The sequence below is a fragment of the Cygnus atratus genome, chromosome Z (assembly GCF_013377495.2).
Source record: "Cygnus atratus isolate AKBS03 ecotype Queensland, Australia chromosome Z, CAtr_DNAZoo_HiC_assembly, whole genome shotgun sequence".
NCBI classification, from domain to species: Eukaryota; Metazoa; Chordata; class Aves; order Anseriformes; family Anatidae; genus Cygnus; species Cygnus atratus.
The window spans coordinates 73591422-73855214 of record NC_066396.1 but is presented as its reverse complement, the minus strand read 5'-3'; the positions used below and the strand labels follow the sequence as shown (position 1 = coordinate 73855214).

Genomic DNA, 263793 nt, shown 5'->3' with positions numbered 1-263793 from the left:
TCTGCCCTGGTCAGGCCTCACCTGGAGTACTGTGTCCAGTTCTGGGCTCCCCAGTACAAAAAAGACAGGGATCTCCTGGAGAGAGTCCAGTGGAGGGCCACAAAGATGATACGGGGCCTGGAGCATCTTCCCTATGAAGAAAGGCTGAGAGACCTGGGTCTGTTCAGGCTGGAGAAAAGAAGACTGGGAGGGGATCTCATCAATGTGTATAAATACCTGAGGTGTGGGAGACAGAGGGATTTGGCCAGCCTCTTTTCAGTGGTTTGTGGGGATAGGACAAGGGGTAATGGCCACAAGATAGAGCACAGGAAGTTCCGCACCAACGTGCGGAAGAACTTCTTCACTGTGAGGGTGACGGAGCACTGGATCAGGCTGCCCAGGGAGGTTGTGGAGTCTCCTTCTCTGGAGATATTCAAGGCCTGTCTGGACGCCTGCCTGGGCAGCCTGCTCTAAGGAACCTGCTTTGGCAGTGGGGTTGGACCCGATGATCTTTCGAGGTCTCTTCCAACCCCTTCAATTCTGTGATTCTGTGATAATATAGTATAATATAAATATATTTATATTTATAAGCTAAAGTGTTTTGTTTTGGTTTAAGCTCTAAATCTCTCACTCTTTTGGGCTAGCCCTGTTTCAAAAACAATCCTTTTATTCCAGTGTTTAAAACAGTGTTTCAAAGTCAGCCCTCTAAGGCGTATTAAGCAAACAGCTCCCCTTTATGACATAAATCTGTTTGTATGTATACCCACAGAACTGCATATGCTGAGGAGAATATATGTCAAAATATATTTCTGTTTTTTGGTTTTTTATGACCAAAACCCACATGATTAGAGAAATATTGAAAATGAGCATAGAGAGAAAACGAGAAGGTCATAAGGTCTTAAAACATTTTGTTCTGACATTTTAAAATTTGTCTTTTTTCACGAATAGCTCTTAGAATTAACTTTGATTTTTTTTTTCCACAAATAACTTCGTATTTGTTTTGTTTGACTGTTTGTTTTTTAATTGTTTGTTAGCCATGCAGACACAGACTATCCATGGACTTTCTACTCTGACTAGAATTTATATTTTTATTCGTGGTGCTCAGTTGGTCATTGATATGACTGCATACTGGTCTAATGCCATGTATGGCCAGTTCAGTTTTATAAAGAAAAGGAGAAGAAGCAAACAACATTGCAAAATGATTAGACAGATAATCCTGCATGACTTTTGTAACAAGAAATGTTTATTCAATGGGAGAGTTTCTGTGAGTTTTCATTAACACAAACAATCTTGCAAATAAAAATCTCCCATAAATAAATGTTTGTGGAGTGCCAGTTAAAAAGCATAGTACCAATGAAAACATATATTCAAGTTTATTTTTAAAACATTGGACCCAAGCAGACACTTGTGCATGTAGCAATCCTTTTTGCTGTGAAACTGTTCCATGCTTGTTGATCCGGGCACAGGCAGTCACAAGCAGTTGTGATTTCGAAGTTGTCATTTCAGCGTTGTGATTTTAGGGAGGGCAAGTTGTTGGTGGAGTCAGGAACCAAAGGCAGCCAGCAGGGCCTAAAACTGAGGCTAAGAATTTGGTCTGTGAGAAACAGAACAGAAATTCGGGTCAGCGGGCCACTTGGTCCAGAGTGCCATAAACACAAATGCATTTTAAGCTGAGTGCAAGAATCAAAAAGAGTGAAATAAAGGCAAAACATGATAGAGGGAACAGTGTCAGTCCGCAGAAGAAGTGAGCTAAGTAGTCATGTTTTGTGACTGAATATGACACTACATTTATAATTAATTTTGGTGCTTCCATCAACAAATATTTTATGCTTGAAGAAAATGAGTAGATACAAGTATTATAGCTAGACGAACCTTTAGATGCCAACACAGAAATTCATCCTTAAGAAAGCAACTGGTACACTCTTGGGCCCCAAGATGGGCACCCATGGTGCAGAAATGGCAGTGAGGGTGGGAGGTGGCTCCTGAGTTCAGTGGAAGCAGACCCAAGAGATCTGGAAAGCTCCTGTGTCCTTTGTCACTAACACAGCCACAAGTGCCTGGAAGCAAAACGGCCTTGGCAGATGTTTTGGTCCTTACTTATAAAAGAACCCCAGTATTGGAGGAGTGGAGGAAATCTGTGGTTTAGAAAGACATCTGGCTTAGAAATCAGGTTCACCTCTGCCTCAAAACAGAGTACCTGGCAACATCTGAAGTCTGCAATTAACACATTGATTACAAGAAATCTCTTGGGATTAAATGAAGTCATCAAGACATCATGGAGTTTCCTACTCCTGTTTCAATGGCTACCACAATTATAGCATACTACACAGCTCTGTCAGGGGCCTTCCCAAGGATTTTCTCCTTCCACAGTGTCTGTAAAGATGCAAGCTGTATTTGTATCTTCCCCCACCGCTGCACAGTTGCCAAGCATCCAGGAATTACCCTGTGCTTTCCAGGTAGAGATCTGCTTCCTGATAACCATGAGCATTTGCATGCAATCTTCCAAAATTTGAATGCAGATGCAGACTGAAGATGGAAGAAAAGGTTACATACAAGCAACTAGAACTCCTTGAGACCAGAGTTTTGAAGTTCTGTCTCCAGATAACCAGTGATATCTGAGATTCTGTTTCTAAAAATATTTAACATTCCCATAGCTTTTTTTTTTTCAAATGAAAGATCATATTTAGCCATCCATCATTTTTTTGTTATACCTTGCCTGATGTGAGCTACTCCTTAAAAAAGTAGGGAAAGTTTGTGGGAAATTAGAATTTAATTACTACTTATACTGTATGTATATACATACAGTACTTGTGTGTGTGTGTGTATATATACATATATACATATTCATATAAATATATATATCAAGTTTCAGTTACTACTTAAGCCCATTACAAACCCACCACAATTTAAGGCTCATATAATTTGCTTCACAATGGAATATTCTTAGAATTCAGCACACAGCAGGTGAGTGAGAAGGCTAAACTTTTGTGCATTACAAATAAAGTAACTGAGAAAGCTCTGAGAACCTTTTTTTTTTTTAAATAGGGATTTTAGAAAACTCTGAGTACGTTTTCCTTTCTCTAAGCAGAACAGATTTCTGTTGCTTTATTGTAAATATTAAGTTCTGAGTTGTGCAAATTGGGTGCATGCTTGGGACTAGTAGTTGGAAGAGCTGTGGGATAACCAGAGCTCTCAGCATCATGGCCTTTTCGTGCAGTGACTTGTGCTTTTACTCTGGAGCTTTCTCCCAGTTCAGGTCTTTACAGTGACCTAGAGAGCAACCTCTGTGTAATGGTTTTCTTTATGTGCAGACAGGAATGAATTTGATTCGGTATGGATGAATGGCAGAATGGTGTCTGAAACCGTATCCATTAAACAGAATACAGACTCACCTGCTTCTGAAATCATCTGTCCTTAACAAACCTCAGTGCCTGTTATCAGGCATGTTTACAGTTGTAAGAGCCAGGAACAGAAGCAGAAGCAGCTGGTGGCTGTTGTTTCAGCTTTGCTCAGAACAACCTTGACATCAGGGAAGAAACAGTGGGAACTGCTGCAGAATCCAGCAAAATTTTGCCTTCTTCAGGAGCAGGATCCTTTTCACATACTGAAAAAAAAAAAGGGGGGGGAGGTTGGGCGAGGAGTCAATGGCTGTGCAATTTCTCTCACTTTCTTTTCACTTTGAGGCCTCAGCCCATAGCGTGAAAGCAAAAGACGCAGGGATAGCACATGATTTTTGTCCTTCCGCTAGCCTGCCTGTGCCAAAAAGCCCTGTGGCAGACAGAGCTGTGCTCACAGGTGGGTCTTCCCTTGGGTGAGCCGGGAGACGTCATGGAAGCGTTGCGCCGTGTCTGGGAGTCATTGCTGCGGTGCCCTTGCCTAAGGACAAGAAGTTCAGTCCTTCGTCAGTAAGTCATAACAGGGCTGACTACCCAAAATACAAGGGACAGGCTCGATCTGCGTCCTCACCGTCGTGAGTCATCGCTGCGTTGTGTCACGTCCTCCAACCCTCTGATATCAGGTTAGGGCGTGACGGTTTGTTTTGATAAGGAAGCGAGTGTCTACAAATTACTTCATCCTGCAAAAGGGACTACTATGAGATCGTATCTTTTCACCCATTTCTTAATGACTTGCCCTGGTTTTCAGCACAGTTTGGGATTCTTTTCAGGCAAGTAGTTGTACATACGGGTACAGAAATGCTGTGTTCTGTTCCTGGGTATCTCACCCTTAATAGGCATTTTGTCTTTGGTTAGCACCACTGCAGTTAAATAATAAAAATATATATATACTATATATAATATATATAAAATAATACGCATATGCATATATCTATGGTATATAATATATATAATAATAATAATATATATATGTTGAAACTTTGCCTTTGCCCTTCCTTTCCCTTTGCCTCTCTAGCAATGAGAAATATTACTCAGCTAAGAAATATTTGTGTGTGTGTGAGAGAGCAACGATTTGGCTAAGTGGGCAAGGTTGCTCAGTCTCTGTTAGCTTTCTGGCATGTGTGTTTGTGTACCCAGTACAGCGCTGCCTTGCTTTCCAGTGGGGTGTGACGTATTTGTTTCTCAATGCCACAAGAGACCAGGAGGCTCAGCTGAGAGGCTTGTACGATACGAACAGGTGTGGCTTCAAAAGAAACTCCAGAGTGTTTCCAACAGGAACTTGTTCACCAGCAAAGTGTTTTCACAGTTATCTCCTCGTAGGAGCGGGGCTGGCAAACAAACCCTCATTGGTCAGTAAAGGTATGTGCGGCATGAAGCAATCAGTTTTCCCACAAGGCAAAAAACAAACAAACAAACAAAAAAAACCCTCAGACTGGCCCCAAATCACTCTTAAATACTGAGTAACACTGAAAGCAAAAGGACAAGCAGCCTGTGAGCAGCAATTTTACAACCAGGGTCCAAAATGGTGATTCCAGACTAAAGCAATGCACTGTCAGTTGTTGGGAAACGTTGAACCCTGGCTGCAGCAGGGCTATACTCAGCTACACCGGCCTAAACCTGGCCCAATATGACAGAAAACCAGTATTTAAAAAAGCCTATGCTGCATGAAATCAGTGAGATTTTCATTATTTGTCCAAGAAATTAAAGAAGTTTTAAAGAAAGCTCAGCGTACCTTATTGTGCATAAAATGGAAACAGAATGAAACTGCATTCTGCTTTCATGAATCTCTCTAAAGTACCTGAACTACAGGATGTTGCACATCTGATCATTTTAAATTCATTTCTGTCTGTAACCTTTTGCAACTTTACCTATACGTATGTAATTGAACCTTTGCTGAGCAGGTGGTTGTTTCATTAAAGACAAAGAACATCAATGACCTTCCTTATATATACTGTTCCTTGTTTTCAACTGCATTTCTGAGGGCTAGGAAAACCGTTTCCAAGCCCATCACTTCAAGTTAATGTGATTTATAAATGTGCAATGTGGTCTAATAGTGTTGCACGCAAAATGTTCTAGGTTCTTTATTACAATTTCCTTTCACTTCTACTCAAAGTGTGTTGCACACTTTGCAGAGAGTGCAAAGAGACCAGATGGTTCTTCAAGGAGCTCTGGTCAGATTTTAGCCATGACACTACACAGACAATAAACAAAGAGGGGAAGATAAAGAAGAGAAATCAAGGTTACAACTAACTTACAGTTAGTTTTAAAGCAGACCACATCAGAAATCCATTTAATAGTCTCTTTACAGCAAAGTAACAAGTATCAAATATAAAGGATCGTATCTCAAAACATGTCTGAGCACAGTAGCTCAATCAGTTTTGTTATGATAATTCTAGAATGAGACAAATAAGACTGAAAGCAATAGCAGCATACTGAGAAATACACACCATATAAAGCTACAAAAGTAGTTTTGAACTTGAGGTATTTACAAAATTAGCAAATTAATGCTTCCCCACTGTCCTCACTTCCTCACCATCTCCAGTCTGCTGCTGGCCAGGATTAAAAAAAATAAAAAATAAAAATAAAAAATGAAAGGTTGGTAAAGCATGAAAACAAAAAGAAAAGGTCAGAATTTAAAAACAAAACAATACAAATATTTTTGTTGTTATAGCAGAACCAGCTTACGCAAGCAACAGGAAAAGTGGAGCAAGCCAGGGAGGTGTGGGCCCTCATGAACCTTGACAGTCACCAGAATATGTAGTAAGAATGTCATTCAGAAAAAAAAAATATGTGGCAAGATAGTTTGGAAATTTTCTGTATAGGTTCAGGGCACGTTGTCATTCTTCCAAAGTCCACGTGCATGTGTCTGTATGCGTTGTGCCTGCAATAAGCCTGTGTGTGCAGCTTACCAAACAGAGAGCTCCTGGTCACTGAAATGATTCTCACTGGAATGAAAGGGTGGCCCTGCTGGCACAGCAATCTGCAGGAATGCTTGGCCCACAGATTTACATATTTCTGCTGATATGTAATGAAGTGCAGCACTAGGGGCCATTATTGCCCTAAGAGTCTTATTGAGAATATCCGCAGCATACACTTGGATATCTACAATGGCTGTGATTACAACGCATTCGGTGCCAACCATGCCATCAGCAGTACATGAGATGGAAAGCAAATCTCTCCCTCCTTCCCGAAGGTTCAGGTTGTTTTTCCTACTTTTTCCTCCAACTTACACCCATTTATATATATATATATATATATATATTATTTTCATTCTATCTTTTCAAGTGTACCAACTCTAGCAAAACCTCATTTTTTGCAGTACGGACAGGGCTGCCATGCCATGCTGATTTGCAGCTGGCTCAGAATGGAGCAGGATTTTGTTTCTAATCAGGGCAGAGTGTTGTTCTTCTGCCACCAAGACCATAGACTCTCTCACCCCACAGGATCTTTTCCCTATGACAGACTTTGACCTGAGTCCTGGAATTACATCGTCTGTGTGTCTTTAGAGTCACGCCTTTAAACACTTTCAAGAAAGCTTTCCAACTTTGTGTCCATATCTTGATGTTTTCATTGAAGCTTTCCCAGATGGCAAGTGATATTTTAATCCTAACACTCTGTTGCCTTCCTCTTCTATCTACATGGTAGACTTCTGATGAACCTTCTTACAAGTAAGAATATCATTTTTATGCAACGTATTTTACAATCATAAGTCTTAGAAAAAAAAGCTGGTTCGCAACACTGTCAGAGAACACAAATTCAACCAGTGTGAAATTTGGTAGTGCTTAAGCAAAAGTCAATTGCATTGATCTCATGGGTAGTGAGGCCACGAATTTTGATTCCAAGCAGATTATATTCCTTGACTCTAGATGAGGGGAGAATAAACAGGAGAAATGCTATTCACATGTGGTTTAACTCATTGCATGGGGAAATTGAATGACAGCTGTTTGGCTGGTGAACATGAGCAAAACTTTGACAGGAGATGCCCTGACCTAGATTTTAACTTCTCCCTACTGCTCAACAACTATTTGGCATTATCAGACTTTTATTTTAGGCAGGGGCCCAGCATTCCCAGAGGTGTTCAGCTTGAGTACCAGACATACATTTTAGAAAGTGAAAACTTTTCTGTATGGGTGTGAAAGAGCAATCTCAACTCAAGAAGTACATGTGTACAGATAGGAGATGTATATACAGAGAGCAGCACCTTAAACTGATATCATCCCTACCTGTGCCTGGGCATAGCCCATGCTGTAATAATTTATATAGCAGCACAGGCATAAGAGAATTTGACTCAAGAAGGCAGCTTCTTGTGACAACTCTCTGCACTCCATACTCTTTACATCTTCCCCAGTGTTCTGTGATGCTTTACTGTCTCTGTGGCGTTTTGAGTCCCAGTGAGTTTTACCTGTGACAACGGGATCTTTCTGTCCACTTCTTGCTTATACAAGGGTGTATGAACTTGCTTCATTAATTACAGAGGTGAAGCAACCATGTCACCATGTCCCATTTCCTGTTAGCAAGTGTATTACTATCTACAGAGCTCTACTTATAAGAGTTTATAAATAGTACTACAGCTTGTTAACAGGACTTCATCAACCACAGTATCTCATAACCGCTCTGTATGAAAGTGTTCCCAAATGCTCGGGTGTGTTCAAGAGGGCCTAGGGAAAATACTGTCCAAACCCACATTAAGCAATAGTAAACAAGTTGCCTTCTTTTAACACTGTTCAACAACCCCTGCTCGCCTGTGCCTTTCCCGTTGTGATCCCGCCTGTTCCTGATGAGCCATCAGCAGGCACTTCTGCAGCGCTGGAAATTCTGCCAGGAGTGTCTTAGCATCATTCTCACGTGCCTGGCTTACTTCGCCCTGAAGTCATGACTGCAGAACATACACATGGGGAAGCACGCTTCAACTGTGATCTTTTCCACACTCTGCTCCTTTTTTTTTTTTTTGGGGGGAATGTTAGCACAGAACTTAACTGTTCCCTTCCCATTTTGAATATTTAAAAGGCATCCTTTTTCAACCTGTAAGATTATTAAGAACAATTTATTCTCACAACACTTCAGTGAGGCAAGTAGCAATTAGCACTATTTCACCAAAGGGATAATTGAGATATAAAGTTTAATGGACCGCATATGGCAATATGACAATTAAAGTCTTATTTTTATTTATTCTTTTGAGCTATCTGGAAAGTCACATTAGGAGAAAGGAATCTCAAAAGCATTGATCTGATTTATGGAGCTGATTTATAGAGGTGACTGACCCTAGGCTAAGTTACTTTTCTCACGTTAGCCTGTTAGATCAGCATTTGGTTGAATTTCACAGAACGGTCCAGCTGTGTCCCTCCAGACCCAACACCACCATCTCTCTCTGTAAGAGGGTCACTCAAAGCCAACATTCAGGGCAAGCTTTCTTGACTCCGGTTTGAAAACAAGCTCATGGTATCGTGGCAAAGTCTCCAGGTGAGTAACCTTCACAGAGTGTAAGCCTGTGTATCGTTCAGTGTACCACAGCAAAGGACTTCTCAAGCCCGCTGACACTGAAGAGCAGAAGGACCCGCACAGGGAATCAGCGTGGAGTAATGACAGCAGCTTCACTTTTCTCACAGATGTTGTCCTTCTCCATCTACATGACCCAACCATCCAATGCAGGAAGAAATCCCAGCTTTTGCACTCCCATTCTCACCTGTGCCTCTTATTAGCAGGAGTAGGGCAGAATAGCAAAGCCTTGTCTTGCAGTTTGTTTCTTGGCAAAACTAAACTACCATGCCAAGCTATGTCCAAGAAAGACTTTGTGATTGTCACTTGTCACAAGGAAGACAGGCGCAATTGTCACTCTGTGTGCTAGCAAAAGTATCAAAGTATTTTTGCGAATTACATTCCTTTCTGAAGTTCCCTGAGGTACTGCTATGTGAGAGACATTAAATGGAATACTTTTTAAGTCTATCAAAATCATTATCTAGCAGGAACGCACAACTTAAATAATTCCCCAAAACTTAGCAAATGTGCTAGAAAACTAGTACCTTAGATATCCTTTCAGCATGATTTCCTTTAATACTTGTAGAATTTATGAACATTAAGAGAAAAAACGTTAAGAGAACAAACTCACCAGTACATACAGTGGTTTCCAATTTTCATGTTATAATTCATGTTTCATCATAAAAATTCTGGGATGCAACTGCGACCTTAATAAATGCACTGTGCTAAACTAATAAGCTATCTTTGAGAACAAGTAATATCCCTTTTGTAATTTTAATGGAAGAATTCATTCCATGGAGCTTTTCATTAATTTATAGATTTGTTTTCATGAATGGGATACACTTCAAGTCACATTTGCCCTTGTCTACTGCCAGGTCATGATATATAGTCTTCCACATTTCAGAGGCAATGTTCCTTCATTGGGTAACAGTTTTGGTAGGTTCAGAAGTCCCACCAGAAATCAAAACCCTAGAAAGCACTGCCCCAGCTTGTGTTTCCTTTGTTCAAATATGTACTCCTAGTGTGAAAGCCCAGCATTAGCACTGGTAACAAAGGGGCAGGACCCAGTGCAATATGCACAGGTGTCATCGCTGATACTCAGTAGTCCAAGAAATACAGCATATTACAAAGGAGATCATGAGCTGTAGCCAGCTATATTTTCTCTAAGCCCTGGACAAAGCTAAGGATGGATTTCTGCTTCTTGGTCTCACATCAGTATCTGTATTGCATGCACTTTACCCAGAAAAGTAAATTTTGCCCTTAATATGGCACTTTTAATGACAAAAGGAGCCATAATTGACCTTTCAGTTGAATTTTGCCCTATGCAGACTGATGGGGCCAGTACACTGAAAACTTATAACTTGTTTCTTGTGGCACACATATTTTCTTTTTTTAAAAAAGGGAAGGGAAGGGAAGGGAAGGGAAGGGAAGGGAAGGGAAGGGAAGGGAAGGGAAGGGAAGGGAAGGGAAGGGAAGGGAAGGGAAGGGAAGGGAAGGGAAGGGAAGGGAAGGGAAGGGAAGGGAAGGGAAGGGAAGGGAAGGGAAGGGAAGGGAAGGGAAGGGAAGGGAAGGGAAGGAAAAAAGTCAATTTCTTCCATCCTGTCTCCTAGCAAAGCCCCTTTGTTCTGTCTCCTCTAGGCTACAAGAGCAGCTTGCAGCTGCTCTTTTAAACTGGCTTAGCTGAAGTTTCTGAATCTTTCTTTTCTCAGCAGAGTCAGGTTCCCATGGAAACACTGGGCAAAACAATGCAAAGCCTGCTGGAGAGCCGCTGGAGTCCCAGCTTTATGTGGAGCTTTGTGGCTGCATTGTGAATCTGCAAGGGCTGATGCTTGAAGTGCTCAGGCTAAACTGTTAGAGAACAAGCAAATTATGGCAGACTAACTTTTGGAATAAAAACTATAGACAGGCCTACACACTTCTGTCTAGCATGATGGAATCATTTAAGGCTGGCTGTTAAAATGTATGTTTTTTCCCTGATTATCCCGTGTGTTCTTGTAATTCTAAGAACAAGCAAATTTTCCTCATTTCCATAGCAACATCCATTAGTGAGATGGAGCTGCTCCGCTCAGTCTTTATTGCTGCTGATTTCAGCCACAAAGCTTCTTTTGAAATTAACAGCTAAGAGGAAGTATCCAGTCCCTAGTCCATATTTCTGTGCCTCTCATGTGATAAGCAGTTTGGAGACAATGAGAACTCTTCCTTCCAGCGATTACATTACTCCATCAGAAAATCAAGAAAAATTGAATGTGTCCAGTCCTGATTTTTCATATAAATAATCCTAGCAATGGTAACCTCATTTTTTGCTATTACAAGGACATGGGCTCCATATAATTCGGCTATAAGTCAGGCATGTCTATGTCCACTGAATAAATTCAACATTAGGGTCCTTCAGTTCTGTCCCCTTCCCTGAGTAAAACAATTTATCTATATTGATGGTCTTCACAAGAGCTGGGTCACAGCTATATGGGGGCTGGTTTGATGTCCCTCTTCTCAGTGTGGGTTCATGGATGCTGGGTTTCCATTTCGTACTAAGAACAGGTAAATGTGGGTCATAAAACCTCCGGCAGAGGAGTACCTGGGGACTACAGCTACAGGACTGGTGGTATCTTGGTCGTGTGTTATGGTTTATGTCAGGATTATGCCACGGACTGCCTCAGAGTTCAGGTGTCATCGCTGTGACAGTGGCATCAGCTGACAATGCAGTGCATGGTGTCCTTAATCCTGATCCCTTGAGCAAGCTCTGTATTATTCAGAGAACTATCTACAGGTTAATCCAGGACAAGAATGGTTGCCTTTGTTCATAACATAAACAATGAAACTTTAACCAGTGGACAAAATTCTGAAAAGTATGCGACTGGCTGCTTAAGAAGGGAGGATTCCACAGTTGTTTAAGAACTGCAGACAGAAACACCCCAGAAAATTCACCCGCAGGCACATGGAAAGGAAGCTGAGAGAAGACCTGCTCTCACTGTTTTTCTTAGCTGTTAATTACATTGTGGGTAATGCATAGGAACTCCAGCCATGGATGGGGTTTCCACAGTGATTGATGTTGCGCTGACAAGGGACAGAATGACAGCCCTCAATGTTTGTAGTGCTGTACTCCATGCAGCTAGAAGTGACAGACAATAAATCTGTTTAATTTAGAGATCAACAAAATTTATTGTTCCTCTCTACTGCTTTCCTTATTTTATGCTTACTAAAATACTTCTGCCTAATATTCAGTCTAATATTTCTGGGCGATCCTTCTCCATCCTCTGACAGTAAAAGATCATCTGCAGTTGTTGGAGATAGGCTAGGTAAATGACAGGCTGGCATTTGATTTAGCAGCCAGCCAGCCTTGTGCCATTCCCTTTCTATTCTGAGGAATGCAGCTGTTGCTGGTGTCAGGGGCTTGGGGAATGACACTCAGGTCATGCATGTTAGCTTCTAGTAATGATCCGAAAGTGCAAACAGAAAAGATAAGGGCTTGTTGTTTGCTGCCTGAGGTCCTCTGACTGCATTACACAGGGGTTGCTAATGAGATGGTCCTAATGTCACTGATGGCCTTCGAGTCTTTCAGCTGGTGGTCATCAGCAGCCTGTCACAAACCCCACACTTCTTGAGGCAGTAAGCAGAGCACAGAGAGCCTCCCAGCCCCTCACACACAGGACAAACTAATGGATTCTGATCCAGATGGAGATTTTCCACATTACAGATGCTTTTATGGTTACTAAGTGTGAATATCATGACCTAACCCATATCATGGACTTTTCTAAGATGAGAGGCAGTAATGAAAGCTACATTATCCTGGTATCTGCGAGGACTGCAGATAATCATTTCCAACCACTACTGAGCATGTAGGTGCACTGCACAGAGCCCTGTGGTTCTGCAGGCACAGCTACTTAAAACACCTCGACATCTGACACAGATTGTAAGGCTTGCCCAAGTTCCTGGGGTGGCCACAGAGTATCCCATGATGTTTCCCATGCCAGGGCATGTTGCTGTAAATGCTTCATGCTGAGAAAATACAGGAGCTGCATCGGAAGTTGCACAGGCAGTGAGAGCATTTCAAACTACGTTGTCATACAATCTCCCCACCACAAGATGGGAAAGAATATAGGAGACGGCGAAGAGACACCAAGTGCACCGCGCTAACCGAGCAGCAAAGCACAAAACCAGTAAAGGGTACTCTTACTAGCAGAAGTGTTACTTTTTATCAGCATGCCCCAGCAGAGGAGTTGTTCAGTGTGCTGTTCTGCAGTGCTTTAAGTAAATCCTGGATGGACTGTCTGAGAATCACTGGGTGTGTGACCTCCATCTGGGCTCTTCCATACCTACAAAAAAATCATGCTGTGATGAATCTTGCTCTGTTATTCTGCAGGTAATAAAGAGCAGCTACAATCCTAGGCTGAGGAACAGTGACAGGATGCCTTGCATCTTTTATTGTTCATGAATTCCCACCCTGTTTTTCCTTCCAAATTGTAGCCAGGTTTTATGTCACTGTTGTCTGGGCTAAAAGACACCATATTTGTAAATATCTTCTTTGATTTGTTTTCAGTACTCTTGCTATAGCAAGAGTTTTACACTTATAAGCACGTATTTTCTGCTTCCTTGGAGAATTTCTGCCTTTAAAGAGGATTAAGAAATCCTGCAGCTTTCTGCAGAATTTGTCTGGGATGTCCAAGTCATAGGTACGCACCTCTGCAGGATCTGTCATCCCTCTGCACCCCACCTTCTGCAGTTATAACAGTCCCATAATTATGGCTTAAAGAGAGACCACATACAAGCTGCTGAAGCACTGGCCTTCTTTTTCCTTTGGGTGTTGCTAATTCCTGACCGAACGTTCCTGATCAGACCCATAGCTGTTTCCAAAACAAGAATTTATCCAGGTGTCTCCAACATCTGTGTTGGTAAACTGACCAGACATAAGATCCTACGAAGACAGGCTGAGGGAGTTAGGCTCAGCCTGGAGAAGGGAAGGCTCTGGGGAGAACTTATAATGGCCTTCCAGTGCCTAAAGAGGGCTACAGGGAAGCTGGGGAAGGACTCTTTGTCAGGGAGTGGAGGCATGGGACACATCAGCCAGTGAATACTTAATTGTAAAGGGCACTCTTAATTGCAAGAATAGTGCAAAAAGTTTGCTGAAATGCAATTGTAGCCTACTAGGGCAAAAAGCATGCACAATTTTGACCAGCAAGTTGCTGACTCGGGGAAAAAAAAGAAAAAGGAAAAAAAAAAAAAAAGAACAGAAGAAAACAGAGAGGAAAAATAAGAGAAGTTTGGACCCTGTGTGCTCATTCTGGACTGAAGGAATGTGGTGACTCTTCTCTACCTAGAAATGCAAGCTGCATGACACGACTGTGAAGCTATTGTGCTTGCTTTCACTTAAGATATTATACAAATTATTAAAAATGTCAACGGATTGGACATTTCATGTTTCTCATTTGTCATCTTCAGAAATCACCTAGAATGAGACTGATCAGTTTGAATAGATCTGCGTTCCTCTCAGAGACCAGTCTACCTTTATGATTACATGAGTTGTGCTCCTATTGAAGTCACCGATGTTTGTAGAAGACACCACAAAACTCAGGCAGCAGAAAGCTCATTCTCTGGACAATTCCCAAGCTGAAGTTGTCCTCAGTAAGGATGTTGCATAAAGGCAGTACAAAGCATGGGAAGAAATCCCGGAAGTTCACTCCAATCACTGGTGATTATCATTCATTGCAATGTGTTTGCTACACCAAATCAGTTTGGTGATTTTACAGTTAGGATCCAGTTTTAGCACTCCATGTTATTTGCATGATAGTACTACAAGCCAATTGCACCAGAAAGAACTTCTGCTGATGAAATCTAATTATATGGGCTTCGGCTTCAGTTCAAAGGAGCCCTTTAGTGTAAAGCTTGTTCTGTGGACAACAGTGAAACTGCCTTTATGCTTAGACCTGCCAACGCTGTTTAAATCAAGTCACTGTTTTTCTTGTTCTTCCCCTTTCCACAAGAAAATGGCCAATTAAACAACGAGAGAAGTGCAGAAACCCACCTTTTCCCCTTTATGCTAGAGGGTGTATTCATTTATGACACATCTTCTCAGTCACTCTGTGCAAAGGAAAAAAAGAATAATCAGCTAAAATATAAAACAATTCACAGGCAGAGCTGGTGCCCTTACAGGGGGATTTTTCGGAAGTATCACACTAGATCAAATATGTATCGTATGCTGAAATCAATGAAGGTTTGACAGTGGTGCATGTGAGTACTTTTATAGCCTATTATCCAAATACTTTTTAACATTCTTTCCACACCTGAGCTTTGGTGTTATTTGTTCTTGCCTACCTGAACAGAATACTATATGGAGTAGTACTTGGCACAGCTTTAATTTAGAAGTACCCAGAAGGAACTAAATTTTTTTGAGATATAAAGGAACAGAACACAATTTAACTTACAACAGCTAGTCCAAAGCTTGAAAGAGCAGAAAAGTTTCCTCCCAAAGGTGCTATAAACGCACCATTTGAAGGAAACAGGATAAACAAGTAAAACTGCACAGGCTGCGTAGAAGGAACTGTGCCTTGTGTTTCTCACGTGGGCTGAAAGTAATGGGCACCAACAAAGAAGCAGTGGTACCAGGGTATTTTAGGTGAACTATTTGTCAACAACAACAACAAATCAGACCATTTTGCTCCACAAAATGCTCTGTTAAGTGTTGTTGCTCAGGGACACCAGCTGGGAATCCTCTGCATCAGGCTGTTCTAAGGCAGAGTGAGCTAGTTCATCAAGTTAGCTCTTGGAGCAATCATGACTTCAAAACTAAAATTTTACTTTGTATTAGCCTATGAAGGTAGTCTTCCACTCAATGCAAGAGTATTATTTTGAAGTGGGGAGGCAAATCTGGTTCACAAAGCAGTGTGAAAAGTCAGTTTGCAGAAATTTTTACTCAACTCAAACCAGCAAAGCTTAAACTGAAGATTTCCTATTTTGTGTCTTGAGCTAGCTTTAAGGGAAGCCACTCTGAAAACAGCATGTAATAACAAGTAAGAATAATTTGCTATATTCCATGGAATCTGAACCTTTTATCTATAAATCAACCTTGCTTCAGAATTTGTAGTAGTTATTACTTGTTGTTACCCAATCTTTTGCATGGCAATAGCACACAGGAGTCCCAATCAAACTGTTTTCATATTCAGCCTTTTTTCACTTGATCCTTTTTAGTTTTCCAAGTTACACTGGAGGCTGAAACCAAAACTACATGGGGAAAAAGCACTTGCCACTTTTGATCAGAACAGAACCAAGAAAAAGTAAGTCACAGATCTGATGAAATTTTCCAGTTCATTTCAAGATCAGTCAGATAATTTTCCAAGGGTGATTTTTTCCTCTAAACTACCAATGTGTGTTTATCCCACTGTTAATTTGAAGTGCCTACTGTGCAGAAAAAGGACACAAGCTCTGCCTTTCTGACTGCTGTAGAATGTTCCAAAGCTTGGAGGCCCTTGCAGCAAAGTTACGATAAAAAATCTGTATCTAAGAGGGATCTTGGAAACAAGTAAAGAAACAACAAAACAAACTCTATAATAGTATCTTATTTCTTAGATATTTGCCACAGCATAATTCTTAGCATATTTGCCACAGACAGCAAGAAAAGGTCTCTCCTTAGAAAGTTTTCCTAACAACTGGATCCTATGTAATTACTGTGAGGACCTACACCTAACTACTAATTAACAAGTTCTTGCACTTTCCTCTGAAGTTCCTGGTGCTAGACATTTTCAAAGCATGGCTAACATAGTATCATTATGGCAAATTCTCCGTAAAAATAATGTTTCTTCTCCAGCCCTTCTGGGATGTTCCTGGAAAAGGAGTTGGTGGGCTCCAAGTTTGGATAGAGAAAAAAAATATGAGTATTTACTTCCTACAAGACAAGGAATTCATGTTCCTAAAAGCGAAGCAAAGCAGATAGGCAGAAAAAACTTGGCTAACACATGTAGAAATCCAGAAACCTGTATTCCTCATCTGTCCAGTGCTCTGCTCTTTTGTATTGTCATTGTACAATGACATGACAGGTACAATGATCTGCTACAATGGGAGACAAAATACTATTTTTCTGCTGAAGACAGTTTTGCTAATTCATTTATTGACTTTGTTGAACACAAAGTGTAACAATGGTATAAAATTTTATGTCCCGTCTATAATGTTCAACACGAGGCTGTCTAACACACCTGGGGCAGGTGGACTGCAGGTGGAGGTGGTGTTTTAAAATCTGGGTTCACCTCTCAGCTCTGTCATTAAGTTCCCATTACATGTCCTGCTTGCACTTGGCCACGATGATATACCCTGAGGATATTACCACTAGATATCCAGTGCACCATGAGGGTTTGTGAATGAAAAATTGCTCTAATTTCTTGAATATCTGTGGAGGGAAAAGGTTATAGAAACAGAAAATAAGTGTATGTATTTTGTGGGGCAGGGTGATTACAAACCATTTGGCTGAGAATACTCTGGAGAAGCATGTGAGACTATGAGAGAAGGAGATTAATTGTGCCTTGCCTCTCAGTTTGTTTTAATAAATTCATTTTACACTTGGTGGACTGTGGCATGTTTGTACAAAACTAGTGTGTTTGCCAAGAACTTTTGCATGTAGAGAATAAAAATGATTCCTGGAACATCAGAAATTATCAGTCATAAGAATGCCCACATACAGAAGAGGTTTTTGTAAACAACTGGGCATTTTAATTATTCCTCTTTTCCTGACCTTTGTCAAGATTAAAGAAGAATACAAGAAATGATTATTTGGGAAGAGAGAGAGAGAGAGAGAGAGAGAAACTAAGTACGTGTGTTTGAGATGCACCATGATGCTTAATGCTGCATTCATAGCACAGAGAGGTTTGGAACTGATTGCCCTGACTTGTGACTGCAGCATCACGGTTTGACCTGTCAGCACTCCTTGGCACGAGGAGCATTCTGCACGGCCGCTCAGCACCTCTGCGGTAAGCCTTGAAGTGTCAGCAGTGGGATTTGCCTAAAACCACAAGACAGGCTTGTAAGTCACACAATGGAAAAAATGTTCCCTCTTCTTTTTCTGCTTCTAGGTTTCAAAGCCAGGCTTATTTAGAACACTTCTTAGGCTGAAATCTTGAGAGCTGGAAGTGTCTAAATAGAAATTGTGATTACTCTGTAAACACTTGAAACTAGAATCAGAGGCTGTAGGAAGGAAAAACAACGTCTCTGAGAATGCTGAGATCTAAAATGCTGCTTGTAGCTATTTTCCACTTCCTAGAGATCCAAACTGCCTGGAGATACTGCTTCACAGACCTTTAACTTAGCAGAGAGGTTGTCTTTAAAAGTTCCCTGAATCTCTCGTTCCCCAAACCCTCACTGCAGTTCACTGGTCCTGCATTTGTATTGGTAGCACAGCTTCTTGGGGCCAAGCTATAAATCAGTACACTGAAGTGGTTAAATGTTAAAAATAAGCTTGTTCTCTCTGTAACATCATTTTTCACCCATATATCTCTGGCAAAGGTTTACAAGACAGAGGTCTATGAGGCAGTTTCTGATTTTTTCAGCAGTTGGTTTAGGCTGGATGATCCTTGACTTTTCTACAAGAAAAATAAGGGAGTTTCTTTTCTGAGGCAAGAGAGAGAAGCACTGGGAGGAAGCAATGGAAGCAGCAATGAAGCCAGAGAAAACAGATGACATTTACTTGAAAATTCTCATTATCTAAGACAAAAAGAGAAAATAAAGCTACGCTATTCAGCATCTCCAGATACTAAAATAAAGGTAAAGAAACAGACAGTGATCAACATAGGCTTTCACAGTTATTGTGTACAAGAATCCCATTGCAATAAGTCTTAAAGCAAAACATATTTTTCATCATTTGTAGTATGAGTCTACACACAAGTTCCTAAAATCTATTAATAGAGAATCCCAAGGAAACTGCTTGCTTTTCCTCTTGAGACCAGTGCAAATTTCATTAGTTAGGTGCAGAGTAATTACTCTGAAATTAGCTTCTAATGAACACAATGTATGAAAAACTGCTCCTTACTGACAACTGCCATCTACCAAGACCTCAGTTTGGTCTTCTTTCACAAGTTGCTACCAGGCTCACCATCAGAAGTGATGCAGCTCTCCAGACTAGCTGCAGACCAACTCACATGACAACAACTATCACTTTTTTAGTCATCTAGGGTCCAACTCTAACCACTTTTCTTAAACAGACAAACAAAACAGACTAAACACATTTCCAGCTTGTGGGAAATAATCAATGACTTTTCTTTTTCTCTCTCTCTAGAAAGAGAGTAAGTGGAAGGTACATTCACAGTAACACTTTCCCCTTTTGCTGTCTGAACTCACCTTAGCCTTGATAGCATGGATCACAAAAGGACATACTATGTATGTACTTTAAAACAAGGAGTCCAGAAGAAAACTTATATTTGATCCACAGTAGAAAAATGAATAATCTCCCCATGCTTGCAGTCTGTCGGCAGAACATAGAGGAAGAAGACACTTTTGTGATTCAGATCAAAAATTACAGAAATATGAGTATTTCTTCTTAATTTCACAAATTACATTTCCTGTGCAGCCTTGAGCAAATTACGTAAAATATTGTCTCTGAAGAGGGTTCTTTTCCATTTTTCTAATACAGAAATAATGGCAATTGATTTTCCTCACAAGGTTATTTTAAGGTTAAATTAATTAATTTTCCTAAAGTCATTTGAGAGTAGCTGCTTATCTTGTCATTTAAAAATAATTAAGAGAAGCTAGTTTTCAAAGAGGCCTTAAGCTTGACCTCAGTGATATGACAGTAACACAGTGGCAATAATGATTGTGATGAAGTGCAGACCCACCTGGGAAGCTCAAAGCAGCTCTCTCAGGTGTTCATAACTGCATGGTTTTGGCAGTCCAGATCCCACATGAGCTGCAGTTCCTAAATTTTAAAAGCAATATGGCATTGATTCACTGAACAAATGACAGTAGTGGTCACACTAGCTTTGCTATCCCAAAGAGGTGAAAGAAGTACTCCTCTCTAAAACACTCGTCACAGTACTAATCAGGAGTCATTGCAAATTACTTCCATTTTCTATACATCAGGTACGTAACACTCACCAGACTTCAAGTGGGTTTGTATCACCACTTGCTTCAGCTGAGAAAAAAAATTTGTTTATGTTGCACTTTTGGATTACATGGGATGTTTACCTGATAGAGATGTTCAATCACCTGTAGCAGATTTTCCTCTCACTCAGATAAACACTACATGGGGAAAATAAGTGAGAATATATTAGCTATCTGTTGCTTGCACTGAGCCCTTTCACTTCCATAGCCTGACCTGACGGTCCCGTTTTTAACCAATTTCCCATACTTCTGTTCAACCACGCAACCTCATGGTCATGTTTATGGAGAAGGAGTAAAAATAATTATATTTCCTGTTTTTTCTAGCAAGGCTCATTTTCTGTTTCCAGGAAAGTTACTTTACATTAGCATGGTTCTGCCTCCTGTCTGTGAAAGAGAGCTTCCTACATAAAATATTTCCAAAAGATTTTTGCAGTTGGCAATTTCTCAAATAAAAGGATTTCCAACTCTTCCTCTCTGTGATCACTCACTCCCCAGTCTGAAAGACGTCATTGTGAAGAAATGTGTTTCCTGACAATCCACCTACATACTCAGTTTATCTAGTTACACTTTATTGTACCATGAAAATAAAGTGTTCCCTGGTCCTGCAGCCGTAGGCAAAAGGCCTGATAAGGCCTGCTAACACCAATGAATATTATTAGAACTACAAGACCGGACTTGAATGAAAATATTTCAATAAAGCTGTTAAAAATTAATTTTTCATAGTGTTCCACAGACTAGAAAATCAGGCTTTCTATATATCTGCAAATCAGACTTCATACATAGCACCTAACTAGGGAACTGGGAATCTTTTTTTCTTTACTTCTTGTGTTTGTGTGTTCACATTCTTTTAACCGACTAAGAAATCATTTTCCTGTCCTAGCACTACATGGGTTTCAGTTTAATCTTTCCCATTTCTTTGAAACTCATTACTCATTTACTTGAATCTCAGAACTGGATTGTTTATTTATTTATTTAGGGGTAAAAGGAAGACAATAAGCTATAAACATTGTTTTACAGGAAAATGTACTAGTAGGGTGTGGGTTTTTTTTAAATAATAGCATCATTTTATCAGCCTTTCTAGCCCTGTATTGTTTAGCTTCCAGTACTTTCGGTTTTATGCAGTTTTTGTGAATAATCCTACAATGAAATATGGATCTCTGATGGGATCGATCCTGAACTAAAGTGATAGATAGTCTGAGAACAACCGAGCACACCTGAATGTGTGCATTTTTTGGCCACTTAATTTACCTCTTGCAAACACACTCTTCTTTAGGTAAGATCTTACCTTTTTTAATAGAGACTACTATACTCCATTCAAAGATAAGTGTATTTCTACTCCAATTTAAAGATGAGTGAAGGGCTTAAATTCAGGAAAAAAAAAATCTTGAGGCTAGTTTAAACAATATGACAGTATCTTTTCTTACAGTTTTGTACTGGGGTTCTAATCTCCACCATAGCCCTTCGAGTGTTCCTTAATATATATAATATATATTATATTATATATAATATATAAATAAAACCTGAAATTGAAAGCTGCTAGGAAAGCAGAATTTGTACAGACTTTAGTTATTTTACAAGCACTTAGGCAGCCTAAGCCTTCTCCTACATAGAACAATGACAGACTAACTAAAAACATAGGAATAAACATTAGAAAATCAAATAGGTAAATCAAAGGTAGGTACTAGACTTTACTGATCTTCATTTGTGCCTTCATCGATATTGAACAGTGTGTATGGATGTATCACTGTCTCCAGGCTTACCTGCGTGGTCATTTGACCACTATAGTGGAAATTCAGATTTTCATGACTTGAGCATTATTTTTTGTAATGATACAAAAAAAACAACCTCTAGAGCTCAAACATTGTCTATGGGTACTGAAGAGTTCCAGGGCCTTTTTATACCTGACTGCGAAGTTACTCCCTCTTTCCAACACACCTTACCACCTGAATTGTGCTCAGCTGAGGCGCTTTGAACTTCTGTCATATAATAATTTAGATGGGAAAATACCCCTGTAGATCTTCGATCCAACCCCTTCTCGAAGCAGGAGCAAGTTGCCTGGGGTGTTGTGTTTTGAGTATCTCCAAAACAGTGATCCTACAAGTTCTGTGGGCACCTGTGCCAGTGTTTGACCACCCTCATGGTGCAAAAATTTTCTTCTTACGTTCAACTGAAATTGAAAAACACGTTAATAGAGATACAAGGATGATGTCTTTTTACTGTCCAGAAAACAGACCAGATAGTCCGTCTTGGCTACAGAAGGTATATGATGGAGCACTGTCAGAGGATGGAGTGCACAGAGTATTGCTCCTTGTCAGGAACAGCTATCTAACTAGCTATCTAACTAGCTCTGGAGATCAGCTTCCACCAACCATCTTTATAAACTACTGTGTGCCTTTATCTCAGCAAGAACAGAAGTTAGCAGGATATGACAGCATCCTTTTCCTTTGTATTTGTCTAAATACACTAGTGCTTTCCAAGGTGCATCCTAACTCAGACAGCTCCCAGGTGTTAGTTAAAAAACCAACAACAACAACAAATACCAAGAATGCAGCACTAAAATGAAAACCCCATAATCTGATCTGAAGACTGGAACTGCAGTTGAAATGCCTCAGCTAGACACCCCGAAAAACAAAGACCTCTGTTGACCAGAAATAGACTTCACTCAAAGGCTCAAGCAGGCTTTTTCAGGCAAACCTGTCATCTTACTTCAACAGAGCCTAAAGGCCATTTTCCCCAGGGGAAGAAAGGCCTTGGGCTTTCTAACACTGTTAATGTATTTGCAAAGAACAAGTAGAGCCTTCCGCTTTTACCACAGATGTGCTGCATTGTCCCTTGAGCCTCAAGACACTGCACAAGAAAAGTGGCCTCCAAAAGGCCAAAGAAAAATCAATGGAGAAGGAATTTTCTCCTTCTGCATATATAAGCGAAAACAACAACCAGAAGGTTGTGCTGAACTGTGGTTAACTTCTTTTACATCCTGGAATGGAAGGCAGCCAATGAACATTTGTGTAGAAAATGCCAAGCTACTCACTAAAGTATTGGCTGGGACCTAATCTTAAAACTAGGCATAATAAAAGATCCTATCAAAGACAAACAAATGAAAACAAGTGGACAGAATTTCAAATGCCAATGCCTCTTTGTCCTTGACCCTGCTCATGTGGGTTGTTTTCATCATGTACATGCCACCGTTTTTCTGTCAGCACTCCACCTCCGAGCCTCCCCAGGTAATGCACGTTAATTCTGTTTCCCCCAGGACATCTATGAAAGCCTTCATTTGTTAACCTATTTCTGGAAATACTAAGCACATACACTAACACATCATTATTTGTGCCATATCTGAAGCTGTTTGACAAATTGTAGCTGTTCTGTAATAATTTTCCTTCTCCTTCTATTGAAGGTGCATGGCAATTATTGTAACATTACTCTTGGAGAATGTGCCAGAGACTCTCATCTCATCTAAATCTTTTTTCTTTTTTTAAAAAAAAAAAAGTTTTTGCTTACTGAAATGTTTCAAGTATAATATAGAAATGTTTTACATATGTGCCGCCTTACACATTAAGTGGAAACAATGAATGGATATTATTTCATAATATTAATTCCTCCATCCCTTCATACATGAACATTCATAAAAACTAGCTGTGTCCAATCTTTCTTTTACTAAAAGTTATAACCACTTACCTTTCTGATAGTAGTTTGCTAATACTGTCTTGTAATATAACCCAATCCATCCTGATTAAAAAAAAAAAAAAAAAGAAGGCCAGCATATTTGCAAATTTGCTGGCATAACCAAACAGGAAAAAAAAAAAAAAAAAAAAAAAAAGCAGAGATTCTTGGCATATTTGCAAATAGATAGAAGTGCTCTCCTGTAAAGCAGAATGAGGACTTTTTGGTTGTAGATATGCCAAATAGAACTGAATTTCCTCTAATGTTTCAAGCACATACACATTTCCTCCATCAAGAGCTCTGGATGCAGTGGCTTAAACTATCTCCAGGAAAGCAGGTGCTCAGACACATATACACACATTCACATTCCTCTCTCTCCTTGCATTAGCATTCTCAACCATCCTCACTGATAAGATAGAAACTAATCTTTTTCTTTTCTTTTTTTTTTTTGGGGGGGTGGGAGTGTATATGTTAGGTGACCTTTAGTGCAAGGAACCCAGACTAGGAGAAGGAAGGAGAGAAAACCTTCCCTTTTTGGTGGCAGCTTCAGCCAGAACAAAAAGCTGCATCACTAAGTCACAATGCCATGGCATCGTAAGGAGACCTAGTTGCTGGCTGTCAGTTCTGGCCTTTCTGGGGCTGTAAGTTTCCTCCTTCAGCAAAGGGTCCAACAGATGCCAGAGCTGGCACAAGGGTAGTGCTGGGACACTGGGCAAGGGCTCAACCAGGTCAATGCCAATCATGACATGCACAGGTGGATGCACACCCACTGAAGTAGCTAAGCACACTTTTATTAGTAGTATTATTATTTTAAAAAAGCAATCAAAGTCACTCAGGTACTCTCTTAGGATGGCACTGTACTAGAGTATTCACCAGGATTAACACCTAAGACACTAACTCTGTAGCTTCACAAGAGTGAAGTATACTCTTTAGTAAGTCCTGGAGCTGAGGTCTGAATTAGAATCATGGAATATCCCGAGTTGGAAGAGTCCCAGAAAGATCCTTGAGTCCAAACCCTGGCTCCACACAGGACCACCCAAAAACCAGGCCCTACATCTGACAGTGCTGTGCAAACACTTCTTGATCTCTGGCAGGCTCAGTGCCATGACTGTTGCCCTGGGGAGCCTGTCCCAGTGCCCCACCACCCTCTGGGTGCGGAACCTTTCTCTAACCCCCAGCCTGACCCTCCCCTGTCCCAGCTCCATGGCGTCCCCTTGGGTCCTGTCGCTGTCCCCAGAGAGCAGAGCTCAGCGCCTGCCCCTCCGCTCCCCTCGTGAGGGAGCTGCAGGCCGCCATGAGGCCTCCCCTCGGCCTGCTCCGCTCTGGGCTGAACGAACCCAGGGACCTCAGCCGCTCCTCATACATCTTGCCCTCTAGACCCTTCACCATCTTTGTAGCCCTCCTTTGGACACTCTCGAATAGTTTTATGTTCTTCCTATACTGTATTGCCCAAAATCGCACACAGTGCTTGTGGTGAGGCCACACCAGCGCAGAGCAGAGCAGGACAATCCCTTCCCTCGACCAGCTGGCAGTGCTGGTCCTGATGCACCCCAGGGTACGGCTGGCCCTCCTGGCTGCCAGGGCACACTGCTGGCTCATGTTCAACTTGCTGTCAACCATTAGCTGATATTGTTACCAAAGCAACTTCTCAATTCCTTTCCCAACCAGAAAAAAAAAAAAAAAAAAAGATAAAAAAAACAGCCCTTCCATGTGAAGCCATACGACAGGTCTCCACAATACAAACTTATGGTGATCAAAAATGTCCTGACTTGAATATTCACTTTTTTAGTAGGTATAAAGAAAATATGCAGAGCTTATTTGGCAGTTCACACTGCAAACTTTTACATTTGCAGACATGTCTAAGAACATGCATTTTATTTAAATAGAGAAGTGATTCCAACAGAATATGAGCAGAGCTGATACATACTGAAAGCAGAGAGACAGCTGTGGGAAATAATACTAAGACTGAAACATACTGAAAGGGAAGAGGTAGTCCCTAACTCTGAACCAAGAAATAAAATAGCTGAGATAGGCTCTTTCCCAAATACTCAGGGGAAGAAAAAAATTCTGCAAGAAAGTAAAACTCATAAAATGGAAAAAAAGGAAAACTAGATGGCATACCAACTGACAACACTGCACACTGGGAAAGCATACAGCCATCAAGCCTATTTTTGTGTAGCTGCCATATTTGAAGTATTGCATGGAGTTATGATGCGCTATTATAATTATAGTCATTTAAACAGTGGTAATGCTTGGATAGCTTGTCCTACAATTAAATTGTCTTCTCATCACTAAGAAAGGGGATGACTCAGTGATATGTTTACTCCAATGAGGAAGCTCACCTGAAAGCTCCCGACTCGCCATTCCTCCTGCCCTGCTGCTCATCATTCGTGGCTCTCCCACACCCCTAGGCTGTGCCATGAAGCTGTCTGGGGGTATCAGAAATGAGCTGGATTAAGGATTTTTTTTTTTTTCCTATTTGAGAGGTCTTATTTGAGACACAGATAATTCAGAAGCAAAGTTGACAGTTGTGTCACTCTTCCTGAGAAATGTTGATGGTAGGCAGGAATGGGCTACCAGGTTTGGAGGGGAGCTTCTCCAACCACTTTTTTGCAGCTGGAGAAAAGGTATAGTCAATTTACTCGCTTGTTAAATGATCAGCAGCTAGGGTAATGTTTAGCCTATATACAGATAGCATGATAACTGTCGCTATTTGAGGCCATAGAAACTAATTGATCTGCCTATCTGTTTATGTACTCATGCTCTGCCCTGTCATTGTGGTGTCTGAATGCCGTGTCACTTGACAAGCCTTACATATGTTCCGTCTTGCCAGAACTAAAGGGTGGGACTCAACAGCCATTATATCTATTATAAGCAACTCCAGCAAGGCGTGTGTAGTAATCCCTAGGTGGGGTTTGGCCACCAACGCAGGATGGCCAGTGAGGCACCTAAGCAATACAAACAATAAGCACTAACAAAAATAACATCAGCTCTTACTCATATTTTCCCACAAAAAGAAAATGCACATTCAAGTTGCCACCTTGTCAGCTTAAAGAAAAACAGCTCCCAGGGTCAGGGTATGGTGCAGGTGAACTTTTGTAATTTCCTGCTGAAGAGAGCAGTTAAATTATCCAGATGCAGTGCACCTCTCTCCCTACTACAGTACTTTTTGCTCCTCTTTCACTGCTCTTGCTGCATGTGAGACTAGCTTGATCACAGTTAAGCTAACAGAAAATCAGCCCTACCAAACAAGTTAACAGTTTTATCTATGTTTGGCTTTCTAAACTGACTCACCTCACTCGAATCCTGCAGTGGGTCCCAGCTGCTGTGCAGTGTTTACCATCCATAATCATGGCAGCAGTGGCCTGTATCAGTTACTGTGAAGTATCAGCACCAGCCTAGCTGTGTATAAAACAGCAAGTATTGATTTAGTTTGTCTTGGTTCGAGTAAGAGACGCAGACTTGACAGCGCTTGATCTGAAAGTAACATTTTTAAAAGCAACCAGGTGATACTGAGGAAGTGTTTTGCTGGATGACGTTGCTACAGAACGTCTGAGGAGAGACAGGACAGGAACTGAATTCCTTTAAGTTCAGAGAAACTTGCTCAGCACCTTCTGCTTGAGCACTCCTGCATTTATGTTAAGCAGATCTTCAGTTCTGGAGGAGATGAATAATCTCAGGGTAAGTGAGATTTCCTGTGATTAATCAGCTTCTTTGTTAAAAATTCATACCTGATTTCCAGTGTGAGTTTGATTAGCATTGATTTCCAGCAAGTGGGTCTTCTTGCACTGCTGGTCCCTTGACAGTGGTGACTGTTCCACGTAACTATGGGAACAGAGCACTAAAGAAGTGTTTTTGTAAAACGGTTATTTTGCTATCCATCTCAAGTATCACTGATATGACGTACATTACTGTGAATCTTTGCATCATGTCATTCAACTCCTTCCTATGGGCTCTAGGGAGAGTTTTCAGGGATAAACCACAGTGTATCTATAGCATCTCTTGCTCTGCAAAGTTCGTGCAATCACACTGATGAAAATCTGTAATGATTTTGTTTTCCTGAGAAGAGCATATTAATCTGCATGTATTATGGATTTTTCTTTGTAGCCTTTATCTGATGTGCAAGATAGTGGCCACAGCTGGAGAAGAGACATCAGATGGTTGAGACCAGAGGGCAGGAATGATGCCGAGATGTCTATCCTTGTATGCTCAGATTGTATGCTTTGTCTGCGGAAACTGTCAACCACATCAGCAGACTTACAAGGTGCTGGGATGACTTTTCCCTGAGGTTTGACTGGAAGGACCAGGTGGTATTATGCTTGCTCTTTTTGCAGCTGGAAGGTAAATAATCTGTTGGATCATCTGGCAATATGTGATCTAAGCAATTCACTTATGAGGTCAGTGTGGTTTCATTTCATCGTGAGAAAAGAGAAACCAAGGAGTCCAGTCAGACTGTGGTACTCATACAAGCCACCCTGGTGGTTGTTAAGGCAGCTAGTGACTTCTCCACTGGAATCCCATCTAGGGTGAAGGTAACAGGTTATACTTATGGTGGCCTCCAAGCCTGTAAGAGAAGCTCTCTTCTCATGGCATTAAACTTCCATGGACGAAGACCAGCTTCTCAGGCTTAGAACTGCAAGACGTTTATGACATTCAGTGAGAGAACTCCATACAAATACCAGAAAGAAATGTGGTAGACCACATTTTTTATAGGTTTAGGTATTATCAAGACTTTGCAAATGATTTTCCTTTTAATGTTATGTGTATAAAACAGACACAGATTATAACAAAAAATTGTGTGCTACCAACTTAGTTTTCCTACAAGAATGGAAGAAATGATTCAGTGAAGAAGGAGTTAAGCCCAAATCTACTCATCTCTTTTTCAAAGTGACTTCTGTAATCCTTCATCTTTATAGGCATCCTTTGAGAGCAGGGACCTGATGGGGAAGTACTCTGTAACTTAGCTGACTGCTTTCAGACCAATGCTCTTGCAAGGCTGCTAAAATGTTTGAAAGATCCCTAACAACTGAGGAAAAACAGCATCTACCTTCAAAAATGGTCAGAAAGACAACTACACAATTACAGGGCAGTCAGTCTCTCTGTGGTTGGAGCAAGTCCTTCTGAAGCACTTGTCTGGGCACATGAAGGAGAATGTGATTGTGGACAGCTGGCATGGATTATCTAGGGGTAAATCATGCCTGACCAACTGACTGTCTTCTGTGATAAAAAAAAAAAAAAAAAAAAAAACTAGAACTGCATATGGGGGGAGAGCAGTGGGTGTCATTTACCTTGACCTTAGCAAGGCCTACAGCACTCTTCCCACACTATGCTTTTACCCAAGTTGGGGTACAACAGCCTGGGCTGGTAGGCGGGTGGGCAGCCAGATGGGTAAATACCTGCTTGGATAGCAGGCCTCAGAGGCTGGTGGATAAGAAGTTGTACCCCATTTTGAGCCTGGTAACCAGTGGGGCCCATAGAGGTCTGTCCTGGGACCTGTCCTCTTTAGGATCTGTATCACTGACAAGGTGGGGAAGGTGACAGGGTGCAGTTCCATCAAGTTAGCAGATGACACCAAGTTGCAAGGACCAGTCAATAATGCATGAGGGCAGGGCTGACATCTGGAGGAACGTTGTTGGGGCTGACAGGATCCCCATGCAACTGAACCAGAAGCAATATGCAGCCCTTACCCAGGGAAGGCAGAGCACTGGCATGGATGCCAGCAGGGATGGGGTCAGCTCCATGGAGAAGGCCCTGGGTCCTGGCAGGCAGCAAGCTGAGCAGGGGCCAGCCATGTCCCTGATTAAAAACAAGGGCCAGCAGTGCCCAGGGCAGCGTGAGCAGAGCATGGCCTTGCAGCAGAGATGGCCTTGAGGCACCTAACAGCACCCCGGTAGCTGTGGGGAGGCAATTGAGGAGCAAGCGATGGGCTTTTCACAGTGGTGCCCAGCAGCAGGACGAGAAATAACATGCATAAGCTTGAAACAAAAGAGGTTCAGGCTAGAGGTGAAAAACGTTTTCCCCACAAGGGCAGCCAGGCAGTGGAGCAGGTTTCCCAGACAGATTATGCCACCTCTGCCGTTGGGTGTTCTGAAACCACAGCTCGAACAAACCCTGAGCACCCTGCTTTGATCTCACAAATGCCCCTGCTTTACGCAGGAGGTCGGACTAGCGACCCCTAAAGGTCACTTCAAATCTGAATGGCTCTGAATGTTTTTGTGTTGAACAATCTGAGACCTCTGTATGAAAGAAACATTACCTGTAAGCCCAAAAAGTCTTATAAGATTTTTCATTCTGTGCGGTTGTCTTTGCCAGTGTACTGAGAGTGGATTCACAGCTGGAATTGCTCCTACAGATTTATTGTGATATAAATGTGTTCAGGAAGCTCTTGGCTGTATTTCCTCCTGATTATTGGGTGCCAGAGATTTAACTCTGCTACAGTGTGAGAAAAAGCCACCTCAGCCTCAGAGTCCTTGATATTGATTCCCATGGTGTTGTGTGTAGCATTCTGACTTACCGATCGTTTCTTGTGCTGACAGTTCTTTCAAAGATGTACCATGCATGCTTTAATATCACGGATGGGGATTTCACAGACAGGTATTTCAGATTCTCTGACTACTTTTGTTTCTCCGTTTTGTCCATCACATCATACAGAAACCTTTTCCTTTCCTGATAGATACAACGAACCCTCCTCCACATCAAAACATCTCCTTGTTGGGCATGTTTCCCAAGATTAGCCACAGTCCTGCTAACTCCTGATAAAACGTTTCCAGTGGAACTGCTCATGGACTGCAGTGCCATTCAGCATGGACTACAGAGACAAAATCTGCATCTATACAAACAGTATTCTATTAAAATAATAATAGGCTTAATATATGCATACTAGTAAACAAGAAGCCTATCACTTTTCACTAGTAATTGTCCTCCTACATCCATTTCCTTGTATAATGTTACCTTTTTTTTTATGACATCTAACCTAAACTGCAGACTCTTCAGAATGGGTTCTTTCTTTTACCTGTTCATTTAAGTGACAATAATAAAATAATGCAGAATTAGGCAGAAAACCAGAGGTGGAACTTCTTGTCACCAAGTTTCACTAGGCCTATCACTGAGTGAAACCTGATATTGGAAGGCCAAGGGAAAGAACAAGTTGGCAAGCCTTTGTCCTGCACCACGATATATCTTCCAGCCATGTAAAAATGCCATCTTGAGACACAGGATTTCAAGACTGTTCTGCCTATGTGAAAATCAGGTGAAAGGTGAATGTAGAGCACCAACCACTGCTAGCTGAGACTGCAACCTGAGGAGTTTTGTAATATTAAAAATGTTCTTCTCTTCCAAACAGATTCTACTGTGTAAATGCTTTATATGTAATCTTAATCTGAGTGTGACTGAGAATAACCTGCTTTGCTTATAAGTGCGTTTGGAGACAAGGCTCACTCGCTTTTTAGGTGCTTGTGCCTTCCTAACAACCATAATCAATATCAATCATGGTGATTATGCTCATCTTAGGAAAAACAAAATCAAATTGCTTGATTAACTTAAAACTGGGCAAAACATAATGAAATATCATGTGAAGATCAGGGAATAAAGTAGTGGACTTATTTTTTAAAATTATTTTTATCTTTCCCTTTAGTCTCCCTAATATCAGTCACAGTCGTGGACTTAACTTCCTACAGAAAATGATTATCGTACTGAAGAAACTCTTTGCTGATTTGATATTTTCCCAGCAAAACAGTAATGACATGTTCCCTGATGAAAACTTTATTTTATGCTCTGAAGAAATTTTAGTTCAGAATTAAAAGAAAACAGGAGAGTGTGTAAACAGCATATAGTAAGTTAATACAGATAAGATACTTATATAAGTTAACATATACAAAATAATATAAAGTAGAGAATGTAATTGTGTAGGAGAGTGTCTAAGCCTTGGGGACAACATAGCTCCCTCAAATTTCAAGTAATCTTTGAGCTGTGAGCTGCTTCTCTGCTTCTGGCTGCTTGACAAAAAAATTTCTAAAGGGGAGTATTGTGTTGCCTTAACCTTGCACTCCTAGCTTTGAGGAAAGTGTTGAACTTCCCAAAAGACATCTTGCATGATACTTATTTTAGGGGTGTACTAATCCACCCCCCAAAGAAAACCAGAAAGACTGCCAGCTCACCTTAGTACCGCTTTTATTACAAGACCAGCTTTAAGAAAGTAATGGTCATGACTTTTTGCTTCAAATTAAGCAAAATTAAGCAGTTGATTATTACATTGGAAATGAAGTCGAACCAAAATAATAATAATAATAATAATAATAATAAACACATTTTTAAATTCCATTTGAAACTGTGGGGTTGCCCATTAATTTCAGTTCATTGCAAATACTAACAAGGAACTTCCCTTGGCTGAGTCTGATGTCAATGGACAACCCCAGGATGCTCCTCAGCTTTCACAACTGAGGGTCTCATTCCTAAAAAGAACACACCAGCCTCCAAATACTGCCTGACCGAACAGGACATGGGCATTGGCCAAGGCTTACTGAATGCAGCCTGATGTATTTTCATTTCCCTTTCATTTGAAGTATCAAGGATCTATTCCTTCCCCTTGAATTCAAGTAAGATAAACTCATAAGGGGTGTGAAACTATCAGAAAAATCTCTCAGAAAAATGTTTTACCTTGTTTTCTCCTTTTTTTGCTTAATTTATGAAAATACAGATTAAGCATTGTTTGTTTCTCTGTTTATCAATTAGATTTTTCTGCTGTTGTTATTCAGGAGTTCTCTCCGGTAGTAACTTTACATTCTTGTCACCAGACAGCTCAGCTTGTCAGTTGACTAGGAGGAAGCTTCAGCTGGACTTCTTAGGCCACACAACGCACACCATGAAAACCCTCCCTTCATTTTCCAAAGTCATACAAAAGCTACAGCCAGCGTCACGTTGGCTGCACGGGAATTCTGACACTCTCGAAACTTCTGACGGACCCTATGAGTAAGGCACCAGCTGCCTGGCATGACATATCAACATTGCAGAAGGCAGATGTGGCAAAGAGTCTCGTAGGTATGCACCTGCCCTCCCTGCAGCACTCATGGAACGTGCAATTATGCTGCGGAGGTGTAGTGTAACCTCTGTTATGCAAAGCACCTCTTGCATGATGGTTATCATTCTTAAGCCTGTACGCTATAAATCATGCACTGTAATATGCTTTCTCATTCAAACAACTTACTAATTTTATAATTTACTGTTGCTGCATGGCATTGCAGGGAAACTAAACATGACACATGAAGATGCCAGGAAATGGATGACAGAATGGGATTACCTGGCATGGTGCGAGGGCCCAGCCTCGACAGCTTTGTGATCTCTAGGTTAGGGAAAGAGTGTCTGTTTTTTAACTTTATTCATGTGAGATTTTGGCTTTTTAGACCTTCTTGGGGAAAAAAATGGTCATAGTATGAGTCTTAGTGAACTAAGCAGGTTCAGGATAGGATTATGGGTTATCCATGAGAGGTACAGATGGAGCACGGTAACTGAAGCTGCTGTCTCCTGCTGGCTTTCTGTCATCTAAAAATTGACCCAGCTATTCAGCTGGCAGTACAGGCGTCTCCAAATGCAGAGAGGAAATGGGCTTAGACAGTGCTATTCACACAGCTATCTAGAAATTCATCTCAAATTGAAGGTACTCCTATCAACAAAGCAAGCTAAGATGACACATGGAGAGTCACAGACTGAGTCATGTTGCCAGATCATCCCTATGAAGCAGAAGGATATGCTGCTTGTCAGTGCAAACAGTGCACTGGTACTGGGGACACTCCTGACAAACTGCACAACCTTATCCTGGCTATGGTTACTGATATGACCAGCAATATTATGACTTCACTGCAGAAAAATATCCTGGTGATCCTCAAACTTGTTCACTGTGGGATTCCCAGCCTCTCTTTAATACCTTTCACATGGATGCTGACATGTTTTTGCTAGCGTTACAGTTGTCAAAGCTGTCTTTCTTCCACCTGTTCCATTAGTCACAGAGTGCAGGATGATTACAGAGTATTTGTACAGAGTCTGTGTATAAGCTGTTCCAACCATACTGACAACTCCATGAAGTGGCACCAACCATCTCTTCACTCTTTTCCCTGTCTCCAGTTACTGCAGTGGTGGGTGGTGAGACACCGGGTGGTGAGGCACTGGCACAGGTTGCCGAGAGAAGTTGTGGATGCCCTGGAAGTGTTCAAGGACAGGGTGGATGGGGCTTTGGGCATCTGTCTTTGATCTAGAGGTGTCCCTGCCCATGGTAGGGGGGTTGGAACTAGGTGGTCTTTAAGGTCCCTTCCAACTGAAACCCTTCTGTGATTCTGTGATTCTAAGTGTAATGCTTCAACAGGAAGCCAGGCAACATTACTTTCATTAATTTCTGAAATATAAAAAAATCTGCCTTTATGCACAGCAGCCAAGATAGGAATGGAGAGTTCCAGCACAAAATCATAAACACCCTTGGAAGGTGTCAGTATACCAAATCATTCAATCATGAGCAGAAACCTGACTTAATAACACTTGGCAATGATTATGACACTTTTGATCTACGATCTGGAAAGCAGTTAGTGATGAAGTAACTCATTCAAGGTCAGGCCTGGAGCCAGTGGTAAGGATTGGCATCAGAGGTGTGAAGACAGCACTTTAAAGATGAAACAAAGCACACTGCATGTTTTCAGTTTTACCCCTCACTCCTGAGCAAATAACATCGTCAGAATTGCCAGTCCCTCAGACTACAGTTAGTGTATGTTAATGAAATCTTGTGGGTACCAACAGTAACACATACATCAGAAGAACCCACTGGACCTTTTCCTCAAATCAGTCTGTCCTTCTGTGAGGTACCTATAGAGTTTATTTCCTATATGTTAATAACTTCTTTTTTTTTTTCTTAGACAAATTGAACCCTTTGCCTTTAGATTTTATAGACCAACATAAACTGGAGTCACTGGTGTTTACCAAGATCTGTTAAAGATCACAATTTGGAAAATGTTTTACTTATCATTTACAGTTTCAGTGATACTACACTTCAGTAAACAATAGAGGGCAGTTTTTCAGTAGTTAATCTTTTATGGTACTTTCATGTCAGTCCAAAACAAAGCCACCCTCTGTGCTCAGTCAGGTGTGGAACAAGAAACCAAACAGATGACTAACTAAAGTCAGAAGAAAGTTAGAGTAAAAATGCCCACAGACCCATAGATATTTTGAAACATGAGATTCCTAGATTAAACACTGTTATGTTCAGCCCAGTCTCACACCTGCTCCAGCAGTGACCAGCATTCATTGTTTCTGAGGAGGGAATAAACACCTGGCTGCTGTGGAAACACTTAATGGAAGGTGAAAGGTGAAGGAAAGAGGGATAATCTGTCATTATTGGTGTATGTGAGGCTTGCTGACCACAACATTTCCTTTCACCACCACTGTCTGCTGGAAGGACAGTTAGCCAGGTGCAGCGGAAATGCCACCAGCACAGCCCTGCAGCAGGCCGTTTGACATGGACATCTTCTGAGCGCAGCTAAGCTCTGATCCTGATCCATACATCAGAGCTTCTGTCTTGTTAGAAGAACAGAGCTCTCCTCTGAGTCACCACTGCTACTATAAAGCTTCGAAGTATTTAATTACAGAGCTTTACTCACTACATCTCCATAAAAATTACCTTTTGCAAGGCTTATTCCTTAAAGATCCTTCCCTATATCTAAGGACTTCACAGTTCCAGAGCGCAAACCAAATAGCCCTTAGTGTGCTGTCTGTTGTATTAAGCCACAGGCCTCACAAAAATCTGCATTTGTTTTGGATTATAATGTCCAAGAGAGGTTGTCAACACCTCATCGTTCTGGAAGCATTCAGTGTATATCTAAGCCTATTGAAAAGAATTCACAACAGGCTGCTAGTCCCTCTGAGATCACGACGTCAGTCCCTGCTATGCTGCCCACTGTAGTATCAAATGGGACACTTACTCCATTTACAGGGAATTTCACACAGCAGTTGCTCCCTTCTTCAGCCTGTCCAGTTAAGAAAAGGTGAACCCAGATATTGAGTTCTAGGTTCGCACTGACCACATGAAGATCTCTTGAATACCTTTTCTGGCTAATACTAGATGCATTCATGCAACTGAAGAAGGCCCTCCTTCTAGATAGATGTATACAACATCCATCCAAAGTTCAAAGCCTCCTTCTGCCTGTCTCCTCCTGCCTCTGTTTCTGAAGAACATCAGTGTTTCCAACTTTCTGGCCACTCTGTTCTTTGGGAGTGATTTTTCAGGACATCACATTCTCTTGAGCCAACTGCTTCCCTCATTCCTTACAGCTTTGCTCTATTTGTTCAAGGTCATCCATCCTAATGATCACAGGGGGCTGCTGACTCCTTTTGCAGAGGGAAAGATCACTTCTCCTTTTGTTTGTTTGTTTTCTTATTATTATCCAAAGGACTTGATGGAGAACAGCAGGGGATCTTCGCAGCAGAGATGGGGTTATTCAATATTCAAACTAACTCATTCTGCTCACCAATTTGTAAGTCATTCCAAACCACAGTGGAAATTTCTAAGATGATACCTGAATTACAGTGCTGTTGCAAAGCTGGCAGTAATCTGTTTTTCTTGTCTTCTGAGGTGGATGAAGATAATACCTGTCAAACCCAGCACACTGCAGAATGTCAAACAGTTGGCTTCATTTCAGATCAGATCAGAAGTTGAGTCTGACTGTGGTAAGAAAGCATACTGAGGAACTGTCAAAAGTCTCTGACAACCCCATCTATCAAGGGAAACTGCTCACCCATAATTACAAAAGCCTATTAAGTTCAGACACTGGCTAGATACACTGGTGCTTCTCTTCCTCAAAGAACAGAAATATCTTTCTCTGGTTCCTGCACAGACAAAATTGTTATCTCTTTTCCATGATGGAATGCACACCTCTATCATTCAAGCCACTTAGAGAAGACTACAGCAGGTCAGGAGATACATGAAAACTTCATCGGGTACGGTATGATGCTTCCTACCACTGTTAGCATCTCCTTGTCTCTGTTACAGTTTTTCGTCCTGGTGAATGTAGCTTGCCATGCATAACTGAAGTGGTACTGTGACAAAATACTAAACAATGGCTACATTCAGCTAGAAAAGACCTCAATACATAAGCTTCACAAATAGAAAGGATCATATATAAACCAAGCAAACAGACTTTTACTAAGCCTTTACATTAGAATGCAATAGTTCATAACTTATGTAAGCCTCACAGGTTTGCCTCAGCATCTTATTTGGACCCTTATCTATCAAAGGTAAATACTGAAATGACTTTCAGAGGGACTTCATGTTTTTGCTTCAGCAGAGAGATGTATAATAAATACATCAAAAATTATTTTACATTACAACTGATCTTTTTGGCTGTATTACTCTAAACTTGTTATCTTGCTAGTTGTGGAAAGCCTGGCCACATCAGCAATTAATATTGTGGCCAGTGCTGAAGCACTTAGCTTCTCCACACCCAGCTCCCAAGACAGCTGAGACTGGCAGCCCAGGACGGATGAGCAATTTCATCCAATCGCAGACACATCCAGAAAAGGCAGTATTCATGCTATTCACAAATACCCACTGAAGCCAAGAGACCAAAAACTGCAGCTAAGTAACCTCATGTCAGTATTAAAGCTGGCTTATCAGAGAGCTGTTGCCTAAAAGATCCTGGCAAAAGCTTCTGAGGCTGCTTTGACGACATTGAAGACAGGGATGGCAGCATAACAACAGCAAGCCAATATGATGAGGCAGATATGGGTGTTGAACTGACACTGTTTCTGATGGCAGATGCTCTCTGCAGAATGGTTTTTCTAAGCCAGAAATGCAACCTAGAACTGCTGAGAGTATCAGCTTCATCTAACCTTACAGTTTGCACATGTCTGAGTTAGGAGATAGCTTTGACAGCTACGAGGAAAAGTGATACTCCTCCCCAGGACTATTCAGAACACTGAAATACAGAGCATGCTTCTATCATTGACTAGTGAGCCCAACTCTAAATACATGGAATTAAATTATATATGTGTCACCCTTGTAATTGAGAATGGATGATGACCACTGGCAAGACCATAATTTGGTAACTTTCATACCTTTGCAGCACAACAGGGGCTTGTCATTCCTATTCTGCTGCTTTGACTTCAGATTCAGACTAACATCGCTGACCTTACATGTCCTGGCATTGTCTGGTACGTCAAATATTGCTGTAGTTGTTCAAAAGAAGCAAATGAAAAGGTATCCCAGGTTTCTTCATTTTTCTTCCTGGTCTATATAGCTGTGACAGAGATAGAACTTTTTTTTTCCCTCAGAAAAATGCTAGTATACTAGTACCTTGTTCTTAGTCACCACACTCCTGCCTGAAGTGAATAAAATGTCTTTTCAAATATTTTATACTGAAGCAAGCAATCAATAGAGAACATAGCAACAATGACTAAACTCCCCCACACACCATTTTTTTAAGCTGCTGAAAAATTACAAGCTATTAAGATGCTCCAGACACTTAGTTGAAATCGTACTTAGATTATCTCTTACCATGTTAGAATTATTTTTTGTGTCTGTGACAGAATAATAACTGTGAATAGAGAGAATTGCCATTGAAATTAAATTCTTAATGAGGAAAACCTCATACAGGCTAGGGTGATGACTGACTGAAAAGTGGTTTTCCATCAGACCTCCAAAGTGGACAGAAAGGGAAGATCAACGAATAATTGTCTACTACATTAATCACTGCATGTCCTAACACATGAGAAGTTTGGGATGCTAGTGAGCATTTCCACATAGTTTTATGGCAACTTATACTTTGCCTGCGATATGGCAGCAAGACTTAAGATTTTAAAATCAAATATGTGCACATGAAGGGAAAATACTGTTGTAAAGGTTACTTGTAAACAGCTGGTCTGATTTTTTTCTCCGTATACTGTTTGAACACCGTTTTGAATAGGATGATCCAAAGAGGAGTGCTATAGAGAAAATCTTCTCTCAACATTAAAGCTTAAAGCCCACCCAAAATTTATAACAAAGTTGACACTGCTTGTATTACCTGCCTGAGGTACTGAGGCTTCTGCAGCATCTCCAGTGTAGGAATGCTCCTGTTTTGGGTGCCTGTTGAGTCACAAGAGAGAACAATCGCATAAATTAAGGCTAAGCTCTTTCCTAAGACCATATGATTTCTTAAACTCCATGCCTTCCTCTTCTAAGGTTTACGGTACCGTCACAAGCTGTCACATGAAGATACATACCCATGCCAGCTCCACAGATACGAAGAGTAAACAATGTCCCATGAGCTATCACAAGAAGGCTGCAAAACAATCACAATTTTCATACCAATGTCTTTATGGCAACAACAGATGCTTCAGAATTGCCCTTCAGTTCCAAGATTAAAATTGTTAATTAAAATTGTTAATACACTCACCGTGTACTGCATGTGTATGGCAGCAGAATTAAATTAAACTTTGATGGAAAAAAGACCAGTGAAGGCAGAGGATAAAAGTATGTATCACAGGTAACACACCCCAAAAGCCAAGACATGCATAAAAAGTCCATGAAATAGAGCTTTGCCGGAGAGAGAGAGAACACCAGTTTATAAGGTGGTCTTTGAACTGTGGGAGAAGCATCTCTGAAACTGTTCATGGTGTCTTTTGTGTTTCATAAGTGAGCTCAGTGAACAAACTGAAGTATTTAAGTAATGACCAACCTTATCTGCAAATTTTAAAAGTTTAACCTGTTCCTCCCGTATGATCTCACTGAGAATTTCAAACAAATCCAGCTGTTTTCCCCTGAGGCTTTCTTTGAAACCATATTTGTGTCAGCAGAAAGACTTAGTCTCACTTAGCAAAAATATAAATATTCTCTGAGGTAGTGCTTTACTTTCTCACAAAGTTTCCATAGTTAATATAACTGTGGCATGTTACCATACCTCATCACCATCCCACAGAAAGTCCTAGTTCAATTTGTAAAATGAACCATAATAAAACTCCAATTTTAAAGAAATCAGTGGATTAAAACCTCTTCTTTCATATTGCTAATGATTTTATGTGTCTCCAGGGATGTCTGGATTTAGCAAATCTTCATAGGTTAGTGACTTTCCAGTGGGTCTCCTCCACCATGTAGACGGCTCAGGACTGGCGTCATCCTCTGTTAGTATAAGATGAAGTTTACAGACGTACTTCAGAAAGCATTTTTAGTATTAGAGTGGCGGTATTCAATTATTTGAACTTCTTTCAGGGCTTTGTTGAGACACCCATGACAGAATTATTGTTTGTACCAAAAGAATTATTTAAAAATATTACATGATATTTCCTCCTCAATAATCTGCAAAAACAATGAAAAAATCTTCAGTGTTATATGTGAACAACCACATATCCTACAGACAGTTTTTCACAGATGACACTAGTTTGCAGTACTCATGAAAAGTAACAACAAAAATGTTGAAGTTCACAAAGTTTTTGTCGCAGCAACAATGATCTAGTTGTCGTTGATGTCCACTTCTTTCTGATTTGGAAGCAAATACCTCAAACAGCAAAGAAAATATGTAAGAACCCCATAAAAGCATTGCACTTATATTTCAGGGAATATGGCCAAAGCAGATTCCCCTTTTGAGCTTCCTCCGTTCTGACAGAGGAGCTGTTTTGTTAGGTCAGTGGAAAGATCCCTTGCTTGGGAGGCACCTGGAGGGCTGAGGCTCTTCTGTTTCACTCCCTGTGGTGTTTTTCTGCCTACACTTTGTTCTTGCAAGTGGAAGCTGTGCACCTAGATGTGTGACAATAACAGCCCCTAGTGGAGCACAATTACTTCCACAGCAGCTTTTCACAAAACCTCTTCAGCAAACACTGCAGAATTTGCTTTACTTGGATGTGTATTTTTCTACAAATCCTGCTGCTGAATGAATACAACCACAAAGTTTCTTCATTTTTCATCCACTCTAACTAGATAACAGCTTCAACGTCCCGCTTCATCAAGTTTTTTTGTATTTTCCTCCATTTATCATTTCTAGACTTACCAATTATTTTACCATTACTCTTTTCCTGAAGTTAAAGTGAATATAGAGTTTTATTGCTTTTCTCATTATTCTGATTCATAAATAAAAACATTATTTAGCATTTGTTCTTACTTGTGGTGGCACAGCACTACTACTTACTACCAGATATATTTAATATCTTCTGTTTTCCTGTGCCGTCTTCATGTATCTTGCTTGAAAGCAGGATTTTTGTGTTTCTCTCCCTCCATGAAACTGTTTGCCAATGTCAAGTGATTTCCTGCCAATACGCAGGAACTTCATGTAAAGGCTACTATTATCACTGTTATGATGAAATTTGGCTATTCTGGGTGAGATGTTATGACAAGAGGCAGTCTCTTAGTGACTAAAACAATCTAACGCATGATAAGATCAACTCTGATATCATCTATTTCAAAGTACCTATTACAAAGTAAACACTGAAATAATACTATAGGTGTGAGCCATGTTGCAAAATGAAGGCCAATTTAACAATCCATAACAAATTTTAAAATAGAGAATACGATTACTAGTGAGATAAACATAATCTCATTGAGATGTTTTTCTTCACACAGAGGTCCATTATATAGCCGCTGCAACTAGAGTAGGTGAGACTAAAAATCCAAAGACTCCACAGTTCTTGTTCATCACCTAAACTCTTCCAATTTCCTCAGTGAATCACAACTCTGAGATAATCTAAGTTTCTTTAGGAGCAAGGAGATTCAATGCTTAAAATCACTGTTCTTTTTGTTTGGGCAATGATTTACAGTGGTGGTTTTCCAGAGCCAAATATTTCATCATTAGGGAAATGACACTACAGCCTTGTACAAACCAGACCACCAACTTAATCAGTTCTCCAGTCACAATGGATCATTTTTAAGCTTTTTGATCCTTGCTAACTTTAAAATAAAATATATCTAGTACTAAGTTTGACCAACCCTTTTCATGTCTCTTCTCCCTACTCTTGAAAGGAGAATGCCATAAATACACAGGCTAACATACAGACATACAATAATATATCTTAGAAAAGAAGAGGATAAACTGGTTCATTTTCATAATTGGATGAATTGTGTAGTATGCATTCTGTGAGGAAGGACATATCATTCCTTGTTTTATCTTTATCTTTTAAACTAATTGCAAATAAGCCTCAAGTAAAAAGAAAAGTAAAACGTATGCTGAAATGTAGTTACCATGCCATCATGGTGCCTCCATTAGCATTATAACAACATCTGTATACCTATAAATCAGAAGGGAAACTGCAGAAAAGAACTAAGTATGATCAGTGTAAAATCAGAAGGAAAGGACTATCAGCTGAATAACAAGTTATTGAAAGACAGCATGCCTCTGAGATGACAAGTCCAGGAAATGCAGTAGTCAGTCTTTAGAGGTGCTGAAGGCCTATGAAAAGCCATTCTTGAGCGACCTCCAGAGGGGGCAAGTATGAAGAGATAGAAGTATTCTGGATAGACAAGAGATTTTTGTGCTGCAATGACTACATCTATTGATTTAATTTGAAACCTAGCATGTTTATTGAAAGATGCTTGGATACCAACACCAAGATTCACTCACCCCCTTGTGCTTATAGTTGTATTCCAAACTTCTAATACATCTGTAATATATGACATGGATAATTTATTTTTTTTTAATTTGTTAGACTATACATCAACTACAAAGCCCCCTCAGAGTTGTGCATTATATAGCAGGACCACTGTAACTCAAATGTTAAAAGCTAAGTATTGCAAAAATAAGTCACTGAGACAGGAAAGGTGTCAGATTTATGTGATGTTGTCCTAATCTCTGACTGCCAGCTGACTCGAAGGCTGATGTGTTAAATAGGCATTTTAGCACATTCTGTTGACTGCCAGAATTTTGCATATGTGGTAGTAGCGAAGAAGGACTACCAGCAGTGGACATTGCCTAGGCAACTGCTAAAATAAGCCTAACAAAAGGCAAAAATGGCAAGAGATTTCAGAATAACAAAGAACTATTCTTGTAAAATAAAAGACTGCAGTAGAGGCAGGCATATACATTTTTTAAATGACAGGGGAAAAAAATCCTTTCCACTGAGATTGTTAAGAAAAACCCCATTGCCTTCTAGAATGCCACTTCACCATGCACATTTATATGGATTTTGTTTCTACCTGGAGAATATTTTGATTGATCAAGGTTTTCTTGCTGAGATTAGGACTTCAGGGTTAGCTTCTGCTGCCAGTATCTTCTAGCTGAGAGGCAAAAATACCTCAGTTACATTTTTAAGCAAAAATATCAGGAGTGAGATAGTTTTTCAGAGATGTCAATTACAAAAGCAGATCACTGGCAAGTCTTCAGACCATCAGCTGGGTAAGACTGCTTCAGCATGTTGACCTAGAGTTGTGACAGACAATTTTCCCTGTTTTATGTTTTTTCAATCTAAGAGTGCTAGCCATTACCAGCTAAACATACATGCATCATGCCAGCAACAGAAAACTTGAGCTATGTGATTAAATTGTGGAAGACCACCTGGCTTTGTTTCTTCTAAAAAAATTAATCAATGGTCAGCTGGACAAGTGCTCTAAGAATCATGTTTATCCTCTGGACAGCTTTTTCCACACAATTATCTTTACCTCCAGGTGGTTAGGGCAAACCAACAACTGCAAATATTAACCAAAGAAGTGGTATTCAGAAACCACTGTTATGAAGAGAAAGGGTCTTATTTTCGTGTACTCTTTCCTCACAACCTGTATCTGCAAGCTTGGTTTGTAAAGACTTTAAGCATGAAAATAAATATTTAATGACTGTTGGGTATATGCTAAATATTAACAAAAAGTGCCCTTTTTCTGATAAAAATGACGGCCAGTTAAATAATGTAGTGTAACATAAAGCACAATACAACTGTGGTTAAGTTAATAAATGCACACAATGAGATTCTCATTTGGGAAAGAAAGACTGGAAAGTTTGTATGGCCTTACCAGTTTGACCATTTAAGTGGCTAACAACATATGTAGAAATCAATGTGCTTGTTCTGGTGGAGATTTTATCTAATGTCTTTTCTTCCCCAAAAGATGTATTTAATTAATATGTAACTTATCATGCTGGCAAAGTGCATAAAGATCTGAATTTAATATTAACGTGGTTTAGGTTAAATAAAATTAGGTGCATTAGGCACATTAGGCACCTCACTACTGAGGTGATCAAAAAATACAGCAAGTGAATGAGTGTTACTTGGCAAACGTGCAATGAAATGCAGTGAAATGCAAAGACAGCTCTTGCCGTCAACAGAGTCTGTGGAAGACAGAGGAAGGTTTCTTCTTTCCAGTTTCTTCAGCTACCATAGAACAGTGAGCAGCTCCTAGAAAACTAAGGAGTTAAAGAGCAGAATTACTTTTTCTGTTATGAATAATAAATTGAGACTAGGTATGAATAGTACTAGTTCTGATACTCTGAAGAACTTAGTAACTGTAGATCACTTAGATTCACAATAAGTCCCCTATTTTAACATGTAAACATCAAATGATAAGTTATTTCGCATGAAAAAAAAATGCAAAAATAGCTCTTGTACAATTTATTGAAATTCAGCCTTAACCAAAATAGACACTGAGATAACCAGAAAATCTGAGTCACACATTTTAAAAAGTATTGCTTACTATTTCTAAACAAAATAAACTAGATCCAAGTGAAGTATCTAAACAAGATCGCTCAAATCTATTTACTTAAATAATGTCCCTATAAATGTTTTCTACTAGCTGGGAAAAAGGAATACCAAGCATAGTAAACTAACTGTGTTTAGTTGAAAATGAACTGGAAAAAAATAATAATGGCCAATAAAGATCAACTTTTCATTTTAAAAGATCATGTTTAAAATTGGAAGAAAAAATATTTAATTGTTAGTAGAAGAAGAAACAAGATGCAGGTAACGCTGTCTGCCTTACCCACATTTTGAAGAGAGCTCCAAATACTCCCTCATTTAATGCTTTGCCTTTAGCTCCCTGACCCTGTTAGTCTTGCCCCATTGGGATCTGTTTTTTAAGTACAGTGTTTCTCATTTCTGTCATTTTTTTATGTAGTCATCTTGTCAAAGTGTCCACTGGTGAAGGATGGCCAGCTGCATATGTATTATTGCCCTTTTCGTATCTGTAATGACCTGTAATTTCTCATATTCTCAGCTTTTTCACAGAGCCACAGGAAAGGGATGGCCACCTGCATAGCTCACCATGATTTAGTTTATTTTAAATCTGTTTTCCTGTTAGCTGATTTAACTCTCAATCAAAACTGATTAGCAATCACTTCAATGCTTTACTCTAACCTGCATGTCTACTTTATGATTTGTACCATATGCTGTTTAATTCCATTTTTATAGAATCACACCAGAAGACCTATAAATACCTTGTTTTCTGATGCATTCCCTACAGCATTTGAAAAAAATAGTATCACAGTTTGCTGTTAGGGTATCTGCTCCAAATTCTTCCCATTAATTCTGTGAATTTACAAAGCAGCTAGAGGCCTTGAACCAAATAGCATTTAAAATTCAGTAGGAACACTGATTTCGCTGACTTTTTGAAAGCAGACCTGCAAAAGCAACTGTGACACCGGACTCATATATTGAAGCTGTGAGTGACTTTGCATTCAGACACTCATCTGTGATGAATTCAGGTTCCCTTAAGTGGAACTGAATACACATTGGCAGCATTTTCTCCCTTAGTAGTCCAGTAATGGAGTCATACACAGCTCAGATGTATTTACCACAGACAGAAACCCTTAACTCACATGAATCAACTGATTCAAACTCACTGATCTCACTGATGCAAACAGTTTTGCACAGTCACAAGGCAGTGAGGCTACACACAGGGACTGCTCACGCAGTCATGGGTCAGCTGGTGCAGCACTCTTACTCACCCTGCTGTTGAGGAAGAAAGGCACGTCCACTGAAGCCAGGGGGGTTTGCAAGATGAGTGAAAGAAAAACAGCAGGATGTCAGGGTTGGGGCTCTGAGCAGGTTTCATTCTGAAATAGATGTTTACCCACGATTCTCACCACTTTCAAAATGCTGTGACACGGACCACTTGGTGATGATTCTAAGGTCTCCTCCTTTTCTTCTTCATTCCTCCTCCTGAACAGAGCAGTGTTTTACCTTGCAATTAATTTAATTGCTGCACTCACAAGGAAACATACAGCTCAACAAGGACTCAGTTGTATAATTTACAGAGCCAGTCCTAAGTAGGATGTGGGAGGCAATTAGACCACTACAGAGACATTTGAAGGAGCTGCATCTGTTCATTCATATCAGTTGTTTTTCCTGCCTATTCTTCTTCTGCTAGATGAGCATATACATACATAAACAAGATTTTCCCAGGTGCTGTTCCACCTCTAAAAGCTTACACAACTGATCATATTTATATAACTATATGTACAAGTATGAGACAGAATGATTCTACCAACAACACTCATGATCTTGCAATGGATAGCCTAAGAACAGAGCCAACAATGGTTAGGAATAAGTTGGTTTAAAAGTTTCCTAGGTCAAGAGGAGACAGTAGTCATTTATTAGTCTTCACAACTCTGCATAATTATTTGATTTGATAGCCCTTGGGGGAAAAAACAAAACTAAACAAAACAAACTGACCATTTGCTTGTCCTGTTCTTCTTTTACAACACTGCTCAAAAAGAATTTGACATAAGTGGATGTTGATGCTTCTCTGTTGCGAAAAGAAACAAAACAAACCAACAAACCAAAAGTCTGGATCTGTAGTTTGAAAAGGAGAGCTTCAGTTTGAATGGGTGAATAAAAAGATGGGTAAAAATTCCTTGGATGATCAGACTCGGAAGGTGGTGGTTAATGGGTCATATTCAGCCTGGAGGCAGGTAACAAGTTGGGTACCCCAAGGATCTGTGCTGCAAGCCACGCTGTTTAAGACCTCTATCAGTGACCTGAGCAAGGCAAGGGGGTGCAATCACACCACATGTGAAGACGACACCAAGTTATGGGGACCAGTCAATACCCACAAGGGCTGGATTTCTGTCCAGAGAGGTCTGAGCAAGCGGGTGGAGTGGTCTGACATCAACCCCGGGAAATGCAGCCAGGACAAAAGCCCACGGAGCAGCTCCTGAGACCCAGCAGGTGGTGAGCTGAGCAGGGGCCATCGACATACAGGGTAGAAACAGCAGGCATAGGCTCAAACAACAGAGGTTCAGACTGCAGGGAACGAAAAGTGTTTGCCTGCAAAGACAGCCAGGCAATGGAGCCAGAATACAGAGAGGTTATCCCACCTCCATCTCTGGAGATTTCCAAACCTCCACTGGGTAAATCCCTGAGCAAGCTCACCTGATCTCCCATCTGAGCCTGCTAGAGCAGAGTGTTGGTCTAGAGACCTCCTGGTGTCCCTTCCAGTTAAATTATCCTGTGATCCTATAACGCTTTCCTCATCATTAACAAACTATGTATTGAATGCACAAAAATCAAAGCTGTCACTTCCAACTATCAGACCTGAAACATCTTATTTTATGTATGTCCTCAGCATAATTTAAAACAAGTTGTCTAGATTTCCTTACTCTGACTCTTCTTTTTCTTCCCCACATTCTACAACAGAATGAAAGAATTCTTCCAGACCCTGAGCAGCCACCTGGAAGGCTAAGAAGGCTAACTCATCCATAGCCTCTGCATCCAACCACATTTACACAAAATGCAAGGCAAATGAAACAGCAATATATTCTGTTCAGTTTCTTGTATCTCTGTCTTTTCAGTATCTGAGCATCACAGGTGAAGTACAAGCCAAGGCAGGACCCAAGGACACACTACACAGCTGCACTGCCGGTCCCCATACTTTTCTCTCTGAAACTGTTTTTTCGCATCCTTCACAGAATTTTCCAGCCTTCCACTCAAGGCTGAGGCAGAAAAGCATGTCTCTTTCAACACTCATTTTCCATATGGATATAATTACATGTCACAATGCAGTCACTGATGCAAAGCAGCAACTTGATTAGAAGACATTATACGAAGCTACACTTCTGAATTGATGACTGTGGTACACTTAAGTATTTTATTAAGTATACTGTGTAGCTATCCTTTTTCTCTGTGTCTTGTGTCTCTGGATGCCTGATCTCATTATGCTGTCTTCAAACTGTACTCTACATTTGTTTTGTTCATTTAAGCTGGCTTATAAAAATTCTTGATGAATAAAATGGAAAATATTTGTACCATTTACATCTCTATGGAGGTTTTGAACAACTCACACCGGAGGAATACAAATTCTGAGAGAACAAATCAGACCATGAGGTGTTACCTGATGAGATAAATCCTCTGAAAGAGAGTGAATTGATCCCTCTAGTAAAAATAAAATTAAAAAAATAAATAAAACAAAGCACATATTCATACATATTCAATATTTTATGTTTTCAAAGCAATACGTAGCAAAGTATTTATTTTCTCCAAATCACAAGTATTTCTTTATATGTTTACTTCTTTCTTTCCTTCGTGATATTTTTACATTCAGTTGTGATTTTTATGACTAGCACAGAATGAAATGAGACAAGAAAAGAAGATATAAAGGTACACGGCCAAATTCTCAATTAAAATGAGTTGGTGCAGCTTATATAATATAACAGTGAATGGCACCAGCTATGATCCAGCTCATGATGGACTATTTTCTGAAGAACAATGAACTATATTCAAGATTATGACTTCATTCACAGTAATCTTGTGCCCAACCCTCCAGTATCTATTAAAAAATGTCTTTCTGGAGTTCAGTAAACACTTTTATGGGTGCTGAGGAGAGAGCACAGCAGCAGACTCCACAGCATAGGTGAGAACTAAAACTAAACATCTCATGATCATTTCTTGCAATACAAAAAAACAGCCCTGCTGACAAAGATGAGGACGAGAAATACAAGCACCAGATATATTTCATCTTAATTCTCCCACAATCCTTATCCAGATCAATACTGCTAGCTGGCATCTATCTCTTCCATGGAATTCTCAGCACCCCTCACAAGGGAACAAACTAAGACGCAGGATGTAGTTTTATCAGGAAAAAATGTGTTTGCCCAGTGAGTGCCCAGGCTATCACTTTGATTTCACATATTCCCTGAAGTCCTCCTTCACGGACGAAGGCTTTGTCTGGGTTAGATAGTGAGCTGGAAAGGCTTCTTCCACTATTGATCTCACTCATACCAGTACTAGTATTCCTAGTATGCCACTTACTGGATTTTATCAGCCAAACAGTCTCCAACCACCTGTTTAAAAGTTGTTTGTACAGACACACAGATCTATGGGTGTATAGAGTCAAGGAGATAAGTTTCAATCGCTGGCACTCTTCTTCTGCGGGATGTGTACGCCAGTAACTCTTCAATCTGATCAAGAAAATCTGTAGATAGCACAGTCTTCATGGGACATCCTTACCTCCACGTGCACATGCATCCACTTGCATCTTTACCTCTTCACAGCATGTGCTGCTGCCTTGTTTCTTGGAGTAGATGCAGACCATATATTATGCAGTGGCATAATGTATGTAATTTGGCAAGTGTGTGCTTGGCTGATGTAGTTGCCAAGCCTCTATCCATCGTATTTGAAAAGACCTGTCAGTCAGGTGAAGCTCCGGTGACTAGAAAAAGGGAAATATCACTCCTATTTTTAAAAAGAGTAGGAAGAGAACTACAGACCAGTAAGCCTCACCTCTGTGCCTGGCAAGATCATGGAAAAAATCCTCCTGGAAGCAATATCAAGGCACATGCAGGACAAGGAGGGGATCCAGGACAGCCAGCATGGCTTCACCAAGGGCAAATTGTGCCTGACCAGTCTGGTGGCCTTCTGCGATGCAGTGACTGCACCATTTAACAGAGGAAGACTGACCGATGTCATCTACCTGGACTTCTGCAAGGCCTTCAACACGGTCCCATATGACATTCTGATCTACGAATTGGAGAGAGATGGACTTGATGGCTGGACCATTCAGTGGATAAGGAGTTGGCTTGAAGGTCACACCCAGAGAGTGGTGGTCAATGGCTCTATGTCCAAGTGGAGGCCAGTGACAAGTGGTGTCCCTCAGGGGTCTGTCCTGGGACCGGTACTATTTAATATCTTTACCAACGACATAGACAGTGGGATCGAGTGCACCCTCAGCAAGTTTGCAGATGGCACCTAGCTGAGTGGTGCAGTCACACAACAGAAGGAAGGGATGTGATCCAGAGGGATCTGGACAGGCTGGAGAAGTGGGCCCACGTGAAGGGAATGAGGTTCAACAAGTCCAAGTGCAAGGTGCTGCACCTGGGCCAGGGCAATGCCAGCCAGGTCAAGGGAGGTGATTGTCCCCTTCTGCTCTGCCCTCATGAGGCCCCACCTGGAGTGCTGCGTCCAGGTCTGGGGCCCCCAGCACAGGAAGGATGTGGGGCTGTTAGAGCAAGTCCATAGGAGGGCCATGAAGATGACCAGAGGGCTGGAGCACCTCTCCTATGAAGAAAGGCTGAGAGAGCTGGGGATGTTCAGCCTGGAGAAGAGAGGACTCTGGGGTCACCTCATTGCAGCTTTTCAATATATAAAGGGGGCTTATAAAAAAGATGGAGAGCAACTTTTTGCTTGGTTTTAAACTAAAAGAGGGGAGATTTAGATTAAAAGTTAGGAGGAAATTCTTCAGTCAGAGGGTGGTGAGGCACTGGAAAGGTTGCCCAGAGAAGCCGTGGATGCCCCATCCCTGGAGGTGTTCAAGGTCAGCTTGGACGGGGTCCTGAGAGAACTTATCTAGTGAGTGACATCCCTGCCTATGGCAGTGGGGTTGGAATTAGATGAACTTTAAAGTCCCTTCCAACCTCAGCCATTCTGCGATTCTATGATTAGGCAGTACTTATCTAGCTACTGACTGTCATTACTTTTACATTTTCCAGGTACTTCAAGGGCTTTGCTGCTGAGGGGCATTTCTCTGCAGTAATATGCTGTTCAATTACCCATTTCTCTGCAAGTTAGAATCAAAATATTCCATAAATAATTTTGGCTTAAACTGTAATCTTCAGAAGTCTCCAGAGCTACATGTGATGACAGAGTTCTTGATTTAACAGTGTAAGAATAATATACTGTTCTTTCATTTCCTGGTCTGGGGTAAAAACATGTATTTATCTGTATTCCAGCTGGGAGAGCAGCACTTCTGAAATATATTTTTTTGAAGTTCCTGTATTATGTGTACTATCCCTACAGGGCCCAAGGATTTCTCTGAAAAATGTCTTCTGGCATACTAGAATATAAAAATATTCTAAAAAATATGAATACTCAGATATCAATCAAGTACTACCACTTGCACTTTTCATAGGACCTGCTCTGGATAGAGGCTACAGAGTACTCTCCCCTTCCATCTCCAGCAGGACCATATAACTGCAACAGCTAGAAGACTCCAACTGTATTCACTCTATCCATTACTCCGCAGGCCTCACAGCAGTTTTCCAAAGGTAGTAATTTTCTGATGAAGGAGCCATTACTCCTTAAGGAGCCATGTGCTCTTTGCACTACAGTTTCTGTGAATGGAAGAACCAACTTGGGAAATATCTGCAATGTACCTGCATTTTGAAAAACTCTATGTGAATGCTAGGGTAAACCCATGCTCTCAGGTGAAAAAAACAGTATTTCTTAGTGATAAAGACATCATCTGTCCATATAATTTTTACTTAACTTTTTTGCTTTTTGTGAAGTACAAAAGCTAGTATAGCTCTTAAAACAAAACCAGAGTGATAAGTGTCAGATTTATTTTCCCCAAAAAGATCTATCCCCACAAAGCACTCAACCTTTACGGAGTTTTTGGAGGAACCATATTTCCTGGACTCCCTGAGTAGTGTAATGGCATCTGCTGCAGCATTACTGGAGTTTCTGCACCTCCACTTCTCAGGTAACAGGAGGACGCAAGGACATGCAACGTCACGGCCCTGCTGGTGACAACCATGGTAAGAAGTCACCATTCCAGCAAGCAGATATTTACTGCCGTTAAAGACAACAAAAAATCCTTTTACAAATATATCAATGTGAAACGGAGGACTAAGGAGAATCTCCATCCTTTACTGGATGCGAGGGGAATTACTAAGGATGTTACTAAGGATAGTTACTAAGGATGAGGAAAAGGCTGAGGTGCTTAATGCCGCCTTTGCCTCAGTCTTTAGCGGCAATACCGGTTGTTCTCTGGATACCCAGTGCCCTGAGCTGGCGGAAGGGGATGGGGAGCAGGATGTGGCCTTTGCTATTCATGAGGAAATGGTTGGCGACCTGCTAAGGAGCTTGGATGTGCGCAAGTCGATGGGGCCGGATGGGATGCACCCGAGGGTACTGAAAGAACTGGCGGAGGAGCTGGCCGAGCCGCCTTCCATCATTTATCGGCAGTCCTGGCTATCGGGGGAGGTCCCAGTCGACTGGCGGCTAGCCAATGTGACGCCCATCTACAAGAAGGGCCGGAGGGTAGACCCGGGGAACTATAGGCCTGTCAGTTTGACCTCAGTGCCAGGGAAGCTCACAGAGCAGATTATCTTGAATGTCATCACACGGCACTTGAAGGGCAACCAGGCAATCAGGCCCAGTCAGCATGGGTTTATGAAAGGTAGGTCCTGCTTGACAAACCTGATCTCCTTCTATGACCAAGTGACACGCTTGGTGGATGAGGGAAAGGCTGTGGATGTGGTCTACCTTGACTTCAGTAAGGCTTTTGACACCGTTTCCCACAACATTCTCCTCAAGAAACTGGCTGCTCGGGGCTTGGACTGGCGTACGCTTTGTTGGGTTAAAAACTGGCTGGAAGGCCGGACCCAAAGAGTTGCGGTGAATGGAGCCACATCCAGTTGGAGGCCGGTTACTAGTGGAGTCCCCCAGGGCTCAGTGCCGGGGCCAGTCCTCTTTAATATCTTTATCAATGACCTGGATGAGGGGATCGAGTGCACCCTCAGTAAGTTTGCAGATGACACCAAGTTAGGTGCGTGTGTCGATCTGCTCGAGGGCAGGAAGGCTCTGCAGGAGGATCTGGATAGGCTGGAGCGATGGGCTGAGGTCAACTGTATGAAGTTCAACAAGGCCAAGTGCTGGGTCCTGCATCTGGGGCGCAACAACCCCGAGCAGAGCTACAGGCTGGGAGATGAGTGGCTGGAAAGCTGCCTGGCCGAGAAGGACCTGGGAGTATTGGTTGATAGTCGGCTGAATATGAGCCAGCAGTGTGCTCAGGTGGCCAAGAAGGCCAACAGCATCCTGGCTTGCATAAGAAGCAGTGTGGCCAGCAGGTCTAGGGAAGTGATTGTGCCCCTGTACTCGGCTCTGGTGAGGCCGCACCTCGAGTACTGTGTTCAGTTTTGGGCCCCTCGCTACAAGAAGGACATGGAGGTGCTTGAGAGAGTCCAGAGAAGGGCGACAAGGCTGGTGTGGGGTCTGGAGAACAAGTCTTACGAGGAGCGGCTGAGGGAGCTGGGGTTGTTCAGCCTGGAAAAGAGGAGGCTCAGGGGAGACCTTATCTCCTCTATAGGTACCTTAAAGGAGGCTGTAGAGAGGTAGGGGTTGGTCTGTTCTCCCACGTGCCTGGTGACAGGACGAGGGGGAATGGGCGAAAGTTGCGACAGGGGAGTTTTAGGTTGGATGTTAGGAAGTACTTCTTTACCGAAAGGGTTATTAAGCATTGGAACGGGCTGCCCAGGGAGGTGGTGGAGTCACCATCCCTGGAGGTCTTTAAAAGACGTTTAGATGTAGAGCTTAGCGATACGGTTTAGTGGAGTACTTAGTGTTAGGTCGGAGGTTGGACTCGATGATCTTGAGGTCTCTTCCAACCTAGAAATCTGTGTCTGTGTCTGTGTCAGATAATTGCAGCTGGGACGTGTGAAAAATATGGGAGGTGAGGCAGCAATGGGGTGATTCTTGCAGCAAACCTTCAGCTTTCTGCCAATCCAGGGAACTGTCTGAGCCTGGACCACAAGAGACATTAAATGCTCAACTGGCTGCTGTGAAACTCAATTTGTTCAACAGATGTCAGCCTGAAGGCTGCAGAGCAATTTAGGCAGCCAATTAAAAGCAAAAAGAAAGCCTTTCCCTCAAAGTTGACAGCTATTTGTAGAAACTCATATTTCACATGCTTCCTGAGCATATGAAATGGAAGCATTTCTGGATATTAAATTCTGACTTCCTACTGTTTCTATTCCCAAGGCAACAGACAGTAGATCAGCAGAAGTGTAAATTTACATAATATCACTTTAAACACTAACATCGTTATTTTTGTTTGTTTCCTTAGCTTCTTCTCCTATACAAGCTGCTACCAGCAGACATAAGATGAAACTTACTTAGTTATATTTATCACAGTCAAAGTATTTTCATCTCTGCTTTTTAAGACCACAAGTTTTCCAATCTGCTCCTCCCAAGAACATGAATCAGGAGCTTCTCTTTCACATAGCTTAGGGACAGCCTGCTTCTGACCCCTTGGAGCAACAGATACATGGGTTCTTTGGATTGCCAGTGATAAATTCAGTCTGCAAAGCATGTGCAAACACCAAAAGTGTGAGTAATACAGCCTGACTATAAATGTGTTAAAATGTATAAAGCGACTCTGTTGAGATTTCTAGGTTTCGTGGGGAGGCACTTGGCATAACCACATGTCCGAATCTTACCCAAAGGCGTCCCAATGTGGGGGAAGAGAGGCTCAGCCCATTGACTGATCCCAGAATTCAGAAAGTATCATTCCTTACATGATGGTATCATCCCTAACATCCTCTCTCCCTTAAGCTAATTTATATTATTTTCTATCTTTTAGGTGGAGCTTGAGTGACTCTAGTCATTCATATCTTTGTTACAATTGCTGTGAAATTTTCTCACTTTGCTTTTAGAAGTATTGACTAGAAAAAAATTAAAGTGCAAGCTCAGTGAGGTATGGTTACACTTTGGAGGTGGAGGTGGGTACCCTTTGGGATGGAGGTCTGTTTTGATATTATCATGATATTATAACAGGCAAAGTTCACCAAAAGGACAGCATTTTGTCAAAACCATGACAGGCTGTTAGCTCGGGGGAGTAAATGTGCAGCTTATCAGTTCCAGTGTGCACAAGAACAATCAAGTTCCCATCTTATCACAGAGCCTGTCCACAGTGTCTCCACTCCACCCCACCCTCCGTACAGTTTCTCTCAGAGTCATCACTCCAAGTTCCCCCGGTGTGGCCAACATCTAAGGTTGGAGGCCTAGGGAACTTCTGCAGAGCGCAGCTACAATCCACCCTGGAAGCTTCTTCAATGCTGTACCTTTTCTGTAAAATATGAATATAAGCTTAATTTCCAAGACACCTCAGGCAATTATTCAATAAGAGGGGAGGTGGTGAACTGCTTTGTAGTGCTGTTAAAAGGGTTAAACCACAGCAGTCTTTTTGGTGCCCAGCATAGGGCACAAAGGTTGAGATGACAGTGCTGAGTAGTGTGTGCAGTTTTCCGTGCCACAGTATAAGAAAGATATAAAACTGTTAGAAAGTGTCCAAAGGAGGGCAAAAAACATGGTAAAGGGTCTTGAGGGGAAGACATATTAGGAGTGGCTGAGGTCCCTGGGTTTGTTCAGCCCAGAGCGGAGCAGGCTGAGGGGAGGCCTCATGGCGGCCTGCAGCTCCCTCACGAGGGGAGCAGAGGGGCAGGCGCTGAGCTCTGCTCTCTGGGGACAGCGACAGGACCCAAGGGGACGCCATGGAGCTGGGACAGGGGAGGGTCAGGCTGGGTGTGAGGGAAAGGTTCCGCACCCAGAGGGTGGTCGGGCACTGGGACAGGCTCCCCAGGGCAGTGGGCAGAGCACCAAGCTGCCAGAGATCAAGAAGTGTTTGGACAGTGCTCTCAGACACATGGTCTGTTTTTTTAATTTATTATTTTATTTTTGGTGGTCCTTTGGGTACCAGGAGTTGGACTCGATAATCCCTGTGGGTCCTTTCCAGTTTGCATTTCCTACCATTCAGCCCCCCCCTCAGCGCCCCCCCCCAGCGCCCGCCCCCCTCAGCGCCCCTCAGCCCGCCCCCAGCGCCGGCGCGGGCACGCGCCCCGCCGCACGTAGGCACGGCCCCGAGGGCAGACCGTAGGCGGCCGGCGGGGCGGGGCCTCCCCGCCAGCAGCCAATCAGAGGCGCGAGGCGCGGTTCCCGCGCGGCAGGGGGCGGGGCTCTACCTCAGCCCGCCCGCGCTGCCGCTGTGAGGCGAGCCCTGAGGGGATTCCTGAGGGGAAGGGGGACAATGCAGGGTTGTGTTCTCCTACAGCGCTATTATTTCGCTTTGAAATCTTACGAGGTTTAAAATAAGTTTAGAGCTCCTCGTTCCCTCACAGACTAAGCCCTGCTTTTTCTGGTTAAATTGGTGACTTACAGCATACCAGATTGAGATGGTTATGATGTTGGATGGTTGGCACACCCTTAAGCCAGTCATAACTAAAGTGGCTGTTAAGCGGTCTCCTACTCTGCAGCATTAATTCACAGTCAGTGCAAGTGATAATCGTAATCCTGTGGCTTAGTATTTAGCTGATGCATAGTTATATTGCTACAGAGAAGTCTTAGTAAACAATACATGTTAGTACCCAAAGCTGCACTTCTACTCCCTGTCCTCCTGCTGTTAGTATTAAGGTACAAATCTGTCCCTCCCTTCAAGTTCATTCCCTCTCACTTCACCCTCCCACACCAAGTCTTTTGGACTTGATGGAGGGTCCAGCAGGTTGTCTGGAGGTTTCCTCAGCATCCCCAAGGTTTTGATACACTGGTCTGCTTTCCCACTGTCTCTAGGCATCCATTTTCCTTCCACCAGAAGATTCCCCTCTGCTTCCTCTTACATCTGATTTTATGCCTTATTCCTTGTTTGTGTTGTGTATGTTTTTTTTTTCCTTTTCCTGAAACCAGCCTTTTGCCTTCCCTGCACTTCTTTTCACTGTCCTGACTGCTTTCAAGTAAGCAGCCACCCCTTAATTACTTTTCCTCATTGCTCCCAATTCTGTTACATCCATACCCAAATTTGCTATTTCTGACACTGTTATTGAGGCAATTTTAGCCTAATACCATATCTACTGGCAACCTTGCATCCCAGGTCTCCCTTATGGCCTTACAATTCATGTTTGTTATGTTTCGTTTACATCATTCACTTTTTGGATAGACTTATCTTACTTTAGCCTTAATTCTGCTACCTAATTTTAATTTAGAACACGTACTCTTACCTAACAAACACCTGAGTACTCACAGCATATCTGCATCTTTGTGTAGTTTTCATCTGACTCCTGGCTGCCATCAGAAGCATTGTTTAATCTAGAGCCCTGCTGTTCCATCAGGACCTCTTGCTCACAGCTAGCCCATATGATTAGCACTTGTAAAACTGACGGAGAGAAAAACAGCCCCCTCATATTTACAGGAATCAGCGAAAAGTTAGCAATTTAGATAGGTGAACTACATTCTTTTAATTAAAATCCACAAAAATTTCATAGAATCATTTCAGTTCTCGTAATTATTGGCTAGGGGAGAGAATCTTTATTGCTGACGTTCACTTGAAGGGTTGTAAGGTTTTCTGTGAAATGCACACACAGCAAGAGGTATAGCTTAAAAGAAAAAAAAAAAAAGCCCAGCTTCTTTGGATTAAAATCAAGTGTCTTTGGAAGTGTCAAGGAAGCTATTCTTGTTGAACCTTAATTCCAACATTCTCTTTCAACACTTTGGTATAAGAACTTTTTAACCCATCTTCTATATTTGTTTTAGACAATTGAAGTGCTGAAAGCATCACAAAACAAGAAAGATGTTCACAGCTTTAAAGTATCACTCAACAGACTATTTATATGAGGTACAGTTTTACTATTTCTCTTAATATTTTGAAAGAAAAAGAGCAGTAATCAAAGAAAAGATTTAATAAACATTAAAAATGTAGAGAACTAACTTCTTAGAAATTGTGTTTTAGTGAGGTTGTTTTACTGCATTGTTACTGGAATAACAGTGAAGTGATTACAGTTTTTTAATAGAAAGTTAAAGTACAGTTTTGCCAAAACTGAAAAGAATCAATTTTTTGATTGTCTGTTGCACTTATAGTTGTGTTTCCTAGCCAGTTTCCTGCTCGGATCTTTCTTTGGAGCACACACTGTGCTTTTAATGAATGAAATTAAATTAATTACCTTTTGGGGAGCTAATCCAGTTTTTCAGCTACTTTAATATGCATTAGGGTAATGCTACAAAACACTGTTTCCTTCTGATGGTAGGGAAGAGTATTTCTTTGTAATGTTTTAGATTAAATCTAAATTTCATGGAAAGCAGATGTTTTTGACATATGCAATGAATCTTTTGGCTATAAAAACATTGATCTGTAATGACATACAAGCATTATGAAGTGCTGTTTTCCTTCCTGTCTACATCCATGCGGTGTTACCAAGTGCTTATCAATTGGTGCAATGTCTTACCTAATTGAGTTTTTACTTATTTATGTTTTCAGAGAAAAGATATTTAAAGATTAACATTAAATTAAACATTTTAAACATTATTTAATTTAAATTAAACATAAAATTAAACATTTTAAAGATGTCTCCAGCAGAGTGGTGCTTTGCCTGGAGGGGATATTTCTAGTGTGTGAGAAGAATGAGGTAGCAAGACATGATGTCTTCAGGCGTTCAGGGAGAGTGCAAGTACGTACACAAGTAGTCCTTGCACATAGCTGGAGAAATGCAACCCAGAATTGGTCCGGGATACTATTTGTGGGTAAACTGAGATCCATATTATGAAATACCTTGCCCACATCCCTTTTCACAGAGTGCAGAAACTGTTCCATATAGTACCTCTGCATGTTCTTAGTGTTTTCTTAGGATGTAGCATCTGTCTTTCAATATTTGTCTGAAAACCTTTCCGCAGTAGTTCCATTCAGTTTGATCTGAAGGTGTTTCTGTGTAACTATAAAAAGGAGGTATGTTAGCAAAACGTGTAAAGGACCATTGTGGAAAACAGAAGAATTAGATTCATGCCTTTTCTTGCCTGAATTTTGAGGAGTAAGGCAGTGCAGACAGCAGGACAAGTGAAAAGAGGTAGAAGATAAATGTTTAGTGACCTGCTGAATGGCTGCTAGCGCTTTCATACCACCAGAAAGGGTTAATGGTTGTGGTCATACTTTTTAAGGTATTAAGGATCTGACTGCGCAAGGGCTGTGATGTGTTAAAACTGCAGCTTCTTGTTCCACTCTTGTACTTAGCTTCTACCGCCCTCCTAGAGGGTACCTGATAGTTAAATGGACTTTTCAGACATCTGTTACATGAAGTGCAGTTGCCTAATGGTTCCAAGTTTAGGAAATGCTGGAATTTGATAGGAGTATCAAACTGATTGCTGCACATGTTTAGCTGAGCTGGGTGTGGAGTCCTGCTCTTAATATTCTTGTTGCACATTTTTATGAACCCCAGACGAGCTTTTTCCAACCGCCCTGTTTAAATATTTTTTTGAAGAAACAGGTAGTTTCTGGAAGGGGTCTCAGGCTGGGTGTTAGTAAAAGGTTCTCCACCGAGAGGGTGGTCAGGCACTGGGACAGGCTCCCCAGGGCAGTGGTCACAGCACCGAGCTGCTGGAGCTGAATAAGCCTTTGGACAGTGCTGTCAGATGTAAGGTCTGGTTTTCGGGTGGTCCTGTTTGAGGCCTGGGTTTGGACTCAAGGATCCTTGTGTTTCTCTCCCAACTCGGGATATTCTGTGATTTTCAGTCATTACAGACACAAGGGTTAGATTCCTCATGCTGCTGAGTTTTGTAGGTGTAATTACAAAGTAATTTAGCAGTTCAGCATTCTCTTGTGTCTTAAACTGACAGTATAGGCAAGCTGAATGGAACTATAAAAATGCACATAGTGTCTTTTGGTAAAACAGAAATTTACAGGGAACTTTACATTAAGAAATATGAATAAATACACATTGATTAAATTATATATCCGTTAATGCTGTCTTTTAAAAGCACTTTTGTATATTTAAGACAGGCAAGAAAAGCTAAGTAGTAGCAGAATCCATAAAGGGAACTAATTCAGGTTAACCTTTACACTCAGAACATTCATTTAACATATTCTGTAAAATGCACAGTTTGCATGTGACAAGGCCACCATCTGTGAAGATAGGATATATTTGTTGTACTTAACAAACATCAGTGAGTGAAAACAAACTTAATTATAGGCTGTTAAGTTAAAGTTATCCTCAGTAAAACTACACACTGGTCTTTACAATTTCTTTCTAATCCCCATCATTTTATTGCTTGCATTTACTTGTTTAGCAATTTCTACTTAAACTCCAGCAGCTGATTTTTCTATAATCTCAGAGTTCTTCGGAAGCTGTTGTGTCACAATCCTTATAGCTTGTTTTGATGAAGAGGAAGGTTATCATCAGCTCTGTTCTGTGATCTGTGGCAGGAACTTCACTAGCTGTACTTTATTGGACAACAAAGGCAGTTTTAGCAGTAACTTCAATACAGATTATTCAAGATGGTGTATGGCCACTGGCATGTAGCATGTAGGTCCAATTGTCTGGTTCTGTTTTCTTCATTCAGAATTAGTAGAGGAGGTCCCTATATTAACATCACCTTTTGCCTTAAGCAAAAGGGAATACACTGGATGAATATGGTTTTCATTGAATTTTTACAATAGCCTTCTAAAGAAAAGATAGTATAATGGCAGTGGGTTTTTGCCTTTTTGTTAAAATTAATTGCCATTAACAGTTCTGGGAATTGTAAGTATCCCACAGATGATTAAACTGAAAAGGAAAAAAGATTGGTAATGCTGACCTTTGACAGAAGTGACTTGAGTCTGTTCATGTTGCTTCCCAGGCCTTTTTTGTTTTGTTTTGTTTTGTTTTGTTTTTCCACTTACTCTTTAACTATGCAAAAAGGTTTCAGAAAGCGTGGCTGAGAGCACAGTTCTTCTGACTGTAATCCAAGTCAGTGAACTATCTTTAGTTTATCGTCTGAAACGTCTGACTGTACAAACTGTAACTGGCTTGGCAGCATATGCTGAAGTGGGTGGACATCTCTACGACTGAAGCAACACAGCTAAAGTCAGGCTGTGGACTTAGAAGTAGAGAGAAGCTTCTAGTCTCGCTCATGACACTCTACATGCTTCTATAGCTATTTGTCTTTTCCAGTATGCCCTTATACCCCAGAATTTCAGACAAAACTTATTCGTAAACTATATACTTAATAAATTCAACCCCCTATATAAGAATTATTTTTCTCTGCTTCCTAAACTCACTGATTTTTCTGGAACTCAGTGTTATTTATACAGTACTGCACGTGGGCATTTGTGACAAAAGAACTGTTGGGCGGTTTATTGAAGGTGGTCTAGAATGAAAAGTCACTGAAATTGCCATGTTGACCATTTAATTCTAGAATTCAGCTAATTACTGCCAAGTTCCCCTGTTATTTTTAATGAAGATAAAATGATTTGTCTAAGCCTTTTTTTACTTGATAATGGCACATGAAAACTGAGAGGCTTTAGAATACTTGAGCACTTACAACAGCAATAGTAGGAGTCACTGTAAATTGGTGCTAGTCAGCTTACACACATGTGCCTGTTCAGGAGGCCAATACAAGTGTGATGATAAGCACCCGTCACTGCACCAGATAAGTTTAGGTAAGTGTAGCTAAACTTATGCCAAGTTTTGCATGTGCAGAAGTGTAGATTAAAAGTTAAATATCAGGTCTGGTAAATGTTAGTATCTTCTCTTAGTTTGGACTGTATGTCAGTTTTACCAAAAAAAAATAGAACTTAAATATAAAATATTATGTTTTAGTAGTAAACACTTGGATACAGTGGGACTAAAGAGCAAGTGCACGAAAAGAAGAATAGAAGTATGTTTCATAATCTTACTGCACGCCTTCTTTTTGTGCAGAGCATGGCAAGGCAGAAGTTTTCCATCTGTAGATTATCACTTTGCTTTCCTCCCTGTTTGCAACAACATGAAAAGAGTCATCTGACTGGACTCTTTGCTGATGATAAGTATAGGAAGCCATGGACTAGAGGTATGTTATACAATTTTTAGTTTAAATTCTCTGTGGATTAGAAAAAATCTTGTGTTTGGGCATAATATGCTGAAGTCTGGTAGGAGGAAAATATACTTCCAGACGTATCAGTATACCAGGTCACATAACATTTGAAGGTAGCATTCGTTAGTTGTCTAAGTAGGAACAGATGGGTATTGGATATTTATTTGTGTACGGTACCATAAATGAGGGTGATGTTTGTTTAGTTTGTGGAAATATCTGTAAAGCTGCTGAATTAATCAAATACAGTATAGCATGTCATGGGACAGGCTGCTATGGAAGAAAAATATTGCTTGTAGATAAGTAACTAAAATCTGATTGACTGGGAGAGGCTTGAAAGATGATGTTGAAATTTCAAGATACGGGAAAAGGTGGGGATTTCCAAGCACAGAGGGGGAAAGATTTATGATTATAGACTTAAGTACTTGCATCTTTCTGGCTTATTTTCATTTACTGTTGCTAATGAAAAATATTGTTTCTTCTGTGCATAGGAGCTATAGTTTAGCCATTCCAATCTATATGTATAGATAAAAAAATAATATTTTGTGTGATTTTTTTCTCTGTTTATGTCTCAGTTACATCAACACAGAACACAATTGCTATTTCAGTGTTGGATCAATGGAAGAAAAGTTTATCTGTGGAGGATTTCCTGGAAAAGTCAGTAACCTTAACTTGCAAAGATATATGACTCCTTTGATATCATTCAGGGGCTTTGTGAATCATAAGCTAATGAGGATAATAGAATATGGAAATGTTTTCTAATGGTAGCAAGTGAATAGTGCACTGAAGCTCTGTTAGCAGACAGCTTAAAGATATCTTTTTCGCTAAAAGCAGTACTATATTTTTATGGAGTTCTGTGCTTCCTTATCTCATTTTTATAATTGCTTTGTAACCTATTTCTGACATTGAAGAAAGTCCCTGAAGTCTACGCATGACCATGAAAGTAAACCACAAGGCCATTTTCCACACCCCTGCTTGAAGAAGGCAGGTATCTCATAAATGGAGATGGAGCTATCCAAAGAACACTATTTATAGACTTTTGAAAAGAAGCAAAAAGCAACAGAAAAAAATCCAGCTTATATCATACCAATAAGAGATAGAAGATAGAATAGAAATAGAGTTCATTTTAAAAACAGGTTTCCAACGTGGCATGTACAGCATACATGAGACGTGAAAGAAGATAATTTTTCTGTGAAACCAGTACATTGTGTATAGTTCTGCTCTCAAATGTTTTTCAATATGAAAGAAATAGAGAAATTACACTAGCGATTTTACAGGCCAATCTACAATCTATGTTATCTTCAAGTCTGTAGAAAAATAAAGAAAGAAAAAAAAAGGTGTGAAGAAAAGTTGTGGTTACATAATTAAGCAATCATATATACAGACAAAATGCTAGCACCAGGCTTGCCAGTACCAGTGTCATTTTCTGTGATTTCACTATGTTACAGTCTTCAATTGTATTGCTACATACTATTTTTATTTTATTTTTTGTACGTAAACCTCTGCTTATTCACAGTACAGAAATGATCATGTTCACAGAATGTATCAGGGCTGTACATCGGTTTATGTGGTTGTCTATGCAATTCTGCCCCTGTTGCAGCAATGGAGAGGTGCTTTTTGTAGATGTGGTACTATCTGAAGAGGAAGTTCATAGTTTTTTAAAACAATAGTTACTACAAGAGAAGAAAACTAGAATAAAGAGCACATACATGGGAGGTTTTCTGGGAAAAAAAAATATCTTTACCCTTAATTTAAAAGGGCAGTTAACTGCCTTAGTGTTTATCTGTATAATCCTTCAATCATTTGTTAATGATCATAAAAGACTGGATATTTTCCCAATAATGTAATTTCTCATGTAATTCATGGAGCTTGGTTAAAGAAATCAAATGCTGCCTAGGGAACTGATTCTATTTTTGCTGTTGCCAAAAACTCTGTGTGATTTTGGGCAAGGCACTCGAACCAGGAAGTCTGTAGTTACCCATTGAATGTGCTTCTCTTACTTTCTTGCAGACCTAAAGAAGATGATGGGTGCTCGTAAGATGGTTGGAGAGTACTAGTGCTTGAACAATGTAAAAATGCCAAATAGCTTCCAAGACTAGGGAGTTTAATATCTTAAATTGACAGCAAGTATGAGTGTCTTGGTCCTGTTCTAGAGAATTGAGCTTTTATTGCCATTTTTGTGGGAATCTTGTAAATATTAATTACTTTCTGTTTTTCTTACAATGCTGTTAGAAATATCCAAAATAGCATAACTGTATTAATTTGGATTTTGTTAAAGGGCCTACAGCCATATGCTGAATAGCGAAGATAATAGCATTGAACAATTTTCATTATTCAGTCAGCCACTTCAGAAATGTTAGCACCATCAGTCAGAGTCATTTATTGTTCAATCAATTCATATGGATAATGGAGCATTAACAGGGGCATATTTTAAATAGCAATCACAAATATTTTATCCAAATGTATAATTAGCATAGAACAACGACTTTCTGTTGTCAAATAATTTTGCTATTTGTTTGGTAATCTTTTTTCTCCCTGACAAAGAGCAGTAATACTGAAATTGGCGTGAAAAGCGACAGGAAAACGAAATGGTTTTGTTTCTTCATTTATCCCGTATTTCACCTCCTGCAGTTTCTACTATGCTTGCAATTTCTGCATGATGTGTGAAACATGAATATACTTTTAACGCATCAGATTTTTGGTCATAAGTGTTATGACATCAATAGGTTTGATGATTTATTTTTCAAACATTACCCTTTGTTCAATTCCACGCTGAGGGTAAATTTAAAGGGCTTTTTCTTGTGGAAGTTTTAAAACTAATTTGAGAGTAGAGAGGTTGAACTTTGGATTTATATTTCAGTAGTGGTAATAACTTGTAATTTCCAATCTTTCTCACCAAATACAGTGACTATCAAAATTCTTAGAGTATCTTTCTGAGTGCCATCGATTCACTTGGGAAGCAGGGAAGTTATGAAAGTGTTCTTACAGCAGCTCAAGTATCAGATTTTTTTTTCTTCTTTTTAGGAAACCTATCATTTCTCTGGAGTTCCATAGTAATAACGAATTGATAGAAGTTATTCCAAGTTCAAATCCCTTCTCTCAGACTGACACAGAAGAACTTTATTTACTCAAGGAGAATATCTGTACGGAAGAATCAACTCAAGACAAATATTTGAAGGTTGACTGTGCCTCTGAACTTAAAGAACAATGGCAAGGTAAAGTGTTTAATTCGCTGTCTTATAACTGTTTACAGAGTAAGCCTGTTAACTTCTAAAAGTTTTTTGTGTGTTTTGCATTTTGTTCATTTGAAGAGATCATTTGAGTGATCACATTCTTTGCCATTTAATAGAGATTTATTTGCTGGAGAAGCAGGGCTTAACAGTTCAAGATAGATACAAGCCAAAAGAAGTTTCAGGCCGATCAAGCATATGGCTAAAGTAGTACCAAAAGCATCACAACAAACAGATCCTGTTAGGCATTGGTCAAAATGCTAACAATCCTTTGTACTTCAATAAAATTATATTCGTGAGGCATGTTCTTTTGCCATAGCAAGAAGAGAAAGAAGTAAGCAGTTTCTGCTTTATTGCTTGGATGAAGGTATTTCAAACTGGATAGTGTTCCTTAGTGTTTTTGACTATTTTTTGGTTGGTAGTGCCCAAATAGATACACTATGAACTATCCGGGTTTATTTTACATAGTTTGTCCACCACTAATTAGATTTGTTTAGGAAAAGAAGGTAACTTAATCAATTACTAAGGCCTTTGCTCCACAGTGGCACAGAGGATGCAAGTGGTTCTTAATGCAATATTGTACAAGATAACATTTACTTTGAACACAGTGTCAATAATGAATCTGTATTGCAGTTAATAATTGAAACTAATCTTAGTTCATCTCATTAAGCAATTACCTGATTTTTTTTTCAGAGCTAGGTGGTATCTTACAAAATATTTTAATAATTAATAAAGCTGCCTATATTATGTGTTTACAAAGAGAATAAAAAGAATTCAGATGCTTTCCCATGTCTTAGCTCTTGCTTTTTAGAAACAACCTCAAGAGAGCTAAATTTCCATGGACTGAAAGAAAAAAATAATAAAATTCATAAGACTTTTTTTTCTTTGAAGTTACAGATAATTATTGTGTTTAAGAAAAAGTAGGCAAAATAAAGAGAGTAGATTTTCCTTTTATAGGAGAACATCAAGCTATTCGCTATTCTGTTGACAGGTTTATTAAATTAACAGATCAATAATAATCTATCAGTGTAACCACTGCATTACCGCAACCCATTTTTCTAACTTACTGTTGCATTAAAGAAGGAAATAGTAGCAAAAGGCTCATCTTTGTGGGAAATGTTTATTCTAACATTTTCTAAAGCCATGATTTTGAAAGGTTTCAAAGCTATTTTGGGTCACTGAGAACCTGTTAGTTAATGCTAACTAGTCTGCTGACAGCATAAAACTAGCTAATTATCAGTAAAGGCATGAAGTTATATACAGTGAATACCAAAACATAGGAATTTACTGATAGGTAAAAGTTATTAGAAGTGGAATATTATGAGTGATGTGACATACCTTTTTGACAACGTGTAATGAAAAAAGAGGATAATATCAAATTAAGAAAGAACATGATACAGAATTTGAAATGATAATTTAAAATATGTATTTCCAAGAGATAGTATTTTAATTCAAAATATCTTGTTTTATTAGTGCAAGGTGGTATTTTTTTCTAACAGCCTGTGCATATTAAAGTGTTTCATAGTTATTCCTGTTAATGTTTAATTCAAAATAAATTGAGGTCCATAATTTCATCTTTCTTGAAATCATAATCATTTATATTTTTGTCTGTTTCTTTTTTCAAGAAATTTATCATTGTTGCAGAACTAGAGAATCCACGTTTACATTTAGGTGTCTATGAAGAGACTGCTTCATTACTGCGTTTTGGAATATATGAACCTGTCCAAAATTTCTCTGAATTAAGTTACTCAGCCAAAACCTACCTTAAAAATTCCTTTATAATATTTGATAGTGAAACAAGAGAATGAAAAGAATGTAGCTTTTCTTTTTAACAGGTGTTACATAAAACAAAAGAAAAAAAAAGCTAAAGAAAACCAAAGCTTATCAGGTGAACCAATGGAAATCTAGACTGGGTTCCATATAAAACTTAAAAATCCTAAAATATTTAAACTGAGAAATAGTTATTGTTTTGCTAGTATTTATAGCATTTGGACAGCTGCTTCACAGTTCTGTTTATTCTGATCATTGTAATTATTTTTATACTGTTTGACAATGTATTTTTTCTTTTTTTTTTCTTCAGATTTATATGTTGGAGATGAACTTATTTTTGTTGATAATCTTGAAAACTGTCATAAAAAACTTCCACATTCATCTGCACTTCTGGACAGACTAAAATTTTTTTTAGTGAGAGATCCTCTTTTAGATTCTGAAGGACAGAATTTAAGAGAAGAGAACATTTTTAGGTATCTACAAATTATATAATATTAAACATAACTAATAGCTTGTGAGTTAGCAGTTTAACACCTCATATGCTTTTTAACTAATTTAACAATTGAAGACTTCAGCTTTTCTTCTTTCATAGGAAAAAATGAATAGGATAGCATTTATGTGTACTATTTAAGAAAAGTGAATAAATGAAATAGTCATTTTTATATTCTGCAAGTATTAAATATGCTCAGGATTTTAGTTTTGGAATGCTGAAAAAATGTCTGTCTTTAGGAGGCCTGGTACTCACTGACTGATTTCCTGTCAGTAAAATGGCACTAAATTTACTTGGGCCAGGATTTTATACATGCTTCTATGTTCCTTTTTCTCCTCATCTCTGTTGTGCAGTCAGTAAATCCATTCTTTTAGCCCACTGTTCTTCAGGGTCAAATATTAATTATTTTTCTGTCTTTCCTTATTTTCATATTGTCAGTTTGATTGAATTTAATTGAATGGTGTCTTACATCAGGGATTTGAACAAATGGATCATCAAAATATATGTTATATTCAGAATGTACCCAGTATTTTGTAATACATTAATCTGTGTATAGATATTCATAAAATCTGGCTAAATTTTCTGCTGATTTACATCATGTCTGGATGACTTGTATAACTTTCTTTGCAGTTGACAGGGTTGCATGATTCACAAGCAAGGCAAAACAGAATTCAAATGACTTAACTGTACCTACATAATAATAGAACAAGGAGGACTGTGATTATTTTCCTGTTTTTTTTTTCAAACATGAGCTTTGATCTTCCAATGAGTTCTGATCATAAGACTATGTGCACATGTAGAGTTTTGTAAATGTCATAGAATCATATAGGTTGGAAAAGACCTCTAAGATCATCTAGTCTAACCTTTATATATATATCCTACAAAGAGAGCATGATTCAAATTCCACAATAACTTTTAAGAAATACCAATCAATGTGAGAAAAAATGCTAGTGTGAACCTTGACAGAAATAGATGTGATCTGCTGATGCGCAGCCAGCAAAGCCAGCAGACTTCTTATGGTGGGAGCCTAAATCACCTAGCAGAGCACACAGGGAGATGCATATACACAAAGGGATACAATTAGACAAACTTCTATTGAATATAAAGTCTTAGATTTCAGTCTTAGATTTGAAGTAATCACTTGCTTTGTTTTCTGATCTTCTAAAGGGAACTCTTGACTTTTCCAAATGAAATGGAGATGCAGGAGAGTAAAAAAGAATTGCAGGCAATTAAAGAGACCTTCTGTACAATAACTTTAAAAGATAAAGAGGTATCATGATGTTGTTTCTTGCCAATTATTGTGTTAGTGGTCAGCTTGTGTGTTCATCTGCAAGTCATTTCACTAATTTTTTTTTCATACTTTCTAAATATTTGAACCTTACCTATTTCTGAGATTAGAAAAACACTAGTATTATTTGTATATTTTTAACTTTTGAATACCATTGTTAAGAATCTCCACTCTAATCATCTGTTTCTACTGGAACCTGATGTCTTGATAGTTTTATGTAGGCAATGCTACACTAAGAATAAAAAGGAACCAGAATAGAATGCCACAATATGCCCATAGAAAATGGTAAGTTCTAATATGTGTTTTGGGATTCGGCTTCTTTTTTTCAAAAAAAAAAGTTTTTTTCTCCATTTTACAACATTCTATCAAAATAATCTTTCAATTAAATAAATGAGGATTTTACTTGATTTGTAACTGTAAGTTTAGATCTACTCTTCTTATTCCACTGGCTCATTCTGAAATTCTGTATGCTATCATTCTTCTGTATATTGAGCAAAGCTTTGTGTATGCTGTATACATGTCATATGACTTCCTTCCTGAAAGCTCTTAGATCAGGCTAGAATTAATTTAATTTAATTAACTATTTCAAGATTTTTAAAAAGTTTAGACTGTGCAATAATATCAAAAGAAACTTAAAATTTACTTAGCATTTTATGGTGATTAATATTTTTCAGTATTTCATGTTGCCTGTTGAGTTAGAATTCTGCAAAAACAGCAACAGCAGATCAGATTCCATTAAGACTCCATCGTATTTGGAACTGAAAGAGCTGTTAAATGTAGCTCCAGAAACTATGGCTGATGAAGACATGTGTGAAGAGGTGATCAAAGAGGGTGAGCGCTGGTTTTCTTATATGCTTGACCCAATTTTCCTATTGTTTTCACAAATTTAACACAATATAGCTCTTTTACCATCAGTTCACTTAGAATTTATTTATTAATTTATTTTAATTTATTTATTAGAGTGTATCAGATGAGAATTTTGATACATGAAATCATGAACTGTGCTATATGCATATTTCAAAGTATTAGAAATGTCTCCTCAAATAGCCAAGGGGAAATGACCTATTTGCCCTTAGGTTCAGTCATCGGTTACGTGGCAATCCTGGAAATAAATGTAACATGAGCCATGATATCTCCTCCATTATTATGGTAATTTAGTGTTAAGTTTTATTATCTGTAACTAAATTTGATTTCAGAGACATCCCCAAGAGATTATATGTAGTATGTTCATTCCATATACATTCTTTGTATTACGTAGTAATTGCATGTGCAAAAGCAGATTTCTGGAAAAAAAAAAGGGTTAAATATGCCCATGGCCAACAGAAATATTCTAAATAGCAGTAGTAACTTCTCCAAAGGAATTTAATAAAAGTTACCAAATTCTTTTACACTGCAGATAAGTACAACTTTAAAGACAGTTATTAGCCTGGATTGATGCCTGTGGAAGTATTCTGGATAGCTAAGAGAGGACAGTGCCTGATACTTTTAATTTTGATTAAAAAAAAAAAAGTTTGCATTGTTTTTGGCAAACAAGTGAGGAAAACTACTTCTTTGTTGGGGCAAAAAGTTAAGAGTAATCTTAACTTAAAGAGTAAAGCTTAAAAAATTACTTGTATATTTAACATGGACAGTTCCATGTTCATTCCTCTGATACATACAGTACATCACAACATATATGCCATGTTTATAGTACCAAGCTGAATGACACAGCCTCCACTACAGAGATCTGAGGATGTTGTACATAACTGTCGGTCTATTCTTTTTTATTCTGTTTTAGTGCTCTTTAGTTGCAAGAGAACCTACATACAAAGACACTTAGTAAACTACATTGATGCTACCTACTTGTTCCAGACATCACATCACTGTGGTCATAAGAATGTTGAGTAGCTCAGATGCTGACTACCCTACCCTGCAATTTTTTTTGTCACCTTTAAGGGACAAGACTGGGCACTGCTCTGATCAGTCACAACATTTGGTGTTACTAAGCATAACTTTAATTTTTCATAATGATAAATTTTGAAGATCCACTAAGTATTTTTTTTAATTGCTTTGACAGTAAAAAGAAATAAATTGTTTATTTATGGCACCTTTTAAAATCTATTTTCAGATCTTAAAGCAGAAATTTCAAACAAAATTGAAGTTTCCAAATACTGTCCCATACCAGGAGAGCTTTGCTCCAGTAACAGCACAAGTATGTTGGAATCCTGTGAGTCAGGTAGGAAGACCTACACCCGGTGCTGATACTTAAAATAATTTTTTAAGCGATTGTCCGCATATTCTGTTCTTCACACTTCGTATCAGCTCAAAGTGTCTGTGTTAGGGTGGTTTTGTCTTGAGCTTTTGCGTTGTTCCACCTAAACAAAGTTGTATCTAGTTTCCATCTGGAGACTTTTTCCTAGCAGGATTAACTTTAATCTGAACCTATTCAGCTAACTGCCTGCTCTTTACTTCTAATGCTTCCGATATGCAGGAGGAGCTTAAGCGCAGAAGGTTTGAGCAGCTTGGGACTCGCCTGTATAGAGAAGTAACAAGTTGGCATGGGCATGTCTAGGATCTTGTCCATTCTTTCAGTGTAGATGAGTGCTCAAACCATCTTGAACTGTTTTTACAATAACGTAAGAGCATTAATCTTTGTTTCCAGTTTGCTGGCTTAGCTCCGCTATTGGATCAGGCAAGATTCAGTCACCGGGGCACAAGCAGCTTCTATATCTGTAGGTTAGAGACCTGCAAAACTGGATGTGCATTGCTAAGACTCTTTTCTAATGGAAGTTAATGCAGGCATCACGTGTCAAATTTCAACAAAGATACCTTGCAGTCTTCTCCTCCTTCTTAATTTTGATATTTATGAGTTACCAGAAGTGTCATATCTTTGCCTGGACTCAGAGAATAAACAATAATAAAATAATGGCATTTTTGATAAACCTTTCATTGTTTACCTACCTTTCCTGCTAGCTATGGAGTTTGTTTATTGACAAAGGAGCTGAGGCACAAGAGAAATCACTCAGTCTTTTTTGTTTTTAAGAGGGGAATGGCACCTTTAGTGCAGGCAGAGTTTAGCTGATGTAGTAGGTCAGAACAGTCCAGTCTCAAAGGCAAAATAACTAGATGCAAATAAAAATGAGCAGTATTTCTAAAAGAGAAATGATTGTTCTTTTTAGTTGTGGAAGGAATTTTTCCATCCTGAGATCAGCTCTTGTTCTGTTCAAATAAAAATGCTAAATTTTTCTCACCACAAAAATTAAAATTAAATTAAATTAAATTAAAATAAAATAAAATGGGAAACTGCAGCTGAAGTTCACTAAGCATCTTTTGTTTCTAAGTAAATGGGAAAGAAATTACATTGATTGGAAGTCTGTTTCTTTCTTTTGTAACAGCTGTAGTTTCTTTTGTTTTTGATGTGTAGTATATATTATTTGGCTTACTAACACTGTCTTGTATCCTTCCTGCCATACAATCTGCTTGTTAAGTTGGCAAGGAGCAGCTGTAAGCAGCTGGGCAGGTAGCTAATTCACAGCCTGCTGTGTGCCAGTTGGCCGAACAATGTGCATATGGTCATTGCAGCTGCTTACTGCCTGTTGGAATGAGTAAGGAATTTGTTACAAGTGTGTTTTTTTTTTTCCCTATGGGAGCACTAATTTACTTCAATTTTTTCTGGCTGTTAGTTTTCCCAGAACATAGAGGAAATGTTTATTTGTGACCTTTACTTTGTGGTCAAACATAACTAGCAATATTATTAGAAGAATGCCAGAGAGGCAATCATGTAAATATATAAATACCAAGGCAATCGTGTAAACTCCCAATTTTTATGGAATGACAGCAAAAATCCACCAATTCACGATTTCCATATTAGATTTTAATCAAAAGATACAATCCATTAAAATATCCACATTTAATATGATTAGCAGTAAAAGGGTTAATGAAAGTGACTTGCGGATACTTGTAACGTGCCAGATAATACTGTGTTTTAAAAATGGTGTTGTGATTCATTTCAGTGGTCACACCTATAAATTACAATGAGGACTAATTCTACATGAAAGAGTAATTGCATCTTCAAAACCTTGAACTGTTTCTAAATGTCCTGGGTCTATTCAGCTGCATGTGCGCTGTTACAGCCACCACAAGGCTGTCTGAAGTATCTCTACCATCTAAGTAGCTTAGTGGGAACTAGCTAAGGATGCCAACAATGGTCATTGCTTAATACAAAACCTTATCTGCAATACCTGGTGATTTAATCATAAAAATCGTCTTACATGGGAAGAGTAAGTAGTCAGAATTACATCACAGAAGGAGTAAAGAAATGAAATCTACATATTATTATCCCCAAACTGTCAGGAAATTAGATGTGAAATATGTCAGTTTGTTTTTTATTGCTGAAGTAGTGAATTGTCCCATTAAAATATTTTGGATTGTAATGCAGTCTTTGCTAGTGTAAAATTTCTGAGTATGTGTGTTTCATTCACATGTAGCTTTGTGAACTGTACTAGATTTTTGTTTGTTTTGGGTGGGGCTTTATGCATTTTCTAGCTACACATGTTTCATATCTGCAAGATGAAATGGAAATACCTTTAACTCCTCTGTGCAGACAACAAAGATCACAGGTGAACTGTATGTGTGTAGGACTTCAAGAAGAACCTATTACTCTTTCTGGTAACAGGTAATGAAAACTTTGTAGTGATAAATCTTGTCATAGATCCTCTAAATCATACATCCTCAAAATCAGTGCAAAAATAGCTTTAGTCTATTTGTGAGTTGGTAGTCATGTGCTTTGAGACAGCTGCTTATATTTTCTGTTTTGTCTTTAAGAGTAAACAGAGCAAAGGATCCATATATTATGTCCAAAGAAGGGCAACAAAGCTGGTGAAAGGTCTAGAGAACAAGCCTTAGGAGGAGCAGCTGAGGGAGCTGGGGTTTTTTGGCCTGGAGAAGAGAAGGCTCAGGGAAGACCTCATTGTACTTTACTACTGCCTTAAAGGAGGTTGTAGTGAGGTGGGGGATTGGACTCTTCCCCCAAGCATCAAGCAATAAGATGAGGGGAAATGGCCTCAAGTTGCACCAGGGGAGGTTCAGGTTGGATATGAGTAGAAATTTCCTTACTGAAAGGGTTGTGCAGCATTGGAACAGGCTGCCCGGGGAAGTGCTTGAGTCACCATCTGTGGAGGTCTTCAAGAAATGTGTAGATGTGGAGCTTAGCAGCAGGGTTTAGTGGTAGACTTGTCAGTGCTAGGTTAAAGGTTGGGCTAGATGATCTTTGAGGTCTTTTCCAACCTGAATGAGTCTATGACTCTCTATTTGTGGCCTTTTCTAGAGAGCTTGAAAGAGGAAACCACAGTTTCTGTTGTAGACATCTTTCTCCTGGGATACTTAATAGCCTGAAAATCCAATCTCATTTTTGGAATAGGCAACAGTTTATATTTAGCAAGTATGTGTGGGTGTTGATATGTATATTTATACAAATAGTAAGTATATATGTTTATTAAGTATCACCTATGTAAATCTCCAGAAGAGATTCTAGAGGAAGTAAGAAAGTATTGTCTTTGTTCTGGGGATACCCCCCAACAAAGGAATTTCATGCTGACATAGATTCAGGGTTGCTTCATCCTTTCCTTCTCATCTCATTTGCAAGACTAGCATTTTTTTTTAATCTCACTGCCTCTCTTGCATACACAGGAAGTATTTAAGTACTTTTCTGGGGAGGGAATCACAGTCTAGAGAGAATTCTTGTTCAGTGCCACTTAGTTCATGAAGCAGTCTTGATGGTTCTCTCACTCCCTCCTCCTTAGAGTGGTGTTGCATTAAGTGACCTTGTATATGCACAAGAAAAAAATACAGTGAATGAGTGGATGAATGAATGAACATGAAATTTGGAGAGAAGGTGGATCTTTAAAAACTTTTCTATAAATCAAATAGTTTCAGAACTCAACAGATAATGCTGTTAAACTAAACCCTCAAGTCTTGTTTTATGTTCTTAGCATTTTTATTACAGAGTCCTCTAGGGAATACTTAGAATGCCTGGTATGGCAATCAGAGAAATACTGGGACAATGTGAGCTCTCTTTTGCTTGTCGGTAAGGACATACTGAATTTCTAATTGATGTTGAAGAGTTCCACGTATGTATGGAGAAAATACAGTGAAAAAGATAATGTTACCTTACAGAGCACATCTTTTGAGCCTCTGGAGTTTACCCTGTTAATGTAACTCTGTTTTGGTTTATTTGATTTTTTTAATCTTTTTTTAGAACATGTAAAAAATTACATAGAATTACATGTGGCAACATAAAAGTTAGTATTTTATCTTCTATGGAGATAATTTGAATGAAGTAGGAGTTTTATTTCATTATAAAAATGAAATATTTAAATAATAGAATATAAATAATAATAAAGTAATGAAATATTTAAATAATAAAATAAATGGAATATTTTTATATAAATTTTAAAAGCTATTAATTATATTTAATGAAGGTAGTAATTTAATATAGTAATAAAATTTGTTGAAGTAACTCTTTTCTTAGTGCTGTTTTTCCTTAAATAATGTTTCAAAATGTGTATCAAGCAATAGAAGAATACTGTTAATGTAAAATAATGTTATAATTTGACCAGAGTAGAGTTCGCGTTAGGGGTCAAAACACACATAACCAAAATAAGCTGCAGGTGATTTCTGACAGCATCAGATTACTCGTTACCACTGCTCTTTCATTTCTTTTACTTTTATTTATTTTGCAAGTCTCAGGATTGAGCAAAAACCTGTTATGTTGTCCAGTTCATTTATACATTCATGTTTGGTTGACAGTTATTTACAGTGGGCTCATTAGTATTTAATCTCATTATTTTTTCCTGTTAAGGATTATTTTACATCTTTGTAAGCATGTAAGGCAGGTAAATTCACATATAATTGGGTCATCTGTAACTTTAGTGATGTAGCTACACATTAATAGAGCTGAACAAATTTACACCCCCCCGAACATTTAAAAAGCACACTTGCTCTTACAGTTCTAGCTACTTTGCTTTTAAGCCTATCAATGGATACTGTGTTGCAAATTAAAATATAAGCAAGGGGTATGTGTAGTAGGTCATGAGTTCCTGGGATTTTTCTTTTCCGAAGTGACATTCTGTTTTCATGTTTCTAGATTATTAATATTACTTGTTGATTTCTGCTTTTGTAGAGCATCAGACCTTTAAACTTGCATATCAGCATCATTCGCTCGCGGAACTGAAGAAAGTGCTATCAATTGATATAGAAGCACCGATGCTTATCTCACTAGAGGAGGACTGGTGGATTCATATGGGATTAAGTCCAGCCTGTGTTGATACGTTGGAGCAATTAAATATGGATTCCAGTAATACAAACAGTTTACTTCCTACAGAAGTAGAAACATTCACACAATTTAAATCATATCAACTAGAAAGTAAGTATCTTCCTTAAAAAAAGAAAATGGTAAAAAGGCAAAGATAGGTACTTTAACAGAGAATCACTCAGGGACAGTTACATACCTCCATCACGGAAGGAAATGGAAGATTTCTTGTTCTAAAGAACAAAATATTTTGCACTATGAAGCAGAAAAATGACTATAGTATAGATGTACTTGCACAAACTCTCAGTAACAAGTTTTTAACTACACAGTTATTTTTTCTAATAATGTGCAAATGAAAAGTAGCCTTTACCAGCAATAGTACTTTTTAATAAAATAGTTTAATACAGGAGAATTTCTTTGGAAATAGTAATTTTGGACTGGATTATTTTGGTAAAGCAGACATATAATCCTTTCTGCACAAGGTCAGTGGGAGGGTATGTTACAGTGAAAATTCTTTTTTGTGATGTTATTCAGAAAACTTTTTTTAGTCTGACTATGGCTTCAAACATGCTGCTGATAAATATTAGAATTTCTAACAGAGCATACTTAGATGCATACTTAGAATCAAACAGAAAATGCAAAAAGTTATTTAGAATTATGTATATAACCGTGGCCTGACTTCAGGGCTGTCAGTGTGGTTGTAGAACACCAAGGAATGCTAGAAACATGACATGTTGTGATACAAATAGGCACAACTCATGAAAAAATGTTGTCACTTAACTTCTTTTTAGATATTGGGAAGTATTTAGTTACTGTGTTTAACGTAGATGTGCTGCAGCAATGCAAAAATTACAGTTCTAGTGAAGCACTTCTTTCAGAAGGTAGTAATTGCCTGCTTTATTTCTTGTTTTCCTCTTATAAAGAAATCTGTTAAGCTTTTGATCTTTTTTCCTAATCAAATGTGTTGCGTCCCACTTAGAAATCTAACACCAAGAAGCACCATGCAAATGATGATAACTTAATAAGACAGTAGCACGGCCTTCTGTTTCTCAGCATTATACCTTTTGAGTAAAGATTAATCAGTACAGATTTCCTAAAATCAGATTCTAACAATCTGGGAATGCAGAGGGATAAAATACAAAAATGCTTTCTCTATAATTAAACCAAAACAGTTTACATCAACCAGGAGGAAGAAAAAAACATTCTGTATTACAGTGGAGAAATCAAATCTTATTTCTTAGGATGGCTTGAAGAGAAGAATTCCATGACGAATCAGGAGCTGTTTTCTGCCAAAAGACATCAGTTGTACCAAGTAACTAATGGGACCCTGCCTATAAATGCTGCATCTTCTGTCAAAATTGACAGTTCAACTGCCTTTGTAGAAGAGTTTGATGGAAGAAGCGTACAAAAGAGTAAGGTAGAAGAGAAGATTTATTTCTTAAACCAAGGAAAGAAGACACCCAAATCACTTGATTCAGTCAGCCCTAAAGATGTGTCTTTTAAAGGAGACAACTCTTCCGAGGCTCAGAAGCCTGCATCATTCACACCTGCTACAAAATGGGACAATGATGATTCTGATCTGAGCAACTTTATCATGCTGAGATCTAAACACACAGTCACCCAAAGAGAGGAAGAGAATGACATAGATAGTCCTGAAAAAGGTATGTGAACCAATTTATTGTGCCATTATTCCAGGTTTAGTTTTGCTTTCTAATACCAGTTACAGTAGATGCTGGTAGCTCACATTGGTAACATTTTTAAGATCTTTAATGTAGTTAAATTTTCATCTAAGGTTATTGAGTTTATTATTCTTTACATATCTTTGGGTTGGTTTTGTTATGTTTGCTTGTTTTTTAATAAAATATATATGACTTTAATCCTATTCTGACAAGTAACTTTAAATGGTACTTACTCCAGAAGATCTGAACACCAGGAAGCACTTCTTTACTGTGTGGGTGATGGAGCACTGGCAGAGGTTGCCCAGAGGGGTGGTGGAGTCTCCTCCTTGGAGATCTTCAAAAGCTGCCTGGACATGGGCCTGGGCAGCCTGCTTTGGATGTCCCTGCTTGAGCAGGGGTTGGACCAGGTGACCTCCAGAGGTACCTTCCAACCGCAGCCCTTCTGTGGTTCTGTTTCGTCTGTATGTCCTGAATCAGATCTCCTGGCCTCTGTGGATAAATCATTAGAATTAGCATAGCCTAGACAATAAACAAGAGTTAAAGTTCTGCTCTCAAAACAGCTGTTGGAGCCAGTTACCTTGATGCAAATCCCAGAAAACAATGAGGCAGATCAGAAGTTAGGGAAAACAGACAGTTATTGACAGCCCTGTTCTCTCTGATAATAGCGCTTATGAGACAAGCTCAGGCTAAAGGGTGAGCATTGCAGGAATGGAATATAGGAGAGAGGGAAAAGAAGTAGAAGGAAGTCCTTGTGAGTTTCTTTTGTTGTTGTTCTTGTTTTGTTTTAAGGTACATTGGGAGACAGTGACATATTTCCAAGCTCACTTTTCATTATAAAACTGTATTAAAAAAAGAATATTTTTCATTGTTTGGACCTGTATAGTGGAGTCCTGACAACAACTTTTATCTGTGTTTCAGTTATATGTCCCAACATTTTAAAAAAAATAATTGGTAAATAAAACCTTTAAGCGATAATTCCTATAGAAGCAAATCCGTACATTTACTTAACCACCAGCTTATATAATCTTATGGAGCAAATTATTTCTCGGTCAAATTCATCGGTAGCTGTTTCTGGTAGACGTGCAAAAACCCATTTTCACGTCATCAGAAAGGAACAATCCCACCTTTAAGAGTTCTAGAGCAGGATATCTAACAGGAGACTTCTGCTACCATCTAGTGAACTCTGACTAGAACTACATCTCCTAAGAAGATAAATGCAAAAGTTTTGAAAAGATAACTGTCTATGTTACGCTTTCAAGCAGGGAGCAATAAGCCTGCGGAGGTTTAAGTTAAATGCCATGAAGAAACATATAAGTTTACAGGTAGACCACAGTATAGTAGATCTGTAATGTCTGATAAAACAAGAACATGTTAAAATATATAATCTTAGCACATTGATATAGAAAACATGTAAATTATTGTACTCTTTCTGTGCAGATTAATGTCTTACTAAAGGTCATTCTAAATTTAGCTGAAGATAAGAAATGCTAGCACTGATCGTAGGGCTGTTTCTCTTTTAGTTTTCTTGGTTAGCTTATTTATTAAAGATGCCACTGTGTATAGTACTTAAGTTAGAAAATACACAAGAGGAAAGTAGTAGAATAAATTTATTGATCCAATTTTGAGCCCTGTATTGCTTTTCAAAACCAGAAAACTTTTTAAACTTAACTAGAGAAGTAGGTTTTTTAATCTTTACTTTTTATCTCTATATGATCAGTTTGCTTTTTGAGGAAACTGAAATTCTTAACTAAAAATAATCAGCAATATTTAGGAGACACCTATCCAGCCAGAATCCCTTTCAGAAGTAAAGAGATAGAGCTGTCAAAGGCAGTTTTGTGTGCAGAAGTACATGTAGCTCATGTATTAGTATTTATCAGGAACAAAGGAAGGTGACTTTAAAATGATAACTTGCAATAGATTGCTGTAAGATACGGGGAAAAGTTGTTTTCAATAAGCAGTTTTTATTTCGTTTTTCTTCTGCCATTTGCAGCTTCCATGTTCTTTCTGGGTCACTTACGTTATCTAACCCTTTCTACTCACACTCACTCTGTTACCTAAGGTTTTCTACACAGGCCGAGGTATTTTTTGTTGTTGGAGCTCCTTATGGTCAGCAGCTTCTTTGCTCTCATGCATGTTTTTTCTCCATACAAATTTATACGAGCTTTGCTATAGAATTATATTATTACAGAACCATAATAAAAGCTCCTGATTTTTCCCAACACTGTATTTCTTCCCTAAGGAAAAGGAACCTGATAGAACCTGACTTCTTGGGAAGTGCAGGCTGACAGTGCCACATCTCACTCTGTCTCAAAGCTTTGTCCGTAGTATACGAGTCCGTGGAAAGAAAAAAGATGTTTGAGAAAAGAAAAAGTTGTATGTGTCATACACACTACTTAATCTGAAAATTTATTTATATGTAGAATCACTTACAAAAAGTTTTCTTCATCACTGAGATGGTCGTGTGATATTCATATCTACATCTTTTCTGTGGTTTGATGATTTAGTGCTGCAACCCAAAGAACAGCACTTGCCTGATCACAAAGAGGACAGTTCTGTGTGTGAGCCTGTAACAGCAGAGAAAGAAGAGAATGAGAGCAGCAGCACAGTCAAAATTCAAGCATCAGGTGTAGTATTTTGGGATATGCTTTATTTTATATAGCATTGCAATATAATATCTCACACTGAATAGTGCCACTCAGACAAACTTGAAAATTCTTAGGCTTATTATCTCCTGATTGTGCCTGAGAGCATTCCGAATAGATGGATATTTATGTGGACACAGGTGTGAGAGCACGCAGTGGAATTCTGTCGTATGACTTAGGCAAATCTCACGCAAACCGAAACATACAAGTTATGAGTTATGTCAGATATAAGTCAGCTGACATGAAATTTCTTCATGCTAATCAGTACTCTCAAACTACAAATCTGCATTTTTCTTCTGACAGGGTAAGTGAGAGAGAACTGAAGGCAGAATGGATTAGCAATACTTTTGTAGGAGATGTCTGTAGCAAAAGTACAGTCTAACAAAGTAACTGTGCTGCTTTAACGCAGTAGCAATCCACCATAGGCTTAGGGTTTATCTGATAAATTATTGAGCCTTACTCAGTGAACTCATACTGTTGTACTTTTCAAGACACTAATCAAAGAACACGCACTGAGAACAATTTCTTCATACAGTAGAAATGGTGGGAAAGAACTACCATTTGTCTGGAAGTGTATATAGATACGTATATATATTATATAGATTATATAGATATATTATATTTTTATAAATATTATAAGGATATTTACCCTTATATATCTAAGATTATAGATATATTTAGATAAAGATATTTTTCCAAGATATTTTACAGGCTGAAAGCAAACACATCCTAAGCATACCCAACCCCATCTGAGATGGGTTTATGAAGTATCAGGTGTTAGCTTTAAGCTTATTTTTAATGCTTTTTTTTTTTGTATATAACTTTGGAACAAGATTTCTTTAATATACTCAGAAAAAAAATCTCTTCAACAGTTAAAAAAATATATATATCATTTTGCAGCCTTGGACTGAACGTCTTGTTACAGTCCTTGAAATGCAGTGTGTATTAAACCATGGTTCAATAAGGCCAAGTGCAAGGTGGTGCATGGATTGAGAGCAGCCCTGCAGAGAAGGACTTGGGGATACTGGTGGGTGAAAAATAAGACATGAGCTGGAAATGTGTGCTTGCAGCCCAGAAGGCCATCCATGTCCCGGGCCGCATCAAAAGAAACGTGGCCAGCAGGGCAAGGGAGTTGATTGTCCCCCTCTACTCCACCTTTGTGAGACCCCGTTTGGAGCACCACATCCTGCTCTGGGGCCCCCTGCACAAGAAAGATGAAGATCTATTAGAGCGGCTCCAGAGGAGGGCCACGAGGATGATCAAGGGGCTGGAGCACCTCTCTTATGAAGACAGGCTGAGGGAGTTGGGGTTGTTCAGCCTGGAGAACAAAAGATTCCAGGGAGACCTTACAGCGGCCTTCCAGTACCTAAAGGGGGCCTGCATGAAAGCTGGGGAGGGACTTTTTGTCAGGGAGTGTAGTGGTAGGACAAGGGGGAATGGTCTTAATCTAAAAGAGGGGAGATTTAGATTAGATATATGGAAGAAGTTCTTCACTCAGAGGGTGGTGAGGCCCTGGCACAGGCTGCCCAGAGGAGCTATGGCTGCCCCATCCCTGGAGATGTTCAAGGCCGGGCTGGATGGGGCTCTGGGCAACCTGGTCTAGTGGGAGGTGTCCCTGCCCATGGCAGGGGGCCTGGACAAGGTGATCTCTAAAGGTCCCTTCCAAACCCAAGCCATTCTATGGTGGCCTTGCACACGAAGGAAAGGAATCTTTCTCAAAAACAAGCTATAGTCAAAACATAGATTAGAAAAATTCACACGAATGTTTTTCTAAACAGTGGAACAGTGATGAGATGTGACTAGAAATATGCTTTAAAAAGAAAATGATACATAACTGCAGGAATGTCTGAATTAAATCAAACAATGTGCATCCAAAATACCAAAGTATCTGACCTATATCCATACAGGATGAAGAACTGGTCATAATAATATACCATTCTTCTAGAATGCTTAAAAATATGGGGTTGTTAACTGTTGGGAGATAATGAACTGTCCAGATAAACTTAAGCCAACTGCTAGTCAAATCAGATTATTCATATAGGTCAGTTGAAAATGTTTTTGAAAAATAATAATAAATCCTTGAAATTGAAGACTCATAGAAATCTCATCTTGTTGACAAGGTAAACTCAACTGTAATGATGAACATGTTAAAAATGGATAGTAAAGAATTTCAACTTCTTCCCCATGGAAAAGATCGACCTTTTGACGCATTGAGCATTTAGCAGCTCATCCTTGATTCTAATAGCAAAGAACTTGGTTGTAATTTAGAGGGAATTATAGCGTAGCCACAGAGAACCCATGAAATTATGAAGGCACTGAGAGATTGACTTGTTTAGGTTTGCTAGACAAAGACATCTGAAGTTAAATGCCAAGAAAGGAGAAGGTCTGTTTAAGTTGCAGTTATAGTAACAAATGGATATACATGGACTAAGTCTAAGTTCAGACTGCTGAGTGGAAGAAGGTAGCTAAACAATGGAGCAATAGCAGTGGAGTCGCAAAATTCCTAACTATCCATCATGGAGTTTGATCACTTTGCAAAGCGGATGGAATAATACAGTTATTATTCCTCCTGCTGGGAGGAGCAACTTAACTCTGTGACCCAGCAGATATGCACAGCACCATGCTGAGCATTTGCTTTTCTGTTAATGTTACAGCTTTCATGGAGAAGACAGTGTTCTTTGTGCTTTACTAGGTCTCCTGAATATTCTTGTCCAGTATATGAAACCAAGCTTTATTACTGTTTTCTTTATTGTGTTATCCAGAAAGCCAATACCAGGCATACTGTCTGTTGGAAGGAGCAGCCACCCCTATTTTAAAAGATTTGGCACATCTAGGTGTTCTTGCTTCTGTAAGTTGGAGCTTTGACAGCATAAAATTTGACCATACAAGGTTTTTCTTAAAGCAGCAGGAGAAAGTGATATGTGATCATTTTAAAGAAGGTATGTCTTCAAAAAGTCAATGTTTTTCATCTGCAATACTAATATGGGTATAACTGATGACACACAGTTCAAGGTGTTTGATAAATTAATGATAAAACTTTCAGCAGTTTATCTCATATGGTTACTGTAGTTGATTTCCTTGTTTATTTACAAAATATCTTAGTTTACATAAGTTTAGATGTTTTACATCTTAGTTTACATGATATATAATATCATAGTTTACAAAAAGTATCTCATAGTTTTTCATCATCACATTTATTAACATAAATATTGTAATACAAGAAGTATTTTAATTGAATTTCATTTTAAAATATGTGTTCATAAGTTTTCTTTTTCCTTCCTAGGCATTTAACTTGTGTATTTGAAACTAAAAGCTATGTTGACCCTAGTACACAGAACTAGCTAATTATTTCCCTCAACCTTTTTTTTAGTATCTTTAAGTCTGCTTTTCATTCATTAGTCCACTTACTCTGCAACACTCACATCTTTCCTTTCTTAAGATAATGAACTACACTGCTTCCTGTGTGCAATTCTCAAAAATGCATTCCTTCTTTTAGACTATTAATTCCTCCCTGTTCAGTCAGGTCCTTGAAAATTTATTCAAAGTGGGTATAGAATACAGAATATGTATCCCATAAATCGTTTGATTTAGTCTGTGGGTTGAAGAAGATGTCCTCCAAACCATAACCATTTTTTAAGGATTCTTATCAGGAAAGGTTAATTAGATGTGGATAAGGTAATATCAGGAGTTTAGACTCTAAATGGATCTTTACTGGAAGTCAGTGGGAACTTTTCTGATGATATATGTGATGACTTGCAGGGTGATAATAATTTCTCATAAAGAATGTGACTTTTATAGTCTAGGATTTGTTGAAAGGGTTCTATGAAATGCTCAATTTGAGGTTATCACTGATTTAAAATTGTTTATTGATTAATGGATAATCTGTCATTTTGATTTCTTGGAAAAAGTTCCAAAATGTTTGGAAAATGAGTTAGATGGAGTTATAGTTGTATTGAAAATTTTAGTAATTTGACTAGTCAGATGAGGAAATAGTAACATCAATACCTGTGCTTGTATGAAGGAACAAAAGATAGGGAATTTATTAGTTTCTGTGTGCGTTTGAAGATTGCCTTAATAAAATCAGCAAGGCAGTGTGAATTTGATGGCAGACCTGGGGGAACTGTTATACCCTCCTCCAGCCTCCTGCACAGCTTTCAAAAATTACAGCTTCCCTGTGTGCCACTTGCTTTTGATCAGATGTCATGGGAAAAATTATGCTGTGTCATATCTATTTCAATCACCATTATTAGCCTTTCAAGGTTATGTCAGTTCAATTGTTTTTAATGAAAATTCTGAGATACTGAGATCTTTTAAATTATTTTCATACATATAGTGTGATTTCTGAAATGTTGTATAGACCACACCTATGTCTTCTATTTGTAAAGGTAAAGTAGATGAGAAAGAGATCACGCTGTTCAGACACGCTGCTCTGGTGCATCTCTTGGTGACAGTTCGAGACCTTCTGTTAACATGTGGCTTGGACACAGCACTAGGTTTGTTTTAAATAGTGAACCATGATACCCAGAATCCCTATGTTCTGCATGTATTCTGCAGTCCTTTCTTCATGTCTGTAAGTTGTGCAAGTTCATCATCAGTAAACCTCTACCATAGCTTCGATGTAATTTTCGTCTCCCTTTGCTTCCTTATTTCTGTTCCATCATGAGGTATGAATTCACAACAGATTGGACTTTGGTGGTATGTATGCACTGCTTATGTTATTACATGGATTTGCCTAAGAAACTTTTGTATGAATTTCCACATACATAATGTGTTTACTGGTCTCTCAGAATGACAATTTTTCTTTGGAATCTCTGTGTGGAAACTGAGGAACATGCAAAAATGACAGATCCTTTGTTGTTTACAATCCACCTTCTGAGAAGGTGGAATGATTTCCATTTAGAAATATTCTTAGGCTCATGGAAAATGAGGTACTTCAAACCAGGTGCATTTTAAGCAAAATCTTAAATCCTATCTAACAAGCATATAACAAAGCAGGAAGCTTGAAGTTACAGTCCAATTCTGAGCACTGGACTCAGGCTGCTTTTTGTGCTTTTCTGCTATTATGCTATTTCAATTTGGAATATGAAAATTCTTAGTAACCTAATTTTATGTCTGAAGTCATAATATTATGCTTTTCAAGTTCCCATAGCTGTGTATTGTGAATTTTCAGAAAGATCTGTCAGGGTAGATTCATAACTGGCCTTTTGAATGCCCTAATGTCAGCCTCCCTGTTTATTGAAGGAGATAAACAGTTCAGAGTTTCTAACTTCAGTTACTCAGAATTATCCATTAACGGTGGGTTTTCCTTAAAATCGACTTAAAATGAAAACATCAGCCATAAATTGAGCTGCTGGGAAAAGAAATGATTTTGTATTTGCTTACGTACTTCTTAGCCCTAAAAAAGCGGGAAGAAAATACAGAATGAATACATGAGTTCTAAGTTATTTTCTGTGTTTATTACAATCAAAAGGAGGAGGAGGAGGGAAACAGGAGGAGAAGTTTTTCCCCCTTTCTTGAGTTGTAGCAGAAGCACTCATACATGGCATTTCAGAATTACACAGTACCTGACCATCCAGAGCCCAGTAACACCTGCCACAGGAAACTGCGCAAGTAAAAAAGATATTAGAAAATTGAGACGTACTAAATAGGCCCTGTGGTTCTCAGTACTGTTGTGATCTGGTGCTGTGATGTCTGATTCATCACATAGGTTTCTTAGATCTATTTTTTCTTTATGCATTTTCGAATAAGCCTGGTGTTGTTCACGATTTATATGCAAAGGGCATCATTCAGGGATGAGAAGTAATTGTGATAATACAAACAGAGTGATGAAAACGTGGGAGAAGTAAAGCTTTAGAGAGTGGGAGTTTTTTAGTATAAACCATACAGACTAATTAAATGTAATGGGACAGTTCTGGTATTTGCAGCTATAGAATGCTGTGTTCTTTAGCTGAAATCATACAGAAGACATTATGGGATGTGTAGCAGATCTATAAAGGGCACTTACATACCCGATTAGTCAGAATAGTATTCTTCCATATTGGTCAGCCATTAAACTTTCAGCGTTTTTGTGCAAGGTACCATCATATTTTAAACATATGTGTAGATTAAATGCAAACCTTGGCAAATATCTTTTGTCTCTTTCATTTCAATTACATTCCTTCTTGGTTTAGGATATTTGTCTAAAGCAAAGGATATCTACAAAAACATCGTAGAATCCTGTTTGGATAATATCTGGAGGCAGCTGAAGGTTGTACAGTACAGCAGCCAGAAAAAGCATGAAATCAGTCCCAAAATAACAGAACTTCAGCGTCAAATGTTAAATTGGATGCAAAGTTACCGAGAGGAACGCAGTGCTAAGGTTAGCAATGTAGACGACCTCTCTACACAAATGAAACTGATTAAAATATATGAACTGTTATAAAACCATCTTTCAATGAGAGTGGGTTTATGGAAGGAAGTCTTGTACATATCACCTTTGCAATTCACAGTATCTGCTAAGTAAGGATAACATAAAGTTTAAGACCTCTGTCAGAAGCAGTGCAGAGTTGTGTTTCACCAGATCTCCCCTTGCTGCAAGAGTGAAATAACATGCATGGAAGTTTTCATATTGGATGGGCTTCAGTTTATTGCAGGTGGTTTTGTTCCTCTGGTAAATACATGTATTACATCACTTACTGAAAATTGCGTTATAACTTTTTGACAGCTCCAGTCTTTTGTTGCAGACAGTCACATCACAAGTAAGAATGGGGTACTTGTACGGTGATGTTCAGAGCACAGATACCCTGCAGTGTATGGATATTGTTATCCACCGCCTCTGCTTGACCCCTGTATCAGGCCAATCTCCTGGGATTGTATTTACATGGCCCAAATATTTATAGGGCACAGTTATTGCATTGAGGATGGAGTTGTGGAAAAAGTTCAAGTTATCCAGAGATTTTTTTTTTCTAAATGTGAATATTTTGGGTGATACCATGCAGGGTATACTCTCTTTTAGTTTGAAACCATGACTCCTTGTCCTATCACTCCACTCCCTGACAAAGAGTCCCTCCCTGTCTTTCCTGTCGGTCCTCTTTAGGTACTGGAAGGCCACAATAAGGTGGCTTAAGAGAACTTTCTCTTCTCCAGGCTGAAACAACATCGGATCTCTCCGCCTTTCTTAACAGGAGAGGTGCTCCAGCCCTCTGATTGTCTTCGTGGCCCTCCTCTGGACCCTCTCAAACAAACCCACATCCTTCTTGTGCTGGGGGCCCCAGAGCTGAATGTGGTACTCTATGTGGGGTCTCACAAGGGCAGAGCAGAAGGGGACAATCCCCTCCCTCTCCCTGCTGGCCATGCTTCTTTTAATGTAGCCCAGGACACAACTGCCTTTCTGAGCTGCAAGCCTGCACTGCTGGCTTGTGCCCAGTTTTTCATCCACCAGCACCACCAAGTCCTTCTCCGCAGGGCTGCCCTCATCCATTCATCTCCCCACCTGTTTTTGTCATTGGGATTGCCCCTCACACAGGTGCATTCCAAAGGGGTGTGCAATAAGCTGTTGTAATGGAATGTAAAGTGGAAATGAAACAACCAAAACGTCACTGATTGTCTCCATGCCTGTCTTTCAGTATTCCCTCTAAGGTGATTTCAGCATCATTTCCTTGTTCGTAATAGTAACGCATTTTGCTTTCTGGTAGTAGGATTACGCTGTACTAGGAGACGTTCCACAACTTTTTCATCCTAGTGTCAGCTCAGTGACGATTTTGACTTTCTTCTGAACTCCACTAGATGTGATTTTTAAATATAACTCTCCCAAGTGTTGACTTGCTTGCTTGACTTCAACTTGAGGTTGTGCATATGTACCTGTGAAATTTAAGAGTATATATGATTTTATTCACAATTATAAGATGCATACATTAATGCATACATTATTCACTGACATTCAGTGTCAATCAAACAGAATAGGAGGAGTATTGCAGCTTTAATGAGAAATGAAAGCTCTATTACATAAGCCATTTCCTCCTCTGTCACATGACATCAGCATCAGTTAATACGATGTGAAATATGATAATTGGTTATTCTTTTATTAAAGAAAATTATTATTGATACAGGATTATAATACAAAATTTTCTTTGTAAGCAAGAAGTTGCTAACAAAATAGAAGAAACTAATTTGAAATGAGCTTCTGATCTTTTTGTTTCATTTTGTTTCGTGACTATATAGGATATCACTAACAATGTCATCTAGCTCACAACAAGATGTAATGTTATTGGGTGGTGTAGGAAAAAAAAAAAAAAAAAAAACAGGCCATCATTTTAAAATGTAGCTGTCCAAAACTGCTTCAAAACGAGCCAGTGTGTTGTCAGGTGACTGCACCAACATGTGGAAACAGATGTCTACTTAAAGCTTGTCAGGCAGACTGATATCTTTTCTGACAAGATCTATCACAGTGTCAACATTTACGTATGTAATTACCTTTTGCCTTTAGGCCTTAGAGTCAGATGTGCCATGTGTCTTCTTAGAAGTCTTATCTTGTGTATACCATGAAAAGTGCCTATAAAATGACATTCTCATTCAGAGATGATGCTACCTGAAGCTCAAAGTCTCATATGTGTGTACATGTTCTTTAAATACTTTGATTGTGTAACACAGGTACAGTCTGTATCATTTGAAATAGTGGACAAAGTAAAGCACCTTTTCCAGTAGTGATTTTTAAAAAAATATGGCAGTTTGGTAGATTGTAATCCTTACCAGTGTTTTCATCCTCAGCAGTATTTAATGAGTCTCACACATAAGGTATCTTTGGCAGGAAGACTTCAATACACTCTGTTTTCAGTCTGAAAAATCTTTCTAACTAGTTCAGCAGTACATCCAGTGCTTCCCAGTACATCACCACCTTGCAGGCTGAATTCTAAATATCTTCAGTTTAAGTCCATAAGATGTGACAGTATGTCGTCATCTAATGTGACAGTAATAATCTGTCTCGTGCAACAGTAATATTGTGGCATAATGTCTTTAGATAATATCTTTAAATAGCATTTCTACTTTGAATTACAAGTTCATGGTTGAGATTTCTACTAGAAGAGCTTTGTTCGTAAAACTGAATTATGGTCTTCTGTAGTATAATTTCTCCAACTCTTGTAATAATATGCATGTACGCTCGTCATTCTGGAAAATTCTGAGGTTTCCATCTGTTTCACCTGCCTAGTCAATCTCGTGGGTTTTGTGCAAAGGAGAAAGGAAGATGTATGTAGGCAGAAAGCACATTTTTACAGTACCAGAACTACTTTTATTTGTCTTCTTCCAGATACTAATCATAACAAGAATGGACTCTGAGAGAGAAAAAGCTGCTCTCATTCACACTTTATCTAGAGTAGAAGGTAAATAGTTCATAATTTATTTTTGAAAGAAAAAAGGCTGTTGCTCTGTGCTTAATTACTTTTCTTTTTTTGTGCCTTCTTTTTTTCCATGTGTCTCCTTTTTTCTCCTCATCAGGGACCTTTCTATATACTTTTCTCACTGTTTGCTGTTTCCAAACTCTTCTGTAAACCATTTTTTTCTTTCTTGTCACTGTATTTTCCCCTGATTAAGAGTCGTCTTGTGATGTTTTTTGTTGCAAGAGAATGAGAGCTCCTCTGTCAAGTCAAAGATTTATTTAACAGAACACAAAGGACATGTGGGCACCCCATTGCCTAATAATAATTGTATCAATTGTCTCAGTCAAATTGTCTCTGTTTTTATCTGATCGAGGGTCAGAAGTTTTCTTCCTTGCATGTCTCTTAAGAGTAGTTTAAGGACAATTTACAAGTCTTAGCTAAGTTCCCTAAAGTAAAACTTCAAATGAGTATTTAGGTGATTCCCTTTCACCACCTTTTTGCTGCCTTGTTTATTAATTTGTTAAATATATAGGCATAAGCTGTAGCAAACTATTGCAGTCAAGAAAAAAGTATTTGTTTTCTATTTCCAAGCCCCCCTGATATAAGTAGCACTGTCATTATTTTACCCATGAGTAATTTTTGTACAAGCTCTTTCAACATCAGAGATTCAACTGGTAAAACAAATCTGTTTCAGGAAGATTGTTATTTGAGCCTGTACTTATGTTTAGTGCAAGCCACTGATTCCTTTCATATTGCTTTTTAAAACTCACTTTTGTAATTCCTCCTTGCTTGAACCTTATCAAGTGTCATGTATCGTATTGTTCTTTTGCCTTTCAAAATAAAGTTAAGTTTCCTGTGCTCTTAAAAGAAGAAACCCTATCTTTTATAATGTTTTGAAAGGGAGGAGGCATGTTCACGATGCTTTTACTAATTATAATGATATTTAATGGAAAGTATTTGATTTGTTTTAACATGTTAAAGCTTGGTTGCAAACACAAGTCAATCCAGCTAGGTAGACTTTTCAAGAGAAGCATTTATGTTATACAAATATCCATTTTTAGCTACATCTTCCAGTCATATCTGCAAGATTTGAAGCATACAGAATGCGTAAAGGAATCTAAAAGCTAAATGGACAAAAAACGTTGCCTTTTATACTAGCTCTTAATTTTTCATCTGAAAGTAAGCAGAAATAATACTTCAGTTATGAGACAGAATCTAGTTCACATTACTTCTGCCTTCAGTTCAAAAATGGAAGTCTCCAAATCATTATATTTACCACTGCAATACAAACTGAAATTATGTAGGACTTAATGAAGACAGACAATGTAATACAAAAATGTTAATAGCCTGTGTTGTTCCACTTTACTGCTTTGCTTACTGCTGTGCATACCAGCAGAAGCTCATTTATTTGATTAAGGCTTTAACTCTTTCTGTGCAGGTTTAAAAGCTATCGATTTGAATTATGAGAAAAAAGGAACCTTCCTAGGTCGTAAAGATGTCGTAAGCAAGTAAGTTAAATTCTGGATGTTTAAGAGCGTAGCCTGAACTCCCTACTTAGGACTAGCTTTAGTGAAACTTTTGTTTGTTTTTACGGAAGTATCCTGTCAGGGTAAAAATTTCAGAATATGGATCTACAGCTTCATTCTGAGAGGAGAGAAGTTTGCCAAAACTCTAGTAAAATGCTTAGTTGTAAGACTCAGAGGAATTTCCCCTGCAATTGCTAACAAGTGTTTTAGGAAAATCTCTTCAGTGGGTGGAAAAAAAAAAAGCATAATGTTCAAATATGACAAATTATGAAGTTGGAAAATATAAATAATTTAGGCAAGTAATTGGAGGGGGGTGTAGCTTTTAATTTTAAAATGAATTTGTGAAAAATTACAGTTTTTAAATTCAGGAGGGGTAAGATCTTTTTGTAACAAACTTTAACCAACCATAATTCTTCAAAGTAAAAATGTGTTTATTTTGTTCTGACTGTAGTTCTACCTGAACGAATTTTTAATATTTGTCATTGTTGTGTTTTCTTAAGCCTCAGTAGATACTCCTGTGTTATTGTACAAAATCAGCAAATTGGAGCTGACTTCCCTTGGACTCACTTCTCATTGGTGATAGAATATGATTATTCTGAAAATTCTTGCTGGAAAAATCGGTGTGAAAATCTAAATATTACTTACATGACTTTTAAAACCACCCTCCCTGAAACAAGACAAATGGGTAAGCGCTCTCCGGACTTATAATAAACAATTGGGCTGGCATATTAAAGGAAAGCATTTTCAGTTCTCAGAAATACTGCATTCGGGTGTTTGTGGAAGAGAATGAGTCGTGAGTTATGAAGAGTAAAGCTAAGCAAATAGTGCTGGTTTATCTGTACAGAAGGTTAGGAAGGTGTTTGTCTTAGGATGTGAGCTTAGTTTTGATCAGGATGTGGTAGTAAATGTTGATCTCTTACAAAAGACTTCTGCCAAGTTTACAAGTTGTTTACTGTTGATACAAGCTGTATCCACCCTTCCTCATCCTAAGGGAATGTTGCTGTAGATCTAAAAGAATATAAGCTACAGCTTAATTTGAAAGGGATTCAGAAGAGTTTAATTTTGGAGAAAGAAGAAAAAGCACATAATGGAAGTATTTTAATGGAGATTAATAAAAGCAGCATTTTTAAAAGATACATCCATATAAATACTGAAACTTTTTTTTTTAGTTATGAAACTATTTTCTTATGTATGCAAACTGTTTCAGGAAATCACTGTGGTTCCTTTCTTCTGGAAGTACAGATTCCCTATGTGTTTCTCACAACTGAAGGTCTTCTTAATATGCCTGATTTTCTTCAGCTGTTGGAATCCAAGTGAGTGAAAATGACTTATTTACTAATGACTAATTATTTTCAGTTTTCCAGGATATATATAATCTACGTAGTTATAAAGCATATACTACTGCAGTTAGTGAATTAGCACTGCAAGAGACAAAAAGGTAACTTTTCTGCTGAAGCCCATGCCTTAATTCTATATATTCACACAGACGTCAACCAGAGCAAAATTGGCTGATTTGTTAATTTTAATGATGAGCTGGAACTTTTGATCAAAACAACTTTTTAAGTTGTCTACTTTTCCCTGAAAGTCACACTGTTATCCCAAAACGTTTTTTGCTTCTCTACTTCTTTGTGCTTTAAAGAGTTTGTATTTAATTCTTCATAAAAACTGCATTGGGATTTTGCAGGGGGCTAAGTACCAGAGCTATAAAAAAAGTAAAACGTTCACTTTCTGATGTATCACAGTTTTTGGAACAAGCTAAGTTTTAAAAAAGTATTTGTAAAAATTAAGACTGAATATCCACTAAATCTTGAGTAACTTCAACCTGTGCAAAAATTTGCATGCATTGTTCTCTTGGACATAATTTTCTTGCGTTTTGTTTTTTCTCATAATAAGTACCTATTAAAAGTATCTTCTATCACGAGGGGAAAAAAAAAAAAAAAAAGGGAAGAAAGAAATAAGAAACATAGCACTGTCAACTCTTAAACCAAGTGCCAGAAATACAGATAGTTGATTTCACCTTGCTGCTGAAGAGTCTTGCCAGTTTGGATCCTAGAGTCAGCTGTGAAGGCATTTTAGAGCTCTAATTGCAGTTCAACAAGCAAAGAATAATAAAATAAAATATTTGATATTTAAAATTTGAATATTCAATTTGACATACGCTTTTTGACATACACTGACCTATTCAAATTCACTGTTCAGCCTGACCATAAGCTAAATAGTAAGAGCTGCTATTCAGTATTTCCCCACTAGATCTTCTTGGCACCAGTGAAGTAATTAAACAGAATTAAACAAAGATCTATGTAGTTTCAGAGATGCTTACAGGTCACTTCTTTTGTTGTTGTTCGTGACTGAATACACTGTCCATGTAAGTCTCTAGGAGACTTAACTGCTGGCAGATTCAGGTTTAGGTCCCTTGTGTTTCCCAGGGATGAGACCAAGTAGTGTGGCTATTGTTCTCAACTTCTCCCTTAGTCAGCCAAGACTCTTCTAAGGCTCTAAGCATGTGATACTAATTCAGTGAGTCTCTCCTAGCACAGCTGATGAAAGGATGCTGTGCTGCTGGCAGTTCTCTTTCACTTAGAAAAAAATAGGATAATTCAAATGGCAGTCAGGGATCTTTCACTTAGTTTGCTTTCCCTGTGCTGCACAATTGTGGAAGAAAGAAAAGAAAAGCAATATACACTTAATTACTCCAAAAGAAGATAAGGAGATTTTAATTGTTATTCCAGAAACTTCAATGTAAGTATATTTGCTTGTTTTTTTATCTTAGTTTCTGTATTATATAGTTCTTGACAAATTCAAGGTCTTTGTATCAAGGTCGTATTCCGTGCAGTTAACAATGCAATTGAATTAATCTAGTAGTATTTCAATATGTCACTGCTACGTTGATGTTTATTCTTTGAATGTGTCTCAAAGTTAACTTGAGCATATCAAAAAGGTCATGGTATGTAAAAAAACCCCACATAATTATAAAAAATTGTATTAATAAATTTATGTTTCCTTTAAGAAAATCTCATTATTTTACTTAACCAAGATTTAACAACAGATTTTGACTTAATCAGTTACAGCATTACCTTTGTTGAAAGAAGCTGCAGTCACTCCTTAAGGCTATTTGGAGACACAGATCGATACGTTGTGTTGACAATAGATGAATGCACTGCTATCTTTTTGCAGGTACAAAAGGAAACTAGTACGTCCAAATTCTTTAATGTGCTATATTGCTTCTAGGCCATGTCTGCACCTTTCTCAAATATACTTTGTTCCTCTTAATCATATCAAATCCATGCATTGTCTCATGACACAAGTTACTTCCAATTTCATTAACTCCAAAATTCTGTGTGCGCCAGTCTGACTGGTTTAAAATGTTCCCGTCTGTACCTACTTTTTTTCTTTATTTTTTTTTTCCACAGAAGTGTCACACTACACCTCAGATTGGATTGTACTAGATAGGGTTAAAAGATACATAGTTCATAATAAGGTTGTATACAGGAATATTGTAACAACCAATTAAATATATCTGTGTGACTTTATCCTCCTACTACATTGCATGTTAATTTCTCCCATTTTGAATAGTTATCTGAATTAGTCTAAAGAATAATTTGCTCTACTTTTTATAAAAAGAAATAGTTTAGATGACAGCATAGTACATCAATTCTATTACGTAGAAAGACAGGTGACTTTACAGGTAGAAGAACTGTTAGTGATAAAGAATAAAATAATCAAAATGGACTCCAAGCACAATACAGATAGACATTCCTACATGCTACTACTGCAAATGCTTCTGTAACTAGCAATGCTGTACCATATAAATTAAGTGCAGGCATAATATGATTTATATAGGTCATGTAAGTATCTCAGTGGTTTACGACAGTATTTTGCAAGTTTTGTATTTGCAGCTTTGTTAAAACTCCCAAAAATCTTAGAACACCCTAAAAAATTAGTAGTAGTGTCTCCTTTTTACAGGAGGGAAATAAGGCATGAAGCAGTGAATCAGCTTTTCAAACACAAAATAAAAGTTGGGAATATAACCTAGTTTTTTTGACTGACAGATATGTCATTGATACTTATATTATTTACCTGTAACCATGTTTGATTTCACTTCTGCATAATATAGCAATGCATACTAAAAGCTTGTGACAGCCATGGTAGTATGTTTGTTTATGTTTTACTTTTTATGTTAATTTTATGGTAGAATTTGGATGAATTAAATTACGAGAAATCCTGTGACAATGTAATACTGAAGCTGACGGCGTTATCACTCCAATATACATGCTGCTGGGTTGTTTTCTATTCCAGAGAAAGACTGAGTTTAGAGTAAGTTAATACATTATTTTGCTATCTTGGTATCTTTAAAAGAAAGTTGTCATTAAAGAAAGGTGAATACTAGAACAAGCTAACAACCTTTGTTTTTGAATTCGTCTGTGGGGACACCCTTCTCTTAGGAGAATATGCATATTGTAAGTTTGTATTTCTAATGTGCTTTAGTTGCTTTGTTACAGTGTTGTCATGCTCTCCAGTAAAAAGCTCAGTAGAGGCCCTAAAAAAGTCAGCAAAGATGGTTCTTCATATGTTGATTTTAGTCCTACACAAGAGGTAAAGAAATTGAAGAAATGTTTGTAATAAAATAAGAGATTTTGATGCAGGTAATGCTAACATGAAGCCTTATTTTAATAAACATTTAAAATCAATAGGTCCAAAAATTTCACAGGATTAAGGATATTTGACTACTGGAACTATTCCTTTTAAGTGTTTGAAGTAAATTAATACCTACAAGTACATCACTTCCAACAGGGAGACATTCTTCAGGTGTACTTCCAATCCATCAGTAGTTTTTTTGCTCTGGAAGCGCTACTTTTATCAATGTAGTTTGTAAGCAGTCCTTCTTTAACTATTGTGAGACTTTTTCTTTGAGCTCGTGGTAAATTTTCCTTGCATCACCTTTCCTCTCTGTATGATTTTTCTCTGGTGACTGACCCTGGTTCAGTTCTTTGCTTCAGGCCAGGCTTTCTTTTCTGTAAGCTGACTCCATTTTCTTCCTTACAATGCATCCTTCAGTACTTAGTCACTTAATATGTCCTAGTTATCTTTCACAGATAATAATGTTCAAGGAACTGTACTCTGAATTCCAGGAAATGAGACATTTATTAACACAGCAAACAAATATCTTGCAGCTATTACATGTGCATATTAAATATTAATGGTCCAATTAACTGTTTTTACAGGTACAGTCTCAGGGGAGATACTCTGCTTAACCTGGTAATAATTTATGCCACTCTGATTGAATTAACACAGAAGTCAGAAGACTTTGAAGTGAAGGTATTTTTTTTGGTAGCAACTCTTCTATTTTAATTTTCACTGTGTGGTATTTCCAAAGTGTTTAGCAAAATATGCATTCTACATCAAAAGCATGAAATAATTCAATATTAAGAAAATAATATAGAGGAATTTAATTCAGTACTCCTGAAGTCAGTGAAAAAAAAACTCTGATTGACTCCAGTAAAAGCTGAATCACATTCAAATAGAATCTGGATAGTATTTTTACTGCTAGGAGTGAAGAAGTAAAGTTGTAACTTTAATTTTATGAATATTGAGAATGTTTATTAGTCCTGTTTATGCCTTAATTTGAAGTTTCAGATTAATGTTTTTATTAACGTAGTAGAAAAGAAAGCTTTCATTTATACTGCTGTGTTAGCTTTCTTGCCTCTTTTTTCTATTATGTGACAATATCAATTACTTCATTTTTTGATCCATAGAGAAAAGGTATCTGGAATAATTCACATTTTTTAAAAATGTGGCAGAAGTTTCATGTCATACCAAGTTGTTGTCTGTAACCTGATTCTTTTGCATGAAGTAACATCGTCTTTGATAATTTTTTAGAACGTGTTTGCATATTAATGTTAGTTTCAAAGTTATCTGGTTAAATGAAAGTTCAAGGGAAGACAAAACTTCTTTCAATTCATGTACAGTAATACAGAATACAGTTCATTTGAAAATTATGTACACCTTCAAAAGGTTGTATACCCCTATCTTCTTAAACTATTTTAAGCATCTCAAAATTACCTGTTTTATTAGGAACTTGTACCCATAAATGTAATAACGTATAATATACTTATAGAAGTAACTAAAGAAGTAATAGAGACCTATAGAAGTAACTAAATCTCACTTACATAGGATTTCTAAGTGTAGTTTGGAACCAGGTTTGTGGTCAGAGGTTGAACTTCCACTATATGATGAGCATGGATCAGGTTTCATTACTCCACATTAAATTACAATACGAGCTATTGTGCTGAGGGTCACCTTTAAACTTTCACATTTGCTAACTGTTGTCATCAATTAAGACATTTGGAGTTTCTCAGTACAAGTTTTAACCAAAAATATTATGTATCACTTCTAGGTATTTCTTACGCCAGGGATTGAAGAGGCAGCACTGTTAATTCGTCTGATTGCTGACAACGTTTTAATGGCATCTAGTATCAGTCCTCTTGAGTGGTTGGACAAATCCTGGCTTTCTGTTTTGCCTTCTGAGGTTTGCTTATCTTTCTGTTAAATTACACTGTTTTCTTCCTGTTTTCCAGATTAATTTCTAGGTGGAATTTTTGTGTTGTTTTGTTAAAATACATTATTAAAATAAGCATTTTATGTTATGTATATGCATTGTAGATAGATGGATAGACACACTATTTTTTTATGTATGTAATGTTTCAGTCATCCTTGTCAGCACAATTACGGGGAAACTTGGACTTTCCCTGTGCCTTCGTAATTAACCATTGGAGATGTTTACCTTCCACATCTGTAGATTAATGTGTACAGCTCTACAGCTCTAGGCACTAAATTTGAAAAACTATCCAAACTGTAAAAGATGATGATACAGGGGCTCGCTTGGACAGGAAGCCATATTCATCAATGCTGTCCTTTACTGACGTCAGTGAAGTTGCTTCAGACTTGCTTTAGCACAAGATAGTAGAAATGTACTTAATTTATTGTGCAGTAGTTGATTTAAATATTTATACAGTAAATGCTGGACCATGTCCATTAATCACATTTAAATACTGATGTTCTTTAACATGTATATTAAGGTTTTCAAATTAATTAGTTTGGCTAAATAGATTTAGCCATTTTATATGGAAGCTTTGAACTCAAGATACTTCTTAGCTTTTGAAAAAATCTGAAGCATTTTGAATCAGATATTGACATAGCCTTTCAAGTGTTTAATAAAAAAAAAAAACTGAGAGGAGTCATTTATTATATTTCATCTCTCTTAAAGGCATTAGATCCTGATCTGTTGAGTGTAGAGCTTTACAAATGTCAGAAACTGGAAGCTGACATTCTTAAAATGTTACAGCTTTCAATTTGCTGCCCTGTGTGTCACATTCAACCTCCACCTAGTAATTCCTGCTTTTGGCACCTGCCTCATTGCTCTTTACAAATGTATCTTTTTTGTAGAAAACAAAATCTTTGTCACTTTATTTTGACCTAAGTAATAGTCTTCAAAACAGAATAAACAGTAAATCTGATAATGTGTTTTGAAATGTAGTTTACATGATTCAGTGGTTTCATCTTAATTATAGAAACATCTTTTGACTGTTCTTCCTTTTTATCAATCTCCTGTGCAAAACTTACTCTTTTACAAGAGTTATACACTGTTATATCTATAGAAAAAATAATAAAAATCATGTAGTGGGTGTGAAACACCTATCTAAAATTGCACTGGTTCAGAGCTCTAGTTCTACAATATACCGTATGACCTATTCACAGGGATGTTATTCTGTAAAGACAAAAAATAAAAAATAAAAAGTTTATGAGATATTAATCTGACAAAATTATTTCCATTTTCAGATGGAGAAATGCCTGCTTACTTTTCCATGTATCAACCCTCTGGTTGCTCAGTTTATGTTAAAGAAGGGATCTTCTTTGAGTAGGCTGTTTCTTGCAAGTTTTGTTCAACTTCAGGAGCTCCTGCCAGAGGTTCCAAAAAAAGTTTTAAAGGTTAGTCAAAATTAATATATGTATTAGCTCAGTCTATTTTCACAGTTACAATACCTTTTTTTTTTAACCTGAAGCTACATGCCTATTTGCTGGTTTTATTTAAAAATTAATGAAATAGCATTTTATTACTCTCACAACTTTAGTGTATCACTTATATCTAAATTGTCACATCTGCAAATTCTCAGCAGATTTTGTTGAGTCATGTTAGTGTGAAGGTTATTAGAACTGGAAAAATTCCTTAACTGAAAAAGTACTCTGGAAAATAAAGTGGAAAAAAATTAATCCACTTTCTTTCTAAGCTTCCTCATATCAAGTATCCTGTGAGCATAAAAACCTATATGTTTCCCTAAAATAAGAAATGTTTTCAAATTAAGTGGTTTCAGGACAGTTTTCCTTCCTTCCTCCCTTCCTCAGTTGGAATTGTTTATTCCTACTGTTTCACTTGGGCCAAGTCTAGAAGAATTATAGAATGGCTATAGTCAGCTAATTAGATTAGAAATGCACAGCTTTTAACAGTCAAGAAAAAGGGAGGACAGGCTTCCTTCCTGAATCAGGACCATTCAATTAAGGTGAAAGAGCAGGCAAACAGATATTTGGGCACTGAATATCAACTTACGCATGTTACTGTAATAACAGTGTATGTGTAAAGCAGTGTTTACTGACTGAAAAACTTCTTGTCAGTTTAATTTTGTCCATGATGTATGATAGGCAGCAATCCATCGCAGACGATACCTCTTGCAGTCCTGGACTGATGAAAGAGAGTACAGTATACTAAGATATTGATTTTGTTGTGTTTCAAGTAACATGCTGTTTATTACTTAGTCTGCTTATAGATTTAAGATTGGTGGCTCATTGTTTGCCTTAAGTGCCTTTCCTTCTGTACTCGAGTCTTTTTTCTTTCTTTCCAGTAAACAACACATTATACATAAACCTTAGAATCCTGACAACATATTTGTGTGTGTGTGGTTTTTTTTCCCATATTTGACAGTGTGGACATGCGCTATAAACACTACTTGAATATCTTTTTTTTTTGGTTTCAGCATTTTAGTGACATGACATCTATGTACAGCCTAAATGCTGCTGGTCCACTAAAAACAGCAGTGAAAGGTGCATCACCCCCAGAAAACTGGAAAAACATTAACAGACTCTATCCAGCTTGTAAGCAAAATTATCAGTCTTTAGAGCTGCTGGCTAAGGCACAAACTAGCACAGGTAATATCTTGAATTCCTACCAAATGTATCATACTTGAAACCAAGTGAATGTCTAGGTATATTAAAATTTTTATATTCTAACCACTGAATGGTGAGTAGTTCTGAGAAGACAGACTGTATTTTAATGCTCAATGGATTCATATTTTTCTGAAAAATTTAGAGAGGTAAGCTAATTTTTCATTTCTTTCTACTAGGACCACCTCATGTGAATTCTGAAGCCATAGTTCCTCCACCGAACTGTCATCAGGGTCTTATTGACTCTGACCTTTCAAGCTATATGCAAAAGAAATCATGTTCTTCAGAAGTAGTTACAGGGAGAAAACAGAATTCCTTTGTTGTGCCAAAGGACTGTGAAGGTTTTACTCATCCAGGTGCTATGAATTCTTTATTTGTTCAAAGACAGCCCTGCAGGATTAACTGCAGCTCTGATCATTCCTCAAAAAAACCTGAACAAGAGGATTTCTTTGCAACTTTCATTGACTGTGCACCTCGCAAGAACTCTAAGGGCTTTCTAGAAGAATTTAGAGAAATGACATTTAAGAGCCCAGAAATTGTGATTGACGAGACCCCGTGGAATGGCTTTTCATCTACCTGCACATATGATTCATTTGCACCTAATTCTTTTCTCTCTGATTCCCTTGCTGATCCAGATGAGCCTCAAAGTCTGCATTTTCATCACCTAGGTAGAGAATCTTCAGGAAAGAGAAAGCAAAGTCCACCATACTTATGGACAAAAGGAAAAACATTAACAGGTATGGACAAAGCAAGCAAAATGTGATGAAATTCTGTTTGTAACTTGACTGGAAACAGGAGTATCAGTAAAACTGATCATATTTTCTTTAAATGGTTATTACATCCAATCTAGCATTGATGTGTTTACTAAAAAACAACTTAGTTGCACATATATTTTTGAGTAATAAAGCATCTCTAAGCATTTCTGTTCAGTTTTGAGCATTAAGAAATGAAAAGATAGAATCATAGACTGGTTTGGGTAGGAAGGAACCTTAAAGACCACCTAATTCCAGCCCTCCCCTGCCATTGGCAGGGACCCCTCCCACCAGACCAGGCTACCCAAAGCCCCATCCAGCCTGGCCTTGGGCACCTCCAGGGATAGGGCATCCACAGCTCCTCTGGGCAGCCTGTGCCAGGGCCTCACCACCCTCTGAGTGAAGAACTTCCGTATATCTAATCTAAATCTGTCCTCTTTCTGCTTAAAACCACTACCCCTTTTCCTATCACTACATGCCCTTGTAAGAAGTCTCTCTCCATCTTTCCTGTAAGCCCCCTGATAAAACTGAGAGGCCTCAGTAAGGTCTCCCTGGAGTCTTCTATTCTTCAGATGAAACAACCCCAGATCTCTCCACCTTTCCTCATAGGAGAGGTGCTCCAGCCCTCTGATCATCCTTGCGGCTCTCTTCTGGACCCGCTCTAACAGATCCTCATCTTTCGTGTGCTTGGTGCCCCAGAGCTGGATGCAAAGCTCCATGTGGGGTCTCACAAAGGTGGAGCAGAGGGGGACAATCACCTCCCTTGCCCTGCTGGCCACACTTCTTTTGATTCCACCCAGGAGTCAATTGACTTTCTGGGCTGCAGGTGCATGTATTTAATTGTGTCACTACCACTAATTTTTCTTGGTAAAATACTGAAAACTGTAATTCTACTATTTTGTATGCTTCAGATTCTTCTGTCTGTGAAAGTGTCTGAAATGTGCATAATAACCTTACTATAGTAATTTTAAAAGATATAGGAATGATTATTTTGTAAACATAGTTTTGGACAAAAGGGAAAGAAAAGACTACATAGTATTTTCTCACAGGGACAAAATTAGATTTAGACATTTGGATACTACTAAAGGCTGTGTTTTGCTTTTGGCTTTACTCTGGCACTCTTCTAAGCTTGTTGCATACGATTACCTTATTCTGGGAATTGTTTTTCACAGCTAATGTCTCCAGGGCTGTACTCTCTATCTTGAAATCTTTACCAAGCATATTTCTTCAGACAGATAGTTTAGTGTGTACTTCTAAACTTTGTTTACCCTGAAGGCGTGTACACTCCTTACATGCAAAATTCAGTTGGTGGGTTTTTTCTTTGTTGTTTTTTCTTGTTTGGGGTGGGGGTTTGGTTTTCCTTTTCTTTTCTCATCTTTGGCTTGCGTTCTCAAATATAGCTAGCCTGGAATATTTTGGATAAGGTATAGTATATATCTGTGGAGCTTTAAAAGTAAGAAACCATCATTAGTCCCTATCATACTGAGTGTTTGTTTATTTATTTATTTATATATATATATATATATATATATTAGTTTTTATTTAAATTCTGCTGCTTCTTTAAAGGTGAGATGCTATATGTCTCAGAAATATAAAGTTAAGTTTCTTAAACAAAGTGGCTAACCCATAGCGCAGGTAATTTAATCTATGTTTTCTCTGTTGCTGCCTTAAGTTAAATTTCTTGGTGGTAGAGCAGTATCAGTGCAGTACTAAATACTCTTACTGGTTAGATGAGATCATTCATGAAAGCAGAAGTAACTAATCAGTACCACTATGTTTCATGGCTGCTTACAGCATTTCTGGTAGTAAACTGAGGAAAAGTTAATCGGATATGGTGAACTGGTTTTAATTTTCAGCCTATGAAAATTAAATACTCATACAGAAGTTGCGAACAGACCTGTTGCCTCTCCCTTGGGATGAAAACTGTGACCTGAAGTGTTGCTAGATAGTTAGTAATCTGTAAATGGCACTCAAAACTGAAAATTCTAATTACAATAGTTTCAGCAGAGATCAGAACAGGCTCTTCTGGCACCATGTTACACTATTCTGAAAACACTGGGTTCTCTGACTGATTCATTTTCTGTAATACTCTCACCTGATAGAGCAGATATATACTTAACACTGAATCAAATCAAAAAAGGGTAAGTGGTTTTTAAATTACCTTTTGGGAGTAGTGTTTTACTTTATTATTCATTAACCAAGGGAAATATAGGTATGCTAATTAGCCATGCATGGTGATGCAAAAAAAACACCTCAATACAATGAAAGCTTTCTGAAATCCAAAATTTAAGAAATGTGTGCCGAGTCAAGTTAAGAAAGACACATTGTGAAATGTCAGGGATTTCTGTAGGCTTCTGATAAAGTGTTTATTATACCACAAACAATTAATACCAGTATGCTAAGCCAGTATTTCCACTAAAGCAGATGAAATTCTTAGATCAGTGCTAAAGTTTTCTTGCAATACTTTTTGCAAAGGCTAAACAGAATTTTCTTCCATTAATTTATTTTGAATAAGCAACTTTCTAAATATTTTATTATAAAAAATACTTGAATCTTAAGAATGTAGGAAGCTTTCTTTAACTTAGAAACGGGAATAATTTCTATCTCTGGTTAAAAAGAATTAACTTTTACTATTACTGGATAGGACTGGGTGTCATATTAGTGAAATAGAAGTAAGTATGAAAATCTGTACTGAAATATTGTGGTTAAGCATAGAGCAGGCTGATTTTGTATAAGTGGTCCTGTATTACCATGACAGGATAATATGCATTAAATTAGTCAGTAATAGTAAGCAGTAGTTAATATTACTCCACATGTATTTAATTTGATATTTGATATTTTTTCCTACAAAAGAAGTCTGTTACTGCTTCTGAAAAACAGTTAAGTTTGCATAACTGTTGTATGCATAGCTAATCATACCTCTACTTTCTTTCCACTTCTTTACCAGATTCAGGATTTGAAGAAGTACCAGGGATCAAGAAAAGGAGATTGATGTATGAAAGAGTCCCTGGAAGAAGTGATGGACAAACACGTCTTAAATTCTTTTGAATGGAGTGGGGAATTGTGTACTACACCTGGTTTTTCAAATTTGTAAACTGTTTGAAGAGAAATAGATTAAATTCATTTTGTTGTTGTCGTTGTCATTTTTAGAGAGAAATTAGGGTTTAGGAATCTTTACTAATTGAAGAATTTTTTCTATGCTTTTTTAAGTCTTACTAGACAAACTAGCTCCCTGAACCTGGAGAATTACTGCTTCTCTTCTTGTTTATATAAATCTTATAAAGGTACTTTAACATTATTTATACAAAAATTAAGAATGAAAACAAACAGATGCTGAAGAACATAAAATTTTCAAGGGACTTATGTTTGTTTCGTGAACATGTAGGCTTCCACACTTACAGCTGGACTAGACCTGCCAGAATCTCAAAACTGCTCACGAAGTTTTAAAGCTTCCTTCCACATAAAGCAGGGACTCTGTATTTGTCCTTTGTGTTCATGTTCCACTTGTTTCCTTCTGACAGCTCCTCTGGAGCCATGTGATGTTAGAAGTTCCTTTGTAGCCTGAGAATGGCTATAGTTGTAACCAAGCTTCAGAAAGAACACACTTGTTTTATGGCCTGCCCATGAAAGATACGTTGAAATTTATGATTCTCATAATTTAATTCAGAGAACAACTCTGTGACCCTAGTGCCTGGTGGAGGCCATTTGTTGGCATACGCGTTTCTCAGTCTGCTACAGCCCATCTGTGAGTAGCGAGAAGAGAATCCTCTGTGTCAGAAATTGTAGGCTACAACTAGAAGGGGTAAGAGATTACAAAAAGTCATCTCATTTGCAAGCTATAGAAGACAGAGGGTAAAAAGAGCACTCAGCCCCTCCCTTTCCATCAAAAGATTTCACAATGAAACTGGAAATATGTGTGGGAGCAGTGGAAGAAAGTATCTCTGTGCTGCTGCAGGAATGCATACACGGTTCGCAGAGGAATGTCTGCTAGCTCCAGAATGTCACTGTCTGGTCAGTGGCTCTCAGTTCCAATGATTCAGTTTTCAAGTTTCCATGATTCAAATTCACATATTGTTTTGTTGTGTTTTTTTTTTTTTTAAGTTTTAATTCAGTAAAAGAATATATATATATATATATTTGTGGTTTAGGCTTGCAGTAAAATACTTCCTTGATACAGAGTTTTCGTTAAGTGCATATTCACTCTTTGAATAAATACAGCCAGATGTTAGGGGAGCAGCTTTGACTTATCAGAGAAAAGGGGGTGCTGGTTGTTAACTGAGAACTAAAAGCTATGATGACAGCACTAGGAGCGATTGTCGTTCAGAGTAATATCCCCAAATTATTTGTATCCAAACTGTTTACAAGGTCTTAAAAAACATCTTTCATGTGTAGCATAAAGACCTTTTTGTAGAATTGCAAACAAGCCAGTGTTTCCCTATTTGCCCAGAATACAAGAAAGACTTAAATAAAAGTTGCAGTTTGCTCACTATTTCTGGCCCATTTTTGTGGTCGCTTGACCTAACCATTTTCTGTCTCTTTCCATCGTGGATTTGGCTCTGATTTTCAGAACCGTCTCCCAGATTGCCAGGCCAAGGAATCTGTTCTTTTAAGAGTGCAGCTCTGCAAAAATCTCAGTCACGGATGACCACAGCGGAGAAAATTATAGCGGCCACTCCTTAGCTGTGTATTTATGTCCTCCTTTCACACAGACAGAGGCTGACACCAGAACTTCAATGTGAACGTGCATTACAGGCTTGCTCAGATAATCTGTGGATCATTTCAAGCACAAAGGTAAACCGTGTGCTGCCTACATTTGATTAGCGAAGAAAATTCAAGTGCTATCTGCAATCAGTTTCCATTAGGTAGCAAAGTGTTACTGAACACTTAGATACTAACAATATTGTGGAAAATAAGGAAAAGGCTTGCAATGGCCATTTGGTATGTATTGTGTTTGTTTGTGACTCTCAGTCATTCACAGATTACGTGCACGGTGACAGATTTGTGACATGTAAGGTGTGTCCCCCTCCCCCCTGCCCAGTCCAATCTGTTTCATGTAGAGGAAAATTAGTATTGTACTACATAAATGCTCTTTTTTTTTTTTTCCCCCTAAAACATATGTAACTGAGAGATCCACATTAATGGAGTATCAAGAGAATTTCATCCTGGAAGGTGAGATGGTGGTGACAAACCAGATGATTGACTGTTGTCCTTATTTTCCCAGTTGGCAGTGGGAGGGGAACATTACAGAATTTTTGTATTGCAACTTTTTGCCTGAGAATGAGTGATTTCCTGATCACCAATCCTCCATGAGCAGTAGGTATGCTCATTGCTTGGGTCAAATTCTGAATGGCTTGTTAACCTGGCAGATGTCACCTCCAGAGGGAAAAGAGCCTTGCTGATGGGCCATGAGGGATGAGGAAGAGAAACCATGGCCTTATGGCTCATGTTAGGCCCTGCATAGCACAGACCTGTGCATTCGCTTAATTTGTTTTATTGTGGGCATCGTGTGGGTCCTCCTTCAGCTGTGAGACAGCTGTGAAGGCCTTCACGCAGCGTGTGGAGAGCCGAGACCGTCTTGGCTGGTGTTAGAGGAAGCTGCTGTTGTCCACCCCGCTGCAGATGATGCCTGTTACAGCCAGGGAAGAAAAACACAACGCAGGGCCTTGTCTGAGCTGCGTATCCTGCTCAGCAGAGCAGTGCAGACCTCTGGACGCCTGCAGCTGGAGACAAGGCTCTGTTGACCGAGGAGCTCAGAGACGCCCTGTTCTGCTGCCCACAGCAGCAGGCAGCTGCCTGGGCTCCTCTAAGCTTCCTTGGCTGCCTCAAAAAGAAGCTTGGCACACACCAAACACCTGCACAGTGCTGCTCCTCCGTCACAGGCTGGCACCAACACAAGTGTTGGTGCTGGGGGTAGGTTTTATTGGCGGGGGGGTAAAAGAAACCAGAGGGGTTTCTTTCATCCCACTCATCTCTCTCCCCCAAAGCTGAGTGTTTTAACCCCAGCCTGAGCCTCTGGTCACCTCTCTGCAAATGAGAATAGCAGTATTTCCTCCAGCTTTCCACAGTACATGCCTGTGTCAAGTGCTAAAAGAAAAACTGCCAGCCACGGTCAAATAGCCCGCAATGAAAAGGAAGCCAGAGCGAAGAAAGGCACTCGAGGAAGGACACTTGCTTCTGTTCTTGGAGGCACAATTCATATTGGCAGTGTTACTACTCTCATTTCAGCATGTCCCTGCCAGACAGTAAGTGTGAGAGTCTTTCATCAAAGACTGAACTGCCAGGAGGGAATGGGTTGTCCCATTTCTGTTAGTATTAATGAAAATTAAATGCTCAGATCACTTAAAGCCCCATTCATCTTCTTCCTTACAGCTTCAAAATGTGTAAGTGGGCCTGATAATGTAGTTACTATTTACCAAAAAAATTATAAATAGGTATAAATTCGATTTTTCTAATAACAAGGCACATTTCCTAAAATTCCAGAAGTGACTTTCTCCTCCCCAAAACGCTAATAGCCTGAAGCCTCCCCTCCCACTGCAAAATCCAAGTGTCCTCTTCAAAGTTCACTAGAGAATTTGGTATCCCTTGCAATTCAACAATGAGATCAAAGCCAGTAGGGAAAGGAATTTTATTTCCAAACTTCTAGAAGATTAATACAAACAATAGAAAGTAAACAAAATGAAAAACCTAGTAAAAAAATTAGTTGTCCTTGTAAAAGTGCTCTATAAAAACCAAAGGCAAATGACCAAGCGTATTTTACTTACTGAACTTGGTAATTTTGTGTACATCAAAACTTGAAAATTAGGCATGCAACTGTCTTTGGATACTAATGTGCTTTTAGGGTCAGTTTGGCTACATTTTAAACATGTCAATGAGACTGCAGCAAAGCGGTACGTTTATGAATGCAAGTTATGAGAAGTACCAAACACATCAGGACTTTTATGAGACCCACAGCTTAGAAATCAAGCCTGCACCACATACTGTGTTAAGCAGTTCCTAAGAGGTGACATTTATGGACTTAGATGCACTTGAAGGAAAACAGCTGATTTCAGGTCTTGGTAATTAAAAATTCCATCTGAGAGCATTTCTTTAACACTGGCTGCATTTACTCTTATGTTTTAACAGTTCATTTTTTTTGATGTTTGATTTTGGAAAATACAAGTAGTTTTTTACCATCACTCCAGCATAAGAACCTACCAAGATAGAAATAAGAAATTTGGTAAAAATTCCCGTTTATATTTTTTGAAATGTAAACTTCTCAAGTAATATTTGTATAGTTAGTACAGTGTAGTAACAACAGTGACTTTTACGAAAAGAATGCTAGTTACATTAAAAAACTGTAAAAACATTAGCAAAAGGTAGTGAGGTACGGGTGCACAAGAACAAACATAAATATCTAAGAGATTGTTTTAACCACACAAAAGTAAGGGCACAGAGATACTTTTCTTGAGAAGGAAAGGCAGTTATTCGTGTCATGCTTGAAGGCAGCTCTCCGATGACCTTCCCTATAAAAGGAAAAAGGGTTTATTAAATGCTGTCTTCCTAATCTGATGCACCTCTCTTAGAAATTATAACATGAAAGCTTCTTTGCACTGAGAGAAAAAGGATAACCACTTTCCTTTGTTGGGTGTTGGCATCCTTGAATATTATAAAATTTCTGCGTTGGCTTTTTTCAATTTTGTTCTCATTGTTAGGATCCTCATGTAACTAAATTCCTACCTAGACTTTTGATCAATTAGCAGAAAAGGATAAAATGGTATCTTGGGCTCAGCTATCCATTTCTAAAACCAGCATAAATCAACCATCAAAGTCAAACTTGAGAAAGTATGTCATATCCTGCCTGGATGATGCAATCAAAATAAAACCCTAGAAATTACCAAAAATAAAAAATAAAATAAATAATGAAGTAGAAAGGCTGCTTTAACAACAGATGAACATGTGCAACAGTCACCATCAACTTTATCTCATTTGCGGGAGGAATTAAGGGCAGCACCTAAATTAAGAATATCTGCTTGTGCTTTTTCCTTCTCCAGTTTTTCTGCAAGAATAGTTCATGCTCAGTTGCTCCCTTTCTTCAGGTTCGCTTCTGCTTTATCAAAGCTATGTAGCAACAATCAAAACCATGCTATTAATGAGGCCAAAAGCAACTGCACGCTCAGGAACCCTGGCAGTGGGAAGGGAAACATCCTACAAGTACTCTGCATTCTAGTTCAAATCCTGATGTTAGAGAAAACATTCAATTTCGCTTTGATAGCATTCTTAAAGAAATAACAGCATTCAGTGTTTTTTCCTCTCCCAGTAGCTTTTTCAGCTCTTTAGGAGGACCTGTTTTAATTTTAAAGAGGAGCACCCCCTTCTGAATATCCTACTTCCACACTTGTTTGCCATGCAGAACAACGGAAGTCACGATGTGATCCTGCCCAAGGCTACTAGCACACGCAACATTTCTTCCTCCCGTGATCACCACATCCTTGTGACAGACAGGAGAGACAAGAGAGAGAACTGCTGAGCTGGAAACCAAAAGGGTGCAGGTGTTGGAAGGTCACCCACCCTTCGGTTGTTGCGCGGGTACAAGCAATGCAGAGCACTAAGGCAGACAGAGTGCCAGGAGTACCTTATCTTTTAGACCTGCGCTGAAAATGGTTACAAAGAACACAATTACGGATTGTCTGAGCTCCTCTCTGCTTCCAGCAGCTTTGGTGCTGCATCAACAACAGCAACAGAAGAAGCCTAAGGACAGACACAACCAAAGGAAGCGCGGTACGACGCAGGAGACCAAATGTATTTTTAATGAGGCTCTTGCCTAGGCTATCACCTTGTCATCACAGCACATGAAAGTAGCACAGCTCTGTCTTACTTCTCCAAGCTAGGTGCGGGATTGTTTTTCTGTCTGGCTATGTCGAACACACATGGGCAGTTTTTATTATTTTGGATGCTGCTAATGACCCTAGAGATGCTCAAATGAAAAAAATAAAAAATAAAAAATTGAAATTTCTGGAACCTGACACCGAAACAACTCCCACCATGCCCCTTTGTCACTGCTGGGGCTTGAATTTCCAATCAGAGCCGTGGTGGCACCGCGATGCTGTTACCTGGTCTCAGAGCAGGGCGCAGGACCGGGGCTCCCGGAAGGGATTGCTCCCCGCAGGCACCCCCACCAGCAAGGCGTCCTTGCAGGCGTTCTGCATGCAGTACTGCTGGAGCTCTGCAGCTGCCTGGGAGACCTGTGCGGAGGGAAAGAAAAAAAAAAAAAAAAAAAGAACAACAAAAAAACAACAATCCGGAGAGGAAACTAATTTGTTCGCAAGCATCTATTAGGCATTTCCTCTTGAAGAAACACTGTCAAGCGGAGCTGGGGAGCAGCCAAGTCAGCGCTTGAATTCTAAAACACTGAATAAATCAGCACAGACATCTACAAAGCTCTGATGAAACACGCACGAAATGCCGTGTCCGTCCTGAGCCGGGGGAGTACACAGGGCTGAGGTGCCTGTGCCGTGGGGTTCATCCTCATTGTAAAAAACAGGACCGTGGCCGCAGGATTTTCCATTCCATCGTACAGCTTTGGGTTTATGTTTGAACTCTTATAACCTCAGATCATTTATTAAAATGACTTTTGTTTCCAAACTGTTAAGCAGCACAGAACACAGTAAGAAAGGAAGAAGATGAGAATGAAAAGCTTTTGGTGCAAATCGTCACCTTCCCCTGGCAGTGAGGTCAGGCCTCTGAACCCACCCGGGGGGCAGCCGGGGGTGCAGAGCAAGCCCAGGGACCTGACGGCAGGGCGGCTGCTCTCCCTGAGAGCACCCATGCCAACTGCTGCTGCACGTATGATGCACGGCAGAGGTGCCACCCGCTGGCACTGCCCAGGCCAGGGCTGCACAGAGCTTTTTTATTTTTTTTCCTGGGAAAATGGGCAGAGAGTTGTTCGGAGCACAGAGCAGGGATCACAGCTCCTTGCTGCACCTCCTCGCACCTCACTGCCACAACGTGCACCCAGCTCAAGGTGCCCTGCTGCTCCCGGAAAGATGCAAACCTGGCATCCGTGTCAGAACAGGACAGCTCTGCCCACCCTTTGGTGTGTGTGCCCCTGCTCACACGTACGGTGCGAGGGTTTCTGCCACATTTCATCACAGGGCAGCAGCCTCCCGCATGCAAGGCGTGTGGGGGCACTTCTTTCCTACACGGTTTCCTCTTTCTGAAAATACTGTTCCTGTCTGCTTTTTTAGCTGTCAGGGTAAACAAAACCACCATTGGAACTGGATGGGATGTATTTTTAAAACTCCTTTCATATTCAGCTTCCTTCTGAAAGCGCATTGTGTATTCAAAGCAGCCAAAACAATGTTTTCTCCCACCGCAGAGGCTGCTGAAACCGACCCGTGCGGCTTGGGCCAGCTGAGTGTATTCCTCCCTGTTTTTACTCTGCGCACCAAGAAACCCAGATGACGCATTTTTGACCACGCATCATTTCATCTGTGGCTGTAAGGAGACACAGGCAGGTCCACAGAGCAGAGCGAGATGTGAGGAAGAGGAGACGGGCACCTCACCAAGGCCAGGCCTCCCCGCAGCACAAGCAAACCCACAATAAACACCTAACCTTGAGGAGCCCGACTCCGGAGTATCAGGTACCTACACAGAGTAATCCCGGATAAAGTGCAAACTGTCTGACCCCCTCAAGGCAGGGGGGGCATGTTGTGCCTCAGAAGGAGCAGCAACAGAGACAGAGGGTATTGCTCGTGGTATAAAGCAACACAAGTGTTCAGTCAGTCATTTCTGCCCGGGACAATACCCCTCTTGCCACAGAGAGACTGCATTTCTATCCAGCATTGTGTCACTTCTCATGGATTCCTGCACATCGCTGCAACGATAAGCCACGCTCTCTTAGTGCATCAAACACCTGCCAGCTCAGTGTTCCGCAATAAAATTTACCAACACCAATAAATCGCTCAGGACGATGTCCAAAACCCACAGCGGTCCCACCTTGCAATGGGCACTCTGAATTTTGACCAGCCCAGAGGAGCAGCGCTGAGAAAAGACACGATAAACCATCCCTGAACCCACCGGCCAAGCTCCCGCGGCCCCAGCCCGAGGAAGCCAGCCTTCTGCCACCGGCTGGAGACAAATGGCGAGTGCACCGGGCGATGGGAGAGGAGGGGAGCCGAGGATGCACATCAATTTCGCCTTTGCCACTTGCACAGCCCGTGCTGGGTTTCGTGCGGGGCTTGCCCGGGGGAGCATCACCGCCGTGGGTTGCGCTGACCCCCACCTGCCGGGGGCCTCGGCGGGGCTGCTCGGGTGGGTTTGGATGGGAAAATATTAAAAAAAAAAAAAATAAATAGAAAAATAAGAGCCCAGGAGGTGGCGGCGGGGCTGCCTGTCTTTGTCTGGGAGCGTGCGGGCCGGAGCTGGCTCAGCCGGGCACGGCTCCCCAGCAGGCGGTGCGGCGACACGCCGCCCGTCCCCGCCTGTCGCGACATGTCGCAGCATCGCGGGGAGGGGAGGGGGGGGAGCTGTCCGCGATGTCTGGCGGAGAATTAACGAGGAGCTGCTCCGTTATCCACCGCGGCTGCTCCGGAGGGCGGGTGGCCAGCACCGGGGCTGGGGGCTCGGCGCCCCCCTACACCCAACCGGGGCAGCCCCGGGTCCCCGAGGGCCGGGGAGGGGTCTCAGGGGGTCTCAGGGCCCCCCCCCCCAAGTCCCCCCCACAAACCCTGCGGACCCCCCTGCCCTGCTCACCTTGATCCTCTCCACGGCAGCCTCCAGCTTCAGCTGCTCCACCAGGCGCTGCATGCTGCTCAGGCTGCCGGCCGACGACATGCCGCGGGGGGTGAGGACGGCTCGGCACGGCTCAGACCCGCTCAGCACGGCTCGGATCCGCTCGGATCAGCCCGGCTCGGCCCTGCCAGGCTCCGCGGGAGCCGCCCCGAGGAGGGGCCGCGGCCGGGGCCGCTCCGCCCCCCGGTTGGAGAGCCCCAGCTGGCGGCCGCCGTCTTGGTGCCGACGCCAAAAGTCATCTTTATTTATTTCTTTTTTCTTTTTTTTTAATTTTTTTTAATTTTTTTTTTAGGTGTTGTAGCCCGGTGCAGGCGGCACGGGAAGGTGATACCCGGAGGAGGGTGCGATGGACACAGGAACATCCAGCCCTGAGCTGGGTCTGGTCCCTCCAGCACTGAGCATCTCCGGGCTCTGCAGTCCTGCAGCAGCAGGCAACGCCTCGGTGCTGTCATTTGGAAGGCTTGGCATGACTGTGAGAGGCCCTGACTCTGAGCATCTCTTGCATATTAATTGCACATTTTACCGTATATATAATATATATATATATATAAGCATTTTACCTTATATATATATATATATATATATATATAAGAACATATATGCTATAAACCACATCTAGTTCTTCAGGGGAAAAAAATTGGTTTATAGGAGATGTGAGGTGAGGTGTTCCTTCTTCAAGATCCCATTACAGCAGTCTCTGCTCCCTGGTCACTGATGGCAGGACACACAGGAACAGCACAGAGCTGGGCCAGGGGAGGCTCAGGCTGGGCATCAGGGAAGATTTCTTCACCGTGAGGGTGGTCGGGCACTGGGACAGGCTCCCTGGAGAGGTGGTTGGTGCCCCGAGCCTGTCAGTGTTCAAGAGGCATTTGGCTGATGCCCTCAACCAAAAGCTGCCCATGGCAAGCTGACAGCTTTTGGGACAGACACGTTTTTTCTAGCCTTCTGTGACTGCAGCATAGCCCAGCAAACTCTGCCTGCAGCCCATGAGCTAATAATGCCGATGTCTGGGTATTTTCAAGGGGCTTGTGTGTCGGGAAAAGTGGAAACTCAGAGTCAAGGCTGTAGAACAGCTCATTTCCACCCAGAGCAAAGTACCTGCTGATTTTCCCTTCTGCATCTGCTATCAGGCCGTTGTTCTACAAAGAAAAGACACCACTGCTGCTGAAAGACACAGCTCCGTGCTCCCCACGGACTGCCCCATTTGTTGCTACAGAGTCAGGTCAGGAAACTAATCTTGATCAAAACTAACCCCAAAAAAGGGGAAGACAGATGCGTGGCTTGCGTCTTGCCTGCTTATTTGTACAACCCAGCTTATCACACAAACTCAGGAGGGGAAGGATGGTACAAAACGAGGCACTGGTGCAAACTTTTAGCTGTTAGCCTATGAAACTGTGGCCACAGATACAGATGCTCTTGCATGCACTTCTCTGCTTCTTTTCTAGATATTACTGCCCTACCTAATTTCTAGATATAACAACCCTACTTAGTAAGCAACACTATTTTACTCATCCTTACCCTTATTCCCTGCATATCTGTTGCAGAAACTTCTGTTTTCCTCCCTCCGCTCTTGCTGGAAGATGTGTTTTGGTGGATGAAGAAGCAATCCACCCAAGCTGTGAAGGTGTCTCACTTCGCAAACATCGTTGCAGTGTCCCTGGATCATCACTACAAGGTCACAGAATCACAGGACGGTTTGGGTTGGAAGGGACCTTGAGGATCACCCAGTTCCAACCCCCTGCCATGGGTTGGGACACCTCCTACCAGATCAGGTCCATAAGATTACTTCTTGAAAATAAGCACAACTTATTCTAGATATGTTCTTCAACACGTTTTAGATCTGATTTGACCTTTAAATCCAAAGTGAATTAAGTTTATAGCAGCACTACACAGCAGCAGGGATTAATGACAAATCTAGCAGCTCCTGCTGAATTTTAGAAAAGCACACAGAAGTTAGCCATCCAGTATAATACTTCCAACATACTTTGAATATGTGTTTATTATTTCCAACAGAAAACTGAGATCACTTTCCAAGAGGTACTGAAAGCTAAACTAACAAAAGAGGCATAGAGAACTGAAGCTGTTCCTCAAAGAATGATACAGGACAATTGAGTAAGTTTGCAGATGACACAAAGTGGGGTGGGAGTGTTGACCTGCTTGAGGGTTGGAAGGCTCTGCCGAGGCACCTGGACAGGCTTGATCAATCAGCCAAGTCCAACCACACAGCATTCAACAGGGTGTCAGCTAAGTGCTGGGTGCTGCACTCGGGTCACAGCAACCCCATGCAGTGATACAGGCTCAGGGAAGAGTGGCTGCAAAGCTGCCCACCAGAAAAGGACCTGGGGGTGCTGGTTGACAGCTGGCTGAACAAGAGCCAGCAGCGTGCCCAGGTGGCCAAGAAGGCCGACGGCATCCTGGCTTGTGTCAGGAATAGTGCAGCCAGCAGGGCCAAGAAGGTGATCGTCCCCTTGTACTCTGCTCTGGTGAGGCCGCACCTTGAGCACTGTGTCCAGCTTTGGGCCCCTCACTACAAGAAGGGCATCAAGGCCCTTGAGCACGTCCAGAGGAGGACAATAAAGATGGTGAAGGGACTAGAAACTGTGGCTAAGGGGAGACCTCATTGCTCTTTACAACTACCTGAAAGGAAGCTGTAGTGAGGAGGACGTCCCTCTCTTTTCTCAGGCGACAAGTAATAAGACTCAAGGAATCAGACTCAAGGTGCACCACAAAACATTTAGATTGGACATTAGGAAGAATTTCTACAAGCATTGAAACAGATTGCTCAGGGAAGTAGTTGAGTCACCATCCCTGGAGGTATTCAAAGACATGTAGATTTCGCTCTAAGAAACATCGTTTACTGGTGGGACTCAGTAGGTAAGGCTGATGGTTGGACTTAAAGAAGGTCTTTTCCAACATAGATGATTCTATGATAGGTCACTTGTGCAGTATCATAAACATCTTACTGCAAACATTAATAGAAGCATTTCAGAACTTCTAGCTATTACATGCTTTAGAAGCAGCAAATTTAAGAGAGACTCTCTCAGAACCAATCTGTACAGATGCAGATCTTTACAGATGTGAAAAGAGACAGAAGCACCCCAATCTAGATACAGTCCCCCCATAAAATTCCTAAACAAATATGGAAATCATAAATTGAGGAAAACTCTGACCTGGCCAGAATTACGGATGAAACTAGAAGGTCCTGTTGTGTTGTAAGTACTCTGATCAGAAAAATCAGAAGGGATAAGCATAAAAAAAAACACTTTAGATTTAGAATTTAAAACAAATTCAGGAAGTATATTATATAAACTTTTATTTACATAAGGCATCAAGATTGCCCTTTTAAACAAAAGGGTCATTTTCCCTTTACCAATACTTTGGTGAAAAAAGTATCACATTTAGTAGACTAATATTCACTGGTACGCTTGTTCTGAACAGCTAGGTACAGTCCAACGTACAAGATTAAAAAACAAACATAAGAGACTTAAGTATGCTATTTCATGAACCACTCTGTAGAACAAAGAATTAAGGCTTGTTTGCACCAAAACGGTGATCAATCATGCATCATTTATTCCCACAAAGAATGAAATTCATTTCCAACTGGAGCGGGAATAGCAAAAGTAGTAGTCCTGTATAATCCCCATATTGTCTACATCAAAAAACATTTTGGCATTTCAGAAATTAAGTTGAAAAGTAGTTGGAAGGAAAGAAGAGGAAAGCAGGAGATGGCCCTTGCTGCAGAGTCCTTTGTAAGCATTTCCAAATTTCCAGTGTCCACTTGCAGGAACCCTTCAGTTTAAAAAGGAAAACAGAGACTTTCAAGGGCAGATCTAGAAACCGTTTTCAGAAAGATTAAAGTTATGATTCCATCGATCACAAGTAGGAAATATTTCGAGAAAATACATTATTTGAAATAATGAATTCCACATTAAGATCCCCATGTATGTCAGATATATACATTGAGCTAAGCCTGTTTAATAAGTCTGACTTATAAAAACGGTAAACCTGTATTATTTTCGGCCTGACTTAATAATTCCTGAGTTTTAGATCACTGCTGAGCCACAGCAGATAAAACTCTGAATGATGTAGTGAAAAGTTTTGCAGATCACTGTTGACACTAGCACTCATTTTGTTCAGTAACTTTCAATCATCGATAAAAGTCAGTCTTCCAGGTCCTTCATTTCTCATCCACCTCCGATACCTCTTCCATCGGGGATCCAAGGCCATCTTCTTCTTTAACTCCTCCTCTTGTTCTTGTTTATAGACCTGATAGAGAAAAAAAAAGTGTTTAATAAGGCTGAAGAAACAGCTTAAGTGAATCCAAAGCAGGAGGTAAGGGGGATGGTGGTATGTCTATGTAAGTGTTAGCAATTCAACCATCTGTCAAGTTATTGATTGTAAAGATACCCAAATTGCAACATAGAAGAAGACCTTGACTAACATACAGAGTAAGAGCCTTCAGCCAAGGAGCCTTCAACCTGTAGTTGAAATGCTTTGAATTTTTGCTGACAGCAAAACTACATCATTGAAAGATGGTGTGCTGCAAGCAACTATACTTCTTTGCTCATGCAGTCAACAGAATAAAAGTAAAGAACTACTCAAAAAGCTAAATTTTGAGCCCCTATTCAGCACACATACCATTCAACACAGTTTAGCTTCTTACTTCTGTTGTTTTCATATTTTGAAGTTATTCTATAGACAGAAGACTGATCACCTTCAGCTACACAGCAGTGGATCTTTTTATTCCTCGTTTGATTTTCAACTAAGTCAATATACCTACATTAAGTATAGGTAGTGCCAAATGGCAAGTAATTACAATATGGCAAGAAATGGTATCATCAGTGATATCAATAAAAGCCATGTATCTAAGAAAAGCAACAGAATCAACACTTTTATTCTGGAAGGCTATTTACGTAGATAGACAGTGTATATCTCAACACCATACAGGTTTATGTCATCTGAATTCTTCCTGTAAGGAAATTATATTTAAGGTTCTGAACAAGCATCAGGAAGATTTAAAAAATGTTCTAGATGGGTATATAGATACACCCGCTCAAGGTTCAGTGATCCTACAAGCTTCAAAAATGACTAGGAAAGTAACAGAGGAAATAAAACATTTTTATTTAGCTCCATGGTATGGCAATATATTGAATCCTCAGTCGTTCTTAGAAGGACACTGAAAAAACTACACACTATGCAGATAGGCAACCTCAGTGATCAAAGTAGTAGATACTTCAGCGTATCTTTTTGTGAGAAACAGGAAAGCATATTTTTCAGCCTAGAAAAGACATGATTGAGTTTCAAGTAAGGATATAGTAGTGGTACAGAGGAGCACAGCTACCATGAGAAAAGGGAACAAGGCACGATTGATCTCCATTTCCAATAAAATAACCATCAGTAGGTGTCTGTGTAACTTAAAAAAAAAACAAGAGCCATCCTCTGTACGTCCTACTGAACTCAAAACCAGATGGTTCTGTAGTCACTGACGGTTTTAATACATTCAAGAAGTGGCTAGACATGTTTATTAAAAAAACTAATTAAAGTTGTTACCAACAAAGACACCATTTCCTGTTCAGGATGCTCCAAGACTGCATATTGCACTGAATAAATATTGCCATGTAAGTGTAGCTTTCTTGTATTCTTCACTAATTATCAGCTGCTGGCCACCACAGATGACTTTGGGCTAAGCAGACTTCACCCCTGACAAATACAGCTTTTTTATATTCAGTGAACAGAATAATACCAGTTAGAAACAGCATGCAAGGTTTTTCTGCCATGGAATATCCATCCTATCATGCACTTTATTTATGCCATCTGCTTTGACTACTAACATAACCACCTCTTTGGACTTCCAGATTGTTTCAAGCAAACCCACCTTAATTCAACGTGTATGGCTCATCTGTTGGCTAATCCTTTCCTAACTAAAATTGCAGGTAATGTATTTTCCCCTTCAAGTTTCTAAATTGATCCAACTCTGACTGTTTTTAGGGAAGTATTCTCTTATCTTTGGTGCGCAGCACCAGCAGCAAAGGCAGTTCTGCCATCTTTTCGCAGAACAAGCAGAGCTGCAGCATCACCCCTTTTAAGCAGGCCAAGTTCCTCTTCTCCATTTCTCTTCTGGAAACCTCCCACCCAGATGGCCCACAGAGGATCTTTGATACAATACAAGCATTTTGTCAATTCTCCCACCTCCTGGCATCCCAAGACGTCTGTACTGCAAATTTCATGCTGTGGTTAATGTTCTTTCACTACTCTCACAGAAAATTTGAGAAAAATTACGCATTGGCTGTTTAGTAACTGACTATCCCTGGCAAGAATAGCAGTTGTGCCCACTACTTCATAGCCCATTTTCAGTCGAGCAGGACACAGCATGAAAAGAACAGCCCCAGACTCAGTGAAGGCAAAAGAACTATCAAGGGACAGTTATCAACTGTCAGCTTCTATCAGCTAAAACAAGCCACGAATTAATGGCTAAGGAGACTAATAAAAGAGGAGTTTCAGGTCGTCCAGGTAATCCTCATTACAAAATTATCATTGTTTGGAGAACGCATGGTCTTCAACCTACTGTTAAGAACTCTGTTACACTACATTTTTACAGGACAGCCTGTCATCAGATACAATTACTTTCTGTATCCACAGATTCCTTAACAATCACAGGTAGACGACCCCTGACCAAGAAACCCCTTCTTACATCCATGGGCCTGTTCAGGAGATGCTGTCTATCAGCACATAAGCATAAGATGATGAAGAAAGCACATGAAGTGATTCTCTAACAGTTTTCAATTCAGACAGCAATAGCTAGAATTGAAGCAGTGCTTCCCACACCACTGTGCCAAACACCTTCACAAAACACCTGCTCTCACTCTATGAACTCTGGATAACCAACATTAGCTTCTCCACCACAGCTACCCACCTCATAGTTTTCTCGTATCCACAGCTGCCGTTCAAGAAAGGTCTCTTTTTGATGGTCTTCCAGGCTGTCAAACTGAGACTGAGACATTTTCATGTATCTTCGTATGATATACAGCTTCTCTTCCACACCGTATTCTTGCCCTTTAATACTGAAACAATAAATCCACCAACAGTACCAAATTATGTATTTGCACAAGTAAAAGGGAGCGAGAAGGATCTGAAATAGAAGGATATCGTATATCTTGGGCTTCTGGTAACCGCCTTTTATATCTATTTTATTTTTAATAATGTCTTTGATAATTTCTTCCTCTTCTTCACGGATTTCTTCTTTAGACCTCTTGTTCTTGCCTTTTTCTCTAGTCTTGTTGAGTAAACCTTGTTGCTTGGCAATCTCAGTAGCTTGTATACGGTATTTTGGCACTGTAGCTAGGTAGTTTATAGCTTCATTGTAACTACTCCACCAGCTGAAGAACTGTAATTTAACAACAGTAAAAGTTAAAAACTAAAACCAGAACCAAACCAAACAAAAAGCAAAACAAACAAAGAAAAAAAACCACCATGTTTTTATACAGACACATTTCTACTTAGAGCTTTGCCACGAAAAACAAAATAAAGCTGTCATATACCTTTAACTATTATTTTATTACAGCAAGGGTAAAAAGTGAAAGTAACAGCACAACTTCTACAATATTAAAGAAGCTGTAATTATTCGTCCAAATGTGATAAGGCACCTGGGAAACAGCAGTATAAATTCATATTGCTGTGCGAGCAGTATACACAGCAACACACAGTGATGAAGAAGGACAAGCAGAGGGTAAAGGCACTGTTCAATTTGTGTTTGTTCATGAGAAGATGGTTATCTCACACGACCTTAAGTGAAGCTTCTGTTAGGCTTTGGTGTCCATTCTCAGAAGTCCCCTCAGCTTTATAAATAAAGTAGCTGGTATACACACATTTCATTATAAAATTATTACCCATTTTACATAGTTAATTAAATGTGGCTTAAGTACGTCACAATCTCATTAGTCTGACAGGATTGACTTTACAAGATACAATATCCTACTCTAATCTCCAGTTACCCTCTGAATTTCAATTGGGAAAAAAAAAAAGAACAGTGGCTGGAGTGAGTGTGACATATTGTGCTGAATTTTTACATAGGCAGCACACCCACTTGTGAAGACAAAAGGGCACCTAGGTACACACTATATAATTGTATCAAAGGCAGAGAAATAGAAACACCAGAAAGCAAGAGAAAAGTAAATCAGTTTGCTAATTCTCTGTAAACTTGCATTTAATCATCTGGAAGCTGGACTGCAGGCAAAGTGAGCGTCTCCACTTATAGTCAAAATAACAGCTGAAATGGAACACTGCGTTTACAAGCAAGTCTGATGAGAAATTAAGTATTTGGCTCTGTATGCCACTGGAATTTATTATTCCAAGCTCTCAAATCCTGATCAACATATTTTTGTTTTCCCTTGCAATATCCAACTAAAAAGAGTTATCTGTACCACAGACGAAGCTGTATTTTTACCTCCCAGATATCACCTTTTTTGGTTTTGTGTGTGTGTTGTTTTTTATTAAAGGAATTTTTGAACTAATAATCTAATGGATGCTAAAGCAAAAAGTTATGTAGCTCCTTCCAGTAAGCAATTGTCAGCAAGAGCACAAGTATTCTCATCTAAACCAGAGACTGTTTTCTTGAACTTGGAACTACCACTGTCAGTGAAGAAAACTTCGCTGAACTGCTTTTTAAGATAAACTACAATATAAGATACGCATGTTAGCAAACCACACTCCTGATCTTTAGTACTGCTATCTGAGTTTCTTTAATTTAGTTTGCAAGTAGTTTATCTTCTTTAAAAAAAAATACTTGTGAAGCTTGAAAAACTGACACAAGCTTATCTAGAGCTCCCGTCTGTGCTCAGGAACAGACCGTTCTCAGCCTGCCACGAAAATATAAGTAACTTCTTTGGGAGAGCTGCGCTTGTCTGTATGCAATATTCTTCTGTTACGGGAAACCGATCACTAATCACACCATCTGTGCTTTTGTCCAAGGTACCAAGCACAGTCAAAATCTGCTCAGTACATCCTGACTTCAAATTTGTCATGGACACTACACAGCAGTTTACCACAGCAGATAAAAAAAAAAGACCTCCTCGCTGAGGCTGTTTAAAGCCTGGCATGTTACAAGATCTGCAGATACTTCTGCAATTCAGAAATTCGTTGAGCATTGTCAATTAAGCATGAAATTTTACCTGAAACACAGAGATGGCGCACACCGTAACCAGAATCACGATTCTGACATCCACTTTAGGGGCCAATCTCCTGCTGTAGTAGTGATAATAGTGCCTGTAATACTCTTCAGGATGATCCAACATGTAGTCATAATCTTTCCGTGTTTCTTCATCCTGTAGGATGAGGGATGAAAAATAGGCTTCTGAACATTTGTATGTTTTCACTTACTCTGTTGCATTTGTGTTTTACAGCTCACGAATGACCATGCTGTTAAAAAATTTGCAATAACCCGACCAACTATGAAGCAAAGAGGAAAATCTTTGGTCCTACCCTTATAAACTAAATTGATCTGTTCTCACACTCACCAACCCCCCCCACACCTGATACACATAGTCTTAAATACATAACACACACTATAGGAAGACTTGATTTAATACTGAAATAAAAACAGGCAACTGAAATTCACAAAATGAGTTAATTTCCGAATCAGAAGTCCAGAGGGACTAGAGTTGATAGGTATTGCTCAGGAAGAGACTTACAGATGAATGAACCACTAAGACTACTGTTTTTCAGATCTTTTAGAATTAGCTTACAGGGCTGTGAACTCTATCCAATGCGAGGCCATTCCCAAACCTCATTGTTCTCATTTTCTTGAAGTTTTTCTCATTTTCACCCATGTAATAAAGAAATGAGAAATTTAACTTTGTCAGTCTCAGCTGCATCCCTTTTCTACCCAGAAAGAGTTCCAGTTCTTTTTTTTTTTTCCCCCCATCAACCTTAAAACACGTACAGGTTTCTTTCTTCCACTCCTTGGTCGTGTCTTGCCCACGCAACGGATTTTTTGCTTTCCTTACAGTCCCATCTACCACTCAATTCAATGATTACCATTACTTTTAAAGACGTGCTTGCACAATAAGGGTCTAGTCTGTTTATTTTGAATCCAAAGGGCTTTTCAAGAGCACTCTGTCTTCCCCTCGCTCTCAGGCTGGCTATTGAAGAAGGTTTTGGCATCGTGTTTTTTTTTCTTCCTCCCTCACGGCTGCTGGGAAGCAAGCTGGCTGAGCCCACACAAAGGAACACAAAACTGATTCCGCAAAATCTGCTGCGAAACACGGGTTGTGTGGGACCAAAAGGTCTGATCTCCCCCTTCCACTGAGGAAAGGGAGACCTGCGGGAGCCTCATGCTGCGAGCTAGCGAAGTCAGAGCGACCCCCAGTTAGCTGATGGGTGCTTCGGGTCTGGACGAGGGGACGCGAGGAGCAGAGTGTGGAGGGCACCGTGCACCTCCTGGCACTGCCAAGCCAGGGCTCTCCTCCCCGCTTCGCTCCACCACCCGAGAGCGAGAGGGATACCCGGCAGGGATCCCCTCAGGGAGCCCCTGACCGCGGGCGGCCCCGCTCACCTCTCACCTTGAGGGTCTCGTAGGCGGTGGCGATCAGCAGGAACTTCTCGTGGGCCGCCTGCGGGCCGCCGCCCCCTCCGCCCGGCTCGCCGCGGTAGCGGTCGGGGTGGTACTTGCGGGCCAGCTGCCGGTAGGCGCGGGCGATCTCGGCCTTGCTGGCCTGCCGGCTGACGCCCAGCACCTCGTAGCACACGCGGCGGCCGCAGTACAGGCCCTCGGTCAGGCCCCGAGCCGCCCGCGGCAGCAGCGCCGCCGACAGCCACAGGCAGAAGAGCCAGCGCCGCCCGCCGCCCGCCGCCGCCATCTCGCAGCGCCGCCACGGCCGGGGCCGGGGCCGGGGCCGCGCCTGCGCTCTCCGGGCGGCAGGGCGGGGCCCTGGGCGGACAGATAATTGCCACCCCTAATTGCGAGCACTAATTACAGACCCCCTATCGCCTCCGAGCAGGGTAGGGTGCCCAAAGCCCCCTCCAGCATGGCCCCGGGCGCTTCAGGGATGGGGCAGCCACAGCTCCTCTGGGCAGCCTGTGCCGCCGCCTCACCCTCTGAGGGACGAATTTCTTCCTCGTACCCAACTTTCTCCTCACCCACAGCCTAGCCACACCAATTAACGTTCCCTTTCCAAATCAGAATGAATAGAAACTTCACTTTGAATGTCACTTTTTATTGGTGTATTGTTCCTGTACTCAAAAATCCCATCGGGGTGGTATTTGAGCGTGTTATCCCTTCTCTGCGAGCTCATCTGCTTTTACCGCTATCATTCCAAACCCAGCCAAGGAATCTCCTGTTGGGGAGGTGCTTCAGTATCCCCTGCTTATCACGTCCTTACATGATGCAGCCTCTAGGGGCAGGTTGGATCTGGTGCTTAGGGACATGGTTTAGTGGGTCACACTGGTGGCAGGGTGGTGGTTGGACCAGATGATCTTGGAGGTCTCTTCCAACCCTCCACCAGTTTCACTCTGAATGAATTTAACAACGAAACCCAAGCAGAAATAACTCGGTTTGCCTCCGAAATCCCAACCAGCGGGGGCAGCCCGGCCCTGGGCGGAGCCGGGGGGGCCGCAGCCCAGCCCCCGGCCGTGCAGGAGCCGCGGCCGCAGCTAGGGGGAGGCGAGGCTCCGCCGTCCCTCCTCCTCCTCCTCCTCCTCTTCCTCCTCCTCCGCCAGCCGTGTGCCCGCGCCGGCATGGAGGTCAGCATGGACTCGGGTCAGTGCGGCGGCGGGGGGGGGGGTGCGGGCGGGGACGATGGCTCAGCTCTTTCTAAATATAAAGCGGGAGGGCGGGGGCCGGCTGCCCCTCGTGGGGAGAGCCGCGGGGAGGAGGAGGAGGAGGAGGACGGGAAGGAGGAGGAAGGGAAGGAGGAGGAGGCGGAGGAGGAGGCGGAGGAGGCGGGACGGGGCTCGGGCGGCCTCCGGGCGGACCGCGGCTCGCCTCTCACCGCCCTCCCTCTTTCCCTCCCTCCGCAGCCGGCACAGCACAACATGGCCGCGGCCGCCGCGGCTGCCCAGGACGAGCTCAGTAAGCGCCGCCGGGGACCGGGGGGGAGAGATCGGGGAGAGCCGCCCGGAGCCCCCCGGCCCGGGGCAGCCCCTCGGCCGGCGTGGGCGCGGCTGGTGGCGGGGCGGGGGGGGCCGGGGCCGCCCCCGGGGCCGGCTGGGAAATGTAGTCCCGGGCGGTGCCGGCCTGCCCCGCTCCGTGCCCGGCCTGCTCTTGGGGGGAGCCGGGGGCGGCCCCGGGACCAGGCGTGGAGCCCCCTGGCAGACCGAGGGGTGCCCGGTTTGGGGGGCCCCCGGGGCTCGGGGGGGCCCGTCCCGTGCCCCTGCCCCCTCCGGGCCCGACCTCTGCTCCAGAGGCTAGGCTCCTGTTCTCAGAAGCTCACGGAACTTTAAAAATATATATATGTTCTCCTTTCCCTGCTTTTCCTGACGTGTAAAAGAGCTGGTTTTTGTCTGAGAATTAATAAACAGATAGCGTATGTATGACTCAGCGGAGTGAAAGGGCCGCTGGTTGTTCTGGAATGGTGTGTTTGGCAGCCGCCAGGGATGAAGGGCAGCAGAAATACTTTGGGCATATTTCTGCGGTTGGATTTCAGGTCTGAGGCGTTTCTGTGTTTGTGTTTTTTTTTGTTGTTTTTTTTTTTTTTGTGTGTGTGATTTTGTCGTTGTTGGTCTCTCTGTGTTTCTGCGGAGGTGATGCCTTTGTTCTGCTCTTTGTTAGACGTTACTGGAGCCCAGTTGAGTGGCAGCGATGGTGAGGATGTCCTTTATGTAACCAGAGAGCCAGGACCCCGTGGTGGAGTGAGAAGGATCTTCAGGTTACACTGATCCTTCAATCAGAGGGCACAAATGCCAGGCTATTTATTCCATTGACAACTGGGATAAATTGTGACAGTGACAGACCTGCCTGCCACTGCCATCCGAGAGATTCTTCTGTCGCTTTTATGCTGCTGATGTGATGCTGCTTGCTGAAACCAGACAGCATGAGCTGTCTGGCTTGCAGCTCCTTGGCTTTTGTCTGTGTAGAAGCCAGCTTTCCAGCCTCCAGATGCAGACCCTGCAAAAAATTAGTCCTCAGCCACATATCAGGTGCTAAACGGCCCCTTGTGTTAATCACTGTGAGAGGACGAATGTCCTTACGGCGAGCTTCATGCCGGTGATTATATGACGTAATTCGGGTTGCTGGTCCTCTGCATCCCGCAGCGGTTGTATACAGGTTGTATTGGGTGGTTGGAAACCTTCCTTGGCCCAGTGGGGAAGGAAAGAGTGTTGGCTTTTGTTTGTTCTTCCCTAGTTCCTCATCTGTCGCTGAATAGGAAGTACTGCAGTCTTACTTAAATCTCTCTTTTTCCATTAGCTTTTATTTTTAAGGTAAAGGAGCGGGAAACTGAACAACCTCCGTGTGGGCTTTCCGTCTTTTTTTGCATTTAAATAGTTAAATTTCAGGGTATTTGGAAAGAAATCTGTTTCTTTTTAGGATGACGATAAGTCCCAAAATAACAAGCATAATTATTACTAGTTTTAGACTGGAAAATCAATTTTCCTTGCTTTACATATGTATAGCTATAGGAAACTTCGATCTACAGCACCAGCCAAACACAAGACCTCTTGCTATTTGCTTAGGTTGTGTATGAGGGTACTTACCATTCTAGAGGACTAGTCAGCATAAGAGTGAAGATATGCGGGTTAAAAATCAATGCAAAGCCATTAAACTGGTCCTGAAGCTTTAAGAGTTCAGGTGCAAGAGAGGGAACAGTTAATTTTGAGGAAGAGTAGACAGCCAATTGAATGGACAGCCTAAACCTGGCATATTAAAAATATTTGGATTTTGGCATGTCAGTCAAGCCATTTATAAAGGATTTTCTATGAAATGGAAGAACAGGATGAACAAAAGAGAAAACATTCCCTCACCCCCAGGCCTTCCCACCTTTTTCCAGTCAGAGCTTGTAAAATAATGCAGCGATGAGCCCAGCTCTGCAAACGCTCCCTTAAGTGATTTGCCTGTAGGCACATAATGGGTTACTGGTAGAGCCAGGAATAGCACCAGCAAATCCTGACTCACTGTTTGCTACTATAATCATACCAGATATATTTTCTCCCAGAGTCTAATACCATCTGAACAAGAATTTGACTTCTATTCTAGTAGCGGCACAGTGGATGGGAGCTGGTTTGATTCCCTGACTGCATGCAGAATAGCACAGAAACAAACAGCTTTTGCTTGTAGCGGGTATTTGTGCTGAAAACTACCCATTGTCCAGGCAGGGAAGTCGAAACCCACCTGAATCCAGTAGTCTTTACATGCTGTAGGGCCTTTTGGAGAGAGGGTTGGGGGACACCAAGTGCAGCATAGTGGTTCTACAGAGCTCATACAATTGAGGTTTTTTGTTTGCTGCAGTGAAACACGCTTGTAGAAATACTTTAATGTGGCAGTCCCAGTAATCTGTCTAATAGACTGTATTTTTCAGGAAAGCAAAGACAAATTCCAGCTTTACGCACGGAACTTTGCTTTTCTACTGTGTTTTGCAGAGGACACAAGACTCTATTTGGGGCTACTAGGGTAGTTAAATTATTAAGTATAATTACCTTGACATGACCTGGTCTCAGTAGTTTCTTGAGTCTGTTTTCATACAAAGAAGGGTGTTTCTGGTGCTTGACACTCAATTATACCAACATATGTTGCTGAGAGGTGTGTGCAGAATGGCCGACGTGCTGCATGTAATAGCAATAAATGCCAGAGGGAGCTAATTCTTTATCTTGCATAAGGACAGGGAGGAGAACCTGGACACATGAAATGGAACTGAGCTCAGCTGAAACGAGAGGTGACTTCGATAAAAAGATGGATGAACAGTGAGCTAGCTACCTTAGGAAGGCCAAGCATTCGAAGTATGTGATTTTAACTAGGAAAAAAATAAAATAAAAGGAAGTAGGTAGGGAAACGCCCTTGTAAAAGGGTGGAAAATGTTAGGCTGTTTATTTATTTACTGTATCCTTTCTGTGTCTTTCTGCTGTTCCCTTTGGCAAGCTACCACATAGCAGAACTGGCAGAGGGGGCGTGTTGTTTCAGTAGCAGGCTGGAGGTTTGCTCTTGGCTTGAGTGACTGCAGGATCAGTTCTGAAGTAGGAAGGCTGAGAAATGGCTCTGACTCTGTTACGGCCCATGTCACAGGGTTTGGAAGCCTATAAAGCACGAGTCAGAGCCTTGCTGTTAACGTGACTTTCTTGTAAAACTTGTATGCTGTATGTTATCTGTGTTTTGAAATCTATTCCTTTGCTTTTTGCAAGAGGTGTGGTCTTGAGTACTGAACCCTATATTTCCTCCCGTAGTTTTAAATGGAGACTGGAAAGAACCAGAAGTGAAACATGCATTTTCTCACAAATCAGTAACTGCATTGCCATGGTAACTTGAGGATTTCAGATTCCAAATACACCATGTCTGTAGACACAAATTGGACACTGCTGCTGGAAGCGGGGATACAAAGATTTATCTTGTTTTCTTGCCACTTGGTTCTTTTACATACAGTGAAATGGAAGGTCTCTCCATAAACAGTGCCTGTTGTTAAATTCTCCTTGTTTATGTTCATCCTTTTGTAGATGTGCTTTTTTTTTCTTTTTCAAGAAAACACTGGTAAAGATGAAATGTTGTATGAAAATGTGACACAGCAGCTAGGAAAGAGGTTGCGCTTATGCCAAAATACATGAATGTCTATTACAAACTTTGCATGGACTTAATTGTATGGGTTTTAAAAATAAAACCATCTGGTATTCATTCTTTTACTCATGCAGTTCATTCTTGGCTGTTTATTTTAATCCCCAGCAAAAGGTCATCATCATAGCTGTGGCACACATAATATTTCTAAGAATACATAATAACCCAGACATGATTTCTCATGTGCTTGCTGATGTAGTGGGTAAGTTTGACTGGGACTGTGGTTGTCACATACCTCATAACCAGATTCTGGGTGGTGTAGTGGTTATCTCTCTTTAAAGAAATGGTTGCTAGCTTTCATGTTCCTTTATAAAGGGAAACTTTTTAATGAAAATAATGAAATCAGTGATGTGCTGAATGACAGTAGTGAATTAACCTTATTTGGGTTGCTCCTTCCAAAGCTCGCTCGTGGAGCAAGGGGCTCTCTGTTGTGGAGCGAACCCAGAAGCTCACAGTGGTCCAGGTGTGCCCTGCTCTTCTCTGTTGGTCTGAAGGTGCTGAAGTGCAAGTTTGTTCTTGGAGTGATTTATTTAGAGCCTGGCGTGTCTGGGCACTGCGTTTTCCAGTTGTCATTCCAGCGAAGCCTGCTTCCTTTCCTCCTTTCTCCCTTTCATTTCGACTTTCTCAACAGATGTTTTTCTTAAGTCCTCTGGGCTGTATTAAAAAGTGGTCCTTTGTCTCTGACAGTCTTCCCCCATCCGCATGCTCAGCAGACTTGCAGTAGATTGACTATGCAGTAATTTTATAAACATTATAATTAGCTAATACAGAGGGTGCTAGAGCTTGCGACCAATAGCAAGGGAATATTACAGTCCTAAATTTTAGGTGAGAGTGTAATGTGGGATTTAGGAAGGAGAAGCCTTTGCACAATCCATTTTCTTAAATAGCAGCTTTTAAGATGGGAATATCGTTCTATTTTATGAAACATCATCTCCCCTTTACTTATTTCTTGCAGTTCTTCCAAAAACTTTAAATTATCTTTGTTAACAATATCAATCAGCTTGTGAAAGGAGAAATTATAGGAGGTGTTTTGTTGGATGGATTTCAAGTTCAGTTTGGGTTAGCAATGGTAAAGACTGGCAAAGGCAACTTGCAGTAAGATTGCTCTAGCAGTTAATTTTAGTTGCTAATGTTTATTCAAAGTGCTCTTGTGCCATCTTTTTTTCTTTTTTTTTTTTTTTTCCCCTGTGGTATGTTGCAAAGCAAGTTAGACCTCTCGCTTTAACGTATTTTTATCGTAATAAAACCTAGTGGCCCCCTGTTGAAATTACAGCCCTGCAGTTTTACCGTCCCCAGTGGGGGCCACAAAACTGGATGGGGAGGGTTTTGGCTCCATTCTTAGAGTGTGAAGTGCATGGGGTAGGAATGCGAGGTGGGTTGGGAGCAAACCCTTTGTCAGATGCTGTGGGAAGAGGGGAAGGACCCTGCCCGGAGCCAGGCGTGGAGGTCAGACGTGAGATCTGAGCTCCAGCAGCTCACCACCACGTGTGGTGCTTCAGTTCTCCAGGGGTTATGCTCTCCTGTAGTGAGCGCTGCCAGCCTGAGACATGGTCCTAACAGTCCACGGAGCTAAAACTGGGAGTAAAAAGGTCGCTGTGCAGAACGTGTGAGGGTTCATGGCTCTGCAGCCACGTTGCTTTCCTTTGTTTCCCTGCCCTGCTGCTATGGATACGCCTGCATCAGCGCGCAGGAGTGAGGCTCGCCTGTGATCTGACAAACTCCTGGACGGCTTCTTGACTGCAGCCAGGAGACTGGTCCCCATGAATTTGCTGGAGAGTCCTGTCATGCTTGCATTTAGGGGAAGGATACTCAACTGCAGCACTACGGCTTGACCGACTAGACCATAAGGATATGGGAAAAGTAATAAACTTATCTCGTGGGCATGGTGAACAAGGGGATAGCTTTTTTTTCCTTATTTCTCCTGTTCTGTTAGTACAATTCTGGTTGCTGAATAACACCAAAATAATAGGGAAAGCTGGAAATAATATAGGTGCTCACGATTCGGTGAGTGGCTGTGCTTCCTGCAGACTCTTACGGAGAGGCCTCTGTGCCTTTTGGGAGGTGTGTGTAGCCCAGTGGCTCGGGAAATAACTTCGCTTGTATTTTGTTACAGTCAAGTGTGATCTGTAGCCGTGTGAGGGAGCTTGTAGCTGGGAGGCTCCTCAGTCAGCTGCCGTGAGGATGGTGGATCTGCAGTGGTAACCTGGAGGTCCAGCTCCAAGGGAAAAGGTTGGATGACTCCTGTAGCGCCTTGAGCCATTTCACCTGCCTGGGGTGTCCCAGGCAGTCCCCGGGCGCTGGCCAGGTTTGACATCTGGGAGGTCCTAAAGGGGAGAGGTGATTCAGGGTGGTGGAATATGACACAAAAAGATAAATATTGTTGGGATTGAAAAAGAGAGAGAGGAATACCTCAAAGTTGTTGGCTAGCTGACAGCCTAAATGTTCCCTGAAATCTGTCTGAAATGGGATCAGTTCGCGAGTCAGCTTGCATGGTAGGTGCTGCAGAGTTCTGGCTTCTAATTCCCCTGACTGTAAAATTTCGTAGCCCTCTGTCTTTTCAGCGCCCCATCATATTTGCTCAGCAGAAGATAAAATGTTGGAGGTGAGGCATTGGAGGTGTTTAATCCACAGCTGGCAGAGGAGGGATCATGCTGTAAGGAGTCTTAGTACAGGGACAGGACAGATTAAAAATCAGGACAGTAAAGGATTCTGCAGGTACATCGTGAGAAGTTTCCTGGCTAGAGCTGAATTTGAGCATCCTTTTTGTTTGCTTTACTTCCAGACATATGCAGTCGCCTCAGTCCTCCACAGCATGCCTGGTGATCCTTCTCTGCTGAAGGAGAGTTCTCCTTGGTCACCCTTTAATCTTGGCTTCTAGCATATCACTTCAGATTAGTCCTTGGGTGAACGGTTTCCTACGTGTAGGATGTCTTGAGACCTGCAGTCCCTTTGAAAGCTCTGACTGGGTCCCCTTGCTGCCTGTGGACATGGCTGCAAAGGAGGGAGAAGTCCCTAATGCTGCATGCATCGGGAGCGCCGCTGCACCAGGAAGGCTTTGCTTTGCTTCTGGTGTAGCTGTCAGGGCAGCTGCGTGCCAGTGCCTAAAATAGTGACCCCTCCATTCTCCGTGCAAAGACAGATGGTCCTCAGGCCTTGTGCTTGAGCTGCTGACGGAAGACTTCGGTCTCATCTGTTTCCTTGAAGTGATCTTCTACTAGCTCACCGAGAAAATGCTTCGTGCATTTTTTCCCCTCTTGATCTTGTAGAAGTTGCAACTTGTACGTCTTTGTTGGAGTTAATTTGTTGTTTTACTTCTTGTTCTAGCAGCAGGTCTCCTCGCCAGAGGAAAATGAATTTGTTACAACTCTCCAGCAGCTTCACAGTGCGATTTTGGGAACTTTGTGTTTTAAGTTACAGCAACATATCCTGTGTTTCACACTTGTGATCTTATTCCGGATGATAATGCTGTCTGTTGTGGAAAAAAAGGTTAACAAATTTTTTCAAACCACTAACTGATTCAGACAGTATTTGTACAGGTTCATAAAGCTGATCGATCCAGCTTTTGTAGACCCATGTGGCTTAACATAAGGCCACAGGCAGAACAAGTGAACCTGTGTCAATATGCACTATGAATTCTCCCTTCAGTATCACTCTTGAGCAGTAGTCTCAAGCTCTTTCACAACTATTTCACTTTACAGCTTGTTTCTTGTGCTTTCAGGTACACAGCCTGCTAATTCATTCACAGCTGTGATGATGTGGCTTGTCCCAAGCTTTTACCTGGTGCTTTGCCTAGACTTTTTTTTTAGCTGTAATATGTCTTGAGTCCTGTTTTACATGGTTAGCATTTTGTTCTGTTTACTTAGCATCTACAGTGGGATCCCTGTGCACAACCAGAACCCTAAGTTTAGCAAGAATAACAACAAGAATTGGACAAATCTTTTTGCCCTCTAATTATCTAGCAGAGATATTGAACACCATGGTCTGAATGCAGGTCACAGCAAGCACACTTTTAAAAGTTTGCAGCTCTACAGCTGCACAGCTTTGCTGTCAAAGCAGAAAGGGCAAGGAGTGACTTAGAGATGCTAACCTTTCTTATCACCGTTGGATACGTTCCAGATTTTATTTGAAACACAGCATGAAGCAATGTCAAGCAAGTCTGAATTGCTTTTGTCTTTGATAGGAGTGGTCTGTATGTGATTGTGGAGGCTAGTACTGGAAGCCATTGGGCTGGTTTGCTCAGTATGGGCAGTTCACAGAATCACAGGGGTTGGAAGGGACCTTTGGAGGTCATTGAGTCCAACCCCCCTGTTAAAAGCAGGTTCCCTGTAGGAGGTTGGGCAGGACAGTGTCAAGTTAGGTCTTGAGTATCTCCAGAGAAGGAGACCCCACATCCTCCCTGTTCCAGTGCTCTGTGATCCTCACTGTAAAGAGTTTCTTACGCATGTTTGTGTGGAACTTCTTGTGTTCCAGTTTTTGGTCATTGCCCCTTGTCCTACTACTGCTGCACACCACTGAAAAGTGCCTGGCTCTGTCCATTTGCCTCCTGCACTTTAGATATTTATACATTTGGTTTAAAATAAGATATTTAACAGTTTGGTCAGTTAGTGTTAAAAGTAGAAGATGGATCTGTGTTGAGTATTGTATTGAATCCTGTATTGAGACAGAATTACTTTGAGAACTGTGTGTGGCATCTCTTAGAGGCCCATAAGGTAATTTCAGAAAAAGTTCTTTTCTTCTTACAGAAATTTTGAGTTTCAACAGGTTTCTCTCTTTTTCTCTGCAGATCAACTTGAACGTGTGTTCTTGCGTCTTGGCCATGCGGAAACAGATGAGCAGTTACAGAATATTATTTCCAAATTCTTACCCCCCGTTCTCCTCAAGCTGTCCAGCACACAGGAAGGAGTGCGTAAAAAGGTAAGAGTGCAGTTTACTGTAGTGGTATGTTGTCTTCATCACGCAGAAGTAGATACTTTTGAATGGTGCTTTACAGCTCTTGGATGTTCTCTGTGAAGAAATTTACTCTCTCAGGAAATGTTGTCATGAGCCTGATAAGAAGAATGGGTTTATTACAGCTGTCAGGGCTTAGAGAAAACACTCATTGCCTGTATAAGCAGATGTGTGGCTTTTGCAGATGTGTGGAGGCTGTATTTGTTTCCACTTCAATCCAGCTAACTATGAGTTAGCCTGGGACAGAGACTTACTGCCACAGAGGCAACTGGCACGACTTTGAGGTGAGGGCTGTTTTGCATCACCTGGCTGGACACACAACACATGTGGAGCAAGCCTGCTTCTGTGTGCAAAAGGCTGTGAAGAGATGCTCATGGGTCTCATTCACTAACCTGGTAACAGAACCAGGAGTGAGGACCAAATAGCTTTTGAGATGCAATTTAATTTCTCTCTGAAAGAATTTGGCTCCCTGCTACAGATGGCAGCTTTATCACAGAGTTTATTCAGGTGCACATCAAATTCCACCTGATAAATGGTTTGGTGCTTGTCTGGCTACAGGAATAGGAGTAAGGAACAAACCAGTTCAGAGGCAGAATTCAGTATGTACCTAAGGAATTCAGTTCACTGTGTTAGGTTACATGATAAAAACTCATCTGTACACCCACAGAATGGCACGTAAGCATAATAGCAAGGGGGGAACCCATGTAACACCCTACCCCAGCTACTCCCAGGCCATCATGGGAACCACTGGCCCGTCAGCTTGTGGAGCTCTGTTGCCTACAAGCCTAGAGGGGCACAGGGGCACAATGGCAGGTGGCAACCCCAGTTATGGACACAGAGGAAGGGATATCCTGTCCAGAATCCTCTCAGGGCTGCCCCAGGAGAGTCTCAACACCACTGTCCAGGCATGAAACCCATCAAGATGAGCCAGTGTTAAAGCACTCCTTGGACTGAGGGGGTGCTGCCTAGTAGTAACGGACACAATGAGGTGCAGTGGAAGAACATTTTGGGATTGCACAAGCTTTATTGTGTGATGGCTAGAGGAGAAACTAAAGGTGGGGAAAGGGGTGGATCTAGGTAATTTGGGGAGAAGCAATTGTGGTAGAGTAGAGGAAAGAATGGATAAAAGGGGCCAGTGGCATGTAAACAATTCACTGATTGGTTTGCTTGTCTGTCCTTGTCCTGCACCTGGTCAGCACAGTCTGTCCTGTTTCCATGTTAAATTCCATTTCTAGCTCTTTTTCTGCATGAGGGACTCTCTGTTGGGGGCAGGGGGAAGGTATCTGGGTGCCAGCAGTTGGAGAGACCATAGTCTCTAAGGATGAGAACATTGGAGAAGCTGGCTCTCAGAGTGACCAGGGGAATCTTGGTCAGCTGCTGGAGAGGAGGAAGGATATGAGGATCCCTTGGGCTGAGACCTAGTGGTGAATGTCTGTCTCCTAAAGGTGAAACTGGGACGGACTGGCTAATGGAGACCAGGAGTCCTGTCTGGGCTGGGTATGTGAGTGCCTTTGTATCTCTACAAGTGAGACCACCCTCTGTGGTGCGGCGGCAGGACCAGGGGAGACCTGGCCTGCTCTGTGTGCGTGGATGTGTGTGATGGTCTGTTGCAGCAGCTGGAGTGGGGCTGCAGCTTTAGGGGCATGTATGTCCATGTGCCAGCAACTGGGGAGACTGGGACCCAGGGGCAGCCACTGGGCAGGCTAAGGGTCAGAGCTCAGCGGCTGGGGAGGTTCGTGCTGTACACAGGTGTGTGCATATTCTCACTAGCAGATGGGCATCGCGAGCTGCCGAAACTGGCTCAAGTATTGGGTAATAACAGTTGTGTGATTGTGTGAGAGGATTGCTAAACTCACAGTTAAAGGCGGAAGAGACCTGGCCTGGATTCTGACAGAGGAACACCTGCTTGTGTTTATTGCTCCACCAGGAGAACGTGGCCAGGAGAGGCAGCTGAGTATAAGAGACCAGAGTAGTTAGATTAGTAAGCAAAGGATGAATTCTTTGTCTCTGCAGGTTTTCATCAGAAGGAGCTGCCTGGTGACAGAACTGGACTAGAGTCTTTTTTTTATTCTTTTCTTTTTTTTTTTTTTTAAGATTCCCCTCTTTGTCTTGAAGAAATACGGAAATGATTGTGCCTTCACTTGAACTTTGCAGTAAATCAGAACCTGCAAATAACTAGAGCACAGATTTTACACAAAACACGGTCCTGGCCATGATCACATGAAAGTGAATCCATAGACATAAAAACCATTCCAAGATGCTGAAGGACAAATGTTGAGACTCAGAAGAAGGGTTCTTCTGAATACATGCTTATGTGCTCTTAAAACTGTGAAGAAAAGTATCCAACTAACTAGTGTGAAATTTCTTAGGCTATTTTTATATGATATTTTTCATAGAATCTCAATGCTTTGTATCATATAGTTTTAACTTCCTTGTCATGGACAGAGATACCATTTTTTCCACTTATAAACTGGAAAGTGTTGTCTGTTTTCTCTGGAGTGATTCTGGAGGATTCAGGACAGAGGGAGGACTACTTGGAAAATTAGATTTTGAGAGGTCTCTCAAAGTCACACATCATTCTTATGATGTAGTGTAGTTTTTGTGTTAGAATGAATAATGAAACAAAATTTGTTTCCTCTTCCCCCTTTTATATACTTAAGCTATAGATTATTATCTGTATGAGATGATGATGGTATCATAAGAACATAAGAGTGCTTTCTGGTATTTGTCAAATTCACTACAGTCAAGGAAATGACCCTGGATTCTGCTCTTGCCATTATCAGTGAAGGGAAGTTGACTCTCTCAGTATTCTGTTTCTGATATAAATTCAAAATATAACAAGAAGTTTTTGTATTTGTTTTTGATTTTTTTGTTTGTTTCTGTACATAGACATCAAAATATTTTATCAGTGATACGGAGAGAAGGGGAAAACATTTTTAGTTTTTAATTCTAATGAGCACTAACACTGAGTAACCTGTAGATAAATCTGTTTAATGTGCACCTTGTCTTCTTCTGCTACTTATGTCAGAACTAAGCTTTTCAATTTGGTGCTTGGTCTTATTTTTCTACTAAGCTGGTGGAAAGTGTCTAAAATGTCTGGTCTATTTTCAAATGCTAGTGGCTTCTAAACACTAATACCTAGTTTTCCTGTGCTAATCTTGCCTGGTGGACAGCAAAGAATGTGCCTATTACTCAACTCTGGCCTCAAAATCATGTTAAGGCAATGGAAGTAAGGCAAATATGGCTTTCTACATGAACACTCATTACATTAGAAAATAAAGGGAAAAAAGTAGATGGGGTAGAGAAAAGAGAAGCACAAACTTCGTTCACCCAGTGACTGACTATAGGCAAAGTGACAAAACTCTGCTGTCTCATGTCAGGTATCTCTTGCAACTATTGTAGCATTAGTATTATGTATTGCTATTATCAAAGAATCATAGAATGGTGCAAAATAGAATCATAGCCACTCTGGGCTGCCAGGGCAAGCTGCGGACTCGCATTCAACTTGCTGTTGACCAGAAACCATTCCGTGGGACTGCTCTCCTGCCTCTTGTCCTCCAGTCCGTCTGTATATTAAGTGTTGCCCTGTCCCAGGTGCAGAATCTAGCACTTGCTCTTGCTAAATGCCATGCAGTTGGTGATTGTCCAGCTCACTAATTTGTCAAGATGTCACTGCAAGTCCTCTCTACTCTTAAGGGAGGCATCGGCTCCTCCTTATTTAGTGTCGTCTGCAAACTTGTTCAGTATGTATTTGAGTCCTGCATCCAACTCATTTATGAAAAAGTTGAAAAGAACTCCCTAAAATGGAGCTTATGGAGCCCCGGTAGTGGCTGGTCTCCAGCTTAATGTAAGCCCCATTTACTACATCCCTTTGAGTCTGATTTGTCAGCCAATTGTTCCCCCGTTGCATTATGTTCTTGTCTAGCTCTGTGCTGGACATTTTGTCCAGAAGGATACTGTGCGAGATAGTACTGAAAGCTTTACTGAAATCCAAAAATATCACATCTACTGGCTTTCCTTGGTCATCTAGGTGGGTAACCTTGTAAAAGGTTCGTGCACCTAGGGAGGAATAACCCCAAGCACCAGAACAGGCTGGGGGCTGGCCTGCTGGAGAGCAGCTCTGCAGAGAAGGACCTGGGAGTCCTGGTGGACAGCAGGCTGACCATGAGCCAGCAGTGTGCCCTTGTGGCCAAGAAGGCCAGCGGTGTCTGAGGGTGCATTGGAAGAGTGTTGCCAGCAGGGAAGGGATCCTGCCCCTCTACTCAGCCCTGATGAGGCCACACCTGGCTCCCCGGGGAGTTCTGGGCTCCCCAGTACAGCAGGGGCATGGAGCTACTGGAGTGAGTTCAGAGGAGGGCTACAAAGATGATGAGAGGACTGGAGCACCTGTCGTACCTGGACAGGCTGAGAGAGTAGGGTCTGTTTAGCCTGGAGAAGAGAAGGCTGAGGGGAGACCTCATCGATGTGTACAAATATCTGAGGGGAGGGTGTTGAGAGGATGGAGCCAGTCTCTTTTAGTTGTTCCCAGTGACAGGACGAGAGGCAACGGGCACAAACTGAAGCACAGGAGGTTACGGCTCAATATGAGGGGGCACTTCTGTACTGTGAGGGTGACGGAGCACTGGGACAGGCTGCCCAGGGAGGTTGTGGAGTCTGCTTCTCTGGAGACATTCAACACCCACCTAGATGCCGTCATGTGCAGTGTGCTCTCCGTGATCCTGCTCGGCAGGGGGATTGGACTAGATGATCTTCAGAGGTCCCTGCCAACCTTGGCCATTCTGGGATTCTGAAATTATCGTTAAGTAGAACTTTCCCTTGTGAACCTGTGTTGATTGTGATCAATGGCAGCATTGTCTTTTAAGTGTTTTACAGTACATAATAAACACTTCTCAGCTGTATTATATAATATAATGTGTTATTAAAAAAAGGATAATGTAGCTTTTGATAACATATGTATATGAACAAAAAAATATCATCTCTGTGTTGCCAGTATGCTGCTGAAGTATAGGCCAATACAGAGTCTCAGGACTTGCCTTCACCCAGCTTTAGAAGGACAGAGTAGCTTGTTCATGTGGTGGGTCAACCTTGGCTGGTCACTGGGGTTCCCACACAGTCACTCTCTCACTCCCTCTCCTCATCATAACAGTGACAAAGCAAGGAGAAACAACTCGTGGGTGGAAAGGAGGACAGAGATCGCTCACCAATTTCCATCACAGGCAAAACAGACTCTGCTTGAGAAAGATTAATTAAATTTATTTTCAATTAATAACAGAGTAAGATAGTGAGAACTAAAAGCAAAGTAAAAACACCTTCCTCCCACCACTTTCTTCCCAGGCTCAGCTTCTGTTTCAATTCATCTAACTCCTGCCCCAAGCGATGCAGGTGGATGAGCAGCAGTGGCTGTGGTCAATCCATAACGCTTTCTCTGCTGCTGTTCAAGAACAGCTCAAGCATGCATCCTTCCCACAGGGTGCAGTCCTTCAGGAATGGACTGCTCTGGTATGGGCTGGTCTCTACAGGCTGCAGCTTCTTCCAGGAGCCCGCTCCACTGGGCAGGCCTCCATGGTCTGCAGCATGGATATCTGCTCTGGAACACCTTCTGCCCTCCTGCACTGACTGTGGTGTCTGCAGGTTGTTTCTCTCATATTTTCTCATTTCTCGCTCTCAGCTGTTGTTGCCAGTGTTTTTTTCCCCTTTTTAAAACATGCTCGCTCAGTTTTGGCTCTGACTAGCAGCAGGTCCCTTTTGGAGCAGCTGGAGCTGGCTCTGCTCTGACATGGGGCAGCTGCTGGGCTCTGCTCACAGAGACCACCCCTACAGCCCCCCTGCTGCCAAAACCTTGCCATGCAAACCCAATAAGGTTCAATACAGCAGATGGATTGATTAGACTGTAATTTTACTCTGAACCTGCAGGCTGACTTTCTCCTCAACCTTATGCTGTTAGAATGGAAGGGGAAAAATAAAATTTTCTTTCCGTCCTCCTGCCTTAATACATTGCTTTGTTTGGTTTTACCCCTGTCCTTAATTTTGTGAATGTCATATCAATATTATTTGTTGTTTAATAATTTGAATTCTTTGTCCTCATACATTTTCAGGTCTAGGATATAGTCTAGGTATGCGAATAAGCTTGCAATGCATGTGTCCTCTTAAGCAATTTGATCTGAAAAGGAAATCTAATCCCTCTTCAAGCCACAGTTTGACAGGTGACTTAAATTCAGCTCTAGGATGTCTTTTACGGAAGCAGTTATCCGCTCAGCATCTGTCACATGCACAACTAATCCAGTGCAAGTTCACTCAGCTCCAAGAAGTTCTGATACACTGGCAGTATTTGTGCCATTTTGGATAGTATCTCGCTGCATGATGCCAACGTAAAAGCATACAAAGCACTCATACTCAGAAGTGCAGGTGTTTGATTCAGCCCAGATAAGTACTGCTGGTTGAGATCATTAGTGCACTGATTCGATGTTAATGATTAGAGAAGCAGGGCATGAGCACATAACCAAATCCAACCAATTTTTTCAACAGCTGTCAAAGACAATATGAACAGTTTCCTCAAACTTATAATGCTTCTCTTCTTCTCAGTAAGTGTGTGCAGACAGTTTTTTTTTCCCCTCTAAATTAAAGGGAATTTTTATCAATATCAAAAGTTGATAGCTTTCAGCTTTACTTACTTTGTCAGCTTATCTCTGGTCTCAATTCCATTGCTTGTGATCAGCTGTGCAGTTTCTCTGGATTATATCTTTGTTTGATATCTAGTTGTGAAGTGGGTGCAAAGACGGTGTCTTAGATGATAGGCAGGTCAGAATGCATATGAATCTGATGTTTCCATCACCAACTTCAGTGACAGATATTTAGCTGCTTTTTTCACCACACCTTTACTAAGGTAATGGGCCATCAACAGCTCAGGACAGTGTGCCCCCTGGCTCCTTGACCTGAATTGCTTGAAGTCACCATGCATCTGTGACTTTCTGAACTGTCAGTCTGGTTTTACTGAAGCTGAGCTGACTCCATTTTGTGTCACTGATATTTTTGCACTACCTTGCACGAGAATCTGGTAGGGTTTATGTGGTAGTTGCAAGTGCTCTATGAGATTTCTCTGAAACCATTGCTCCAGATACTGGAGATTACTGTAGTTTCTTAAGTTCCTCCATTCAGTTACAGTATCCAGTTTAGAAGATTTACAAACAACACTGCTCCTCCTGACTGACGAATTACAGTTCTGTCTTATTCAGCACCAAACATTAGTTTTCATACAGTTATTTGATAACTTTCATATGGATGGGTTTTGTGTGTTCATTTTTGTTTTTTGTTCTGTGTTGTGAGTTGGTGTTACTCTGCAGCCAAAAGATAGATCTCAGACAGCAGCGATGCAAATTTCCAAGCCTGGCTCAGTTTTGGGGGATAGCAGCTAAATGTGTAGAAAGAACCAGTCGTTTTCAGTAATCACTTCCTCTTCACATTTCTACTTAGTGGTGGTGTTGGTTGTGGCATGGTCTGAGATGTTTGATGTGTTTGATAGTGACTTTAGACATGTCAGCGTGGCTTCAAGATAGCACAGTTAATAGTGGACACCATTTTCTCAGAGACTAAATAATCAGGAAGCTCCATCTCAACTTGTGTACAGTATACCTTCCTAGTGCACTGGGAAAGTGTGGAGTCCAATGTAGTAAAATCACTGGTGGTTGTTACAAGATTTCTTGTTTTCTTCCTCTCAGGTCATGGAGTTGCTCGTTCATCTGAATAAGCGAATCAAAAGTCGCCCAAAAATCCAGCTTCCAGTAGAGACATTGCTGGTTCAATATCAAGATCCTTCTGCAGTGTCTTTTGTCACTGTAAGTATTTGTTGTTCTAAGATCAGTTGCCGATTTACTTGTAACAAGAAGAATATTGTTTAAAACTCCTGCTTTATTTCTGTCAGTTCTCTTAACAAGTGTCTTACTGTAATGAGGTTGATGTTTTAAGCAATTCTTTTAAACTAAACTTTATAGTCTGGTGTGGGTGAAAATTAGGTTCATAAAACAGCTACTCTATTGACTTCGTTAAAATACTGGTAATCACTCTTGATCTTTCATGAATCCATGACGTGTCATTGCTTGTGTTATAGAAGGCCTATTGTTGAGGCCCCATTTTGCAAGCCACTGCCAATCCTTCCTGACATGTGCAGGATTAGCGTCTTGATTAAAGCATCTGCATTTCTCTGAACACGAGAACGTATTTTTGTGTGTTTTTAAGGTCAGGACATTAGCTGAGCAAGAGAAGATGAAAGATGTTTTATAGATTAGGTGTCATTCAATGTAGCTGGTAAAGCAAAAATAGCTTTAAAATGTTCTGTTGTACTAATGAAGATAATTTTCATTTCAGCTGTGGTAGATCTGTTGCAAATCCTCACCACGAAAAAGCAATAAAATCAGAGGGAAACCTTTTGTCAATCTTATCTGGTTACAAATCCATATGCAGTATAAAGGGAAAATGTGATGCCTCAGAAACAGAAGGAAAAATATTGCAACTTTTAAACTGCAGTCATGTAGAAGTACTCTCAGACTGTCTGTAAGCAAGTAGGATTATCCAGAGTTCTCCTTTTGGGAGTGACTGAGGGCTTCTAGTCTGCCAGTGTTCTGTAGAGCAGTAGAAGAACCATCTTGTTTGAAGACAAATGTGACATAAACTGTGCTTTTTGGCAGCACACATGAAAAATCTGTGTTCACTGATGTATCTGAGTGATGCATATTGTTCTAAGCAGTGAATTAGTGGGCTTCATAAAATTTTAGCAAGTCCTATCTACAAAGAAGCGTAATTCTTCCATCTTCAACACGTTGTAGGTCTGTTTCAGTGTTTGAAGCTTTTCCTGCTGTGAATTGCAGCTTGTGCTTTGTTGCCAAATAACTGCCACCAAGGGAGGTACACAGCTGAGGTCTGCACTGCTTTGGACTGTGGTGGTGTACTGTGGCTGCCAGCCCTCTCCCTGCATGCACACGTCTCTGGCCTCCTCCTCCTTACTCCACCCTTTGACAAGCTGAACTTAGTATTTATTTCGATCACAGAGTGGTACTTAGGATCAGCAGATGATATCCGGATCGTAACTAGGGCTCACATTTTGTCAGAGCAAGCCAGAAAAAAAGACCTTACACAATCACCAGCACCATTCTGTAATTATCTTTTGTTAATGTGTTTTTTCTCAATTAATTTTCATTCAGAGGAACTATCAGAATGAACTAAAGACTAGAAAAGTCCGTTCTGTCTTCAGCTCTTCATCTTCAGTAGCTTTTAACCTCTTAGTAGTTCTTTAAAAAAAAAAAATACTTTTTTTAAACTGAATTTGCATGCTTATTTCAAGCAGGTCATTGAATACATAATCTGTGCAGTTCTGAGCTGTCTTTGAATCAGCATGGTAGCAATTAAAGATAGTCTAATATTCAGTACTGCTCTGCTATGCTGTCCTGTCATTGGACTGTTTGGATTGCATTCACAGTTTTTAAGTATGGTGATATAAAAACACATTTCAAGAGAAAACTTGCTATGTTGGTGTCTCTGTACTTATTTAATAATGCCTACTATTTTTATTATATGTATAATGAAGTGAAAACATTGCATTTTATTTCCTTGAAGCTATGGCTTAGGTAAAGCTGCTTTTGGTGAAACTGACAGTGAGTAGGAGAAGCTAGAGAGAGATTTTTGCATTGATGTTCTTCAACCCCTTGTAAACAAGTCTTGCTGAACTTCCCCCTTTAAAAGCTGTCAATCCAGTGAGCCTTGGAATTAAAAAAAATTGGTCTTCCAAAATGTAATTTGTTTCCAACAGCCATTTACATAACAGCATACAAGAAGAGTTTAAAACATGGATATTTCTTTTGTGCTGTTGTAATACTGTGTGCTTTTTCTACTCCTGTAGAATTTTACCATAATTTATGTTAAGATGGGATACCCCCGTTTGCCTGTGGAAAGACAATGTGAATTGGCTCCAACTCTTCTCACTGCAATGGAAGGGAAACCTCAACCACAGCAAGATAGGTATGAATACACATTCTTGGAGTATATTCTGCTTGTGTCGTTTCAGTAAAATCATTTGTATCATTTCCTCATTTTTTTTCCTGTGGTGTGATAACATCACCACAGAAGTGGTGAGCTGCTGTATACTAAGCACTTGTAGAAAAATATTAATTATGATCCTGCAGCTTACCTGCATTGAGATGTGTTTCCACCAGGATGGCACTGGAAAGTGTCATTAAAATCATATCTTCATTTTTTCTACAGCACTGTGGCAGTATAGAGGTGTTTTTAAAATGATCTTACTGAAAGGTCTTGCAGTAAAATCTTGCTTCTGTTCTTGAGATCAGTGTAAAAAAATTGTTTTCTTTGGGAGCATGTTTTTTCCCTATCCAAAAATCAAGTACGTAGGCAAAGAGACTTTTGGAAAAATTGGCTATAGTGGTGTATAATAAATACATTGTCTGTGTACGTGCTTTATCTTCTGCCTTCCATTGTTAAGTACATTGGGCCTCAAATAGAGGATGCTGGATTGTGAATCATTGAAAGTTCTGTTAAGCTTTTTTTTTTTTGCTGTTAAGGACCAGGTATGTTCGTAAAGATTTCTCTCTTTAATGTTAAGAATAAACAGATGTGTTTTTTTAAATGGTTGCAGTAAATGTAATTGTTTTTCAGCCTAATGCATCTTCTAATACCAACCCTTTTTCACATGAAATATCCTGCTGAACCACTGAAAGCAGCAGCTTCTCCATTTAATCTTGCTGAAAAACCAAAGACTGTACAGCTGCTTTTGGACTTTATGTTGGATGTTCTTCTTATGCCTTATGGGTAAGTATGAGTTAATATCAGTCTTATCTAGTAATCCTGTGCTCTTGATGTGTGAAACATCACAAACCACACCCATGGAAGCACATTCAAAGTATGCTGTTATTTCCTACCTCAAATGCAGTCAGTTACATGTTATAGTAGGGTCCTAACTGTACGAATGGGATCAATACATTCTTAATTTAACAAAACATCTATTTTCTACTTAATCAGGTGTTATGTTGTCCTCTCCTTGACCTCTTCTGAGATCAAAGGGAAGCTATGAGACATGTGGGCTATCTTTTAAACAACCAAACCTTTAAAACAGAAAGCAAATCAAAATGTGTGCTCATACTTGTGCAGTTGTTTGAGGCTTGATCCTCCAATGTCATAAGTAAGCGTAATCTCTGAATGTTTGTACTTCTCAGAACCAAACCTTTCTCTTGCATCTGTCTTTGGATGAAGAGTATTTTAACTGTGATGGAGTTGTCTTGGTGCGAGCACTGTTTCTGAAAGCAAGAACGATTTACGGAGCAACTTGAGTTTACTGCTCATTGCTTGTTAGGAATCTTCTGGTGTGTAAAAGCAGTTCTTTATCTGAATCTATTTTCTATACATTTTTTAATGTCTTCTTATCACTTGGGAAACTTCGAGGAAAGTAGAAATAATTTTATCACTAGAACATATTTCTTCCTCTAATATTTCATTGATTGCAGTAGGAATTTTTGAGCACCTTACTCAAGTGGATTAACCTAAAAAACAATTACTTTTAAAATAGTGAGCACCAGATGTTTCTCTACATAGTTCTGTTGGAAGCCGTGCTCCTGTCAGATGTTTCGGGGGCCATGTCCTTACCATTTGAGTGTTGTGGTTTATAGTTTAAAACACCCAACCTACTCCTCTGTTCACAGCTCACACCTGTCAGTTTGCACTGGTGAATGCTGCTAGCTTCACCCCAACACTACTGTGGCTGTAGCTTCAGGAGATGAAGTCCTGTGGCGTTTCACTGAGACTTCAGTTCCTTACGTGCTTTTGTACACTGGCAGAGCATGACAACTAATTCTGAAATACCAGAGGGTAGGGGGAAAGGAGTAGTGGTCTGTGCTTTTCTAGCTTCGTTTTCTTTCCAGAAGGTGCTCAGAGAGTGTCTTCAGCTCACCTGTGGCACTGGTTGACTCTCTCTTCAAGTCTTGCTCCCTGGGGTGAGACTTTGTTGCTGTTGACAGCTAAGTTATGCCTGGTAGAACTTGCTCGGTCATTGCCTGGTTGTGAATGAACCTTGCCAGTTTGCATGCAGTAAAACAACCAGAAAGCCTAACTTAGGGCTTAAAGCTCAAAATCAAGTAAGTGTTTAAAGTTTTGGCTAATCAAAAATTAATCTTGGAGACTTGGGATGAACATCTATTCTCATCGTTGAGACTGTTTACTTTCTTTCGTTCTCTGTGTGCTCAATGCAGAACAGAGAATGGCTGGCTGGAGCAAAACAGTTCTTCACAGAGTCATAGAATGGCTCAGGTTGGAAGGGGCCTAACAGATAATCTAGTTCCAACCCCCCTGCCATAGGCAGGGTTGCCACCCACTAGATAAGTTCTCTCAGGACCCCGTCCAAGCTGACCTTGAACACCTCCAGGGATGGGGCATCCACAGCTTCTCTGGGCAACCTTTCCAGTGCCTCACCATCCTCTGACTGAAGAATTTCCTCCTAACATCTAATCCAAATCTCCTCTCTTTTAGTTTAAACCCTGTTTTCCATTCATTATCTGCCCGAGCAAGAAGTTGGTCTCCATCTCTTTTGATAAGCTCCCTTTAGGTATTGAAAGGCTGCAATGAGGTCACCCCAGAGACTTCTTTTCTGTAGGCTGAACATCCCCAGCGCTCTCAGCCTTTCTTCACAGGGGAGGTGCTCCAGCCCTCTGATCATCTTTGTATCCCTTCTCTGGACCCGCTCTAACAGCCCCACATCCCTCTTGTGCTGGGGGCCCCAGCCCTGGACGCAGCACTCCAGGTGGGGCCTCACAAGGGCAGAGCAGAGGGGCACAATCACCTCCCTTGCCCTGCTGGCCACCCCTCTGTTGATGCAGCCCAGGACGCAGTTGGCCTTCTGGGCTGCAGGCACCCACTGCTGGCTCATGTCGAGCTTTTCGTCCACCAGAACCCCCAAGTCCTTCTCTGCAGGGCTGCTCTCAAGGAGTTCTTCTCCCAGTCTGTGCTCCTCTCTGGGATTGCCCTGGGCCAGGTGCAGCACCTTACACTGGGACTTGTAACCTCATTCTCTTCATGTGGGCCCACTTCTCAAGCTTGTCCAGGTCCCTCTCGATGGCATCCCTTCCTTCTGTTGTGTGACTGCACCACTCAGCTTGGTGTCATCTGCTAACTTGCTGAGGGTGCAGCTGATTCCACTGTCTATGTTGTTTATAAAGATCACAGAATTGTAGGGGTTGGAAGGGACCTTGAAAGACCATCGGGTCCAACCCCCCTGCCAAAGCAGGTTCCTTAGAGCAGGCTGCCCAGGTAGGCATCCAGACGGGCCTTGAATATCTCCAGAGAAGGAGACTCCACAACTTCTGTGGGCAGCCTGTTCCAGTGCTCTGTCACCCTCACTGTGAAGAAGTTCTTTCACATGCTGGTGCGGAATTTCCTATGATCCATTTTGTGGCCATTGCCCCTTGTCCTGTCTCCACAAACCACTGAAAAGAGGCTGGCCAAATCCCTCTGTCTACCACGTATCCCTCTGTCTCCCACAAAAGATATTAAACAGTAAAAAGATATTAAACAGTACTGGTCCCAAGACAGACCCCTGAGGGACACCGCTTGTCACCAGCCACAAGACATGGAGCCATTGACCACCACTCTCTGAGTGCGGCCATCCTTCCAATTCTTTATCCATTGAATGCTCCACCCTTCAAGTCCATATCTCTCGAATTTGGAGATCAGGATGTCATGCGGGACAGTGTCAAAGGCCTTACAGAAGTCCAGGTAGGTTTGTCTCTTCTAAAATTATCATCCCTTCTTGTATTGAGTAAGCTTCCAAACATACAGGGAGAGGTAGAGTAGCTTTTGTGAGGGTACATAAGTATGCTCAGGGTGGCTAGACTTGCCAGCCTACAAAAAGACTGTAAGCTTAATCTTTATGGTTTTGTTTTCCTTCCCTGCCCAGCACTGAAACTGCTGTTTTCAAGATAATTTTTTTTGTTTATTTTTTGATAGCAGGGATTGCTTCCTGACATTTTGTGTTGAATACGGTTCACTATTTCGCTTATTAGGCTTGAAGTCTTTCATAGAAATCATGCAAACGTTGCTAAAGCTTTTAATATAACCTTGTCACATCTAGTGTTAGCTATGTATTGACTTCTACTATAGCAGAGAACAGTCTTTTTGGTTTGTAACCTGAGATAACTCTCTTCAGAAACATCAGTGGATCCTTCCTTCTCTTAACCAAGGGGTTTTGTAGTTGCTGTTTTTTTCAAACAGCTATAGTGAGATAGCTACAGCTCTTGTGGAATGTGCTGGGGTAACTGGTAGCTGAGTCTCAAATGAGTAAAATTCTGTCTTATGTCAAAGTCATGGGACTAACTGAAGAATATAGGTTATGTGTATTCCAACATCTAATCCGACTGGCAATGTGGAGTGGTAAAGCCTCTAATGAAACTCCATTCCCATCTGTTTAGGTACGTACTGAATGAATCTCAGAGTCGGCAAAACATGCCCACAGCACAGGGCTCTTCGTCAAGTACCGTGGGAGGTCCAGGAATCCCTCAGCCGCCTCCAGGGATGAGCTTTTATGCAGCCAAGAGGGTAATTGGAGATAGCCCATGGACACCAGAGCTGCTGGAGCAGGTATTCGCACTGATGGGCTGATCTCAGGGGACTGGGGGTGGTAGCAAGGATGGCTGCAAACAGAGGAAGAGAAGGCTAGAGGGAAAATGTGTAGCTCATTCAGGCCAGGACTTTAGCTGCCTGAGAGAATGCCTTGGAGGACTTGGGCATGATGTCTTAAAGAACTTTCCAACGGTGAGGTGTGGGTGGGAGGTGCCTCCCTCAATCTGTCGGCAGCTCTCTGAGCTGGTTAGGAAGCAGACACATCCGCAGCATCCTCTTGCATCTTCCTCCTGGAGATAGTGAGGCTGCAAAACTATCCAGTGTTAGTGACACTGCCCCTTCCAGCCAAGAAGCAGCAGAGTATTCCTGATCAGTATGCCAGTAGTCTGCTGCAAGTGGCTGCTTCAAAAGGAGACAAGAGGAGACTGCTAAAGAGGTGGGGAGAATACATGAACTTCAGCTTAACAAGCAAAAGCCAGCGTTTCAGACAGTTGAGCTGCTGTGGTTATTTCAACACATACTTTCTTGTCAGTAATACTGCCTTTACTTTCCACATTGTTGAATAGTGCAAGCTGGGGATAGTGAAGTTCATCGAAGCGGAGCAGGTGCCAGAACTTGAAGCTGTTGTACATCTGGTTGTAGCCTCCAGTGACACAAGGCACAGTGTTGCCACTGCAGCTGACCTTGAACTGAAGAGCAAACAAAGGTACAAATTTGGGTTTTGAGAAAAGATGATGCTAGTGTTTCTAGCAATGCTCACTCCTGCTAACGTAGTGCTCCAGAGAGACTGTGCTCTGAAGAGAAGCCCGATACAGCACCTCATGTCTGCCACACGTTCACACGGGTCTGGGTTTTGGAACAGTGCTTGTAGCCTCACGGCTGGAAAAATCACCAGGCTCTGGAGCTGAAATTGTAGGCATTTGCAGTCATCTTTGCTATTGCTTTTGAACCATTTCGTTGCTTCTCAATTTCCAGATGGTCTGGTGTGGATCTGTAAAGCCTTGCTACGTGATTCACAGCAGGCAACTCAGAATTATAGAATCACAGAATTGGAAATATATACTTTTGTTTAATTTAGCTAGGAAGTAAAGGCAGTGTAATTGTGAGGCGGACCATAGTCTAGAAAGCTTGGCAGCTGCTGGTGTCTGCGTTATAAGAGCTTTTTGCTTGTCTGCAGCCCAGCTTTCATGATCTAATGATAATATTCTCTCTTTAACTCCTTATGAGGCCAGAGTAGTTGCTGTTAGTACTGTTTGCTGAGTCATTGACCATGTGAAGTTTGTTGGCTCACATTAGAAGATTAGGAGATAGGCCTGTCAGTGGAATATGTGGGTGGCTTCTGTATTACTAGAAGTACAGGGCTACTTAACTTGGAGTCAGATATGTAATGTGAAACCTTCTCCATTCAAGTCTCTTCATGTGTCTCAATTGTGGCGGAAGGGGTGATTCTACCAAGTGAGCACAGTCTGGTGAAGGAAGGCAGTCTGTCCTTTACTGCTGGTCTCATCTTTCCCTTTGTTTTGGTGTTCTGTGCTTGGAGAGCAAAATACATGTTTGGACAAAATGCATGTTAATACAAAACGTTGAATGTCTTTTATGAGAAATATATTGTACTTAACAGGCCACTTTTGTGGAAATCAATTTCTTTACTGAAAGAATGAGATGGTTCTGTATCCCCCAGTTCTTTGAAGCATGCACGCTTAAATTTTTGTATTCAGTGTGTTTTTTGTATGTCTGTGTTCCAAACAGTCTCTCCAATAGCTAGCATCAGATAATTTGAGACATTCAGTGAAAAGTCTCAACCCAGAGATTCAGACACCATTAGGTTTGAAAGGACTGTGTTCTGATTTGCTAGCTGCTATGTTCTGCATGTACAATGGATTTAGTCTTAATCAGTTTTCTCCCTAAATAGACTTCCACTGGTAGATTCATGGTGGATGAAAAACTGAGCATGAGCTAGCAATGCATGCCTGCAGCCCAGAAAGCCAATGGTGTCCTGGGCTGCAGGAAAAGAAGCATGGCCAGCAGTTCAAGGCGGGTGATTCTCCCTCTCTGTTCTGCCCTCATGATACCCCACGTGGAGCACTGCATCCACTTGTGGGTCCCCCAGCACAAGAAAGATGTGGACCTGTTAGAGTGGGTCCAGAGGGAGAGCCACAAGGATGATCGGAGGACTGGAGCACCTCTCTTACTAAGAAAGTCTGAGAAAGCTGGGGTTGCATACCCTGGAGAAGAGGAGGCACCAGGGAGATGTCATTGCAGGCTTTCAGTACTTACGTGGTGCCTACAGGAAAGATGGGGAGGGAACTTAGTGATAGTAAAAAGGTCAGTGGCTTTAAACTAAAAGAGCATAGATTTAGATTAGATATATGGAAGAAGTTCTTCACTCAGAGGGAGGTGAGACACTGGCACAGGTTGCCCAGAGAAGCTGTGGTTGCCCCATCCCTGGAGGTGTTCAAGGTCAGGCTGGATGGGGCTCTGGACAATCTGGTCCACTGGGAGGTGTCCCTGCCCATGGTGGGGGGGTTGGAACTGGGTGGTCTTTGAGGTCCTTTCCAACCCAAACCATTCTGTGATTCTATGGCAATGGCTATCATGTGCATAGACAGGTTTGTCAGAGAGGGCGGGATGAAATAGTCCTAGAAATATAAATATCCTATTCTCCAGTGAAATACCAAAGCACTGCAGCTGAAGATTATGGAGACGTTTGTTAAAGAACAGCCATTCTGTTTTCAGTCAGTAGTCTACCATGGTTTGTCTTGTTTTGGTGGCAGAGCAATGAGCGTGTAGGTTTCTCATGAGTTATTTGGAGTAAAATTGTTGCATTGTGTAGGTGAGATCTGTAATCACTTCACATTCCTCCTGATAACGTATTATGTGGTTGTGGGAGTACTGATTAGAAGTCAAATCAGATCTAATAATACTTAGGTAAGAGTATGAATAAGATGCAAAATGCTGTAAAATATGTTTGTTTCAAAAAGTAACCGAAGGTCAGAATCATAACGGGTTGGTGATCAGTGTGTGTTTTTCTTTAGCTTAATTGACTGGAACAATCCTGCTATCATCAACAAAATGTATAAAGTGTATCTTGGGGATATACCATTGAAAACCAAGGAGGTAAGATTACTTTCTGAGTTGCATACATGCATAATTTTTGAAACTGTAGTTTGAGTTGCCTTATTTGTTTGTTGATCTAGGCATATATATTTCTTAAATCTATCACTTCCTTTGATCTCTGTTTTCAGTGAACACTTTTGCTATTGAGTATTTTTTTCTCTCTGTCCCAGTGCATTCTGATTTGCAGAAAGTAATTTAGTAAAGTTAGAAGTACTGCTATGCAAAGATGCACTACATTGTTTTAACTCTCTTTCTGACAGGGATCTGTTCTGAAACCAGAAATGAAACGAGAGTCAGTCAGCACCCGTGTTAAATTAAAAATTGTTCCTCATCTTCTGCGATCCAGGCAAGCTGCAGAAACATTCCCGGCTAACATTCAGGTAACACATACATTCCTGAACTGCACTTCCTAATGAGTTTGGTCATGATGGTGCTTGAAAAAGAAGGGGAGTTGGAGAACCTCTGAATGTGAGGCCAGACACTCTCTGATCTGCTCCTTATTCTGTTTTGCCAGGTGGTTTATGATGGACTCTTTGGTGCAAACACAAATGCAAAACTGAGAAGTCTGTCCTTGCAGTTTGTGCATCATATTTGTATCATGTAAGTAATCAAGGGCGAGCACAGTGTTTTAGCCATATAGATACAAGTCAACCTATTTACTCAACATATAAGTGAACTAAGGACAAAAAATACTACTATAACTACTAGAAGGTAGTTTTTCCTCCCTTAATCTTGAAAATAACTGGGGAGGGGGGTTGTGCTTGTACTTGCACATGTTAAGCTGTAATTTCTCAGCTTAGCAAAGCTGAAAAGAGAAGTGATACTGACAGAGTATATTTTTAAGGGATGGAAACATTAAATGCTCTTTGTTGGTGTTTCTAATTCCAGTTGCCCAGAAAGTAAAATAAAGCCGTTAGGCCCAATGCTACTAAATGGACTTACAAAGCTGATCAATGAATACAAAGAGGTAAGCTGTAAGGTTCTTTGCGTAAAGTATCATAATTTTGCACATAAAACAAGCAAAAGACAAATGTTTTTATGATGGAAACTGATAAATCTCTTTACCTGTAGTTTGCTGAGGTGACCGTCCAAGGATATTTTCTAAGAAGTTTTTTGGAAGAGAAGACGACAATATTTTAAAAGGCTGTTACAGGAAATATATTTTATTTGTATAACAGGTCTGGTTAGGTGCTCGGTCACTAGTTGCAAAGTCTCAGGAAATAATAGTGTTGGTAACCTAAAGAGTGAAGCAAGAGTAGCATCCACCTGCTATTCCTCATTACTTGGAGCACACAGAGGCCTCAGCTCCATGCGTGCACCCCATTGTTCTAGACACATATAATATTGAACTGCAGGTAATACGTTCCTTTCTGTTATCCAGTGACAGTATTGCTATGGAAAGGGTGTTACAAACAGAACTGCAAATGCCAGTCTGGCCCAGAGAGTATTCGATCCTTCCAGTGCAATTTCAGAAGGCAGATTCCCGAAGATACTCCCTCACATACCTTATGCAGAGCTGATTTTGCAGACCTTCTCTTGTGCAGCTTTGATCCTTTTGCTGGTATATTTGAACCACTGGATGTGACTTTTGGCCTGAGCTGGAGTTTGGAGGTGTGAGCCTCCTCTGGTATTGTGAAAGGCATAAAAAAGAAGTGTTCAGGAGGGAGTGAGTACATATTCAAATATGTGTCACTGGTCATCTGCCAGATTCATTGCACAAACAGCTTCCTTTTTATAAAGGTGGTACTCAGGGTTAGTGAAAGGTCTCTGTCTCACTTAGCTACTGTTTTTTACATTTGCCAAATCTTCTTAGCTTCTCCCCTTGAAATAACATATAATTAATTGAGACCAGAAGGGAGATTTACATTTTGTCACTGCTTGTAATTTTCTGATTCTTTTGGAAAAGCATGCACCCTCTGTTCCTGTCTGATGCTTTTATTCTTGGGTACGGTTATGTTCCAGGATTCTTTGTCCATGAAAGCCTATTTGAGCACTTTGGAGACAAGATATAAAATAAATGTTTAATTATAAAAGATAGGTATGTTTCTATATAGTCCTGTTTTTGCTGAATTATATTTGTTTTATCATTTAAGGATTCAAAATTGCTGTCAATGGCTTATTCAGCGGTTGGAAAACTCTCCAGGTAACAGAAACGCCATTTAAGTAACGGGTCATTGAATAGTTTTTTCCAAAGTAATCTGTTAATTTATCAGCAGCAAACCTTGAATCTCCTGCAAGTTTTGCAATGGGGTGTACAGTGCAGAGATAAGTATTGTTGTAACATCTCCAGGGATGTAAAATGAACTATTCATTTGGCTAATAGCTTTTCTAGCAGTGATTAATGACAGGTCTTGAATTATGCATAGAGTTTAAAAAATGGTTCCACTTTGTGGATTGCCAGCAACATAAATTTAAGCAATATTCAGCAAAGGTTAGAGGGCATGTAGCTAGACAAGTGGTATGTTCGGTGGTTTGCTGGTGATCTAATTTCTTGTCCCAAGAATATCTTAATCTCCAAACTGTGTTGAGGGGCGTTTTGTTATGTGGTGGAAACAGGTAAGATAGAGCAGACTTTCTGTGTTGGCTCTTTTGTTTGACAGTTAAAATGTGAGGTGAGGGGAAAACCAAGGAAAAGTGAAACATCTCAATTTAAAAAACCCAAATGTTCATGAACAAAAATATCTTGTTTCAGCCGAATGCCTCAGCTCTTTACCAAGGATATAGCACTCGTACAGCAGTTTTTTGAAGCTTTATGTAAGGTGGGTGCTGATGGGCTTTTGGGAAATCATTAATATTTTGCGCTGGTTTTGCTTAGTACTTGTCACTGTACACTTTAAAGTGACAGAAAACTCTTACTTTTGTACAGCAGGAAGATGCTGATACAAGGCTTGCCATTCAGGAGGCTTTGTCTATGATGGTTGGAGCATACAGTAACTTGGAAGGAGCCCAGCGTACTCTGATGGAAGCTCTTGTAGCTTCTTATCTAATAAAGGTATTTTCATTGAAGTCAAAATTAGGTACCTTAAAAGAAGAGCTATTCAGTCTTCTGTTTCTTGGCACTTCTTATTGTATTCTTTTGGAACACATCTCTCTTTTCTTGCTGAATGTTAGACCCTACCTGGGAGAAGGGGACATATACTCAGATGAAATTTTTTTAATATGGTGCAGTGACTGGAGGAAGGATAACAACGCAGTTTTTTGTTTGTGTTTTATTTCACAAAGAAACAAACTTTCTACAGTTGTGCTGGGTATCTCCCATAGTCTCATCCTAAGGAAACTTGAGAAGTATGTACTTCAGGTACAGCATCTTCTGAAATGCTTTATGAAAGCAGGAATTTGGTGGAAAGGATCACTAACTGCAAAGTAGAGATACCAGTGTTTTTATGATTTCTACAATGATAAGGCACCTGAGAGTCTGCCCAGGAGTTCAGCCGTGAGACACTAATCCAGAGGAAACTAGAATTCACTGAGTATCTCATTTTTGTTCAGGATTCCCCAGAGGTCTCGGCCTGGGTTTTCAGAATGAGAGGCTTTTGTATACTACATGTTTGCATGGGTACTTAGGGTTACTGCAGAGGGATGTGTATTTCTGGTGGTTGCACTAATAGCTGTGTAAGAGACTATTTTCATGGTGATGACTCTTGCCTGTGTGTTACAGTGATCTAGGACTCCAAGCAATACCATTTTAAGACTAATAGAAGCCACCAGAGAGAATGACCTCCCTGAGTTAGTATTTCTGGTTGTGCTGCTCCTAAGCAGAGTTTTGTTTTCCGTGGGTAGATTGTGTGTGTCATTCTTAATTTCAAAACTGCTTTGGTGGGGCAGTTCAGATGTGTAAAAATTAGTGATAACCCCTATTTGTAATTCCCCAGATCGTGCATGTATTTAATTTAGCATTTAATTGTCCGGTTGGGTTTATATGAGAAGCTGCCTTTTCTTTTCACCATTCCCTGCTGTTTGAGGAGTTAGCAAGAACAGTGTCTCAAAATGTACAAACTCTTTGAGTTATGTTGGTACAGAAGGACAAAACAGATGACTGATGAGTGAAGGTTACTAGAATGTTCATTTAAAACTCAGCTGTATGTTTGTGTCTGTTCTCTTTAAGCCTGAAGTTCAAGTACGTCAAGTGGCTGTGAAATTTGCTAGCACAGTATTTCCTCCAGATCATATCCCTTCCAGATACTTACTGCTGTTAGCTGCAGGAGACCCGTAAGTCTTTTTTTTTTTTTCCCCTTTAAATTATTTTCATCCAAACATATATATATAAAACAAATGTGTATTTACAAGATCCAGTATATATTTGGATTGAATACGTATTCGTGCATATAGATGGATGATGTATATACTTAAAAAATAACTGAAAATCAAGTATGGTAATTTGGAAGTTGGCCTTTCCATATTAGCAATGTTGGTCAACCTGTGGACAGCTGTTACCATGTCTTACACCACTTTTGGCTTGGATTCTTTTTCTTGTTTCCAGTGAACTGGGGTATTAGGCAACGTGGTCTAGTGGGAGGTGTCCCTGCCCATGGCAGGGACTTGGAATTAGATGGGCTTTAAGGTCCTTTCCAACCCAAACCATTCTGCAATTCTGTGCTAATGATCAATTGCAAAGTAAAATGCATTGCAGTAAATCTAGCCACCTTTACAGTGGCTAGAAATTCTTTTTTCCTGGCAAATTGTTGCAGTCTATTTTTAGCTTGGATTGCAAAGAGTCAGGACAGTGCCTGTGTGAAAGTTGCCGTTTGCTGCTGAGGAGCGGGTGACTCATTACATTTGAGTAATCATTTCATTCACAGTTACCTGTTCTTGCCACTTATGTGTTGTTTTTTTTCCAACTTATTTAATTGCTCAGTTTTTGATGTGCATAGCTGTTGTATAACTAAGAAAGGTTAAACAGACAGACTGCTTTGTCATAGCAGTGTCAGCACTGTTTTAGGAGTTGATCTTCAGGTAGGTGGGGAGCGATAAGCCTGGTAGGTGTTAGCTGAAGCTTGTAGATAGGAAGTGATGAGGTGAATTGGAAAACAAGGATGTGGGAACCAGAAAGTGGTAGTGAACACTAGTAGGGTGTAAAATGAGCAGAAATGGGCTGGTCCACACTGCTTTGTGGGGACCACTCATCACTACCCTTTTCTTCCTGTCTCTGTATAATAAACAAATCATTGGAAGTCCCAATAAATGTTTGACTTTTTTTTCTTCCTTACAGAAAGCCACTTCTCATTTTAAAACTGTTCGCTCTTACCCAGTTTCCTAAGATCTCGTTGTTCATTAGAGACTATTTGTTCTGTGCAAATAATGTCTTTCTTGTCTTTTCTTCTGAAAGGCGGGAGGAGGTACATGGAGAAGCACAGCGGGTGCTGAGAACATTTCCTGGTAAAAATGAAAAGGAGAGTTCTGGGAAGCAGATGCCTTCCTTTCCTGAAATGGTCCATTATATTCAAGACAAGGTACAGTGCTTCTGTCCCAGTAAATAACAAGACTGATGCTTATGTCTGTAGTAAGGGTGGTCTTCCCATCCCAGTCTCCATTTCTTTCACCTCCTTCAAGGAACAGAGTTAGCTAAGATCAGAGGGAAGACCACACATAATATCACAAGAACCGCATTGCCAAGGTTAGCACTCATAGTTAAATTTCTGCTGGCAGTAATCGCAAGAGATCCAAGTGTTAAGTGACATGGATCAGTAGAGCTTATCCTTTAAAAAAGGGATTATTTTGCAGTGATGCTGCTTGTGCAGAAGATGTGTGACACACGGAAGCCAGTGTTCAGGGCTGACAATCCACTATGTTTGACAAACGTTCTTGGCAGGGATAAGAAGGTTACTCTCTGGTAAGGCCAGAGAAAAATAATGCTGTGCATAAAATAGAAAAAGGGTTCTGGGATGAGAAAGGAAGATACTGGAACAAATGAAGAAGTCTGGTTTGTTCACTTAAAGGCTTGGTTATTCATCTTCTTTGCAATCAGTAAAAATAATGGCCATGTAAGTAACCTTTCATGATCTTTCATGAGTCTAGTGGAATGATGTAACAAAACCAATACCAATGAGTTTATCCTGTTTACGCTGAGAGATTTCCTGGAGAGCTGTTAAAAATCTAGTCTGCATTACACACTTCTGTGTATAGTAGCTATGTAAGACTTGCAAGCTATAAAGATGATGTGAAGTGTCACTGACAATGCTTCCTTTTTCCTCTAATTTGTCTTATTGTTTTTTTTACAAATCTAAGAAGTATAATGTCAGAGTTTCTCTGGTTTTGCAAGAGATCAGTGACAGCAAAACTCCTACAGATATTTCTTGTGAAATGCTATACTTTGCTGGTGTTTGAAGTATGTGGAGCTTTAGGAAAAACTTGCTTTTATCCAAACTACTGGTTGTTCATATAGGCAAAAAATTAAGAAACCAAGGTTGAGTTTTACTACTAATAAATGCCTGTCCCTATGTAGGTAATTTTTTAAAATTTCTTTGAGTTTTGTAATGTCACTCAATGAGTATGCATAGCTTGGCACGACAGGCCAAGGCACAAAATGGCCTTCCTGCATGAGTTACCATCCTTCTCTTCCTTCACAAGAAAGTTTATTTTAAAGAGTAGGGCATGATCTGCTGAGTGTGGAAAGGAACCCACTCCTCAAGGAAGTCATCTTCTGGTTCACTAAGCCATGCTTTCACGATGGTTCTGGATGTCACTGAGGTTCCAGTGCAACAAAAGATCTGAGCACGTTAAGAGATGAGGATCTGTTGACTTCAGTATGACTAACTCATGTGCAAAGCTTCCTTACTGAATCCAACCCTTGCACCGAAGTGCATACTGACTAGAAAATACTGACATGCCTTTCTGGAGCATTGGTAGTAGATATTGCTGGAAACCTTCTGTTTGGATGTTTTTCTGCTGGAGTATTCTTCCTTGTCAAAGCTAACATTTTCATGGAAATGAGTTGCTTGCTTGCTGCACCAGCATCCTACTAAGCAGGTGGCAGGGTTTTAGAGACCCCCTGGTCCTGGTTGGTGCAGCACAGGGTGCTCACCTCCCAGTACTGGGGAAGCCTAGTTTCTCTGAAGCCTCCCCAGTTAGAGCTACAGTCTTCAAAGCTCCTGGCTGACTGGCAGTTTGGAAGTTAGAGGTATTTTGTTGTTGAATTCTAAAGCACTTTCTATTTTTCCCGGGGGGTGGGGGGGAAGAATGTTGTCTCTCCACCAGCCTCCCCGGCAGCTCTCTCTCATGAATTCAGAATTTCCACTTTCTCATTTCTGATAGGAAGGAAAAGCTGATGGACCCAAAGTATACTTTAGGACTCCTTATCAAATGCACTATGCCTTTTTTATTCTGCTGTACATTTTCAGTTGCTAAGTGGAGGATAAACACAGCAAAATTTCACTGACCTTTCCAACATCTCTGCTGCCCATGGATCTGAACGTCCTACTCTTAATATACTCTGTTGTTTAGGCCTCTCACCGAATGAAAACTCCAGCTAAATATATGACGGGGACTGCAGCCTTGCCTTTCAATCCTGCCACATTTGGAGAGGTAATCGTCTGTATTCACTTTCTTCGATATGTTTACCATTATTTATTTAGAGGACAATGTAAGAAACTAACGGTTATGGTAAGAGTCAGCACATTCCAGAATTCCTTGTGTAAACAGATACTGGGATTAACTCTCCTCATGTTATTCCTCTGTCCTTAAAAAGAGGTCTAAAGAGAATTTGCACAAAGGTTTAGGAGGGGTGATTCTAGTAGGGCTGTTCCACTGCTTTCTGAAGCAGACCTAATGTAATACCTCCTTAAAGGAAGGAACTGGCAATCTTCTACATAAGTCCCATTATGCTCCTTGAGGCTGTTCTTTTCATGGCAGATGCCCTGGCTTCATTGAGCTGGAGACAGAAATTCAGATGTGATGCAAGATCTGTGTTAGTAATGCATTGAGTTGCATTGGATGCATGCCAGATTGGTATAGAGTACAAGCTGAACAGCCTGCAAGCAGATTGCATCAGCTTATGATAAACCAAAACTCTGTTTATGATTTAATCTTTTGAATGTGATTCAGGCACTGTAGGATTGTCTGCTTACACAAGCATACTGAAGGAACTGATCCTAAATTTTCTTGCACTTCGCTGCTGCTGACTTTTCTGTCTTGAGTTGATTAAAGAAGGAACTGTCTTGTTTTGATTATGTTAAATACAGCATATTCCTTGCTCTTTTTCTTTATCCCCTCCATGGTTTCCCAAGTGCTCTTGTATTCACAAGAATCCTATGTTTTTCTCTTTTCTTAGATTGTTCTTTACCTGCGGATGTGTCTTGCTCACAGTGCAGGCGTGGTACCAACCTCACAGAGCTTGGCAGATATGCAAGATCATGCCCCAGCCATTGGACGTTACATAAGAAACCTCATGTCTGGCAACCACATATCTTTTTCTTCCTCCTCTTCTTCCAAAAGCGTAGAAACCAACCCTGTACAGATATATATTGGCCTTCTTCAGCAGCTGTTAGCTGGTGTTGGAGGTAAGAAACTGTGTGGAGCAGCATCTTTACGAAGTCATTTATTAGAAATGAGTTGCCACACCCAGTACTTTGAACTTGCCTTCAGCAATCACACAGTTGCAACACAGACTGCATAGTCTTCAGTGTAAACTTGTTCTCTTCTGTGCTGCTGCGTAGGTTAGAGGAAGTGGGACAGTAAAATTGCAGCATCAGTTGACATAGTTTGTTAAAATTGTGAAGCCATTGTCTACAGCAGTTTCCTCAACAGTGAATGTTCTTTGTCATTCTCATAACCACATACCTGGAAGTGTAGTCTTGAAGTGCTTGAATACCTTTAGAAAAAATTGTTACTCAAATGTTTGCTGCTATGAGCTTACCTAATATCTCAAAGAAATAGAATAACCTACTTTTACGTATTATTTGGTATCCCTGGTGAATTGCATATGGATACTTTGAAACGGCTGGTATTTCTAATTTCTTTTTATTACTGATTGTTTGATGGTTTTAAATACTGCTATTTTAATAACCTTTTTTTTTTTTTTTGAATAACTGTTTAGGTTTGCCAGTCATGTATTGTCTTCTGGAAGTCATTTCAGTGTATCCAGAAAAGCTAGCCACCAGGTTTGTAGACAAAATGGATTGGATAAAGGTATGTTGAAAACCTTTTTCTTACTTTTTTTTTCTTTTCTCTCTCTCCTTTATGTTTTGGGGTTGGGGGTAGAGGAGGCTTAGCATGAGCAAAATCTGGCATTTTCCTGTGATGTAAAGTATGCACTTACTTTAAAGTCTGGTGTTTCTACATACAGTCAACACCTGATGGGGTGTTACATGGAGCAGCGTAGAAAGAAGTACTTTTTTGCTTCTTTGATGTTAGTGATTTTGTTCATCGACCTACATGTTCCAGGTAATCTACGTCATTAATCCTCTTGGAATAGTCAGTCAATTTTTGTCTTGATTGGAAGATCTGTTAAAACAGCAAAAGAAAACTGAAAAAAAAATCTGGAAATTTTTGTAGAAATAGTTTATAAATAGGTATATTCCAGTTGGAAGATGTGACAGTCCTCTCAGAAAATTAGATGAATTAGGTTCCTTATTGTATTAGAGCGCTTCTTATGGAGTTTTTTTGTTGTTCTTTTTTATTAGCCCCATACAAAAAGCTGATAAACAGGAGCCTGCTGGGGAATAAACCAAAGGGAATTCGCCTCTGTTTGGATTCTTTTTCTTGGAAAGCTCCTTTGGAACTTTTCTTTTAATGGTTCAATTTAACCAGACTTTGCTAAACTCTTACAGATGGCCTTTGCTTCTATTTGGGGAATCTGTCAGTAAAAAAATACTTGGTCAGCCTAAAAAAAAAAATAAAATAAAATTAGAATGTATTATAATAATTTCTCCTGCTGATACCTGCAATTTACTGCATCTCTTTTCAAGTGCAAGTATGAGCTTCAGAGAAGAGGACTTAAAAAATAAAACAAAAAAAATCAAAAAAAAAATTCTTTTTCAGTATTGCTCCTCATTTGCAGGAAACCCTTCATTTTCTTTGGCCCTATATCCATCAGCAAGCTTTCAGGGATGGTAATTGATACTACCTAGTTTCCAGTTATAAATCATCTTTTGTGTGATTTCACTTTGCCAAGTGGAAGGAATGGTTCCAGGGGCTTGTTAGAAGTCAGCAACATGATCTGATACAAGTTTAGAGTTGAAATTAGAGTTGTATTTTAAGAGCTTGACAGGTCTCATATCTTGTTTTTTCACTTGGCTCATTTTTGTATTATTTCTGATAACCCAAGTAATTTAAAGCTTAGTGTATGAATTCTGGATGCGAGTGTGTTGCATTGTACCTCAAATTAATGGCAGAGGTAAGATTATATCTTAACAAATGGCCTGAGGCTTCCAAAATTCAACTTTTTAGCAATTTAAATAATAAAATATCTCCACTATGAAATGGATAGATTTGTATTGAGGGCTGTGATTTCCTGAACACTTCTTTTTTCTTTTTGGTCATCATTGCATTTAGGTGGTTTAACCTCTACAGGTGTTTTTTTCCCCTTTGATTAATAGAAAGGAAATGGAAGCTTATGGTAGCTTGGGAAAAAATGGTGTCTTTGCAGTTCCATAGGGTTTCTAAGCTCCACCTAGATGTGAAATGTGGAAGCTTTTCTTTGAAAACAAAATTCAGCAAAGCGTTCAGTCAACATATTTAACTGAGAGCTGGTGAGTAGCCCTCCTGTGGCTAGTGGTAATCTTCCTGCTAAAAGTCAAGTGTGTAACGAATGCTTTGCTCAATTTAATGCTTTGATTCTTACTAAGCGATAGTACTCTCAGTTTAAAGAATGAAATACTATTTATGCCGCTGCATGATGATTGTGGCTGTAAGTTTGGACCTCTGCATGAACAGACTGATTAAGAAGTTACTGTTTCTTATTAACAACTCCCACAGAGCCTGATGAACACGAACAAAGAAGAAATGCGTGAGCTTGCTGCCCTGTTTTATTCTGTAGTGCTGTCTACAATGTCTGGAAATGAGCTTAGGGCCTCTGTGGAGCAGCTGATCAAGATGACAAAAGACAATCATGTAACTACCTTCCTTTGTCTGCTTCCTGCTGGGCTTTTTAGTGTCATGTAGCTGGTGGGAAATCTGAACCTCTCACAGTGTTTCCAAGATGTATTAGCCTTAATCTGAGTGTAAAATTAACTAGCTGGCTTCTAGTTGGGTGGTTGGAAGGGATTTTTGATGTAGGTGAGTGGAACAGATCTTTAAATAAATTAATCCCTGAAGCTGCTGTTCACGTTAGTAAGAGGGTTTCTTGAAGACGCTTCTTGTAAGCAGAGCCAGTGCAGTCAATGTATTCACCAGTTTTAGCCCCCTAGATATTCATTGTATTTTTGAAAGGTAATAGATTATACTACTTACATCCACCACATTCCTGATTCTGTATTAGTGGGCAATTAAAGGCTCCCACAGAACTAAGAAAATGCCTGTTTTGTTACTTATGTCCCTCCCCTAGCTAAGCCGTAGTGCCCTATGGCATCACATCGCCTGAGGGCATCCCGCTGCTGCAGGGCTTACCCTGCTCAGTGTCCTTGACTGGGTGAGGCCTGGCTGCTTCCAGCCCCACAGGGGATTGATCAACAGACCCCCACCTGCTGTAACTGTGTCCCCCACCCACAAGGTGGGTTTTCTTCCCTCCTCAAGGAGCTCCACCCTCCTTCCCTTATTTTTGCCTCTAGATTTTGCCGCTACTAGAATAGGGAAAGAACTCTGAAAACTCCTGGGGGGGAGAAAAAAGACAGATTTCTCTGCCAGTGTGTCTTTAATCCTGAAAGTAAGGGAAAGTATCAGCATTTTTTGTCGCATTTCCCCAAAACTTTATCTCGGTCTCTCTAAAGGACTTATTGTGACTCCATTTTACATTTCAGGTAACAGACACAGATGCTGATCGTTTTACATATTAACTGACAGATCTGGTTTTATTTTGAGTCCATGAAAGTTGTGCCTATTGAAAGCCAAGTCGTTGCTCAGTGGTAGACAAGGTGCAGCTTCTGCAGTAGCAAAGCTAGCTGCTTTCTGCCTCAGTGGTCCTGCTTACCAGTAGGCCATGGAGCTGTGGCTGACCTTTTACAGAACCTGGCTTACAATGAAGAGGAATGTGAACCATGGAATAACATCCATTTTTGCATGTTTGAGTCAGTTATCATTGTTTTACTGCGAATGCACAAAATACTCAACAGAAGTTGAATCAGTACTAGTAGGGGTGGCAGAGATCTCCAGTAGCTCAGTAAGGACTGCAGTATAGATGGATAGTTAAGTGAGGTTTTGAGGATCCTGTCCTGACAGCAGAGTTAAGCCCTCACCTCTCCTTTTTTTTTTCTTTTTCTTAGTTAAGGTAGCAATTAAGTCTCACAGCCTTATTTCTGAAAAAAAAAAATCCTTTTATAAGAATTCACCTGCGGGAGAAAGCACTGCCATTAGATAGTCTCAGCACCAAATCAGAACTGGAAAAATTAATGTGCTTGACATTTAGTTGTAATAATTAGTTATCACAGTTTGTTGCGTACCAAGCTGTGTAAGGGCGTTGCCTTCAGTATTAGTAGGCCAAGTATACTCTCAGTGTCAGCAATGCAAATCTAAAGTAATTCCCCTTTATTACTTATTACGAAAAAATACATTTTGTGTTCATAATCTCTGCGTGTCCTGTTTTTAAATAGAGAGTATAGCATTATCTAAATTCACCTTGCTAAGTCTGTACTTAAAAATCATGAATTATTACTTTTTTTTTTTTTTTTCCCCTAACCACCAGGGGGAAGGCTTTAGGAATGTGAGTTCTGGTGATAAATTCTAAATCTGTCCTCCTAAATCTCTTCTGAGTTTTGTTAATTCGTCCTAAAGGACTCCATCAGAGAACATGAGCAGTATTAAGCGCTCTGTTGTTGTATTGTATGTTAGAACTCCACATTCTTCAGGGTGCCTCCCCAGCTGGCTTGTCCATATGCGTTTTTAAATCAGTGCTGTGTGCAAAGTGTTGCTTACTTTGAAAATGAGATTTTCTGCACTGTTGGTGTTGTCTGTAGAGCCCGGAGGTCCAACATGGATCCTTGTTGGCTTTGGGATTTACAGTAGGAAGGTACTTGGCCAAAGGGAAAATCAGAGCAATGGAGCTACATGACGTAGAACAACCAAACACTGCAGTCATGCCGGAACAAGAACAGCTCATAAAGTCGACGACAGAGACAATAGGTAACTTCCCACCTAAGACTTTGCTTCATGTAACAGTTGTTTTTCAGCCACCCCAGGCTGAGGACTTTTCGAAGATATTCAGCTCATACTGTTACCTTGAGTTCATTATGTGTTCCAGAATCTACAGCCTGTAAATTTACCATATGATGAGATGTATGGACATAACCCTTTTCAGCAGGAAATAGGTGGACTCCTAGCTCATTGACCAACATAGCACAATTAGGAGCGGTGCCACTGTCTAGGCTCCTCCGAGTTTCTCCTCTCACTTTGATTTAGTTCTTGCATAACGCTTCCTACCAGCTGTAGAGGAGATAAACACCTTGCTTCTTGCCTGGGTAAAATATAACTGCCTGCCTGCCCATTGCTAAATAATAAAACAAGATCAAAGTCATCCTGTTTACTTTTTCGTGTAGGTTCTTTCCTGGACAGCACCTCTCCCTTCCTTGTGGTGGCTGCTTGCACGGCTCTTGGGGAGATTGGCAGGAATGGCCCCTTGCCAATCCCCAGCGAAGGCACAGGGTTTACAAAGCTGCAACTTGTTGAAAGCTTATTGGCCCGAATCCCTTCCAGCAAGGAAACAAATAAGGTAGGATTTTGTAATGTTATGATTCGTGTTCATTTCTGGAATGCTCCATCCTCAGGTTTATATTAACGCCAAACTCAGCCTTGAATTTTGAAGAAGTTCTTACTGAACCTTGTTAGACTAAGTGTTGGCTTTAGTGAGTCAAACTTAGAGTAAGGGTTTTCGGAAAGTCCAGCATTGTCTAGCAGTTGACTGAATGTGCTTTCCGTATCTGTAAGTAGGAGCTCATGGGATGAAAATTGTGAAAGGGGATAATTTTAATTCAAGAAAAATGGGAATATCTTCTGGAGAATAATACTCAAAGGTAACACGAGATTTGTTTCGGTCTGCGTCATATGGAAAAGCTGTGTTTTGGAAGAGAGGAGCAATTGACCTAGTAAGTCTCTTGCAAGTCTAACTTGAGGTACCTTAAGTGAAACTTCAGAAAGAAGGAGAGGGATGAAAGAGTATCTTCTGGACTTATAGGAAAATAATGTGATTGTTATTCTTGTTTTGTTTGTATTTAAGATGAAGGAACGAGCAATACAAACATTAGGTTACTTTCCTGTGGGAGATGAAGATTTTCCTCACCAGAAATTACTGCTGCAAGGTTTAATGGATTCTGTGGAGGTGAGGAACTAGCAATGTATTATTCTTTATACTGCAATGAGTTTTTCCATTTGAATGCTTTCGGTATACTCTGGAGCAAGGTTTACAACGGCAGCTGTCTTCTCATAATACTGTCTCTTACTATTTTGAAGCTGGTTTGAAATAGAGAGCAGAGGTAGGTTTGGAGATTGTAAAATTATAAAATGTTCTATGCCACAGTTTAAAAACTTGCAGTTGAGGTTTCTGCCCCAGTCTCTGAGATGAGTAAGTGCTCCCATTCAGGAGGACTACCAATATGCATAAAATGTTAAGCGCTTGTAGCAATGAAGCCTTATTGAAGTCTGTATTTTGGCCTTCAAAAACATCCTAAAAGTTCCTTTCACATTCCTTTTTATCAGAAGTACGTCAGATGTTGTTATTCCCTTGATTTAGAAGCTTTCTTTATAGTAAGATCTTTTGTCAGTCTAATCCACATGCATTTTTAGTGCAGTGCATTTTTTCACAGTACTGCAGAGCTGCTATACATTCTGCAATGTGCCAGACAGCAAAATTAAATAGGAAGTGTGCTCTTCTTTATAGCTTGTTTTTATCTTTCTTCCTTGTTCATGCTCACATAGGAGCTGTAGAAGCACCTATTGAGTATGAAACAGGCTGGCTTTGCTGAGTCCTCCAGTCTGATGTGATCGAACAAGCAAGAATAGTAAGAACACTGTGTACACATCTACCAAATTACGGTTTTGAGTGCTGTGTTTATCTCCTGGAACTGCTTGGAGACATTACAACTTCCTTTATAAAATGTGTACTTCAGGAAAAAAAAAAAATCTTAGACTGCAGGAAGCTAAGGACCTATGTGTCCAAATGCCTGAGCATTTTGGACTTCCAGAGAGTAAGGCAAGCAATCTAGAAGGTACACAGCAGGTTTGGAAAAAAGTTCTTAGAACAAAAGATTCATCATAAATAGTGACAAAAAATTGGCAGTGTTCTGCACATTCTGTTCCTGAGAGCTTAGGAAAATAGTGGAAAGAGGACAGAAAAGCAAAGCAAAATAATGGCTTTTTTTTTTCATGTGAAAGACAAATTCGTTCCTCTCTTAGAATCACAGTAATTTTTGTTAATGTCTGATGATCTCATTCTAACATAGTGTTATTTCAAACCTGTATCTCCAATTTTCTGTTCACTGATTTAAGCTTGTGCAGACCGTCGAGTGCTTTGTAGGAGGCATGTTGTAAAAATAAGTGTGGAAATCCAGGTGTGATAATTTTAGCTCTTACCATTTGTTTAGGAGACTTCTACATTGGCACAGTTTACATCAGTTTCAAGGTGTCTGAGTCACCAACTGGTCTTAGAATTTCAACAAAAGTGTGGTCTTACTGTAAATTGGTGCTGAGAATTGAAGTTGGGAAAAAGGCTGTGGTTTTGTAGAAAAAATGCCACAAATTTTTTGGTGTTTGTTTAATTGGTAGTCAGCGAGGCTCTGTTGTGTTTTTCAGGCTAAACAAATAGAACTGCAGTTCACTGTTGGTGAAGCTATTACCAGTGCTGCTGTAGGAACCAGCTCAGTGGCTGCACGTGATGCATGGACAGTAACAGAGGAGGAATACATACCCCCTCCAGGTAGGCTTTCCTAACACAGGGGACTGGGTTGAGAAACATGAAATCTCACAGTTCTGGCCTAACACTGGCTTTATCTCTGTGGTGTTTCATTTATAATGGTAAGAAGTAAGAGACATTTTCCCTTGCACTTTGCATAATGCACTGTTCTGTGTCGTGCAGTGCTGAGTTATAAACAAGTCATTTCTGCCCGTCTACTCAAAGGGTGGGAGACTTTATTTCACATGCTTTTTAAAGGGCGTCTTGATGAAATCTAATTAATTGTCACTTGACACTGCATTTATTTTTTTCATTTTGTTTTTTCATGTTGAGTTAGCTTCAGGTTTAACATACACAAATCTTTAAAAATAGCATTTTGAAGACTGCAGTGGAAAATAGGATTATAAGATTAAATTGCAAGTTATTTTCCAACGACTTGGACCAACACTTGGATTAAGTGACAGATAAAGTAGATGGAGCAGTTTAAGGACTGAGATTCTGTGTCAGTTGAAATACGAGCGTGACAAAACGCTAGCTCTGAAACAGCTGTAAATATCAGCCTCAGACCTGCAAACAGGGTATTAATGTTGGGAGAGTGGTCTTAGATCTCAGTTGTACACAAATCTGAGCGTGTGAGCATGTGGAAACCAAACCCTGCCTTTGCTCCAGGATTTTGGAGTTATAACGTGTGCACGCACTCACGCATACGAAAGTAGTGCACTGAATCTCATGCAGTATGAGGGGTACCTCTTCTTAGCCCCAGGCTCTTGAAACACTTTCATGAAGGGTTAGGAAAAGTCTATTCAGTGTTTCTTTTAGGAGAAATACTTTCCCAGAGACTATACTGAAGGTTTTTCTTGAGTAAGCAGAGATCACTGTGTCACCTAAATACTCGTATGCTGACAGGTTTTCCATTGCTGCTGCATGTTACGTGGAAATTGAAAACAAATGTGGCCGATTCTGAAGTCTCCCTCCTTCCCCTCCATCTTTCTTTTTCTCAAATAGATTTGAAGGTGAATGATGTGGTTCCCTGGGTCCTAGACCTTATTTTGAACAAGCACATTATCAGCCCCAACCCACATGTTAGGCAAGCAGCTTGCATCTGGCTTCTATCAATGGTGAAGAAGCTGAGCGCACACAAAGCAATTAAGGTAAGGACTATGCCCTTTTCCTAGCACTTGCTCCTTGTCCGTATTTTTCTGCTCACATCCTTTCTGTCCTTTCCTTCCCCTTCACTTCCATTGCCTCTTTCTTCCCAGTGCTGCTGCAGTCATTACTGAGGTCTTTTTAAGTCATGGCTTGTCTTTTGTTAGTAGGGGAGCGTACTAGCTGGCAGCTGAACAAGGCTGTTTGGACCTTTGCAAACATCTGACTTGCGCTCAGGTCAGAGTGAGCATGATGCAAATATCTTTTATAAGATAAAGTGTTTGTACATCTTCCATTAGGAAGAATAGGTGGGTGTCAGTAGAGTTTTTAGGATTTCTTTTTGGAAAATATTAAAAGGAGGTGTAAGAGGGGAAGAAATTGGAAAACTAGATTGAATTCCTGGACTTGTTTGTTTCACAGAGTTCACCACAACTTTGTTACCTAGCAGAAGTTATATGCTTAATGTACTTAATATTTGTGGTGTACTTTGATGAAAATCTTGTATTTAGCGGGTTTGTCTGTTATGACAGTCCCAAAATGTGAAAGATCCTATGGAAGGAAAGACTTAATAAACCATTCCCAACAAAAACATCCTCTCTTCACACAGAGGTGCTATAGGCTGTGATGATACCAGGTAACCACTTTGTTCTCTGCAGGCAATTGATAAAGAGCTTTGGGAGACAAGATGCTTTGCTAATTTAAGCTGCTACTTTTAAAACCTTGCCATGTATTATACTCATCTAACAGTGAAACTTGTGGGAGGTGGCAAAATCCTCTGGTTTGGAGATGAAGGAAGGCTGTCCCTTGCACAGAGGACAGTCCTGTCTGGCTGCAAGTCAGGGTTATGATATGCTACTGCTATGTATTAGACAAGGAAAATAAAGTATGTGGTTTACTAATGACATGGTAACTGTAAAAAAGCTCTGGTCGAATTACTGTTATGTTCTGTGAATGTCAATCAGGCTGTTGCTGACCAGTCTGAAAAGACAGCAGTTTCTGTCATAGTTATAGCTCAGATAGCCAACTCTATTGATACCGTAACTTCTGTTTATCTGTTAGGGGCTGTCTTGAGACCAGAGAAAGGATACTAAACCTGAAATAAAAGTAATGTCCTTCTTTCTCATCTTTCAGTCTCATCTCAAGGATATCCAAAGTGCATTTGTTTCAATTCTGTCAGATAGTGATGGTAAGTACTATCACGACAGTTTTATCTTGTAGTGGGGTCTTAACAGATGGAGGGAATCTTTAACAAGCAGAAAATCACCTACACCTTCTTTGTCAGCCAGAATTAAACGATGGCTCTAGAAACATCCATTTCTGAAGTAGTACAAGTGATTATCTTTCCTAGGTGTTACATGCAGAAATATAAAGAGCTTTCTTCTGTGTTTTGCTAACGAAGCACAAATCTGCATTTTCTCCTGCAGACTGTAATAACAGAAACTGTTCAGTCTGCCATGCTCTGAGCAGAAAAATAAGTATCACAGAGTTCTACATGGACAGCAACTCTGAGACCTCCTTAAACTAACAATATTTTGGCTTGTATGGCCACCCACGGCAGCTAGTGGGAAGGATGGCAGCCAGTGGCCTAACCAGAGCTCACTGAAGTTAAAGAAGAAAGTGTTACTATTACCTTTGCTGAACTTCAGTGCAGGGGCCTGCAGCATGTAAGAATATTGGCAGCTCTTAGAATGCTCTCAGCTATCTCAAAACCACTAGTGACAATACTAACAAGAAGATGTCAGTTTACTGGGGGGTTTGCCTTTGGAACTAACTGCTGCTTCAGAATCCAAAACTTCTGTCGTGCCAGACTAGCTCTGCTGTGAAATGGAGAGCTGTGAACTACAGCACAGAGCTTCTGTTCCTTAATCATGATTTTGGTTGGATCTGGTTATTGAAATTTGTTTATTACTAATCACATGCTTATCTTCGATTTCACTTTGTAAAATCTCTTGCAGAGCTTAGTCAAGATGTTGCTTCAAAAGGTCTTGGGCTGATATATGAACTAGGAAGTGAACAGGATCAGCAAGAGCTAGTCACCACGCTTGTTGATACCCTTATGACTGGGAAAAGGTACAGTGCGCTTAGAACAAAGTGAGAGAGTACCCTGAGCTATGTGTCTGATGGGAACAAAAATATGCCTTTCTTTTGGGTGGAGAGATGTTTTGTGGCCAAGGGGAAGCCGTTATCCTCATACTGCAGGGGAGTCAAACCGGGACATTTCTTAGTTCAGCTTAGAGTTTATTTGGAGTGAAGTTGTTCCAGTTTTGTTCCATTCTGAATTTAAAAAAGCTTCCAAATAATGATTCAGTCCTGATTCAGGCAGTTCAAATCAGTTTGCGTTTGGTTAGATTTCCTACTTGCTGCATTGTGTAATTGCAAAGGACAATGACCTCCTGCAGCAAGTCTGAACAATATGAATGTTGCAGAAGTGGAGACTTGCCTGTGTCTGAAACACACTTTTTGTTGAGGAGGATTGTTAATGTCACTTCTGTGCTTTAGTGCAAAAACTGACAATCCTACGGGACTCCTGGCTGATAATCATGTTGAATCAGTGCTGGAAGTGCTCTTCAACAGCCTAATCCTGTCTAACCTGGTGTGAGTGTGGCCACTGTGAATGACAAAAGTCCAGCCTTGGAGTTTGGGGGATCCGGTGGTGGTGAGCGGGAAGATGAATGGAAAATGGATTTTTTTCATTCTGAAGTAGTCATGTGCTCTTCAGGGTGTGGGTTGTGTCTGGTCTGAAATAAAAAGCCATCATTCAGTGTTTTGACTCTTAGCTTCTGACTACACAGCGAAATCCTAACGTTCTGAAGCTTCTCATTAACATTGCACATGACACAGCTTAATCAGATTACTTGTAGTGTGTTTACCTTTGTGCATCTCTACACTGTGTTTTTGTTGATGTTTTTGGTTTTCTTTTTCTTGTGGGACTGGAACTGGGAAGGTACTGACTAAATAGAGCAAAACAAATTCACTTGTTCTGTAGCGTGCAGTCCAATAGAACCTGCTAAGGTTAATACTGGACCTCTTTTCCACCAGAGCCAAACATGAGATGACAGGAGAAACCGTGGTGTTTCAGGGTGGCCTGAGCAAAACCCCGGATGGGTAAGTTTAATGAAAGACACACAGTCAATGCTGAAATGGTATTCACTTGCCTATAAATCTGCTTCCTGTGTTTTTCATTCCTTCTTGTTCTTTAAGTTACTGTAACTATTTTCATGTAATACTGATAAGGTATTCACTTTTCTCTCTCTGCTTTAGGCTGTGATTTGACTATTGTGGTATTTCTGTAGCTAAAAATAGTAATTCCCCTAAAAATAACTGATTTCCCTTCTGCTTTCCAAAGTCAAGGTCTTTCTACTTACAAGGAGCTTTGTTCACTGGCTAGTGATCTCAATCAGCCAGACCTGGTATACAAATTCATGAATCTGGCCAACCATCATGCCATGTGGAATTCTCGGAAGGTAATTTACTGCTTTCATACTGCTTTCATTCCCTCTGTGAGCTCTGGAAACAGTAACTGCATTTCTCTAACTCGGTTATATGATCCATCTATAACCACATGTGGAGGCCACGTGTTGGTGCTTTGGTGTCAGGCTCAATGCAAATTCAGCAGTTAGAGAAGCAAATTTAGGATTACTTCTTACAACAAAACATTGGTATCACGTGGTTTATATCATCTTGCATTCCACTCTGAATCAGCTGTGATCCTTTTATTTTTGAGAGCATTTAGAGGCCAGGTCTTGATATGTTCAGGCAGTGAGTTAATATTTTCAAAACTGGATGAATTTTCACCTGCCAGAGAAAAAGAGCTTTGTTACATAACAAGTCACAGCAAAAACTATTCAGCAACAAGATGCTAGAAACCAGGTTGAAAATGCACTGGTTTAACCACTGTTGCCAAAATAGTGTCCTTTTTAGCTTACCAAAAGCCAAACTTGGTATTTTAAAGCTACTGGGACCCTTAGCAAAGTCAGAAGACTACTAGATCCACTTCCTGGGGGAAAAAAAAGAATAGCACAATAAATTTTAAGATCTAAGTAAATTTTTCAGAGCCCTAACTTGACAGCTGTTTCTCTGGTTTTACCTACACGTGGAAGAACTTGTTTTGTCCCTAGGAGCATGCAGTCATCTTTTACGCAGAAGACCCAAGTGGGCTGTGTCTTCTGTAGTGCACCTTTCATGCTCTTTTGTGCTCCCTACCTGAGGTTTTGAGTCTGGCAACTAGTGTCTGGCCCCTCAATGCAAAAAAACAAGCTCCAACATTAGCTCTCTCTGTCCTGGGACTCCAGGAGGCATAGGAGCATAGTTAGGTTCATCATCCTTGTGGAATTTTACCAGTCAGGGTAAGTCAAAGAAAATCTACTCAGCAACTGCATGTGGAGCTCTGGCATTTGAGGAAATTGCAGTCATTTAAATTGAAGGGGACATCTGGAAGTCCATGCTCCATCCTTGCCAAGCTGTGCAGGGCCTTGCTAGATGATGCCTCTATTTTCCTTACATCTTGGTCTTCACAGCAGTGGTCCTAACTGGGAGTTTGTCTTTTCTAGACTGTGACCCAAACAGTATATCCTTTGAAATCCCTTAAGTGAGGTTTTGAGTGGAAGCTTTTGACACAGCAAGTCAGGAAGCAGAGATGAAAGTCACTGGAAGTAGTCTGTACTGCCTGTACTGAGTATCTTCTCTTTAGGCTATCCTGGCAAACCCCATGGTACCTCATGAGTGAGAATCAGTTCCACTGTGTTATAATTGGCAGTGGTGCTCTGCTGGAAAAGGAAAAGAATATGAAAGAATGAGCTTGAAGTAAATAAGGACACAGGCAAACTAGTCGTTCCTATCAATTGCAGATTGTACGGTTAAGGAAGCATTGTTTTATTTTTATTTTTTCAGTGCCTAAGTTATGCTAGGTCTTCTAAATGCATCAAAGTTGTAAGGAAGCAGTGGCCCACCCTGAGGAAGGAACCGTTTAGGAAAAACGTTCTCAAATCCTTATAGTTTTAATTCTCTACCAGAACTTTGGCAAAGGGTGTCAGATGACATCTTGAAATGAAGGAGGAGGTTTTGAAGTAGTATATTGTCTCCTGAGTGTGGTTGTATGCTTGAGATGACTGTGGTACTGTAGCACTGATAAGGGCTAATACTGGTACCACTGTAGTCCTCTTAACTTGGTGTCTAATCTGTGTCAGTTAGCTTTGCCACTGACTGTGGTGTGCCCAGGAGCAATAACTGAGTGGCTGAGCAGTTTGTTTCATCACACATTCTTTTGTTACTATTTCAGGGAGCAGCTTTTGGTTTCAATGTGATTGCTGCCAAGGCTGGAGAGCAGCTGGCTCCATTTTTGCCCCAGCTTCTTCCCCGGCTCTACCGCTACCAGTTTGACCCCAACCTAGGCATTCGACAGGCAATGACCAGCATTTGGAATGCCTTGGTCACCGACAAGTCAATGGTGAGTGAGCTGTAAAATACAGAGTGGTGGGTTTCTGCTAACCCAGGAGCATCTCAATGATCCTTATGGAAAAGCTGTATCTTGTGAAAGACTGTGCAGAAAGAGGTGAGATGTTGTTCTCAAGAAAGAGTTGGTTAAATCTGTGGATGAGGTGGAGAATGCAGAGCCTTTGTGCTGCCTCTTACGTGTGAAAGGATATTGCAGATTTTGTGTGGCCAATCTTAAAGTTTGACTGACTTGATACTTAAAGTACAGTCTTTCCTCTCCGTGATGTGGCTTTGATATTGCTTATGAGAAGCTTTTCAGAAACCCTTGTAGCTGAAGATGCATTTCTAGAACAAGAGCATCTGAATATGGTTCCTCAGTTCTGAAATGGGAAGAAGCCCATGCAAAGATGATGTTCCATCAGTTTGAGAATAATTCTGCCCTGGCAAGTCTCAGGAATAAGTGAATTTCATGATGGACCCTTATTTTATATCCAAAAGGCCTGGAACTGGAGTTGTAAATCCTTTCTCCTAGCAAGGCTGATCTTTGTGTGAAGTCTTTGACTCTGATCCTTCAACAAAGGGCAACTGCTTCTGCTGTAAATATGGGTTTGGTGCTGCATATAAACAGTTCTATTGGTAAAGGACTGTCACAGTGCTAAGCCCTGAAGCAGCGCAGAGACAGGCACTTCTAAAGCAAAGTCAAAATAAGCTTGCACAGTCAGCCCTGGTGAGCATTAGTTTATCTGCTGTGGCTAAAAGCAGGTTGTATTGTCCAAAAGGATCTTGTTTTCAGACAGCGGAATGGATGCATGCTCCTTGTTTGTTTCATGTATGATCTTTTCTTTTTAATTGTAGGTTGATAAGTATATGAAGGAAATTCTTGAGGATTTGATCAGTAACCTAACCAGCAGTCTCTGGAGAATCAGGGAATCCAGGTATTGCTAGGAAAAGTAACAGACTTTTCTTTGAACTCTCTTCTTCACCATACGCCTTTTAACCAAAAGAAGTCTCTGGAGAGGAAGATGTGTCCTTTCCACAGGATAGACCCAAACTGGGGAGTCTGCACTTGAAGTGTGATACAGTCTTAAAGCTATCTGCTTCATTGAGCCTGAAAATTTGTATTGCATGCATCCTGACATGATACTAAAAAATGTTCTCCAAAAGAAAAGCTTTCTGGTCACAGTTATTGGCTATCCTTTGACCTGAAGTATTGCATAATGTTAGAAAATACTGACAGTCTGGCTACATATGTGCTTGGCAGGAGGGTGCCATTTGGTATAGCATTTTTAATAAACTGTTCCTTATATTGGTTTGTGGTTATGCTGTACTGAAAACTTCCATTTTAATTTCAGTTACAGACTTAAGACCATTGTAGTTTTTTTTCCCTTATCCTGTACTAGGATAAAAGACATCTGAAACGATATCCCAACTGGAATGTTTGTAATAGCAGTTTTCACCACAGGAGCCTTTCTTGCATGCTGTCACCTGCTTCAGATTTCACCTGTCTAGCTGAATGCTTTTTTCCTTCTGCTAAGGGAGACTTTCTTACAGCAGAGTAGGTTAAGGGTTTTGAGAAAATACGGAAAGTAAAACAGATTTTTTCATTAAGCCATTTACTTATTTAGTTATATCCGTATCAAATAAATATACCGTGTGATTGAAATGAAATTCCTCGTTTGCAGCTGTCTAGCACTGAATGACTTATTAAGAGGAAGGCCTTTGGATGACATTATAGACAAGCTTCCAGAGATCTGGGAAATCCTATTTAGAGTGCAAGATGACATTAAGGTAATGGAACTGATAACTGAAAAGGAATCTTTCACAAAAAGTACAGTGATCAGACTCTGAGGTGTTTAAAAAAGAGATTCTTTGAGAAATTGAGTTGAAGCTAATGGGATTTCTGTGTTAAGCACACTACTACAAGTTCAGGCCCTTTACAGTTAAAATTTCCATGCTATTGTAAATTCACTGTGTATTTTTCCTCTTGTTTTTAAGGATTAGTTTTCATTCCTGCTGTGCTTATTCTTGAAGGTTCAGCACTTTTCCTGGATATAAAAGAATTCCTAAGTATATGCTTAATTCTCAAGTATAGAAAAGTTTATTTTGGACTGCATGTGTGCTTAAATGCCTTGCAGATATGAAGTCAGAGTCCTCATGTTCTTCCAGGTTTGTCCCATGTTTTCTCTGGATGCAGATTTTCCTGCTGAAGCAGGGCTGGGCTGTTTCCCAAACTGTGCCATGTACCAGGAAATTGCTTTCATACTAGTAAATTCAATGTGTTCAGAAATGTTCCTGGGCATTCACACCAACTGGCAGAATGTTCTGCTTTTGTGCTAATAAAGTATGTTAGCCTCCAAAAAAGAGCAGCTGCCTTGCTTGCAAGCTGCCTTTTGGGAAAGGTCCATGGGGCACACTAATTCCTGAATTTTACTTGGAAATAGCTTGGGAAAGTCTGCTTGTGACAGGCCATAATTCTTCTGAGAACGTTCAGGGAATTTATGAGTGTATAGAATCACAAAATGTCCCGAGTTGGAAGGGACCCATAAGGGTCATTGAGTCCAACTCCATGTAGGTGATTGTGTTTCATTACCCGGGAGTATATTGCTCAAAACTTGTTAATTCATCAATGCAGGTAAAGTTACAGTCTACTTGGTAATAGTGTCTGGTGCTACCAGAGCCATGCTGATTTTACTGTTTGCTTTTAGTCCATCTTTCTATAGCCCTAGACAAATTTATTTTAAAATTATTAAGTATTAGTGATGAATATAGTCTTGACAGTGTTAATGGTATACCTATCAATGAATATGAGTCATTATATAGAAGTTTTAAAAATAGTAAAAATGTTGTTGTTCTGTTTTTTAGGAATCTGTGCGAAAGGCAGCAGAACTAGCCCTAAAAACTTTAAGCAAGGTAAAAATCTAATCTTGTCGTTTGCTCATGGACACATTTTTCTTTTTTTGATTTCAGATAATCATTAATTTTCATCTCTCCAGGAGTGTCCTTTTTGCTATAGGCTGTTGTCTTGAACAGAACAGCCACCTGAAAGGCAATCTTAATAATTTTGGCCCCATACCCTTCTGTACTTCCATTAACATTGGTGGAGGTCTGGTGCTTGAGGCTAATGCAATGTCAAGTTCTGAAAAGCCACAGGAGGGAGATACTGATTTTTTTTTCTTTACCTTTTTTTTTTTCCCACTTGGGGATGAGATTTAAGGAAATGTTTTGTAACTGCAGCAGGTCATAGCTGACCAAGCCCAACGGAACCTGGCATGAAATAAAGTAATCCAGTCTGAACTTTACTGTTTGGTGCTGTTGCTGACACAAGATATCTTGGGTATAATACACAACATCACTTAATGTTTTGTTTGATATTCTTCTAAAAGGTCAAATCCGTGGAAATGGGAACAGATTATAAGAGCCATGTTTGAAATCATAACTTTCACAATGCATGCAGCATGAAATTTCAATGGCAAAAGCATGGTGACCTGGTCCATACACATTGTCGTTACCACTGCAGAATCTGTTCTGATCTGAGACTTGGTGCTCTGCCTTGTGGAACAGTTGAATCCATGTAACTGAGACAGGCTGTCTCTGGGCTGAGAGGTCTTTTGGTTCATCTCTTCATCCACACATGGATCTTAGGTGTTAGCTCTGAATTTGCCTTTTCTGGAAACTGACTGTAGCTGAAACTTCTTTAGGAGCGTGGCTTAGGATCTTAAGTGCTTCCTGGAGAGAAGAATGAACATGTAATAGAGCCTGGGTTTGTTTGTAAGCAGCTGTAGTTGCTGTTGGCTTCTTCTGTCTGACCAAGAAGGTGCGTTAATGAAATATGAACAGGAGGTTTTTGTGTGCTTGCAACACCAATTCTCATCTGTTCCCAGGTTTGTGTGAAAATGTGTGATCCCTCTAAAGGAGCTGCAGGTCAGAAGACAGTAGCTGTATTGCTTCCTTGCCTCCTAGACAAAGGAATAGTAAGCACAGTTGCTGAAGTCCGATCTCTCAGGTTAGTTTTGCATCACGTACGTTCACTGGGGGTGAGGGCACAGAGACCCAGTTTATTCACCTGAATTGCAGAATGTTCTTTGTATTTGAAGTCACTAGTTTCTCCCCAAATCAGCCTTCATACTGAACCCTTCTCTCACTGAATTCAAACCGGGAACTGCATGTATCTTTTGGGGACCTCCTGTTTAAACAAGTGACAAAGGTGACTGCATTTGATCACATTGTTCAGATATATTTTATGCTGTTTAATGGTTCGATGTCTCTTGAAATGTAGGGAATTCACATGCTTGTCACTTTGTAACCTTATTTATTCTTTCATTTACTTTATGCACAGAAAAGCAGGAAAATTCAGACCTGGAGTGTAGTTGGTCTTCCCAGAAACAATTTTCTTTTATTGAACATGATTATCCAGGAAGGTTAGAAAGCTCCGAACAGATTATAGTCAATATTTCTTAAACTTTTTCATACTTTTTGAAGTGTTAAAAACCCTCTGACACAATGCAGCCAGAGAAATCTGGTCAGTCTAAAACTGACAAATGGGATTTGAACAAATCATTGTAATTTGTTTTTCTTGGGCAGAGACCATTGATTTCTCTGGGCTGACTTTGCCCAGAGCTTTTTTTGAAACATGACGATGTGTTATTTCTTCCTGCATCTGTCTGTAGTACTGTCTCTTTGCCCATTCCCTTTGTGATACCCTGGCCAATCTAAGCAATCCTTGTGCAAACATAGCACCAGTTGTAGGCTCAGAGCTAGGGTCTGATCCTACTTAATCAGAACGATATACAGATTACTGTTTGCAGGTAGATTTATATTGGCATACCTGAGACTTGGAATGGCCTTTTTGTTGGTACTGAATGACAGTAGACTGGAGATTTTTCAGCTAAGTCTGTATGTTGCAGTTTTGACCTTCCCTTTGATCTTTTTCCAGCATTAACACTCTTGTGAAGATCAGTAAAAGTGCTGGATCTATGCTGAAACCTCATGCACCAAAACTTATCCCAGCCCTGCTGGAGTCCTTGAGTGTGCTGGAGCCTCAGGTCCTCAATTATTTGAGTCTTTGTGCAACAGATCAGGAGAAAGTAAGTACCAACAGAGCAGAAGTTTGGAAGATACAAGCTTCATTTGTTCTGTTGGTGAACAGAAAAATAGAAGATTTGGTTGAGAGATGAAGGAGAAGTGGAATAGCTAAATAGCTGGAATATACTAACATAAATGTACTCACTGGAATATGGATGGACATATGTTTTTTTGGAGGGGGAGATGGAAGTGTGGGGATTTTTTATGTCATTCACTAGACTTCCACATATTTCAGAAAGTTAAGAACCTTAATAAGAACTATGTCACTATATGTCACTTCAGCTCCATGTAGAAGAGTGACACAGGCAAAGAGAAAGTCAGTGATAGTTATCTGGAATGCATCTGTACTGCCAAACAGTGGTGATATTTTTCCCAGGGTGTTAACTGCAAGGCTACTACTTCTTCTCACATACATTAGAAGGTATGCCACAGCAATATGGGCAAGAGCTGGGTGCTGTCAGTACTGTGTCCTTTAATCTCTCTCAAAGAACCATATTATTAATTAGTAGCAGTGTTATGGGAAAGCAAATTAAACCCTATTGTTCCAGAGCAAATTGAGCTAATTTCATTGTGGGGAGGAAAAGGGAGTAAACTCTGCCCTTTGCCAACAAGAACGGAGTAAACAATAGGGCACAGTAGGTCTCTTCCTTTTTTTCTTCTTTTCTGTCTTTATTTCATCATGTCAGAAGTGTATTGTGTAGCTCCTGTACTTCATCTAGAACATCCAGCTGCCTCTGCCTCTGAAAGAGGAGCATTCACAGGCTGAAGATGTTACTATTTCTTGCCTGGATGCATCTGAAATAGATTTTGGTTTCTGTTTGTGAGGTAGAGTTACTGTTGATATTGGCTTTTCCACTGTTTTCGGGTTGAATTAATGTTTTCTTTTTTTCCCCTCTTTTTTCTTTAGACTGCAATGGACAGTGCCAGACTTAGTGCTGTCAAGTCATCTCCCATGATGGAAACTATTAACATGGTAAGTACTTGATTCAGAAGGCTTCCAGCTTAAGGTATGTTGTAGGAGAAAAATAGGAATCAAACTGGGAGCTTTATGGAATTGAGGCATCATTTTTATTATCTGCATGTGAATGTCTGTCCACCTTCTCTTTTACATCCTGACTTGTATCATCCTGCGGTCACAGTTTGCTCCTCACTTTCTTATTAGCTCATTGCTGGTAAATGGCTCCATTGTGGCTCTGTTTGGAGTCAGAGGGATTGTTTTTCCACCTGAGAACCTACCTTCCTCGACAAAGTGCTTTTCCTTAGATGGGGTTCAGCTCATTCTGCATTGTTCTGCTTGCCATTTCTCTTCATCTCTGGCCTACAATTCCACCAAAAGCTTCTCACCTGGCCCTCCAATTGATGACAGTCATTGTTCTTAAGACACGAATGCTGTCGGATCTGTGCCGTGTGGTGCGTTAGATATCCTTACCTGGACAGTGCTTTAGATGGCAGAGATATTTAGAGAAGACGATGATGTTATTGAAAGCACTGCCAGCAGCTAGTGTTTGGCACTGCAGTTTGCTGCTGCTGGAGGAGCTGCAGATGCCCAGACACTTTGCTGTAGGGGTCTTGGTGGACCTCCCTGCCCTCTCTTAGAACCTGACCCTTTCTAAAGAGAAGGACCTCATTTTTGTGCTTGGGTACTTCATACAGCCAGGGGCACGAGAGCAGACAGGGTGTGTGCGCGTTGAGCAAGTTTTAAGAGAAGTACAGCAACCAGAGCTATTCTGTGCACTTACACAAAAGTAACAACAGCAAGCTCTCCTGTACGTAACAGCATTTGGAGCTGCTGGGTGCAGCACAGAGGGAGCTGTGTTTTGGTGTCATGTGGAGTGCTCTCTATTTATAGCGTGTAAAGTGTATGGGGATAAAAGGCTCCATGAAAAACTCTACTCGCTGGCACCCTGCAGGCTGGAGCAGCTGCTGCTGTCCTTCCTCCTGGCCATGCCTCTCCCCCTTCCAGCCAGGAGTGAGGACAGTTGTGCTGTCCCCATCAGCACTTGAGATTTCTTAGGGAAGAGGTGAGATAGCATGGTTTCCCTGGAGTAGCACAAAGATGTTCTGGTTTGTGAGCAACCCCTCAATTCCTGTATGTTCTGGGTTTGGCTGGGAGATGGTAGGTTGTCTCCTTGGTTGTGATACAGTGGGTTTTTGTTTTGCTTACTAACATCTTATGCACGGGAGATTAGAAAATTATACCAATAATCTCTCTCAAAACTTGAAGTTACTTTTTCCACTCATGTACCTTGACCTGCTTAAAAACTGACTGTTGTCATTTTATTGTCTGGTTTGGAGATGTTACTGCTTCGGGATTTCAGACAATCAGAGGAATGTTGGGTTTTGTCCTAAAACAGGCACTCCTTTTCATCTCTTCTTTCCCTTGGCAAAAGGCATTCTTGCTAGTGTGTTAGTTTCAGTTTTCTAAGAAACTGGAGTGCAGGAATTCATGGATTCTAGCAACTGATAATTTCAGCAGGGTCACCTCACCACAGAACTGGGACAAGATAGTATGTATGTGGTATAAGATATGTCATGGTGCCCTTTGCACTTCATGCACCAAACTCTTGTAGTGCATGTAGTGTAGTTCAGCAAAAGACCAGTGTGAAGAACTGTGGGCAGGCCTTTTAATTAATAAATTTAATTAATAAACTTTAATTATTTTTTAATTTTAATTAATAAATTTAATTTAAATATAATTACTTTATTTATTTATTTGGTCCCTTGCCTTTCTCTAGAGCTTGCAGTACTTGGATGTGTCCATCCTGGGTGAGCTGGTACCTCGTCTCTGTGAACTGATCAAAAGCGGAGTAGGCCTTGGCACAAAGGTATGCCTGTGTTTTAATAGATCGTTTGGAAATGGAAAAGGGAGCGCAGTGAAGTGTCAATTTAAATTTGTGGGTTTTTTTGGCTTTTTCTTTTGAAGTGACAGCCTGGGTTCATTCATACCATAGTTGTTTTACATCTGAGTCTCAGTCCACCTACATCACTTGTAATTTTCTGCATGTGTGCTGCATTAATCTCCCCTGGACTACATGGCTGTTGTATTCCATGACAATTGAGTGCCAAATGTAGTCCTTGATACCTGTAAATCTTCCAGGTCCATCCATCCTGAGTGTGGTTCCTGGTAACTTTCTTTCTTCCTAATTCAGTTCTTGTCATTCATTTGCTACAAACAGTTTCTGTTTCTGGCATCAGCTCCCAGCTGATGGAGCAGAGGCTCGGTGAGCCTAGGTCATATTGTACAGCACCACAGCAAGTATTAACAGTAATAACCAGAGGCTAATTTTTTTTTATCTTACCCTTATTTTCCCTTGCAATCTTCCAGGGAGGCTGTGCCAGTGTAATTGTCTCGTTAACCACACAGTGTCCCCAGGACCTAACACCATATTCAGGTAGGGTTTGTTTCTAGTGTCAAGTTTTATAAGTGTTTTTTGTTGCTGCTTTGTAGGTGTCATTTCTTCCCTATTCACCATTGATTTTTTATCACAGGAATTATTTTTATTTTTTATTTTATTTTCTTCAGGGAGTTATTTGGAGTTGCCTTGTGCATCAGATAGGCATACTGCAGTTAGGTCCTTGGGATGTTAAATGCATCTCCAAGTTGGAAGAGGCTGAGAGAAGAGTTGAGCAAATTCCTTAGTGCTCAGGAGGAACAGGTGGAAATCTCTCTCTAGACTTTTTGGAGCAGGCTGACAATGCCTGTGTTAGTGTAGTGCTGTAAGTAAGCACTTGTTCCTTCACTTAGAGCTACAGGAGGACCATAAACAGGAACTTAGGTTCTGTGTATCTTAGTCTTCTCTTTACACAGAGACTTTGTGATGGCAGTACGAAGAAGGCTTCCCTTCTGTTGCACAGTAGGAAAACAACTGAATGCACGATCAGCTGGGGTGCTCACATCACAGGAACATTATCAGTTGAGGTGTGCAGGCTGAGGGTGGCAAAGCACCAGCATTTGCTGGGCTTTGCTGCCACTAAGAGCTGTGTTATTCTGCGCACTTGTTTAAACATAACGACCGGGCAGATATATAGGCCAGCAAACATGTGAAGAGTGAGAATGCGTAAGTGCAGGTGATCTAATGAAACACAGGCTGTTGTAATTCTTGCCACAGCAATAACATGATCCACCTGACAAAGTGAAGTCTCTTCCAACAGGCAAACTTATGAGTGCTTTACTTAGTGGCCTGACTGATCGCAACAGTGTGGTGCAGAAGTCTTTTGCCTTTGCTATGGGCCATCTAGTCCGGGTGAGTAGAGGTTTGAGGTGGTTTTAGCTTTTTATTTGTTTGTTTGCTTGGTGTTTTTACTTTTTTTCTTTTTTTTTTTTCCCGAGTGTTTGAGTGGTCTGAGTCTCTTCTCTGTTACAGACTTCTCGGGACAGTAGCACTGAGAAGCTGCTGCACAAACTCAGCAGTTGGTACATGGAAAAGGAAGGTATGTTGCTTCTTGGATATTCCGTTACAGAATATAGTGCATAAAAGGGTTCTTGATGCTGGCAGAAGCTGGTAAAGAAACATTTCTGTACTGTGACACTTGCCTTCTGTTGTGGTTTAATCCTGTTGGGCAGCTAAGCACCACCCAGCTGCTCACTCACTCTCCCCAGGTGGGATGGGGGAGAGAATCAGAAAGGTAAAAGTGTGAGAACTCATGGGTTGAGATAAAAACAGTTTACTAGGTAATGCGAAAGCTGTGCACACAGCAAAGCAAAACAAGGAATTCAGCCGCTACTTTCTAAAATCATCCATGTGTTGTCACCACTATTTTCATCAAAGATCCAAAACGCAGCATCATACAAGCCCCTAGGAAAAAAAAATTAACTCATCCCAGATAAAACCATAACACCTTCACCAGCTGGATAATTCCCGTGCATCATCATGTGATGGCATTCGTCTGTTTCCCAAGAGGCAGACCAAAAGCTGTCCAAGGAAAAAACCTACCTCACAGTTGTAATGTGATTGTTTTGCTCCTTCAGAGCCAGTGTACAGGACAGGCTGTGCTTTAACTGTACATGCTATGGGACGCTACAGTCCAGACGTAGTGAAGAACCACGCCAAACAGGTGTTGCCATTGGCTTTTCTTGGTATGCATGAGGTTCCCGATGAAGAGAAAGGAGAGAGAGAGGATTCTACTCTGTGGGCTGAAGTTTGGCAGGAAAATGTACCTGGTAAGTTGCATTAAGAGTGGTAGAAGCTTTCTGTGATGCATGAGCCATAAAATATCATGCTTTCTGGAAATCCATTTTGAAAATAGGGCGTTCTCATACCAAACAATGTGGGAAGCTTGTTTTCATTTTCTTCCTTGCTAAAGATGTCCTGTAAGAGTTTGAGCAGGTTAGTTTCTCTGAGCCTATTTGAAATAATTACAGAGCTGTCAATAGCTGAGGATACACAAACTCAGTCAGGAGGAACAGTTTATGATTGTGAGGCACTTAATGCCACTGTAATGCAGCCCTTATAGTGCTGCAGGTAGCTGAACATCTTTGGAAATTTCAGTGCCATGTTCAGTAGCTGCTGCACTCCCTAAACTTAAAGGGAACTTCAGCCCCTCTCTGGGGCTGGAGATCTCATCTGTTCCTCTAGTGATGCCTGTGGTTTTAACTTCAGTAAATGAATCTACAATATTAGAAGGGCTATTCTGCTATGCTTTCTGTCTGTAAAGGAAGATCTGGATGCATGGTGAAATGGTTTTGCTGGTTTCTTCTCTGACCTGGTTTCAGATCCCTCAGTCACTAGAATACATTTCTGGAGTTTGGAAAAGGAACTGCAAAAGGGTTTTCCAGTGACCTGTTCATTTCCTAGAAACTGGCTAACACAGTGTATAGTGTCTGCCATGTGAAAAGACTGAGATGAGCTCTGTCTCTAGATAAAACAAATCTGAAGATGTTATTTGGAAGCACCTGGAAAACAGAACCTATCTTCAGTCAGCCTGCAAAGAATTCTTTGCTGTTTTGCCTAAGTCTTATAAAAATCGAGAAATCTGTAATAGCCCCCTTCTCGTTTGTTTTTTTTAGTAAGATCAAATATTTGTTCTCTTTGTGGCAAAATTACAATTTCCTCTGTGCCTCTGTTTCCTCTGTGCAGGTACTCAGGGTGGCATCAGGCTGTATATGCAGGAGTTGATAGCCATTACACAGAAGGCTTTGCAGTCACAATCCTGGAAGATGAAAGCCCAGGGAGCAGCTGCCATGGCATCAGTTGCCAAACAGACTGGCTCCCTTGTACCTCCGCATCTGGGAATAGTGCTCTCTGCACTGCTGCAGGGTCTGCCAGGGAGAACGTGGACTGGGAAGGTAAAAATGGAACCGGTACCCTGTGGATTGCTGTGAGCATTTGTCCAGCACTTGTCCCTCAAGGCAGGAAATGCAATGTTCTTCATTGCAGAGGACCACATGCATGACCTCTGGCTTGGGGAGCCTGATGTTTGCCCTGCGCCTGTCATACATAAGTGCCAGGGAAGATGAACAGAGGTGGAGTTAGATTGCTTTAGGAGCTCGGTTCCCCCATAGACTATAATATAATATAATCATACAACATCCTGATTTGGAAGGGTCCCATGCAAATCCTTGAGTCCAACTCCTGGCTCCACACAGGACGACCCCAAAATCTGACCCAGATGTCTGACAGCGCTGTTCAAACACCTCTTGATCTCTGGCAGCTCGGTGCTGTGCCCACTGCCCTGGGGAGCCTGTCCCAGTGCCCGACCACCCTCTGGGTGCAGAAGCTTTCCCTAACCCCCAGCCTGACCCTCCCCTGTCCCAGCTCCATGCCGTTCCCTCGGGTCCTGTCGCTGTCCCCAGAGAGCAGAGCTCAGCGCCTGCCCCTCCGCTCCCCTCGTGAGGGAGCTGCAGGCCGCCATGAGGCCTCCCCTCAGCCTGCTCCGCCCTGGGCTGAACAAACCCAGGGACCTCAGCCGCTGTACGTACGTCTGCCACTCCAGACTCCTTCACCATCTTTGTAGCGCTTCTTAGGAAGCTGTCTAATGGTTTCTTGTCCTTTTTGTTCTGTGGTGCCCAGAACTGCCCGCAGCACTCGAGGTGAGGCCGCAGCAGCGCAGAGCAGAGCGGGACAATCCCTTCCCTCGACCAGCTGGCAGTGCTGGGCCTGAGGCACCCCAGGGTACAGCTGGCCCTCCTGGCTGCCAGGGCACACTGCTGGCTCAGGTTCAGCTTGCTGTCAACCCAAACCCCCAGATGCCTTTACGTGGGGCTGCTCTCCAGCGTCTCGTCCCCCAGTCTGTATGTGTATTCAGTGTTGCCCTGTCCCAGGTGCAGAATCCAGCTCTTGCTGTTGTTAAACTTCATATTGTTGGTGATTGCCCAGCTCTACAATCTGTCACAGTCTCTCTGCAAGGCCTTTCTACTGTCAAAGGAGTCAACAGCTCTTCATTTAGTGTCGTCTGCAAACTCACTTAGTTCCAGTGTACTGTATTCAGGCCTTAAAGGGGACTAGCTTGTGCTCAGAGGTGCTGCAAGACCCCTTTACACTGCTGTTCAGTGCAGATGGAAAGTCAAGGCTTTTGTGGCCTCGGCAGCAGCCTAGAAGAAGTGTCAGGAGCAAAACATTGCATTTCTTGGCTGGTGTCTTGGATTTATTTCCCTTGTACCTCTATCAGTGGAGTGCAAAGGACTCCCTTGTGCAGCAGGACCCTGCTCTTTGGCTGTGGAGCATATCTCAGTGGTATCTGTCTTACTCATTGCAGGAGGAGCTGTTAAAGGCCATTGCCAGTGTCGTCTCTGCATGCAGGTAAGTGTCTTTAAAAAAGTGGCACCCTCAGGGTCTGGGATCTCAAAAAGGAGGTTGTTGCACGGGGTTGTTGCCTGGCTGGTGAACGGGAGACTCTACCTCCTCCTGCTTTTCTGCAAGAAGAGGTAGAAAGTTCTGACCGCCATTTTGATCTCCCATCAGATTGTGAGGAGTCTCTCTCCAATCCTTATGTCAGTGTGTGGGTCGCTGGTGAGGGCTGGGAGGGACAGACAATGCTTCAGAGGGATGTTCAGAGCTAAGCAATTGATTTAGGGCAAGGAGGAGGACGTTGAAAGGCCAGAGTTGCTAATAAGAAAGAGTAGATTAAGGGAAAGGATCAACACTTTGAAGGGGAGAAGGGAGAAGGAGGAAGAAGAATAAGAGTGAGGGAGGAAAAGTGCATTGAAACTGCATGAGGAAAGACTGGAAAGAAAATCATGGAGAATGGACAAGGTAAGAGGGAAGAAGAGCACAAGAGTGTAGATGCAGTTGCAGCATTGGTAGGCAGTCCTATGTCTGAACGTGGGTATTGTTTGTGATCTGTGGGAAAAGCACTTTTCAGAGGGCGGCTGATGAGGGCCTGATAAGTCTCTGTGTGCCTCATGTTGCAGTGCAGAGCTGCAGAAGTCGGTGCCTGGCCAGCCGAGTGTCAGCGATGTTGTCCAGGCTGTCCTGAAGGAGTGTCGGAAGGAGAACCTGAAGTACAAGATGGTGGCACTGCGCTGCGCGGCTGGGGTGCTGCAGGCAACAAAGGAGGACCGGTTCCAGGAGCTGGCAGATATCATCTTCCCCATGATAAAGAAGGTGACGGTTCAGTGTCTTGGGGTTTTCCTCTCTTCTGTGGTGCCTAGCATCACCCCAGCTAAAAGTTAAATCCTGGCTGCTCTACAGGCAGCAGGAGACTCCTAGGTAGCTGTGTAGAGCGCTTGTATCGAGTGCTTGCAATACTTTGCAGCTCTGCACTTCAGACTCTCACAGCACAGAGAGCTGTTTGGATGCAAGGCCAGGGTGGGTGATGCTCATCTGTACTGGTTGGGTACGAGGACTGGTGTGAGCAAATTGCAAGGGAACACTGAATTCAGCTAAGTGTGTGTGTCTAGTCTGCCCTCATCCCCTGGTGATCACACCTTCCCCACATGGCCTCTGCAGAACTCTCTCGAGAGCACGGGCACGGGTTTACCAAAGCACGACGAAGAGGACGAGGACATGAGGGAGAAGGAGGTGCAGATGGAGTCCCTGATCTGTGCCTTTGAGACCCTGGGTAAAGCGTGGCCAAGGAGCCCAGAGACACAGCGTAAGTCATCTAACAGCGAAAATCAAACGAACAGGGGGAGGAGGGCGGGACCTAGAGACCATGTTGGGTATGGGAAGGCTTACGGGGAGGTCCATGGATATGTTGGAAAAAACAGGATGTCTTTATTAGCAGGCCAGAACGTACAAAGCAGCTCCTTATCTTTCAGTGATTCTTAATGAGCATTGTCCTACCTTGATTGGTAAAGATTTTTGGTGCCATTTCTTACAGGATGTTGATTTGGTTGTATGCCATGAGTCTAGCTTGATGTCACTTGGAGCACAGCGCGAGAAACATTTGAGAGACAGGACAGGAAGCGTTTAATTCTGCCTCTCCCTGTGGTAACATAAGGGTAACACAATTCCTTCATTTTCTGTAGGTTGCTATCGACAAGAGTTTTGTAAGTTAATGTGTGACCGTCTGAAACTCAGCACGTGGAAAGTGCAGCTTGGAGTGCTGCAAGCCATGAATGCCTACTTTCAAGGGTAATTCTCCTTTCTGCCCTCCTCTTTGATGTTTCTTCTCTTTGTTGCTTCAAACTGTTCAATGAAATGACGGAAGCCATGCAGTGATACGGCAGTGATGTTCACTGGATTTTCAGAGGAAGCAGAGCAGATTTCTGTCCCAGTGATACAGGGTGTCTGTTTTTGCATTTGACAGGTTAGTGCTGTTTGAGGAGGAACACTCAGACCCTGGGGCTTTGACAGAAATACTGTTGGAAACCTGTTCATCTATCACCCATTCTTTAGGTAAATGGATGTTTTTCAGTTTGTAGTTGATAATGAATTGCTTGTTAATACATTTCCTCTTCGGGTGCTGGCTGGTTCTGAAAATGCAGAACAAGCACAGGCTGTCAGATAGGACACATCCTGCCTTGCGCTGCAGTAGCTGTTCATCAGGACAGTGTTGTGCAGGGTGCTGTGCTCCGGAAGGTAAATCCCTGAGGTGCGAGAGAGCTTTGAAAAGAGAAGTACAGGAGGAGAGACGCTTCTGTGATACCTCTCCAGAGCAGAAGATGAACCCCACCCAGTCAATCTATTACTGATTTAATGAAACACAAGTTTTTCTCCTTCCCCAGATCAGTCCTTTTGGACACACATGCATTGGAGGTGCCCAGAATTTGCTGAGGCAGCCAGTGCATGAAGCTCCAAGGCTTTGAGGCAGTTTGTGCTCTCCCTCGGGAGGGCAACCATAGAGATAAAAGTGATACCTATGTAAATTGGACAGTCCAGGGCTGGTTATTACTTGGGTGGTGTTGCCGCTTGCCCTGTGGCTTTAACAGTGCCCAGTCCCCTCGCACCCACGTGCAGCTCATGTTTCTGGTGTGCTACTTTGGAGAAGTTAGTACAGTCCAGTTTCTTTTAACTGTTAAACCTCAGCGGAGGCTTTAAGGAGATTTTAGTTCAGGAGACCAAATATTTTCATGTGACAATCTTGTGCTTGACAGCGTAGGGTTTGTGTACCTGTACTTAATGCTGCTCTTTAAAACCTGGATGATTTATAGCCATTACACCTTAGAAAAACAGAAGTCCATGATGCACAGAAGTTGTTTGTGGTCACATTGCAGTTATGTGAACTTTATTCCAATTCAGCATGTGTGAGGAACAGTACTGCGGTGGAAGGACAGGTGATACACAAGGCTTGGTGGACCTGTTAGCTGCTATTTGGTCACTTTCTGCCATTTGGATATATCTAATTGGGTACCATTGCAGACTGGCAGCATAAATTAGCTCATTTAGCTGTGCTAAGTGTAGTCTGCAGACCACAGTGGTAACTGCTGTTTGTACAATTAGTGTGCCTTTGGTTCTGAATCTGTTTTGTTGTTGTTGCTGTTTTCAAATCCCTTAGAAAACAAAAGCTACACCTCCATAAGAACAGAAGCTTTGTCTGTGATACAACTGCTCTTCACCAAACTGCAAGGTGAGTCTTTTTGCTTGCCACAGGGGAGAGTTGCTGTTTGGTATAGAAGGTACGTGGCTATGCGGCCTGGGAAGGTGGAGAGATGGCATTACGTTCTGTTTGCAGCACTGGGTGCTTTAGGGGTGGCTTGGGACTTGGATTTTTGTGCCTGGTGACTGGGAAAACTTGGAGGGGGTGGAAGCAGTTGTGGATGAAGTCCAGGTCTAAAGTGCAGTTGGATGCTCCTTGGTAAAATGTCCAGCAGGGAGGGAGCAAGGACTGTGTATGATGCATTCTCCTTGCGTTACGTGCAGCAGTTTTGAAGTGGGAAACGTGGTTCTTCAGGCCCTTGCAGTCCTATAGTGCAGGCCGAAACAATCAAGTTCAGCCTGGTCTAAATCGGCACAGCTACCTGTGCGGCAGGGAGCACATGCACCAAGTGTCCAGCTGAATTTTCCTCCTCAGCAGCTCTTCTCCTGGAAGAGCAGTGAGACGTGAGGTGGTCACTTTCAGCCTGTGCAGGGATGGAGACTATTTGTTGTGTTTTTTTTCTGACAGACTGGTATTTACCATGGTGTCTGTTTGTCTTCACAGAAGCTAAACAGTGGGAAAGCCTGACAGCAGAAAGCAGAGAGCACCTCATTCATTCGTTATCTACAATGGCATCAGATAGCAGACCCGAGCTACAGGAAAAAGCATTTATATTGAAGAAAACACTTGAAAATCTTAACTAAATTGTAAAACACAAACTATGAAGTGCCATGTAAAACAACAAAAAAAGTGCAGTGGTCTGAAAACCAAATGGGAAAATGAAGATTACTCTGTAGCATGCATAATTCCTGGCCAAAATAAAATGCCTTAAATTCTGTTCCCCATTAATGTTACTTTTACTCTTTTAAGCTGATGATTAGTTATTGTTTTGTCAGTAAATACCTCTAAGGATCTGCCCTAGAATGTTTGTAAGTGTGCATTATAGAAAATGTTGAGGGCAAGATGCTTTTTTTTTTTTCTTTAGATCGGCAAAAGAATGTTTCTCAGATCCCCTTTGTCCTTCAAAGCAATTATTGAAAAACCACCAGCACATGAAGCGAAAAGCGTATTTGATTTTCACTGATACCACGTGGAGATCTGTTACCTGGTGTCTAAACAGTGGATCTTTGGGACTCTGCAGTAGAGCTAGTGTGTGTTACCTGTAACGAATGAAATGCTGCCTCTGATGAAGTCTGTGTTAGACTTCTGAGGCTTCCCAGGGGCAGGGTTTCATCTGACATCCACCTCTGCTTCTCCTGTTTGCTCCTCCTTTGCAGCCTGTTGTCTGTGAGTTCTGAAAGGCAGAGTACTGTTAACTTCTCTCGTTCCTTCTTCTCTGACCTCAGAATGGATTGACCGAGACTATGCCTTCCCCAGCTAGTAACCTCGGCCTCCCAAACTTTAAATGAGAACTTTTTTCCTCAAAGGATGCACAAGAGAGCACTTTACTGAGCTGTGTGGGATAAAATAGGGCCTAGTTGGTGCCCAGATGGAACACTGCTCTTCTCAAAATTGTTTTGCATGGACACTCCTCAGCTGCAGAAAAAAAAAAAAAAAAAAAAAAGGAAAACAATCTTTTCTAGATATGTTTTTGAAGAGTGTTCGAAGTTTGCAATGATACTTTTTTTTTTTTAATAGTGGTAATGTTTTTTCCCCCTTCATGTCCGTAACCCTGTTCTTGCTTTGGAAACCTGTAATGATTTAGAATTGTCAATATTTGTAAGAAACTGAATCGTATGTCATTTCTCAGCAGCCCAAGTCATGCTGGTTTCTAGCAGATACTTTTTAATTTGCACTTGAGAAGAAAGATTATATCTGCATTAACGTGGAGTAAAATTGCTATTTGATGATGTGGCCATGCTGCCCGTCCCCTTGTTGCCCTCCTCAGATAAAAGACAAACCTGACCACTATAGCAACAGACTTTTCATAGCATAAAGTTAGCACTGCACCATAACCTGACCAGGAGCAAGCGTACAGTTTTTTGGGGATAAATGCTTTGCTGATGGTGAAATAAAATCATTAGTGTGGGCAATATCATGTCCATGGCTTTCAGCATGGGGACGTTCGTTTCTTTTCATGCGGTCTGCAGCTCCTTTCAGATGCGATCTGCCAGGGAGAGAGTTGTTCAGATAACGTCACCTTTCCTCCATGCCCATTTATTCAGAATCAGGTATACAGTACCTACTTTTCCCTCAGGTGCCATTTCCCATTCAGTGTTTTCTGGTACTGTAACAATCTAGTTGTCTGACTTTATCCATGGGAAGGGAGGAATTTAGTTCGTACCCACCCGGTGAGAAAACATCTGCAGAAATGGGCAGAGCTGTCCCACTGTGGCTCTTGTGTAGCAGAAACCTCAGCAAGCACTAATGCATTGTACACTTGGAACTGGTCAGTGGGCAACTTCTTGGTGCTGGGAGCTGGTGCTATAATGTTTTGATTTACACCTTGTTGCAGGGAGCTGCTCTTTGTTTACGTGTAGTTTGAACTTATTGAGCACAGTGTATATTTTAAAATTTTACTGGGCAAATCACTTTACGATATCTTTCAAAACTTGCTTACCATGACATGTAGTGTCATGAGTGCTCTTTTTTTTTTTTTTTTTTTTTTTGTATTAGATGAATATTACCAGTGATGCTTTGCTGTAGCAGTTCATTGTCTGACTTGGGTTTTTTCGTATTGGTTGGAGTGACAGTTACAGAAAAGCAAGGAGTCTCCAAGTCTCTGGTAATCTGATTTTTTCACTGTGGACTGGAGTATTCAGAGGCAACGCCTCACGTGGTCAAAAGACTGTAAGTAGAATAACTGTAATCGTTGACAATAGCAACCTGAATTTCTTTATTGGGGATTTACACTAGAGGGAAGAGCATATTCTAGGAACTCTAAGAACAGCTGGAATAACAACTCTGGCCAAGAGTGTTAGGAAAGTTAGAGATGGCATAAATGCTTTCTGAATCACAAAGCAATATGTCTTTCTTGTGATTCCAGAACAGATTCAGAGCTCCTCTCTAAAGCACGTGCCTATACACAAAACCTACCTGTACAACAGTTAATTCAGTCGGAGGTTTGATTTCTACCCCCCTCTCATTTGTAAACTTGACAGGATTGAAAAATAAACAAATAGATGTGGCCTTTCCTAGAGTTTTTCCTCTAAAAGTGATTGCACTATGTAAAACACACTGTACTTTGCCCAGTGTGGGCATTTCTTGTGCTGCTGCAATGCTGCTTTGTATACCAGGAGTGCAGTGCGCAGATTGGACACTAGCACTCGTTCTGACCTACAAGCTGTTGCTTAAATGGATGTATATTGAGAAAAGTTTTCTAATGTTGCAAGATCTCCATCAAATTCACTGCAATCTGTACTGTCGGAGTATGTAAATGGACTGACTGAAAGAAAACCCTGTTGCTTACCAAAAAGGTAAAATTAAATAAAAAATGCATGACCTCGTCTCGGAAGTAACTGGTAATTTCCACCCCCCCCACACACAAGTATTTGGTGCTGTTCTCTTGTGCCAAATTGAAAGCGCCTTCGTGTGTTCTGCTCTGAGCTGACCGGCCTGGTGGTGGTGGTGCTCTGTGCTGTGCTGAAGGAGTGCCTCGGGCCGCTCACCTCGCTTGGTCTGAGGCTTCCGCCGCCTAGAAGGCAGGTGGCTGCGCAATAGGAGGGGAAGGAGCGAGGATACGAGCTTGTTTGCGAGGCAGCAACTTGGCCTTGCAACCCAGTGGGGCTAGCGGGTGAGGCTAACATCGTAGCCAGGCTGGCTGCGTTACCTTGCAGCATGACCGGCTACCCCGTGGTTTCCACGGGAGCAATGTGAAATGAGACGGCGACCACCAAGGGGAATGAATTTAGGATTTATGAGCCTTGCCTGAAGCGGGAGCGCGTTAGGCTCCTTTTCCAGCCGTAGCTATCCCCCTTTGTGCTGTTGGATTTCATTTGACTAGAGGACAGGCAGCCTGTGGTGACACCACCCCCCAACCACTTTCGGAAACAGTTTGTGGTGTTCCCTCCTTGCATCAGCTTCTGGGATGAAACGGGGCCTTTGCAAAGTCCAGTAGCCTCACTGAGAATAATGACCAATGCATGAGGATCAAAAATGAAACACAAGTTTAGAGAAAACAAACGGTAATAACATGGTAGTTTATTTTCAGAAGTACAACCGAATATGGGACTGCTAAAGATGCAGACAGGTGACAAGTTTATCCAAATAGTGACAGTTTTAAGTCTCTGTATAAAACAAAGCACTGCTGGTGTACCATCAAGGATGAAAAGTACCATGTTAGAGGGTTTAATTCTAAGTTTGCTCTGTGTTCACAAGGAACACAGATACTTGTTCAGTTACTTGAAAACATTTATTGATTAAATAAATCAGTACAGCGAATTATAAAAACAACTTGGCAGTTAAAATTGTTCCTGCCCTTGCTTCTTAAAAACCATTACAGTTGCGTAAGTATTAGTACATCGCTTTCCTTGGGCATTTAACAACAGGAAATAAAAACAGCATTTAATTTGCAACGGGTTTTCTGAACGTCATGAACACTGCAAGCTGCATCACACCTTCCTAACGCAAAGCCTCCAGTCGCTCCTGTTCAGCTTACAAAGCAAGCTACTGCTTACATACATTTATTTGTACATGCTTGAAGAGTGAGGACTGGAATTGTCTATGGGATACCAAAGGAATTAAAAGCAGCTTAGCTAAAAGTACAGGCAGTTGTCTCCTATGAATTTAAATTGTTAAAAGCTGAGAACATTAACTTTTAAAAGAATCAAGGTTAAAAATGTTAAAATTAGCAAGTTTATAACAGTTGTTTTAGGTCTTTCTGTAGACCAGGGACACAACACCTGAGCAGCCATTACTGCAGCTGGTGTGTCACTCGCTTTCCTCGTTCACCTGCTTCTCGTTTGTCAAAGTCCTGTTGGCTTTGTGTGCAAATCCATTTCTGTTCTGCAGCTGGCTGTATCTTGCAACTGTGGATACACCATCAATAAACTTGGTCTTGTAGAGGACATTGGCGTTGTTAAACATTCCATCCTTCAAGGACACCACAATAAACTAAAACAAAACAGAAAGCTTAAAATAAATGCTCCTATCCAAATAAAGAGTTAAAAAAAAGAATATTAGAAAATGCTTCAAAAAAAAAATTTCCTTTACTTTGCTTGGATAATATCTTAGTACTAATTCTTAAAAAAGTAAATCTAAACATAACTGAAGCCCAACAGAATGTGCGAGGCGGGTTAACAAACACCCACAGGTCGGACATTTTCTGTAGCTACGAGCTGTGGCTGTGGTCAATCCGAGTGCTTGGTCTCTTCAGCCCGTGATGTCAGTACCAGCACAATGCAATACGACCTTTCGTGGTGCATCGACCATTGGAAAAATGTTGCCATGTTGCAAAAATGCAGGGTCCTTTATAAGCTAAAGATATAACTCAAAGTATTTTACAGTACTGGTAACGAATGATCCCCTCTTCTCTATCTAATTTAGAAAGGTCGTATCTACCACCAAATAGATAGCACTTCTCAGTCAGAGGAGTTTCTTCAATTCTACAGCTAATTTTTACATATGTAGGCCACAGTGATCCAACGAGTCTTTCCAGTAATGCCAGGGCCAAAAAATGAAATACTTTTAAGTTCAGGTTAAAGAAATCTAGCAAAAAAAAAAAAAAAATGACATGGGTCATGCCTCAAACTGATCATATCACAGATACTCTTCCCTATTACTGCCCACTTTTTTTTCGCCACTGCAACAATTGCTTATGTTAAAAGGTAATGCTTAGAAGAGGTAATGCTTAGAAGTTTCAGTTGCCACATCATAAGGGTCACATCCAGCTAAAATGACTTAGCGATAAAACAGCAACACTGGCATAAAAAAGTTGAGAATTTGTAGGAGCAGATTGCCTCTGAAAATAAGAAAGTGACTAAATTAGTTTCACGGTCATACCTGGGAGTGTTGGAAATGCGTACTGAGCATCTGTCCAATATTCTGGGTATGAGAGAGATCAAGCGCTGCATCCACTTCATCCAAGATGTAAATTGGGGCAGGTTTGAAAAGAAGCATGGCTAAGATGAAGGACAAGGCCACCAGGGATCTAATACAGAGAACAAGGACGATACGTTTTACGCCCGTTTGAGAGACACCTTTCACTTATTGACGCGATTGTTTGGTAGTAATGAAATGCTCTCTCAAAAGCAGATTCAGGCGTTAAGTTCTGGCGAGCCAGAGTAACAGTTTCTGCCACAACTTCTGCCTGGCCCCCTGACTTGGAGGATCATGACTGGGTGAGCAGCAACTTTCCATCTGTGGTCACCAAAATCCGAAGGGAACAGCTGTATTGGCTCGATGTCCCTAAGTCCACGGGGCTTGATGGGATTCACCCCGTGGTGCTGGAGGAGTTGGCAGATGCTACAGCCGGACCCCTCTCCACAGGTTACTCGAGGTCCTGGGAGTCTGGGGAGGTCCCGGCTGACTGAAGGTAACCCGTGTAACGCCTGTCCCCAAAAAGGGCACAAAGGACCCAGGAAACTACAGACCCCTGTAGTTAGAGATGATTCTCCTGTGTGCTATTGAAAGGCCTTTGAAGAACAAAGCAGTTATCAGGCGTAGTCTGCATGGGTTCATGAAGGGACAGGGTGCAGAGCCAGGAGTTGGATGCGATGGTCCTCAAGGGTCCCTCCCAACTCGGGACAGCCTATTATCAGTCCACGATCTCCTTGCAGAGCTCTGGGGGACTTGCAGCAGCACCAAGTTCCACACGGTAGGTGCTGGGTGCTGCCCCAGGACAGGCGGGGCTGGGAAATGAGGCTGGGGAGCAGCCCTGCAGGGAGGGACCTGGGGGTGCCGGTGCCACCAGGCTCAGCACCAGCATTGTGCACCCCAAAATGCTGGCGGGGTACACTGAGCACAGCACAGCCAGAGGAGGAGGTGACCCCACCGCAGCTGGCATCTGTGCAGCTTTTTTTATTATGTGCAGCTCTGGGCTACACAGCACACAAAGGACGCTAAGACAGCTGAAGCCTTTTCAAAGGGTTATATAAATGGGGTTACACCAGGCTGACAGCCAGTCACAACTGGGTTTCCCCAGAGCTCCAGCCTGGGGCCACGTCTCTTCGATGTTTCTGTAGATCAGCTGGATGCAGGACTTGAATGCATGCTAAGTTTGCAGGTGATACTAAATTAGGAGGGACTGTTCATGGAAGCATAAAATGGGTTGGGTTGGAAGAGACCTTACAGGTCATTTAGTGTGTTTGTGCTTGGGATTGCCCCGGCCCAGATGCAGCACCTTGCACTTGGCCTTCTTGAACCGCATGAGGTTCGCACAGGCCCACCTCAGGCCTGCCCAGGTCCCTCTGGATGGCAGCCCTTCCCTCCTGCGCGTCGGCTGCACCACACGGCTCGGTGTCATCAGCAAACTCACTGAAGCTGCCCTCGATCCCACCGTCTGCGTCACAGACAAAGATGTTAAACAGCACTCGTCCCAGTACTGACCCCAGAGGAACACCACTGGTCACTGATCTCCAGCTGGACATTGAGCCACTGACCGCAACAGTTTGACTGCGACAATTCTGACAATTCCTTACCGCCGAGTGCTCCATCCATCACAACCATGTCTCTCCAGTTTAGAGACAAGGATATCATGGGGGACAGCGTCAAATGCTTTGCACAGTCCAGGTAGATGACATCAGTTGCTCTTCCCCTACCCACCAATGCTGTAACCCCAACGTGGAAGGCCACCAGATTTGCCAGGCACTATCTGCGCTTAGTGAAGCCGTGTTGGCTGTCCCCAATCACCTCCTTATTTTCCATGTGCCAGTTTCCAGGAGGATCTGCTCCATGATCCTGCCAGGCACAGAGGTGAGACTGACTGGCCTGCAGTTCCCTGGGTCTTCCTTTTCTCCCTTTTTAAACATGTTTCCCCCCTGCCAGCCAGTGGGTACTTCACCAGACTGCCACAGCTTCTCAAATATGATGGACAGTGGCTTATCAACTACATCTGCCAGTTCCCTCAGGACCCACAGATGTATCTCATCAGGTCCCATGGATCTGCACACAGTCACGTTCCTTAGATGGTCTCAGATCTGATCTCCTACAGCAAGCAGTTCTTCATTCTCCCAGTCTCTGCCTTTGCCTTCTGCGACTTGGGCAGTGCGGCTAGAACACTTGCTGGTGAAGACCAAGGCAAAAACAGTCTTTGAGTACCTGTCTCCATATCCCAAGTAACCAGGACTACTGTTTCCTGGTGGAGAGGGCCCACATTTTCCCTAGTCTTCCTTTTTTCACTGTTGTAATTATAAAAACCATTCTAATTGTCCTTTGACATGCCTGGCCATATTCAATTCTATCTGGGCTTTAGCCTTCCTAACTTGATCCCTGGCTGCTCAGACAGTATCTCTGTATTCCTCCCAGGTTACCCATCCCTGCTTCCACCCTCTGTAAGCTTCCGTTTGTGCTTGAGCTTGCTGACTCCCTCTGTAAGATGCCTTGCAGAGAGACTGTGACAGATTGTAGAGCTGGGCAATCACCAACAATATGAAGTTTAACAACAGCAAGAGCTGGATTCTGCACCTGGGACAGGGCAACACTGAATACACATACAGACTGGGGGACGAGACGCTGGAGAGCAGCCCCACGTAAAGGCATCTGGGGGTTTGGGTTGACAGCAAGCTGAACCCGAGCCAGCAGTGTGCCCTGGCAGCCAGGAGGGCCAACCGCACCCTGGGCTGCATCAGGCCCAGCACTGCCAGCTGGTCGAGGGAAGGGATTGTCCCGCTCTGCTCTGCTGCGGCCTCACCTCGAGTGCTGCGGGCAGTTCTGGGCACCACAGAACAAAAAGGACAAGAAACCTTAGAAATTAGACAGCTTCCTAAGAAGCGCTACAAAGATGGTGAAGGAGTCTGGAGTGGCAGACGTACGTACAGCAGCTGAGGTCCCTGGGTTCGTTCAGCCCAGAGCAGAGCAGGCCGAGGGGAGGCCTCATGGCGGCCTGCAGCTCCCTCACGAGGGGAGCGGAGGGGCAGGCGCTGAGCTCTGCTCTCTGGGGACAGCGACAGGACCCGAGGGGACGCCATGGAGCTGGGACAGGGGAGGGTCAGGCTGGGCGTTAGGGAAAGGTTCTGCACCCAGAGGGTGGTCGGGCACTGGGACAGGCTCCCCAGGGCAGCGGGCATGGCCCTGAGCTGCTGGAGCTCAAGAAGCGTTTGGACAGCGCTGTCAGACATTTGGGTCAGATTTTGGGGTCAGCCTGTGTGCAGCCAGGAGTTGGGGACTCGATGATTGGTGTGAGTCCCTTCCAACTCAGGATATTCTGTGATTCTATGAATGCACCCAGAGCAGGGCAACAAAACTGGCAAAAGGGCTGGCCGGCATGTACTACAAGGAGAGGCTAAGGATACTGTTGTTGTCTAGTTTAAAAAGAGAAGGCTGAGAGGCCACCTCATTTCTCTCTACAACTTCCTGAGGAGGTGAAATGGAGATGGAGGTACTGATCTTAGCTCCCTGGTCACTGATAACAGGACATGCAGAAACTGCACACAGCTGTGCCAGGGAAGGTAAAAAAAAAAATAGGAAAAATAAGAAAAAAATTAATTACTGTTGTCATAGAGTTAATTTTCTTCACCGAGGCTCACAGGATGCTGTGTTCTGGATTTTTTTATGTAAATAGTGGTGATAACACACTGATGAATTTGGTTGCTGCTGAGCAGTGCTTACACAGAGCCAACAACTTTCCAGCTTCTCGTGTTGCCCTGCCAGCGAGGAGGCTGGGGGTGCACAAGGAGCCAAGAGGGGATGGAACAAGAACAGTTGATCCAGACTGACCAAAAAGACATTCCATGCTCTATGATGCCATGCTCAGCACTAAAAGCTGGAGTAAAGGAGGAGGAAGGGGAGGGATGTTCAGAGTGGCAGCATCTGTTGTCCCAAGAAACTGTTAGATGTGATGAGCACTGCTTTCCTGCCAATGGGAACCAGCGTATGAAGCCCCCGGTTTGTTTTGCTTGCACACACAACTTCTGCTTTACCCATCGAACTGCCCTTGTCTCAACTAGTAAGCTCTCATGCTTTTACCTTTCTGATTCTCTCCCCTGTCCCAGCTGGGGAGAATGAGTGAGATGCTGTGTGGTGCTCATCAGCCGCCCGGGGTTAAACCACGACTGAGGGTGCTCAAATGCTGTAGCAGGCTTCCAAAAGAGGTGGCTAATGCCCCAAGACTGTCAGTGTTCAAGAGGCAGTTGGACAATGCCCTCAATAACATGCTTTTGGTTTGGTTAGCATGAAGTGGTAAGGCAGTTAGGCTTGATGATTTTTGTAGGTCCCTCCCAAATGAACTATTATTTTAAGATCATGCTGTTGCTTTAGCTATTCTCAATTCTGAGTTTTGCAATGCTGTTTTTCAACTTGCAGTTCTTGAACAGCTCTGGATTTTTCTCTATCCTTCAAGAAGTCCTATGCCTCTATTGCACCTCTCCCTAAATTCTGTTTCTGTTTTTTAACTTGGTAGATTTTCCCTCAGAAGTTGCAAAGAAGCACATGCCCAACACACCAGCAGATCACTAGAGAAGAAAACTTTGTCACCATGACACCGCTTTGAATCCAGGGCAGAACTTGTCTATGCTAATTTTTGAGGTTACAACTCAAAGACTGGAGTACTTAGTGTCGACTGTACATCACTATTACCTAGTTACTGCAGTTTTTGCATGACTCATTTTCATTTTGGTCGTTTTGTCCACTTCTCCACAGAGTAAAATTTTGCTATTACATGCCAAGCACTGCATTCTTTTAAGTCAGGTTCCTTCTTGAGCTGAACTGAGTTTAAAGTACTTTGAATATGAAGCCAGGATGGAAGAAGACAGAGCCCTTGACTTGACCGGGGAAAAGATTAATTTCTTACATTAGTTCTAAACACTAATTGGCTAGACATATCAACTACAATGGAATAAAACAAATCTCAAAACACCCACAAAATTTACTAACCTTTGGCCTCCACTAAGTTCTATTAAGTTTTCCTTCCAGGTATTTCCTAAGGCAACTCTGAACTCCAGACCATCCAAGACATTTCCATTTTTAGAGGCTGTTAACATCGCTTTAGCTCCTGGTAGAAGCATTGAGAAGATTGAACCAAAGTCTTTGTTCACCTAGAAGACCATGAAAGATGCATGAACAAGCTTTGAATCAAAAGCGCAAACTGCTACAGAAACATAGCAGTGAATTCTCGTGCCTTAAGTTTAGAACATATGGTGAGAAAATATTGGTATAGCATCTTTTATTTCTGCTGTACTGAAAATGAAGCAAGACCTAGGAAAGTATATAGGACATCTCAGACTGAGCATTTTAGAATCATCAAAAAAGTCCTCCAGTATTTCTGTCATGTGCTGTCAGCCAGGAAAATGGTTATGCCCTGCCTCAGATTTACATCTTTTTCTTTTTTCTTTTTTTTTTTTCCTTTTTTACCAGATTTATCAAGGGTCCATTAAAGTCCTGATTAAAGGACTATTAAAAGTGTAAGCACCTCATAAGAGGCACACGTGGGCATCCTCACCACTCTACTTCCTCCAGGAGTACTTAAAAAACGTCTGCATATTGAGTAGGATGCAATTGTAAGCCTAGAATAAAAGCTCTCAGGTCAAGGAAAGCATCTGAGAATACACTTGTTCCACCAGCCATGATGCTTTTAAACATAATTAACAACTTTTTGTCAACCAAGATTTTGCAATAAAAAAGTAAAGTGGTATCTTGAGTATGGGCAGTAATAATTACAGCCAATAGTTAATTTGTGAGCGTATTAAGTTATTTGACTAGGTATAACCAATTTTCTGAAAGGCCAAGAAGTACAAATTCTCCAGGTACAGCAAAAAAAAAAAAGCGTCAAGAGCTTTACAGGTAAGAAGGGAAAAGGAAAATTTACACCTTTTCTTTTTATAGTTCATAACATGAGAGAACTAGCAAGAAAGCAGAGTACTTACACAACAGAAGCCTAAATCAACTGTTTCTACCTTCCAGTATTACCTAGCCAGTCAGGGACAGGAACAGTAGTCCAGGTCCACAGCACCACTTTGTACGGGGCTGTTCCACAGAGCCAGAATTATTTTAATTCTGGTCAAACATCTAAAGAGCAATTCTTTTCAGTACCTAAAGGGGTACTACAAGAAAGCCGGACAGGGACTCTTTATCAGAGAATGTAGTGACAGGACACATTAGAATGGTTTTAAACTGTGGCTGCCCCATCCCTGGAGGTGTTCAAGGCCAGGCTGGATGGGGCTTTGGGCAACCTGGTCTGGTGGGAGGGGTCCCTGCCCATGGCAGGGGGTTGGAACTGGGTGATATTTAAGGTCCCTTCCAACCCAAACCATTCTATGATTTCAGAGATACGGTCTATGTAAAAGGCAATGACTTCAGGATGCAAGTAGCTTAACTTTCATTTTATTTTTGTGGGCACCAAAAGAGAATGGTAAAGTAGTTTGCAGTTTTGAGTGTTTCTCCACAATTTTCAGAGAATTCATGTTTTATCCTCAAAAGCGAGATGAAACAGGAGAAACGGAAGTGGCTGCTTTGTAATTTAAATACTAGGTAACAGAGTTTAGTTCTGGAAAGATTTTTTTCATGGAAACATGCAAGAGTAATCTAAGATGAATCTGATTCTGAAGAAAAAATACGTGCTAAAATGTGAAAATTGCTTTTCAAGTGACATACCTTTTGCCAAGCAATCTGTAAAGCTTCATTTTTCTTCTGGTCAAGCTCTTCAATAGCCGCAAGAATTTTTTTCTTGTCATTCTCTACAATTCTTTTTTTCTTCATCAAGTCGTTGTACTTATGCAACAAGAAGAGAAGATTGATTTCAATGAACTTTAGCATAAAATGAATTTGAACACAATCTTTCAAAAAAAAACAGTAAAACTAACTGTGAAACAGCAATTATCCACAAGATTGAAATCCACAGCATTTATTTAGCTGTATGTGGGACTTACGTTTTAGGATATTATTTACAAATTAAAGCATTAGAATTTTCAAGTCAGCAAAGGGGAAAACCAACGTTATTCAAGAATTTGCGCTTTGTTTTCAAGTTAATCATGCTTCATTTACCTTTCTAGGCAAAAGTATGCAGATAGGAAAAACAGACCTATTCTAATCAAGGAACAGTATTAGAAGTTCAGTGAGTCAGCCAGTGGATGGTTTTGAGACAAAACCGGAATAACCTCAAGATACAGGTGAATTTAAGACAACTCTGGAACATCTTTAAGCTATCTTCTATAAGATGAGAAGGTTTTCGATCTGCAGCTTTTGATGAAGTATGTATTTCTCAGATGCTGTAAGAGGTATCACCAAAGCTTGCCTAATGGCAACTTAGAATGGACTGTGCTGTGGAGGAATTATTCTTTTGACTATTCTAAATCAAGATAATCCATGACCTGGCTTACTGGTGCACTATCAAATAGTTCAAAAATATAAAGTACGTATCAAAGATCTAACGAAGGTTCTCTGCTAACTCATGAAACCTAGCTTTATTTTTGGTGTATTCAGAAATATAGTATATGAAAATATAAAGCTACATTACCCACAATGTGATATACCCAACCTGCCCAATCTTTAAAGGTTAATACACAGAATGCTTACCCTTTCTTCTGCCTCAGAAAGCATATTCATAGCTGTCACGTTCACATTCTTCTCCAGCTGCTGGTTTTTTGCCTGGAGGTTCTGCAGCTTCTCTCTTGCTTCGTTAGGATCGTTGGCTTTAAAGTCATAGTTTGTGTTTGGCTGACCAAAAAGATGTTTCTCAGAAGCTATCCACTCATACTGCTTCAACATTTTGTTTACCTGTATACAAGATAACATGTTGAGGCTATTTTTTTAATCCCGAATTAAAATAAAAACAAAACAAACAAGAAAAACTACCACCATCCTAAAAGTACTCGAAAGCATTGATTATTCTATCCAGCACAACATAGGTGGATAGCCTCATGTGATTTCTATGACAAACCAAGATTTTGAAGGTGCTTTTATATACGCTTTTCACATGTTACTTGGAACATGTTTTTTTTTCTGTATGTGGACTAAGCCATAGTCACTAAGTACCTGGATCAATTTCTTTAACTGGTTACACAATTTGCTCCTAAGATCAGAATGTTCTTTTCATTGATCACCTTCTCTGTGATCTAGTTTCTATGAATCCTTGCTGATAAGCTATGCTACAATTTTTACTTTCTCCTCCTCCTTGAGACAAAACTTTTCACATTAAGAGCCGCAAATACAACAGTGCTCATCATGAAGAAAGGCTATTTCCTTTTCATGTGGCAAGGAAAATAACCACTCTTGGTCACTAGATGCAAGGAAGGGCATGGTTCTGAAACATCTTACCTTGGCAGTGGCATCAGCAGCCTCTTGTTGATGCTTGCTGATGCTGTGCTCTAACGCTTTAACATTAAGCTGCAATTCATTAGTTTGTTCTTTGTATTTTACTGCCTCTTTAGATTTGGCCTCAATCTTTTCATTCTGTACTGAAATGACTTCTTTCTGCTTGGCCAACTCCTTCTGGACTTTCTCTACAGATTCCTGAAAAGAAATTCAGACAGCTTCTTATAAACATTAACTTCTTATAAAAGGAGATGTTAGCCAGTCGTTAGAAGAGAAGGACACAGCAAAGTAGAGGAAAAAATTAACATATGGCAATACAGCCAAAAAAATAACTACCTAGGCTAAACATAAATGAGTGATGGCAAGAAAATCCAAACAACAAAAAAAAAAAATACACTGTACAATTTAAGCTTTAGGGGATCATATCTCCAGTAACTTGAAAACTGGTAATGAGACTCGGTATTCACTTTTACCTTGGACTTGGATGCCTCAGCTTCCATAGCGTTAACTTCCTCCTGGTAGGATTTGATGGTTTTCTCTGCAGCCTCAATTTGTTGCTTAAAGGTGGCCTCTTCACGTTTTAGCTCTTCAAGTTCCAGAAGCAATGCTTCAACTTCCTAGACAGATGTTTTCAGATGTATTAAGGTATGCTTAAGTGGAAAGAATTAACATTCAGTTCGATGTATTAAATGAGGGAGAAGATAATAGAACAATTGTTCTTTAGCAAGGGGACAGTGTTGCAAAAGAAGCATCAGCAATTTCTACATGTTAGTGACTACAAAGTAGTATTTTAAGTTTTGAAGCTGGCAGGATTAAAATTTTAGGAGAATCAAAGTTTCTGAGTACTAGAATCTCTTCTGACATTGAGAAAATTACCAACAACCTTTGGGCCGCCAACAACTCTTTCATCATAAATGATTTTATGATAACAAAAATAAGTTTTACCTGCTGCTTTTCTTTTGTTTTTTTGCTTGAATCATCAGCCTTTTTCTTGCTGTCATCTAGCTTCTGCTGGACATTCTTTAGTTCTTTTTCACGTTCTGCTTCTGCATTTTTCAATTTATTCTCCAATACCTTGTATTTTTCTTCTGCTTTCTTTTGACTCTCTTCAGTTTTCTTTAACGTCTCTTCACACTCCGCTGAATCAAGAAATATAGTACTAAGATTGAACAGTGTTCTTATCGTTAAGCTTAAACCCTGACCTCCAACAGAAATAAGGGTATCTTTGCCTCTACTAGAAAAAACAGCTGTACATTTGCTAGTTACTGAAGTCGGCTATTTCAGTGATTCCTTTAAGACACCAAACAGAAAAACGTTTGTTAAAAAGAAAACGGGGGCAAATATATGCCAAATCTGTTGAACAAGCAAGTTCTTAAACAGCTACCCAACAAGTTACCTCATCCATAGTGCACTATGTCCACGTTATCATTTCTGTCCATTTTTTTCTTTACTTGATTCCTTTTACATTTTACCTTAGAAATATCAACAGTACTTCTTTCCACTGCTTTCCTGTCATTCAAACTGTTTATTTTGCTAACCTTAAACGTGCACTGAAACAGATGGCTTGGAAAAAAAGCCACAAAATTACTCAAATATGGAATTAAATCCATTAAAAATGTCCCTGCAAAGTCATTTTTCTTTTTATTTTAAAGAATATAAAAACCCCTAATAAGGATATAAGCTTTACTACAAAGCTTACCTGAAGAAACCTTGTCCCAATCCCACCTATGCTTGTCAGCTGTGATTCTGTATCTGTTATATACTCCAAAAGTATAAAGCTAATTTTCAAAGCTATTTTTTTTCCCTTAAGCAAAGATTCTGCTACTTAAGCAGCCAAACAACCATCTCATTCTCAGCAATTAGTCTTCAGTTACAAGATTAAAAACATATTTGTCTCACCAATGGTTTTTTTCAGAGCAAGCAGCTCTTCCTCTTGCTTGTGATAAGCACTTTGCTGAAGCTTCATTTGCAGTAGCTCTGCCTCTTCAGATTTCATCTCCCACTCCTGCTTCAGTTGCTGGTACCTTTGAAGACAGACATGATATGCTGCTAAAAGGAGGGGCACCTAGCACTATCAGCTTCGAAGTTGAAATAAATACTTCTATACTTCCCGTTACAATGAGAGGTACAATGACTATAATACAAATAAACTTACATTTATATGTAAGTATACCACCATAAGTATATCTTTATAAAGATAAATAAACATGTAAGTATAAACATCTTTTTAAGTAATTGTGAAGTTTGTAGGTAACTTATTATACATGTAATTCATTCTTGTGTAGCCCTGATAAGGTACATTAAAAACAAACAAATGCAACACATGGAGTTTGGAAACAATTCAGAGCTCATGTTTTTCCAGCCAGTGGTATGACAGGTGCTAGATAGAATCAGCAAAGAAAAAAAATATTTAAATGCAAAACTCATTCCTTCTTTTGGTCATATTTCCAGAACCTATTATGACTTAAAACAATCTGAAAAATAAATGCAGCCGGTAGATAGCATATTGCACAACACTACTTTCTTATGGGATTTTTACAGAATTAACTAAATATGTATTTTTATATTCCATCTTTTAAAAGCATCTCCAGTAATTAAGTAGCTCAAAATTCAAATATAGTTAAAATTATTTAACTTAAATCCTTATAGCAGTATAACTCAGAGAGTCATTTCCCTTTAGTACCGTTATACTTCCTTTGGAGAACAGTAAGAGCTATCACAAACTGAAATTCTGGATGTGAGTTACAAAATACGACTGAAACCATTCTTGAGTGCATTTCATGACAACTCCGGAAAACTTCAGGTGATCTCAAGTAAATATTATTGTATGCCAAAATATTATGGTTTCTTTTTCTTCTGCATTACACCAAATAAAGTTTTCTTGAAAGAGTTCTCCAAAACTAAATTTGCCTGTTGACTGCTATACTTACAAATTAAATTATGCAGGGGAAGGCGGTGAGAATCATTCTTTTCTGCATGTTAAATTCGCAACAGGCCCTAACCCCTCCAAAAAACATTTATTTGTATTAGATTTATACATAGTCACGTAAGACAAATAACAGACAATTTTATAGGGCAAACCTTACTTTTCAGAAACATTATGTAAGCCCGCCAGCTCTTTCTCTATAGTGACAAGCTGAGACATCTTTACTTTGAGACTGACTTCAGCTTCTCTCTTTTCTTGAACTTTTGACAATATTGGTACGGTGTGCATGCCTGCACCTATTCAGTGAAGAAAACACAAAGTTAATCCAATTAGAATTAGATTCAGCCCTGGCAAGTGGTGAATTCTAGATGTTGACTATGATGCTGGGTCACGCTTTGTTGCAGAGCTGTTGTAATTTCAGCCTACCTGTTTTTCTATTCTCTAACGACAACAGCTCTCAATGGGGAGAGACTACAAACGAATTTTGTGATATCAAGCAACTTTAAATATCATTTATGAAATCACCTCAAATTAATTATGAATTACCTCAGAAAGCTTTTGAATTCATAGCATTTCTCTAACTCTCTTCCAAGAGGTTTCAATAGCTAAAAAAAGGTTTAAGTATTTAAAATAAAAAGCTAGTTATGCAAATAGTTTGCCATTTTTTTCCTAGTCTACTAGTAATTTTACTTAAGCGTATGACCACCAAATCTTTGCTCAAAAAGCATTATTACCAGCATGAGCCTCAACAAAAACATCCCTATTCATTTTTCCAAAAAATTATGCAGAGCAGTAAAGAAATCAACAAGAATACAATATTATGTGAAAAAAACAGTAATTGCCTCCACTAAGGGTGCCCTGGGGATCAAATATATCTCCTTCAAGCGTAACACTTCTTTTCAATATCCTTCTGTCGAATGTCACTTTCTTTGCATTATCCATGCCTTTACAGACCAGCGTTGTTCCAAAGACATATTCCATTGCCTTCTGCAGTTCAAAATTATACCCGATTAAAGAAATGGCTAAATGCACATCATCAAAATGACTGACCTAGAAATAAAATTAAATGTAATTAGCATACCTTAAGATATAAGAATTTTCAAATTTCATTTGTCTTCTCTTGATAAAAATACTTTCCAAAAATATCATTACATTTTAAAACATAATTTCAATTAAAAGACCAATAAAACCAGTTTAAGCACTGCATAGCTCAAACTATACAAAAGGAAAAAAAAATTAGATACCCTCAAAACCTGTAGAAATTCTTTTTAGTATGGCCATTACAAAGCCTATATTTTTAGCAATAAAAAAAAGGCAGCACACAATTTATTTACCTACCAAGCTTTTGGCCAGACTGACAATTTCTTGTGCAATACACTTGGCCGAAATTTTGTTTAGTGGAATGATGGTGTATCGATGCTTTAGTTGACCCTTTTCTAAAAGCTTTTGGCCAGTAGCCTAGAATGAGAAGAGTTACAAGTCAGAGCATACCTAAATATACAAATGATTTGAAAATTAAGATAGTATGGCATTGCAATTGGATTACATTGTTGACAATAACTACGCATTATCCTTTTGAATTAATCTGAACATGTACGCGGGTCCAAACCACCTCTTAAGCATACAGTCATTATGCCCATGCTTGCTACCCTTGAACCACATGACCTAATCTCAGTATTCAGCGCTTTGTATTAAAGTAATATATGTACCTCTGTATCCACAACAATGTGATAGAGTTTTCCTCCACCCACCACTTCTAGGGCTTTTGCTGTGGCTGCATCTTTCAGGGTGACAAGAGTTACAACAAGGCCTTTCACAAGGTTTGGATCCCAATTCTTTTCTGGATGTCTTAAAAACAAACAAATAGTTAAGATAACCACATGTTCTGTTCTCTCCCCCATATCTTTAAAAACTATATTGAAAACTCTTACTGTTTACTATGGTATAAGAAATAATGCAAAATCATAGTTTAACCTTTTGCTGCTCATTTTCTAACTACTTTACAGCAAGAGACTTCCCAACAAAAAGTCAGTTACAAAGGCAATAGAAGAATGTTCTTCCTGATTTTGGTATGATTTGTCCACAGGTTTTTCATTTGATTTTACTCTGGGTCCTATTATTATTATTAGCAGAGCTACAGGAATATGTTCAGAGTGATTTTTACATAAGCAAATAAATCTGGGGATACATATATTTGATTGGTGGAGACAGACACAACATTGACTTCCACAGAGCAAGTTTATTCACAGTCCTCAGAACTCTAAAAATTAATGGTAATTAATTTTACAGACTGTTGGATACTATAGTTTCAGCTACGGAACTTGACTTACGGCTTACAAACACCATGTCACTAAACTTTTATCTTTAAATTATTTTGATAAGCCTGTATTTTAAGAATGACTGCATCCCCTCCCCTGCTGCCCATTAATTCAGCTAACATTTCCTGACTTTACTCACCCCTCCACTTGCATCAGATAAGATAATCATTATTCACTGACAGTAAAAGAAAGACAACAGCTAAGGAATCAATAATTCTCTTAAGACCATACATAAAATGCACCAAAACCCACTTTTAAATGCGTTTCAGGATAACACTGAGATCTTACTTGTATTCAAAGTGTAGGTGAGGAAACTTTGCTACTAAGCTGTCATATAACTGTCTCAGATGACCGATGTCATGAGTCAATTGCTTCTTTTTTTCTAAAAGGTCTCCTTGTTTTGCATCTTAAGAGTTGAACACAAGACACATTCAGAGCACAGAAATGAAGTAGCTTAAAAATTGGTATGCCGCGCTGCTTATATAAATATTTATATAAATAGATAATAGATAACCTTTAAAATTATTTTTAAATTTTCAGCTTAGACAAATTAGCACTTTAACAAGATTAAACATGCAAAGAGCAAAAAGTCTGATGTCCTTCCGTGAATGTGAGTTGAAATTGATTCAGCAATATCAATTTATACTTTTGCATATCTTCCATGACAATTGTTACCTGGAATAAGAAACGATAAGACAAGTTTTATGTAGGAAAAAATGGAAAGAAACAGGGAGAGTGGTCATTTTTTTCCTTTTAAGTTTAAGCTCAAGCTTTAAAAGTGTTGTCCTACAGCATATCAAATTAAGTTAATTCAAACTACTTTCTGTGGAAGGCAAGAGCTGTTGAGCTTTGACCACACAAGCTGCCTTGCACATGAAAGCTGTATACTTATTTTTTTCTGTTCCTTCTATATTCTTTTCCAGATTCCCCCCAAATAATTCACAAGAAGTCTATACGAACCTTTATAGCTCAGTTTTTCCATTAGATTCTCTAGGTTTTCTTTTGCTTTTTTGACAGCTTCAAAGGCTTCTTGGTCTTTTTTGTAGCTCCCATCCATCTTTTTAACTTCAGTTTGTTTTGTCTTTAATTCCTGCTGTGTATATTTCAACTTCATTTGGGCCTATAAGGAATAAGAAAGTATGGAACCAGCAGATCTTTAAGGAGAATCTTTGAGCGTGCATTTAGGACACCAGTACCATTTCAGTCCTCCCTTAATTTTCTTTAAAAATTCCCACTGTTTGTAACAATGGCAAATAGCAGCCCTGGCCTTTAAAATTAAAGGCACTGGTGATTTGTAAATAAAAGCGCAAATCATGTATCTGAGTGGGTTTTTGGGCTGTGACCCTCTTGAGCAGTGTGTATGAAGGCGTTGGCCAGCAGGCGACCAGTGTCATGAGAGGGCAAGGCAAGAGTTGGTGCTGCTAGCCAACCCCACGGCCAGTTTAAAATGGCACGACTACATACATAAACCCACGCCTGGGGAGCGCCACGTGCCAGGAGGACTGCAAACAGCGACAAAAAAGTCTGCGTGGCAGTTCGTGCAGGAAGGGGAACGAACTCAGTCAGCAGGTGGCCTGCTCGGCCTGCCTGCTCTGCTCACCAGCAGCCCTGTCAGCCTCCCCAGCCAACGACATCGCTTAAAATCACAGAATCATTTAGGTTGGAAAAGACCTCTTTAAAGCATTATCAGCTGGGGAGAGAGATACTGTTAGGTAACACTGAGGTTATGCCAGGGGATGGTGTGGCACTGTCTGAGGGTGGCAGGGATAACAGGAGAATCTGTGCTGCTCCAAGGAGGTCTGTGGGGTTCAGGAGGACATCTGGAATGCCCAAATAGCAATGCATGCAGTGTGAGGAACAAACGGGAAGAACTGGAAGCTTCGGTCCTTTCCCAGAGCTGTGATACCGTTGGTATTAGTGAGACTTGGTGGGACAAGGCCCATGACTGGAGTGGTGGGGATGGAGGGCAATTGGCTGTTCAGGAGGGATAGGCAGGGCAGGCGAGATAGAGGTCCTTGTGCTTATGGGCAATTTCAACTTCCCAAACATAAACTGGAAATAGCATACTGACATGACAAGCAAGCCTCAAATTCCTAAAGCATATTGAAGATAACTTCCTGTCACAAGTAGGGAGTGAGCCAAATAGGAAAGGTGCCCTCCTAGCTCCATTGTTTTAGAACAGTGAGTGCCTTGTGGGACAGGTGATGTTAGGTGGCTCTCTTGGCCACAGTGCAACTGCAACTTCCTTAGGAGGGGAGGTCCCAGTCTTTTCTCCATGTTAACTAATGACAGGATGCATGGGAACAGCACAAAGCTGCACCAGGGGAGGTTCTGATGAGATATTAGCAAACATTTATTTACCATGAGGGTGGTCAGACACTGGAACAGGCTTTCCTGAAGGTGGTTAGTGCCCCAAGCCTGTCAGTGTTTAAGAGGCATTGGGACATTGCCCTCAGTAACATGCTTTAACTTTTGGTAGCCCTGGAGTGGTCAGGGTAGTTGGACTACGTGATCTCTCAAGGTTCCTCCCGACTGAGTTATTCTATTCCAAGTATTTGGATACAGTAATATATATTAGCACATGAAAAGTGTTCAAGAAAGAGAAGAAAAAAGGTAAAAATAATGTGGGGGGAAGACACCCTTATTTTTTCTGAAAGAATTTTTTTTTTAAATGAGACAAGGAAGGTGCACTTTTAACTTGGAGAATTTATATTCCATCATAAGAACCACAACAGCAGAAGTCTTCTGTCTTAAGACAAAAGATGTGACATCTGTTTCAGTTGTGTTGTTGGCACACAATGTAACTAAGGTGAAAACTGAGGAGTTATTTCTGAACTATCCACTCACGCTCGTTTATTTTGATTCCACTAGTTTTGATATAGAAATAATTTAATTCCTACCGTGTAAGCATATATCATAGGTAGCTGTCTTAATTTCTTCCTATTCAATACTATTAGTCATCTGAGTCCTGCTTTATGTCTCAAAAGCCCGTTTCTGTACTTCCTCATGGCCATGTTGTAGCTTTTCCCCAAATCAGCACAAGATTATTACTTTCTAAATAACCTGTTTAAATCAAAGTTACCTTAATACTTATGCCTACCTACAAAATATCTTGCACAGATATTCTACAAGTCTTCTTCATAAACCTTCCAAGAGTGTGTCAGCAAAGCTTTGACTCTTACCTGTTTAGCTTCTGTTACAGCTTTGCTAATTTCATTTTTGCAGGTCATCATCTGGTCTGCAAGAGTAGCTTCTTCACCATCACCATTCTTAGACAGGCCAGCATACACAGCATTGAAATTCTGTTGGGCTGTGGCTACAGCATCTGTGTCTTTTTTACTTTCTTCCTGTAAAGCATTTAGTCCTTCCTGTATCTTCTTTAATTCTTTCTGCTTTGACACGTATGCTTTAGAATCCTTTAGCAAAGAAAAAGAAACAAACAAAAAAAAGGAACAGAGAACCTAAGTCCCATTAACTTCAAATACATGTTTACACGGTGTTCAGATGCGTAGCTATGAGTACTTTCACCAACTAAATTTCTGTAACCCTTTGTCAGATTTTCTGGTTTTGCAATCCGTCTTTGCATATTTCAAATGTGTAATTGCCCTGTGAGTGCACTGAAGATCTACAGAAAGATGAAAGACAGGAAGAGATGACAACTGCACAAGAACTAGCAAAAAAAAAAAATAGCCATCCCTAAAGTATTCCTTATTCTCTGAGTGTTCCTCTTTCATGAAAACATAATTAGACGTCAAGAATATGAAACTAATTTTTTTCCTTTAATTTTAAGAATACCAGGCCTCCAGAGTGCAGAATATTTTTGAAACAATTGGAATACCCTCCTGAGATTAAAAGAAAGTTGCTAACAGTAGAGAGCTCCACTTTCTTCATCATCGCATCTGTTTTTAATAGGAGCCTACTACCTATGCCATGTAAATCAAATAATGCCCTTACTTGTTTCTGCCTTCCTGGTGACTTTCTTGCCAATCAGCTTTGGAGAGGTAAGAAAATAGTGCTGTCCCCACTCAATCTGAACTACTCTAGCACTTAAAAAGAAAATTACGTACAAAGGTCTTACCTCCTGCATGCATTTTACCAGTTCCTTGTGCTTATTCTCTTCACTTTTTAAGTTCTGCTTCTTGAGATCAATAGCACTTCTTGCTTTAGCATCAAGTCTTTGAAGTTCTGAAAGAGTATCTTCCAGTGACTTGAGCATATCACCAATTTCCTACAATCAGAAACAACAGAAATTTAATTTAATGATACAGTATCTGTAATATTTCACCTGTTCACAAATATGCACAGAAGATGAATGAGGCAGACAGACTCCAATGCAAACAGGCTAGAACTTGTGTTCCCTCAGAAATCCAAACTGATTTGAAGCCACTAGAGCTCAACACTAATTATGATGGGATACTACCCCCGTACAAAAGCTGCATTTAGGCATCCAAACACCCTGTGGGCTCTATCCTCTATCTAACCAATTTTGCCACCCCCATAACTGAGGTTACTGGTGACTTGTTGAACGAGTTTCCTGTTTGAAGTGTATTTCTTTTGAGATACCAACAAAAAGTGAAAAAAAAATCCTGGCAAAGTTTACCATTGAATGCACAACAGGAACAAGCGGAAAACCTTATCTTCTTCAGTTGTTACTAATTTACAGCAATTGGTAATAAAGCCTTTCAGACATGAAAATCTTAGATTGACATCATTTAGACAGTGGCTATGAATGATAACGAGCAGAGGATGAGCTAAATAAAGCGCCACAGGAAGATAACAATCAAAGGGTATATTATCTAGAAAAATAATTTCCTGCTCATATAATTCCTTCTATTAATACTTCCAGACAAGCACATCTCACTTACCTTATTCCTTTCCTCTTCCAACTCTGCTATTTGTTTCTGAAGTTCCTTCACCTTCTTCTCATTCTCAGCCATTGATTCTTGAACCTTCTCTATCTTTGTGTGTGCTTCCTTTAACATAACAGCAGAGCGTACTTTTGTCTCTTCAGCCAGAACAAACTGATGCGCTAGGCAGATGCGCCTTAAATGCTCCATTTCTTGCATTACTTTTTGGTACTCTAGATAGCACAATCGTTCCTGAAAAGAAAAGATACCAATTAGAAGAAAAAAACACTAAAATTTGGTAGAAAAATGTTATTAAGTAGGACCATTATAGAAAACATCTAAGTATTTCTAACATTACTGATATTATATGTTGATAAGAGGAAGGACCCTCCATGTTAAGAAATACTCGGTATTGTACATTGCAAATCTGTTTAAGAAAATCCTAGACAAAAATACACTTGTAGCTGATTCTACAGCAGGAACTCCACTTGACACAAGATTTTTAAGAACCAAGATAGAAACTTAACTGCTATTTTTATTACTTCTCTTGTTTAATTCTTTCTCCCTACATTCCCCTTCAGGATTTCTTCCAAGTACTGCATGTAACATTGTCTGTATTTGGACAGAAGATAAATTTTATATCTTCTAAAAGATTCTACAAAGCCTGAAAACACGTTAAGTCTTAGCTACCACACATTAGTTCAGAGCAGCTGAAAGTATTCAGTACTTTAAGGCCTCTACCTCTCTTCTAAGTATTACTTACCTGTTTCAGTTTCTCTAAAGTTGGAGTGATCTCTTCATCTAAGACCTGAAACACAAACCAGAACATTTGTATTCAGATTTTTAAAACTCTGAGTGTTAATAGCTAGTTCCACACACAGAAATGAAATATTGTATGAGTTAAAAAACACACTGCGCTAGTTACTCAGTATCCTGAACAACTAAAAGAAAGTACACTTTCCAACATACAGTACCGTTTGAATTTCTCTCAGTTTGGCTTCCTTCTTCGCTATGGTTTTCTGGACAGATATTTTCTTGCATTCATACATCCTAGTACCAGCTGCTTCTTCAACCATAGACAAAATCTAAAATAAAACATCAAAATTCTGACGTTACTTCTTTGTATAACATCAAATAGATTCGACTCAGAACTGAGTTGAATGTCATATATCCCTACATTTTTTGTTGTTGTTTTTTCCCCCAAAATACTGATTCTTGTCATTCAAAATAAACCAGTAAAATTCCAGAAAAAAAAAAAACAACACAGTTTTCTTACCTCTGGTGGCTTCATATTTAGGACTTTGGTAATTCGTCCCTGGTTAGAGAAAGATAAATCAAAAATGATGATTGTTTACCATGCTATAGTAGTAAAAATAAAATTAAAAGTCACACATTAATTTTATATGCTATACTGCAAGCTCAAACACTTTTTTTTTTCCCCTGTAAGGATAATCTAGTTTTATACAATTGCTTTATTCTGGAAAGTTCACAGAAATATATAAGTAAATTCTTCATGCAGCACACTTGAAATGGCCCTTTTAACTTCCAGATGCATCTTCCACATTATTGCTTGTATCCATATAAAGCAGTACTGTGCTCATTTTGTACTGGTAGTCTTACTGACTTGCAAATCTTAAATAACTTCTTAATTATAGGTTGGCTGTTTGGTCATTTAGCTCATATATAACAAGGGGAAGCAGAATAAGTACAATACTGACTTTTTAAAAATAAATAAATAAACAAACAGGAAATTGGGACAATTCCATTAAAAAACAGTAAAGCCTGCTGTTTTATTATTCCATGCAAATATTTCAAAGATTTATTTAGTCCTTGTATTGAAGTTTGTAAGGGTCTTTTCACTTGATCAACTTTTCTCAACTGGTATATCAACTTCATACAAAAAATTGACTAACACAGAAATTACCAAACAGGAAAAAAAACTTTTTTTTAATGCAATAATAGAGGAAAAACTTATCCGTTAAAGAGACAAAAAGGAAAACAAAATTGGTATATGTTTTACAAAAAGCCTGCAATAAGGCATATGAGAAGAAAGAGTAAGGACTGAAAATTATGTTTCTGCTGGAAACCTTAGCTACATAACAGATACTTGACTTGTTCAAGCTGCTTTTCTCTAATTAAGAAATTAAGTGTTCTTCCACTACCTGTTCAGCCACAAACTTAGTGGCACTTCTATACTTTTTGGATTTTAGAAAGATGCACACAATACCTGCATAATGAGGAAGTGAGGGTTATTGACATTGAGTCCAACAGAACAGAAGAGATCCTGTACAGAAGTGTTGGTAGCATTCACGCCATTGATGAGATACTTATTTTTACCTCCAACGATGACCTAGGCAAGAAAGAGAAGCAGAAGAAACTTCATAAGATTTAAAAGTGTCTTGAATGTGGGAATACAAGCTAATGACTTAAAGGGATCAAAAATCTGAGCAAGTCCCATATTATATAGCCTTGCATACACATATGGAACATCAAAACAGATCTTATAGATATGTCAGATGTCTTTTTAGTGCTAACATAAAATGATCAGTAACAGAGGGCAACATTTTTGTTCTAGATTTACAAGAAGACTTCCAGACTCTGCAGGTTTTCTTATAAAGGTTCCTATGCTCTTGGAGACAAAATTTAACACACAGTTCAGAAATTAAGTAGAAAAGAAAGCCACAAAATAGAAAATCAGAACTTGTTTTAGGAGCATAATACCACTGCTATTATGTTTCTGTGCAACTCTGTAGAAAACAGTATGAATATACTACATTTATTTATATAGAAAACATTATTGATACACTACATTTAATTACGTTAAACTTATTTCCCAAGTAATTTAAAATTCTAAGCTAGTACACTGGTTCCACTTGTACAGTCTGTTACTAACCACACTGTAGAAACATTGCCTCACTTGCAAAAACTCAAGGACTTTAAAAATTAAGTTTTTTTTTCCCCTTTAAGAGTCACTCTGTTGAGCATGGTAAAAATGTATGCAGATTTCTGCACAAAACATACATTAAGAACCCACCTGCCTGGTGATGGTGATCTCATCATTGCTTTCAAATCCCAGTGGACTCTGTTTCTTGTCAGAATTATCAAAGGTGATAGACACAGTTGCTTTATTAACTCCTGCTTGCCCGTTTTTATAAACTAGATCTTGCAAGTTGGCAGCTCGCACCTAAATACGTGGAATAATTTTTTTTAAAGTTTGAATGAATTTCAGTGTGTAAATGTGAAGAATTTCAGAATGTGTAAAACCACAGGCAGAGCATTCAAATTATAGTGAGTTAGCTAGTTGCTCCTGCATGAGATTCCTGACAAAAACTGGATGGCTGTTTAAAAGAATAAAAAGCTAGATGACTAGTTCATCACTAGTATCTGTATTTTAAAAATACTTATTCCCTATGCAGTTCAGAAGAAAGTGAAACAGAAAGTGTTCCTTGGAAGTCTATTCAATTGCCCTAGAATTACAGTGGGGAAAACAATATCACGTGAGAACAAAGACTCAATTTGATATCAGCACACAAATTTTTACATAATACATGTTTAATACAAGCATACGTATTTTCTTTTAAACAGCAGTCATTGTGAGAAAACAGCTTTTTGCTTCTTCTGATGAAACAGCTGGTCAAATTTTGGCAATCTGATCGAGAAGTGCAGAAATTTAATACAAATTAGCAAGTTTTGCCTTTAGTCAGAAAAGAACTCCAGCCTCAGGCTGCTGCCTCTGAAGTGGTATCTTCAGTCTAATGTTCTAAGCTGCATACTTTGCACTACCACGGTATATTGATAAAACTGTGATTCGGTCTTAATATAAGGAACAAGAAAGACAGAAATGCAGCTTTGCATACTGAAGAATCCGAATATTTTCTGACAGAAGCACCACTTCGGGTCTTCCACCAGAGATCACTCAAGAGACGAAAACAAAACGCTGCTGACAAAAGAGACCTGTTAAATTCTCCTTACCTGGGACAGGTTGGTGATGCCCAGCAGGAAGCAGATGGAGTCCAAGATGTTGGACTTGCCGCTGCCGTTCAAGCCGGTGATCGCGTTGAACAGCGGGTCGAATCCGTTGATCTCCGTCCTCTGCGCGTAGGACTTGAACCCATCGAGTATGATCGACTTGATGTACATCTTCCCAAGGGACCGGGCCAGGTACTCCTCCCAGGGCTACGGAGAAAGGGCTCTTGGTTGTAACTACCTATTTTGAGGGAAAAAAATTAAAAAAAAAAAAAAATCGCATTTTGTGTCAGGCACAGCTGAATGTCAGCGGAAATGGGACGAGAACACGGCTTTAGAACAAAAGCAGCATGAATTTTTACACAGAAGCCCACTCAGGACCTCAGACCGAGGAAAAAAAGCTACTTAATACCTCAGACGGAGGGGAAATAATTGCAAATAGACCCCAGAGCCCCATCCCGCCCCGCCCCGCCCCGCTCCTCACAGCCAGCGCCGCTCGCCGTGTAACCGACGCTTGAATTTTGGCGCCCACGGCAAGCGGCCGTTGCACGGCAGCGCCCTCTGCGTGGCTGTCCAACGCGCTGCCTGCCTCCGCTGGCACAGTTCGCACCGTTTCTCCTTTCTGGAGAGGGAGGGAGAAGCTGGATGAAAGCGTTTCTTGTTGGCAATAAAAAATAGAGTGGGAGTGAAGAAAGCGGACCTCGGTTGGAGGGGTTGGCCTCAAGATCAGGTTAGGCGACGGAGTACGGCAGGCGCTGCCGCCGAAGGCCCCCTCATGCCCGGACAGACCGAGAGGGGCCGTGGGGGCCTCAGCGGGCTGAGGCGGGAAGGGGCGGAAAATGGCGGGCGACCCGCCCTGAGGGAGAGGGGAGGGGGCAGCTGAGGCGGGAGCAGGGGGCGGGGGGGAGTGAAGCCGTTTTGAACCAAAATCCTTAATTTTAACGCTTTTGAGGCCGTAGGGCGGTTCCTGAAGGAAAATACGGCCCGAGGGCAGGGATGAGGCGATGTGAAAAACTTCTTTTGTCTCTCTGCGCGGTGTTACTCCCCTCTCACTGTTACCATTGAGATCTAGGTGCTGTGGTAATAAACTGATAGTACTAAATCACCTAGATCAGTCAGGTGTTTTAATCATTTAAAAAAATTCAAACTACAGGCCTTTATTAAAGGGAACCATATACGTATATCTGCTTGCTTCAGGAATTGGATCTGATGCAGCTTGATCATTGCATCTGGTTAAGGTATTACTGTGACAGTGTTGTTTCTAGTAGTTCTGTAACCACGAAGCATTTAATGATGTCCTGCCAGCTGCTAACACCTGGACACCACACTGAGAAAAAGTATTTTGAAGTACTGGGAAGAATCACTCTGAACCAATGTGACTGTGCAGTCACAATAAATACCAGTTTTATTTGCAAATCATTTATATATAAGGAAAAAAAAATTGTCAAGCATGCTTGAGTGTTTGTTACCGGAAGACCAGATCCTGATTAGTTTCTGTGAGAAGCAGCTGCTTGGGCCAGTCTGCAGGCAGCACCTGCTTGCTCATCAGAGGGCCAGAGTGGCTGTTGAGTGGTGGTGAATCATGCTGGGGGCTGTGAGCCCCTAGTGTAGCTGCTCCAGCAGTTCTTTCTCCTCCCTAACTGAAACCTGAGTAAGAAAATGGAAATAAGGAGGAACCGCTTCTGGTATGAGAAGCTTCTGATTGTAAAGATAACCACGTATGTTCTCTGTTTGCAGGTGACATGTGCAGGAGGGATAGCTTTATCCTTTCTTAAGTGTAAAAGCAAGCCCTAAAAGTTGAGTACTTTATTTGGTGTCATGGTAAAATGTTTTAATGACAATATTCAATTTTAAGGACAAAATGCAGCTATTTAATGTGCAGTTAGCTTGTTGATATGGATATAGCGTGTTGTCTGAGGAAGGAAATTATGTTTATAGCAGCTGTTTATTTTTGAGAATTTTCAATTCTATTATACGATTATGTATTATACCAAACATATAGCAGATACCTTTCCTAACTCTGAAGTCACAACTAGATATTCTGGCAAGGCAAACATATGGTATAGCTTCATTTCTTTAAAACAGGATTATTTTAGGAATTAGGAAGGGGGTTTATTTTATTAAGTACATGATAGTAAAGCACAAGTTAATGATACAACCAGCTCAGAAAGTAGATTTTTTTTTTGTTTTGTTTTGTTTTGTTTTTTAACTCACTAGTGTGCTGGCAGTTGATGAATCTACAGATTGAAAGCATGTTACAGTAGATACATAAAAGGCAGCATTTTATTTTGGTACTGCAATGCCTTTTTTTATTTCATGAGATGAAGCACTAGGTCTTTTGTGTGGACAAATATAATTGTAAGGGTTTGGGGTTTCTTTGCAAATCATACTATTGATAGCTTGGAGGAGATAATTGTTTGTTTTTCTTTCTGAGGATTCAGTTCTCATGAAAGACATTAGGGTGTGTACAACCAGAGTAAATCTCCCATGAAATTCTTCTGTTTCTTCAGCTGTTTTGAAGAGTGTCATGTGGAAACCTGTGCTAAATAATAAGCAAAACCAAGCAAAATAAATATCAGGAATAAGGAAAGTTATAATTTCTTATTAATTTTAGTTCATTGGGTGTTAATGCTTGTGGTTGTTTATACCAAGTAAACACTCCTTGTTTTACAGGAAGCTAATTATGAGTTGTGAGTGCAAGTTGCCGTTATGTATTCATAGAATAATTTAGTTTGGTAGGAACTTCTGAGAGTCTTTTAGTCTGAGCACATGGTCAAAACCAGACCAAACAGATCAGATGGTTCGCAGGCCTGTCAAGTTGTGAATATTTCAAAAGGCAGAGATTCCACAGTCTCATCAGGCATCCTGTTCCAATACTTGATCACTTCATGGTTTGGGGGGAAGAAACAACCAAAACTTTCTGCATCTCATTGGAAAATCCCGTTTGCAAACTACGTCCATCATCTCTTACCCAGTTGCTGTGCACTGCCCTCAGATGGGTTGGTTTCCATTTTCTCTATACCCGCTTTAATAAGTAGCTACAGAAAGGTAAAAATCTCTTCTGTTTGCTTCCAGAGACCAAAAAAAAAAAAAATTCACTCAAGTTTTTCCTCATCTGTTACATTTTTTCTAGTCCCTTTGCCATCTTGGTGACCATACACTGGACTCACTGGAGTAAGTTAGGGACTCCATGGCACCAGGAAGCTGAGAGATGAGCACAGCACTCCAGGTGCAGTTGAGTTCAAGTTCAGCATGGTGGGGATGGTTCATCCCCGTGGACCTGCTGGCTGCACAACTCTAAACACATCCCAGGATGCGGTAAGCCTTCTTTGCAGCAAGGACATGCTGCTCACCCCCTTGCTCTTTTTGTGCACCAGGACCTCCTGGTTGTTGGCTATTAAGTTGCTCTCCCGCCAGCCCATGCTTAGCTTGTCTTGCCCTGGGGTTTTACCCTGTCCTAGGTGTAGACTTTGCAATAGCTGTTGAACTTGTCAAGGTTCTAGTTAATCCATTTCTGCAGCCTGCTGAGCTTCTTGGAGTAGCATGCCTGCTCTGAGACATGTTGACTGTTCTTCCCAACGTGTTGCAGTACACAGACCTCTCAATGGTGTACTCTACCCGCTGTCCAGGTCGTTATTGCTCCTGATATGATCCATAAGGACTTTGTACCACGGAGCACAATTCTTCAGGTCCATCAGTCTGGCCAGTTATCTACCTTATTATGCATCCGGCTATTACTATACTGTAGGAGATTGCATCAATGACCAGTTTATCACTGATTCTTGGTTGCCTTTATGTAGGATGACTTGCTTAAATGTTATTAATGAAAAAAAAGTTTCTCAGTCTAAAGCAGATATAAATTCCGTTGCACCAAGCAATAGCATCTGAGATCCACTAGAGTTGGTTGTGGTTCAGTTTCCTCGGACTTCTTGGACCACAGGTTAACTGCTAAATCCAGACTGTTACTCAAAGTTTGATTAGCACATTGAAATTCATAAATCTTACAGTTTGGGAAGGGAAGCAAGAACAAAGGTTTAACACCAGATCAAATGTTAAGCAGGCAATTTAGAAATTCTGGTATTCCTTCTGTCAGATAACTGGGACCAAAGTGTATTTCTAATCTAGAATAAAGGTTAGTTCTTATTATGGTTTTGGTGGTTGTCGTGGTGTTTTTTTGTTTTGTTTTGTTTTTCCCTTATTGTAGTACTACAGTCTTTTTCTGAGGTGGAAAGTGTGTATCTGCGTAAGCTGATATTCTCATGAAGAATCCTTTGAGAACAAGGATCCTGAAGAAGAGAGCGAGACCCAAAATAGTCTGCAAGCTACCTCAGTGCATAAGGAAACAGAATATTGCACGGTGACAGTTTTCTAATGGGAAAATCCTTTGCCAGAGAAACAAGCTTGAAGAGCTATCGTTTTCTGAGTCTACACTTGTGTAAAAGATCAGTAAAGCAGCCGCAGGGAATCACCATGACAATGCTCTCTTGAAAATTTGCAGAGGCCCTGCTCTTCACAAAGCAAAGGGGCTGAACTATACAAAGGGAAGTAGGCAGGCTAAGAAGTGAGGAAGGGAGGTGGTGGTGGAGTAATTGTTAAGTTTTTTTTATTTAGGCCTACAGATCTGTAATGTTTTAAACACCAGTAGCAAATGTAATTCTTGCTGCCACTCTCCCAAGTTTGCTTGTGGTAGACTGCATGTAAATTTGAAACGGGGACTGCATTTACCTTGCTCCCATAGGGAAGGAAGGCTTACGCTATGCAAGCTCCATGTGTATGCATTTCATTTTCAATTAATATTTTCTGTGGGCGATTAACTTTGAAACAGTAGGAAGATGGAAGAAGAAACCCTGAAAGTGCCATGGTGGCTGAAGATATGTGCCTTATGAGACGCTGGGAACATCTGGGCGAGAAAGCAAGCGTATAGAGGGAGGGAAGGAGGAAGGAAGGAAGGAAAGCAGGACAGAAAGATACACAGATCATCTACAGATTGTAGGAAATGTCTCAGAGTTCACTCAAATAGCCAGTGACGACGATCAGCTGTTAGAGACAAATCTGTCAGCAGCAAGCATCAACAGGGGAATGGCTTGTCTTTTGTGGCATCTGGGAGGCTTAGGATGGCTTTATCCAAGGATGGTGCTGTTCTCACTCTTCACAACATGATAGTGAAGTACTGCCTTGCACTGCTCTGTATATACCAGGGGAGGAGGGAGACCATTTTTTTCAGATGCTGTCTGCAGTCCAAAGCTGTGCATAGTAAATAGTGATACAACAGGTGCTGATCACTGTTGGGTACTTTCACAGGTTTCGCTGTCATTCCTTATACTCTCATTGACCCCCTCCCCATTTTATTTTTCTCTCTTATCCTTTAACCTGTTTCATGTATCTGTTTCAGTCTTCTTAATACAAATATATTGCGATGGTAATGAATTTTTCTAACGTGCAGACCTGCAGATAACAGATGTGTCTCAAGTAGGCTGGAGCAGTGAGTTTCTTTCTTGAAGCTGGTTGCGTGTATCACGAGCAGGAACTCATTCAAAGATGAATCTGCACTTGTAATATTACAGAAATTTGGAGCGTGGCATCAGAGTTGTTGCAGGCACATGTAAGAATGCGTGTAAATTCCCTGATGTGTACTCAGAGCAGTACAGCAGAAAGGGCCAGAGTTGTCTCATTAGGGCACTACAAGGGTCTGGGGTACTTAATCTTTGTAGAGGTAAGTAATGGACAACAGAAATGAGGGAAGGAGCCCTCACCTGTTGGGTTTAGTTAGCCTTGAAGTTTTGCAGTAACTACAACATCAAATACAAGCCTCTATCCTTCTCCTCTGAAACAGAATACCTTGTTTGATGTAGTCAAGTTTAAGGTTTCAATTAAATGGAGACTTGTTGAAATCTAAGGTGAATGTAACTTTAAAAAAAGAAAAAGTTTGCTTTGGCAGCTGTAAAATAAAGCAAAGGAAACATTTCTTTGTGGTGCAGCAACAGGCATGTCCCTGCAAATGAAGGAAGCTGAACTGTTGATGGACTTGTGCTGCAGTATGTCTCAATAGCTCTGACGAAGTTTTGCAATTCGTGATGTTGCAGCGTGTGTTTGGACTGTATCAAGAGAGTAGAGAAAGTTCTATAAAGAAGCTCTGGAATATCCTTTGGTCCCCAGGAAGTCACGACTGAGGACCACTGGCACGGTTTGTCAGTCCAGGTCACCTGCGATATCCTCGCTTCACTCTTATCTGTGGGCTTCTAAGTTATTCTTTCCTATCGGGTATAGTTCTTAATATTTTAATCTTGTGTGTGATTTCTGAGAGGCTGTCCTGGTCTTGGCCGGGAGAGAGTTCCTTTTCTTCATAGTGGCTCCTACGGTGCTGTTTTGGATTTGGGAGAAAAACAATGCTGATAGCACACCAATGTTGTAGTTATTGCAGAGCAGTGCTTACACAGAGCCAAGGACTTTCCAGCTTCGCGTGCTGCCCTGCCAGGGAGGGGACAGCTGACCTCAAATGGCCAAAGGGATATCCCATACCCCGAGGTGTTGTGTGGGACAATAAAACTGAGGGGGTTGGCTGGGGTTGCTGCTGCTGCTCAGGGACTGGCTGAGCATTGTTTGGCAGGCGGTGAGTAATTGCGTTGTGCATCACGTGCTTTGTTTATTCTGTTATCATTATTTTCCCTTTATTTTCTGTCACTTCCCATCATTAAGCTGTCTTTATCTCAGCCCAAGAGTTTTACCTTTTTTTTCCAGTTCTCTTCCCCATCTCCCTGAGGGGGAGTGAACAAAAGGCCGCGTGGTGCTGAGCTGCCTGCCAGGTTAAACCACAGCAGAGGTTAACCAGAGCTGAGGCCTGACACTGGGGGCCCCCAGGCTGGCAAGGACTGTTTCTAGCAGGCCCTAAACTTGCGTCCCACCCTGCCTGCTTCCCCCAGGACATTCCCAAGCAGACTCGCACAGACCATACAGCCGGTGGAAGTAATGAGCGCCTCAGTAGGAAGCTGGGTGCCCTGGTGGCCAGTGCCAGAGAACTGAGGAAGCTGGGCTACTGTGGGAAGGCTGACAGGGAAGTGAGTGAGGCCGTTGGGCCAGACGAGGGGTTGAGGGAGCCTGAAACATCGTGTGAGGCCATGCAAGAGTGGGGGGCATTGCTGAGGGCTGAAGGACACAAAACCACTCCCCCAAATCTAAATTATTTTATTGTTTATATATATCAATATGTAAATATATATATATATATTTATATATATTGCTTCAGCTCTTTTGTGAGGTGAGCAGGAAGGCAACCTTGTCTGTCATCTTTGAGACCTGAGGTGACCAGTATGGCTTGTGGCGGGGGTGGAAAGACCACCCCTAAATTATGCCTCTGTGGGGGCTTGGCCCCTCCTCCATCCCCAAATGAGAGAAAACATGTAAAAGAACTAGGAATAACAATGCTTACTCACTGTAAGTGCAATTTTGGTGGCGTTTCGTAGGGGAGAGTGGGCAGAAGGTTGGGAGGTTACAATGAGGGAGATGTACTCATCATGGCCAACGTGTTGCTGTGTTATTGATATTGCTTGTCTGCCTTTGTAGGTGCTGCAGTTGTGCAGTGTGGATGTCACTCTGGACACTCTATGAGGTGTCGCAGAGTGTCACCTCTTTTGAATGTGACAGAGCACTGATGTCACAGAGATCGCTGATGTCAGAGTTGCTGTCACTGATATAAAATGCAGTTGCGCAGCACTGAGGCATCAGTCCCAAGCAGGGTGGCAGCTGTGTGGGTAGAAAAGGTTAAGGCTGAAGCCCAGGAGTATTGTGACGGGGAAGTGATCCACCTGGCAAGGCCAGAAGAAACCCACACGTGCTTCTTAGAGGTGCAGTGTGCTGAGAGAGCCATGTCCCCAGGCCCCTTGAAACGCCTGCTGCGGACAGGGGAGTTTGGCATCCTGCACAACGCACCGTTGTTTGAGAGCGACTTCTTCCAGGTGACTGGGGTAGGGAAGGGCAGAGGTTAGATATCCTGCCTCAGAAGCAGGGTCCCATGCTAATGGATTCCACCCATGCAGGTTGGCTGCCAGGGGGAGATGCTTCAAGTAACGAAACGCGTCCACATCATTACCATGGGCGTGGCCTGCACTGATCCCAGTGCAGGGATGCCTGACACCTTGTTACTGGCTGCCCCTGCGGCCCCTCCAGCTGAGGGACTGGAACTAACCAGGTACCACCTATCCCCGTAGTCTACCTTTGCTACCCTCCCTTCCATGATGTGGGGCAGCCCAAGAGGTGGTGTGTCGGCCAATGTGGTATGTACCCTGACACTGGGGGGCCCACCACTGGGAGTACTCCAGTAACTAGATTTTCCTCCAGGCTGCTTCCACTGCGGTGTGTAAATCTGGCTGTGCAGGATTTCTCCGTGGAACGTCTGCAGCTCTGTTTCCACACAGGCCACAGGGTGTATCTTCAGTTGTGCCCTGGCCCTGGTTTTGAGGGCCTCTTCCTCTGCTGGGCTCTGCTCGCACGCATGCTCCACACACCCAGGGCGCCTGGTCTCCTCAACACACGCTCAGAGGGGGCCATGCCTACAGAGGAGGCCTCCTCTACATCAGAAGTAGAAGAGGAGGACATGACAACTGGCATTGTCCTGCCCACGGACAAAGCATCACCATGTGCAGAAATTGACGAGACCTCGCCTGCTGCCAGTACCCCAGAGGTGAGGTCTGACACTGGGGGACCTCTGGCCAGCAAGGACTGGTCCTAGCAGGCACTAAACTTGTGTCCCACTTTGGTTTCCTTTGCCAGGTCATTCCAGAGCAAACTTGTGCAGAGCACCTAAGCAGCAAACAGGATGCCCTGGTGACCAGCGCCACGGAGCAGAAGAAGTTGGTCCTCCACAGGAAGGGTGATAGGTGAGTGGGTCAGGCCATTCAGCCAGGAGAGGGGCTGAAGGAGTGTGAAGCATTGTGTGAGGCCATGCAACATGCAAGAGTGGGGGACATTGCTGATGGCTATTGTCTTTTGCAGGTCACGGGAAGTGCCAGCAGCAAAGAAGAAGCCTTCCTCTGGTGAGATCCCGCCCCCTGGAGCCTGAGTGCACCTCCCAGAGCCAGACTTGGTGCACAGAAGGCAGACTGTGCCCCACTTACATGTGCTCCCCCTCTCCACAGGTCGCAACTGCAGTCAGAAAGTTGGGGCATTCTGGAGGCGGTGGTGGGCCCACGGACATGCCGCCGTAGCAGGTGTTGCTGAAAAAGCCAAGCCTCCACGGAATGAGCAATGAATGTGTTTTGTTGGATTTGTGTCTGTGGTTTTGGGGTTATGTCTGATAAGGGCCTTGGGCACTTTGTTGCTGTCCTGCGGTCGTTCCAAACCCTGTGACGGGCCCTGCGTTTGGGTCAGGGAAACGGACTGTAGCAGTGCAAGTTGCCCCTGTAACCAAGACGAAACAATGGATGAGATCGAGGCGATCGGCTCCGGGGCAGTCGCGTTCTGCAGCGGAGCGGGGGATCGGGACAGGCAGGGCTTTTTTTTCCGACATCGAGGCCGCGCGAGGGAGCCGCCAGGCCCCGGCAGCCCTCGTGAGGGAGGCTGACGAGGCGTAGGCGGAGCCAGCAGCGCCCCCTCCCCGGCCGTTCAAAAGCAGCCCCTAGGGAGAGCGGCGACCAGGACGGGCAAACAGGGCGGGGCGCGGCAGTTCGCGCAGGGAGGGCGGAGAGGGCAGAACGTTCCCCCCGCCCATAAGAACAACACCTTTAACGGCTGTCGACCGCTAACTAGGCTGCAATGGTCTACGCCAGGCAGAGCGCTCTCTCTAGAAAGTCTGTGTCCACCCAGACTGGCCGCCTGCTCAACAATGCGGCAGTTCAGGTCTCTGGGTGCAGGGAGTGTCTGAGCCTGCTGCCGCCATCTGCGGCACCGTGTGTGTGAGGTGCTGTGATAAATTAGCGGGTGTTTGTTCATTGTCTCTAAAAGGAATGCAGAGAATTTGCTGAGAAGATAAGGTTTCACAATTTATGGCCTTGTTAAGGGGGAGGATTAAGAAAGTAGATAGTGGGGAAGGGGGTGCTGGGCAAACTTCCTTGATGAAATAAAGACTCTGTGGTCGCAAGGCATCCTGTTTGCCGCTTCACTACCCCCTTTCCTGAGCACGAGCACAACGTGTGAACACTGAGAGAGGAGCGACGACCCCCAACAACGGACTGTGCAGCCTCAAGAGATTCAACAGGTCTTGACAAGCTGGAACTTGGATGCTATAAAACAGCGACGCGAAAAAAAGGGAAGTTGCGCGCCGTGGCGGAGCGGAGACTCCCTGGCTGCCCAGCGCTGTTTTGCTTGTGCCTGCTTACTTAATTAATAAAATATTTTTGATAGACCAGAAAATTGCGTGGTCTCACTTATGACAGTGCGAGCAGGTGGATGACCTGGTCTGCCTGGTGGCAGAACTCAAAGAGGAGGTGGATAGGTTGAGGGCTATCAGGGAGTGTGAGCGGGAGATAGACCGGTGGAGCGACTCCCTGCAGGGCCTGAAGGAGAGGTACTGGGGCGAGACACCCCAAATTGGGGTGGATCCCCTGCCCTGTCGCTGCCGGGCAGAGGGAGGGGACCTAGGAGTTGAGGAGGAATGGAGACAGGTCCCTGCTCGACCTCCCAGGCAACACCCCCCCCCCCACCGGCCCCATCTTCCCAGGTGCCCTTACATAACAGATTTGAGGCCCTGGAGCTTGAGAGACCGGTGGGTGAGGACAAGGTAGAAAGTCTACCCAGGAGGATGCCTAGGGCGAGGAAGACAACTCCACGCCTCAAGACTGCCTCCACCAAGAAAGACAGAAGGGTGATCATTGTAGGTGACTCCCTTCTCAGGGAACAGAGGGCCCTATTTGTCGACCTGACCCTACCCGTAGGGAAGTCTGCTGCCTCCCTGGGGCCAGGGTCAGGGATGTTGCCAGGAAGCTTCCCAACCTGGTTCGCCCCTCTGACTACTACCCTCTTTTGATAGTCCAGGCTGGCAGTGATGATATTGAAGAGAGAGGCCTGGAGGCTATCAAACGGGACTTTAGGGGACTGGGACGGTTAGTGGAGGGAGCGGGAGTACAGGTGGTGTTTTCGTCCATCCCTGCAGTGGCAGGGAGGGGTATGGAGAGGACACAGAAAGCCCACCTGATTAACACGTGGCTCAGAGGCTGGTGCCAACACAGAAATTTTGTTTTTTTTGACCATGGGGCGCTTTACTCGGCACCCGGCCTGGTGACCGCAGATGGGTCCCTATCTCTAAGGGGAAAACGGATCCTAGCCCAGGAGCTGGCAGGGCTTGTTGAGAGCGCTTTAAACTAGGTAAGAAGGGGGATGGGGCTGAAATTAGGCTTGTTGGAGCTGTACCAGGGGGAACAATGGCAAAGCCAGGGAAGAAGGCAACCGCCCAACTGAAGTGCATCTACACTAATGCATGCAGCATGGGTAACAAACAAGAGGAGCTGGAAGCCATCGTGCAGCACGAAGGCTATGACTTGGTTGCCATCACGGAAATGTGGTGGGACCACTCTCACGACTGGAGTGCTGCAATGTCTGGCTATAGGCTCTTCAGAAGGGACAGGCAGCACAGAAGGGGTGGTGGTGTGGCTCTCTGTATTAGAGAGTGTTTTGATGTTGAGGAACTTGAGGCTGGGAATGATCAGGTTGAGTCCCTATGGGTTAGGATCAGAGGAAAGGCCAACAAGGCAAGCATCCTGGTGGGGGTCTGTTATAGACCACCGAACCAGGATGAGGAGATAGATGAGGAGTTCTACAGGCAGCTGGCAGAAGCTGCGAAATCGTCAGCGCTTGTTCTCATGGGGGACTTCACCTTCCCAGACATATCCTGGAAGCACAACACAGCCCAGAGAAAGCAGTCTAGGAGGTTTCTGGAGAGCGTGGAAGATAGCTTCCTGACGCAGCTGGCTAGAGAGCCTACCAGGGGAGGTGCCCCGCTAGACCTTCTGTTCACAAACAGAGAAGGACTGGTGGGAGATGTGGTGGTCAAGAGCTGTCTTGGGCAGAGTGACCACGAAATGGTTCAGTTTTCTATTCTTGGCGAAGTCAGGAAGGGGACCAGTAAAACCGCTGTCTTGGACTTCCGGAGGGCTGACTTTGAGCTGTTCAGGACACTGGTTGGCAGAGTCCCTTGGGAGGAGGTTCTGAAGGGCAGAGGAGTCCAGGAAGGCTGGGCACTCTTCAAGAAGGAAATCTTAATGGTTCAGGAGCGGTCTGTCCCCATGTGCCCAAAGATGAGCTGGCGTGGAACTAGACCAGCCTGGCTGAACAGAGAGTTGTGGCTCGAGCTTAGGAGAAAAAGGAGGGTTTATAATCTTTGGAAAAGAGGGCGGGCTACTCAAGAGGACTATAAGGATGTTGCGAGGCTGTGCAGGGACAAAATTAGAAAGGCCAAAGCTCATCTGGAGCTCAATCTGGCTACTGCCGTTAAAGATAACAAAAAAAGTTGTTACAAATACATCAACACAAAAAGGAGGACTAAGGAGAATCTCCATCCTTTACTGGATGCAGGGGGAAACTTAGCAACAAGAGATGAGGAAAAGGCTGAGGTGCTTAATGCCTTCTTTGCCTCAGTCTTTAGTGGCAAGACCAGTTGTTCTCTGGATACCCGGTACCCTGAGCTGGTGGAAGGGGATGGGGAGCAGGATGTGGCCCTCATAATCCACGAGGAAATGGTTGGCGACCTGTTACAGCACTTGGATGTACGCAAGTCAATGGGGCCAGATGGGATCCACCCAAGGGTACTGAGCGAACTGGCGGAGTAGCTGGCCAAGCCGCTTTCCATCATTTATTGGCAGTCCTGGCTATCAGGAGAGGTCCCAGTCGACTGGCGGCTAGCAAATGTGACGCCCATCTACAAGAAGGGCCGGAGGGTAGACCCGGGGAACTATAGGCCTGTCAGTTTGACGTCAGTGCCAGGGAAGCTCATGGAGCAGATTATCTTGAATATCGTCACGCGGCACTTGAAGGGCAACCAGGCGATCAGGCCCAGTCAGCATGGGTTTATGAAAGGTAGGTCCTGCTTGACGAACCTGGTCTCCTTCTATGACCAAGTGACGCGCCTGGTGGATGAGGGGAAGGCTGTGGATGTGATCTGCCTTGACTTCAGTAAGGCTTTTGACACCGTCTCCCACAACATTCTCCTCAAGAAACTGGCTGCTCGTGGCTTGGACTGGCATACGCTTCGTTGGGTTAAAAACTGGCTGGATGGCCGGGCCCAAAGAGTTGTGGTGAATGGAGCCACATCCAGTTGGAGGCCGGTTACTGCTGGAGTCCCCCAGGGCTCAGTGCTGGGGCCAGTCCTCTTTAATATCTTTATCGATGACCTGGATGAGGGGATCGAGTGCACCCTCAGTAAGTTTGCAGATGACACCAAGTTAGGTGCGTGTGTCGATCTGCTCGAGGGAAGGAAGGCTCTGCAGGAGGATCTGGATAGGCTGGACCTATGGGCTGAGGTCAACTGTATGAAGTTCAACAAGGCCAAGTGCCGGGTCCTGCATCTGGGGCGCAACAACCCCAAGCAGAGCTACAGGCTGGGAGATGAGTGGCTGGAAAGCTGCCTGGCAGAGAAGGACCTGGGAGTATTGGTTGATAGGCAGCTGAATATGAGCCAGCAGTGTGCTCAGGTGGCCAAGAAGGCCAACAGCATCCTGGCTTGTATAAGAAGCAGTGTGGCCAGCAGGTCTAGGGAGGTGATTGTCCCCCCGTACTGGGCTCTGGTGAGGCCGCACCTCGAGTACTGTGTTCAGTTTTGGGCCCCTCGCTACAAGAAGGACATGGAGGTGCTCGAGCGAGTCCAGAGAAGGGCAACGAAGCTGGTGAGGGGTCTGGAGAACAAGTCTTATGAGGAGCAGCTGAGGGAGCTGGGGTTGTTCAGCCTGGAGAAGAGGAGGCTCAGGGGAGACCTCATCGCTCTCTATAGGTACCTTAAAGGAGGCTGTAGAGAGGTGGGGGTTGGTCTATTCTCCCACGTGCCTGGTGGCAGGACGAGGGGGAATGGGCTAAAGCTGTGCCAGGGGAGGTTTAGGTTGGATATTAGGAAGAATTTCTTTACTGAAAGGGTTGTTAGGCATTGGAATGGACTGCCCAGGGAAGTGGTTGAGTCGCCATCCCTGGAGGTCTTTAAAAGACGTTTAGATGTAGTCCTTAGTGATACGGTTTAGTGGAGGTCTTGTTAGTGTTAGGACAGAGGTTGGACTAGATGATCTTGGAGGTCTCTTCCAACCTAGACGATTCTGTGATTCTGTGAAAGTCAGGTCGTTTAGAACACAGAGGAACTCCTGCTCAGACTGGGGAGGAAGATGACGATGAGATGGGCTACTCCGCAGTGGCTGGGCCATCAAACAAACGGGAAGATGAAGAGGAAGGTATCATAAAAGCATCAATACCTACCCAAGGCCTATCCCAGCGTGAACTACAAGATATGCGAAAGAATTTTGGTCGTTGTCCAGGTGAACACCTTGTCACCTGGCTGCTCCAGTGCTGGGACACTGCAGCCAATAGTCTGGAATTAGATGGCAGAGAAGCCAGGCAGCTGGGATCCCTTGCTAGAGACGCAGGCATTGACAAAGCAATTGGAAATGGAGCACAAAGCTTCACCCTCTGGAGATGTCTCCTGTCAGGTGTGAAGGAAAGGTATCCCTTCAAGGAAGATCTTGTATGTCAGCCAGGAAAATGGACCACCATGGAGAAGGGAATCCAGTACCCGAGGGAATTAGGTGTACGGGATGTGGTTTATGATGACCTAGACAATGACCAGCTATCCAAAGATCCAGATGAAGTCAAATGTACACCACCCATGTGGTGGAAGTTTGTACGGAGTGCACCATCATCATATGCCAACTCATTGGCAGTAATGACCTGGAAAGACCATGAGGAACCCATGGTGGATGAATTGGCTAAACAACTCCGGCAGTACGAAGAAAGTCTCTCCTCTTCCCTACAGGCCTGTGTCTCGGCTGTGGAAAATCTTTCTCAAGAGTTCCACCAACTAAAAGAGAATACTTTGGAGAAACTTTCTGAAGTTTCCAACCAACTTAGAATTCACTGGGAAGATCCCTTCTGGATCTTAGTTTCCCTTTCCCCATGCAAGCTTATTCAGCAGAGCAGCTGAACCTCTCAGAGCGACAGCCTTGCAGCAGAGTGCACTGTCGCATAGTCTTTTTCCTGTGCAACGACTTCTCACCTTCAGTCTTTGACCTTCTTCTATGGCTCGATAGCTTTGCATAAAGAAGTGAAGTTGCAGCTTTGTTTCACAATGCAGCGTCATGCTTGCTCAGATGTTTGCAGCATAGTGCCTGCAAACATAGCATGGGAGTGGTTTGCCTTTACCTCATTTTTTTTACCACGGGGGAAAAAAAAAAAAAATCTGACAAAGAATTGTAATAGCTAAGCCAGAGAGGATGAACACGTGATTTTTGCTAAGACTTATTGGCACTTACACTTAGAGGCTGTATTCACTCCCAGGTAATTGGGAATCCTGTAATATACAGGGAATCCCAAAGTAACCTCTGAATTATGACTGCCTTGACGGGCTTTACTGAGAGGAATTTACTGCCAAGAAGTCCTTTTGAAGGAAAGTGCATATTTAAGTGTTTAGGAAGTTCCTTATGCTGATGCCTGGCAGACTCCTTTGAAATGCTGCAGAAAACTGCCTGAGGTGGATCTGTAAGAGGGGACTGGATCGGATGCTGGTTTCCTGAACAACTTTGCTGTCGGGGTGGTTGGTGTCATTGACCTACAAACTATTTCTGAGAGGTGTCCCACTTGGCTTTTAGGCATACCCCTGTCTTTCAGTGCAGATGTTTAGCTGTTCCTGCTCTAAGTGGAAATAAAGGAAATAACTACCACAGCCACATCTGCATATTAATTGTGACTGGCAGCAAGATGAACTGTTAGCCTAACCCCAAATTTGCATTGAACTTGCTTGCTACTGACAGGCTTCTAAGACAATTTTGTACCAAGTTGGCAAGCACAGGCTAGGAAACTATACCCTGCAAGACACAAATGTTTGAGGTTATTTAGGGAAATTTGATGTCTTTACTGTAGCTTTACTAGTATAATTTGTGCTCCCTGGAGTTTACTCCAGGGAGTGAAGGTTCTCAGGTTGAGTTCAGGAATCACCACCAGCTCTTCAGCCTCCAGTATAACACGATTTTCTCAAACTTGTCTGTCCTCTTTTTTATTCCTGACCTCTTTTCCAGTTGCTAGCATCTAAAATGGGATCCAAGTTTCCACCTCTCCTTATTTTCTTCTCCCATTTTCCATTGAGTGGTGAATCTCCTTCCCCATTCTGATTCTGGGGACTGAGGTGTGATTCCCTCCCCAAAGGTGCAGTATCTGCACACAGGCTGGATCTTGGCTTTCTTACGTACGTGGTTAGTACACAAGGCTGAGATTCCCCAATCTGTTCTTTCTCTGCTAGCTGCTTGATTTTATGGAAAAAGTTGAGATAGTTTAATGTAAAAATTCACTCATTCATAACTTGATGGGCTAGACCAGAGGATAAGGAGGATTTGAAGGACATCAGAATAAATGTCATCTTGGATTTCAATTTCACTAAAAGCTTTAATGGTTCTTTTTCAAGACTATCAGGCAAAAATGCTTTTTTTTTTTTTTTTTTTCCCTGGAACTTGTTAGGAATGAGTTCAGTAGTCTTTTTGCAGGTCTCATGGACTCTCTCTTTTCAGATTTTTATTATGGCTGGTTCTTTAGAGAAATGATTATAATAGTTTATGCAGCACATTATACAGAGAGTGCACAAAGTAAATGTATTATTGAAACCCACAGGGACTGACAACAAAGACAACAAAGTCGTTTCACAGTACAGTGGCTGCTGGTCTTAAAGCTGAGATAGTGGCTATGACAAGTTCAGTTCACTAATGGTTTTACTGAACCACCACAAAATGTTGCATCATTGCCATTTATCCTTTAGTGTCCTTTAATCAGAGTTGGGCAACTTCCTTCTTATCAATTTATGTCTAAGCACAGAAGAATCAAGCTATCAAGAAATAATGGTGGGAAGGTTAAGAACAGGGCTGGATCCTTGAGGCACACAAAGAAAAGACAAAAAGCAGAGAGTAAGTCGTTAATGACTCACGAGGGTGGGATAGGATGTGGAGATGGCATTTCTGTGTGGCTGTGAGGTTCCTATGCACGGCTGAGCCAGCACCACTGACACAGAGAGTCCCTGGCTGGAGTGCTATGGGATGTGTGCCTGGGTGCAGGACACACTGCTAGGAAAAACACGTCTTGGTGCTTGTGAACATGGGAGTGAAATCAGCTTTGTGTTAATGCAAACTCACCTTTTCCTCCTGTGAGCCCTTTTACTGGGTTCACTGCGTTGTTGCTGTGGCATTGCAGCGTGATTTCTTGCTGACGGGGACAGGTGAGCACGGCTGGTACCAAAGTCAGAGCAGCAACGGATGGAAAGGACAGGGAGTGCTGCCTGCACTCCTAATAACAATAATAAAAGAATGTAGGCCAAATGCAACAGCTGCAGGCAAGTTTCCTCTGACCTTTGCGCTGTACGCGGGGTCTGGGCACTGCTTTCGGCCTTGCTCCTTAGCACAGAGTACTTTAGCACGGAGCCCCGACACCCCGAGCACCCACGCTTTGCATTGTGCAGGATTATTTGCACGGGGAAGCGAGGAGCAGGAGGCAGTGGAGCTTTGGGACAAAGCATCGCTGCAAGCTGGGGCAGGATTTGTTTTTTTTTTTTTTTTTTTTCGGGGTCGGTGGGGATCCATGCAGGGGGAGGGTGAATCACGGCGGGTGCGCCAGGCTGCACAAGGTTGGCTCTAGGCCCTGGCCGAGTGGACCGAGGGCGGTGCTCCCTCTGCTGATAAAAGCCATGAGAGACACTGTCATTGCCTTCCAGGACGCGTGTCGAGGAGCCCAGACCCCGACAGCACCAGCTACAGAAGCGTAGGACCTCGGATTGGCAGCAGAAGACAGTTTTCCAGCCGCCTCTTCCAAGTACGAGCTCCTCTTCCTCTGCGTTTGTGCATGTGCTCGCTTACAGGCAGGAGAAAGGGAAGGAGAGGGTAAAACGAACGCAAGCTGTGTGTTTGTTTCCACGTTGCACGGAAAACGCTGGTGAGGATGTGCTCCCAGCTGCAAGCCCTGAGCTTGGCAGCCGCAGAAGCTGTTGATTTAGATGTGTGGGGCATCACCGACAGGCTTAGAATTGAAGGAGTTTTTTCTTGCCTTCATATTCCTGGCTTGCAGTTTGTTTCAGGCTTGTACAGGTCCAGGTTCACCACTCATCTCATGTGACCAAGGCAAAAGAGCAAGTTTAGCTGTTTGTTTGTTTGTTTTTTTCCCCCCCTCTGAATTTTTTTTTCTTTAAATCAGTGTTTTTTCCCTCCTCATTTTCTTTAGTGTGGGAGCTGTGCCTCCTGCTGGGGCTGACTTCCCCTGCCTGGCTTGCTGCCAGCCAGGCTGCTTGGCAGTGAGCATGCTCTTCAGAGATGTGCTGGGGCAGATGCTGCTGCCGCAGGGTGCAAGCAGAAGCCTCCTTGTGTGACAGCAGGCAGTAAAGCTTGGGCTTTTGTGTTCCCCAAAATCACAAGCAGCCCCAGGTAGTGGCTTGACACTATTTGGTGTCTCTTTGGCAGGCACTCACTGACTGTGCTGTTTGTTTTGCAGAATGGTGACTGCCAAGGTGTGGGTGCTGAAGAAGCATTTTGAGGGTTTTCCCAAGCCCAGCGACTTTGACCTGAAAAAGATAGAGCTGCCAAGCCTAAAGGATGGAGGTAAGCGGAGCCCCATCAGCTTTTGCCTGGAGGTTGCTGTGCTGCTGACGTATGGCTGTGCATTTGTAGAACTGTCCATGTGTCTCTCTAGCTCAGATTTTCACAAAAAGGCTTGGCACGGCTTGTGGCAAACCATGTGCCTCGGCAGAGCAGAGCAATTGCTCAAGGACATGTGTACTGATGGGTTTAGTGCGTTTTCAGACGTGCTGGCATCTGATTATACACATAGAATTAGGAGGCTGAACTTTAGCTCCATCATGTGGTGGCTCTGGCATGCATTTCAAAGTCCCACAGCACTTAATCACACGTGGTGCCTCATGGCAAAGGTTTTCGACTCTGTTTGCAAATAAACCTTGCTGGAGAAAATTGCTGAAGTGATACACCCTCAAAACCAACCGTTGTAAGGAAGTGGAATTTGTTTAATTTAGAAGGAGAAAGACAAGTGAACCTTGGCCACAGCAAGTGATGCAATTCTAGTAATACACAAACATGCTTTACAGGTGTAAAATTGTCATCTGCTTTACCTTGCAAAATCCTTTGCAGGAAGCTGGAGAAGACGGTAACCTCTGGCAGTGGGTTTTCAAACAATCTTTTAATAGAATCGTAGAATGGTTTGGGTTGGAAGGGACCTTAAAGATCACCCAGTTCCAACCCCCTGCCATGGGCAGGGACACCTCCCACTAGGCCACTAAGGCCCCATCCAGCCTGGCCTTGAACACCTCCAGGGATGGGGCATCCACAGCTTCTCTGGGCAGCCTGCGCCACTGCCTCACCACCCTTATAACGAAGAATTTCTTCCTAATGTCTAATCTAAATCTATCCTCTTTTAGTTGAAAACCATTCCCCCTGTCCTGTCATTATCTACCCTAGTAAAGGGTCCCTCTCCATCCTTTTTATAAGGCTCCATTAAGTATTAAAACGCCACAGTGAGGTCTCCCCGGAGCCTTCTCTTCTCCAGGCTGAACATCCCCAGCTCTCTTGGTCTTTCTTCACAGGAGAATGAAGGAGAATTCGTAGGAGAATTTTACTTGGAATTTTTTTGTGTGGAGGGATAGTCATGTGGGACTCCCACTGCAGTGAGAGTGAGGCCATAACTGGGAGTAGTTAAGGCTGGAGTCAGCTGGGGCTGGTCTTTCATTTAAAGAAGTAACAAGGGAAGACTTCTGGGAAGATTCTGCCTGCATTCAAAATCTACTTTTTAACAATGCTTACCTGTGATTTTTGACCATTGTAGCAGCATGAGAATGTGAATAAAAAGAGAAAAAAAATACACAGGCTTTACCTATGTGTTTATGTTTTGAAAAGGGTGGAGACTATAATAACTTATTTAATGGTGGAAATGTTGATAAAAGAATGAACCTTGATTTTTGGCTTCACATGCACATCCACACCATGCTGTTCCTCACTCCACTGTTTGTCCTTTACGAAATTTACTCCAGTTTAGCAGGTGTGTCAAAGAAAACTCATTGAAGTGCTAGTAGTACTATTCAGGTTTACGAGTTGGAGGTTCGAAATACGATCTCTCTTGTAGGTACTTTAAAGCAATTTTATAGCATGCGTACTTCTATGGAGTTCATACACATGTAAGCAAAAAGAATGATGCATGCAGGTATTTACATGACGTGGAGTCATTTTAAAGGGGCAGCCTTTCCTATGTTACACAGTTTTCTTCCTGCTCACTCTGAGCTGTGGAGGAATATTTGTGTCCAAATATATTTCTAGCTTATGTTAACTTGGCTGCTGCAGCATGGGCGATGAAAAGCATTATTAGATGGAGGTGAACAGCTAATGCAGATTAAGCTACCTAGAAAACGAGTGCTTTCTGTTCAAGGGAGCAAAGTGGTGTTTATGACATGTGTCAAGGCCTCTTACCACCCTCTGCTGGATGAATCCTGAGAAGGCTTTTTATATATATAGGTCAAAAAAGTTCGTGTTTTGCTCAGGGGTTCTGGCCTACTGAGTCTTCTGCAGAGAGAGGAGGCAGATAAAGAAAAACAGACAGAAAAGAAGCTAACTGTCTAGAGAGACATTTCTGAAAGTGTCTTGTAAGAGCACAGTGGTAATCCAGACAAAGCTACTGAATGTCATAGCTTCTTTTGGGTAGTTTTTTTATGCTAATATATGGGGTTTTTGAACTTTTGGGAGTTCTTAAGGTTTTTGTTACAAGACTGGCTTGTGGAACCTATGCTTTATTGTACTGCTGATGCCCAGGAATTTGCTTTGTCTTTTGTTTCAGAGTTGCTGCTTGAATCAGTGTTTCTTAGTGTTGATCCTTACATGAGGTATGTCTTCTTCGCCTTGTTTTCTTTTTTCCTCCCTTTTTAAGTTGCTTGCTAACTCACTTGAGCTCACAACTGAACCTTAAAAGAACATGTACTGGGAGTGTCCCACATTGCCAGACTCCCACATTTTAGCAAGCTTGTTCTTAAGGATACATATTCTAAATAGTCAATTGCTGATATGCCTGTGTTAATAGTCAGTAATTCAAGCACAAGGAGACTGGGAAACTTTACCCAGAGCTTTGAGGATGTCTGGTAGACTCTAGTCTCAGAAATAATTCTTTGGAGTCCCAAACTTTTCGTAGTGGTAGACCATGCAGGGAAGATTAACACTATCCAGTCCCGGACACTTTAGCTCAGTGTTCAGTCAGGGTGGGATGCTTGAGTAGCTGTCCATGGAAAACATCCAGTTACGTCATTACCGTGACAAGCTCTTTGTGGTCTGTTTGGCTGCACTGCTTATTACTGTTTCTGGGTCAGGCAGTAGCTACTACTTAGTATACTTAGAAGATCATTGAAGTTTCTTACAATAAGCTATGTCTCTGCCTGTGTTACAGACCTTACAGTCAAAGGGACATGAAGGAAGGAGACATAATGATAGGCACAGAGGTTGCCAGGTAAGATGTTCAGTTCTTGTTTTCCATCCATGTGGCAGATGTCGAAGAAATGTACTGACATTTGGGACATTGCAGCCTATGTCATGTTTTTTTGCCTTCTTGGAGAACAACTAGGCCTCTGTTGCAAACTACATGTTATTTCTGGAGATGACATTATGAGGAGAGGCACAAAGTGCCAACCTTTGTACATGGCATGAAGGGTCGACTTCACGTTTTAAAATCTGATGTGCAGAAATTGCAAGCCCCAAACCATGCATGCTTACAATTTCAGCTGTGACTATCTCAGTGTCACCTAAGATGCAACTCTAGATGTAGCCAAAAGGCTATCTGATCTTAAGTATATCCTTTTCTAGTCTTGTGGTAATGATTTAGCTATACAGATGGTTCCCTTTGTCTGCTTGCTCCTGCTGTGCTGCCTCTAAGTAGCCATCTGAGAACATCTGTAGCCTCTTACTCTTGTAGTTCTCTGCAGGAACACTGAGGGCTGGGATATTTTCAGTATTTCAAGGGTGCTTACCTACTCCTTCCCAAGCTAATCTTCCTGTTGGGATGAGAAAGTGGAATTTCCATTTTGCATAGAGATATCCTAAGTGTGAACTTCTGTTATTAGATACTGCCTTCCATCTGTTCCTAAGGAGCATTTTGTTACCACAAGAGGTTCCCTCTTCAGGATCTTCAACTTTTAAATGAGGTGCAGGTTTTCTGAAAAGGGAACTGCTTGTCATAGCCTGTTTGTGGTTCAGCTTCTTGCTTTTCCATCCTTTAATCCTAACATCCTCTTTCCTACCTTTGAGCTCATAGGAGCCCAGTCTGAATTCATACCAGACTGATGTTAGTCGTTTGTCATGGGTCAGGCTGAGTTTAGAATCCTCATGCCCAGTTTTCCTATGCTGATAAGAGACAGTAGCCATTTCAGGGAAGGTATCAGAAGCCTACAGCATCAGTAGGGTATGGACTAAATGTCCTGACATGAAGTATTTCTTTTCTTCTGCATCAAAGGGCAACAGGAATAAAAGAGGAAAGAGACAGTTAAGATTCTCTCTCTGACAGGATATTCTTTTTTTTTTTTAATCTTTTTTCTTTGCTTGAACAGGATTGTAGAAAGCAAGAATCCAGCTTTTGCGGTTGGGGCCTTTGTTGTGGCTAATAGTGGCTGGAGAAGTCATTTCATCTCTGACGGGAAAGGCCTCCATCTCCTTCCTTCAAGCTGGCCAGAATCACTCCCCAAATCTCTGGCTCTTGGGACAGTTGGCATGCCAGGGTGAGTATTATGATTCAAAGGAAGCTGTCCTCTGGATTTTGCTATGCAGGGTGTTTCTGATCTCTTTTCCATCATATTTTTCTACTACTATGCTGTCTGGTCACTCTGCTTTAAAAAAGAAAAAGAAAAAAAAAACACAAAAAACATGTATGTGTCAGGACGCCCTCACCCTACAGAGGGTCTGAAGTTTGGTCCATCCTTTCGATCAGAGATTTGCCTTGGAGATTAGGGTGCCTGTCCTTGAGGATTTGTGGTAAGGCAGGAAGAGGATCCAGGAGGGGTTGCAAAGAATCAAGTCTGGATTAACCTGAGTGGATTATTATTTATTTTATTTAATATTTTTTAATTAATTAATTCATTATTAACTTTTATTTAATTAACTGAGTGGATCAAATTTCAGTGGTTTATTGGCCAGTCTGCTTCTGCCTATTATGCTCTTCTGCTATCACGGTATTTCCAGAATTGTCGCCAAAATGGCAAGAGACAGCAGTTGTAAGGTGGAAGAAAATAGCAGTCCTTTAAATCACACTGCTGCAGACAGAGCTGTTATGCAGGGGAAGCCATAATCACGCTATTGCTTTCTCTCAGAATCCTGCTCATATTTCTTATCTCCTTCTGCGTAGTTTTTACAGGAGCTCAGGGCTCCATGAGTCTTGCTGACACAGAAGGCTTTAAAAATTGTAGGAGTATTCCAAGTGATGCAGAACTCCTCAGATTTCAATTTGACATCACTCTAGATGCATCTTTTTCTAGACAGCAGCAATTCACCCTTTCAGTTAGGAACAAGTGGGAAGGAGGCTCTATACCTGAAGTTAGAAGAAATTAAAGAGAAACTTCTAATGAGATCCAGCCGATCTCATTACTTCTTACTCCTTCAACTTGTGAGCCCAAGGAAAGCTGTTTTCACATAAGGCAGATTTCTACCACACTATCCAGCTTCCCAGTAGTGTGTCTTATTTTTCTGGAGTGCCTGTAGCCTTATAATGGAAGTGAATGTGCTTACAAGCCAATTTAGAAAGTTGCACCTTTTTTCTTTTTTAATAGTATTTTTTAAGGAATGAGGAAAACTAAATCTTGTTCTGGTTGTGATGATATTTTGCTTTATTGTGGTCAATTCAGACCTCTGTGTCTGTTTTCTTTTATTGCTTGTTGAACATCTTTCTTTTTCTTCACAGCCTTACTGCATATTTTGGTCTGTTCGAGGTCTGCAAGATGAAGCCAGGAGAGACAGTGCTGGTTAATGCTGCAGCGGGCGCTGTGGGCTCTGTGGTGGGGCAGCTTGCTAAAATTGGGGTGAGTGGCATGAACTGCTTGTCCTTTCACCTCAGAAGGCTGACCTGGCCTTCTGAGACCATGAATGATCATAAGGCCATGAATGATCAGGAGGGCAAGCATTGCTGAAGGCATGCCTGTAGTAAGCTCTTGAGATGGAACAAGCTGCTGAAGATGTAGCAATGCTAGCTTTGGTTTGCTAGAGCTCAGGAATTCCTATGGTCAAAACAAGTGAATTTAAGGGTGAGCCCTCCACCCAACACTCTGACTGACATCCCGTGTTGTGAGAGCGTTTAGAAATGTTTTTCTTTCTTTCCTTGCAGGGTTGCAAAGTGGTTGGCTGTGCTGGCTCAGATGACAAGGTTGCGTATCTGAAAAAAATAGGCTTTGATGAAGCCTTTAACTACAAGACCGTTACATCTTTGGATGAAGCACTGCGTAAAGCCTCTCCCGATGGCTATGACTGTTTCTTTGACAATGTGAGTTCAGAAAGAGGGCCTGGCCCTGAACAGACTATTATTTTCCTTAGACTACAGCAGAAACTCAGTATGGAGTTTCATCTAAGTGATACGTAGGTTCTGTAAGAGCTTACTGCTTCACTGTTCCCTTCCCAGATTTTTCTGCAGCTGCCGTGGGTGGTAACAGACAGAACAAACACTGAAATGCAAAGTTGGATTGTTAGTGCTAACTGAGGCTGAACAGAGAGGAACAGGTCTGTTCCTGGCCCCACCTTGGAACACACAGTCCTCTGCTGTTTCTGGAAAAGGAGAGAGGATCCGTGGCCCCATGTTAAGTGGTCCAAGTGGCTACAAGGGTACCAGTAAACAAAGCAGTTGCAAGGCAAGCTTGTAAAAATTCCTAGAGTAGTCTGTCTACGGTTTCTGACCTCTCGCTGGTAGAACAGGTTTTAACAGGCAATGTGGACTGGTCTCAGTAGGCTGTTTGAATGTGAACGTCTTGTTCTGTAGGCTGGGAGAGTTTAAGAGTATGGATGCAGTCAAACCATGTCAATTCACCCTCAAGCCAGAGAACGAGCCCACTTTTTTTTTTTTTTAATTTCCTAGTGTACTTGGTGTATGCATTACACCAAGCTTTGTGAAGCAGATACAGAGTTAAAACTGGTTCCCTCTGTTCACAGATAATTTTTAGAAAGGTGATGTAGTCCTCGTAGGCGTTGGCTAAGAGTAAGGGTTGCTGCAGCCAGTCTTTGGAGGAATGGAGGTCAACTTCCCACCCTTGATTGAACCCGTTCTTTTCAGCACAACATCTCAATGCTGGCAAGTTTTTGGCAAACAATGCCACAGTGGATTTTCTCTAATGCTGCACATCCTCTGCTTTGTGTAGGTGGGTGGAGAATTCTCCAGTATTGCCATCAACCACATGAAGAAATATGGAAGGATTGCAGTCTGTGGAGCCATCTCTCAGTACAATGACTCCGTGCCCCAGAAAGGTGTGTGCCTACTTCCATGTCTCTAAGTTTAGTTACTATTTGGTGACGGCAGAGTGGGACATAGTGGGAGATTCCTGAGATTTTGCTGGTTGTTTCAGCGTGCTAGTTGAGTTTGTGTGTGTGTGTATATTCAGATAACGAACCACTGCTCTGGGGCAGCTGTTGTGTGACCACACTTCTGTGTACACGCAGTCATACTCCTTAGTACACACTCATATCAGATGGAGAACATCAGCCGATTAGAAATGAAGGAGAGACTGAACTATGTGAAATAAGAATCCCCAGGGCTCTGAGCAGATACAGGTCAGTGGAAGGCAGCAGGTGTGGTGGAACGATGGCATTTACACAACTCATACTTTCAGATGAGAAAATGGATTTCCCTCAGGTTTTTAGATGAAACAGTTTGGTTTTAATTTGTTTGTGTGTGCTTATTTCTTTCTTCCCCCATCTCATCAGTGCTAATGTTTCAGTTAGTGGTGAAATTGTTGGAAAATATGTCTGAAATTAATATTCAATAGCATTAAATTTTCCAAATTTGCATTCTAGAAGAAACAAGTGTTCTTAGGAACTACATTCTTTTTGACTTTAGACTCTCAAATCACTTTAAAAATGGGACGGGCTTTTTCAAGTGGGGAGATTATCACACATTTTTATTACTGAGGGGACTTTTTTTTATGTATGTAACCTTTTTTGAGCTTTAGCCAAGAGCACCAGAGCTCGGCAGGCTATCTAATAATCAGTTAAAACAGTACTTTGAGGATTAAGCTGAAGCCCCTCAGCAAAGGCCATTTTACTTCTGAATGAAACTTTTCACAAGTGCTGGGTGTTCAGTCTCACACAGCTTTAACAGCTCAGGGCTTTGTTTTCCTGGATGGCTCTGTCCCTGAACCCATGATCTTATTATTCTGGAAATTCTTTTTGGAAAGAATTGAAGCTGCCTCTGGCTGGAACAATGTGATTCAGTGTCCTTTACTGGCTAAAAGCTCTCTTTATGCATTGGGTCTCATTTTCAATGAGACTGGCATTACAGGCAGCTTGAGGGTTGGTTCCTTTCTCCTGCAGGACCTTATGTTCAGATTCCAATGATCTTCAAGGAGCTTCATATGGAAGGGTTTATTGTCACTCGCTGGAATAACCGCCGGGAGGAAGGTCAGAAGGCACTGCTGAAATGGGTCCTGGAGGTAAGAAAGGCAGGGGTGATTTTCTTTAAGGTGTACTTGCACCATGGCTTACCTCTTTGCAAGGGCGGGTCATAGCTGGTGAAGTGAGGTCCTGGTATGATTTTCTTCTACCTGACGTGATCTTTGAGCCTTTTGAGGACACTCAAACCATGCTGAATATGCCTGATGCCTTCCACTTAACTGAGACTTGCGATATTAGCCTGTGGTCTTAGCTTAGAATCCCTGAAAACATAAAAGCTTTGGAAGAGGATCCTTCCAGAACCATTCTATACAATTCTCTGGCACTGAAGAGTTTCTTTTTTAGAGTAATTCCTCTATTTCTCCTTCAGAAATCTCCTCTCATTTGTAGTATGAGCAAGCATTTCCACTGTACTGTTGTGCTGGAATTACTGGCAAAAATTAGTGTCCTTATGGAACCGGGAGCTGGGCTCTCAAGGGAGTTACCAGGAATTTTTTTTCTTTAATTTTATTTTTCTAAATGGAGGCTGAGTTTAAAACTTGATTCATGGCTGTGAAAAATATGTGAGCGTGAACATTGAAGGCTAAAAGGCTTTTATCTTTTACAAATTGAGGATTTGGGGAGGCTCATCATTTTGATCTGTCATTTTGATTTGTAATTCCACACTTCACTACAGATAGAAACAGGCCTGGCTTTGAGGAGACAATCTACTTGTCCATTGTTTGGGGACTGAGAAGCACTAAATCTGTCCTGGTGATTTTTTTCAGCAGTGACTGTTGCTCCCTCTTCTGACCGCAAGGGGGGGAATCTTGCTACAAAAGCAGATTTTTTTATGGAATCACTATATCCAAACCTAGTTTTGCAAAGTTACCCTGGTGTGCACCAGCTTGCATGTTTCAGACGGAGCATACAAGCTGGAGAAAATTTGTTGGTGGCAATTTAGTCTCATGAAGATTGTGAAAACTAAGCAGCTGATGAATGAACACTCAGCAGTTTCCTTTCCTCCTTTTGACAGGGAAAAGTGAAGTACCATGAACAAGTCACTGAAGGATTTGAGAACATGCCAGCAGCTTTCATTGGAATGTTGAAGGGAGAAAATCTTGGAAAAGCTATTGTAAAAGTCTGAAGGTCACATATTCCTCGGGAGGCAGGCAAAGGAGAATGTTTCTGTTCAGATACGTGCTTCTAACTCACTGTTCAAAAGGTATATTTCAATATTTTTGGTGGATGTTGGTGAAGATAACCTCTTAATAATTGGTCATATAACTGTAAGTGTATGCCAGTGGCTTTGCTCTTGAAGAACTTGAGACTTGCTTCCCAAAGCTAAACAAAAAAGCCTTAAAACGGTTTAACCTCATCAGAAGTGTAACTGATTTAATAGTAGTTCGAACAAATCTAAGTTGACTCATAGAAAAAAAAAGGCCATTCTGAAAGGTTTCCCAGCTGATGGCACATCTGATGACTAATGTTTACCTATTGATTTGGTCCAGAACTCAGCAAGAGGGAATTTAATTTTGTAAACAATATTAGGGAGCAAAGATCAGGCAAACTGTTCAGGGGTTCCCAGTTTCCTCACAAGGCTGGCAATTTAAAAAAAAAAAATAATCAGGAAATACAGGCATCTTAGTTATTCGGGGCCTATGGAAAGAAAAAAAAAACCTATAATGGATACTTCAGCTGTGTTACAGTTCTCTTTGTGGAATGCCTTGCTCTTCACTTCCTTGCACTTAACACACATGCTTGCAGTATTTTAGCCACCCTGTTTCTCTCAGCAGATCCCACACTATGGGTGGTATGGCTAGGTCACGTATTTCCTTGAGTAATGCGGGGATTGGTGTGTAAGCTTAAAGCTGGGCTTGCCATGCTGTTCACCCTGGCTGTCCCTGAAGATGGCATCCGTATGCTGGCCCTATCTGCGCTACATTCATGTGCAGGACCCGCATGGTGCTGAGTGAAGGAGGCTCAGATTAGCAACAATAAATATTGTAGCCGTATTGAAAGAGCTGAACAAGAACACTTAGCTACAGGCTACAGTTAGGTTACAGAAGGTGATGGTGTTCCATCTCCAGGTGAAGAATAAACACAGATATAGAATTCTCGGTTAATTTTTGTTTTCTTGTTATTGATCTCTGAAGACAAATTGCAAAAGGCCCTAGTGTCTTTTACAGGGGCAGAATTAGATGATCTGTCTGTCAACAGGAAGAGATCATTTAAGATTTAGAGCAACTACTAGAGGAGAGGTGCTTGTTACTTTATAGGGGTTTCTGAAGGGAAAGGAGCACCAGCCTGTGTTAGCTCCAATGCTGTGTTTTTCAATTGGCCTCTGAGAAAATTAATACCACTGCACAGTGTGGAAAAACATAAAAAAGAAAAGGGAGTTTGTTGTCAGTAGGTTTCCATTCTCCTATCTAGAGGCTTGCTTTTGTTTCACCTTTCTTTAATGAGAAATTTTCAGAAGACTATTAAGTCCTAAAATACTGAATTGTTTTAAGGTCACTAATTTCACGATCTTTTGTTTCAAGTAAAGCTGTGATTTGTAGCCAACTAAAAACAGTCACAGGGGGTTCCTGTGAACTAACTGCAAGGTAGTTCTACTACAAAAACAACTTTATTTGTAAAACAACACCACCTTCCATTGTCAGGTATTGAGATATTGCCTTGAGTTCTCCCCATGGTTTCTCCACTGGTTGTCCTTGTAGTTTTTATTTTTTTTTCAGTGTGTTGATGAAAATAAGAGTATGAAAACCAAAAGATTTTTTCCTGACTGTTATGGGACTGAGAGTGTCAGTGGCACAAGGGGAAAGACAGGCTAAAGTTTACAAAAACTTTGAATTTTTCTGCCCTTTGTCTATTTCTCCCTGTGAAGCAGACAGACTAACCTTGTGAGTACAGCTGGCACAAAGAATTTAACAAGGTGCCAGGGTCTCCTGGAGAGCAAAGGTACAGCTGTGCAGTGCTGGGATAGGCCCTGTCTGCCAATAAATGACTTGTGTGCTTTTAGGCAGAGCACTAGTAGTATCACTGCTGTCCAGCCTGTCTTTCATCCAATTGCACAAGGACCGTGAGCAAGCAAACACACTGGTGGCTGTCACCCTTTGTCTAACGCTAACACTCTGAAACTGAAGATAGAAGCTTCCTGGGAAAGAAAAATGAGTTCTAGAGTTTCTAGAAGTTCTAGAAGGCCCCATGCTCTCCCCTAGCCCATTACCAAGAGCTACCACCACCCCTGTGCACAAAGGAAAAGGCACAAGGCAACAAGGCATTCCCAGAGTGCCTGTTTAAAAAAAAAAAATGTACAGAAACAGTCACTGCCACCTTGTGGAGACTTGCATGGCACAAACTTGTTTTCTCAGAGGCAACTGCAAGTGGGAGCAAGTCCTCATGCAGCTCTCACACTACTGCATCCTCTGTTTACCAGCCTGGACCATCTCTAGAGGGGAGGAAAAATTTCACTTGGATTTCTCCATTGTCACCACACAGCTTTTTCAAAGTTCCCTCAACTCTTCTACGTGATCCTTACCAAATCTGCAGGCATCTGAGTGGGTATAAGTCTTACCTGCAAGAAACATCCATTGAAAAGGAGGAGGCCAAAAATAAGGATGCCACAGCATGGTTCCACCTCTGCTCAGCTAACGGAGCTCACCACCTACTAGTCCCATGCAACGAGGGCCAGCAGCTGCACCCCACACACAGCTCCCAAACAGACTTCTCCTCCTCCTGGCTATAGCTGTGTGCTTGGTATCCTTACCAAGACCTACAGGCAGATGTTTTGGAAACTAGGGTAGACTTGCTACACCCCGTTACCACTGCAGATGAGCTGACGCCACGCCACGGCCAGGCCCCTGGTCCTCCCTCAGGCCTGCACTGCCTCTTGTCAGCACATCAGCCTTTCCCACCCCTCACAAAGGGTCAGGACCACAGGCTTTGGTCTAGCTAGGATTTCACAAACAGTCCTCAAACAGCTGAAATCTGCATGCACTGGAGCTTGGCACAGAGGAACTGCCATGCCACACTTCACTAACAGCAACAGTAGAAGGAATCTGCTCCCTGCAAGTATCCCAGCGCTTAGGAACTCGGTCCAGTTGTTCCTGCTGCTACTGCAAGTGTTTTGTTTCTATAATCAGTTAAAAAAGACAACAGAACTAATGGACTACAAAATTGTTGGGAATGTATCTGCTATGAGGTTGATATCAGGCAAGTTTTGAACACCATGTACCTTGATAAGGTATTAGAAGCTGTTTTTTGTCCCTGCTACAACCAGTTAGCTATGATGAATGAACACCAAGAAATCAGAACTATTTCGAACGCTATTCTATCAAATCCAAGCCTAACATAATTCAGGTCTGGGAAAGAACAAAAAGGTGACGGTCAACTGGAGCTGAAGTTCGGCTGAGCACTAGTGATGTGGAAGTGATGTGCTGGTGCTGAAGAATAATTTCCCAAGTGTATTACAGCAGTCTTGGAGCATGGCTGGAATTAAGGAGCACAGCTATTTCACCTCAGTCTAACCCTGCATTTTTCCCTTGTCCACTCACTGTAACGCCTTTGTCTTGGCCTTTCCTTTCACAATTCTCTGGTAAAGTCTAGTCATCCCAGCCACACGTTCAATTTCTGTGCACGAGGAAGTATTTCTCTTCCTGTCAGCCAGTCCACTCTGAGGCTGGAAGCTACATAACAGGCACCCGGAGAAAAACTTCTTGCTCTACTGGTTTGACAGCAAGGCAGAGATCTCAGCCATTTCATAGCCAAATAAAATAAGACTGCAGTCATTACCTGAGGGGAGGATAACTCCTTCCCTAAAGGAACCCTTGCTCCCAGAAGTAGCCTTTATATGTTGTTTTCTCCACCAAACATGTAAGAAATGTGGTGTACATTCAAGTCAGTCAGTCGTCTACTGTTTCCCCTTCAAAGGCATTTTCTCAGATCACAGCAGGTCACATCCCTGCTTCTTACCAGAGCTACATGATTTCAAGGAAAGCAACTCAGCTGCTTTACGTTCTGAAATATGGTAATACTGGTCTCTCTCCTTCAAGTGAAGAACTCCATTTAGCATGCAAAAAACACACTCACTGAGTTCTCCAGCATATTACTTAATACCTGTGTCTGGGCATATGCCCCAAGTTTTCAGCAAGGTTGCTTGGAACCACTGCATTTGGGTGGTGTGGTTTAACCCAGCAGGCAGCTCAGCAGCACACAGCTGTTCCCAAACCACACTCCCTCCCCCTCACTGTCCCTCTGTGGGATGGAGAAGAGAGCCAGAAAACAGGTAAAATTTGTGGGCTGAGATAAAGACCACTTAATAGGACAGAAAGGGAAAACAATGACAAGAGAATAAAAGCAAGTGATGCACAACGCAATTGCTCACCACCCACCAAAACCAATCCCATCCCCCCTATCAGCAGCATCCCGCAGTGTTTTTGTCCCACATGGCGCCTTATGCTATGGGACCTCCCTTTGGCCAGCTGGGGTCAGCTGTTCCTGGCTGTGTCCCCTCCCAGCTCCCTGTGCACCCCCCGGTCTCCTCCTGCTGGGGCAGCATGAGAACCTGGACAGGCCTTGGCTCCGTGTGAGCACTGCTCTGCGACAACTAAACATCGGTGTGCTATCAGCATCGTTCTCATCCTATATCTATAACACAGCACCATACCACCTACTTGGAATAAAATTAACTATTCTAGTCCAAATTATGACACTAGGGCAAAATACACATTTTTAGCAAACTGAAGCCCATGTTCCTGCCTGTAGAAACTGAAAATACTGCAACAGAGGAAGCTGAAGACTTGCTGTCCTTGCAAGAGGTACTTTGCAGCCTTCTGAGCAGAGGACTTACTTCAACCTTTCTGATCCTGCCCCATTCCTAAGTGAATTTGCAGTCACTTCTGTATCACCTAAATATTTCAGAGCTCCATCCTGTTAAACACAGCATTACCTCAAATTTAACATGAGCATTATTTTCTAATAAGTTCTTTTGCCTGCTCTTAACAGGTAAGAACCTGGTCCTGCCTCACCTCAGCAGAAACACTGTACGTTACACTTAGGTTACTGCTTCCTTAAAGGGTGAAGGGGTTCCTGCCACACTCTGCAGCTGCATTTGTCTGTAAAACAGCCAGAGCAGCAGGGAGAATATTCTGCTCCTCATTGTATCAGCGCAACCCAGAGCTTGCATCCAAGAAGATTCTTGATGGCTCGTCCTCAGCCAGAGGGTGTGGTCACTTTTTGGGAATGGAAAAATCGTTTGAACAGGGAGCATAGGCAGCAAAGTGCTGAAGGCTCCCAGCCCTCCTGTCCACCAGGAAATTCATGCATGCCTCTGATGTGAGTGTGATCTGAGTCACACATGAGCTGCTTACCACAAAGAGGCTCACTCATTCCACATTTGTGGACAGATGTAGCAGGAAGTCTCGCGTTTTCATCAGTGACAGTCCGTGAGCAACTCAGCTCGCCTAGCCCCAAACCACTGCATTAGGTGTAGCTGCTAGCTACAGCCCCGCCTCCTTGTTTACTGAGCCTTATCCAGGAGACAACATCCAGGCCAGCAAGAAAGCCGCTTTGATATGGAGGGGACAAGGCAGTTCTCCGCAGTAACTCTGCAAACAGCGGTTAAACAGCACGCAGAGGCTGGCAGGTTAATTAATTAATCTAGACAACTGACAGGTCTGGAGGACTGTCGAGTCCAGTTTACTGTCTAGCACAACATGTATCCAGTGTGGTGTAGGAATGCAGTAGATCAGTTAAGTGAAGACAAGAACATACAAATTTAAAATATCTCAGGCTTAAGACATGATGAGTTTTGCCTCTTTCGTCCCTTGCCTAGGCAGTAATCTGGAACAACCAAGCAGCCCAACCCAGAGGCTATACGCACACCACTGCCAGCAGAACCAGATCATACCCCAGTGACAAGGCAAAACTGAAAAGGCAAGAAGGCAGCAGCCCCAAATCCTACCTTACTTCCCTGGCAGAATTTGTAGTATGTTCAGGTACTTGTACGATGTTTAATACACACATAGCCTTATCTTCTAAGACTAAAATAAGGCTTGAGAAGTGAACCGTTAACTAAAAAGAAGCCATCCATATCAGTGATACCCACTTTTCTACAACTCCCAAGCTAATCTTTTTGTACCTGCAAGCCAGACAGCCACCCTTCAGATACAGCATGGCAGCTACCACCCGAGTAATGTGCCAGCAGTCTTCCCCTAAAGCAACCATCAGTGATATCCTTTCAACACTTACTTTCCATGCTCAGCAGTAACCCCGTATTAGATTGTTGTTTGACAAGAGCCTTTACATCCAGACAGTATTCCTTTAACACAGCAAAACCCAGCATCTCAGTGACATTAAGAACTTGCTCACATCTTCACCCAAGCACAAGGCAATAATCAAAAGTGTAGAATTTACACTTTATTGTATTCATTTACATAGATTAAATGGTAGAACCTTCTTGATCTAGATAGCTTGGTTGGATTTTTTTAAGTAGAAAAGTTACAGGCTATAATTTAGCCGAAGCAGGCATGCTCCAATGTCTCCATGGCTGGAGATTAGACTAGACTTTTAATGGTCTCTTCCAGCTTCTCTTTATTGGCCCCAGAGAATTCCTGCACCTGTAAAGAAAGCAATTTTTAGAAGTGCATAACATCTAGTTGCATAACATCCAGAAACACAGGTCTATGCAGCTCTGCTACCACTAAGATTTCCTTATGCCCAGAACATGGCACATTCTGCATGGGCTAAGCTCTTCACCTCCCACTCAACTCACAAAAATTGGTGCGCTCTGTTAAGAATCACTTTCAGACTACCAGGGTTGGGAGCCTTTGACATGTAAAAGGGAAAAACAATTGATCCTGAACCAGTGCTGCCTAAGAACTAAAAAAATACAGGCTTGAAGGAACTCTGGGTGTCACCTCTCAGCACAGGCATCCAAAGTTACCTTGGGTTGCTCCAGACCCTCTCCTATCAAGTTCTGAAAGAATTGCTCGGAATGACCTGCCCCAGAGCCTGACTTCTACAAAAACTGTCCCTGTTGCAACTTACGCAGCAAAGACAGGCAACATTCATGTCTCAAAAGCACTGGCTGCCTTCCACTACCTGCAGGGGTGCAATATACTTATGGCATTACACAACAGCCCATAAGACTGCTTGCTTGATACTCATGTGTCCAGAGAACACATTGATTTTTCCAATTACATTTTCTTTGTTTGAATCAGTGGAAGTTTATCCTGAGAAGACCAAAGGTTCATTATCACTCACCATTTGGCCCCATATTTATGGGAATGGAAGCTCACCAAACATTTTGCACCTGCTTTTCACGGAGCAATTCCATTGCCTTCAGCCATGACCTCATATCAGGCATTTTTTAATTTTAGAAAAGCTTATCTTCAGCTTCCTCAAACTATAGCCCCATATCACACAATTATCTCACTGTGTCTTTACTCCAGGCAGATAACCAGTACCCTGTGCTGTCACTACCCTGCATCCCACCTACGCACCTTGGCAGAGGGGCTCTGTTCAGTCCTCTGGCAGAGGAATGACCTCCCCTCCACAGGTTGTACAGCCTACGCGAAAGCACCCAGGCAGCTGTTTCAGCTGGGTGTATATTCAGCACAAGTTAGGCTTCTGTTAGGGTCGCATAAATTCATGGAATCCAGCCATGTCTCTGCTTGATCATGATTTCCATCCAGATAACAAATGCTAACCAAGATCAGTAAAAGCAGGGCACTAAGACAGTCTAGAACACTTAACCTGGTATCACCTGAACATCCACCTGTATAACCTGTGACACTCAGTTTACTACCCTGCTCAGTAGGGCTTGCTTTTATCAGTTAGCTGATGGCCCTCGTTACATTTGCTGCAACACTAAGATGAACCAACTGCTCTCCTGACTGTCCCAGTGCCAGCTGTGCCCCAGATACACTATTAAGAGAAAGCACACCATGTGTTCTAAAACTCTCAATCCTCTCTTTTAAGTGTTCGAAAGAGGCCTGCCTCTTCCAGGAAAATGAACTCCAGGAGTTGAGCCTACCTTCTTTCCGTTCTTGTAGAACTGGAATGTTGGCATGCACTTCACCTCACAGTGTGCAGCAACATCCTGGAAGAGACAGAAAGCAATTTTCAGTTGCGCACATCTGAAGGATGTTCAGTTTAGAACCCACTAGTTTCCTTCTGATTAGGGAAATGGGGCAAAGCCACTACTGTTCAAAACGAAGCTAAAGCATCTGATATTAACATTTCCCTGAAGCAAACCTACGAGATCCTCTCTTCAGCATCTAATTCATAGATAACAAGAGCATGTTCACTATACCCGGACTGTGTTTTTTTCTTAAAAAAAGGCCTCTGCATCAAAACAGAACACTATTTGCCAGGCTCCAGAGCTCTACAGCAACTCTTCTGTTTCAACCTGACGTTGTTTAAGTACTTATTGAGCGTTGCTTGAATTGCTATGGAGCAGACATTTTATTGGTCTTGATTCAAGACATAAAAGGGACAACAGTGCCAAGGGCAGTGGCAAGACCAGACAGTCTTGCAGTTGTGAGCCATTAGTTTTAGGAAAGATTGCATCAAAACAGATTAAGGCCTCTGAGACTAACACTCCCTCCCAGAGCACAGAGCACCAGTGTTCGCAAGCTATCTAATGCATGCCATGGGGGTTAGACTATGCAGACAAAGCAGTCTGAATTTTTAAAGGACACCTGAGAAGAACATTCTTTGCAGTATAGTTGCTAAGCCCCTATCTCATTTTGTTTTAGTATCTCCAAGGGCATCTAAAGACATTCTTCACTGTCACGTGTGGATCTCATCAGCAACCCTCTCTCAGCATCACCCCTGACCATACCTGGGCGTCATCCACGTCGATTTCGATGAACACCACATCCCCAAATTTATCACACAAACTCTAGAATGAAATACAAAATTACGTAGTTAGTGCTCCAGGAAAGCTAGCTTTTAAGAGACACATTCACAGAAATTGTAACCCTGGTGCTGCTTCCCCCAGTGCGACTTGCCACATTACCTTAAAGCAGCTATGTTACTGAGCAGAGCAGAAAAAATTTTCTGCTCCAATACACGTAAGACTGATGAAACTTGTTGAAACCCATTCCCTGGAGAGAAGCCTCAAATAAGCACAGGAGAAAGGCCTCTACTTCTCTTACAGCCTACAGTTGATCACAGAAAGGTGCTACAGCTTATTTCAATGCAGTTGGAAGAATTTACAGCCAGTATGTACACCAGGATAAACATTGCTCCAAGAACTTGGGATAACGGAGTTGAAACAATGCAACTATTACACCCCCATAGACAGATGCATGGAAGCCTTAGGACAGCAGCAGCTCAGTGTCAGCCCTCAGCTGTATCAAAGACCAGCACATTTTACTAAATAGTAACAGAGTAGATACTTCTGCAATTTCTCTCCCTTCCAGAAAATAATACAAATTATGTGGACAAAGGAAGTTTCCTCCATATTACTGACAAGCACCACAAAATATTTGTATATACTTCAGCACAGCCGCCGACAAAAACAGGTCTTAACAATGCTACTTACATGGAAAAACGGCTTGATCATTTTGCATGGTCCACACCATGTGGCCGAGAAGTCAACTACTACAAGCTTGTCACCAGCAGACTTCAGTTCTGTCTCAAATTCAGACTGGAAAGAAGAAGGAATTGAACACGTTAAGAACATTCTCTTCTATGCAAAAGGATTTAGACTAAACCAGAAGCTAGCTTTCCCTCAGCCTTCACACACTAATTTCACTTAAACTAAGCTATTTGTATCATCATGCACATGCTTCTGTGTGAATTGCTTTCATCAGGATTAGCATCCACCAGTGTCTGACTCATGTAGGACATACCACAACGCCCAGTCACCACAACTCAGTGAACTGCTGAAGTTAACCTAGAAATTAGTTTGGCCTGTAATCCTCAACTCATAGCAAGTAGTGCTATGCTCTTAATGTGAACCTCGTGGTCTGGAATATTCTTTTTTTTTTTCCATCTGTGGCTTGATGAAAAGACTTCATTTTCTCCTGGAACACCTTCCTATGCAGAATTTGAGGACAAGCTTTTGCACGCTCTTCCAGTTTGATACCTCTTCCAACTAACAGAGAGTAACAAATTGATGTGTGGTTTACAGCATATTTTCTAAAGCAACAGCTTCACAGGGTAAGTATTTTACTTATTTTGCCAAGTGAACCCAAGCGCAACTTCAGTAGCCAAGCCAATGCTACACATGGACTACACAAATAACAAGTCTGTTACACTTGGTCACACCAGTCATTTCTAGATTATGTTCTGTGCAATTTAGGGCTCCTTACATGCCATTAACCATATTTTCAAAGAGTGAATGTTTTAGCAGAAATGCAAGACATTAAAAGCAGTAACTATTTGCATGCTAGCAGAGGGCAAACAAGTATCTCGGGCAGAAGCAGAAAATGCTAATGCTCATCAGCTACTTCCTGACAGCTTCTTTCTAGAAAAAGGACAAGCCACTTCAATATTGCTCAACCCTGCTCTCACAGCAACGCAGGGTTCAGGAGAGCTGTTGATATAGGCTTCGTTTCAGATGTTGCACCCAAAGGGTAGCTGCTTTACTCTCCTCAACCCCACAGGGCAGCACACTGGGGTGCTGTCAGTAGAGGCTGAGTAAAAGCAACATGTGTGCTGCCATGCCTGCAGCGTTTAGCCCTACCAACGCCAGCTAACTTGAGACTGGAGCTTCGTAAGCCATCTCCCCACTTAGAGAATGCCATGCAGGCAGGCAGCCAAGAGCACAAGCAGCCTAATTAGTCAGAGTTTTAACAAACAAGCAGAGGACCCCCCACCAGCATTCTTAGGCATATGCAAGTCTTCATAACTTGCTGCAACTCCACATACATCAGGCATCACAGCTTCCCACTGAAGCTCTAACAACCTCCCAACGCAGCTATCTTCAGACATGCAACCTCCATACGCTGAGCTCTTCCGCTCTTGCATCTTGGATGTTTGGAGCCTACTCTGCTGTAAGATCAGCAGCTAACACTCCCTAACACCTGCTCTCGGTCTGAGAGACGGAGCAGGAAGTTTTCCTGTCTCCCCACACTCCTGTACTAACACAGAACGAACTCCTGCAGCCCAATCTCAAAAGCACGCTGTTCCCACCAAAGCTCAGTGACCATGTATGTAGCAGTCCACGCTATCTGCTCCCTGCAGCTACTTGAGCCTCAAGTTCCTCAGCCAAGCCCCATTCCTCACCACCTCCAAACCGTACAACTAGATTTTTCGGTATGGCTTCTCATACCTCTGCATTAACATCACCAGCTCGTAGCTAGTTCTACTTCCCGCACCTACCAATCAGACCACCTTCCTCATTTTCGGTTCTTCTGTCCAGTTCCATAATTGCCGTGTTCTACAACGGGAAGTCCAGCCCTGGGATGCACTGGTCATATGGCCACACATCTCGGGTCACTATTGTACAGAACAAGGACAGAGCAGGAGGACAGGATTCCTCCTGCTGGCCACAGACCATACACCCCTGGATCTCTGGTCTCCCTTGACTGCAGTCAGGTGTTAACCTAAGAGGCACCTCCACTATCAGTGGAAGTTGCTGTGGGGAGCCCAAGGAGAGACGCAGGGTGCAAAGGTGCTGGCTCTTGTGAGTCAAGAGATATCATACTAGGAGAAAGTGTTGATTCTTCTCCCAGAGAGCTTGAAGTCCCTGAAGACAGCAGTGACAGAAAAACTACTTGACCTTTCTGACTTGCATTCTGTGTCAACTGTGTGAATTGACAAGCTTTCATATAAAAACCTTTGTTAACAGACAGGACACCTCCCACCACAAGCCTACTTAGTCACACTGTTAGAGGATCTTTACAACTTCCTTAGCAATACTTTCTTCATCTTACTGTGGGGAAAACCTCTGACCAGGTTTTTGAATATTCAGTGACAACCTCCTCCCTGAGCACATGGAGAACCTCATTTTGCTTGCACCATCCTCCAGGAGAATTATGCATGCTGCATTCTCTGCTAACAAGTCTCAATTTCTAAGGACCAAGTCAGACAAAACAGGTGGCGATGAGAGGCCCCAGTGCAGCAGGGATTCCCAGGACCAGCAAATACCTCAAAATGGAGGCTACTGACCAAGGACAATGCCGTGAGAAATTTACTGCCCTCAGCAGCACACGAGATAGCTTTAACACAGCACCTTAGTTATAAACATTTCCAACACGTATCAAGTCGCCCTTGAACTTGGATTAACTCAATCATCAGCTGACTGCCAATAGCTACTACATAATTTAGTGCCTGTTTTTAAAAAAAAAAAACAAACAAACACAGAAGCTAGCATAAACAGACCAAAGACTAAACTGTCTGAGCTCCTTAGCAGAGATCACTTCTAAAACTACCACCTGCACCCAAACCTGCAAGTTGCCAAGCCTTGCTGTGACTCAGGTAGTCGAGGCAGCTGGTGTGAAGAGGAAAGCTTCAGCAACACCAGCTTTTTAAACAGGTCATTACATCCTGTTAACTTCTGCTATAGAAGGCACCATGGCCCCATCATCCAAACCTGTTACAATTTTCACAAGTCATCCGTCTCAGGGTGACATACTTAAGTCATGGGTTCACTACTGGAAACCTGAGGTGGACTAGCGGAGCATGCTGCGGGTAGCCATTCCTCAGGGGCTAGTCAGGTTTTGAAGACATCGTTAGGACACAGACCATATCTAGCCAGCTGTTGTGCTCACACTGCTTTAAAGTCACGTATAGAACAGTTAAATTTTGCAAGCAGCAGGAAAAGGGGTTTCCCCTCTGTGTCTGAACAGAATGCAAGTCTGCCTCACCGCAACACGGAATTAATCTGGAAAGCTCAGCTGCACTGTACAGTGTTTTACCGATGTTAAAACCTTGTTGTCAGCATGACCCAAGTCCATGCCCTCGGTGGACGAGCAACACAACTGTGCTTTAAGTCCAGCTCAGTATTTAAATCAATGCGCAGAGACAGCAGGGGAGGGAAGCCCACACCACCCGTTGCACTAGAGCAGGCCCTTCTTGCAAAGCCATGTCCACTGACTCCATTTTAAGTGTTCCAAGACTACACCAAAACTCTCAAGTCTTACCCAAAGCTATCCTCTTTTGCAGCTCTGTACGGCAAAATGGGGGGGACGCAAACAAAAATAAGAGGCTGAATTTCTACAATAATCCATCTTGGGGAAAATAAGGCACTCCGTTGGCTTTAAGCTTCCTGCCTCCGCAGGTATTTGAGCTTTGGCCATGAGACCTGTCAGATGTAAATACCTCTGAGGTTTAACACGGGAAGACCGCGGTGTTTTTCATTATGCTGCAGCAGGGCGCTGCCCAGAAGGCACAGGGGAAAGCACACCAACCCGGGTGCCAGGCACCACTCGGGAGCCCCTCACAACCACACCACGCCCGGCTTCCAACCCCATTTCGAGCTCGGAGCACGGGACCAGCCCAACAGGACCCTTTTCCCCCGAAACGACCTCGCTCGGAGGACATCCGCCAAGCTCCGAGCCCCCCTCACCGCCTTCAGCCGCCCCCAAGCCCAACAACGCCCGGCTCTCCCTGTCACTCACGGCGCGTCCTCCCCCCCGCGGCTCCCCTCAGCCCCCCTCAGGCGGCGCCCAACAGCCGCCGCGCGCCCAACGGCTCACCAGGCTGCCCACGCTCTTCACCATGGCGACGGCTCACGGCGGCTGCCCGGCGGCAAGAAGGGAGCCCGAGGGCCTCGATCCCCGCGTGCGCACGCGCGTCCCGGCTGCGCTGCCTCCGCCCGCTGCCCACCTGCCTGCCCGCCGGCCACCCGCCCTCCCGCCGCCCGCCTCAGCGCTCTGCCGGCGCCGCCCGCGCGCCGCCCTTATATAGCCGCCGCCGCCGCGCGCGCCGCCGCGCAGGCGCGGAGGGCGGCCCCGCCCCGCCCCGCGGCGCCTCTCGGCTTCCCGCGGGCGCGGATGACGTCAGGGGCGCCGGGAGGAGGGCGGGGGGGCCAGACCACTGCGCCTGCGGGGGGTGGGTTGGGGGCTGAGGCGGGGGGGGGGAGAGGGACGGGCGAAACCACTGCGGGCGGGGTGGGATGGGGGGAGCGCGTGGCGGCGGCGGCAGAAAAGTGCTGCGTAATGGTGGGCAGGAAGTGCCGGGCTGCGGGCCTGGGGACATGGCTTCGGCCCTTCGTTTCAGTCCAGTTCGGTCCAGTCCACCCCACTCCACTTCATTTCATTCCATTTCATTTCATTTTGTTTTATTCCATTCTTATTTCATTTTACTTCATTTTATTTCGTTTTATTCCATTTTTATTTCATTTTACTTCATTTTATTTCGTTTTATTTCGTTTTTTTATTCCATTTTTCCTTGTTTATTTCGCTTTATTTCATTTCATTTTATTTTACTTTATTTCATTTTATTTTGCTTCATTTATTTTTGCTTTTCTAATTCCATTTTCCATTATTTCATTGTCTAAAATGAAATTTTCACTATTTCCCATTATTTCATTTTTTAAATTTCATTTTACTTTATTTTACTTTTATTTCATTTGATTTAATTTTCATTTTTTATTTCAATGTCCATTTTTTCTTTCATTTTTTTTTAAATCATTTTATTTCATGTCATTATTTCAGTTTGTTTCATTTTATTTAATTTTCATTTTTTATTTCAGTGTCCATTTTTTATTTCATTTTTAATATTTCATTTTATTTCATTATTTCAATTTGTTTCATTTCATTTCCATTTCATTTCCATTTCCATTTCATTTCATTTCATTTCATTTCATTTCATGTTTCACCTAGATTCCCACCACCAGAAGCACGGGGTGTAGCACCAAGCAGCACTCCTGCCGTGCGTGTGCCCAGCAATAAACACTTTTTTAGTGTTCATTGTCCTCAAAACCCCATTTTGAGGACTCTGGCATCTGCTGTGGTTCACCCCTTGGCGGGAGCCCAGCGATTGCCCACACGGAAACAGCCGGAGGGGCCCTGCTGCGGAAGCACTTAAATCTGCATTTATTATCTCCTGCACTTCCCGGTGCCTGCCCCGTGTTTTGGAGAAACATCCTCACACACTGCGAACACCCTCCGCGGCCTCAGAGCGAGCCCCGCGCGGTTTGTGTCGGTGGCTTGGCAGCGTTGCTTTTCCCTCCGTCTGCCCCTCATGTCTGTGTGTCCCTGCGGGACTTCTGTCCATGCTGGCTGCTGAGGCTGAAGCATACAGCAGCTTAGAACTCAGAAACAGTTGTGCAAATGCCTAAAATAACATAAAAAGTGACATATGGTGTGATCTGTGCCCGATTCTTAGAGGAGCGAGCGTTAGTTCATGTCAGGACAGTGCGTAATAAAAATGGTATGGGAGAATGCGGGTCCACTGTCTGGGGCCCAAAACAAAGCAAAACAACCCAGAAAATGCACCCTGTTTTCATACTGTTTTTATCTTTTGTTTTGTATCTTCAAGCTCTGCGAGCCACTGGGTGTCTGTCAGGCTGTGCCGAGGGGCCTTGAAGGGCACTTTTGTGCTCCTTGGGACTGTGGTTTTGCTTCCTTCTCCACGCCGGAGAATGTGTCCTGGCGGAGGGCAGAGCAGGCAGGCCACGGAGGCCTTGGAAATGCAGTTTTTTTGTTTTTGCTGGAAAACCTGCCACGATAAGGTGTGGCTCTCTGATGCACGGAAGGGCTGTGGGAGAGAGAGTTGTCGGGTCTGAATTTAGGTGCTCTCGAGTGGATTAATCAGCACCACCTAGGAGTAGGCAAGCACAAAAGGAAGGGATGTATTTTTGCAGGACTCAGGTATCCCTTGGCCCTTACAACCCTTCAGGTGGGGATCAGTGAAAATTTGGTGCCGGGGCCAGAAGACCTCAAAAGGTGGCAGCAGCACCTGCAGGCCACGGGACCACTGCCTTCTCTTCATCCACTAGGCAGGTGACCTTGTTGTGAAAGGACATGAAGTTAGATAGCCATGAATTCCCCTTCCTGAACCCATGTTGGTTTTGCCCGATGACTACATTGCCTTTCAAGTGATTTTCAATATCCCTCAGAGTAATCTTCTCTGTTGCTTTGCCAGGCACTGAAGTGAGATCCAGCAGCTTGTGCTAGCTTCTCACAAGTCTCACACTCCCCTGAGCATACCCAGGACACAAGAGTCTCCCCAAAACACCATGGTATTTGCCGATATCCTCAAGTGTGTGATGCAGTAGAGGGGACAATTTCATGGAAAACATGATTTTGGCCATGTCTCAGGTGGCCGGGCATGTCCAGCGTTAAGCAATGGTGGAATGCAGGAATCTGCAGGAGGCAGTGCTTACAGGAATTAGCCACATCACATTTTATCATAGGAAGGCCAGCCCCTTTCAATGAAAATTAGGAGTTTCATCTCGCCCTGACACTGCAATGAAACAGGAGCCTTTAATTGCACTTTCCCTTTCCTTCCAGCCTGCTCTTCTGGAAGATTTTGCTTTTGTAACTGACCCATTAAAGGTGCAATAAATATTTAACAATTAGATAGGTGTGCTGCGTGTTGTGCCAGCCTAACTCACAGAGCGAGCACGCTTCTCTCTCCCGGGATGACGTACCAGCAGTGCAATTACCTGGAGTCTTTTGAACACTTGGCACAGCATGTCTGGTTGAAAGACGAGATGAGACACTGAGAAAAAAAAAAAAAAGGAGGAGGAGGAAAGCAGGCTGGCACGCACTCTGCTTCCCAGGATCAGTCCTGCTCTTCCAGGGAACTGGCAGAGCTTGTCCCTGGACTGGTGGCTCCTGCTCAGCCCCACCACCACCTGCCAGGTCCTCTCAGCACCCTGCATCCCAAGTGCACCTCCTGTGAGTGAAGTGTGCCGGGTTCAGTGACCACCCAGCTCACCTCAGCATGTTATCAATAAAATGGCACTTGCATCTGGGCCAAAAGCAGCACACAGGATCCTTGTCACGCCTGGATGCTTTGTAAAGCAACGCAGAGAAGTTTCAAGCTGTAATTTCACTTAACTGCTTTTTAAAAGCTCGATAACAGAAAGCAAAAAATCCATGCATGCTGGAGACAGTCTTACATAGTTTCACCTTGTGCTTTCTCTGGCTACTGCCATTCAGGTATCCAGTCTCCAGGGTGGACACTTACTTGCCTAATGCCTTTTGCGGGAAGCTGCATCTGAGAAGCAAAGGGTGGATAATGGAGCTTCAGCTCTTAATTTCACTCCACATCCTATCCATATTACAAACTGGTGTACTTTACAAACTTTGCTTCCAAGTACTTGACACCCACTTCTTTTCACATGGCTGGTTTGCTTTGTCTCCCTTTCACTCTCTTTAGCCTTTTCCCTGTGTTGCCTTTCACTTCATTCTTGACCTCTCTTGTAGCTTTTGTTTTTAATTTTTTTTTAATTCTTTTGTCTCTCTCCTTTCTGCAGAGAGAGATGCTGGGACCTCCCAGCTTTTCTTCTGCACAAGGTACAGAGCTATTGGAAGATTTTGACCTTCAGCAGTGATACACCCACCATGTGACTTAGTACTGCTTGATGTGGTTTGCACGCTGAGGCTGGAGAGTTGTCCAGAGCCTTATCAGGAAGGTGTGATGTTCCCATAGCCCTCTCCTTCCGGTGGTGCATGATCCCCTGGTCACCACAAATTTGGCCCCAGCTTCCCTAAACTCAGAGGGCCTGCATGGTGTTCTCCGTGGGGAGTGGCAGCCTCCAAAATACAAAACAGATGCTTGGCATTGGGTCATCTTCGCTATCTTCAGAGGGGCAAGTGTGGTATCTCTCATAGGACATCCACAGCTCTGTTCTCACGTTGGTGCCCCAGCTGGGACCATGCAATGGACAGACCTGGTGCCTGGAGAGATTTTAGCAGGCACAGTAGGGAGCTCACAGCAGTGTGGAGGAAGAATGATGGAAACAGAGGAGCAATCTGGCTTTGGGCCTTCAGCACTTTGAGCACTTCAGCACCACCTCCTGCCCTTGCACCCCTGGTAGTCCCTAGGCAAGGGGGTTGTGGGACCCCCACACTACAGGTGTATACGATTGCATCTGCAGTGTGTAAATAATTAGCATCTCACTTCCATACCCAGAGACGAGTGTGCTGCACCTCCTGATGCAGTGGAAGTTGACTCAGGTTAAGAGGTGTTTGTGTGCGGGCATGGAGCTAAGCTTAAA

At 41.7% G+C, this 263793-nt stretch overlaps 7 protein-coding genes across 13 annotated transcripts; 3 read left to right on the top strand and 4 right to left on the bottom strand.

Annotated features, from left to right (window-relative positions):
- Positions 1-46339: 46339 nt before the first annotated feature.
- On the top strand, positions 46340-103790 carry SHOC1 (shortage in chiasmata 1). Its single transcript, XM_050716546.1, is given in 30 exon segments — positions 46340-46411; positions 57250-57312; positions 61361-61490; positions 62087-62168; positions 64536-64726; positions 66822-66984; positions 68169-68271; positions 68964-69120; positions 70397-70504; positions 72814-72943; positions 74259-74353; positions 75449-75691; positions 76819-77238; positions 79761-79880; positions 82661-82837; positions 84284-84391; positions 86069-86256; positions 86974-87171; positions 89182-89254; positions 90690-90759; positions 91284-91462; positions 91985-92090; positions 93840-93951; positions 94970-95091; positions 96000-96093; positions 97172-97303; positions 98614-98763; positions 99804-99975; positions 100170-100727; positions 103690-103790. Coding segments are annotated over 30 exon segments (4617 nt in total).
- A 3558-nt stretch (positions 103791-107348) lies between these two features.
- GNG10 (G protein subunit gamma 10) lies at positions 107349-112673 on the bottom strand. The gene is made up of 3 exons (XM_035564564.2): positions 112473-112673; positions 109832-109963; positions 107349-108244 (listed from the first exon to the last, which is right to left on the bottom strand). Exons 1-2 carry the CDS (start codon positions 112551-112553, stop codon positions 109838-109840), a joined length of 207 nt encoding a protein of 68 aa, XP_035420457.1. The 5' UTR covers positions 112554-112673; the 3' UTR covers positions 107349-108244; positions 109832-109837.
- A 3134-nt stretch (positions 112674-115807) lies between these two features.
- DNAJC25 (DnaJ heat shock protein family (Hsp40) member C25) lies at positions 115808-123414 on the bottom strand. Its single transcript, XM_035564563.2, has 4 exons — positions 123068-123414; positions 121679-121831; positions 119425-119895; positions 115808-116777 (listed from the first exon to the last, which is right to left on the bottom strand). The coding sequence occupies exons 1-4, from the start codon at positions 123362-123364 to the stop codon at positions 116655-116657; spliced, it is 1044 nt and encodes a 347-aa protein (XP_035420456.1). The 5' UTR covers positions 123365-123414; the 3' UTR covers positions 115808-116654.
- Positions 123415-124209: 795 nt separating this feature from the next.
- Positions 124210-190365, top strand: ECPAS (Ecm29 proteasome adaptor and scaffold). Of its 4 annotated transcripts, none has more exons than XM_035564508.2 (49): positions 124210-124263; positions 133043-133173; positions 140922-141038; positions 143096-143214; positions 143866-144018; positions 147663-147831; positions 148380-148519; positions 150849-150930; positions 151191-151310; positions 151445-151530; positions 151819-151897; positions 153024-153073; positions 153623-153689; positions 153797-153922; positions 155036-155139; positions 156257-156380; positions 158371-158451; positions 159197-159425; positions 159962-160053; positions 161842-161976; positions 163974-164139; positions 164553-164725; positions 165230-165331; positions 166801-166924; positions 167906-168051; positions 169178-169232; positions 170002-170116; positions 171086-171151; positions 171393-171510; positions 173325-173492; positions 174335-174414; positions 175162-175267; positions 176342-176389; positions 177361-177482; positions 178413-178563; positions 179469-179534; positions 181297-181386; positions 181887-181953; positions 182714-182805; positions 182926-182992; positions 183531-183722; positions 184639-184847; positions 186257-186300; positions 186912-187104; positions 187450-187594; positions 187971-188076; positions 188252-188340; positions 189440-189511; positions 190085-190365. In XM_035564508.2, the coding sequence occupies exons 1-49, from the start codon at positions 124242-124244 to the stop codon at positions 190222-190224; spliced, it is 5538 nt and encodes a 1845-aa protein (XP_035420401.1). In that variant the 5' UTR covers positions 124210-124241; the 3' UTR covers positions 190225-190365. The 4 variants fall into 4 exon arrangements, with proteins under 4 accessions (XP_035420401.1, XP_035420399.1, XP_035420400.1 ...); XM_035564506.2 differs by lacking the exon at positions 124210-124263 and adding an exon at positions 124393-124575; XM_035564507.2 differs by lacking the exon at positions 124210-124263 and adding an exon at positions 124414-124575 and having other exon boundaries at positions 153800-153922.
- Positions 190366-193640: 3275 nt separating this feature from the next.
- On the bottom strand, positions 193641-218705 carry SMC2 (structural maintenance of chromosomes 2). Of its 3 annotated transcripts, none has more exons than XM_035564513.2 (25): positions 218621-218705; positions 217927-218161; positions 216989-217138; positions 216182-216304; positions 215231-215269; positions 214929-215039; positions 214718-214762; positions 213973-214206; positions 213186-213335; positions 212290-212523; positions 210068-210227; positions 209396-209513; positions 208499-208637; positions 208128-208247; positions 207632-207839; positions 206950-207085; positions 205763-205887; positions 204809-205002; positions 204337-204480; positions 203867-204061; positions 203126-203326; positions 202205-202321; positions 200489-200649; positions 195461-195608; positions 193641-194572 (listed from the first exon to the last, which is right to left on the bottom strand). In XM_035564513.2, the coding sequence occupies exons 2-25, from the start codon at positions 218092-218094 to the stop codon at positions 194390-194392; spliced, it is 3603 nt and encodes a 1200-aa protein (XP_035420406.1). In that variant the 5' UTR covers positions 218095-218161; positions 218621-218705; the 3' UTR covers positions 193641-194389. The 3 variants fall into 3 exon arrangements, with proteins under 3 accessions (XP_035420406.1, XP_035420403.1, XP_035420405.1); XM_035564510.2 differs by lacking the exon at positions 218621-218705 and adding an exon at positions 218405-218487; XM_035564512.1 differs by lacking the exon at positions 218621-218705 and adding an exon at positions 218333-218411.
- A 17032-nt stretch (positions 218706-235737) lies between these two features.
- Positions 235738-246790, top strand: PTGR1 (prostaglandin reductase 1). Of its 2 annotated transcripts, none has more exons than XM_035564566.2 (10): positions 235738-235887; positions 236560-236666; positions 238903-238948; positions 239503-239562; positions 240656-240823; positions 241999-242116; positions 242419-242574; positions 243440-243545; positions 244608-244726; positions 245701-246790. In XM_035564566.2, the coding sequence occupies exons 2-10, from the start codon at positions 236561-236563 to the stop codon at positions 245809-245811; spliced, it is 990 nt and encodes a 329-aa protein (XP_035420459.1). In that variant the 5' UTR covers positions 235738-235887; position 236560; the 3' UTR covers positions 245812-246790. The 2 variants fall into 2 exon arrangements, with proteins under 2 accessions (XP_035420459.1, XP_035420460.1); XM_035564567.2 differs by lacking the exon at positions 235738-235887 and adding an exon at positions 236370-236492.
- Positions 246791-252063: 5273 nt separating this feature from the next.
- On the bottom strand, positions 252064-259502 carry LOC118257027 (thioredoxin). The gene is made up of 5 exons (XM_035564569.2): positions 259319-259502; positions 255217-255321; positions 254512-254571; positions 253702-253767; positions 252064-252283 (listed from the first exon to the last, which is right to left on the bottom strand). Exons 1-5 carry the CDS (start codon positions 259340-259342, stop codon positions 252221-252223), a joined length of 318 nt encoding a protein of 105 aa, XP_035420462.1. The 5' UTR covers positions 259343-259502; the 3' UTR covers positions 252064-252220.
- Between the last annotated feature and the right edge of the window lie 4291 nt (positions 259503-263793).

Coding starts and splice junctions, on each gene's coding strand:
- GNG10 (XM_035564564.2), bottom strand. CDS start 112,553: ATGTCGTCGGCCGGCAGCCTGAGCAGCATGCAGCGCCTGGTGGAGCAG. Junction 109,964..112,472: donor CTGCCGTGGAGAGGATCAAG/GTGAGCAGGGCA, acceptor CCCTCCGCACAG/GTCTCCCAGGCAGCTGCAGA.
- DNAJC25 (XM_035564563.2), bottom strand. CDS start 123,364: ATGGCGGCGGCGGGCGGCGGGCGGCGCTGGCTCTTCTGCCTGTGGCTG. Junction 121,832..123,067: donor CCGCCTACGAGACCCTCAAG/GTGAGAGGTGAG, acceptor CTCATCCTACAG/GATGAAGAAACACGGAAAGA. Junction 116,778..119,424: donor GGATACGAGAAAACTATGAG/GTGGGTAGCTGT, acceptor TTTCTCTATCAG/GTCTATAAACAAGAACAAGA.
- ECPAS (XM_035564506.2), top strand. CDS start 124,539: ATGGCCGCGGCCGCCGCGGCTGCCCAGGACGAGCTCA. Junction 171,152..171,392: donor CTGAGCAAAACCCCGGATGG/GTAAGTTTAATG, acceptor TGCTTTCCAAAG/TCAAGGTCTTTCTACTTACA. Junction 175,268..176,341: donor GAGTGCAAGATGACATTAAG/GTAATGGAACTG, acceptor TCTGTTTTTTAG/GAATCTGTGCGAAAGGCAGC.
- SMC2 (XM_035564513.2), bottom strand. CDS start 218,094: ATGTACATCAAGTCGATCATACTCGATGGGTTCAAGTCCTACGCGCAG. Junction 217,139..217,926: donor GCATCACCAACCTGTCCCAG/GTAAGGAGAATT, acceptor CCACGTATTTAG/GTGCGAGCTGCCAACTTGCA. Junction 207,086..207,631: donor CCAGGGCACCCTTAGTGGAG/GCAATTACTGTT, acceptor TTCACTGAATAG/GTGCAGGCATGCACACCGTA.
- PTGR1 (XM_035564566.2), top strand. CDS start 236,561: ATGGTGACTGCCAAGGTGTGGGTGCTGAAGAAGCATTTTGAGGGTTTT. Junction 242,575..243,439: donor ATGACTGTTTCTTTGACAAT/GTGAGTTCAGAA, acceptor TGCTTTGTGTAG/GTGGGTGGAGAATTCTCCAG. Junction 243,546..244,607: donor TGACTCCGTGCCCCAGAAAG/GTGTGTGCCTAC, acceptor TTTCTCCTGCAG/GACCTTATGTTCAGATTCCA.
- LOC118257027 (XM_035564569.2), bottom strand. CDS start 259,342: ATGGTGAAGAGCGTGGGCAGCCTG. Junction 253,768..254,511: donor TCGACGTGGATGACGCCCAG/GTATGGTCAGGG, acceptor TGTCTCTTCCAG/GATGTTGCTGCACACTGTGA. Junction 252,284..253,701: donor TCTACAAGAACGGAAAGAAG/GTAGGCTCAACT, acceptor CTTTCTTTACAG/GTGCAGGAATTCTCTGGGGC.